The sequence below is a fragment of the Anas platyrhynchos genome, chromosome 5 (assembly GCF_047663525.1).
Source record: "Anas platyrhynchos isolate ZD024472 breed Pekin duck chromosome 5, IASCAAS_PekinDuck_T2T, whole genome shotgun sequence".
Lineage (NCBI taxonomy): Eukaryota > Metazoa > Chordata > Aves > Anseriformes > Anatidae > Anas > Anas platyrhynchos.
The window spans coordinates 5,639,583-5,875,064 of record NC_092591.1 but is presented as its reverse complement, the minus strand read 5'-3'; the positions used below and the strand labels follow the sequence as shown (position 1 = coordinate 5,875,064).

General features: G+C 49.0%; 11 protein-coding genes across 21 annotated transcripts; 7 read left to right on the top strand and 4 right to left on the bottom strand.

Annotated features, from left to right (window-relative positions):
* Window positions 1-9,241: 9,241 nt before the first annotated feature.
* CCDC175 (coiled-coil domain containing 175) lies at window positions 9,242-38,021 on the top strand. Of its 3 annotated transcripts, XM_072038152.1 has the most exons (21): window positions 9,242-9,382; window positions 13,178-13,263; window positions 15,208-15,319; window positions 16,975-17,110; window positions 17,951-18,179; window positions 19,050-19,172; window positions 20,583-20,692; window positions 21,784-21,865; window positions 22,830-22,966; window positions 23,099-23,209; window positions 25,583-25,654; window positions 26,684-26,819; window positions 27,260-27,391; window positions 31,595-31,733; window positions 32,028-32,107; window positions 32,986-33,138; window positions 34,291-34,393; window positions 34,495-34,538; window positions 35,137-35,299; window positions 36,343-36,381; window positions 37,723-38,021. In XM_072038152.1, the coding sequence occupies exons 1-20, from the start codon at window positions 9,277-9,279 to the stop codon at window positions 36,357-36,359; spliced, it is 2,271 nt and encodes a 756-aa protein (XP_071894253.1). In that variant the 5' UTR covers window positions 9,242-9,276; the 3' UTR covers window positions 36,360-36,381; window positions 37,723-38,021. The 3 variants fall into 3 exon arrangements, with proteins under 3 accessions (XP_071894253.1, XP_071894252.1, XP_071894254.1); XM_072038151.1 differs by lacking the exons at window positions 36,343-36,381; window positions 37,723-38,021 and having other exon boundaries at window positions 35,137-35,779; XM_072038153.1 differs by lacking the exons at window positions 32,986-33,138; window positions 36,343-36,381; window positions 37,723-38,021 and having other exon boundaries at window positions 35,137-35,785.
* Window positions 38,022-38,043: 22 nt separating this feature from the next.
* JKAMP (JNK1/MAPK8 associated membrane protein) lies at window positions 38,044-42,285 on the bottom strand. Of its 3 annotated transcripts, none has more exons than XM_038180427.2 (7): window positions 42,139-42,285; window positions 41,900-41,991; window positions 41,607-41,788; window positions 40,175-40,381; window positions 39,413-39,594; window positions 38,802-38,878; window positions 38,044-38,504 (listed from the first exon to the last, which is right to left on the bottom strand). In XM_038180427.2, exons 1-7 carry the CDS (start codon window positions 42,149-42,151, stop codon window positions 38,286-38,288), a joined length of 972 nt encoding a protein of 323 aa, XP_038036355.1. In that variant the 5' UTR covers window positions 42,152-42,285; the 3' UTR covers window positions 38,044-38,285. The 3 variants fall into 3 exon arrangements, with proteins under 3 accessions (XP_038036355.1, XP_038036356.1, XP_038036357.1); XM_038180428.2 differs by having other exon boundaries at window positions 41,634-41,788; window positions 42,139-42,282; XM_038180429.2 differs by lacking the exon at window positions 42,139-42,285 and adding an exon at window positions 42,071-42,134.
* A 105-nt stretch (window positions 42,286-42,390) lies between these two features.
* Window positions 42,391-44,607, top strand: L3HYPDH (trans-L-3-hydroxyproline dehydratase). 3 transcript variants are annotated; one of them, XM_072038156.1, is made up of 5 exons: window positions 42,391-42,997; window positions 43,167-43,336; window positions 43,416-43,538; window positions 43,726-43,863; window positions 44,146-44,607. In XM_072038156.1, exons 1-5 carry the CDS (start codon window positions 42,439-42,441, stop codon window positions 44,269-44,271), a joined length of 1,116 nt encoding a protein of 371 aa, XP_071894257.1. In that variant the 5' UTR covers window positions 42,391-42,438; the 3' UTR covers window positions 44,272-44,607. The 3 variants fall into 3 exon arrangements, with proteins under 3 accessions (XP_071894257.1, XP_071894256.1, XP_038036433.2); XM_072038155.1 differs by having other exon boundaries at window positions 42,391-43,000; XM_038180505.2 differs by having other exon boundaries at window positions 42,392-42,982.
* Window positions 44,608-45,706: 1,099 nt separating this feature from the next.
* On the top strand, window positions 45,707-48,935 carry GPR135 (G protein-coupled receptor 135). Its single transcript, XM_038179763.2, has one exon. It carries the CDS (start codon window positions 46,170-46,172, stop codon window positions 47,556-47,558), a length of 1,389 nt encoding a protein of 462 aa, XP_038035691.2. The 5' UTR covers window positions 45,707-46,169; the 3' UTR covers window positions 47,559-48,935.
* Window positions 48,936-54,022: 5,087 nt separating this feature from the next.
* On the bottom strand, window positions 54,023-138,408 carry DAAM1 (dishevelled associated activator of morphogenesis 1). 5 transcript variants are annotated; one of them, XM_038179759.2, is made up of 27 exons: window positions 138,282-138,408; window positions 124,936-125,033; window positions 104,957-105,180; window positions 91,305-91,394; window positions 82,659-82,730; window positions 81,855-81,949; window positions 79,866-80,199; window positions 79,254-79,364; window positions 79,039-79,142; window positions 78,452-78,518; window positions 77,940-78,057; window positions 77,691-77,829; window positions 77,182-77,240; window positions 76,651-76,838; window positions 76,053-76,364; window positions 75,815-75,922; window positions 71,744-71,773; window positions 70,516-70,619; window positions 66,036-66,120; window positions 65,172-65,278; window positions 63,455-63,543; window positions 63,152-63,320; window positions 62,308-62,415; window positions 59,991-60,051; window positions 59,262-59,393; window positions 57,059-57,229; window positions 54,023-56,825 (listed from the first exon to the last, which is right to left on the bottom strand). In XM_038179759.2, exons 3-27 carry the CDS (start codon window positions 105,137-105,139, stop codon window positions 56,616-56,618), a joined length of 3,246 nt encoding a protein of 1,081 aa, XP_038035687.1. In that variant the 5' UTR covers window positions 105,140-105,180; window positions 124,936-125,033; window positions 138,282-138,408; the 3' UTR covers window positions 54,023-56,615. The 5 variants fall into 5 exon arrangements, with proteins under 5 accessions (XP_038035687.1, XP_038035688.1, XP_038035685.1 ...); XM_038179760.2 differs by lacking the exon at window positions 138,282-138,408 and adding an exon at window positions 137,180-137,201; XM_038179757.2 differs by lacking the exon at window positions 124,936-125,033 and having other exon boundaries at window positions 138,282-138,368.
* A 31,135-nt stretch (window positions 138,409-169,543) lies between these two features.
* On the top strand, window positions 169,544-174,742 carry LOC119717245 (inositol 1,4,5-trisphosphate receptor-interacting protein-like 1). Its single transcript, XM_038180704.2, has one exon. It carries the CDS (start codon window positions 169,770-169,772, stop codon window positions 171,309-171,311), a length of 1,542 nt encoding a protein of 513 aa, XP_038036632.1. The 5' UTR covers window positions 169,544-169,769; the 3' UTR covers window positions 171,312-174,742.
* Window positions 174,743-179,410: 4,668 nt separating this feature from the next.
* On the top strand, window positions 179,411-192,235 carry LOC119717182 (inositol 1,4,5-trisphosphate receptor-interacting protein-like 1). Its single transcript, XM_072038149.1, has 2 exons — window positions 179,411-186,521; window positions 189,442-192,235. Exon 1 carries the CDS (start codon window positions 181,751-181,753, stop codon window positions 183,248-183,250), a length of 1,500 nt encoding a protein of 499 aa, XP_071894250.1. The 5' UTR covers window positions 179,411-181,750; the 3' UTR covers window positions 183,251-186,521; window positions 189,442-192,235.
* A 2,174-nt stretch (window positions 192,236-194,409) lies between these two features.
* Window positions 194,410-199,583, bottom strand: LOC119717034 (inositol 1,4,5-trisphosphate receptor-interacting protein-like 1). Its single transcript, XM_072038148.1, has one exon. The coding sequence runs from the start codon at window positions 196,397-196,399 to the stop codon at window positions 194,867-194,869; it is 1,533 nt and encodes a 510-aa protein (XP_071894249.1). The 5' UTR covers window positions 196,400-199,583; the 3' UTR covers window positions 194,410-194,866.
* An 11,338-nt stretch (window positions 199,584-210,921) lies between these two features.
* LOC119717253 (inositol 1,4,5-trisphosphate receptor-interacting protein-like 1) lies at window positions 210,922-216,634 on the top strand. The gene is made up of 2 exons (XM_072038147.1): window positions 210,922-210,994; window positions 211,765-216,634. Exon 2 carries the CDS (start codon window positions 211,768-211,770, stop codon window positions 213,307-213,309), a length of 1,542 nt encoding a protein of 513 aa, XP_071894248.1. The 5' UTR covers window positions 210,922-210,994; window positions 211,765-211,767; the 3' UTR covers window positions 213,310-216,634.
* Window positions 216,635-220,064: 3,430 nt separating this feature from the next.
* On the top strand, window positions 220,065-228,102 carry LOC113843860 (inositol 1,4,5-trisphosphate receptor-interacting protein-like 1). The gene has a single exon (XM_038180430.2). It carries the CDS (start codon window positions 223,854-223,856, stop codon window positions 225,351-225,353), a length of 1,500 nt encoding a protein of 499 aa, XP_038036358.1. The 5' UTR covers window positions 220,065-223,853; the 3' UTR covers window positions 225,354-228,102.
* Window positions 228,103-228,778: 676 nt separating this feature from the next.
* Window positions 228,779-232,524, bottom strand: LOC113843718 (inositol 1,4,5-trisphosphate receptor-interacting protein-like 1). The gene has a single exon (XM_027457924.2). It carries the CDS (start codon window positions 231,795-231,797, stop codon window positions 230,265-230,267), a length of 1,533 nt encoding a protein of 510 aa, XP_027313725.2. The 5' UTR covers window positions 231,798-232,524; the 3' UTR covers window positions 228,779-230,264.
* Window positions 232,525-235,482: the final 2,958 nt, after the last annotated feature.

The window sequence follows — 235,482 nt, the reverse complement described above, 5'->3', positions numbered from 1 at the left end:
AACACCAAAGTGAAGCTCTTATGCAGAACATTTTTTTTTTCCACCAAGAACTAGATCCTTAAACATTTATCTGAACTTTCTGAATTGAAATCTCTTGCATTTCTTCATTTAATTCGCCTTCATCTGTTCCACATGGGCATAGTGACATTTGTCCTAGGTCGGGCTGCCTTGTTATTTGGCCATGTACAAGTGTATAACAAAAATGCTTAACAGAAGGTGGCAGAAACATGGGTTTAGCTGCAGGCTAGTTGATTCTTGTGATGTGTCTCAGATACCTTACTTTCATTTAAGTTTTATATTTAAACATTCTTCTTTGCTCTTATTTGAACAGTGTGACACCTGTTGCTTTTGAACAAATGGGATTCGTTTGTTTTAGTCTGTGTAGTTTGCAGGCAGGACTTAAAATTCAACACCTGTCCCCAGCTTTAATGGCCTCTTAGCCTTTCCTACTAATGCATTCAAGTGGACAATGTATATTCTGTATCTCTCAGGAGATAATTTTGACAATGACAACATTTAATAGCCCATCTCACTGGTCCTATAAACGTGTTTTTCCCTAACACCCTCAATGCAGTTGTACCCAAGACAAGCTTTTTACAATACCAAACCCTAAGCAGGATTTAAAGGCTAAATCTCCTGTATATTTGGAAATAAAATAAAACAAAAGAAAATTCTTGCAGAGTTCAGATCAAGAGAGCCCAAGACCCCCGTTCTTGTCTCCTCCAGCATCACCCTCTGTCAAAACCCCCAGCCCTCTGCTCCAGGCCCCATCACCCTGGCTACAGTCCTGCACAGCCACCCCTACAACCCATACCCTTTACTTTTCTCTCTTCCCATGCCATGCCTCTCTAAACCAGCACCCAAACTTCCTTGCAGCCACCCTGACTTTCCATATATTTGGCACTAACAGCCTGCAAATCAGCAAGTGGTGCTGAGCAGCTGGGAGGTGTTTGTGCTGTGGGTGGAAGCAGTTTGCAGGACCGTGCTGGGATGTACTGGAGCAGGGGACCTTGGACTGCTTGTGCTGCCTGCTAGCACTGCCCACAGCCACTGGCACTGTACTGGGACCACAGCAGGACTTTCCAGGATATCTTTGATGATGGGAGCATGCAAAAAGCCATTGTGCCCAGAGCTTCCATAAGACTTGTTGCAAACCTCTGCTAGCTCTTGGTCTTGCTATGCTACTCACAATAACAGAGGCCCAGCACATATAGGGAGGGATAATGGGAGGGGCTGTACCAACATCTCTTTATCTTCAAACAAGTAGAAAACAACAACGCTGAGCTCTTGTTCTGTTCAGTTGGTTTTTAAAATATTTCAGTATGATTACCACGGGTGGCTGAAGATACCCCAGTGACCCAAAGCCATGCGTGGCTCAATTCATTTGCATTCGAAGTGAAGAGCAACTTGACAAGTCAAAGCAGAAAATTTGCCAGAGTTTTAGGCAGGTGAAGCTGGGGAAGCAGCTCACACTACCTGGACAAGATGTGCCTTGGAGGGTGTGTGTGTGGATATTAAAACCAATCTTGTCTCTTCAAAATGTTCCTCGCCAGAAGTGTATGGATGCTTTGAAGACCCACCAAGGTAAGTGAGGTTGCTCAGGTGGTTGGAGTTAGATGTGTGCTGGCTGCCTCACCCAAGCAGTGTCTCTCACCTGCTGCTTCTGGGTAGTTTGAGATGCTGGTACTCCCTTTGGAGAGAGGAAGCTGAGAGGTTTTTACAGTCCGTATTTCAGCTGTAAGGCTTGCTTCTATGTAAGGACAGGTCTGAATGAAGTCCTTCCCTGGCTGGGAGTGGCTGGCCAATACAGGGAAGTGTGTTTTGATCTGCTAAACTTGCTGAGCTTGCCTTTGAAAGCCAGCCCAGGTGACTGCACTGCATTTGAATTGAAGTAAATTTAATTTGGACTTAGGGATATGAAATCATAAATGGCATGCTGTTGGGAGAAAAACATTGTTAGAACTTCTACATCTCCAAATGCATCTTTTTTAGGCTCTATGACTTTAAAATACATTCTGTGCAGTTTCACCTGTATCTTCCAGGAAATGTATAAGCCTTCTAAGATGCTACGTATTAAGGAGAGGTTTGAGAGTTACAGAAGAACTGTCAGTGCTTTATGTCACTTGACTATGTGTCTGTAGCTTGAAATGAATACTCCATCAGTGATATAATGCAAAGTGGGAATACTCTAATGTCTTTAGTTTTGATTCCCTGCTTCTCAGTGCCTTAGGACTATTTTACTCTTCTAGCCCATGTGTTTACCTCTGAGCTGATGCTGATCTCTTTTATGCTTCCTCTGCTCTTTAATATTAATCTAGTTGGAGTAGGATCACAAAACACATTACCGTCAGGAAAGCCCCGGAATTTGAAGGAGATAAGAATGGTACAATATTCTGTGAGCAGATAATCCAGTTAAAGAGAGACTGACTCCTTCCCTGCAGCTTTTGCTATCTCCCTGCACACTTTCAGATGGCAGCTGGCTCCCATCCCTGTCCTGGTGGGTTACAAGCCGGTCAACTGTAAGCCCATCAGCTTTTCCTTTTCCATATGGGCCCAGTGAAATATGTGGCAAGCTCCTGTGTTTACCCAGTGCGACTTTGTGAACAACAAGTCCTCGGTATTTCCTCCCAGATCTTCTTAATGTTGTCTTCTCAGGCACAGAATTAAAAGGTGCTCCATCAGTGACCTTGCGTCCAAGCTTCCTGGGTTGCAGGCAATCGGTGGAGTGAGCCTGCTGGCGTGAGGGAGGCTGGTGGCACTGGCTGGCACACGGAGGCACTGAGGGATGTACGGTATTTGGATAAGGGTGAGACAAGCACTGAGAGTAGCTGCAATGTCTGGGGGGAAAAAATGGAAGAAAAATGAAAAAAAAAAAAAGGATGAAAGGCCTCTTTTTCTTATGGGCTTTCTTGCTGCTCAGCACCTTTACAGGAGAGTGGAGAAACCCTGCTTTACAGCAGGACAGGGGAAAGATACTCAAATAGGACAATCCTGCTCCACAGATCTGCATGGAAATGAGAATTGACCATAAGCAGGTACTTGGGCTTGATCTCTCTCTTACTTGAACTGAGCATTTCCTTGTCTTTGGCACTTGCTTGTGAGTGAACAGTCAGCTCCCCTGCTACTGGTGCTCTCCTCCGGTCAGCCTCCAGTCCAAGTAGCTGCATGTTAGCAAGTCTGATGCCTGGGAAGTGCCACTTCAACTGCTCTACCTTCTTTTCCATATTGGTAGCTGCTAGCAGGGCAGGATGAGCTCTGAAGACTCAGGACGTCTCCTGAACCTGCTGCAGTTGCAGCTGTATCACCACTTCTGCAGCTGCCCTGAAAAAAGAGCTGCAGCTACAAAGAAGTCAGGTTTATAAGCTGGGGAAAATCACCATCTGTGTGCAAAGCAAGCTGAGGTTACGTGGGCAGGCAGGTATGTGGGTAGGCTGGCCAGCATTCTGCCAAGCCCCAGTTGACTGGAATCTGCCCATCTCTGCATTGCCCAGCTTCTTCTCATCCCTTTCATTCCTGCTCTGCCTCCACCAAAATGCTGGGGGATGCAGAAAAGAGCAGGATGAAAATAAAGTGATAGGAAAGTGTCGTGGTTTAACCCGGCCGGCAGCTAAACACCACGCAGCCGTTCGCTCACCCTCCCCCCTCCCTCTCTGGGACGGGGGAGAGAAATGGAGAGTGAAGCCCGTGAGTTGAGATAAAGACAGTTTAATAAGACAGGAAAATAATAATAACAAAAATAATAATAACAATAATAATAATAATGATACAACGGTGATAATACGAAAGTAATAGTATGTACAAACAAGTGATGCACAATGCAATTGCTCACCACCCGCTGACCGATGCCCAGCCTAACCCCGAGCAGTCCGGCCCCCTCCCCCCAGCTAGCCACCCCTATATATTGTTTAGCATGACGTCAGATGATATGGAATACCCCTTTGGCTAGTTTGGGTCACCTGTCCTGGGTCTGTCCCCTCCCAGCTCTTACTGCACCCCCAGCCTGCCCGTTGGCAGGACAGAGCAAAAGGCTGAGATGTCCTTGGCTTAGTATAAGCACTGCTCTGCAACAATTAAAGCATCGGGGTGTTATCAGCACTCTTCTCATCCTAAGCCAAAACACAGCATTCCACCAGCTACTAGGAAGAAAATTAATTCTGTGCTAACTGAAACCAGGACAGAAAGAACTTCAGAAAGAGTCCATCTACAAAAGTCGAAAGATAAAGTGTGCTTGCCGTGCTTTTATTGCTGCTCCCTCCTGTCTGCAGCTGAACAAGCACCTCATACTCATTGCTCGTGTTCAATGAATATCAAAGTGATTCACCCTCAAGGCTGCAATTTATGCAGCCTCATGGCTCTTTTTGTTTAAGTTGCAAAATAATTCAGACCAGTGAAGCTAATCGTCATTCACCGTAAGGCCCTTTTGCCTGTATTCCCATTTATGGGGAGCTGTAAAGAGGATATTAGTTACGTTTTGGCTTCTTTTTTACAGCCCTGCAATATAGCCAAAGCGATGTAAAGTAGCCCACACTAGCCAAAAAATGTCTGTATTTTATAGGTGTAACTTTAACAACAACAACAAAAGTAATATCCAGCCAGTGGAGTGACTCGAATAGCAGATGTCTTCATATAAAATATTCTTCACTTGCCAAGTTAGACATGAGGCCTAATTTCATTCCTCCTAATTCCACAGACGCTTGCTTGGAGAAAGCAGCATCCTCAGGATTATTAGCCTGTTATGCTGAGTGGAAAAGCATCACCTCTGGCACAGAATAAATGTAATTACTGAATGGTTACCAGCCGAACATCAGCTTAATTTGTCATTTATCAACAAATTTGCAGCAATTAATTAGGAAAAGGTGAGAGACCTTCTCAGAAGAACACATTTGGGGAAGCACCTCTCCTACCCCTTCTAGTAAGAAATTTTATCCTGGAAACCTGCCTCACCTTTCCTTCCCCTCAAAACCTAGAGCGTTTACAGCTTTTTCAGCTGAAATCTAGAGCTGTGATGAACTCAGGATATCAAAACTACCAAAAAGTATACTTCAAGTTTTCATGTCACCTTAAAAAACTTAAGGAGTATAAAACCCTGATACTACTAGTGTCACTCTTGAACACTTTCAGGAATACACTTACATTTAAATTCTGACATTAGGATATAAACAAGAATCTCTCTTAGTCCCAAGTGTTTTATCTCGCCCACTTTTGCAATGGCAATCACAAGTCTATGACTCAGATACTACGCCAATAGTGAAAATTAAAAGAAAACATTGTGTCTACTGCCATTTAGCCGAAGGTACTCCTACAGCTCTCCAGTCACAAGAGACTTGAGTCAGTCTTCCTTTCTCGATAGTGAAATGCTGTGGACTCTGTGCAGGTTGAACTCTGTTATTGTAAACTACTTTTTGTGAAAGAAATGAGACAGAGAAAGTGCTACAGAGTCATGTACCTGGAGCCTCCCATATGGTGCCATGACAGAAATTACAAGTAAATCAGATAAAATGGTGACTAATAGAAGATTTTAAGGAGATCTTCTAGAGCAGATGGCAACTGATAGCATTAAAAGGAGAGTTAGTAAAGTATCATTAGTAAAGTATCCCAAATACAAGACATATTTTAAATTTTTATACAAAAAATGAAAAAGAAATAACGTACCCCAGTTGCAGAGGATGCTAATTACCTTTGTTAAAGATACAAAGTAGTGAAGTATCAGGAGACAAATGGGAAACCATGTGGAAGGAACTGGACGATCTTGAAGCCCATTAAAAATAAGATGATATTTTGCATTTCAAATACAAAGACATGTCCTTGGTTGATAATAGAAAATTCTCTTGTTGGCTACAAGGTCGCTGGTTAGAAAGAAGTATTGACGAGAAAACCCTCAGTGGCCTAACAGAGGGCTGAACAGAGGATGATTGTGCTCAGTGGGACAGAGAAGTGCTATTAGGGCATTCAAGGGAATGTAGAGACCATCACAGGAAAGGAGCTCAGAAAGGTTTGCCTTCATTAAACTAGCAAAATGAAGGCTGGGAAGGAGGATATATTTGCTCTTTGAATGTATATCAGGCTAAACACCAGTAAGGCTGAACTCTATTTAAGCTAGTGCTTAATTAAGATGCTTAATGCTGATACAGGAAAAAAAAATTGCATTTTGCTTGGAAACTAAAATGAATCATTGGTGAGGAATAGTGGCTCCCAAAGAGGAGTTAGAAACAAGCACTGTGAATCTAAGAGTCATTCAAGGTAGGATATAGTTTACACACGATGCTGATTGCCGTGTTGATAAAATCAGCAGATGGCAGTTCCCCATGTGGCTCTTTTTGTGCTGAATGCGAGTTTACAAGAGATGATTGCAGGGACTCACACACATATTTTTTTTTTCCCCAGCAATTATTGCACTAATGCATTAACCATTAGCACGTCCTGTGTTTATTTAGCAGTAAGAGAATATAACAGATGCTCATTGGATTTAGATTAGTAGATCTGCTGAAGCCAGAGCAGTCTACACATGGTCTAGTCTCTTTAGGAAGAAAAGATTGTCTTTCCATTTAATATTAATTACAAATCTTTCTGATCCCAAGAAAGGTATTCCACGTTCAGCAGAGGCATCACACACCTGTGAAGCCATCACTAGACATTTGACAAAATTTTAAAGGCTTGTCAGACATGGGGCTTCATGTCTCCCCTTATTTTCTGGGAGCTACGAAGATGCTGTAAAGAAAGGTTGTTCTGTGTTTCCCTGTATGAATCTGGTTTGCTATGATACTTCTGTGTGAAGGGAAACGGGCACCAAGATTTGAGTATATTCAGGTTATTATGGATAGGATAAGAAATGAATGAAAAACTTTTTTTTTTTTTCTGGTATACGCAAATACAGGGGAAAATTTACTAGAATTCTCTTCTTAGTTTTTACCCTCTAATAAACTTGTCAGGAAGCAAATGATTTCTGAGATATGAACCTTTCATTTATGTTGAAATAGTAAAAGGAATAAGGGTGCACATCCTCATAGACCACACTACCTCTGCTTACTCAGACCTAATGTCCTGAGCTAATATCCTAGCTCTTGCAAGCTAGTGCAGCATTGTCTTGTTCTTCTCACTGTAAAGCTGGGCAGGGACTTGATGTTCCCTACTTGGTAATCAATACAATAGCTGAATTTATTCCTGATACAAGGCATTGATACATTCCTAGAAGTCTAGAGCTAGTAATCAAAGAATCTCATAGCTTAAAAGACCTGCTGTGGTGGTAAAACCATCCTCGTTTATGACCTATCCTTTGCTCAAGCATGTGCTTTTTATGTCTGTACCACATTTATTACACTCATCTTTGACAGGAGTTCAAAAGCAACATTTGCAGATAAGGTCTTGCTGGACTAGTGTGGGAAGCATGACAACAATCAAAAAGGTGTGCCTATAGGAAAGGAGACAGCCCTGTGGACTTTTCATGCTTGAGCCACTAGAAATTTTCAATTAAGTTTGAAAGAACTTGGAGTCCTTTGCAACTCAGCAGAAGTGCTTTAAATTCTGCTAAAGCCCTGCTTTGAAATAGCTGCTGGAACTGAAGTTACTATATCACATCAGAAGTCCTGATTCTGAGGCTGTTTCTGCAGGAAAAAAAAAAAAAAAAAAAAAAAAAAGAGAGAGAGAGAGAGAGAGAAAATAGTAGGATTTTTAGATTAAAACCTGTAATTCCACTGATACATTTTACCAAACCATACATATCACCAGAACTGCAGGACATAATATTGGGAGGGAGGGGAGGGGGGAGGGGAAGCAAGAAGAATGGGTAAAATAATACCTAGAAGTGCTTAATTGCCTGAAATGAAAACAACCTCTAGTTTTTCCTCAAGTATAATTTCCAGTTCAGGGGCTAAATACACTGAGAGAACTGAGAACTTGCCCCCAGTGCTTTGGCATTATAGAAATCAATGTGTTTATTTGGCCCAGAGGTGCCTGAATTTCAGCTGCTGGCCAGGTACCAAATTGCTTACTCTCTGGAACCAGTAAGTTCCTTGAAACCTGCCTAAGACTTCAAAGGTTTTTCAGAAAGAGAGGGCCCTTCCTTTCTAACAAGGCTTTATGTTGTACTTAACAAATTAGCTGTCATGCAACATACAGCTGGCTTTTTATTAGCTGGATGGGACAGGTCTCCTAGAAGCCCAGGTCTATAGATAGGTCTTCTACTAGTCCAAGGATGACCAAACAATGCCATACTGTTGTTCTGCCTACAGAGAAATGAAGACTGCAGAAATTATCACCTATTCTAGGAGATAACTGGAGGTATTTTGCACATTCAAGCTGCAGAAGAGCACTACCAAAAGTGTGCCACAGCTTGCAAGGCAGCATACACTGACTGCCCACCTCTCCTGTGAAAGTCAAGAGGAGGAGAAGATGCTCATCTCACTTGGGATCAGGTCCTGCATGTGTACATATAGGGTTAACAGAAGATCTTTTAATACATAGTAGTTCTTGGCAGGGTTCAATTTCCAGAGCAATTTCTCAGGAAACCAGAGGTGAAGAATGGCAGCACCTTTGCTGACCGTCCCTTGCTGAGCCATAAATTGATACTGATTGTAAGTGAAGAAGGTCTCCAGTAATAGCTTGGCAAGGTGGCAGCAGCCATAAATATGTGGGAAAGAAAGAGGCCATCTCCTAACACACTGGTTATCTCCAGAGGAAAATTGCAGCACTTCCTATTAGACTTTTAGATAATTAAAAAGAAGAGATGTTACCCTGCTGATTATTTGTATTGTTGAGCTTAGTTCACATAGAAGTAATCAGCCATGCCAGCTGATATTCACTCATGCAATCGTTATTCTATCTTAAGTTCTGAATTGGCGATATTTGTTGGTTTTACCCTGTTTTTACAGCGATAAGGCAAGCACAGATAACTGCATTTAAAAGGATAGTTTTTAAATATCACAGATCCATAGGAAAGCTTCAAAACATAACTCAACTGTAGCTCTGAGAAGAAAAAAAAAAAAAGAGTCTAAACTTCATTAATAATATTTTTAAATCTTCCATGGTTTGAAAGGTTGGGATGCCAGCAAAGCCTCCAAGGCCAGAAATTATCAAGTTTAACTGCTAGAACCTATAAGTACAGTATGTGCTGGGTTTGCAAGAAAGTCATTTAATATGTGTAATTAATTTGTCCAAGACTCTTCTTGGTTTATTACAATATTTTGATCTCTCTCAGAGCCAGTCTGAGCTCCATGGAGTTCTGCCCTTGGCTCTACAGAACCTGTTCACCTGGCAACAGTGAGGCCCAGCCTGGCCACCATGTTGAGGCCCGGCATGGCTGCCATGTTGAGGCCTGGGCCAGGCACTGTGGCGCTGGTGCCCTCTGAGGTGGCACCAGCTGCTCTCCACCGCCTGCAGAGCCTGGGTGAGCAAGTGCAGGGCCTGGGGGACTGCTGAGGCTCCTCCAGTCCACCATGCCAGGATGTGGGTTCTGCCATATGGAAAGGAGGACTGGTCTCCCTGGGGACTGCGACCCCCCCAGCCCAGGGTGGGCAGAAGCAGGGAAAGCCCAAAACCTGGCACTATGCCTACATTTTGTACTGTCCTGATAAGGGAGGTCAGGGCTTAATAGCATTTTTTTTTTTTTTTTATCAATGTTTTCTGCCATTTTAAATATCCACCTAAGAAAATATGGCTAACATTATCCCCATGGCTGCATTGGCCATGGACTGTCTTCCTGGTTACCTGTAACCTAGTTTACTAGGGTTGGTATAGGAGATGGAAAATCTGAAGGAAAGAGACACCGCAAGTGTTTGGTGGAGACAAGCTTTGTGTAGGCCGTGTGTTTCTAAATGAGATGGCTGCCATGGATATTAATGCATTTCCTCCTTGTCTTTTGGTTTTATTATCACATATGTGGCCATCTGGTTCCTCTGTGGGACTCCCAAGACTTTTTGGCAAGCACATATGAGAAGATGTCTAGGGTTTTTCTTCAAGCCTTTCTACTACATCTTATTTCTGGAAACACTGCTTAAAAAAGAGTTTTCACTGACAGTTACAGTTTCTACCTGTAACACAAACCTCCTCACAGTGCTGATGTTGTGGAGCAGTGTTGAGAAAAGTCTTTGTTCAACCAGAAGTCTGGTGGCACATTAAGAAAATAAATGTGCTTTGCACAGTGGTCGGGCATGTCAATGCACTGTGGCAGGTGGTGCGAGACAGATGCTTGTAGTCCCCTCAGCCTCCAAAGTGAGAATGTGGCATAGTATTTGAAGGGAGAAAGAAAATTTAAATACGCTTAGATAACAAATTCATTCTTTTCAGTTCTTGAGAGATTATAAAACCCTTGAATTGTCTTGAATGTTATTTTTTCTTGGGCTGTATCAGACAAGAACCTGCTTATGGAGCTGTTGGGCCTTCTTAGATGATAAATTTCACCTATAGAATCACATTTATCATGGTCCCTCTTGTAGGAAATGCAGCCTGCTTTCAGGGTAGCTGGATGGATTGCGGAGCTGCAGAATTGGAACAATTCAGCAATCAGCAACTTGGTGCAAAGGTCTTCACAAAGGAGATGAAGCGCTGACTAAAAACAGAATCAATTTGCTTTAGAAGGAAAGATTAATCATATTGCAAGAGAAGGATTGCTTCAAGTGTAAGCAAGGAAATTGTGCTAAGAGTAATAATGTTTTCCAGATAAAAAGCACCAAATAAACTAACTAACAGGAGATAGATTTCAGACAAGTTTTATCTGGGTCCAGAGCACTTCTCTTTGAGAAGCAGGGGCAGACATATTAAGGCTGAGCAATCCCAAAGGATGGATACCATGCTGGGGGACATTGCCTCTGGTTATCACTTCAAATTTTCCGATTTCAGAACATTCAAAACTTTCCATTGCTGTCAAGTCTGTTTAACTGTGATGGAAAGTTATTTTTGTCTATCAAAACTGGTTTCTTATAAATAGCCAGGATTGGGCACAGCCTGTGGTTACGGATGTATATCGCAAAAACTCACTTTTGGAAGCTTGAGCTGTCAGATGAGGGAACAAGGGCCTGAGCTCCCCCATTACTTCTGAGATTTGTTTTAGGGCATTATCTCAACAGCTTAGTTTCAAAGGCTGTACAAATATAATGTTCCTAATAGAGCTTAAAACCTAGAGGTCAGAAAAAGCCATGCACAGATGAGACGAATGGCTTGGAGTGACATAAGCCATAGGAAGAGATCTAATTTGATGTGGAAATACTCCACCAGTGAATGCCTGTGGTCACAGTACTCTGCCCTCCTGGCCACTGCCAGGCTTCAGTCCATCACGTGCCCTAAGAAACCAGGGGATTTGAGGAGGGATTTCAGGTGTGACAAAGCAGTGACACTGCTGTGTGGAGGGGATAAACTGTGACTGATGCTGTTTTGGAGTGAGAAGCTTGTGCTTGTGGCACTGAATGAGAGAGGTCGGGAGAGGGGCTGAAAATAGATAGCTGACATTTTTTACATGTCACCTTGCTTGACACTTTTAAAAGGCTGAAAGGTTTGATGAAAAGAGTTTTGGAAGTGAAGTAGGTGTCATAAAAGGGTGAATTTGGGAGCAGCATGTAAGAAAAAAAAAAAGGCAAGACTTTTCAGAAGGATCATTTTTTTGATAGAAAAGCTGTATATGAGAAACTATACATCACTAATGTCGGCTTACATTTGGTGTTTAGTTTTGGTTTACTAACTGACATGGGAGGAAATTGAAAACATCTGAATGCTTTATCACATCATTTTTTTCTGAAGGAGGTCTTTCATCTAGGAAACAGATTTTGACGGAGAAAATAAAATAACAAAAGAGAAAATCAAATAGATAAAAAGAAATCAAGAGGCTGTCTAGAAGAGAGATGACCTAAAGGATGAGGAAAAACAAAACAAAACAAACAAACGAACAAAAAAAAAAACACCTTCACAAGTAAAACATAGATTTTAACATGGATTTTTTATTTTTGCACAATGTGCCCTAAATTATATTTCTGAAGAAAATAGCTAATAGTTCTGTTGATTTTAAGATGGTAAAAAGACTGTGGTTTCAGACTGCTGTCATTAGAAAGAATTGTCTAGAATTACTACTAAATGACAAAACTGGGGCAATTCTGCCCTTAAACAACCCACTCTACTGCTTGCTAAATACATAGGTTTGTTTTCTGACATCTCTCCTACTGAGAGCCATAAGTTACAGAAGGTGCCACACTGATAGGTGATCATCGTCAGGTGTTGAAGATAGGCAGGTAAAGCAGGGGTAGTGGCTGCACATGGGCTTTGTTTACACTAATTCAGGATAAAGAGCCTAGTGAAATAAGACAGTTGCCAGTATACAACAAGTCAGTAAGTCAAACTAAAAACAGAGCTCTCTTCTCAGCAGGGTGACTGTCTTGTCTTCACTCCAAATTCACTTATGCTTAGATTAAGTATTTATTTTCTCCACACTCCCCCATCCCCATGTGGATTTAGTCTCTTTTACAAAATGAGGGTATAAAAAAATGTTATGCCACTGTAACAGGTACAACTATCTTTAGGATGAATTCAAATCACAGAATGGTTGAGGTTGGAAGGAACCTATGGAGATACCTGGTCCAACCTCCCTGCTCAAGCAGCGTCCCCTAGTGCACATTACCTGGGATTGTGTCCTGATGGCTTTTGAATATCTCCAGGGAAGAACAGCTTCTCTGGGCAATTGTTATTCTAGCTCAAACTAAATTAAATTTAATGATAAAAAGAGTACCTCTGTAGTAACATAAATCTCACTTCAGACTTTGATGAATCCAGATTAGTATTTTTGATTGGAAAGAGACATAATGAAGCCATGGCTACTTGGAAAAATTCTAAAGATAAGCTACACCCTACTTAACAGGAAATTATTTTGATCCACAACTTTTACTGTAGTTTAATAGCCCCTGAACTTCCCTCAATTACTGTTTTAAAAGATTATTTCTGAAGAATTTAATTTGGAACCATTTTATGACTAAAAATTTTATCAAGTCCCATGGACCTCATATGCCATTTGTGCATTTGCCTATTCTGTGCACAAGGAGAAGTGTGAAAAACACTGACAACTTAAGAACAGGGCAAAAGTGATTCAGCAAATACTTTTAAATCAAAAATCCTTCACATCAGAGTTATTTTCACAGCACAATAAAGCAATGCTTGAACCTTAAAACCCATACATTTTTATTTTACTGTATTTTCAATTTAGAAAAACACGTGAAAAATGAAGACTATACATTCAGTGGGGAAATTGTGCAGCATCTTGAAGATACTATTACTGCTATTAAGAAATTGGTAAGAAAACATCATGCTTAGTTTTAGATATATGGCAAATAAATCACTTGTAACCATCAGATCAGTCTTTTAGGGCTGTAATTTTATGAGTATTTTTTTATGTAAGTTATATTCTACCTCACAAGAGACAGGGGTGGTTTGGGGTGAAGTTTGGGGGAGGGTGCCCACACACACTTTGCTGCCTGCAGAAGCGTGGCTGTAATTGAACAAACCAACCTGAGTGGAGCAGATCACACAACTGGTCCAAGCCTCAGCTCACCTACTGGCATTTCAGTGTGGGAACAGTAGATGCCTTTCTCACTAGGGGCTAGTGAAATTTGAGGCCTACCCAGACTTGTGCTGAAGTCAAAAGAGGAAGGGTCTTATACTCAGCAGAGTAAGTTAGGACTCGGGGTAGAAGTTTGTTCCAAGCTCTGTCCTGTCTTCATAGGTTGCTTTTGCTCAAGAGATGGAAGCTCTAGGCCAACACTGGCTTCATAGCAGCATCACAAAAATCACCTGAAGGAAGCTTGTATGGAGCCTTTTTCATCATAAGGGCCTTAATGCTGTCTGTGCAAGGGAGAAATTGAATGATTCTTTCTTGGGGATACTGGGAGGATACACCCAGTGATCTCAGTGAGTTCAGCAGATGGTACAGGGTCCAGCAAGACGGTGGTTTGCCTGCCAACCAGGTCCAAAGGGATTGTTGTGGAACAGCTAGCCTTTCTTTGAGACAACTGCATTGTGTATGGTAGTAAGAGATCTTACAGCAATTATCAGCTAAGGGTGGCTGTTCATGGGTAACTAACTTTTGCTGTAAGACCTCAGAGGTCATTAAAGCCAGAATAGCTTCAAGCAGGTTTTTTAACAAGTATCTCCATAACGTGTTTGTCTAGGTAGGTGTAAATCTTGTAAAAACTCTCCTTTCTCCTTCAGTAGACCTCTAAATCATCTATTTCAGACCAGCTCTGCATGAGTCTTATGAGTGTTTTACATAACATGCTGAAATCATAAAGCTGTTTTCTTTCTCACTGCTTCAGCTAATTGAGGATGTAATTCATATGAAATTAAAAACCTTCTACACATTTATTATATATCTCTAAATATTTCATCTTCTCAAGGAAGGGCTAGTAATTTATATGCATGCATATAGAATTTGCTCTGCAGACAGCAAAATTCAACAGCATCATTTCTTCCTACAGTGTCTTAGCTGGTGATTTTAACTGCTAGTAAAAATGAAGGAGAAAGATAGGTTTAGTTTTATGCATAAGCTCTGGTGCCCTTGGCAGCATCTATTTAAGAACTGATATATTTTCCCAGACATTAGGGGGTTTTATCAATCCACTGACAATTCTCAGTCACAAAACTTTGTGTTGTTTTTTTTTGTTGGTTTTTTTTTTTTTTTCAGTTGTTTGAGGGCTCCTCCCACCATTAATGCAGTCTTCAGGTTTTCTCTTGCTCCACCTTCACCCTAAGTGACCCTTCTTGTACCAGCAATTATGAACCAGCAGATGACTTTCTGGTGTTTCTGAAGGCCAGCTATGGTCTCCGTTCTTCAGTATAGCTTCAGGCCACATGGAAATAAGGCTCTTCTGTTGCTTTAATAACACTCTTCATTCACAGTGGCAGAAGCTGACAGCTAAAATCTTCCCTGCTACCTCAGCTTTTGCAGCAGAGACGTGGGCAACAGCTTCCTCAAGAGTGTTAACAGCCAGAAGCCAAAAGTTTCTAGAGATATGTAGATTTGGTCAGCTACCTGTAAAAGAAGTTACTTGTTATTTTGAAGTGTGGAAGAAAGGAGGAAAGAGCAAGTATGAGGAAGGGAAATAAAGTATTTAGATGTGAAAAATATTCAATATGAAATAGCTTAAAAACAAATATGAAAAAAAAATGGTTTTTTAAGGAAGAAGTGCTTTTTCATCAGCTGTTGTATTAGTTCTCATTTATGGGTTTGTTAATTGTTAGGAAGAAATTCGAAGGCACACCATTGAATGCCTAGAAGAAGAGACTATAAAAAACAGCAATCTTCGCTTCAGATTGCAGAATTTTCCAAGAGAGATCACTGCAGAGATGACAGGTAGTACTGCCCTAACCAGCTGTGAAAAAGGAGAGAATTGAATTTTCTATACATTTAAACATGTTTGAAGTATTCTATAAAATGAATCTTACCGCTAAAGGTAAATTGCTTTCGGTAACTTCTTAATGAAAAAATGTGGGTGACACCGTAAGGGGTTATTCTCTTACAAAACAGTGTAAATGAGAAACATCTCCACTGAAGACTGTGCATGAGCACTGGAGGAGTGACTGGGGAACGGCAGCATTCAGTTCTGATCCCAGCTGTGCTACAGCCTGTCTCTGGTACTTGCAATAGAGCACTTGAGTGCTCTGTGCTGTGAATTCCCTCCTGTAGGGTTCACAATGATATGACATTACTTTTGGGTGGGTTTCATCTGGCCAAATGCTAATCAACTGGCTCATATGGTTGGTGAAGAGAAAGAGGCACTTGGAGGCATGAGTCATCTCATCCTAGAATAGATGTTTAAAAGAAGTCAGAAGAATCATGAACTAGAAGTGCCTCATTCTCTCCACTGGCTATGAAGGGATGCTAAAACAATAGCAGGTGTCTAGAAGAAAATAAATATTGAGCTTTATTTCTCTGTTTTGTTTGTTTTTGTTTGTTTGTTTGTTTTGTTGTTTTGTTTTTTTTTTCCTCAGATGTGGTTTCATTTTTGAGATGAATATGCCAAGGCATGCTTTGCTACCTCCCTTCTAACTGCACTGTAGTCCCAAAGGACAGTGGTCAAGTATCTGATCTAGATGAATACTGAGATTTCTTCTTTTGGGGAGGAGCAAGGGAGTTGAGTTTGTGTATCTGGATAGCCATGAGGCTGCATGGTTATAGGTGTGGGGGCTCAGGAGGAGGGATGGCAATGAGACAGGGGGAGCAGGACTTCTTTTGGTGTATTATGGAGTTATATCAGCTTCAGATTCATTGTGAAACAGCAGCCAGAGCTTTGGTATTTTTTTTCCATCTGTATTCTGTGTTTGTTGGTTAGTTTCTTACAGCAAGTTTCCTCCCTCACCTCTCTCTGCCTATAGCACTGGTTGCTATGCAGTCGGCTGTTTGGACTAGCTGCTGCCATTCTGCACCGAGTGTTTTTTTGTGTGGGTGGATGTACACTAACGTGGCTGTTATCTCTGAAGCTGAAAGGATGCTGTAGTACAACGCCCATGCACAGAAGAGCTTTATCCACAGCACCTCTTCATGCAGGCTCTTCAGTTTCACAAAACTGTGGCTCTTTGAGGAGAAATGCTGCTGAATATTGAGCAAGGTGTTCCTGTTCCTTCTCCCTGGCTGCTAAGGCTGGTTGTGCAGGAGATAGTTGTTTTTTTCAGTGAAGTAATTTTTATCAGCTCACTGTACGTCTAGGGAATTTTGTAGACATATAATATGAAAAAGAGCAATTGTTCTCTGAGAACACAGCAGACTTTTTCTTGTTGATAGATGCAGATGACTTAGGGAAAATGTGATAAGACTAAAAGGCTGAAATAAAGTGTGTGATTTAGGGGATGTTATTGAGTGAGTGTCCTAGAATCACAGCTATCCCTTGCCAGGTGACAGTATCTATAGTAGTGAGCTAAAGATTATGAATCAATCCCTTTATGCATTACCTCTGATATGCCTTTTTTTATATCTAAGAGGCTTCTGTGTGTTTGCTATTTATTTTGTAGCTCTTGTTAATGCAGCACGCGAATCTAGTGCTGCTCAGATAAATCAGCTGCAGTCTGCATTGAAGAGCATTGCTTATGAAATTGAATTGCTGGATGAGAAGCAAACCCTTTGTGAAAGACAGAATGCTGCACTGTGGTATGTATTTATTTGAACAAGGAAAACCATACTGGCAAGATGATTAAGGCGAATTGAAATGTTATCAAAACATGGTGAGTAGTGCTTGTCCCTCACCCCTGCAGCTAGCCGCAAATGTTTCTAGGCAATTCTTCGCTGCAGCAGCAAAGCAAGCCTGATTTTTAAGATCTTGTTTCTTGAACAGCAGAGCCTGCTTGCTGCTGCCTGCCCCCTGTGGCCCTGATAAGCTTGCTCAGAGAAAACTGGCTGCAGCTTTGCTTCTCACGCTGGCAGGGAGAGTTTTCTCTTTCAGCAATTTATGTTAAGGAACAAGTATGAAGATTGTAATTGGCAGGTTTGAAAAAAAAAATAATGTGGAAGGGACTCTGAATCAGTAACTGTGATAGAGATCCCTCTTCAAGACTTATCTGAAGAGGATACAGAGACTTGGGAGATAGTTGTTTTCTCCCTGCCAGATTTCATGTTACTGTCACCTTCTGGCATGCTGCTATAGAGCTGTTCAAAAATAAGCCACAATGCATTTTCTTAAGGGAAGTCTTCTTCATTCGTTTAGTGCCTGAAAACAGCCCTTCCATTTTTAATAAAACTCATGGAAAATAATCACATTGGAAAAAGTAAAACTGCATAACTATCACAATAAATAAATGAAAGCTGCTCCATTATAATTAAAAGTCTTAGATGGTGCCAGTGGGTGCCAGCCCTTTATATATTTAGGGCTATAGCATGAACAGAGTTACTAACACATGGATAGGAAAGTATTGAATTCAACAAACATTTGAACCAAATATCGGAATGAATAGTAGGAAGTATTATATGCATTTTTATTTTATTTTTTTCCAGTGAGGAACAAGAATACTTGCAGACACAGCATAAAAGAAGAGTAGACTTGCTGAATGAAAGGATGGCAACAAAAATTAACACAAATGTTCTGTTAATTGAGACTTACAATAAAACAAGGGAGACAGAAAGAGAAATAATCAGGGCAAAGGCAGCGTTACAGGAATTAAAAGAAAAAATAGGTGAAAAAATCAGTAAACTTGAGAAAGAGAATGAAGAATGTGATGAAAAGGTAAAGGTTTTGAAATGTATTTCAGTTTTACAGATGGTTATATAGTGCCAAAAATGAAATGCTCTTTGAATTTGTGCTGAGTGTTGGGTTTAGCTTTCTCATACGGAGCTCACTTAGATCTCCATAGCAGCCAAACACAAAAATGACTCTTGTCATTGGGAGTGCACATGCACAAACTGACTCTTTTGACTTCTGCATACATGTGCTTGTGTATTCGTGTGTGTGTGGTGTATATGTAGACACACAAACGTGCACATCAAAATCAAATGGTATATGGAATTTGTTTCCTAGTAGTGCATCTCAGGATGTCATGTCTGTACTGGTTGTTTTTACTGGGTGTAGGATAAATAATCATATGCTGGAATTTCACCCCTCCAGACACACTTCTTAAAATAAAGGTACCTATATTTACTAGCAAACTCTGTGATAAGTTTTCACTGTTTATTTATTTATTTTATCCTGCCCTACTTTCAGTTGCATATATTTGGTATCGTTTCTGAATGCTAACATAAAAATAGATGAATAGATTAAAAGAAAACTTCCAAGTAGAAAACATTTTTCTGCAGAACAGAACTGTAGCTGTGTTCCTAGGATGGTATAATCTGTTTCCTACACTGAAATAAAATCACAAAAACTTTTGAGAGAACAGATCCTAATTTGCATCTTTTATTAATTATTGTTTCTTTTTCTTAAAGAATTTACTCATTAGGTACATAGCTGTGTTTTCTTTTTTTTTTTACATATTTTTTTCTTCCACTGTAAATTTAGTGCTTGGTTAATTTTGGAAGGCTCCAGATGCTTTAGTATTAAATTTTAAACAATGCATAGCTAATTGCTCAGGGTGAATTAATCGTATTATTTTTAATGTAGAACAGGGAAATGAAAAACATGCTTGATATTCAGGAGGCAAAAACTTCAGCAAAAAAGGATGAATTTGAAAAATTGAATATAAAATTAATGGACCTACAACACTTGATAAGTCTGACTTCAACAGTAAGTTAAATGCAAAATAGTTTTGGTTCATTGTTAGTGCAAAGATCAAAATTTAATTTTCATAACTAGTCAAAGTGAGGGGAATTTACAGTGAAATACCAACTACCTTTTAAGAAGAAAAACAAGCTTATACGGTATCTAATTGACTGGCATTATTGACTAATTTCTCATTTGTAAATCTCTGTTAAAATAGAAGATCCATATAGAATGATTTTTTACCAATTTAATGAAATAGTTTGCTACTCTCTGTGCTGGTCAATTTATTCATCAGGACAGACTTATGGGGAACTTAAAAAAAAAAAAAAAGGAGAAAAAAGGAGGGAGGGGGGCAGGGTTCAGTGAGAGGATTACTTGGCCCTCAAGTCAGCTATTTGGAGCTAGCTGAAAAAGAAAAATGACAGTCGAGATATTTGGTGGGCACAAATGTGAAAAAAAAGGTAATTATAGTAGTTCAAGGCTGACATAAGGGGAAGAAATTTAGAAAAGACTTTTCTCAACTGTTGTGAAAGGGTTTGCATTGGAAGGTGTTGAAGAAATTGGAATGAGCAAGGAGCTCGTGGTGATGGTTGCACAGAACTTTATATGAATGCACTGACTAGAGCAAGGCAGTCCACAGTGGTGGACATGATAACTTTAAGAAGGCTCAAGATGTGGAGAGTGAAAGCTTATAGTGCTAAAAACAACTAAGCTTTCTTTGTCTTCCGTTTAATATTGGCTTCCAGATCAACCCTGCCTACTTTGGACCTGCTTTTCCCTTTCCAGTGGGATAATTTATGAGAGAAACGTAAGGAAAGATCAGTGTCCTTATCTTTCCTTTTATGATTTCTTACAGTGCTAGCTCAAACTGTGTGCGTTCAGTTTAACATCTGCTGAGTTACATAAGCACTACTGATAGCAGCCGTATGACAAAACTTAAGACGTGTGTGATAAGGTGATCCAAACTGAGACTAAAGCATAATTTTCTGCCCTAGCTTTGCCAACGTCTGTTAGAAGCATTGCTGCCTTTCCAGTAACAGTCGTTTCTGCCTATCACATTAGTGAAAATAACAGAACTGTGCATTGAGGTGCCCTTAAAAGACAGATTTCACAGGCTTATTTTTGGAAGTTTCTTATCTTACCAACCTGCATTGATTTATTTATTTTTAACCCCTCTAAGTGACTAAATGCAATAAATGCAGCCTTAACCACTGTTTCTTCAGCATTCTTGCTTTGCAGGCAGTAGAAATTTTGGCTATGAAATCTCAGACTAGCTAGAAAATAGTAGAGGAGAATCTCATTCAGATGTTATGAAATACCATTATTAAAAAAGACCAGTGGTAGTAAAGGGATTCATTATCTGCTGTTTTGAAAAATTATTTTATTTTGGTGTAGTCTGCTTTTTCTTGCTTTTTCTTTTTTTTTTCTTCATAGGCTATATGTAACGAGAGAAATCTCATAGCAAATCTGAAAAAAGAGAGTGAGCATTTGGAAGAAAAAATTGAATTTAAAAAGAGAGACATGCTGGGAGTCTTGGAAAAGAAGTAAGAATTATTAGATGATTTGATTTGATCTTTCTTCTCTACCTGCATCAGTGTTTTCACTGGAAAGCTTTGCACTAGCCATGCTCTATAAAGCATCTGAATTATTTATACTGTAAAATAGCTAACAAATCCAAGGTGTCTCTTGATAAATACATTTCTATTAGCTTCAGTGGGAATGCCATAAAGACTCAGAAGATAGCTGGGGTTAATCTGAATTAGCTATCAGGGAACAAATATTCACTAACAGTGCCCTTTGCACTAGAGCTATGCTCAGTTATGCAGTGTATGTGGTGGCTGTGTCAGCTGTTGCTCTCTGCACATGCTATCATCTTCCTGTCAGCCAGAATACTTATTTGCTATGGCATAGAGACTATTTTTTTCTGTATGTTCTCTGAGGTGCAAAGTGTAGCAAATGATGTGAATAAGCAAAATAACCTGAATGTCATTCTATGGGCTTGTTTACTACACACGTGGAGCTCAGTGTGGAGATCCTCAATTGAGCATTATCCAGGCTAGCTCCATAGCTGCTTCTCCTCTCTTCCTCTGTATCAGATTCCTTTCTTGAAGCACTTCAGGTAGACTAGTGCTTCTTGCATGGCTCCCAGTTTGTATAGTAGGCAAAGGAAATCAGTATCACTTGTACTGACTGCATCCACTAAAACATTCTTGCACAATGTACATCAGAATTGTAAATCCATGCTCAAATTTCACATTTTTAACCTGTAGATTGTTGCTGGTAGGATTTATTGGTAAATAAAGAAGGCCTGCCTGCTTGCTCTTTGAGTACTTTTTCTATCAGTTTGTGTATAGAAAATATTGCCCACAAGCCTTCTTTGGCTTGTCTTTTAAGATCTAGCAATAGAGAGCCTAGTAGTTCTGTATGTCCTTACCTTCTTTCCAGGTTTTGTTCTCATCAGATATATTAGAGGGAAGTAATGAATAAGGATATCTGAATGGAATAGAGCTCAAAAGCATGCAGACGTTGATGTAACTTACATTCACATGAGGGGCCTGAGAATAAGAATGCATAATTTTTAATAATCTTGTGTTAATACCCCCCTAAATATGCCCATGTTGACTTTGTTTAATAGAAATCAGCTTGATTCTGAATTACTGCTTTTACAATCAAAAATTGCACAAGAAAAAGAAGATTTTGATAAGGAACTTGAAAAGGTAAGAGATCTTTATTCTGGCTCAGAGTTCTTACTAGGCTAGGTCCCGAGAAAACTTTCAATAACAGGCCTATGCAAAGTGCGTCTTGAAATGCTTTAGGTGCTTTGATTTGGCCATACCTCTGTGTTTGATGGGTGCAAGCAGGTAGAAGAGGCACAAACATTTGCAGGACATGCAGTAGCCTTCTGCTCCGGACTCTGGGGCTAGTGCTGGAGGTAGTGGTGAGATCTGCTCTTCAGCTGAGACCATGGGCAGGTGTTGAGATACTTAAGTGGCACTAAGAGGTGGGTGTGAACCTGAAGGTGTGGTCTTGTGAGCTGCAATGCAGTGAAATAAAGAGGGTTGTGAGATTAGGATGTTGATTTGGGAGGGAGTATACATGCAATAAGAATGGGCAGGTAGATGGATGTAGGAGAGTGGTGGTGAGATTTGCTTACAAGGATGAGAATGGTATCCTGGTCTGGAAAGTTGCATGTGGAGTTCTCGTAGCGATTCTTGCTGATTTACTCTATGATTCCTTGGATTGTTATTAATTTATATTGCCTGTGTGGAAAAAGCCACTAGTGGTGGCACCCCATCTGCCAGAGCTGTGAAGGAAGGAAGGGCAGCTGCCTAGGACTATTGTTATGCAGACTACACACACCTTTCTGGGGCTGGTTTGCAAGTTACGTTCATGAACTCTTCTCCAGATATGCACATGTCTGAAAAGGTATCAGTCCATTAAAATCTCTGCCCTGCTGGCACTAGGCAGTGCTAGGTGGGAGCCACATTCTCCCCATCCCATACACACCTCCCTTGCACTTTACTGCACTCCCGCTGCCACAATCCAGGACCCCAGTCACCTGTTTCCTACCTCCTTTCTCTCTTGTCTTCCTGCCCATTCTCCTTCAGCCCTGACCCATGACTTCCATTCACTTTGATATTGCATGCCCTTATTCTACAATACGCATGTCCTTATTTCTAGGCTAAGGAGTATCTACAGAATGCTGAATGCCTGAATAAAAAACTTAAATCGGAAAATAAAGCTGCGCGCCAAAAGTTTGAACAAGCAGTGAAAGAAGAAAAACACTGGGCTAGAAAAAGGGACGAGATGGAGGCAAAGTAGGTTTCAGCTGTCAGCTTTTGGATACAGATATTTTAAGTTTGTCATTTTATGACTAATGCTTTTCTTGCTACATTGTGAGATCATGTTTCTGATGAAGAATCTAACATTTTTTTGTTTTCTTCTGGTAGATCGAAGCAATTATCCACTTTGTTGAATGAAAAGCTTGAATTTCTGGCAAATCTTGTGGTGGAAAAGAAGAACCTAGAGATGGAAATCAAAAGTCTTGAAGACAGCCTGCTGTATGTAATCTCTCAATATTGACAATAGTAAATGATTTCAGTGCCATTTACTCAGGAGCAAAGCTGGTGTGAGAGATTCTGAAATGTAACATTCAGTAAGGAAGCTAAATGGCTTTATGAACTATACAAGCAGGCTGGTGTGAAACTTCATACAGCTGCCAGTTATTCCAAGTCAGTCTGTGGTTTCTTATCGCCAGGTGAGGCATACACAAATAACAACGAATACAGTGCAGTGTGTGAAACTTCACAAACAGTGGTTGCGACTGCAAACTCCATATGGCGGTACCAAGTCCTGGTCCAAGCCACTACCATTTGATGGTTGTATCTGAGAAAATATGCTTTTACTCAGAGAAATCTAAATAAGCACAGATTTGCACCATGAACAAGTGCCCCAAAAAATAAATCTTTGGGTGTGTGGTCAGAGCACAACAGATTTCCTGTGCCCTATGCAGTAGCATATGGCTGGAAGGAGCATGGCCAAAGCACTCTCTCTTAGCTTGTAGCTGGTAGAAGAGATTTTGGACTTTGCTGCGATACATGAGGGCATGCCCATGTGTACTGACCCCAGACATCCTGCACTGGATCCAATTTGCCTATTTGCTAGAGAATCAGGACAGGAAGGCTGAACGTTCTACCCTAATAATCAAATTCTCTCATGTCAGAAGGGTAATCCTGGCAAAGGGGAGAGCTTTTCTTTTTCTCTTTGCTGGAGAGTCATCCTTTGCAAGGTAAAGGGAAAAGGTTCGGCCAATTAATGTCCCCCAAACATAGCAGTGCCAAATGTTTGCATATACTCTGTATTTTGAGTGCCACCAGTTGTCCTGGTTCTGTGCAGCATTTCATAGTGTGGCACTAGAGGGGCTGTGCTCCTAGGGTCTTTCTGTTCTCTCTCTAAATCCTCCTGAGGAATGTTTTTGTTAATATGGAGTTGTCCTACTTATGAATATAATTATAGATGAAATGTGAGAAAAGAATCGCTCACCTCCCTTTTCATACTGAACACGAAAACATACAATACATTCATTCTGCTTTGCAGGAAAAGAAGTACGTTTCTATTTTGATAGGAGCAGTGTCTTCTTCATTTTTCCTGGCAAAGGAGATATTGTTGCCATGTAAATGGGGAATGCAAATAAGACCATGAGGTAGCCATACACTGCTGAAGAGTACGAGAACTTGTAGTGAAGTGCAATGTAGTCTACAGCATATAAAACTAAATTTAAAGTATACTGAGGTGAATAATCATCACGTAATATCTTGACACTAATTGGATATCTACACTAATGATGGAAAGGAAAGGGTTTTAAGGGATTGACTCTCCCAGAGTCAATCAACTCTTAATTTCAGGCTTTTAAACTGGAGTGCATCAAACTATGCAAAATGTACCACAGCTCTGACGTCTTAAAAAAACTAATTGAAAAATCCCCTTTTCCCAGTCCCTGTCATACTTCTTTAGATTTTTATTTTATGTTTGTACATAGTAGCCTTGTTGTTTGACTCTTCACTGGCCTCCTGAGAAAGAGTATCTCGATATATCAAGTCCCAAATAATTTTATTTCAACATACAACACACAGACCTCCCAGTCAATTTTACAGGACCACCAAAGAATTATTTGGGGCACATCTCACTACTGTTGAAATGTCTTGGAATGCTGGTTTGATAATTGTAAGTTTTGCATTTGGAACAATAAGACCTTTAGAAGAAACTCCTATACCACCTCTTTGTAAATGCTTCTAGGGTTTGGAGCAGGTGCTTCCCATCACATTTGTGTCTTGAAGGAGTGAAAATCACTGTTTTCACACTGCTGACCTTTTTTGTTGTATTAAACTATCTTGGAATGTGTTGAATACATATTAAATTCATGCATTTTAATTTTTACCATACATAATACACTAAAAAATGCATACTAAGAATTTAAAATATGTTTGTGCATCTGTCTGGAAGTTCTACTTCTGAACATACTCTTCTTTACTATTTACTACTAATACATTAGAATAATTGTTCATTTCTGAAACATCTACTCTTGTGCTTTTGGATTTGTTTATTGTTTCTGAAATCCATATTGTTGGAAATCCAGGAGACTTGGAAAAGGTCTCCTGGATTTTCCTTGGTTCCTATCAGGACACTCTTAATTTTAAATTGATGTTTCTAACCAAAGAAACAATATGTAACACACAGCTATGGTTGAACATTAGTATGTATGTATTTTTGAGATATCACCTACAGGTACTATCTCCAACTTGCAAGTGTTGAAGGCTGATTGGTGGGAAGGAAATTTTGAAAAACTCCAGTAAAAATTTGAGATAAAGTGCTCTGCAAATGTTCAGCATTATTTCTGAACGTTTCTTTTTTTTTTTTTTTTCTTTTTTCCCCAGAATATCAAAGGAGATATATGCAAAAGAACTGGCATCTCTAGAGCAAAAATTGAAGACAGAAAAAAAGATGAGGTACAACTAACTAGTAATTGGGCATTGTGTTCTTTGTGTTCTTAAAAACAAAGCAGCACATTAATGAATTACTACACCTTGTTACTGCTCTTATATCAGTGATATAAACCCGAGGCCTCACTCTGTAAATATCCAGTGATATAATGGCAATAAAAGCACGTATCCTCAAATATACCCATGGTTTCATTTGAATAGTATCACTCTACTGTCAAGTGGTGAGAACCACTGAACTTTCATGTATGTGGCTCTTAATCATTATATCATTAAATGTTCTACTTAATTTCATAAGCTGAGAGTTGCCAGCATATGGACATTTCTAAAAACTGTAAAACTGTCTGTTGTTTATTTTAATTAATTTTAAGTGTAATTAATATTCATCGGTAACTAAATTGAATATTACACCATACTTTTGTCTCCAAAAAACAATCACACTCAATCCAAAAAGCTGTTTTTGCTTTTCCTCTTACTCTCATTAAAATGTTACTCTAAAATCTTTCTCTTTTGATAGCCAAGAATCTTTTCTTGACACCTAGTTTACATTTTGATGTAGATAGTTGTTTCTACATCAGTGTTGTCATTTTATCCTTTTCATAGTTTACAAACCCTAGGGATTTATGAACATGAAATCATGTCCCTTCCAGCCTTGCAACTTTCTAAGCAAAATTAGCCAAATTATATGGTCCAGACTTACATAAGTTAATTTTCAGTACCTTACAGAAACACTTAAATGAGAGTAGTCACCTTAGGATTCCGCCTGTGTGTTCAGTACAGGCAATTTTAAATAGAAATTCAGAGGTGGTTTTTTTTGGTTGTTGCTGTGTTCAGTCTTTTTATGCATCTCTCCTAGATTCTGTCAGGATACCAGATTTCCTGCTGAACCACTTTGATCATAGTCCTGAAGTTACAGTAGATATGTTTGAGTTTTCCAATATCTTAAATGAGGCTTGCTATACCTCTGATAATGCTATGTCTGCCTTCAGTGTTTTTCACCCAGTTTCAACTTATTTTTGCTTATGTATCTGTCACTAGAGTAATGCTTCAGTGGAAGCTACTGTACTTAAAAAAGCAGAGAAAACTCTTTTTCTCAGAGGAGGAGAACATAAGCAGAGAAGCGAGTGAAAGGATAGAGGCTCTTAGAAAAAGGCATGCTGAACTACTTCTGAAGGTATGTTAAACAGCAGATGATATAACCCATGACGTTCAGTGATATAGTAAGTTCATGCTGTACATTCGGAGTAAACTGGTACTGAAGTAAGTAGCCTCTAAAGGTCATTGTAAGCTATTAAACATGATATCAGGACTAATGATCTTTGATATCTAAAGACAGGTCTGGACATAGTGCTAGGCAACTGGCTTCAGGTGGCCCTGCATGAGCAGGGAGGCTGGACAAAATGACCACCAGAGGTCCCTTCCAACCCCAACCATTCTGTGATTTGATCTTAACTCCAATTAATAACAATTCAAAAGCAATTATTTATCTCAGCAGATATTGTGCTTTAAATGCAGACTGCTCTTTTCTTGTTCTGATTGCTTATTTCCTAGCGGTCCAGGTAGACACTATGTATTTTAGAAATTACTCACCTTTGTTTTGTTTTCCATTAAAAGACTGAAGACCTTGAGAAAGAAATTCTTCAGTCTGAAAACCGAATCAAAGCACTGAGTGAAGAAGCAAATAAGAGGGAAAATGATTACAGGAATTATAATGAAGATTTCATTAACAAAATGAAATGTCTGGAGGTAAGCTTTGCTAGTTTTGCCTTATTTTTATTTTTTTTTTAATTAACCTTGGAAAGATTTCTGGTGGATGAATTATCAGTGTTTGGTGTACCACGTTGGAGTGTAGCTCCAATAGCTATGCTCCAATGTGACCCATCTGTCAGTAACTGTTTCAAGAAATTTCTTTATTTTTCTTTGTTTGTTGTTGTTAGGAATTTTTTGATTGTTTATTTAATGCTCAAAAGCACTTACGATGAGACCCTCAGATTATTGAGACCCTGGAAGCAGCACACATCCATATGTATGTATTCGTGCACAATATGAGCGCCAGTCTCAATAGAATGCCATGCACTGAATATTCTTCTCAGAAAGGTTGCTTCCCATTTTGAAATAAATATATGTGCAGGACCAATTCAGTCATAAAATGCATCCAGTTTAGCTTTATTGTGAGCTACCCGATGTGTAAGTTGTTAATGTAGAATTTGTTCTGTCATTTTTTGGTAAACAGGCTAACATTCATGGAAATACGACAGCTTGGTTTGAGACATTTGTTCAAATTCTACTCTGAATTATTGTTATTGTAAATCTCTTGGAGTGATTGGTGGTGTGCGATACATAACCCAAGGCTACTTACTGTTGGTCTTCTTTAAAACACTGATGAGCTTTCTTTCCCAAGAAAGTAGGGCATGGAAATGCTGAACATGAACTATGCAGAGCTTTCAGAAATTTCAAGTGCTTCTCCGATCTTTGCTATGCAGCATATGCTCTGTCCCCAGGGAAACTGTCTGACTCCTGGTCAACAGTGTGATTTGAAATAGGATAAACCTGATGCCAGGAATGTAGGAAGTATTTATATATCTTACGTGACAAAGGTATATTTAGAGAAGGCCTTGGGGATTTTCGTTGTTTATCTGGTGGAGAGGTTATGATTCCACATCACCCAAGACAGTTCGGGCCATGTTGTTACTGAAGCTTTCCTAAAAAACAGGCCTGAGATTGTCACTGATAAGTAAATAGTTGTGCCAGATTCATTCTCCCACTCTTTCTGGCAGTTGAACTATTCAGGATATACAAAGTCATTGCTAAATACATTGACTCCCATTCTGTCTTTTCTTTAATATAATCCACACTAAAAGAGTTTTTCCTACATCTAATACAGTGTTGAGGAAAACATTATCAGAGGGTTGCCCTTTCCTTCCTGGCCTGGATAAAGCAGGTTTGGAATAATTGTAACTATTATTTTCATTCAATGATACGCTCTACCATTTTCTCCTTTTTTAAACTTTTTTTTTTTCTGCTATGTTTTCATTTCCTACCATTTTGATGAAACAATTGTAGCTGCTTTGTTTTCTTCTATATTTTCCTTTTGGGGAATAAATTCCTTTATAAATGCTTTCAGCATTTTCTTGCACTTGTAAAATGATTGTTTGACTGTTGTTTCATGGAGGCAGCCTGTGTAAGGGGAATAATTTCCACTATAAGAGTAATGACAGATCCTATGCTGATTTATTCTGCTCTGTCAGGAGCATCATGGTGATGCATGGTGTCAAAGTACTCTGTAGAAATGAGGCTTAGATCACCTTTCTTTCTCTGCCTTCTTAATACTCTAAGGGTGCCATTTCCGTTTTGTCTGTTCTCCTCCGTACTTTCTTTTTTTTTTTTATTCTTTTTATCCATCCTTCTGCTACAGTCCATTAAAAAACAACAACAACAAAACAACAACAAAACTTATAAGTATATCTAAACATCTATACTTTGAGATTTTTCTGATATTTCTACTCTTTGATCACACAACTGGATATGATTTTCCTGACTTCAGAGTCTCACAGGGACCAAAAACATGTAGTGCAGCATTTGACATGAATGTCGTGTTAATAAAAAAGTTCAGTGTCCTGATGTTATTTCACATCCTGGGCCCAATTTAATTTCTAGTATGGCTTTATTTCTCGTGTATCATCTAGTCTTTCTCTTAACATCGTTCTTCAAGTCCTTCTGTCAGTATAGGATGTTCCTGTTCTCCCTTTCCTTGTTTATACCTATTGCAGCAAAAGAGAATAGATGTATTTTTCTACTGAAAAGTAACTCAACTCCTGACTTGCATTCCTTTTGCCCTAACCAAGATGAGATTCCACTATGCCAAGAGATGCCCATATACAGATGCTTCAGATTCAGGAGCGTCATCATTACATTTATCTTTAGCAAATATTAATATGATTAAAAAAATAGGCTTATGGTTGTGCATGAAGCAACATGAGATATGTTAAGCTGCAGAATTAAATGCTGCCAGGAAAGCACATGTGAAATAACATGAAAGCACTCCATATTGGCGGTAAAAGGAAAAAAAAAAGTTGCATTTGTTTTGCTTCATTTATGGGTTAGCTGAATCAATTGCCTAGTATAACCAATGTCATTTAATGTAAATAATGCTAGTATCAGAAAGGTAATACCACAGGCTAGGATAGGGAAGGAACCAGTTAGGAAGTGTACCGAGAGAACTCAGATGTGTTCAGATCATCCAAGTCTGACAAAATTAACTTTCAGGTAGTTAAGTTGCTGAAGCCATTTCAGTGCTGTTCATGATTTAACTGCAAATCAAGAACAGGTGAAGCTCAAATTATCTTCAGTTCCCAGAATAGCCATGCTGGGTAACACACAAAGTTGATCTTATAAGAAGTCTGTCTTCTGCAGCGAACAGTAGTGCTGCTTGGAAAAGTAATGGAAAAGTAAGAACAGTCAAATATAGAACAGCCCTTTTTCTGTAGTATCTCTATGACAAATGAAGTGTCAGGAACTTCTTTGGATGGAGATGGTATCTGCATTTAATAGCTTTTGATGGGATTTTATGCTATGCTCGATCTTCAGGGTAATATTCTTCTGTCACTGATTGCTAATTTTAGCTCACGTATACATTTATCCTCCACAACAACATATAATTTGTTTAATAATAAAAAAAAAACTTTTCAGTTTTAAACCTGCCGTCTTAAACGTTTATCATCATCTTGCAGTTTTATGTTGTGAGAAGCAGTGAATAGCTGCTGTCTTCTCATCTTCTCCAGCAAAGACGTGATTTTACACACCTTTCATTGTACGTCCCCTCAGTTGTCACTTCTCAGGGCTGAAGAATGCTGGGTACAAAAGCGGTTGGAAAAATCATCCTAGATAATAGTTACCCACCAGTTACTGACCAAACAGAATAATGGTCTCAGTTAGTTTGAGGGAGTTTTCTCTCAGATTTGAATTAATCTCTATTTTCCTTAATGACTCAGGTGATAGGGCCGAGAGAATGCTTATCGCATCTGCAGAGGACAGACTCGATAAGAGTGGGAGCACCCTCTGCAGGACAGAACTAGAATTCAGAATTATTTTAGCAAATCAAGGAAGTAATGTAGGGCAATAAAAAGAAGGCAAAGAGGAAAAAGTTATGATAAAAAAAATGTGCGTTTGTATGTTTAGGTGGAAACAGTTCTGTACAAATTCATCACTGGGGAGGTCTTCAAGCCTAGCAGTGATAAATAGGACTAAGGCTGACAAGTTGAACGTAAATCAGCACAGATGTGTAGTAATGAAAAAGAGAAATATCAAACTGGTCTCTACGAAGTGGCATATAGACTGGCATGGCATATAATGAAAGTTTGCAGCTCCAGCCAGTTTTGGTAGGACACGCGTGGAACACATCATCTGGTATTGATCACCTAATTTAAAGGAGGACATAGATTACTTGGAGATCCAAGGGGAGTTAATAAAGATGATCAGGGGAAAAAAGAAAAAAAAAAAAAAAGTTGAAAAAGTGTGCAGTTTTTCCATTCAAAATAAATTAATCTAAGATAAGACGGTAGCTGCCAAATAAATAAAAACTGATAGCAAGATGACAAACTTCTCCTTGTCCACTTGTTGAGACAAATAGCAGGCAACAGAGCAGATTTAACTAAAGAAAAAATTAGGGCCTAAGAAAACACTGACAGCACAAATTGCAAAATCCTGGAATCAATTGTCTGAGGCTCGATATCTCTTCCACCAGGGTTTTTAAGGACAAGTCAAACATCTGTCATAGGTACTTAGGTCTAATTGATTCTGCTGTAGAGCAGAGAGATGGACTAAGATGACCTCTTGGGATCACTTCCAGTATTCCTTTCTCTGTGTTTTTTTCCCCTTGGTTACATTGAATTATTTATGCATTAAATGCTGCTTAGAAAGATTATTGATTAATATTTAGTTTCATTAAAGAATGACATCAAAACTGCAACTGGAAATCTGCTTAAAAATGAACAAGAATTAAACGTAAGCAGGCTAACCTTGGAAGAAACCCAGAAAGAAAAAGAAGAGAAGTATACAAAATATGAAGAACTGAATCAATTGTTTTCAGGTAAGTGTTAAGTAGCTCCTCTACATGGCTGGGTTTTCTCTTGATATTTCTGAAAACAGCATGTCATACCCCTTTGTCTGCCTGTAGCTCAAGTGAACTATGAAACAAGTACAAACCAAGCTCCTGGCAACAATTAGAATCCATAGACATGGCTATAACGTAAATATGAAGTATTTTGAAATGCCAGACCTGTCAAACAACTCACTCACTGATAGAACCTAGTTTTCTTTATAACAGTTTAACTTTAATGTTCAGTCATTATTCTGTCTTAAAAACCCTTTCCCTGCTTTGTAGAAAAGAAAGATGAAGAGGTAAGAATCAAAAGAGCCATTCAGCAGTCAATCAAGACTACTAGGAAGCTCAAGGAGGACATGGTAACAGCTTAAAACTTAACTACTAATTCTGTAAAATTTCCACCAGCAGTTTTTTAATCCCAAGAGGTGCTCATGGAGATGGGAAGACAGGCTGGGGCTGTGCCTACCTTTGTCTTGCCCTGTTCCTATCTGGTGGATGCCTTAGACCTCGGCATTCAGATGCTGTGGCCCAGCATTTGTATCATGCTGGCCTTAAGCTTGAGTTTGCATTCCCTAGGCACATGAACAGGCCAAAAAGAAGCTGTTGAGCTGAGACCATTTGTGACCTTGCTTCTATTCAGATGCTTGCTCACTGCTGGGGCAGGACTTTCCACCACTTCAGTAACTCATATTTGAGAAATCTTCCTGTATCGTTGCCTCTTTACCTATCCTTGTTTCTGGCTTCAGGCATTCAAGCAGCACCAATGTAAGGAAAGAGAAACTTCTGTTGTTGTGGGGGTAGTTGCATACAGCTCAAAATGTCTGAGGCATGGTGGCTCTGTCCCCAGACAGTGTCCCCACAAAGCTTGCACAGTGAATCTGCCTGTCAGCCACCTTCAGAGCTGTACAGCTGATGAGTCTGGGCACAGTACCACAGTGCATTTCAGACCTGCAGAGCCCTCACTGCCCATTTTTACAGCGCATGCACAGTCTCAGTGTGTAGCAGGGCCACTTGTCTAGGGCTGTGTCCGAGCCAGTTCCTTTCTTGTGGACCATGAGCTGTCACTTGCCCTCTCTGTGTCTCTTCCTCCTTGTTGGTTAGAGAGTACAGATTCCTATCTCAGATGCTACTTTGAAAATTTTAAATGAAAAGTACCATGTAGTAAAAACTCTTTTCACTTTAAGTACAAAAATCCTGTATAAAGGTCAGGTAGCAGTGAAGATTTTGTTATTTGCAGCTGGAGCTAAGAAATAAGCTGCGGATCACGCGTGATGCTGCAGTTAGTCAGCTGAAGAATCACACAGAGAGTATGAAGTTGCTGGAAAGAGACATCTATGAGATCAATAGAAAACTTGACATTGTGAACACGGAGAACTGCAGATTCAAATTAGTGAGTATATTGAAGCTTAACAGTGTTCATTCCCAATATGAAGTTCTTAATTTCACAGAGAACTATCCACGGAAGACGATGAAACACAAAAACCACAGGGCAAACTTTGTCTTGTAAAGGAATGCGTAGATCTGTGTTTACTTGGGAGGGAAACAAAGAGGAATATCTAAGTGCAAGGCATCTGCCTAAGGCGTAATCAATATCACATATCTGCTGCCTTCAGCCAGGGATTGTAGGAAAAAGCCTTCCTGCCACATGAGGTGAAAGTGAGATGTAGAATAGGCCTGTTTTGTTTGGAATACATGCTTTTGAAAGTATTTTGTATACCTTTCAGACCCTGGGCTCTCAGAGTATTACAATCTCCTTCCCCATAAAATACAGGAAGGATTGTAAAAGTGGTCTTATTGCCAGCTGTTTTCAGGCTGCCGTCGAAACTTGAACCCACATTTGCACAGCCATGTGGACTGAATTTCTGAGATGAGGTAAACCCTGTGCACTGTTTGGTGCCTGCAAGCAGAGAGCTCTACTGCTGCCAGTAGTGAATCTGTGCATGCTAGCACTGCAGATGTTGGGTACCAGCAACTCTGTGGCTCTGATTATATCCTCCTGGACTAAAAGGCTTCACTCAGACCCCCTGGCTATGCTACAAATCTCCCTCTCCTTATGTTCTGTTCGCTAACAGAAGCTGAGGTTTTTCTGATGCCTGTACCGCACCAGGAAGTGCTGTTTGTTGTGTCTGACCTGGGCTAACACATTTCAGCCAAACTTGGGACAGCGCAAGCTGAGTGCCAGTATTGATCCAATGTGAATGAGTCCACCTGATTTTGGGGAAGAAAGGAAGAAAGAGTCCCAGTTTGGAAGTGACCTGTGCTGTTCTGTCTGTTTTCAGCATCATAGCCTATTTCACTTGGTAGCATAGACATAGCTGGCTTGTAGTGATTTTGACAACTGTTAAAATTTAATCAACAAGATGAAATGGATGCTATTGTTGAAAGAAAGCATGTCCAGAGGAATACATTAGCCTTTGTATTTCTGTAAGTTAAACATCAGCTTATTCTTGCTGGCCTCTTTAGAAACAGTGAAACTGATTGGAAGTTATTTAGAAAAGTTGGAAACTGTGGCAAGTACTCAGTTGTAATTATTTTTTTACAGTACAATCTGCAGATGAAAGAAGATATTTTTGCAATGAATTCTGAAGCAGAAAACCACAAGTCAGCAACAGTCAAAATTCTGAATGACCTAGCAGTGCTTCATGGTAATGTGTTAATAACTATGTCAAAACAAAAAGTAATATTTTTAAATAATATCTTTAAGTCTTTGTGTCTTACCGTAGTTTAACTGTTGACTCTGTTGTAGATCTTCTTCTGAAGGCATGGTCAGAAGACAGCTCTATTCAAAAGGTGAATTTCAATTTTCTATCACGCTATTTTGCATAAATATGTTTCACTTGTGATGTAAAAATGATTTCATGTTGCAAATAGGGCACTGCAATTTTTGAACTCATAGGGGGAAAAGTATTAAACCCATGGTTTCTAACACAATATGTATATATTTTCCTGATACTGTTCCTTTTTGCTTGTCTTTTTGATCCTTTCTTAAACTGTGCAGTCTCCCTGTATCTGCTAGCATTCTTGCTTCTACCTGCTGATCAACAACCTTGTAATGTTTTTCCAGTTGGAAATGGCCTTGAAATTTGGCAATTGAAAATTTCCAACAGGAACTAAACCAAACTATCATGTAAGGAAGTTTTTCACAAGTTCTTCCATTAGAAAGGCAAACTTTCCTCCTTTCCTCCCTTCTGTCCTTCCTCCTTTCCTTCAGGATTGGATCATTATTGTAAACTTTCCTTTGAAAATGGTGGTCTGGTGGCTAGTCAAGCTGTGAGAAAACAAGATAACATAACTTTCTCAGCATGCTGTAGTTTGTGCTTTTGTTTGTTGTTTCTGTTGTTGTTTTTTCACTTTGAGAAAAAAGGAGTTTTATCCCATGTCATTACAGGAATTTCTGGAGAACGAGCAGGAAATTCTGAATGCAGTGACAGCCCTAGCAACGAAAATTCAACATCGAGAGGAGAAGATTGGTGATATTAATAGCAGGCTACAAAATAACCTGGAAGGACTGGATTCTCTGTTTGAAAAAAAATCTAGAATGGATGAGCACTGTAAGATACACCAAACTTTTTCCCCTAATTTGTTTTCAGTCCCAGAGGAGTTCTGTTAAATATTTTAATTCTTAGTAGCCTGTGACAAAATACAAGTAATACAGCTGTGTTAAATCAGCTCACTCTGCTGTAGATTCAGATTTAGTGGAACAGTTAGTGCATTTTTTTTTTGTTAGAAGAACTTGCCATGCTTTATCACACAGCCTGGATATTAACTTTAATTTCCTCTTTCTAAAGGCTTGTTATAACCACAGTGAGGGGGCTGTAAAATTGTCTGAGCATCACTGGTCTTTCCGGAATTACATGTTTGCTTTTCCACAAAGGATAAATAAAACTAACAAACTCGAACTCCTGCAGCTTGTTGTTGTGTGGTTACCACTGTAGGAATACATGGTTAATTAATGTTTGTGTTGTCTAGAATTTTACCTGTGGGCAATTTGTACTGCTGTTTCCATTTAAATGCATGCCATTCTATACTGCAGTATAGTAGAGGTGTGCGGTGGTGTTATTACACTGGGGCCCTAGATGCATACACACCAAATTGCTTGCTTCAGGTCCTCATTTTAACTTGAATCCTGTAGATTTCTGCTCTCCTTGTTGGTTCATAGAGGCCTCGTTTGTAATGAGTCGCAGGTTTGTCACTGTATGACATTGCCTTGGTACTGAATGTTGTAAATCGGAAGGGCTGCAGCACTCAGGATGCTTTGAAGTAATTGGGTCTGGGTTATATGACAGGAAGCCAGGAAGGGGGGAATTTATAGAGGAAGGGAATCTCCCTGGAAGGAAGCCAGGCAGAGCAGGGAGGATGGTAAACATATAGTAGGAGTCCCCCGGTTCATCTGAAGGCCAATGTCAGTATTTTGTGGGTGAAACGTGCAGGGCAGGCTTCTTCATAAGGAGCCTACAGAAACATTGCTTGATCATTAAAAACTGCAAGTATTTATTTAGCGGCATCTGTTGAACTCCTTGACTGTCATTAATTTTCTTATAGTGAGAGAAGAGGATTAAAAAAAAAAGCTTTTAATTTGCATTTTACATTCCAGGTTTTGCTGAAGGCTAAAACCCCTGAGGCCAGAAGGAAGGTCAGTGCTTGGTAATGCCGTGCATGGTTCACAGGCTTCCTATAAACTCTGCTTTTAATAAGTCCCTGATTCGCCAGGCTTTAAAATTAGTACACGATTCTCTAGCCCGACCAAAAGATGTACTCATTAGTACAGCTAATATTACCTTGGAGTCGTCATTACTTTTCTTTTTAAAAATATATGGCCCAACTTTTAAACCTAACATATGTAGTCTGTATGTGGAAATGCACATAGAAGCATACAGTCCTCAGGCCTGCACCTCTGCAGAAAGCTTTTCCTGCCTGCTGCTGCACTGGCTGCTCACATGCCTTCTGCGTGTGTACTGATATGGGAACCACGCAAAACTAGACAAAAAACTGTCTTTAGGACATTTTAAAGAAAAACACATCTATGAATCTGTCAGTTATGTACCCAGTATCTTAACACATGGACTTTAAGAACATAGTTTTAGTTCTTTCCTCTATGTTTATATGGCTGCAAACTGTATTTTCTATGTAGCAGCGTAGATAGAATTTGATTTCCTTAAGGAGATCAGTTATTTCCTTAATCCCTAAATAATCCCTTACTTCTGCATACAAGATGTGGTTTGTTTGCACGCTATTTTTAGAAGCAGCAAACCTGTCAATTGGCAATGCACAGAGCAAAGTTATCAGGAAATGTGTATCAGATGTAAGAAATTAAACCTATGGAGAAAGGTTCTTGAATAGAGCAGCGCGCCACCTTGAGGAAGCCTTGATTACACCCACAGAACCCCTGAGCTCAGCAGGCTGTCCCTTTCCACTGAGCCAGCAGGTAATCAACTAGAAAAGGCATTCCTGCCACAATAAAGTATGGAAAGATGCACTATTTCTGCTACTGCTGCCAACAAATTGTTGTTGAGAAAATCTGCCTAGAACTCTTCCTTCAACATTCAGTCCTTCGGTGGTGCTCTGTCCCTAACACTAAGTGTTCTGTGATTAAATTACTGTGAGTGTGCTTTGGGTGTATTCCCATACAACATACATAGACAATAAACGGATTAACAGGCATGAAGCATTCTCATAAGGGGAAGTTAAGGTGTCTTGTAAAAGATGTGGAGAAGGCTCCATCCATTTGTAGTTACCCTGGCTCACAGCCTTACCTGCAGCAAGCGCTTTGCTGACAACAGGTGTAAACTGCTAGGAAAAGAAAATCTTTAACCTGATCCTAGATGGGAATTAATAGCCAGGATATAAGAAAATGGCTTTAGTGGGAGAAATTCTACTATTTAATCATTTACAGAGGAGGTCTCCATACCTGAACCAGTACACAGAACATAAACTATAGAGAACTTCACGGTGCTTTTTGTCTTCTTTCTCCTAGAAGTCAGAATAAAGTGCAGTGAAGAAATCAGGAGATGCTTCCATCATAAAAAACACATCTTGAGCATAATTCCAGTGCTTATCTTCAGCTATCTGAAAGTCTCTTTCCCCTCGTGGAAGATAGAAGCTAGAATGCATGATGAGAAAACCAAGTGCTCTGTTTCATTCAAGCTCTGTTGTTCAATGTACAAGCGTTCCATGTTTTATCTGAGCTGTTTGTTTCATTGAAACTCTATTGAAAAATAAACTATTGTTCTTCTAAACACAACCTAAAATATTGTAATAGGAAATAAACATATACAAACAAAACTCTGTACTAGAATGTCAGAAGCTTTTTATGCAAATACACAGCAATAAATACAGACATTCCCTTTGATCTATACTAGATGTTTGTGAAGAATACAAAGTGCAGCTTTTCAATATTATACAGTCTCAGAAATGTTTCACCCAGAAGTCTCGTACACAAATGGCTGCTTCTAAACCAGAAGTTTTCAAATGCGTACCAAGCACTACACTTGCTTACTCCAGGTTGTTGTAGGACAGCGCTGTTGGCACAGGATCTTCCTAATGTCCATTCCCTCCCTCTGAGAGTATGCGTGAGGGCTCCGTGTACTTGGCTGTCAGCACGTAGAAGAGGGCAGGTGCAGGGACGAGGGCAAGCAGCGGCAGGTCCTGCTCAAGCTTGTCCAGTTTGGAAATGGAGATGATGCCGTAGGCATGGAGCAGCCAGTGGCTGACGAGGACAACCAGCCTTTTCTTCCTGACAAGGAGATCCTTGAAAGACTGGCAAAATGAACACAACCTTCTGTTAGCGCGCTGTACCTGATGTTTAAGGCACGTTATAGGTAGTGCACAGAGACACTGCACAAAGCCTCGGGGCCTGAAACCTTTCCAGCACATAGCACAGTTTCTCAGTAGGCCACAAGGGGGAAGTCTCACAGTAGCTTCCTCCAGCTAAGAGGAAGTCATAAGGGAAGATGCTTCAATGCATAAAACACGGCTGAGACAATGCAAGAGAGCAGTCTCTGCTCATTCAAGTATTTTGTTATGAGTTTCGATACAGAAAACACGTTCACCTACCTCCACTTCAGAAGCAGACATGTACACAGCCAATGTAACCAAGGACAACACCAGTATGATGTACGGGAAGGCGTAATCTAAAGGCAAATGTTAAACACATCATCAGGAAAAATGCATCATTATACATTCAGGGGAGACTGGAGGCCACTAAGCTACCACAGCACAGCTACTGTCAAACGTGTAAGCAGGAAGGCTCAGCCAAACAGAACTAGTCAATGCTTCCATCTTAGGATCCCAAATTCAAGCTAAATCAAAGATCAGCTGAGCTCTCCAAACTTGAATTAATTTCTGAAATCAGATGTACTCTACCTATGCAGAAAGCTGAATTAACTCCTGAATTAACTTCCTCTCATACCCGACTCTGTGCCTTTTTGGGAAAGGGGCAGCCTCTAGCAGCACAAGCAAAGAGGAGGCAGTGCTGCTTGGAGCCTGGTTAGGACAGGGCTACTAACCAGCCCCCTCTTCAGCTCAGGCTCCTCACAACCTGCAGAAACCTGAACAAAATCCTCATCCACAAAGCAAGAAGCGTCACGTCCCTTCTCTCCCTCCCCTAAGCCATTTGTTACTGTGTTTATAGGTACATTTATTAGCATTATTAGGACAGAACTCACAGAGCAGGCCTCCTCCAACCGCCTGGAGCACCGTGAGGACAGGGAAAAAGTAAAGTGCTGCGTAAATGCTTTTAAATCGATCGGACTTTCCTAAGCCACAGGCAATCTTCTTCACCAGCAGAGGGCGGAGTAGCATCATGAGCACAAGGCAGAAGGCGTAATATATGAACACGATGGTGTACCTGCAAAAAACAGAATGAGAATTGAAATAAGAAATTCTGTAAAACGTGCAGTTTGCTCATGCTACAGACACAACTCAGAATCAGGAAATTTGAAATTAGGTAGGGAAAAACCTACAGAATTTACAGCCAAAGGATGTGACAGAAGGGGACACAGAGACACACAACGATGGACTGACTTAGGTAGGGGAAATCATCAAGATGCAGCAAATGGGGAAAAAAAAAAGAAGATTTTATGCTTCGTAGCTCCATGTCCTAGACTGTGTCACCTTCTTTGGTGGCAAGAAGGAACAGATCACAAAATGCTCTCTGAAATATTTATTTGTTGAGCTTCTCTGCTGCATGTTGAGGATGCAGCAAGAGGAAGACACGGGAAAAGACACTGGATTCACAAAGTCATTAAATATTGGTGTTTCACACAAAAAACATCTCAATGCACAAAAAGACTTCAGGGGTTCTGATACTCATTGGTCCAAGCTGGGTACATGGGAACAATTTCTGCCACTTTGAGAAGAGGCGTGGGCAAAAACAAACATGTACAGAAGGAAGAAACAGCTCTGAGGACAGAAACCTTTCCACTCACAGGGGATAGACGGCTTCATGGGTGCAGTGCACTGTGGTGATGTAATCGGGGCTCGGGTTGTAGAGCATTGTGTACCAGTCCGAAAGCTTCTTCACCTTGCAGGATCGGATGTGCAGGGAGCCAACGGGGTCGCTGACAAGCAGCGTAACAATCGCCGCAACGCTGCACTCGAACAGGGCGGTGATGTGCTGCAGCAGAGCGCTGGAGCTGCAAAGGTGAGAAATTTACTTCTGTTTTATACCATTAAGGTAAATCTAAAGGCTGACCAAAAGGTGTAGGTGTGTACTGGACAGAAACTTCTGCGGGGTTGTGACTCACTGAGACCAAGGACAGGACAAATAATAACAACATTCTGCTTGAATAAGAAAAACCAAGTATTTTAAGCTGAGTGAGAGAATTCATTCACAGTATCCCATACGATTTAATGTATAAAATAACTGGAAACTAGTGTCTTATACCAAAGCCTTATGTAGTACAGATGACAGAAAACAAGATCAAACCATCACAAGTATTCTCCTAGGTGTATTGATGCAGGAATGCTGCAAGCAGGAGCTGCCCTCCAGGAAAGCACAAGGTGGCATCAGACTAGAAGCACAAAAAGCAAACAGCCAAGGCGAGCATATAACACAGCCGTCCTCATCACGTCTGATACTCCACAGAGCTGAGCTATTCCCTCCTGCAGCAGCACAGCTTCCCTGTGCCCAGCCCAGGGACGCTTACAAGCAAACGCAGCACAGGCATGAGCCTCCTGTCAGGTAAGGGATATCAACGCTCACAGTGCTGCAGTCTCAAAGAAAGCAGGTGGAGAATAAGGCACCACACATCTCAGTAACATGTGACATCTCAATAACACTGTAACATACGATACAAGTTTTCACAGCTGAAAAATTATTGGTAAAAATGGCACATAACCAGGCATTAAGCTCTCTCAGGCCCTCGTTTTCAGTGTTCAGTACACTTGAGAAACATGACTTCTTTAAAAATCTACAGCCAAGCTCCTGATGGCCACATGGAGCTGTGATTTTAAATCCCTGTTTTTACAGAATTTTCTTGATGCACCCCACTGAAGTTAAGGTACATCAGCAGTGCTGTCAGGACCAAAACCTGCCATACACATTCCTAAAGAGAAAAGTCAAAAACATTCTTTCTTAGAGCCTCCACAGGTGGCAGGTCAGTCTCATGGGGAGGGGCTGACACAAGGCACTGCTCTGGCCTGCCACAGGGAAACCTGATGTGGGTTTCTCCATGGGGAAACCCATTGTGGGTTTCTCTGCAGGCAGAGAAGGGCCAAGATGACTGCTGTAAATAAAAACATCAACCAACTGCCCAGATCTTCTGTGCTGCTGCATCGGCTCAGCCAACAGATGTGGTGCTAGACAGATCAGTTCAGCATCTCAGACTATGCTTGTGGTTAGTACATTTTTGTAAATACCTTTTTTTGAAGGAGGGGGATGCTAACCTCTTTTTTCCTGAATACCACTCAATGAAGAACCAGTGCAGGACCAAGGGCAGCATGGCCATGAAGCCGAGGTACAGCCAGTCATAGCGGTCGGGAGACCCCACGCATTCCCGGCAGATTTTGTTCTCATCGGTCCGCTGGCCCCTGGGGCACACCTGCGGGAAGCACAGCACGGGGGTCACAGCGGAGCCCAACCGCGAGGCACCGCACCCACCGGAGGCGGCCGAGAGGACCAAGGGCAGCGAGCTGGGAGCCCCCGCACCTACCCCGCAGTCCCCGTAGGTCTCCACGGAGCCGTTGACGGCCAGGACGGTGCGGCCGCAGTACAGCCCCAGGCAGGCGGGGTGGATGGCGACGGCTGCGGGGAGAGCAGGAGCGTTACGGCACGATAAATTACATTACATTATATTATATTACATTTCGTTACGCTAAATTACACGACGTTAGGTGAGGTTCGGGCCCATCCCGGCCCGGCCCACCCCACCCCGCGCAGCCCCGTCCGTACCGGAGCCGATCATCCCGCTCCCCTAGCAACGAGCCCTTCCGCCTGACGTCACTTCCCCTTCCGCCGCGAGGCCGAGCCCCGCCCACTCCAGAGAGCGCAGCGGTGGGGGCGGTGACGTAACAGTGGGCGTGGCTACAGGCGGTGGGCGTGGCCACAACAATGTGGGCGTGGCTACAGCGCAGCAGGCGGGGTTCTCTAACCACGTGGGCGTGGCTTGGAGCCCAGGTGGGCGTGGCTTACCGCGAAGTGGGCGTGGTTTGTGGCTCAGGTGGGCGTGGCCTCCGCTGTTTTCCCGCGCTGATGGCGGCCGAGCCTGCGGGTGCTGCCGATGCGGGCAGAGCCCCGCGGCTGCCGCCCCGCTGGCTGCAGGCGCCTCTGCTGCACACCGTGGAGATGCACACGGGCGGCGAGCCCCTGCGCGTCATCCCCCGCCTGGACGCGGCCGAGGCGGCGGTGGCTTCGTCCGGGCTGTCGCTGCTGGCGCTAAGGCGGCACGTGGCGGCCACCCAGGACCACGTGCGGCGGGCGCTGGTGCACGAGCCCCGTGGCCACCGCGGCATGTACGGGGCGCTGGTGGTGCGCGGCGAGGCGGCTGTGGGTGACGCCGACCTGGCGGCGCTGTTCCTGCACGGTGCTGGGTACAGCGCCATGTGCGGTCACGCTGTGCTGGCCCTCGGGCGCTTCGCCCTCGACTACGGGCTGGTGGCTGCTCCGTGCTGTCCTGAGACCACCGTGCGCCTGCGCTGCCCCTGCGGGGTCGTCACCGCCTTCGTGCCGTGGGATGGGCGGCGCAGCGGCAACCCCGTCCGCTTCCACAGCGTGCCCGCCTTCGCTGCTGCCACCAGTGGGGCTCGAGATGGTGGTATCGGTGTTTGGGGGGCTGGGGTGCTGGGTGAATCCTTCCCCAGTTCTGATGTCCTCCAGAGGTGGGATGAGGCCACCAGGGCAAGCTCGCAGAGCACGGCAGGGTGGCCTCAGACTGCTCAGCACCGTGCCCACTTCTCATCGCTCTCCCTTTCCCTGCGCAGACGTGCCCATCGATGTCCCTGGTCACGGGAAGGTGGTGGTTGACATAGGCTACGGCGGCACTTTCTACGCCTTCCTCAGTGCTGAGCAGCTGGGCCTCGACGTCTGCTCCTCGAAGACCAGAGACCTGGTCAGCGCCGCGAGTGCGGTGACGGAAGCGGTGAAGAAGCAGGTAGGGCACCGCGCTGCTCTGACTGCTGCTGATTATAAAGTGCTGCCTGTGTTCACAAACCTCCTTGTGCTGTTCCCAGTTCCCGCTCCATCACCCTGAGAGCGAAGACCTGGCCTTCCTCTACGGCACCATCCTGACGGACGGGAAGGATGCCTTCAGCGAGGAGCCCACCACCAACATCTGCGTGTTTGCGGATGAACAGGTACAGGAACGGGCTGTTCTCGGGTGCTCCAGGCACTGCCTTTTTCCCCTTCGTACCCCAAACCTGCATATTTTGTCTTTCTGTTTGTGATATATCCTGATTTTTAACCTCCCCTGGGCAAGGAGGACTTCCCCCTAAGCACAGTATAAAGGTGAGAGAAGCAGAGCTGCTTCATCTTCTCTTGTAGGTGGACCGATGTCCGACCGGTTCAGGCGTGACAGCTCGCATCGCCCTGCAGTACCACAAAGGGCTCATCCAGCTGAACCAGAGCAGAACCTTTCGGAGCAGTACCACGGGGTCCTTGTTCACGGGGAAGGCAGTGAAGGCAAGTGCTTGGTGCTGGAGCTTCCCCCTGGCTCGAGGACTGCGGGGAAGGTGCTGTTGCTGTGGTTCTGGGGAGGGGCAGAAAAGCCTTTCTGTGCCTGGATGGGGAGCCAGGCATCCTCAGCCATCAGAAAAGGCCCGGGTGAGATGCATTTCTGATGCTGATGTAGATAAATCCACGTGGTTTATCCTCTGTGTCAGCGGGGGTGGGTTCCTCTTCCCATCCCCTCTTCCCCAAGTGAGCGTGTTGCTCTGGGACATCCTGACCCTAACCCCTCCACAGGAAGCCAAGTTTGGGGACTACAACGCCGTTGTAGTGGAAGTCTCAGGAGAAGCCTTTTACACCGGTACGGCCACCTTCACAATGGAAGAGGAGGACCCGCTGAAATACGGCTTCTTCTTCAAGTGACCGGAGCCTCTTGGTGACAGTGCTGTGCTTCTGCCTGCACATTTCTGCTCTGCTTCTGCCCACGGCTCACTGCAATGTCCCAGAGCAACAGGACCAGCCTTCAGTGGCATGATAGTGCCTGCTGTGTTCTGAGATAACAGGTTGTGCTTCTCTGCTCTGGCTATTGACGGAGGTCCAGGGCTGCTCTGGGAAGCCACAATCTTTTTTTAAAATAATTATTCACAGAAAATGGAGCTGATCTTTGGAGAGCTGTCTTTGAATTTACGTGCCTTCCCTGCTTCTGTAAATTACTAATTTCTAAGCCAGATTCCTATTAAATGCCAGCTGGAAACACTGCCTTCCCCTCTTGTTCTTGCTCCTGGAGCTCATTTCCAGGGCTCTGCCAAGCGTGTCACTGCTGGTAGGACTGCCTGTCCCTCCCTGATGCCTCTCGTTCAGGCGGCAGCGCTGCTCTGCCTCATGCCCTCGTGTCCCCAGTCCTGGATCCCTTTATCCCTGCCCTGGTTTCATCCCTGTCAGAGCCCTGCCATGTCCCAGGTCTGGGCACAAACATGCTCAGGATTCCCAGCCCGCTGCGTGCTGTGTCCTCCTCACATTGCTTCCTAAACCCTGCCCTCTTGCTCGTTTCAGACCACAGTCTGCAAGCACCATGTGGTTAACTTTCAACGGGAGTAGCTGGCTTCAAAGGTTGGAGCCATTTTGACCTTTGATTGCAAACTTATTTAGTTGTGATTCTGTCTGAGCCCAGGGGCAGCTTGCCCAGCGGAGCGTGGCCAGGGCTGGCGCCGAGCCCCGCGAGGGATGGCCGCTGGGGATAAACCAGGCAGAGCCCAGGCAGGCTGTCACGGTGGCAGAAATGGAGCTTCAGGCCACTCGGGGCCTGTAATTTCCTTTGTGTCTCTGGACAAAACGGTGTTGGTTTATTGGAGACGCTCATGGGAATTTGCCTCATTAAATTCTTCTGAAAAGGAGAACGATTATCTCCAGGTGGCTCGTGCAGCAAGTTGGGCTGGAGAGCTTGGGAAAGGGTAGCATGGGGAGGACTGAGGGGAATTTCTTCTGTCAAATTGAAAATTACAACTTTGGAAAGGGAAGAAGCAGAAATTTGCAGGTCCGGAGAGCAGCTGCGCTGCCAGCAGGCTTTTTCAAGGCTGGCATTTGGGACTTTTGCTCCCAGCTTTGCCTCTGATTTCCTGCAGATGTTCCCCTGCCCCGATGAATCCCCTGAATCCTGGGGTGCGGGTGGGCAGCAGAGACGAATACGAGCACATCGTCTGTGCTTGCAGAAACAACTGGGGGGGATTGAGCTGGGGAAGAGGAGGCTCAGGGCAGAGCTTGGTGCTCTCTGCAGGTACCTGGAAGGGGTGGGGAGCTGGGGGTCGGCCTCTGCTCACAGGTAACCGGTGATGGGACCAGGGAATGGCCTTGAGTTGTGCCAGGGGAGGTTGTGGTGGGAAATGAGGAGACATTTCTGCTCAGAGAGCAGGCAGGTGTTGGGACGGGTTGCCCAGGGAGGTGGGGGAGTCCCCGTCCCTGGAGGTGTTCAAGGGAAGGTTGGGCCTGGTGCTTGGGGACATGGGTTAGGGGTGATGTTGGTGGTAGGGGGGTGGACCAGATGATCCTGGGGGGCTTTTCCAAACTAATGATTGTAGGATTGTAAAAGACACTAGTGTGCTTATAGCTTGTGCAAACCTCCTTTGGGATCTCTCCCCATACAAACACTCCAGCTGGGTCTCGCAGCCCAGCCCTTCAGCCATTAACCTGCAGCCTCCAAAAACCCTTCCCCGGAGCGGGGACGGGGTCGAGATGCCCATGAAGGGCAGCAGGCTGGGAGCCTGTAACCGTGACGGGGAGCGGGGCCGTGAGGGGGATCGGGTCCGTGAGGGGGCTCCGCGGCCATGGGGCCGCCGCTGCCCCCGCCCCCGGTACTGCGGGGCGGGCCGGGCCGGGCGGGTTCCCCGGGCAACCATGGGCGGCCGGGAGGACGTCAGCGGCTGGGGGGGGACGGGCGGCCGGGCATGGAGCCGCTGGCGGCGGTGGCCGAGCCGGGCAACCTCTCCCGGGGCGGCGGCAACGAGAGCGGGGAGGCTGCGGCCGCCTCCGGGGCGGGGTGGTCGGCGGCGGCGCTGGCCTCGCAGGCGCTGGCTCTGCTGCTCATCTTCGCCCTGTCGGCTCTGGGCAACGGGGCGGTGGTGCTGGTGATCGCCCGGCACCGGCAGCTCCGCACGGTGACCAACGCCTTCGTGCTGTCCTTGTCGCTGTCCGAGCTGCTGGGAGCCCTCCTCTGCCTGCCCTTGGCTTTTCTCAGCTTGCTCAGCCGCCCGCCCGGCGCTTGGCTCTTCGGGCAGCGCCTCTGCTTGGCCTCCGCCGCCTTGCACGCCGGCTTGGGCATCGCCGCCACGCTCACCATGGCGCTGCTCTCCTTCGACCGCTACTGCGCCATCGTCCGCCAGCCCCGGCACAAGATGGGGCGCCGCCGCGCCGCCCAGCTCCTGGCCGCCGTCTGGCTGGCGGCCCTAGCCCTGGCCGGCCCCTGGTACGGGCTGGCGGGCGAGGGGCGTCGGGAGGCACGTCCCGGGGCGTACCGCTGCGTCTACGTGCTGCCCTGGGGCTCCTCACGGCTGGGGCCGCCCTACGGAGCAGCCCTCATCGTGCTGTGCTACCTGCTGCCCTTCGCCCTCATGTGCTTCTGCCACTACAACATCTGCCGGGCCGTGCGGCTGGCCGAGAGCCGCGTGCGGCCCCTCACCACCTACGGGCACCTGCTGCGCGCCTACGGGGAGATGCGCACGGCCACCACCGTCCTCATCATGATCGTCTCCATCATCTGCTGCTGGGGGCCCTACTGCATCCTGGGGCTGGCCGCCGCTGCTGGCCGCCTGCCCTTCTCGCCCACCATGGACGCCGTGGCCAGCGGGATGGCTTGGGCCAACGGGGCCATCAACCCCCTCATCTACGCCGCCCGCAACCCCAACATCTCCGTGCTGCTGCGGCGTAGCCGTGAGGGCGGCTACAGGACTAGGAACAACGTGGCCGCCTACCTCTCAGCCCCGGGACGCCGGCCAGAGCCTCGCAGCCGGGCTGAACGCGTGCGGGAGCGCTACGTCAACCGGCACAGCGCGCCCCCGGGCAGCGCCCCGTCCTCCTCCAGCCCGGCGAGCGGGGGAGAGGTGGCCATGTGGGCCTGCAAGAACCCAGCCGTCCTCTTCTGTCGGGACGGGCAGCCGGACACCGTCTCCGAGGCTGCCATGCAGGCCAAAGCGGACACTGTGGACACCAGCCTCTGACAGGGTTGGGGTCCGGGATGGAGGCGTTGGGCCCCGTGGCCATCTCCCTGAGGATGCAGCGGGAGCCCCAGCTCTTGCAGCGCTTTGCAGCCAGGCTGCTTGGAAAGTGGAGAGACGGGACTGCAGGAGCCATAGTGGGATTTCTTCTCCATCTTGCGAGCTCTGGTTTGGCGACCGAGTCTCCAAGCAGCGAGAGATCCCAGGGAAAGGGTGTGCCCCTTCCATTTCGGCAGGCCTGATGCACTGGTGATAACTGCTGGGCCCAGCCAGCCCAGGAGTTTGGCTGCAAGAACAAAGCAGCCATTGCTCCAGTCCTGCAGCAAGCGCCAAGCTGAAGCTGGGGAGCAGACACACAAACACAGCCCACACCGGCGACCGACTGTGTGAGCTGTTTGTTAAGTGCCAAAAGAGCAATTGAAAGCTGCACACTGGCAGCTGGAAGACACTCTGAAAACACCACACTGTGAAAACCGCATCATGGCAGGAAAATGTTGCTTTAACCCATTATACGTGGAAGTGCCGAAAGTCACAAAATGTTGGACAGGCTAAAAAGTGATCTGTGATGATGATATTTTCTTAAACTCCCATGCATAACAAAACAGTAATTGTTGTGACAGACGTCTACGGAGAGGGAAGATGTGTGATACTGGGAGGGAGGGAAAGGAAGATTAAACTTGTCAGCATTTCAGCAGCCTTTTCTTTTTCTTTACAGGTACAGTCAGCTTAAAATACTATGAATGTGAGAAATGAGAGCTCTTCAGAACTGAGGAAAAGGGTGTGGGTGTAGACTTTGGTATCACTGAGCTTGTGCACAAGGTGTACGCTTTCTTTTTGAGCTCATCAGAAGTGTCTCACATCTCTAACAATTTAACCATGTTTAGAGGAGCCATGCAAGAGAGGTGAGTATCCAAAGGAGAGGTAAAGCAATGCCACGTGTTCTTTGTCTGCTTAAGCATGTGAAAATGTGTATATGCAGAGAACAGATATCATTGCAGCAATGGCAGCAATCTGATACTGGAATGTAATATTTAAAAACCAGCTCTGACACTGAAACAAAATGAAAATTACACCAGAAAGGAAGTGGAAGTGCAATTGCACAGCATAAATTCGTATGAATTTATCTGTATCGTTTATTTTTGCCCACAGGCTCAGAGGCCTAAAGCCTTAAATTAGTATTTTGAATCAGAACCTAAGATTGTCCTTCTTTATCTTTGCTGGAGTTAAATGTGAAAGATGGGCAGTGTTTTTCTTGTACCGTCTTTAAAAATATGTTACTGTTTTAACAGCTTTTTCAACTGTTTGTGACTCAAGTTAACATACAACCCTTATTTTGCAACTGAGACAAGAAATAAATTGTCTTTTATGCAGGACATTAAAGTTTCTCAGTCTGGCATCATTCTCAACCCAGCCTTGAAAAGGGAACTTCTCTTAAAAAATTGCTAGATGAATGAGAGTAGACAGAAACCTAATTGTGAAATGTGACCTGATTGTTTGTGAACTTTTAATGCAGCCATTTTTTATGCTGTAAGCATGATTCTAAACCTCTTTCTGTGATGCTCCTGAAGTCCACAAAGAAAAGATACGACCCGTGGATACCTCTCAGTACTCACATTTTGCCCTGTAGATCTTGGATTTTGCAAGTTGAGCAGTGCTTTTGTATGGTTTCAGAGAGAAGCCAGACTGCTTTCCATGGAAGCTGTCTGACAGCGAGCAAACACTGGTGACTTGTTAGAAGGGCAGCACAGGAACTGCTTACATTTTTGTTTCTCTGGCCCGCCCGTCTGCAGCCAGGTATGGCTCAACAGCTCCAAGAGCTTTTGCCTGAGTCCCGCTAGTCACTGACACGGTAAGAGCAGACAAAGTAAGGGATAGTTCTTGGCTTAAGAAAATAAGGAAGGTGAAGGTCCAGCACTGCTGTTCTTGACTGTTGGTGTGCCGTCCAACATCAGGCTGCATTGATCTTGCTGCTCAGTGTCCCTGAAAAGGGTGGTCCTGCTCCAGCCACCCTCCCAGCCCAGACATCCCTTGCTAGCCAGCTCAGGCACTGAACGACAGAAAGCCATCGATTCCCTTTTTTGCATGCTGGCTGAGGTTTCTGCTGATTTCGTGCCCTGACTGGCTTACCACAGGTCGGAGAAGCAGCCCTGTGGCAGTTGCTTCTGGCAAGGGACAAGACTGGGACAGCCAGGACTGAGGTCAGCCACGAGGCATCACGGGAGCTGCACCAGGAAGGAATTATCAGGGCTTTCTAGGAAGGTGGAAGTGCTGCTGGAACAGCACAGATTTCCACTTATTTTTAACAAGCTCCAGCCAGTGCCTGTACATTAGTCTTGCATGTGCAGAGCTGAACGTGCAGAGCTAATGCAAGCGTTAGGCTTGCATGTGCAGCTGGCCTTTGAGCTGTCCCAAATAGCCCTTTTCTGTTAAACACTAACAGTAACTTAAACACCGGGGCATAGCAAGGGAAGATTATTGACCAGATCCATTTGCAGGGGCTGATACAGAGCTGGTAATCACAGTACTGTTGGGCAATTCGGATACCTGAGTCTCTACAGCCACATTTTTCAAAGTGTCCTTTAAGAAACATAACCAAGGGGTGAAGCATCTTAAGCCACAATTGAGAAAAACACCAACACACAGAGAGCACATGCCAGAGGTTGCAGGTTGCCCACCAGAAGGGCACTTGTGCTGCTGCCTCTCGCCAACAGTGTGGTGACGGGGAGATCTCAGCCATGCTAACCCAGCCCATGGGCTAACGCTGCGCATTGTCACAGCTCGTTCCCAGGGAAGAAAATGTTGCAGGAGGTGGCTCCTGGCCAAGCCACTATGGGGACATCAGCTCCATACCTCTTACATGCCCATGCTGGTGTGACCCCACTTACAGCCCCCCCTTCTTTGGGCTGGAGGGGCACGCAGTTGGCAGCGAGACGCTGGGGGTTTGGACAATGCAAAAGCAGCTTTGAGGGGCCAAGCCTCCAGCCATGGCTCAGCAGTCCTTCTGTCCTTCCTCCTCCGTTGAGGTGAGGCTGGGTGGGAGGTAAGCCATAATTTTGTTTGTACAAGGGCTCTGAAGGGAGTTTGGGACACCTTTTAGCACCCCAACTCAAAAATCGTGTGGGCGATTCGGTGCAGTACAGTCAGCATTAAAGAGAGAGCAGTTCACATGGCTTGAAGAGCAGCTCAGCCCTGGATACCAGTGAAAACATTTGTCTAAGTCAAATCTAAAAATGCGTCCTTAGGCTCCTCTGTCACTCAGCCAGCACTTCCCAGCACCCTCACCCTTTTTAAGAGTGCCATATTATTTGTGCATGCCACTGATACGGCCTATGCGTTACTTCTAAGAAGGGAAATGTTAAGTCTTTAGGCATGGGAAGCATTTACAGGGTACCGTTCCAACTGCAGTCTGGAAGTTTTGCCATTGATGCAATCATCGGATTCATTCATGTCATTACTTCCCACTCCCTTCCTGAGCCCTGGATGGAGGCTGCATTCAGAGGGAACGCTCCGTGTACAGCTGACGAGCTGCAAGCAATTAGCTTGGCAGTGACAGCCTGATGGGCTCTAATAACTGATAGTGATCAGCAGAACGGGGATGAGATCCAGCAGCCCTGCTTCCTTCAGCACTGGCGTTGGGTTGTGTAGCCAGCAGATGCCAGCAGAGCTCTGAGCAGCCAGCGCAGCCTTTCCCCTAATAAGAAAAACCTACTAATGAGATCGATCGCTCTGCCTTCAGGACTGCTGTGCCCGAATTAAGAGCAAGGGCTGCAGCAAATGCAGCGAAAGGTCTACGTTTACCCCTCTGGAGCTTTGGAAGGTTTGTCACGGAGGCTGAAATGAATAATTCAGAAAGCACACCAGAAAAGCAGCATTTTTAACAGCCTGTGGAGCTGCACACACTGCAGCCCTGATGCTGGCAGTGCCTGGTTGATCAGCGCTGCCTCTTCCCTCTCATCTTGGTGCTTTTAGTTGGTGGCTGATTATTAATAAATGGCTGCTCCTCTAGAGCTGCTTGCAGAGCAATACACAGGCACACGGTGGAATAAAATGGTCCCCAAAACCTGCAGGAGGAATCACAGGCAATGGGACAGGCCTGGGTAACCATGCAAGCACCACTATGGGAAGCAGGAGAAGCGACATGGAGAAACGAGCTGTAAGTCCCTCCCTGTGGCACAAAATGGATGAATTTAAAAAAAAATAAAGCGAAAATAGCACAAGCCCCAGGGCATGACACCCAGGGCCTGCATTGGTCTGGCTGGGGAGCGAGGGATGCTCTGCTCTGCTCAGCCAGAAAGACCCCAGGAGGGGTTGGCTGAAGCTGGAGATTTAGGAAGGGGGGGCTCAAAGGGGAAGGGAACACCTGCATGATGTGTTCTGGGGAGCTGTGTATGACCCTACACTGCTTTTACTCCTGGTGAGAGTGGCTGTACTGTGGGCATCGTGGCCCTGTGCTCGGCTCCCTGCTCCAGTTCTCGCTCAGGGATGGGTTTTTGGCTAAGCCCTAGCCCCAGACTCTTCCTGTGTGATCTAGAATATCGACAACCGAAGACCAGTCTGTGTTTTTTTTTCTTTTTCTGCAGGGATCCTGGCGCCCATCCTGCCACCCTGCCTGCAGGGGCTGTGCTGGTACTCGCTGCGCAGGCAGACACCAAGCCCCGGGGCCTTCTTCGGGATGTTTGGGCTGGGTGAAGCAGCACAAAAACATGCCCGCAGGCTTGTGGGGTGGTTGTGAAAGATGAGCTGGATGCAGCTACAGCTCAGCACGGGAAGGAAATGTGCTCTGAGAAGAGCCATTTGTTTTCTGCTGTTTCATTCCTTGCTAGCGTGGAGCTCCTCCAGGTTTGGCTGCTTTTGAAATGACAGGCGTTGGCAGAAGCCCCCAAAACAGAGTGATAGCAAGGAGCTGCAGTCATCGCTATAGCACAGCATGATTTTGGGGATGACATTTTGGGATGTGATGCTCCTCTGGGAGAGTCTGGGAGGGGAAGCATTCAGCATTTCGAGGAACATTCCTGCTCCTTGCAGGGGCCACAGCACGTCTTGCTTAAGGCAGCAGGGTGAGAATTTCAACAACACCCCTGCAAGCTGGGGAGCTGCCTGTGCTCCGCGGAGCAAAACCCTTGGAGGAATCCTGCAGATTAAAAACCCTCAGGGTCACGGATGTGCACAAAAGCAGTAGGCGGCTTCTTCCAAACACCCTCACCCAGCCATTCCCTCACAACCTCGTAAGTGTAATTTGCTTACTCGACCTGGCAACTGCTCTCAGCATCAGGGGGAAAATGCCCGAGTAACCAGGTCACTAATTTCTCCGGCACAGTCTGATGGGCTGTGCTGGTTTGTGCTTCCCTGACCCGCTGCCGGGCTCAGCCTGGTGCATTTCACACAACATTGGGCAATTCGCTGCCCAGAGGTCACGTCGTGCTCTCAAATCGCCCATCTGAATTGTGAATGCTTTCCAGAAAATGTAACTCAAACAGCATTCATCTCCCCTGCTATTAAACGGGGAAGATTTGCCGTAGAAAGCCCATCTCGGCTGATTGCTTCGCTCTGAGCCCTCCAGCCCTGCTGTCCCGCGGCCCCGTGCTGTGGTGCACAGGCAGGAATGAGAATACTGGGCCATGGGTCAGTAAATGAAGTTGGAGAAAAAGGTAATTTAGTGACTGATCATCACAGAGCTGCCCCGGAACCAGGAAAATGAGCTTTAACGCCAAGCTCATGGTACCTGACAACAAAATGCAAGGAGAGCCGGGTTTTAGCAAGGGGAGGCTGCTCAAAACTGGCTCCCAGCACAGCCCCAGCACTGGGACAAGTCCTGGGGGTAACCATGGTGGAGTTACTCTCACCACTTACCATGGCATCGCTTACCAGTGCCATCCAGATCATCCATAAAGGCGTTTTGAACTGGCTAATCTTGCACACGCAGGCACTTTCACTGCACACACTGCACAAACCAGTGCTCAGGCGGAGGACAAAGCGGCAGCAAAGCCCCACGTTGTGACCTGTGCCTGTTTGACTCAGGGAGTGACGAGGGGTAGAATTAAAATTATCCCTCCTCAGCTGTGTTGGGAGGTATTAAGGTGTAGCATTTTTGACTGTTGCATGGCAGAAAGGCACCAGAGACAGCTTGGGCTGGCTGTAAAACCATGTGGCGTGGCCAGTGCCAGAAGCTGCTGGTCCCCAGGCTCTGCTGGGCTTCCCTGCTCACCTGCACCAGACTTATTCAAGGCTAAAATTATAAAAAAACCTCAGAGGTTTGGGGCCAGAGCACTTCTGGTTGAAATGGGGCCATCTCCTTCTCACAGGTGTTTGCAACCCCAAGCACCAGCCTACTCACACCTTTCCTCCAACACCTGTCCCAAACCTCAAATAGCCCTTTTTTCCCCCAAATATTCCATTTTTCTCCCATCCCCAGCGACGCTGAGGAGAGGCTGCTGTGCTGCTCTGCACAATAACTCGTGGCTCCGTGCTGAACACTCACCGGAATTGCTTTTCTTTATTGCATATTGCCATCTTAGAAAATGTACAGTCTCATGACATTACACAGCATTTCCCGCTAGCTAGCACTAATAACATTCTTGCACCTAACAGACTACCTTGGTCACTACGAAGCTACTAAGCTCCAAGACATATATTTCAGTTTACAAATTATTATGGATTTTTTTTTTTCATTTTTGGCATTATTAAAAAAAAAAAAATCATCTTTAAAATACACACCCAAGAGAAAAGAGTGGCTACTTACACCAGCACCAATCTAAAAGTAGTTTTTGACAATGGCACATGGAATTACCTGCACACAGCCTTTGTATTTATATATATAGCATCTTTTTCTTCTCTTTTTTTTTTTTTTTCTTTTTTTTTTTTTTTGAAGAAAACAAAGAAATGGCAAACTCAGCCCAACAACGAGGCTGCTGTAAAACAAAACAACAACAAAAACCAGGTCTGGGAGGGCAAGAGGAAATTTGTCAGAAAGGCCCCAGTGGGGCCGCGAGGCAGGAGCAGGGGCCGGGACCCCAGCAGGCGATCGCCCTTCCCCATCCGACCGCCTTGCGAGTTCGACGTGAGAAACCATTCCTTAAACCATCAGAGGCCAGACTTTTTTTTTTTTTTTAACCTTTTTCATCTTTTTGCTTTGTTTTGTTTTTAAATCCCCCTCCCCCCCAAGTCCATTCCCTCAATTGTATCAGCCCCGTTTTTTTCAGCCATAAATAAAAAATATAAATAGAGGCACTTTAGTTAAGGAATAGTATTATCATTACCTTTTGTCTTTATTTCCCCCTCCTTCTGAAAGCAAAGTGCTTAACTCCACCTGTGAACATAACCCGCAGGTTGCGCAGCTGCTTGGAAACGAGGTGCTGGACTTTTGCGCTTACCTGCTTGATTTATTACTGCTTTAATGCTACTCAGAAAGTCTTTTTTTTTTTTCTTTTCTTTTTTTTTTTTTTTTAAATCTACAGTGCGTCAAAAGTTGCAATGAAGAAAAGAACAAAATGGTAAAACCACAGCTCTTGACAACTCTGTTTAGAGTGATATTTCACAGCTTTCACACAGCACGCAGACCCCGCGGCCTTCAGGTGCTTAGAACCATATTTTTTATACAAATTAGTTTAAACAGCACTTTCGCTATACAGTACATATAGTTCACTGACACCCCATACCCCATCAGCAATACCGATTATCTGACAAAAAAAAAAAAAACAAAAAAAAAATTATTTCAAATAGTGTTAATATCTAGTGCAACAGGGACAAACTCATCTCTCCACAGGAAAAAGAACAAACAAATAAAAAAGGATCACAAAAGTATTGGTGGTATAAAAAGGTTTTGTCTTGTTTCCTCAAAAAACACACCACAAATAAATAAAAGCAAAAAGTAACAGTCCTTTATATACTCAGCATAATTTAAGAATAGAAATGTTAATATGTTAATGGCGTTTACTTTTTATTCTCCAATTTTTAATTTTCTAAACCTTTAAATTATTACTCCCTGAGAGCTTTGAATTCTTTTTATTATTTTCTTTTTTTTTTTTTTGGACTGACATTTTACAGGTAGTTCTGCTTACAAATTTGCAAGGACATTGAACAGCAAACCAGTCAAAAAAAATAGGACACCGTGAAGAGACACGTTTCTTGGCATCGTTGCTTCTGGTGTCCATCAAAAAAAGAAAAACAAGAACAGAAAAGAAGGCGGGCACAGGTGCGAGCCTGCGAGTTTTGCTCCGGCCCCGTTGTACACCGGCTAACCTTCCATCCTGACCGACATCTACAGAGGATACAGTTTGTCCCATTGAACAGAAAGCAAGAATAAAAATTACAACACGAAAGTTTAATGCTCCTCGTCGCATCCGAGAACCAACCCTTCCCGCCGTCTCGGGCCAGGAAACGTTATAAAAGTATAAATACACCTGGGTGCTGTGTGAGCAATAAGCACACTCGGGGAACCTTTTCCTTTAGCAAGGCAAAAGGAAAAGAAGAGCGTTTCCCAAAAGTGACGGGAAGAACAGCATCACCGGGAGCGCTCGCGGCACCGAGCGTGGGGACCAGCACGTAAGCACAGAAGTGCAAGTTTTGGGAATAACCACGACAACGAAAAAAACTCATCAAGTCCAGTCAACTTAGCTTTCTCCTCTTTTCTGCTGGGGTTGTGTGCAAGGCGTCCCAGCAAATGGCCCCGCTCAGTGCCCGGGCATTGGGGCGGGAGGGCGACGCGGAGCAGCTCTCCATCCCCTTTATGGACCACCACGAGGAAGGCGGTTGTCTCTGTGCTCAAGTCCTCTCTTTCTCCACGGACGTGACATTGTGCTTGTGCCTTGGGAGAGGCACTCGTCGAAGGGGACAGAGGGGAGGGGACGAGCACCCTCAGGGATGCGCATCTCCACCTGACCCAACCGTACTCGTGGTACTTACACACACACTCGCCCGCAGGGAGAAAGAGCGTGCCACTGTTTCGCTTGGAATCGCAAGGCAGTATAACAAAAAAAAACAATAATCCTAGCCACTTCAAAAAAGACTGCTAACCAGGTTTCTAAACTCGTGGTTTTCGTTGTTTTCCGTCCCTTCTGCCGCTCAGAAGTTGAGCTTGGTGACGGGCCGCTCGCGGCCGCTGTCGGCCAGCTGGTTGGCGATGCGCTTGCGGTTGCGCTTCAGCTTGGAGAGGTCCTTGTCAAAGACCTCGCCCGAGCGCAGGGCTGAGACGAGGTCGTCGAACTCACCGCCCTCCTCGCCGCTCTCCTTCGCCTTCCTCGCCTTGCGCTCCCGCTCCCGCTGCTCCTTCAGCTGGCGGGGAGGAAGGACAGCTCACTGTCACGCACGCACCCGGAACCCCAAACCATGAAATGACAGTGGTTTCCCACCCTTTATTTAACAAGCAAGAGCTGGGTGCTCTAAGCATGCAGGAGCACCTTGCTTGGCCACCCATGCTCCCCGTGCCACCAGGGGATGGCACAGCAGGGCTGCTGTCCCCAGGTGTCCCCCACCAGGCAGTGCTGGACCCATGAATGTCTGCTCACCTGGGCCTCCATGCGCGCCCGGCGCTCCTCCTCCTCCTTTCTCCTCCTCATGTTCTCGTTCTCCTGCTTGGCCTCCGTCACGGCTTGAAGGAACTGATCGAAGATGCCGAAGAACTCATCGGGCTGTATTTTGTCTGTGTCTTCTCCAAAGTACTTCACGGCCTTGGAAAACTGGAGAGAGAGCAGACAGGAGGCCGTCAGGCTGGGGGGACACCCACCACGCCGTTGAGACCCCCATGGAAAGCCTTCAACCTGATGGAGCATCGAGGAATGTGTCCAGTGGTTGGACATAACGAAGAATGGAATTAACAGCAGGACTTTGATTAGTCAAACCTCAGCTTAAGCATGACACGACCCATCTGACATCTTGTTTTCTGTGCATTAGCTGACCTTTAAGTCCCCCAGAGAGGTCCCGCAGCCCCCTCTCCCAAAACACTGACCCTTCGCACCTCTGGCTCTGCTCAGCCCCCTCGAGCCCCCAGCTCGACTTCATTAACCATGCAGTAGTAAAAGCAAGGAAGCAAAATATTGTGGGACTGAAGACTGAAGACATAAAACTAATAGTAAACACGGCAGGGGAAGGGAAACTCGCACTTTTAAGTTTTCTTTGAAGTATTTTTGGGGTATTATTTATCATTGCCACATGCTCTGCTATTGAAACCAAATGTGTTGGTGAAACTTCTAAGACATTTCTGCCCAGGCTCAGACACAGCACTGGGCAGGGAAATGGGAAGTTTTCCAGCCTTTCGTGCTGTTTGCACACCATTAGTGTAAGCGAGTCAAATAAGGTTGTAGCAAAGGTCAGGACAGGAGATCCACTCTCTGCTGATGTGTCCCAGTCCCCAAGGAGCCCACAACTCATCCTTGTGGGCTGAAATCCTTTGTTCTCACTTCCAGTTTGAAGGAGACTCTGTGCACAGAAAGTTCATTAATATGGGCATGGTGCGGTCTGGAGATAAGCAAGCTTTAAAGAAAAGGAAAACAAAATCAAAGCACAAACAGATTTCTAAGTTGCTTTAATTTTGCTCTGCGGACTAAGCCTGCCTGGATAATTAAGTTTTATTTTCAGGGGTGTCTCAGGCTCTTCAAAAGATATTTAGGGCATTTTTATTTCTTTGTTTATTTATGAGACTTAGCACTTCAGGATGCAAGGGGGGATTTGAAAGGTGCCCTGTATCAATCAAAACCATCAAGTTTATTCCTGTTGATTATCATTAATATACTGATGTTATCTGCCATTTCTCAGGAGATTCTGGTGGGGGAAAAGGCTGAAAATGTTATCCTCACGGGATATAAAATTTATCAGATTATTAAATTTCTTCTTTCCTAAGAAAAAAATGATAAAACGATTTGAACATGTGTTTCAAAAACGAAGAGCTGGTACATTTTCCACAGCCTGTCCCATCTGACGACCATGGGAACAGCCATGCACTTGCTTCAAAGTAGGCTTTGATGGGTTATGGGGGCCACGATCAGAGCTTCTCCTCCAGATCCAGCCAATGTAGGATGACACAGCTTGCAGACACTTGTCACCATCTCCTAACTCACTGCAGGCAGGATCTGCCTGGCTGCCACCACCAATTCTGAAGGGTGGCCTCACCTCAGGGTGTAGGCACGGCCTCAGGAGGGCAGTGGTCACTCATGGTGCCAAGCACAGGTGGTCCGGAGGACAGCATCAGGTCAGCACTGGTACAACCAGGGAGAAGGAGGTGGTGGCACTTGATAACTTGATAAATTCTGTCTTTGGAGAGGTAGCTCATGCAGTGGGATAAGGATGGGACCTCTCTTTGTTGGGTTCTCCCTGCCAGTTCAGTTAAGATGAAAGCCAAAGCAGGGAGGAGGCACTGGAAGCCAGTTCTGGGAGGGTACAGAAACCAGCTGCATGCCCCTTTGCTGAAAGAGGGGAAGCAAAGGGTGCCTGGGAACCACAGATGTCAGCTGATGGCTACCAATTTGCTTGGATTTTAGCCAGCCTGCTGGGAAGAGAGGATGATGTGGTGAGAAGTCACCGCATGTGGCCCTTGGTGGCTGCAAAGTGCTCACCAAGGCACTGCTCTGGGGAAGCTGAACCTATGAAGCAGCATCTCTACTAAGCAGGCCTGGAGCTGGCCTCAATTCGTGTCACTGAGCTCCTCAGACACAGTGGAAGGGCAGGGCTGTCCCTCCCCTGCTATCCAGATCTCAGGGAGTTTGGTGCCCTTACCAGCTCTTTTGCTTCTGCCAGAAGATCTTCAACATCCGAGAAGCTGAAGCTGGCTAACGTGATGAACTGGCTGACGACAGACACAAATTTGTCTCCCGTTTGCTGAACTTGAGACTTCTGAAAGTCCAGCTCCTTTGGGGAAAAAAATAAACAAATCTGGTCAGGCCCTGGCTGATAGGGGACACAAACACCACCGGCCTCCCTCAGTGCCATTGTGTGTGTGCCCACAACAGTGCCACAGGTGCCCCCGCACCGCTGCTGCCTCCTGCCATGCGTGAAAACCTCAAATTACCCCATTTTACAGTATCATGGCTGCTCTATGCTTTTGAGGCCAAATCCTGCAGGAGAGATGCTGGGAGCAGCATTATCAGCCAGACAGCGAGTCCTTCAGGAAACCTCCACTGCTTCTTCACCTCTCCAGGTCAGCTGCCCAGCCCCAGCCCCTGTTCTCCGAGGTTTTCCAGCCAAGGAGACCCCACAGCACATCACAGGTCCTGCTCCATGCACGCTGTCATTAGATTTACTTAGCCTCCCCTGGTGCATCAGACACAAACCATGCACATGCCCAGCCGGCCCTGGGAGGACACGCACACGTGCAGGGCAGGAAGGGAGGGCCAGCAGATCTCTAGGAAATGTGATAAAAGCAGCTTTGCTGGGAGCCCCCCCCGCGGAGGGATGCCGTGGTGCTCAGAGCCAGGCTGGACTGCATTTGATTTAAATAATACTTACAGCCTCCACCGCTCTCAGGCCGCTCCTCAGCGTGTTTATTTCTTTCTCCAGCTCAGTCATGCTGTTGGAAACGGCAGGACGTCAATTTTCAGCCTTCCCCAGCACATTCTACAGCTCTCCCACCACCACGACCGTGCTTTTCCACTGCAAAGACCCCGGTGCTGCAGACGTTGCCTCCTGTTTGCAGGCTGGCGTGTCTCAAGCAGCAAATCATCCTGACAGCCTCGCAGCGAGGGCAGCTGCCTATCTGAAAGTGGCTGCAGCTGCTTGCTTTAAAGCGAAGCACTTTTCTGGGCTTTTAATCAAAGGGGCTGTGCTGAAACACCCCGAGCAGACGCTGATGGTGTAGCTGAGCAGGCGGCAGTGGGATGGAGGAAGGGGCGCTCCTCATTCCTGCCCCTGCAAGGTGCTGCCTTGAAAAGGCAGCTCTGAGGGGCTCAGCCCCAGGAGCTGGGAACAGGAAGGCTCAGCAAGCTCACCAGGCACAAGGAGGGCTGAGGAAAGCTCTCAGTGCCAGCAGAAGGTAATTATCCCATTGCACAGTGAGCGATTTTTGAGGGAACCACGATTAGGTGAGTACCCCACAAAGCATCCTTCCTACCCAACGGCCTGGAGCAGCAGTCCTTAACAGCAAGGCAATAAAGGGAGACAACCCAAATAGAGAGAAATAAAAATAAATCGTGTCTGGCGCTCAGGCTGTTTACACAAGGCTCAAGCCCCCAGCGAGCTCTGAGCTCGAGTGCTTACGGGTTTCCACCACCACGTCTGAGCGGGAGCTTTCTCACAAAGACTCGATGACCACAGGCTTGACGTCTTTCCAGGGGTGTCTATCCTAGGGCTGGGGTCCCTGGAAATGCTGACGTAAGGTCACGGGGCAAGTGTTCCTGGCAGGTCTAGTCTGGGAAAATGAAGTTTTGGGAGCCCTGCGCTCCAGCAGTTCATTAGCAGCGCTGGGATCCACAGAGGCGGCAATTCTGCTTAACAGCTGCAGGGCTGGGGGGAGTTTAGGGTTTTCCAGAGGGCTCGAAACTTTTTGGTTTTGCTCTAGATTGGACCAAACCCAAATCTTACATATGGTGTCCGGTTTAGAGCAGAACCGATAAAGTTCAGGGAAAAAAAAAAAAAAAAAACCAAACAAAAAAACCTTTCTGCAGACGTTTTCTTTCCCATGCCTGTATCTGTACAGCAGCTGCAGGGGCACGAGCACGAGGAGGAAGGCGCCTGCAGCGGCCGGGGAGCGCACCCTGGGGCCACCTTCCCACCCAGCCTCAGCTGATGCCTGCAACCAGCAGCCACCCATTCCTTGGGCAAATATTTCATCTAACCCTTACAGCCGAAAATTACTGTGTTTTTAGACACAAAATTATTGTGTTTTAGACACGGGGATGCTCGCCTCCCCAAATGTTTTTCACATCACAGATGTGCAGCGAGCGAACCGCCCTTTGCTACAGAAGCGCTTTGAAACTTAAAAAAGACCTGCAAGCCACCTAAAACTCCTGGCATGTTTGCTGTCACCCCAAAAAAGGTGCCGTTTAAGGCCTTTTTCATGTCCGTGGATTATAAAGGCGAATGCTCCCAGCCGCACGCATGCTGCCTGCAGAAATGTAAGATCTCTGACTCCCCGTCACAGGCTCAGATCCCCGGGGGCAGCACAGCACGTCCCCTCCTGCTGAATTTTAAAGCTGAAATAGAGCCCCCATTGATTTCGGAGGGACTTAAGCACATACTTGAGGGCTTTGCAAAGCACCAGCAGATTCCTCATGCACTTAACCCCAAGCACGTGTTTAAGGGCCGTGCCGGATGGGGGCCTCTCCAGACGGCAGCAGCCTGCTCTAAACAGGTCACAGAGAGGCACGCGGGGTCTGTAAGCATGTTGTGGACATCAGGAGCTCCACGTTGGTGGCAAAAGAAGAGCCAGGCAGGACCCCTCCCAGCAGTGCCCCACACAGCAAAGCCCCCCCAGCGCACTCAGATACGCAGCAGCCCTTTATCTGCAGCCACACCACAACCGCTTCCTACCAGATTACTTGACGTGCCATTAGAAATTAATTAAATGCTTCTGCGGTGAGATAACAGCAGGAAACGGCTGCTGCGAGCAGCTCTCCTCCCTCTGCAGGCTGCCTGCCCTTTAGCTGCGAGGGCTGGGATTTAAAGCCATGAGGTGATGCTTGCTGCAGCAACAACTTTGTGCCACTGCCTCCACGGGTGCTGCAGGTGAGTGCAGGGGCACGGGGTTGCAATGCAGAGAGGCAGGAGGTTGAAGCAGGAGGAGATGCACCCACCGCGGACCAGCGCTGCCCCCCAAATCCCTGCTTACTTGACTTTGGCTGCCTGCGGGATGTCTCGCAGCTCCTCGTGCAGGCGGAGGACTTTGGGATACTTCTTCTCGACGATAGTGATGAGATAGTGCAGAAGAGTGATGTTCCTAGGACAGAGGAGCAGCGAGGTTAGCGTGGTGCTGGTTAAATCCCAACCCTGGTGACTGTTTGGGGGATTTCTGCAAGGATTCTGCTTGCTGTGTGGATCCCAGAGCAGGGTATGTGGGTTGGCTCTGTCCCACCACAGCCATGGTGCAGAGCAGCCCAGTCCCTGTGAGCTAGCGGGCTTCAGACCACAGCAAAGACCCAGGGGAGGTGCCCTGAACATCAGCATCCCCTTCCTCCATCCTTTCTGTTGATTTGTAAGGCCAGGCAAGTTTAAGACCTGACCCAGCTCCCCTCACTCCATGCACAGAGCTCAGCGGGGTGGAGTGGACACTGCAGTGGCTGTGGCAGCTTGGGGTGGCTGCAGAGAGATGAGCTCCGGGACCCTTCCTCTGGCCACTGAGCCATGGCACAGCAGCTCCTGGCTTCTCCAAGGGGAAAAAAGCACTGGGAGGAAGATCCTCCCCTCCACCCTCGACTGCCCTTGAGCAGCCCAGAAAGCAAAGCCCCCACCCAACCCCATGTGGACCTCAGCTCAGTTCCTTCTAAACCTTTCATGCTCCAAACCCAATGGTTGTGCTATCGGACATGCTGGCCGGGCAGCAGGAGGGAAGGGATTCCTCTCACCCCCCTGAGTCCCCAGGGCAGTGCTGACAACCCTCTGCATTCCCCCAGCAAGGCTGGAGCCTGCAGAAGCTACCGAGGAGGAGGAGGAAGAGGAGGGCAGGGGCTGCTCACTTGTCAATGCTGGACTTGGTGTCCGCGATCTTGTTGAGGCTGGAGATTTTAAACCCGAAAGCGTTTCCCCTCTGCCCTTTGTTCATGTAGTTCCCGAAGGCCAGGACCACCTCCAGCAGCTGCTGGAGGCTGCTGCTCTGCAGCACCGCCTTGGAGCCGGCACGGATGGCTGCAGGGAGAAAGGTGAGGGACGTCACCTGCCACGTGCCGGGAGCCCTCGTGGCCAAAGAGCAGCCACTAGCTCCCTCCCTCCCTCCCGCTGCATCTCTGCCATCTCCACGAGGAGCAGGCTGGGTGACTTGCCTTCCACCTTGGGCTTGACTTCTGCAACTCTCTCCGCAAACTTCTTCTTGAAGTAGAGGGACTGCAGCCTTTGCTGGTAATGGTTTATCCTGCCAGGGGAAAGCAGAGGTGCGGGCTGAGCTCTGCATGCTCCAGGTGGAGCTCTGCTGCTCAGATCTTCACAGGTGGACTTGGAAAGCATTCCTGAGCCACAGTGATTAAAAAATAATGACCATGTTTCTCCCTGAAACTATGCTCGGATGGGAAAAAAAGCGACAATTGAAGCTGCACCCGTCACGAGGCGGATCCTGGTGGCTTCTTAAGCATCATGACTAAGTTACCCTGAACTCTGCAGGTTCAACAAGGGCATTTTTACACCCTGTTGGTATGAACAAACAGTTCATTCATGACTACTCCTGAGCAGAGGCTGATGACATCCAGGCTCCCCATGGCTCTGCAGTGAGGTGGGGCTGGAGGAACCAACGCATCCCAACCCAGCCCATTCCTGAGCAAGTTTGGGATGGCTCTGCTCACGTCAGTTGTATTTAGGCTAAACAAGATCTCACTTGCAAGCAAATGGCAGCCTGATTTGAGTTATTTGGACCAGGATCCATGGGAGAAGTGCTCACAGACAAGGTCACAGACCAGGCTGACGTTGTACTAATTAGTGGTGACAAAGCCATCACACTCAGTTACAGACCACAGGGCAAATTAAACAGCTATGCCTGAAATATATTTGCATCAGCACGCTGAGCTTTCCAGAAGATGACGGCACAGGAGCAATATTTGGGCAAGAAACTGTGAAGATGGAAGGTGACCTGCAATGGGAAAGCTCTTTCTGAGCATCTTCCAGCCCCAAGGGGCCTGAACTTCACAGCTCTGCCCTGCCTGCCTTTGACACTCAGCAACAACACGGTGCATCGCCGTGGGATTCACTGGCACGTTTCTCAGGGAGAACAGGAGAGCTGCTATTTTTGATCTCCTGGAGTGATTTTGGATTGGACAACTCTCTGACTTTTCAAACGAGTGACTTGCTCCAAGTTCAGCTAAGAAATTCCTTGGAGAAAATCTCAAACAGCTTCATGCTCAGTTGGATTTCGATAAGGAGCTTCAAGATTTTAAACCAGCACCCCTGGAGGATGTGCATGCAAAAGATAAGGTTATTCATTTCTCAAGACCTCTAAGTCTTCAGTGACTGCTGCCAGGATCAGGAAGAACTGACATTTGCTCTCTGTCTCATATATTCTTGTGAGCCCCAGGGACGAGTCATTTCTGGAAATGAGGAGAGACTTACCTACACAGCAGGGCAAAATTTACATACATCAGTCTTGGGTATTTGTTAGGATATTGGTGTGGAGGGGAAAGGAGCATCACAGTGGCACTGTTATCATTCAAGCAGCACTTCCCACCTGGACCACGACACGGATGATGCACTGTTTGGCAGAGCTGGGCCATACTGAGCTTTTCTTCCCCAGGTGAGAGGGGAAGTGTGTCGGGAGATGCCCTGGGAGCCCACCACCTCCTGAGAGCACCCATCTCCCATCCCTCACCCTGCTCCACCCAGCTGCTGCTCATCTGGGATGCACAACCCTGATTTGGGGAGCACAGCATCACAAGAGATCCTAATGCACCTCACTGGTCCTTCCATCCGTCTGGCTCACACATTTTGTGATGTGAAAAGCAGCAAGCAGAGCGTATTTCCCAGCCAGGCCCCATGAAACCCCAGGGGCCACCCCACCTGCTCATTTCGAAGAGGAACCGGTCAGCCTTGGCCATGCGGTCCAGCTCGTGCTTGTGCTCCTCCAGCAGGTCAATGTCACCCTTCTCTGGAACAAACTTCAGGAGCTAAACAAGGGAAAGCACATTTGTAGATATGAGCTCCATGCACAGTTCTCCAGTTTTTCATGCACGATGGTGATTTACTTGAATTTACTATTTCTCAATATGAACAAAGTGGCCCCAATGCACATAATGAAATGTGTTTCTGCTGTCCCTTTGCTCTTCCTCCCTCTGCCCCATCACATTGGTGTCTCTTGCTTCTGCCCTGGCACTACTCTGGCTTTACAACAGCTGTACTAGGTCTATACCAAGGTTTCCATGACACTTGAGATAACAAAGGATTGCTGCAACTCCACGTGTTGTAGATGGAAATTTTGTGCAAGGAACCCTTTCATGCTTCTGCTGAAGGTGCTATTGCCAGCCCAGTTTTAAGGACAGGTGAATAAAATGCTTCTAAAGGGACTCGGAGGGGGTGAAAAATCAGATTCCCTTTTTGAGGACTGAACAAGTTTTCAAACGTAACTCCCACCGGGCACAAACTTCAAGCTTCAGCCACCAAATGGCTTTGCTTTCAGTCCCAGGACAGATCCAGCTACCAGCATGGGATGCAGAGGCCATCCTGCTCCCAGACTCGATGCTACAACCTAGCTGCTTTCCTGCTTCTCCAGCCAGCCTCGAGTGGTTTTCAACATGTTGTTGGCAAATAACTCAGGGCACGATGCATGTCTCAAAGCCACGGCTTGATCCCAGGCACCACGTACAGTCTGCTTGCATTGGCAAGGCACACTGCCTACAAGGGAGAAGCACGGGATGCGCTGCCCACCTGCTCCAACATGTCTTTCGGGAGGTCCTCCTGCTCATCCATCGTCAGAATGGCTCGTTTGATCTCCTCATTTGAGAGTTTCAGCCTGGGAGGAGGAGAGGGAAAGAGAGTTAACTGCAGCCGTATGCTCGGAAGGCTTGAGGAGCGTGTCCTCAGCCACCCACCAACACGGCCAGGAGACAGGGACAGCTGAGCTGATGGTCAGTCACATATAATGAGCGGGGTCACATAGAGCAGCACATGGTTTGAAGCACATGGTTTGAAGCAGCATGTGGTTTGAAGCACATGGCTTGAAGCAGCACATGTGAGACATGGAGTGGAACAGCACCACCCCCGATATTTCACAATATTTTATATAAATAATAAATTATATGTGTATTTTAAAAAGCATGCATGTGTAACTCTGGCCCGTGGCAGTGCTGCTCTTGCAGTGCCAGCATCCCCGCTGGCTGTGGGGACAGCAGGGGTGGCACTGCCCGTCACCAGCACGGCACAGCTGGGCACCGGGGTGCAGCTCAGTGCTGCTTCTGCACCCACTTCCACAACCCTCAAGGAAAATTTGGCCAAATTCTGCTGCCCTTCTTGGCTTTCTGTGCTGTCTCCCCTACACCTCCTAACTGCTTTCGGATGGAGTCTTCCTCTAGGAAGAAGAACCAGAAAAAAAAACAAAAGTTGGGCGAGTGGATGCTCAGCAGCCTGCAGCGAGCGGAGCCAAGAGATAGATAGAAAGATGCCCTTATCTCCTCCTGGGCCATTAATTACAGTTTAATTGGTCCACAGCACTCCCCGTGACCACTCCCTGCAGGGACTAGGATTGCAAAACCACAAATATTTTCCTTCATGTTTTTGTACTGCGGTCAATCAAATAACCTCGGTGTGACAGAGGAGAGCCTCTCCTTACCCCTGCCCTTCCCGGCGGCTCTCGGCCAAGCATCCCCATCACAGACCTGGCTGTTTTCTTTGTCCAAGCCCTTGGCTGTTTTTTCTTCATTTTAGAGCACTGCTGCAGCTTCTAACAACTCTGTTTGTGCTCACACAGGTCAGACAAAGTGCTGCTTTCTGCAGCTGGGTGGGTATCCCTGAGCAAGAGGAACTGGGCTGAGCGCTACGAGCACCGGGCGGTAAGCTCGGATGGTTTTGGGTGCTGGTCTTACACCCAGCCCCAGAGCCAAGCAGAGATGTCAGAAAAGGGTCTTGCACAGAAATTCAGAGAGCCAACATTTGAAAACTGAGCTGCAGAAGCCACCAGACCTGGGTATTGCTGAGTGCAGTGTGGCAGGGAGGGCTTTAACGAAACCCATCGCCCTGGTTGTGGTGACCAGCACTGCCAAGGGATGCTGAAATACTGATGTGGCTCAAAGGAGTGAGCTGAAACTAGAAACACAGCCTGTGGTGGGATGTGAGACCTCATGGACTGGCCTATTCAGTGGACCAGAAAGAAGATCTCAAAGAGCAAGAAAGATCTCGACCAGTCCAGGTAATCAGAAAAGGAGGGAAATCTTCATCCTGGCATCTGCTCCGGTAGCACAGCAAGACCTCAGAGCCAGCTTTTGGAAGATGAAGCTAAAGCAGGAAGGGTGCTGGACCCTCTTGTGTCCTGGAGATGCCCTCCTCATCCCATATGATGGCGATGGCCAGGATGGACCCCTGACATTGGGTATGAAGTCTGCACCCAAGCAGAGGTGCTAAGGCACCAAGTGTCAGTCCTCACCCAGTGAAAACCTGATGCTTGCTGGTTTTATTAACATTAACATTAATATTTTGGAGGTCCTGGGGAGACAGAAATGCTCCCAGGAGAAGGTGGCTGGTGGGTAGTTATCTCTTCCCAATGCACAAATGCACCTGAAGCTCCCCTGTGACTGTCTCCGGGTGGGTGGTGAGGGGCGAGGGTGACTTCTGTAAGCCCTGCTCATTAAAAGCAAAGTCAATAATAAAATATACAAAAAAAAAAAAGGCTAAAAAAAGTTTTCTCAGAAATCACCCAAACACCACGCCAAGAACAAGAGGCTGCTTCGGGATCAGCAGAGAGCAATCGCGGGGCGCCAGAAGCAAACAGCTTCTCAGACAATGTGATGGGAAAGGGGCCAGTGAAAGCTAGAAGCTTATCTATAACCACAATAATTATCATTGTTGGCAGCAGCTGTCGAACGCGAGCCGTCTGAGAGGAACGGGGTCACAGTGCTTGCTGTCACGGGGATTTAAGCCCAGCGGCTCGGTGATGCGAAGTGACAGCCCGGCAAGCGCGGGGCTCGCTTGCGTGGCTTTTGTAGAGCCCGGCGAAGGATGTGAGAAGTGTGAAAGGGGAAAAACAAATTCCGCCGGGAAGGGGACGCGCCCTCTTGAAAAGCCACATTCAGCTGAGAAAAATGCTCGACACTGCCTCGCCGGAGAGGGGAATGAAACGAGCCATTCAGCGCCAGCATGCTCAGAAGGGGATGGAGCACGGTCCCGATTTGCATCGCGCAGAAGGCAGCGAGCTAAAAATACACAGACGTACACCCGCAGCGACGGCGAGCACGGGGTGGTTTCATTCAGCAAGACCCAACTCTGCACTGACACTGGCATAGCTGAAGTGCTCTTAAACAAAAAGAAAAAAAAAAAAGAAATCAAACGTTAAAAATATTCTTCTGCCGCATTACAAGCTGAAGGAAAATCCAGTGATCTCACTGTGCAGTAATTTCTCCCAAAGCGAGGCAAGCAGGCAAAAAAATAAATCTACAGAGAGAGATAAAGTATCTTGCTGGCCGTAATCTTTCCACGCTGCAAGCCAGACAATGGCTGTGCTGCTTACAAATGTCTGGGCTAAGCACGGGGCCAAGCGGGCAGGTCTTTCAGATGTCAAAGTCTGCTCAGCCCTGCTTCGCCCAGCCCCCTGCAGCATGGGGAGCAGGATGCTGCTGCTCTGCCCAACTCAGAGACGGGCAAAGGGTTGGCTGGAGAAGTCTGCTGGAGAAGAGTTTGCTGGAGAAGAGTTTGCTGGAGAAGCAGGGGCTGAGCGGAGCCTGCACAGGTCCCCGGGTGTGGGAAGGATGCTGGGCAGGGAGCTTCATCCTTCCCTTTTTTGTCGAGAGAAAATCGCCCATTTGGGGGAGAGAAATCTGCTTGTGGTCGCTTGCAGAGATGGGGAAGCTCTGCAAATGCTGGATAAATACCCTACGAGCAAGTCCCCAGCAGTGCCAGGTTCAGCAAGGGATGAACCCCGAGGCACCTCCAATGCCGGGGTCGGTGTCTCCTCTGGGGCAGGGCAGCTGAGGGCCTGGGTGGGTGCAAACTGCTGGCGATGGCCATGGAAACCACAAAGAGAGCAGCTCGGGGTCTGCTGAGAGTCAGGGCTCACTCCCTGTTGGCTTTTTATATATTTATTTGGCTGATTATACCGGTGCTTAGGAAATGGTGATGCTGGGCAAAACCACACAGCCTCACTCGCTGCTCCTAGGGAAGGACCCAAAGGGCAGGGGGGGCAGGCACTGGCCTCCCTATTTTCCCATCCCTGTTGGATTAATTACTGGCGACTCGTTACCAGCCCACTGCTGGGAGAGAAGGACTGGCTGGTGAGATGAAATGAAGACCTTTATTCAGCGAGGCACCTCAGATACCTTTGAAGTTAAGCACTCGAGTGGCTCTCCACACCGAAGGGGCTGTTTGTGCCCTTAACCTTCAGCTGCACGCCCAAACGTCCTGCTGAGTTACACCCAGTCCTGCTCTAATTGTGCCCCAGCCCAGCTGCTGTGCTCTCCAGCAGCTTGCCGACATAAATTCACTCATTCACAGGCTGCTTTAAACTCCTCTGTCACTGTAATCCTTCTCATTTTGACTACTGCATTTGAGGAAGTGATAAAATCCCTAGGAGCAACCCAGAGCAGAAAGCAGGCACCATTCCCCACCCAGGGGTGCCGTTTGCAGGCACCTGCCTGCAGCCTGCCCAGATAAAAGCCCCGTGGGCTGACCCCCTGTCCAGACACCACAGAATTTGGGAAACCCACCCTGCCCACCACACTGCTAGGGGCAGGCTGGTCCTGGGTGCCACAGAGCGACCACTTGGAATGGAGCTGGGTTTTACTGCTGGTGGATCATTTTTTTTCTGGGTGAGCCAGAAAAAAAGCTGCATTTTCTGCTGGTTTTGTCCCTTTTTTTTTTTTTTTCATGTACCTATGCTGCTGGTTCATCCTTCCACACCACCGCAGTCTGGTTTATTTTACCTGGTGAAAAAATGCCCTTCCTCTGAGATTTGGGGCTTGGATTAAATTGTTGCCCAGCCTGGAGAGAGCCATACTGCAGGCTGTCATCCTGGCAGCTGCTAAGAGGGGACACCTCTGTCCCAAAGCCATGTGGCACCCACACAGGACATCCAAATTACGCTGCCAGCTGTGGCAGGGAAGCTGCTTGCAGTCCCCAAACACTGCACACAGGCAGCGTTTTCCCCAGCATCCAGAGACCGTATTTAGCAGCCACCGAAGCTCAACCAAAGCCTCAGCCCTACCTGGAGAGGAGGATGTTGCAGTTCTGAGCTCTCCGGCCGTCTATGACCGAGAGCTCCTTGACTTTGTGTCGGGAGCTCAACGTGTCGTCGATAGCATCTTCCTTCTACAAAAAAATAGGGGAGAAAAAAAAAAAAAAAGCATGGAGAAAAACCCCGGAGAAGACATTTAGTACTCTCAGCACATACCAATGCGATACACAGCGGGCCCCCATTAATCAGGAGTGTCACCACGGGTTACGGGTAAAACCCACGGCCTGTAACTGAAATACAGTGAGCTGCTTCAGAAACCAGAACTGGCTTTGAAGCCACTGGTTAGAAATGTAAATATTTTCTCAGACAGGGAAGATTTAAGAATCTGCAAACACACAGGCGCTGGTGAATAAATAAAGCGGGGCTTTCTTCGCGTACATATTTGTGATACTTCATTAAACCCTCGCATGAAATGTTTCATTCCGGGCGGCTGCACACACTCGGTCCCGCTCCTGCTCCTGCACCCCAAACATCTGCAGTTGCCCTTCACGCTCCAGTCCGCAGTAACGAGTTTTCCAATAAAAACAACCAGCCTCACAAATGCAGCTCGCTGCATTCGCTTCTCTTTCAGGGAAATGCTTCCAAAACAAGGGATCTGAAAGCACAAATCCTTGCGGCACCTAAATCTCCCAAGCAGCTCGAAAACGTTATCGTGTTCAAATGAATAACAACGTGCAAAGGTGCGGCTGCACACAGATGGGCAGATCCAGGTAACAGTGATCTTGCAGGGCTGCCCACGGAGTTCAGGTTGACTCTGGTTTTAATTTACCATACTGCATGTTGTAGTGAGGTTAATAAATTAAAACCCGGCTATTCAATCCTTCTGTCAGGAACATAACCCAGAGCTGCGAGGTCCCACGTGCTGCAGATGAGCACTAAATGTTTCCGAGCTCGGGAGATGTGGTGCACAACCACCCTACAGGTTTAGGGTGGGCGAAGAAGTTTCCATTCCTCACTTCTTTTCTTGCATTGACCAAAAAAAAACACCTATGAGAAGTGGCAAACTGATGGGACGGGTGGCACAGGGCTCCGCTGAGCTCCTCCCACAGGTATGAGTTTATTTTTCTCAATCTTTTGTCCCTCCAGGCAGGGATTCCCAGCGATGCTCAGCAGCTGGAGCTCCCCTGAGTCAAAATCCACCCCACGGCACGCGTCCCCGCGTCCCCAGCCGCTCCAAGACCTGCGGATGCTCACTTACCTGCCGGGAGTTACTGCTCACAAAGAAGTCCTACAGCCATAGCAGAAGCATGGAAAAAGGCAGTAAAAACACATGCGGTTGAGTGACCTCCGCAGAACCAAAAGGAATCAAAGCACAGTTAAAGGGAGAGGGGGACACGCAGCGGGGTCAGCAGCAAGGGGGAACGCGCTGGGGTCTGCCAGAGCCCAAAAACGGGGGATGCAGGTGGGGATGAAGGGAGAAGGAGGAGGAGGAGGAGGTGCAGGAGGGGAGGAAGGGGGATGTTTCACGGCTGGGTCACGCCAAGGTGCTTCTGCGCTTTGGGGATGCAGGGGAGCTCTGCCAAGCCCTGCCAGGGCTGGCCCCAAGCAGCGCCGCTCGGCCCGCCGTGCTGGGGGAGGAAATTGCAGGGTTTTTGCGAGTCTGAGAGGACGAAACATCACCGCCAGTGCCAGGAAAAACAGGGCTTTCAAGTGGAAATAACGAGATTCTCATCCCGGAGCAAATCTCGCCGCAGCAAAACTTTACCCTTTGCCATGGCAACGCGTTTTCCCCTTCGCCTTTCTCCTCCTTATGGGGAAAATAACCCTTCTGCGGGGCTCGGCAGCCTGGCCAAACGCTACCCCGGTGCCCAGCCTGAACTTAGCTCATCCCGAGACCCCATTTGCCTGCCGGGCTCCCCCCACCCCGCAGCCCTGGCCGGCAGACTGGAAGCACGTGCAGCAAAGCCGGTACCGTGAGACCACACACACACAAGAGAGTTTTCCCTCCCCGTTTGCTGGGCTGCGCCTTTTGTTGGTGTTTTTTTGGCTTGGCTCAAGGTCTGGCCGATTGGTGATGGGAAGGGAGATAGCAAAGGTGCGTAAATTGTTTGTTGCTGTTGTGTTTTTTTTTTTTTAATTAAATAATAAAAAATGAAGGCACGCAGAGGTCTTCTGGAGGTAGGTGGACTCCAAACCCAGGTCATTTACAGCAGCGTTCCCTTCCAGCCCCTCCGCTTGGAGGGGACAGCCCGCCCACACGCCTGCTTCGGGTTAAGTCTTCTTCAAACATCACCACTGCCTTCTGCAAGGGAACCTTGTTTACGCAGGTTTTCCCCTGAGCGGCTGCCAGAGCTTTATCAGCCCAGGAACCGTGCGTGGGTTTGGGAGGGAGGATGGGAAACGGCTCTGTTGGACATCACGAAACGTCCCGGGCTCGACTTGCAGGGGGCTGAGCCCGAGCCCCCCAGCGCCCTCCGTCCCCGTGGGTTTTTGTGTGCGAATGGCTCCCAGCAGAGGTGCAGGACGAACAAGGTGTGAAGCTTCCCTGGAGAGCAAAAACGCTGCGGCCGAGAACAAAAGCAGAACAAAACGTGCCGGGAGACAACGAAACATCAGCCAAGGAAACAAGGAACCAACCCGTTCCCGAGCGTCCCGGGACAGCGGAGGTGCCAGGGCTTCCTTCAGCAGCGGCTTTGCAAGGAAAGGGGGGCCGACAGACCCTAAATAAAGACACCCAAGCTGCTATTGCCGTATTTCAGAGAGACCAGAGAAATGCAGCCCTACAATTCAGCTGGACACGAGGGCAGAACTGGACTCCATGGGCCGGTCGAGGTGGTAAAGGAGTGATGCTTGATAAAGCAACCTCTTTCAAGCCATCCCCATGCTTGTACCTGCCCTGTGGTGCTGGAGAGCAGGAGGGTGGGGTGGTCCTTCTGCTCTCTGCCTTCTCCAGGACAGCTCCCAAGGCACAGGAAAGGCTCATTATGACAAAAAAAAACCACCTCCCTCTGCCTCAACAAGCCTCGTCCCTGCCTCTTTCTCTTGCACAAGCCACAATCCAGCCTCTGCTGAGGGATGGCAGTGAAAGGAGGAGTCATTTTGTGTTTTTCCACTTGCCCTGGCTCTTTTACCACACTCGCTGTACCTGCCATGCCCCAGCCACACCGCTACCACTCACCAGCATCAGCCCCAGCCTCAGCTCTCAAAACAGCTCTGACAGAGGTGCAGACCCCTGCTCAGGGATCTGCTCTCCTGGCAGGTTTGGGAAGCAACCAGCACAGGGTGGGGATGCTCCTAGGGCTGAATCCAGGGCGCTCCTGTCCTCTCTCCGTGGCGCAGGGCCCTTTCCCGAGAGCTGCAGAGTTCCCCCCAAAGCCTGTGTTAACCTCCCAGCCTGGGACGTGGGAGAAGCATTTGAGGAGATGCTTGGAACTGAGCATGTAATTAAGTCTGTGCTCAAATGGGGATTTCCAAGCACTATGGCAGTACACGCAGCCAAATCCCATCCACACCAGAGCCACCACAGCTACTCCAAGGGGGTCTGAGATGTCCCTGCCCCACACACACCTCCACAAGCTGCCCCCAGTGCACTGGAGTGTCAGCAATGCCACTCCTCAACAGCAAAAAAAGGGCAAACAGTGATGCCCCAAGCCCTACGGACATCTCAAGGGAAGTGAGAAGTGGTCAATGAGTTTATCATCCTTCCCCCAAAGGACAGGCAATTCTCATTGACTGAACTTGGTGGCCCAGCTGATGAAGAGCAGAGCTCCCATCCAGCAGACACCTTCCAGACACCAAATCTTCTTAGTGGTGGCAAAAAGCAAGGAGTATTTTACAACTTTTAGGCACATCCCAGCTGTAATCATGCCAGGGTGCATACCCCAATAAAAGAAGAAAAGTGATTGTCTTGGAGAGCTGCACTTCTCATCTTAACAGCCCAGCCTCACACACTTCGGAGGCACTCTGCAGTCTCTGGAGACAACAAGACCCTGGTGGAAAGCCAGGGATTTCCCCAGGCACCACCTGTGTGGCACTCTGGGGACTTGCAGGTGGGTGAGGACACGTGCTGGGGACCAGAGGCATGGTCACAGCACTCCACTCGCAGCACTCCTTGCAGCGTGCAGCATCTCCCCCTCCTTGCTGGCCCCACTTCACCCAGCAGGACCTCAGCCAAGCCAAAGTCTGTTTGGATTCCTGCCTGGCAGTAATCTGCAGAGCCCCAGGTGATTCACTGACTCTGGCCAGAGGGCAAGCTGTCCCACGGACACGCTAGGTTTCTATTCTTGCCTCCTTTCCATTTCCATCTCCTCCTCAGATGGGCCCTTCAGGACGCCCTAGTCAAGCTCCAAAAGCACTGGGGGAAAGAGCCAGCATCGTATCACCCGTTCCCAAAACACCCCAGGGCAGCACTTAGCCCTGGGGGGTCACTCTTGATATTTGCACTGCTCTAATCCGCCCTGATCTTGCCCTCCATTAGCCTCTGGAAGAGATTAAGCTCTCACGTTGTCTAAGGAGCTTAAGTGATGGGTCTGCTCCTTCCCAGCCCGTCCCTGCTGAGCCTGGCGAGAGCAAACAGCCCGGCCTCTCCTCCCCGGGACACAGCCAGACGTTCAGCAGGTGAGCAGAGTGTTTGCAGCCTCTCTCTTACGTCCTCTCCTGCTTTTCCTGAAAAAACTCACGGCTTTTGACCACTAACGTTCCTGCCTGGGGTAAAACAAGTGTCTAATTTTCTTCATGGGTTTTGATGCCTTCCAAACTGGGGCCATATTGCTTGAGAAGGAGATTAAAAAGCAGAGACTCTTGTCTGCAGTGTCATTATTTTGGTTTGGGACTTGCTTTTTGTTCAAAGCTCACATTTTGCTCTGAGCTCACTACAAAAATAAAAGAAGAGATCCACCCATGGTAGATGTGGGCAAAACTGAGTCCTTCTTGGCCAGAGAGGGATATAAATTTTCCACCCCATACAGACATGAAGCAGTCGCTGTTAAGAGTGATCCCAAAATTACTCAACCGTGGCCACATCTGGGGGCTATTTTCATGCATTCCCTGTCATTTTTGTTAGTTTTGTGATCCATCTGGGTGCTGGCGCGGCGACACACGCGGTCAGGTACGTGGGCAGGGGCGAAATCGGTCGCGTCTGGCTGCGAGCTACCATTTCCAGGCAAAGGCACCGGCATGCAAATGAGAGGACAAACCAGATCAAGTCGATCTGGCAAATGGAGTGAAATAATGGCAGGAGGCACGATCCGAGACCACACGTGGAACCGAATGACCTCACGGCCACGGCGTCTGCCCCAGAGGCCTGCGCAGGGCCCCGGCCAGCCGTTACCTGCTGTCTTTGGTAGGCGGAGAACGTCCTTTCCAGGTCTTCAAGGTCCAGGACTTTAAACACTCTTGCATCATCGATGTCGGTCCACACGGTGCCTGCCAGCTTGTTCTGAAAGACAGCGGGAGCACAGCAGGTTGGGGTGCCTCCTTTGGCACCTCTGGATTCGCTGCCTGAATTATTCTCCTCCTGCAGAGCACCGTGGCCCTCTGAAAGCACAAATGGGGAACCCCTGGCTTACCTCTGGCAGCTTGGACCAGTTGAAGGACTTGAGGGCGTTCGTCGGCTGCGGGATGCTCTTCTTCTTCAGGGCAAAGCCCAGAGGTGCTCCTGGGGGGGGCATCACCCCATCCAGGGGTGGGGGGCCGGGGGGTGGAGGGGGACCACCCGGAGGGGGCGGCGGTGGGGGTGGTGGTGGGGGACATCCCCCCGGTGGTGGTAGTGGTGGTGGTGGAGGGGGAAGGAGGGATCCTGGAGCTGCAGAAGGTGAAGGGCCACCGGGAGCTCCTGGTGGCAAGGGAGGTCCTCCAGGGCCAGCAGCACAGACCGCTCTCTGAGAGAGAAAGAGAGGAGGAACTGGTCATACAGAGGGAGGGCACCATCCCAAAATACCTCATATTTAACCAGCACAGGAAAAAAAAACAAAGGCTTTAGCACACTTGACTGAGGTACAACGCAGCCAGAGAGGTGAAATCATCCCATTCCCAGGGATGGACATGTTGGTGGCCCTCCCAGCAAGCACTGTCTGCAGCCCTCTGTGCAGCCTCCAGAAACCACCCCTCAGCACTTTCAGGAGATGTGGGACATGGGCACCACGAGGAGGAGGTTTGGGGCCTTACCCTGTTCATCTCATGGAGCTGTGCTGTGAGATCTGCCACCTGCTGCTTGACCTGCTTGTGCTCGCTGGACTCCTTCTCCAGCTTCTCCTTCATCTTGTTCAGTGTCTGCATCATTTCTTCCTTCTCCTGGGCCTTGGCATCACACTCCCGCTCCTTCTTCTCCAGCTTCTGCTGAAGCTCGCTGTGCTCTGAAATAGTCCCCAAAAGCAACCCTTGAAACCACTTTTGGGTGATGAACACTTCAGTATGGCAAAAAAAACCAAGCAGTGTTATAAACCCTGAGCTACTTAGGAGAGAAGTTGTGCAATAGGAGAAAAGAAGCGTGTGTTGGGCACATTAGGCTCTGGCTAGGGCTGCCCCCATGCTGCAGACCCCATGAAGAAATTAATATCTATTTCTCTTGTAAGCCCTATAGCATGATATAATCTCGGCCACTCACGGTCTACACAGTTAAATGTATAAATTGGAGCTGTTTAGTTTACCATGCATGCTCAGGTTAAAGTTAGTGCCTTTCATCTTTCCATCGCTCACCTTTTCGCATTTTTTCCGCTTGCTCTTTCCACTGTTTGACTTCATTTTCATTGACTAACCTAAAAGGAGGAGACAAGCAGCTCTATGAGACAACCCCGGTGCAGTCAGCGAGCAAACACCACCAGGAACAAACACAACTGAGGAGCACTGTGCAGGGGACTAGGGGCTGCGTGGGGTGCAGCTCCCGTGTGGGTATTTCAGACACCTCTGCTCTGCCCCCAATGTCTCCTGGCCATGGGGTTTGCGTGCTGGGATGCTCTGCTGCCTCCACAGCTCCAGGGACCCCGACTTGTCCAGCCGAGGAGCAGAAATGTCACTGTGAGAGCAGTGAGTGATGAATAAGGAACAGTGACAGTCAAGGGGAATAGCTCACTGAGCATGTCTTGTTGAGTAGGTCAAAACAATCCAAGCCTGCCAGGGATGATTCCCAAACCTTGCCTTGCCTGCCCTCCGTCTTGAGCAGACAAAGTCACGGCAGCGAGCCCCGAGAGAGGATGACGAGCACTTACATTCGGACAACGTTTTTGATATTGAAGTTTTCCAGGGGAGTGGCGTCGGGGTCCTGCCCTTTGTCACTCTGAATGACGATCTGCTGGACGATCCTGTCCAGTAGCAGCCAGTACTGGACGGTGTTACCGCTTCTTTTATCTGGACAGGAGGAAGGGAAGAGGCTGGGAGAAGCTGCAGGGACGTGGTTGCCTCCCAGGCAGGGGACTTGGGCTGTGAGGTGTGAGTTTCTTGCCTCCCCCTGTACTCACAAGGCATTTGGAGACAGTGGTGCAGGATGGACATAAAGTGCGGGTAGGCCTCTGTGTGAGTCAGCCTCTTCCTCGTCAGCTCAAACATCTGAGTTGCGCTTTTGGTGTCTATGTGAACCTGTGGAACAGAGCAGAACATGGTCAGGCCCCAGCTGGGTCAGTCCCGTGGCAAGGGACAGCAGCACCAAGTCACAGCATCTGCTACTGCACCCACAGGCAGTCAGAATACGGCCCCAGTCTCCTAGGAAGCATCTGATCTGAGCTTCCTGAGTCTCACCACCAAACCCTATGAGCCTCTTGGCATGCAGACAGTCCCAAGTGCCCCATGAAGGGCACAAGGCCAGCAGGCATGGGAGAAGAGGGATGAAACAAAGGAGCAGTGCAACAGGAGACAGATTTCCAACCTCCAAATCTGACCCAAAAGCCTGTAATTGGCCTGGTCTACGTAGGCACTTTTAAAATGAACTATGACATCAAGAGCCAGGCTCTGAAGCAGTAATGTTCACACTCACCAGCTCAAATCTTTTGGCAAATTCCAGTTCATCTTCATTTCTAAGCATCTCGAAAAAATCTAAATGCCTGAGGAAAGAAAGGAAAAAAAAAAAAACAGCTGTTAAAAGTAGATATGGATGTGACCATGCAAAGCAGGCAGCCAGCTTGGAACAGCTTCCAGAGCAGCCCACTAGCAGGCAGTGGTCCAAAGACAAGCAAAACTTGAAACACCAACAGGATCTTCAGTCTAGAGCTCCTGGAGCTCCACGTGTTCATCCTCATCCTCGCCAGCTCGAGAAACCAATTCAAAAACACAGAGGGCAAAGTAATTACAGCCCTTCCAAGGAGTCTTTTGGAAGAGGAGAGGAGAAGGGCTGACAGCACCCACCAGGATGGCACATCCTTCCCAGCTCAACCCTATGCTGGAGTGCCACAGAGCCAGGGTTCTTCCCCTCCCTCCTTGGTGACACCAAAGCATTTCCTCAAGAGGAGCCAGATCTATAGTCTAGACCCATGTGGCTTTCCCCAGAGCCCATGTCCCAAAACCAGAATGCACTTGTGTAAGGAAAGGGGAAAAACAACCTGCAGGCTGCGGGTCACCACTCACCGGTCTAGGGTTGAGTTTTCATGCTCTCTTAGTTTGTCAATGACTGGCTGGATCCCAAGCATGAGAAATTCGTATCTCAGGTGCAGTCTGAAATCCAGGCTTTCCTGCCAGGGACAGTTGTTGGGTCAACACAGCAAGGTGCATTTCCTCAAAACCCTACTGACAAGCCCCGAACCCACCCAAAGACCTCCCTGACCAAAAGACCCGGAGCTCACCACGCCTGCTCCTTGGCTCAGGACCGCGTTGATGAAGGACATGATCGCTGTCTTGAGGCTCACTTCATCCCGATACCGCCCCGTGCTCTTGTCCAGGTCATTGATCAGCGTCTGTCAAACCCACAAGGTAAGTTAAGAGCCCAGATGCTGCACGAGCTTTCAGAGGACACAGGCGTGAACAACTTCTCCTGGTGCTCTCAAAGCCCCTGCAGCAACTCACTGGTGATGCTTTCTAGACCAACAGCTGCTGCCTGATGTAGCCCAGCCCATCTGCAGCCATGTCTGCAAAACTCAGCCCACCCAGAGGTGCTGCAGCCTTGCAGAGCTGCAGTCCCAACAACTCTACAACAGCAAGCATTCTTGAGGGAGAGCTGCCTGAAATAACAGTTTTCCCACTCTTTGCTCAGCTGTGGCTCTCCTCAGACAGGGCATTGTTCTGGGGTAATTCCTAGAGTATCAAAATTACAAATGGCCAGAACAAATCATGCACACGTGGCGTTTGGATACCCAGGAGGAGGAAGCAGCAGATCTACTCCTGGCAGCAGCTGATGAGATCTGCCCAGACCCAGAGCCGAATTTTGGGAGCCGAGGGCTGAGACGAGAAGCACCCACCTGAAAACGAGTCCGTTCGCTGGCGTATTTCTGGTAGTGCAGCATAGCCTCCAGTACCTTTTTGTGGCCGCCGGGAACCAGGCACACAGCGCCCATGATTTCCAGCACTGCCACCTTCGTCTTAATATTCTCCGTGCTCAGACTCTGAGCGATTACGTTAATGCTCTCCGAGTGGGCCAGGACGTGAGCCCGGCCCAGGGAGTTGTTCATTAGTGCTTTTATACAGCCGATGAGCGAGGTATGTATTCGAGACTCTGCTGTCTCATAGTCCATACTTTTGAGGAAGTTCAGAATACACGACAAGCCATCCAGGTCGATGAACCGGGTTACAAACCTGCCAGAAGGAGGGGCGTTTTAAAATCAAATGCTGAAGGAGCACTTAACCCACAAACAGGGCTGACTTGTCTGCTCTTGCTAACCCTGAGTGCTTTTATATATTTTTTCCTGCAATAGATTTTGCATAGCAGAAAGCCTGCAGGATTTCTACTGGTGTTTTGGGACCAGTTTTGCACAGGAAGGGAAGAAGCTCCCTAGTCCTGGAGTTGTCTTCTCACCCAGCTGCAGCCAACCCACAGAAACCCCAATGTCAGCTGAGCCTGCCAGCTGCCAGACCTGCTGCCTCCTGCTGCTCCTGCCTCACCACCTGCATCCTCCTCCTCCGCTGTACATCTCACACTTTTTTTAAGCAGGGATTTCAGATTTTGATGATGACTGATGTAATGCTGCTAAACTGAACACAGGCTGCAAATGCATGTAGTGTCCGCTGCAGATTCAGCAGAGCATGCAGACATAACCCACCCTCCTTCACTGCACACCCCTCGTGCATTTCAGGACCTCCCTGCCCGATGCCACCCTGGCTGGGTGTATTCTGTTTTGGAAAAAGGAGTGGGCTCGGACAGCAAATGATCCGAGAACCTCCCAGCACTAGGACGAGTTTAATTTAGATCCACCAGTGCTTATGTGCAACAAAAGGGATAATTGCACACAGTGAAAACCGATTTCTCTGCTTCAAAGCCCGCTCATACTCCAGCCAAAGTCAATAGAAAATTTGACGTTCATTTCCCTGGAAACAAAAGCAGGTCCAGAAGGTAAGGTTTTCTATAGAAACCTGCTGCATCCCCCTGATTTCCAGTGAGATGAACTCACAAGCCACTTTTAAGCACTTTGGAAAGTTTAATTGCAAACCACGACAAAGCTGGGTACTGCCCCTGCTCCCTGAGGACAGCAGGAGCCAGCGCCCAAGAGGGCAAGGCTTCATGGAAATCGGGTGCTCACCCCGGCCTTGGGAATTTCTGACCAAATCCCATTGCCAGAACCATTGCAAAAAAGAAATGGAAGAGTGCAATGCATCTGCAAACAAGAGCTGTGTCTTCCATAACCAGACTGGGCAATGCACTTCTTAATGAAATGTTTTTCCATCCGAAAAAGTCAACCAAAGGCATCAAAAAAGATTTTTTGGATGCATGCATGCAGACTCCAAAGAAACTTAGGAAAAACTAAAGACATTTAGAAAGAGTCCCACCCTTTATCCTCCCCATCAAAACCTCCTAGCAACTTTTTCTTTCCTGCATTCCACTAAAGCCTGAAGATTCGTATGATTTTATTCCTTCAGAAAGCACAAGGAGAGTTGAACTTGAAACAAAGGGCTTGGTTGGCCAACAAAATTTGGATTTTTTGGAAAAACTCTGGAAGGCATTTTTATATTCTGTTCCAATTAGAATGACAGCAAATTTGAAGGGGGAAAAAAAAGTGGTCTGCTTGCTCTGAACAGATGTGAAGGTGCTGATGGTTCCAGCCACTAAAAAAGCTGAAGAATAGGAACAAAATGACAAGATGGGATCCAAAAAACAAGTGTCATTTCAGGGCCTCCCAAGTCTCCTCATCCTCAGCGGGCCCCATTTCTATTTCTTTTCTAAACCTCCTCTGCCAGAGAACAGAAATCAAAAGCCATGACCAGAGCAATAAAGCAAAGAAGTGGAAGAGAATTGCCTCATTGGTTTCGTCCTCAGTGCAGTCTTCAAACTTTCTATTGTTTTGTTCCTCTCCTCCTCGTCTTCTTTTTCCAAAGCAATCAGCGATTTCCTCTGCAAAGGGAAAAAGAGTGGCAAAAATCTCAAAATCTCCCTGCATCCAGGATGGATGGGGCTGGATGGGACAGGGAGAATACAGAGGGTTAAAGCAACACTAACTGGGGGTGGAGGGCAGAACTGGGGGGTCTTTTAGCCTTCCCCAGTACCCACACATCCCATGTGTCCTTTGTAGGGGGGTGTGGGGATGCCCTGCAGCCCGGAGGGATGCAGCCTTGCCCTACAGGAACTGTATTTCCTACAGAAAACAGCTCTATTTTGGTCTCACCCGGCACAACAGCAACCACCCAGCACAGAGGGTGTTTTGGGAACGGGGTGGTAGCAGGGATCCCGCTCTCATTGCAGGTTCCTTCAAAACCAGCCCCAAAATTGCTGTGTGCCTTTAGGCTCGCAGCTTCCTGGTGTGCAGGGAGATGAAAGGTCCCCGTGCCTTGGAGAACGTCTCCTTTCTCCGGTTGTACCCAGTGGTCCAGTGGACAAAATAACCTCTCCCTGCATTCCACCTGGCTTAAATAACTTCCATCAGTGTGCTGGGGGGGGGCTGCAAACTGGAAAGGCTGAGAAGTGCCACATTACACCGCTGTGGCTACAACACTCGGCTCTCTCAAGCACAACACTGACCATATCACAAACTATCACGATATCACGACTGCTCTCCTGCCAGTTACGGTTTTCACAAGTGCCAAAGCACTGCAGAAATACTCACAGCAGCCATGGAGTTCAGCTGGTCGATATAAAACTCTGGCCAGCTGGTGGCTCCTTTATTTTCTTCCTGGTCCTGCAGAGAGGGGAAAAAAAAGTGAAACAAAGAGAGTGGATTAGAAGAAATGGCATTAATATCTCCTGCCCTTCAAAACCAACCACCTGTGAAGATGCCTCGTGCTCTTACCTTAATTTATATCAATATAAGCTACATTTTCTACACTCTGAACTCACCACTGACAGCTCCAGGTACAGGAACATTACCTGATCTGCTGAGCTAGCACATTTTATATGCAAGGTGTCACACCATCTGCCTGGGACTAAGCTCTGCCCCAGTGACAGTGCATCAGTTTGGGAATTTTACACCCAAATTTCTCTTGTATTGAGTCTACAGTGCCCTTGAAGTTTCGGCTGTACGGCCTCGATGACTGTGCTTTGAGGGAAAAAAGAGTTTTTCCAAGCTATGAGGGGTAAACAAATGTGATGTGAACAAGGTTCCACTCCTGGGGGAGGGCAGTGACTTACCACCAAGGGAGTCTCTTGGCACAACAGCCAAGAGCCCCTGGGGGTTCGTTAGTTGTTAGGAGGGAACATGCCCATGGCAATGTCCCCCACTGAAGGACATCCCCCCTGGCCCAAAATCTATGACAAAGATCGATGCACAGCCTCCTTTGGTCATCCCAATTTACAACATCCTGCATCTGCTGAGACACACGAGTTGTTTTCAAGTTCTCCCATATTCTTGTAGGGCATGACCAGTGGTCCACTGGGCACAACTCCAAAAAATAACAGTGCATGTCCACAGGTAGTACCCGTATTTTGAAGGAGTAGTTCAAGACCAACCCTATTCCACACTGTATTTTCCCAAGATTTATACTAAAAGAAGAAAAAGGATAAAATAATAAATCCACTTCAAGCTGGACCAGGAGAAGCAGCCCCTCCCAAGCTATTAGAAGGAACCTGAGATGTTTGTAGGGGCTGTCCCACACTGCAGCTCCCTGTGAAGGCCAGGGACAAGCCACCCTTCTGCTCCCACGCCTGTGCGTGCAGACTAGCGGTAGTCTGGCCGAGTTCTGCAAGTCAAAGGAGCAGAGTCCAAAATATTTACTGTGCTTCAAGAGGCATAAATGGGAAATGTTTGTGCATCCAAACTTCCCAAGCTTCAGCTTGCCAAGATGAGAAAAGAGAGGGTTAGCAAGCCCTCAGCGTGGGCGGCTCTGGGATGGGGACAAGAGGAGTTCAGGAGCACCCAGGTGGCAGCCTGGCATCCCCCCCAGTGTGCCAAGGGCTGAGAGAAGCTGCTTATCCATGCCTCTGGTCAAGTTTAAGGCAAGTGAAAGGACTTTCCTGAGTGAGAAGCCTGTAGTTAGACCTCCCTGCCCTCTGCTTTATTAGTCTGGGCTGCTCGCCCCTCCTTCTGCTGCCAAGAACCCAAGTTTTGAATGAAACACTTGATTCACCTTCCCTCGACATTTCTTTTTTTTTTTTTTTTTTTAAACCCAAATGGGAATCAGCAGGAATTTTTTTTTCCAAGATGTTAGAAAAACAACCCAAAAATGTGTCCTACCCACGCCAGTGCCAAACCTAATAAACCCGCAGGAGGTCCCAGCGCCTGCCCCTGTGCCGCTGGGAGGACCGCTAATATCCGTGCCCTGCCACTCGGTTTTTGCTGGCTACGAGAGGTCTCCCGGGACCATTCCCAACTCTGAGCCCACCCCCGGGGGCAGAGGATGGCGGGGAGGGTGCCCTCTGCATCGGTTCTCAGCTGCCTGTGGTTACAGCTTCCCCTGTGGGATTTGGAGAGCCGCTCTCCCTCGCCAAAAGCTGCCCGGGTTTTTGTTGTCCCGTGCAGATGGGAGTGCAGGCACCAGGCTGGGGCCACAAAACGCCCCCAGAGCTGCTGCCAGATGCTTTGGGTCAGCCTCCAGCACCCTCTTGGTGCTGGACCCAGCACCGTCTGCGTGCACAGGACACGACAGAGAGCATGGCTGTGTGCCCGAGGCACTTAAAAAAAGGGAAAGGGGCCGGGGATGCTGCAAACCCAGGCACATCTGCCAGCCCCCGCCTCCAAGGCATTCTGCAGTGGGAAGGCTCTGCACCAATCCTGCACAGCCTGTGGGTAAAGCTTTCCATTTTGCCAGCGTTCCCAGTGACTTTTGGAGGCTGGCAAGCAGGCTTTGACCGAGCCTGGCGGAGCTGGAGCACCCACGTGCACCTTGACCACTGCCCCAAATGGGATCAGCTCCTGTCACCTCCTGGAGACATCCCCCAGGTCCTCCCCAGCACCCCCATAAGGAGCACCCTGCTCCCACCAGTGCTCCCAGCAGCAGCACTGAGCTTGGGGAAGGGCACGGGGTCCCCACCATGGCACAGCACCACGAGGTGACCAGCAGGGCCCCGGACCTGCTGCACGGTTGGGGCTGAAAGGAAGCGGCGGAGCGAAAAACACCAAGGTCCCCGGGGGGCGGGGAGGGAGGCTGAACAACAAAATTGGCTAAACTGCTCATTTATAATTAACCTGCTGCATTATAAATATTTCCCTTTGCTCGGCTCCCTCGGGCTCTTGCATTTCCTCCCTGAAACCCCCAATTTAAGGAGCGCTCTCAATTAAGCGCGGCAGAACCTCATTAATTCACAGGAGCAGCCGGGCCGGCTCGTCGGAAGGCAGCTTTCCATGCAGAAGGGGAAAGCACAATAAAGCAGCCAAAGATCAGGGCAGGGGCTTCCTTCAGCTCGCTGCAGGACACTGCTCAGCGGTAATTATTGCGGCTAATGGTCTACAGCACACCGATAAGTGTCTCCGAGCGCAGGCGGTGGCAATAAAGGAGCCTCCCGACAAAGCGAGGAGCCCGGAGGGAAGTGACTCATGCAGCTTTGCTCGGAGCCAGGATGAAGGAGGAAGCTCTGCGGGCACCGAGCTTTGACGGGGTGAATTCACAGAAGTCTTCCCAGCGCCCGGGCTGGGCTTTTTGGGGTGTGCATTTTGCAGCCTGACCTCAGTGAGGGATGCGCCAGATTCAGCTCGCCAGGAGGGACCATCATATCCTGCCCTGCGGGAAGTGGGGACACAAAGGTTTCCTAAATTCTTCTCGGCACCAAAGCCCTCTGCTCCCTCTCTCATTGGGAAGCTCAGGAAGGGAAAAGTGATGTGAGCAGGTAGGAAGCCACTGGGGAAGGAAGGCAGCAGCTGGCGGGGACAAGTGTGGCCGGTGTGTTTCCCTTCCCAATGTACAGGTCTGAATGACCTTCAGGGCAGCTCTGTGCATGGCACGGCTAAAAACAGCCACCTGTGAGCCCAACGGCCTTGGGAAGGGGAAGAAAAAAAGAATAAAGGCCAGTTCTGCAGGCTGCCAAACACCGCTCTGCATTATAAACCATCACTGCCAGCCTACTGGGTGAGGAAACATCGGGCAAGTCCAAGGCTTGGGAAACCTCCACGCACGTTCCCTTTGCTTGCTGTCTTCTTAAGAAGCACCAACACAAGGGGCTGATGCGAACCCAACATGCTGGGTTAAGTTCTTTGAGGTGAACCCAAGCCAGAAAACAAGAGCTGGTTCGTGCCAGCCAGCTCCGTGCCAGCCCCAGGGAGACAGCTCTGGTGGTCACCTCCTTCCTGGGAGCTGAGCTTGCTGAGCTGGCGTGCCCCAGGAGGACTTCCCACCGGGACAGCCGTAACAAAGGGTTAAGAAACTCTCCCAAAAGGGTCAGGGCCAGACCATCACGATTCTGGGATAAGCGGGCAGACTCCATCCCCTGTGGAGACCTGCTCGGGAATACAACTGCTGGGGCTCAGTCCTTCTAGAAACCTTGCTCCTGCTGCAAAAATAGGAACAAGTGCATCCATTTTCAAGCACCCCACTGACAATGTTTTTATTTTGCACCCGTCTTTCTGTTCTGTACAAGCAGAGCAAGGTAAAGCTCAGGGCCACTGCAGCCCACCCAGCTTCAGCATCCCCAAGGCGAACTGAGGGCACTGTGCGAGGAGCAGCCCTGCCAAGGTGAGAAACATGGGTGCTGTTTGCAAGGTCAAAAAAGAAGCAGGCAGCAGCACGGGTGGGTTTGGGATGGGTTTAAGCTGCCAGGTTTGCAGTTTCAACCCAGCGCAGCCCCACCGACATGGATGAGCCCTCGCCAGGTGTGCGCCGGCAGCAGCATCCACGCACCAAAAAATAAATAATGCAGCCAACGCCGCTTCCCCGTGCTCTGCCAAACGCTCGTGGAGCGATCCTGCAAGCCCTGCAGCTGTTGGGAAGGGCTGTCATTTAATACGGTTCTATCAAAGCTGCTATCTCGGGTCCGAACCACCCCGCTGCAACACAGGCCGTGCTGTTTTTCCGTAACGCTTCCTATTCCTTCTCCTCTGCGAACGCACACATGCCCTTGTACGTTTTTCCCAGGGTTTAAAAATTATGCTAACAATAAGCAAATATAGCATGACCAGATGCCTTTCATAGTCAGATGGTTCATTGTTTAAAAAGCTTCACTTTAAAATCCAAAAAGATTGCTAACAGATGCAGTTTTTGGCTGGAGACGGCGAAAAACCTCGCCTGAACAAAAGTGTGTTGTGATTGGAACTAAAAAGGGAATTACCTTTAAAGATAAAAACTATAAACATTTCCTATGGAGAACTACCCCCAGCCATGTAGACAGCCTGGTTTCTCCGCTGTTTGGTGGGAAGGGGAGAAGTGTCAGCCAGCCTTACACCCGAAATGATGTTTCAACCTGCCGCGGCCACGCTGCGGGCTGCAGTGGGGCTGGGAAACGCTGCTCGTGCAACCCAGGTGGCTGAGCGGGGCGAAACGCCAGGCTATTTATACCCCTTCCCCTGGTGGGCCACCTCTGTCAGATTCTGCTTAGCTCTGTTGCTGCAGAAAAACATGAATAAAGGGAGAAAAAAAACGGGTTTAAATGAAGGAAATGGATATCAACGCAAGCCCCGCCGCGGGACAAAGATGCACGTGGAGGGGCGAGCTGGAAAGCGGAGCTCTCCGGAGGGGCGGGTGGAAGGCACAGTCAGACAGGAAAGAGGCCATCTGGCTGGGAAAAAACAGTATCATTGGAGAGTCATCACTCACTTCCCTATTTATCATGCGTTTTCCCCTTTCTTCCTGCAAGCACACCGCTGCTGCCTCGTCCCAACGCAGAGGGACCCCGATGTTGCCTCTGACACCTGAGAAAATTGTCGATGTGATGCTGACTTTGGCTTGCCACGGGGACAGCCTCCTGCAGGAGAGAGCTACGCGCCCAGCTAACGGGTTTTCAGCACGGGCTTAAAGAATATGGCATCGTTTGTCATCTCCGCGGGTCATTCGTCATCCCTGCACAACCTCTGCTGGGTTTTACAGATGTTCAACGTGAGCAGAGAGCTTTTCATCGAAAGGAAGGGGGGCAGAGCCAGACCCTGTATGTATTTTACCTGATGTTAGCTATCAGTCCCTTCCACGCAGTTATTTATGATGACTTTCTGCCTGAATACCCCCGGATCTATTTTTATTTTCAAAATCACCCCGTGAGCTGCCCCAACAGCACGGTTACATGCTGGGGCTGGCAGGAGCCAACCCTCCTGCAATGAAGGGGTGCTGCAGCATAAGCGCTAGGTGTTATTTATTATCTCCTTTTAGAGCTTCATCTCTGTTTAAGAAATGCCATCCTGAGTCCCCCTTCATTTCCAAACTGCTTCAAACCCGCAGCCAAAGCCACGCCAAACCTGGAAACCCTCCGGCTTCCTCCCTGCGCTTCCGAGCAATATCCTCTCCCGGAGAGCAGGAGCAGCAGGGAATAAAACGCTTCGGGATGAGGTACGGAGCGAGTCATCCTCCAGAAATACCACTTCTAAAAGCAGATCTTACCCCGCTGCTAATGCCCCTCCACTTTTGCATCTCCTTGCTTGATTTCAGCTGAAGAGGAGGCTGACAACCTCAAAGAAGGTTTTTCCAACAGGCTTTAAATCCCCCTGCAGGTGTGAGCACAGCAGGGCTGCTGGATTTAAAGGAGGCGACCTGCCTGGGTCACTGCCTCCTGACTGCCCAGCCTCCACCTCAAGGTGCTTTTTCTCTTTCTGCCCCCAAGGACAGGACCTCGGGCAGTTTATCTAGGGCAGCCCTCAGCTCCAAGCAGGGCCAGGGCTGTGCTCCTTGCCAGGACAACCCAGCACAGCAATGTCTCGTTCTGGCCAGCTCTTAGCAAATTTTGCCTCCCAGGAGAATGCAGAAAAATGGGTAAGAATTGGGATGTGCCCTGTGGAGCAGACCTCAGTAAGGCTGCTGATGCTGGTGGTGCTGGGCACAGGGCGTCTGTCTCCCCGGGCCAGGGCACACCAGAACTTCTTGCAGCATCACCTCTGCTCCGAGATGTGCCATGGAAACTCCTTCCACAACAGATGATTAAAAAGGGGACAAGCAGGCTGCCCTAAGGATAACTCTCCCCTTCCCTTTAGGAGGATGGGGACAAAGGTTTTGTAGGATGAGCATGGAGAAAAAGTGCTGGCATCATGGACTGTAGCTACAACATCAGATATTTTGGAGCAGCTGCAGCTGGGAGCGCTGCAATCAGCAGGGAAACTGGAAAAAAAAAAGCTAAAAATTAAGATTGCCCCAACCTGGGACTTTCTGACTCAAAGTCCGACTGAAGTCTTTCGACTCTTAACAGCTTCCTTCGAACGGGAGCCAAGATTGGCAGCAGAGGAAAGAGCAAAATCTGCTCAGAGGAAAATTCTGGACCCTTTGCAACTCACACAACTGCCTATGACTGATGTCAGCCTTCGCTGGCTCCCCCAGGACCCACGGGCCGAAACGGGGGCTTACAAGTTCTCATACAGTTCAAAAATCGACTTGCTATTAACCACGGACAGGCCAAAATAGTTTGGCGCATCCCAAATTTCCTACATCGCAGATGCTGAGGCAGCAGCCGAGGCAGCGAGGCAGGAGCCCAGCCTTATCTCCAGCTCCGCAATCAGTCCAGCCCCTCGGTGCCAGATGTTGCAGGCTGCCCCGCAGGTGGTTTGTCCTTGGAAAAACAAAGAGGTACACAGGTAGGATTTCCCTAAGCTGCTACGACAGTCACAAATGTTCCTGTCGTCCTCTCTCCACGTCCATCACATGGGAGCACGACTGCCTGGAGCTTGCCCCGCGCAGGGAATCGTTCTGCCAAGCACCTGGCTCCCCACGCTCCCCACCTGCTGAGCCGCTGCTGGTACGGTTTTGCTCATTTTTAATTAAAAAGCAGGACAAAAGCATTCGTCTCTCCTGCCAACCAGCCACCCGGCACATCTGCACGAGCCCTGCGGCTTGCCCAGATGGTTTCATGGCCGAGGACCACGAACAGCAGAGCAGCAGCCAGGAGCTGGCCTTGCAGGAGCGCGAGATGCAAGGACTTTGGAGGACGACACGGGGCACTTCTGCAGCTCCTTCCTTCAAATGCACCAGGGAGCAATGACTTCCCCATTTTAAAAAGCCTTGCAGTGCCTGTGTGAGCACAAATAGGTGCTGGAATGGGAAAGGGGGAATATCAGTCCCATCTAAACCCTACCCTGGGAGATTAGATAGCACGGAATCTCCCCACACAGTAACAATTACACGGCTCTGCTTGATTTAATTTCCTATTGTCTCCGTTTATTTAGACACACTGGAGTACGGCTACGCTTATCCTAGAGGCAGCGACAAGCGAGCAGCTTCTGCCCATGTTCTCCTGGATGAAGAGCAGTGCCTGTAATTTGTTAACATCTCTTTGCCCCTCCAGTCTAAATCTCGGACACGCCAGGCCTCTGTATAACAATAATACATGGATTTCGGGGGCATTTATGAGAGGCTTAAAACTTAATCCTACATGAGCAAGGTAAGCCTGCTCTTGGCCTGAAATGAGGCTGGAAAATCTGGTGCCATTGCTAGAGCAGGGGAAAACAGGCGTTAATAGCAGCAAGTGCCATCTGAGTGGGGCCAGGCCACCGGGAGCAATTCAGAGCCAACTTCTGCAGCAAGGTGGGAAGCTTACGGGATGCAGCAGCAGCTCTGGGGATGGCTGGCATTTCCCCCCATTGACAGAGATCCTGCTGTGAAGCTGAGCTCCTGGCACTGCTTTGCCCTGGGTGTGCTTTGATTGGTTTCCAAAATCTAGTATTTTTGTGCTATTTCTCCCCATTGCCATAAGACCTGCAGGACCTCTCTGCTTTGGGCAACACGAGGAAGGAAATGAATCCCAACACAGTCAGATGGGTTGGAAGTGGTTCTTCCAACCCCCAGGGCATGCACTTCTTTGCAAAGATACAGAGCAAAAATCTTTGGTTTACTGGGAAAAAAGCTGCTGGGGTACAGAAAGCCCAGGCCTTGAGTGAACACAGAGCTTGCAGGGGTCAGCCCATTCCCAGTTGGGGAAATTGGGGAAATTGCAGGGAAACTGAGTGCCTCACAGAAATCCAGAGCACACCCAGGAGGGCTTGTGAGGAAGGGCTCTGCATTTTGGAGACATGAGTCTACGGACCTTGCTGGCCACCCCCACAACCCCAGGACCAGCCAAGGGAACAGATGCATTTCTGCGATGCCCCAAATACCACTTTGCAACCCCAGAGAGAGCTGCTTTTCCTTTCACATCTCCTCCTTCCTGGTACAGGTAAGAAAAGCGCTCAGCCCCGCTGGCAAGCAGACATGTCTCTTACTTTTTTCTTGCTGCAGTAGATCTGCCACTTCTTCTCCGCCGGCAGCGCAAACATAGCTTCTCTGTGCTTGTCCGTGAGGTCAAGTTCATCCTGGAAAGGGTAAAAAAAAAAAGAGCACAAAAGAAGCGATGTGAGTGCACAGCCCAGAGATCACCCAGACACAACCCCCCGGGGAACTGATGTCCCAGCTCATCGCCCTGCACCTATCGATTTGCCGGGTCAATGATGCTAATTATCATCTTGCAATTGCTGACCTCTCCATGACTCTCGGGCAACAGCCGGCTGCCGGGAGGATGGGGCTGCAAACCTCTGCCTCACCCCTCCCAGACGCCACCTAAATTACTTGTTAAGGCAGCAAGCCTTTCAGAAAGGACCCTCGCGACGCCGAGCGCCCCATACACTACATCTGAAGCTCCAGGAGGCTTGCCCAAGCTTGCTGGGCTTGAGGGCTTTTTTTTTGGCTTTTGGTTTGTTTGCTAATAATTTTTAAAAGCTCCTAATATCTACAGTTCGTAAAGATACTGCTCGGCAGAGGTAAAGCCGTCTACTGATTGAGGCCTTCATGGGTTTATTTGATTTCATTTTAAAGGACACATCCGTCGAGGTCTCTGTCAGCAGCATGTCCTCCGCTGGGATGCCCGAGTATTATCAAAGCCTTGCTGCTTCCTGGTGCTAGATGTAGGTCAAAGCTTTTAACAGGGAAGGAACTAAATAAAGCATTCAGGCAGGGCTGTGAGGCTCGTTTCTAAAGCCAACATTGATCCTACAGCCACGGATGTCTCTATAAACCACCCCTGTCGATGACAAGCCTTTTGCTGGAGGGGTGTTGGTGCAGCGCGGGGAGCGCTGGAGATGCTGCAGACGGTCACAGGAGAGCCCTGCTGTGGCCTCCAGCCAAATCCCAGTCAGTGGACTTAATTGAGAGGCTCCCCATTAAAAATTACACACTTAATTCTAGCAACTAAAAAAAAAAAGAAAAAAGAAACCACATGGAGACTCATTAATTTTTTCCTGCCTGAATAATAGTGCTTATGAATTAGAGCAATTATGTTCACACAAAGGTCTGCGTGCTGGTAGCCCCTGGTACCCCAACCTAAGGTAAAAGCCCCTTTTGGCGAAGGCTGAACAAGATGCTCACGGGGAGACACGGTCCCTGTGCGAGCAAGCCCACAGGCCACGAAGAAATTCAGCTGATCTAATTAAAACTCATGTTGCATCCAGCATCCACGGAATGGAGCCTTCAGCTACCTCGTAGCCCAAACCAACACAGCGCACCGTGACAGAGCCCTCCGCATCTCGGAGAGGACCTCACCTGTATATCCACTGCAGGTAGTGACTTCACTTCCCGATTAAATTACTCCTTACAAAAAAAGGAGCTTTTTTGGTTATGTACACATGGAGGAGCTTTGCCTCTTCCTTGGCTTTCTTCCCCCATGTTGACTGACCTTTCAAACTGATGTATGAGCAGGCATCCTGCCGAGCACGGCCGATGCTTGTGGAGCTCTGGAAGCAGGCTTGCGAGGTGACCTTACATGGGAAATACCCAGCTGCGATTCGACCTCTTCAAACTTTGGAAAAGGGCACTTGGGCACGTGAGAGGGGATGAGGGATCCATGCCGGACACCCACCTCCGCGGTGAGGGTCACCCCAGGCAGCTTCCCTGCCACCCGAACCCCGGAGGCACATCTGTGCTGAGGTTCTTAGAAAGATATTTATTGAAACTTGTAAAATACCCAAACCCTAAAAATAAGACTTGTACAAACACGAAGATTTATTAACCAAGAAAAAATATACACCGAGCTGAAGCCTCAGCAGGACTAAGAAAGAATACAGTGGAAGAACGCGTTGGGTGCTGGTGTATGACAGCGTGCAAACAAATCCAAAAAAGGTGCAAAAATCCTGCTAAGCCTCACACAGCATGTTTCACTGTGCCCCAGCTCTGACATGTTCAGTCATCACAGCCCTTCATCACTCAGAAACACCTACCTAATGATATCTTGCAGGATGCTTGGGAGAGGTGTTTAAATAAATAAGACGTGGCAACCGGTGAATACAAGGATCCTCCTAATCAAACAGTGACTAACCACTGTCATTCTGAGCTGTAACAGCGACTGAACCGTGAAAAATCAGCTCTTTGCTGTTACGACATGCATGGGAATTCCTGCACCCACCTCCAGCCTTGTTGGGTTTCAAGCACCACGTGCGCTCGTGGGTGAGTATCTCAGTACGCCTCGGCCCTGAGCAGGCTGCTCAGAAACTGTCCTTCAGACTCCAAAAGATCAGCAGAGGATAGCAAAACCAACCATTTTCCAGTCGTTCACAGACAACCGGACTAATGCTGGCCTGTCTAAGTCTTTTTGCAATCGCACCGCAGTTGTAACACGGCAGAGAAGCCATGCACAACCTCAAACCCATATGCACCTTCAATTAAAAATCATGAACTCAATAATTAGGTGATTCCAGCAGGCAATTAATTTTATAGGCCATTTGCAAGCCAGGCACTCCCGCTACAGCACACGACGCTGGTGGCTGTCGAAGAAGACAACCCCGAGGTCGGTGTCCATCCCTACCCACTGTGTACCCACTGCCCTCACCCCTCAATCCGGCTTCGCCTTCACAGCTCTGCCCCTTTGCACCTGGCCGTCTCCCACGTCCAGAGCTGCCAACTTTGCTGTTTTAAATATTCTTTTGGAATCAGGTCAAAGGCACGTAAAATAACAGCCTCGTTTCGCCACTAAAAGGAAGTCTCTGCCCAGGGTGTTTTTACTGGAAAGAGATACGCTGCTCTTAAATATTTATCCCGTACAGTTAAACTCTTAACCTTTAGATCAGGAAACATGTTTCCACATTAAATCTTCATTTGAATATGATTTAAAAAAAAAAAAAAAACTCATAGGGGAGATTTGACTGAGTTTATGTACTGTTTCTAGGAGGTAAAATACATCCGTGCTGCTTGCTTTGCTGACAGCTCACGGCTCCCTGCTCAAGCCAAGGGCAACAACAAATGAACATGAACAACAAGCAACTAGTGAAGGCAATTCCATGCTGCTCTCCTAAAGCCACCTGAGATATTGGTGGTTTAGCCCAGCACTCTGTGAGTAGGATCCCACAGGCTGAACTGAAGTTTTCATCCCACCTTTACCCTGGAGGATGTAAAGTGGTGCTTGGGAGAGAGGTGCCCATGGTCCCGGCATCCCCGAGCCAGCACGAGGAGCCTAAGGAACAGGGATGCACGTCAGGATGAAAGGACCAGGTCTGGTGAGTAAAAACCAACAGAGTCCTGCTGAGTGGTGCAGGAAGAAGACCACCAGGCAGCTCCTCCAAGCAGGTGCTCGCTTGGATGTCTCCCTAGCAGGAGCTTGGCAAGAAAAGAAGTCAAATCCCAGCCTGTTCCAGCAGTGACAGCATCGAGCAGGCACGGTGTCTTGTGTGCAAGTCAGAGAAGGCTCAGAGAAACCCAGAAAGCTGGAGGAAAGCCTCGAGCCTGACCTCAGTGTAAAGAGAGCTGCGAGGTTGCAGGCTGGCTGAGGTGGAGGTCATCTGCTCCAACGCCTTGCTCAGGCAGGGCCACATAGAGCTGCTGCCCAGGACCACGTCCAGGTGGTTTTTGAGTATCTCTAAGGGGGGAGACCCTGCAGCCTCTCTGGTTTGCAGTCAGTGCCGTCTCTGACCACCTCGTAAACGCAAACCCAGATCAAAGAGAAAAGGGAGGCGCTGCGGCTGAACCAAGTGATTGATCCTCCGAGCAGAGAGGGCATCAAAGTCCAGCCCCAGGCTGCGGCAGACACTCGTGCCACGGTGGAAATTGTAATGAGCATCCTCTGTGGCTGAGAGCCACCGGACTTTCACTGGGGAAGTGGCAGGAAGCGAGGAGCTGGCTGGGGCTGCTGGCTCCATAACACGGGGTCAGAGGGGAGAGCAGCAGGGTGAAACAGCTTTAGGAAAGGGTCAGGCTGGAGCACAGGGGTTTGTAAAGGGCAGTTTGAACTCTAAAGTTAGGCAGGACAGCCCAGGCGTGAAATTGCAGAGCTGGAGCCTGAAGTCTGAGTCTCTCCCCTTTGGTATTTCCCTACTCCATGGGGTGGGAGAGATGGGACACAACGTTGGGTGCTGCATCAGAGAGAACAAGCAGGTGGGGTGCTGCAAATCTCTGACTTCAGAAACAAGCCCCAGGATGGGCTCCCAGAGCTGAGCCAGCCCAAACACTGCCCACCCCAGTGCGATTGCCACAGGGTTTTCCCCACAGATTCCCTGGTCCAAAAACCTCCACCAATAGTGAAGTGCAGAGATCAAACAAGGGACAGTTCACTAGGCAAGGTTTGGCACTCCCATAATATTTCAGAAGTGGTAGGAAAAAGGATGAAAAATTTATTAGCCTGATGTACTTTCTGGCTTGTACAGCTGCAATACTTAGAGGAGGCAGGGGAGAAAGGGTGTTTTTCATTGTCATAATTGAAATAAAAAATCATGCAAAGGCTGCTGGCTTGTTTTGGGTTCATATATACATATCTGCATGTGCACATACATATGTATATATGCACATACACAAAGACATCACAATAAATTAACAGCATAACAAAAAGGAAGTGAATTAACTCCTGAGGGATAGATGTACAGAGTTTGGAAGCTCCTGTGTGAGGCTGCAAGGACACCAGTGGGACTACAGCACACAGCCAAGGTCTCCTGCATCCTCAAGCAAATACAGGGAGATCCATGACTGCTCAAAAACCAACCAAAACTAAAACAATAAATAAATAAATAAATAAAGATGGAGAAAGAAAGAAACAAGTGGGAACTTTCTGGCAACATTTGGCACTAACTGGTACAGCATGAGAATTAAAAATAAATAAAGCGCCTGTTGAAGTCTGCATCAGCTTCCTTTCTCAGGGGTCATAATCTCTTTTTCACTCTCTTCCAGGCATTCTTCTCCAAGTTCATCAATGTGATTTATCCAAGAATGTTGCAGTGTCAAGGGAAACAGCAATCAGCATTTTTCCTCCCGTCCCTCATCTAATCTTCTTCCGCTGAGCGAACGCGCCGCCTCGCAGGGAGGCTGCTGCACTCACGCTGGCGGTCCTGGCTGTGATTTATACTGGCGTGCAGAAAGCCTCGGCCAGATAATCCATCCTATTTATCTCAGTATTTTCTTTTTAAGCTGTTTTCTTCAAGGAACAGACCTACTCATCGATGGCCGCTACGGCGTGACTGCATGCAAACACGTAACCACCTTCAAAGGCAGCCTGAAGGTAATGCACCCAGCAGCACCACTAATGATATTTAGACAGCTACAATTCTCAACACAGGCAGATTTAGCTCAGCTGTTTATTTAAAACGGGGAGGTATTTCCTTTTTAGTATTCCGAATAAGAAGACCTCCTCTCTAGCATACGTCTTTCCATCCGCAGTGCCCTGAGAACATAAAAGCAACCCCCGCGACAAGCTGACCCCAGCCAGTGTCATCGCTGTACATTTTCAATTTATTCGTGCCAGCCTGCAGCGGGAACTACAGCCCGTGACCAAAACCCAGCTATTTGTATTTAGTAATGAATAAGCATAACGGAGAGAAGATTCGTATTAATTTTGCCTTTATCATTTAATGAATTTTTTGAAGAAAGGAAATTGCCTACAGCAAGGCAATGAGCAGCAGCAACAAGGAATAACATCTTCAAAGCCCTTGCAGCCAGTCGGCCTCCTCCCTCATTTAATTTTTATTTCTAGATTAGAAAGGACAGGCTGCAATCCATCCTGCTTTGCAGCTTTCAGTTATTGACCTAAACACATTGGGCAGACGTAAATAAAATATGTATTCCTTTCTTCTCCAGCAGGGAAGATTATGGCCGTCGATATCTGATTTAGCTCCTCAATAAGCTCCAGCTGCGGCTGGCTCACACTCCCATCAGTTCAAACACCTACCTGAGGCAGACAGCACGTATGGCTTTAATGCTACTTCATTTAATTTGTTATTTTAATTATCTAAACTAAGTTTAGATTTTAAGGGTGTTCATATTCCAATGCTGATGTGTTTTAAAAGAGAAATACCTACTTAGGTCTCTCAACCTTTTTATTTTTCTTGTTGTTGTTGTGATGTATAACTGCACACATACATAATTTGTTATTTATCGAGCTCAGCCTCCTACGACCTTTTCACCGACATCATCTGGAAAACCTTTCTCCCGTTTTAATTAAACACTTCTACATCTTGAATTATTGCACAAAGCACTCTAAAAGCGGGAACTGTGTTGATCTAAGCAGTTTTACCCAGACAGGCGAGCACTCTCAGATCTAAAGCCCTGCAGGTGGATTGCCAGAGCGCTTTTTCCACACAATTGGACAGAAGCCGTGAAAACAACAAAATAAGATGTATTGGCCCATTATTTGTTACTGTGATCACTACGATGGATTAAATTGAAGTCAGCCTCAGCTGAGCATGACTGCCCTTCGGTGAGTGCACCTGATACTGTAATAAAGCCTGGTGTTAGCATATAAATAACAGGAGGTTTTCAGATGTGCATTTCCCACCTATTTATGGACGCAAAGCAGCAGCTCCCTTTTCAATCAATTTTTAGATATCTCCTCCATTGCTGAAATCTGTGAGAGCTACTGAAGTCAGAAGTCAAGCCAATGGGCCAAATGTCACTTCAGATGTCCCCTGCCCAAAAGGGATGCTTACCTACGAGTGCTGTGCATGGTTGGTCTGTGGCTAAACCACTCCAGGGTTTCCTCAGCACTAGGAAGGGCACTGAAAAGGGCCTTGAGTACCTATTGCTTGGATATATATATATATATGTGCACACACACATGTATATACATATGTATGAGGTAGATCTGCCCCCAGCAGCCAGGTTCAGACACTCAGCAGCTGCCCTAGATCCCAGTCTCCCCAGTTGCTGGCACTGGGATATACGAGTTCCTGCCTGCCACTGAGCCCCTGTGCTGCTCTAAGCCTGTGCAAATAAACCTGTGATGGGCTGGTGGCCCCTGTCACAGGCCTGGGAGTTATTTGTGCTCCCACCACTGTCCCTCCAAGCTCCTCTGGGGGTGTGCAGATGAGCTTTAGCACACAACCTAACAACAAGTGTACTCATTTGTCTCGTGCTTAACCAGTACCTCTTGTAAGTTAAGCTCCAAGCCAAGCCTGGGATGCTTTTCATAGGAAAGTAACGTCCCTCTGCTTCATATTGCTGATCTGCCATTTATCCTCCCTACAAAGCTTTGCTTGCAAGGAACCAAACAGAAAAGCAGCTGATAAAACCACTTGGTTTTAGGAGTTTTTAGGGAAGCTAATCCCCTTGAATAGAGGTACTGGTTCATGTGCTAGAGTCGATGGGATTCAGGGCTGCCAGGCACACAGGCAGGACCCTGCAGGCAACACGGGGCTGCTCAAAGCCTCGGAGGCACAACCTGACCTTGGCCATGGCTCTGCACCAAGGAAGGCACAGACCCTGCTTTTGGCAGATACTGCATCAGCACGGACAGCTTTTCTACCCATCTGCAAGCAGATATGGGGCAGGAACAGGCTCTTTCCAGTGGGAATGCTTCCCACGGAGGTTAGCAATGAAGCAAAATCCACGTGGAGTTCAAACCTGCCTGTAATTTCTGCAACACCATTCAGCAACAACACAATCGGGACAAGCAGAATGTGGCAGGTGCCACCAGGCTGGCACCTCTGGGGTGACTCCTACCAGGAATGCTTGGAGCTGGCTCAAACCAAAACCCAAAATGCCCCAATTAATGCCACTGAAGCGTTACCAAATGAGCTATCCAGGCCTCTCCCAGTGATGTGGCCTCCTCTTTTATGAAGTGCAAAGTGGAAAGCACTTAGCAGGTAGACCATATATTTTTCCACTTTAGCTGTGCTTCTCATCGAGACAAACGGTTTTCTTATTTGCTCTGTGCCTTTAGCTGGGGCTCACAATGTGCTGTAACACAGCTCCTTCATAAAGTTACTGCTCGGGAACAGTGCGGCCTTTAGGGCCGGGCGAGCCCCCACGCTGGTTGTAGCTGTAACAGATCTTGCAATTACACGAACGCTTCGGCTGAAACACAGCGCTCCTCGGTGAATTATTTTATTCAAGTCTGTAGGACATGCGTGGGCAGAAAATCCCTATTTGCATGCCGTGCAATGTCTGTAGCAGACGCTCACCTGCCAAAACACAGGTTCGAGGGATTACACATGAAGGCATAACGCCATGAGGCACCGAGAGCAAACAGGGCGGCTGAGGGGACAGCGGGCGGCCTGGGGAGGCCCCAATGGCCCCGCCTGCTCCTTCCTGACCGAAGGGATGACCGAATTGCTTGGTTTTCTTTGAAGGGATGACCAAATTGCTTGGTTTTCTTCCTTACAGGGGATTCATGTGCTGGAGAAAGCTTCTGGGGGAAGGAATTGGGGTAGGGTGAGGAGGTTAGGGTTAGGAGGCCGGCGCTGCGCCCAGCTCTGGGTGGGCTCTGCAGGAAGGGAAGTGTTGTCCAGGACACAAGGGCTGTTGCAGTCCTATCTCTTCTGGGTACCCACAACACGTTTCTGTGGGGATACAGTGGAAGATGGCTTCAGCACTGCTCAGTGGTTCTCAAGTCCCTAACAGTGCAAAAAGACCAGGCAGCAAAACAGGACAGCTGACCTGCGAGCGTGAAATGCGGAGCCCTGCTTTGCTGCTGATCCCTCAGCTGTTCCTTAAAAGCCGTGTTGTTTTGCAAGGCCAAAAACCTCATGCATTCTCCTTACTCGATTAGAAACCGGGGGAAAAGCACATTACTAAAGTTCCTAAGTAAAACCTAGCGATGAATTCCCTCCTGGGGACTGCTACCACCACATCACAAGTGCTCAGGCTGACCACAGCACCCCTTAACCCCGTGGCAGCTCAGCACCCATGGGGGTGGCCGGGCTGTTCCTGGCACCCACTGCTCACCCCAAACACTTGTGGCACCACACCAAGCTCAGGTGGCCGGGCAGTGCCTGAGGAGATGGGCCAGACATGGCCTGTTCTCCTCCTGCTGCTCCTGAGGGGCCTTCTTTATGGGGCAAGGGGTGAGAGCACACATCTGGTTCCTCATGCTTTCAAAAGAACTTCAGGAAGGAGTAGATGTTAGCAAAAATGAAAATAAAAATAAGGAAAAGGCAGTTTTGAAAAAGCACAGTCTGCAAAGGCTAGAAGGGAAGGCAGCTCACTCGGGAAAGCGTTTTACCTCCACGCTATTTCTGCTTGATTTGTACTTACAGGCTCGCACAGGCACTGTTTGTCAAGCCGTACAAGAGCCCAGGTTCAGACAAAAAGAAAATACACCTGTTCCAGTCAAAGAAGCAATAAAACTGCACCTGGAGCATCTCAGCCAAATGCCCTACATCATCAGCCACAGACAAATTCCCCGCTTTGAGCATTTCAAAGGCAACGTGGAGTTAATCTCTGAGACGGAGATGCTGCCTCCTAACAAACAGCCCGCACCCAAAGACCAGCTCTGTGGCCTCTGATGAAACGCATCAGTTGCCAAAAGTACATCAAAATACAAACGCTGTAACAAATATTCTAAACTAGCAGCATCTTTTCTTTTGTTCCCCAGCCGCCCAAGTTTCCAAAACTTTCACGTTGTGGGAGGAGAAGGCATAAATCACAGCATGTAGAGAGCACATGTGGGTATCTCCCCTCCAACAGATCCCTTTGAAGGCAGTCACAAACACCCTGCAACATCAGCCAGCTGACGTGTCACAGGGGGCTGGGGACACTGCACAGCCACCTGCCTCCTGGTGTCACCTCCACAAGTCTCCAAAACCTTCTAATTGCTAGAAATTGGAAGGAGGGACCTGGGGAAGGATACCTGCTCTGGTTTTGTAGGTTTTGACTGAAAATAGGCTGCTGCACATCATGGCTGGGATGCGGGGCTAGGTGGAGACTGCACAAATTTCTTCTGTATTGCTAAAGGTAACAATGGAGGTGAAAAGTCTGAAAGCCCAATGGGGACCAGTCACTGGAATTTCCTAAAAGCCCAGTTATTTGGGAGGAAAAGCCTTGAGGGACAGCCAAAGCAGCATCACCACTGAGCCCTTCCCTCCACTGGCAGAGATGTAGGGAAGGAGAGAGGTGCAAGACCTGGGAGAGGTGGCACCTTGTGCTCCTGGGGTGAGGAAAGCCCTGGTCTGAGGAGCCACCAGAGCACTGCCAGGACAATGACACCACTACAACCTGCCCTACTGGGAAGAGAGCCAGGTTATGGGGCTCGAATGTGGACACAGCAACAGGTAACTCAACAGGGATACTGGTTACAAGCAGGCTGCCTCGTCCAACGAGAGTGATGGAAAGCACGTGTCCAAAGGTGTCCCATTCTTCCAACCCCTTGTGCCCTCCAAACACACCTGAGGGGTCTTGGGCCCTCCTGGGGACTGCCCAGGCTCTTGCTGACCTTCCCTGCCCGAGCCGTTCAGCCCCTCCGCTCCTCCACCCAGCCGTGAAGCGCGCGCCCCGCGGGGCCGGGGCACAGCACCACACACAGCGCTTCATTAAAAGCCTCAGAGTGACAAGGAGTGTTAAGCAGATATAAAGGACATCAGTCATTTACCCATCTGGTGGAAAGTCTAGTTGCTGGCAGAAAATAGGGAGGATTGTTATGGCGAGATCCACCATATGGCACCATTATGTGGAGCTTTGCAAGCGCTTTCTCTGAGCATGCAAGCAAGATTTCAGCCTTTGAAGAAACGCTGTATTGTTAGCCTGGATACACAGGAGCCTCTTGAAAGAAGCTGTGGCAGATGGCACAGCTTTGTTCCCTGTGTTCGAAGGCAGCTCGTCGGGCCGCAGACGTTTCCCCTTGCTGGAGCAGGGGACGGGCAGCCCCAGCGCCACGTCCCTGGGCTGGTGTTGGTGTCACTTCGAGGATGTGCCTATGCCACCGTGTGCCATGGCACGCCATCCTGATGGAGGACTGCTGGCTGCTGGAGGTGTAGAAATGGCCTAAATCCAGCGGATGCTGCCAGGGATGTGCCAGTACCACGGTGCTGCACAAGCCCTGCAAGAGCTGCTGAACCTGGGGTGCGGCGGTGGCAATGTGGGAAAAGCCGTGCAAAGCTGTGAAGCCCCATTTCTGCAAAATCGGCTGCAAATCAGTAAATCCAGCTGAATTTCTCTGCTTTTGTCAGCGCCTCCCTGCCAGCACCTGCTCCTCCCTGGGTGGCTGAGCCTGGCCGGAGCCCCAGCAGGACAGGGGACAAAGGGAAACCTTTCAAACGGGGCCGGCGCCTGCTTGAGCGACATCCCGACAATACCCCCACGATAGCCCATTCAACCCTGGTGGGGGGAAGGAAGGGAAAGGGAAAAGGATCGCTCTGGGAGGAAAGAGTGATCATTCACTGACCACAGCAACAGCATTTGCATGCACTCAGGGGCCAGGGGAAAGCCACCGCCTGCTCCCGTTGCTGGCTGGGATGGGGCACACCATCCCCACTGCCCGGGCTGCAAACGGGGCACGTTTCCCAGTTGCTCCTCTCAGAGAAGCACTTGCAGGGCCACAGAATAAAAACAAAACTATTCTGCGGAAGCTAAAAGTCAAGCAGCTAAAATCCAAAGTGTCCACAGAATACAGGGCAGGTAACAAACACAAAGTAGGAAAGCAAATCGAGCTTCTAGCTAACTCTGGGGACACGAGTGCTGTTCCAAGCAAATTGGGCAGCACAAGCCCTCATCCTGTGTCACCAGCCCAGGGCAATCAGGATTTCTCTCCGTGAGGATAATTGAAGATGCAGATGAGCAGGCAAACTTAGAAATGCCCAGAGCTCCAAGGAGTTTTTGCAGGATGGCTCCAAAACCAGAGAGTTTGCCCTTTGATGCTCACAGAAGCCTGGGGTACGCAGAGCAGGGACCTTGCTGAGGTACTGGTCTTTGTGGGAGGACTGTCCCCACGGGTGACCAAACCCAGGACTGAAATCCTCCCTGCACAGCTCTCCGAGCCCGGGCTGAAGGGAACAAGTGGCACAGAAAAGTTGCAATGAAGCCACAAGGGAAGAGTTGGCCAAGGCCCAACCCGAGCTGGCAAAGCCTCCAGGTCCCCTCCAGCCCTTTTTGACTTCCCTCACCCCAGTGACCGAGCCCACCAAGCCCTTTTGAGGCAGCCCCAGTCCCGCAGAGCGGGCACAAGCCACCCTGCCCCAGTTGCTCGAGCATGAACGGGGCCAGCAGCGCTGGGGCCACCGGCACGGGCTCCATCCGCAGGCAGAAAGCTCGGCCCAGCGCCTCTGAGTGCTTTCTCTGTCTCTCTTCCAAACGTTACACAGTGGGTTTATACAGAAACAGTGGGACACTTTCCAAACCATTTAGCTAATGCTGAAATTTAATACCCGGCACCAACAGGTTACGGAGAGCAAGAAGGAGCCGGTTGTAATGGGGAGGGGGTTTGCATCTTCTCTCCCCAGAATGCCATTTGGGGAAATCTGCCCTCTTACCCCCACAGGGATCATCTCAGCCTCTCTCTCCTTCCCATTCGGCACTGACGCAGGCAAAAATTCGATTTTTTGGGGGGGAAACCCAGGATTTGCAGCTGCTTGCACAGGAATGTGGCAAGGACGTGCTGCATGCCCTCCCGAAATGGCTCCAGGTCCCTGGGGGGCCAGCACAGCTCCTGCTGACCCCAATCCTGGAGCAGCAGCTGCCTCCCAGCCTTCTTCTCACCCACAGCTGGGAAAAAAAGCAAAACCTTGGCAGCACGGAGCGAGGGAAACACCACAGCACGCCCGGGTCCAGCTGGTCCCCACCAGTGCTGCTCTGCTCCCACCTCGCTGCACGTGCAGCGATGCCCCGCAGTGCATCCCGTGCGAGAAGCATCTGCTGAATTTGGGGGAGATGCTTTGAAAATCATCCCCCCCCCCCCAGCATTTTGCTGCAAGAACACGTGCTGTGGCTGCAGGGATGCCTCATCCCCACTGGGATATGCCATGCAATGGGTGTCCCAGCCTGTCCTCTCCTATTGCCTGTGGAGCAGACAATCTGCTCATCTGGGCAAAACCTGCTCCTGAGCAGCGTGGATCACCAAAACCACACTGCTGGGTGTCCGATGGGACATGCTATAGCATGAAGTGTGACCTCCCAGCTCCTGCTACACGACAAAACACCCTGGAGAAGCCCCATTTTCACTGCTGAACCCACTCGAAGTGGAGCATTTTTGGTCCATCCAACAAGCCACGTGGAAATGACAGAGGAAATTACAGCTTTTTTTTTTTTTTCTGACTTTTTTGATTTTTCTGATCCATCTTTTTCAGAGTTTTGGTACTGAGGGACAAAGAAACAATATCCTGACTCTCCGAACATCAACTTAGACCATACCCAAGGACTCTGGCAAAGCAGACTGCCCAGCAAGGAAAGCCACTTTGCACCTACAGGGGACAAGCTGCTTTTGCAGCTCTGACACTGCATCACCCTGGACCCCAGAGGCAGGCAAATCCAGAACAGCCCCCAGACACTGGTCTAAGAAATCAATGCTTTCCACCAAAAAAGGGAAAGCACCATCTGGCAGTACTTCAGAGAGGAGCAGAGCTCAAGGTTCAGCACAATGTCGCTCCCAGCAGCAGCCCCTGATGCATCTCAGCTCGCAAATATGAAAACCTCAAGCCCATCCTCACTGGGAAAGATAGAAAGAAAGGAGAAAAAAGAAAAAGGAAAAAAGTGTTCTACTTACGACCAGCTCGGTGAACATGACATCCAGCTCCTCCACTGGAGGCATGGGCAGCGCGGGCTCCATGGTCTGCAGGGCGAAGCTGCTGTCATTGCGCAGGCGGTATGTGATCTCGGGGTGGTCGCTGCTGCGAAAGCAGCAGAAGATGAAGGAGATCCCCCGGCCGCTCCTCTTCCTCGGGGCCATGGCCGAAATCCTCCGCGTCCCTCCCTGCTGGGCACTAGATCCTGGGGAGAGAGGAGAGAGGAGGCTCCGGCAGCTGCCCCGCAGCACCGCGCTCCCGTCCCGCGGAGAGGAGGAGGAATCGGAGCCACCCACGCGCTCAGCACGGAGGGGAAGAACGGAGACGGTTTACATGCCAAATATTTCTGCTCAGATTTGACATTTACAGTCCTGGCAACCTTGAAGACCGCACGAGTTCAAAAGACGCCTTTGCTTGCCTTGTGCCGACATCGTCGGAGCGGGCAGCGGGGCAGGGGGACGCGCCGGTGTCCCCGCACTCGCAGCCCCGCAGCAGGACAGGTCCTGATCCCCCGATACCGCTGCAAAGCCCTGCAAATCCCAGCACAAATCCCCACTGATTTCCCCGTGCTGTGCCGCTCCTGCCCGTCCAGCCCCATCACAGGGGGGGGCAGATTTGGGGTGCTGCAGCCAAGAGCAGCTGGATGTGCTTGGTGGCACCAGGGACATGGTCCCCAGAGCGAATGGCTCAGTGCTCGAAGACCTTATACAGCTCAAGAAGCCCTGAGCTGCAAGGCACAAAAATACCCTATATACCCCTGGTTTGCTCTTAAACGTGTCCCTAAACATCCACTGGCAGCTGCTGGTTGGGCGGCTCTTTTTCACGGAAAGTTTTGCTTGGCTTTAATTAGATAAACCCTGCTTGGAATTCCGGTAAATATTTACAAGACGCGGATTCAGCTGATAAAAATCACACTGCGCCGGTAGCTCAGACTTTTCCTACGCAGTGCTTGCGTGGGACATTACTCACGCCGTTGGTTGGGTCGGTTTGGCTCAGTTCTCAAGGCCGTGTCGGGCACGATGCTCGTGGCAGGAGGACGAATATTCAGCAGTGAGTGAGCCCGAAAGAAATGCCAACCTGTGCCCTGCCCGACGGCTTACAACAAGGACCAGACAAAAACTGCACCAAAACCATGGCCGTCGAGCATAAAAGTCAAAAATACAAGGGGAGGAGCGGCTATGAGGAATGAGGACAGCGAAGAAACATCCCAAGGAGAAAAATCAACCAGCAAAGCACAGTGTGTTTTTTGTGTTTTTTTTTTTTTTTTTACAAAAATTAAATATTTGACTTCTAAATCCACATATTAAACACCCACATATTTTATCTCTGCGAAGCAAGACACTGAGATGTTCGGAGAGAGGACAAAAAGCCGCACGCTGCCAAAGTTAACGCAGGAGGTTGAAATATGGATGACTCGGATTTGCTAAGAACATTAAGAGGAGGCTTGGACAAAAGGTCAGCATTTCGACAGAAGTCTCCATTTCCATGGAGAATTCCCATTTCCATCTAACTACGTAAGTGTCAAAATACCCAAATGGCCAAAAAAACAGCTGCTGGGCACCACGGAGAGCCACCGCCGGAGGCAGGTTGGCATCAGACCTGTGCTGGGACCCTGCACCACCTCTTGCACAGCCGTGAGCAGCAAACGCTGCCTTCCCAAAAATAAGAGACCTCGCAGAAAATTCAGGCTTTGCTCCCATAGACTTAACTGAGGACCTGACCCTTGAAATTATTTTCGACTGCATATTTTTAGCACATGGTGTAATCATCTGCTGAAGCGGGAGCGACGGGAAATAGTCGCTCGGTCTGCATGTGGGATAATCTCTGTGCCCAATCTGCAGGGCCTCCCTTCTCGGCGAGCCCGAAATCTCATTTCACATCCAGCGCCTCGGATTTGGGAAAATGCAGCCACTGGAGGAATTTCAGCTGCCACGAAATCTCGCATGGCAGCTCCCAGGCAGGCAGCAGCAGAGCGAATCCATTAGCAGTCCGCTGGCACCCACGGGGCTTCGGGAGGGGTTTGACACCTGGTGGGCTGTTTCTTTCCTAGGGGGAAGGAGGGAAACAAAGAACTACGGAGACGTTTTCTCCAACAGGGAGAAAATAAAAAATGCCCTGCAGGTTTGGGTCCTGCAGGAGCACAGCACAGAGGGAAATGAAGGCAGGGAGGTGGCTGCACCGCTGTTTGTGCCTTGCATGGGAGCTTGGTCCCAACTCACACACGATTATTTGTGAAAAGCTTCATTACTTGGTCTTCCTACCAAATCAGGGTACAATCCTGCTCCTGCAGCCAGGGTGCTTCGTGGGCTGGACCAAACCGACCCGTCCTCCTCTTCCACAGGGCATTTTCCAGCTCCTTTTCAGCACCACATCAACCTCCTTGCAACCTGCTGCTGCCTCCAAGCTCCGATTTGGGCTTGCAAAAATGCACAGAAAGCTTTTATCAGGAGGACACCTGCTCCTCAGGGACACCCCCTCCTGTTGGTGTTTTATGAGGAGCTTGAATGACCAAAAGGCAAGGTTTTATTTCGGGATCTAAAGCAGACAGTGGTGTAGTAACCAAGGCGAGGTATTTCTGAGCCGCTTCCAGCTCTGGAGCTATTGAGGTTCCTCATTTTCATCCTGAAACAATTAAAAGAAAAAAAAACGCCCTGTAACGCAGGCTGAGTGGGCTGTGGGTTATTAGCAACAAAGGCTAAAAATGGTTGGGGAAAGAATATGTTAGCTACCAGGCAAATAGCACGAAACCTCGAGAACGCTGATGAATATTCATTACCGCGATGGATAAAAATCAAAACTGCTTCCTGGCAGGTCGGCGGGAGCGCTGCAGACAGCGCAGATTGCCTCAGAACACAGTCCAGATACACAGCCTCCTCTTTTCCCTGTGAATTCTGCAGAAATGGGTTATTCGAGGAGAGAAGAAATGACAGTTTCTCGCAGCCCAGTGGCTTGCAGTAGGGAAAGGGAAAGGAACCAGTTCCATGCGGCCCCGCTTGTTAAACAGCCTGCTCCCACCTCCCATCTATACGTTTGAGCACTAATTACATCAATAAATTCAAGTCAGATTGTGATCTAATGCTGCCTTCTGGCCTTTACTACTGAGCAGGCCAGAATAAATTAAATTTAATTGCCCCTGTATGTACAGAGCCGGGGAAGATAGGCTGGGAAGGGTCATCGAGGGAACTTCTCGCCAAACCCCAAATCCCCAGACAGGACCGATGGGGCTGAGTGGTTTCTAAAACTGCTCTGATTTTCCAGAAACAGGTAAAAATGTGCACGGGACGAGCTCGGCCAGGAAGGGCTGGGAGAGGAGGATGCCGATGGAGACCAGTCGTGCTGCCTGGCTCTTGTGCACCGCCTCGGGCCAAGGTCATCCCTGCTGACCTGCCTCAGGTGGGCACTTGTGCGGGTTTGTAAAGGATGAGCCTGATTTCTACTGCAGTTGTGCAAGTGATGGGGATCGCCCCAGCTCCCCGAGGGCTCCCAGAGACCGGTTTTGCCCAGGATCTTGCACGACTGACGGCTGTCAGCTCGGGCTGAAGCTGCTTTTCTGCAAGCTCGTGCCCCCCGCGGGACCCGCTCGCTGCATTCCTGCTGCCTGCTCGCTCCATCACATCCCCACGGCTGGTTTTGCTCCCCAGGGGAGGCCAGATGATGTTTGGGAACGATACGGACAGATCCTAATTAATTACAAGAGATTTGCTTTTGGCAAGCTGGAGGAGATAAAGGGAATTTGTCTTCTCTGAGCTAACGAATCACTCCAGCAACCAGATGAGGGAACCGTGTCACTCTCCCCCAGCCACAGGCACTGGTGGCAGGTAACGGGGTACCTGTGGCAACCCCTTTGGCTGGCACCACAAGACACTGCCCCTTTCCACGAGATTTATTCAAGTTCTGTCCCATTTCCTGGGTGGGGGAAAATAGAAGCTGTCTGTGGGGTCAGTTCATAAAAATCATGGGGCTGGGGAGCAGGAGGCAACGTGTGCCCCAGGACAGGAGTGGAGCTTGGGAGGTGTTTGAGCCTTCGGCAGGTGTAGGAGGAGAAAATCCTTCATGTATGACTTGGGTGAAACCCCGACACTCTGCAAGGGAGCGGCTGCCAAGAGCATTTGCTAAATTTGGAGCTGACACTGGACAAAAGGAGAACGTTTGCTCTGACACAGCGATGTGTTCCAAGCAGCGACTTTTTTTCTTGAAATGAAGACAGCTTTTGGCTGTGGGGTCATAAAGCAGTGATTGCAATAGGGATCTGGTCTTTGGGGTCTCTACGCCACCCAGTAAAAAATGACTTCAGGAGCATCTCTCCTTGGCTTGTGGTACCCCTGTTACTTGGTCACCTCTCCTCCCACACCTCTGGTAAGGAGATGGGGGTCTCTGAGCTCCAGAAGCTGCCCTGGGGTCTTTAGCTGGCTCCTTCCAGATGGGCAGGGGGATGCCTTGGCTGCACCCCAAGGCGACAGGGCAGGTAAGGGGACGGCTTCCACCTGTCCCGTGCTGTTTTCTGCTCGTGCAGGCTGCTCGGGAGCCACATCTGCGAAGGACCGGGTGACTCCAGGGCAGGGCGCTTCCTGGAGGCTGGCACCTCGTCCTTGCGAAGCGTGCCAAAACCCTGCACAAACGTCACGATGGAGTTTGGACCGTGATAACAGCTCAGGGCAGGCGAGGCAGCAGGACACAGCCCTGGCTGTGACCGAAGCAGGCGGGATCCCAGCCCTCCTCCTCCGAAACTCCAGCGGTGACCTTGCCGGTGGCTCTGCAACGCCTGCTGCGCGGTGTGATTGCGGTGCCAAGCAGCAGGGAGGTGTTTTAATCCCAGCACCTTCCCCTCCTGCCCTTGCTGTTGGGCTGGCTGTTGCACAGCTTCTTTTAAAAGAGGTGTAAAGGGCTGATCCAAGCACTCCTCGCGACCACTCCCTGCTTTGCCAAACAGCCATAAACCTGAGATGAAGGTGGGTGCGGGCAGGCGATGCTCCTCTGGAAATAGGGCACCCACCCAAAACAACAGCAGCAGCCACGGCTGCCAGAGAGGCAGCAACAAAGCCGGGGTGGGACGCGTTCACGTTCCCACAGCTCCCTGAAGCCCACGTTTGGGACCCTGACACGAGTGCCACCGTGACCGACCGGAGCGTGCTGCTGTTTCAGGTCCCCCCCCGTGCCTCACAACACCCCAGCATCGCCTTCAGCAGTGCTCACATGAAACCAGTCATTAGGAGAAAATTGGGCCCCGGTGTTGCTTCCGCCTTCGCTTTAAGGAGAGGAGCACAGCAATTACAGTTTGCATATTCAGCAGCCTCCTTGGCAAGCTCGATCAGCCCGCATGGAGCAAGGTGCTGCCGGAGCCTGCCCGCCACCGATGCCCCAGCGAGCTGGTTTGAAGCCAGCACCGGCACTGCAGCTCTGCGGTCGGCAGCACCAAAATACCCAGCGAGGGCACAAACGCATGCAAAGGAGGGTGCGCGCTCCTCTTCGCACCCGCCCCCAAACCCACGCGGCAGCTAGGAGCTAAATCATCAAATATGAATAGCAGCTCGCTGCTTTTCTGGCTCCTCTCCCATCCCCTCCCCAAACGAGGAGACAAGATCCCGAGCGAGCTCTTTCCCAACCGGGAGCTGTATTTCAGCGCGTTTCACAAGGTGAAACTCTTTCTGGTGACGCTCGCTGGCTGGCTCTGCCGAGCCCTGGCCCATTTCAGCATCTCTCACCTCGCCAAATGTCTGCCCCCACCCTGGAGTTTCGGGTGGCGCAGGGTGCTCCTGCCTGATGGGCATTTTCTGACAATCCCCCATCACTGCCCAGCGGCCTCGCTTGCTGGCAGTGGCTGGGAAAGGCTCTGCTTCCGTGGGTGATGTTGCAAGAACCCCCCTGAGCACCAACAGCACCGAGAAACGCCAAAAACGAGTTCTGATTTTCCACCTTACACACCCCAGAAAGCCGGCACCCTGCGTGGCTCTGCTCAATAATTCGACCCGCTGGGTGTTGATATCAAACCCTGTGAAACGTGCGTGTGAGGCTGTGCCCATCTGATCAGGCGGCACAAGCGTTATTATTTATTTATCAGCATTGTTTTTAAACTCGGGAAGCAATCCCCTCCCTGGGTGAGCAGCTAAGAAAGAGGATCGCATCGGTGGGAGCCTCCTCCCCTCCCACCGGGCAGCCCGGAGGACTGGAGCCCGTCCCCAGCACCTCCAGCACGCAGCCCAGCGCCGCCCGGGTGGTTTCTATTAAAAGCAGCCAGGCTGACTTTTTGGCCACAAACTCCCACGCGCGTTTTCCTCAGACCCCTTTCTCAGACACGGCGCCGTTTTCACCCGCAGACTGCATAGGAGAGGAATGTTTGTGTTTGGGTAAAATACGTGCGCATCGGCAGGAGCTGGTTTGATGGTGTAGGGGAAAAAAAAAAAATTAAACCCACAAAGCATTTGGCCCCAAAGCCTTGAAGCATTTGATGACTGGCTTTCCCCCCTGGATCCTCCCATGAGACAGAGCTCGGGAGCCCTCCCGTGCTGCCAGTGCTACGCCTCTGGGAGCAGAAAGGGGCTTCCGAGTGCCCTGCAGGCACACCTGGACGTGGCCTTGCTGCTGTCGGGGAAAATCGGCTGCCAGAAGGAGCCTGACTCATCGTGAAATCACAAGAGCTGCAATTCCCAGCATAAGCAAATCTCAAATTCTTCAGTTTCGCGGATTTACATTTATATGCCAATTCCTAAATTATCCCAGATCCTCCTCCCTCTTTCCAGAGATCCTGTTGGACTCCACGACCCAAAAAAAAAGAGGGGGTTGCAGCTCTGAATTTTGCTCCTGCTGCACAATACCAGCGTGATAGCTGCACGCCGCCTCTGACTTTGGCAGGAGCCAGCTGCAGTTGCAGGCTCCCAGCCTGGTCCCTGTGTGTCCCATCTGCCAGCACTACAAAAAAAAAAAAAAAAAAAAAACAGCACTCGCATAAAACGTGTTTACTGCCTTCTGTATTCTTTCCTTTTATTGTGGCATTCATCAAAAAACGGAGCGTACATCTGGGCCTGCTGCCTCGCAAGAAGACATTTTACTCTGCTCCCATCCAAATGAGCTCGCAGAGGCATTTCGGGGACTTGATGGTGAAATTCAGATTGCAGCATGAAAAATTAAACCAGTTTATTCACCGAGCCAGCACGCAGCTATATGTTCAGGGGCAGGGAAGGGATGGGTGACCTGTTTCACAGATTTGTAATACGCCAAGAAAAGCCTGCTTTTTTTTTTTTTTTTTTTCTGCCTGCACACTACTTGACGATGCTGTTCAGAGAAAAGAGCAGCAGCTTCCACTTGAGCTTCCATGCGAGCGTTTGCCTGGCAGCATCACGGCACAGCTCCAGTCGCTTCTGCTGCAAGCGAGCGAGGCGGAGCGCCCAGCCCAGAAGCACACTCACCGGGGGCTCCACAATCAGCTTTTCTGGGGGAAAACCACACAGCAGGGCGAGACACGATCTGCCTTAAAGCTCTCCAACTGAAGGAGCAGCACCTCCTGCTTTGGCAGCCCAGCAGAAATACAGATAAGGGTCTGGATGCTGTGGGAACATCCCTGTCTTGGGCATGGGAGTTTTGGAGAGGTTGGGTGCAAGGAGAGGATGCTTGCAGGGGTGCCCACACAGCCCCATCGTGGCTGCAGGGACTGATGCTGCTCAACGCACAGATGTGTCCAGCTAGGGAAAATGCTGCTGGAGCAAAACTTTGTTTAGTTTTCGAGGATTAAAAACAAACCTTGATGGAAGTATCCCAGACAGCCAGACAGCGGGCGGCGCGGCAACACCAAAAGAGGTCACAAGTTTGCCATTAAAAGGGTAAATGTAACCGGGGGTGAGCTCAGCACCAGATCCTCTGAATGGCCACAGACCACTTCCAACTGGAGCTCCATCAGATACATGAACATGGGCAAATGCCATTTATTTCAGAAACAAGGAAAACAGGCGTGTAACCCCCAACAAGACCAAGTTTGGGAGCCTATATAAATATATATGTATTTCCCAATACTCACTAGGATGCTAGGCGACCCAATTCCACAAACTGCACGTGTGCCTTTTTCCAGCAGACGGGCAGACCTCTGGTCCTTCTTTCGCTGAAGCAAACATAAAAGCAGGTGGCAGGAGGAAGAAATATATTTCAACTCCCTTATTACACCACAAGATGCCTCAGCCAGCTCAGAGGGACGTGACAGCTCCATTGAGCATCCCAGGACAACAGGAGGTCCTGCTGCTGCCTCATCCCACCTCCATCCTCAGCACCCAGCGCTGTCACAAGCTGACATCCAGCCCCGCTCCATCTCCATCCCTGGTTTTGCGCAAACTTGAGGTAAAACACTTGCACTAAGCTAAAAAAACACCTCTGTGGGGCTGATAACATGAGATGTGAAGCCCACACCAGCATATCACGGTGACCAGAAAGCTCCCGACACAGCAGGACCACTTTCCAGCCAGCCCCCAGAAGAGGAGCTCCCATCTCAATATTTCTCTGTTTACCCCCAAAGGATGTGGATCTAAGTCTGTGCGTTTTTGAGATCACTGCGGGCTCCAAGCACTTACTTTGATGATGCAAAGCTTTTGTCAATAAAAGCTGAACAGCCTGGCAAGTGGGGAGAGAGGAGCCGCATTTCCCACTGTTGGAGGATATTTGTTTGCCAATTAGCCTTTTCCTGGAGAACAATAGTTCAATAAAAGCCTTGCTTTATTTTAATTCCTTTTTTTCCTTCCCTTCTCCCCCCTCAAGCCCTGTTCCTCCAATGAATATTTGGGCTCTGACTTTGATATATTGTATGCAAAGCCTCTCTGCTGAACTTTCCATTTCACTGCTCCCCATTTCAGCGGTAATCCCTGGGGTGAGACGGGCTCTCCTGCTGTAAAACGGGGGAAGGAAGGCAGGTTTTTCCTCTCTTAAGCCTCTTAATTAATTTGGCACCACACACGGGATTTTTGAAGCCGTTCAGCAGCAAACGCCTGCCTGCAGTACAGCAGCTCAGCAATGTCTGGGGCCAGCACCACGGCAAAGGAATCGAGGAGCCACCGGCCAAGTCCCCGCTGGCCAATTTTGGGTCATGTTTGGGGATTTGGGGATTATCCATGCTTAAGGTGAGGCTTCTAGAGCTGCTGGTTTTTATGCAACTTGCTGTGTGCAGCGGGCTGGCTTTTGTGCTTTTAAAATGAAAGTGGGTTGAAACTGGTACAAACAAGAGACCTTACTGAAAGGGACCCTGATGGGCAGGTAGATCTCCGAGCAGTTCATTAAACTTCTGGTCCAGAGAGTGCCCAAAGCCAGCCAAACAGATTCATTAGATCCATCAATTGCCCTACATGCCATGAGCCATGTGAAATGCGTATTTCCCTTTAAAGATTTTAAAACACTGACATTAATCCAGAGTGATTTTTCCCCCTGAAGTATGAATTTGGGGTCGAGAATTCTTTGATAAAAATGGCTGAGAGCAGAAATTCCCCACTGGCAACTCTCCTTGCAGCACGGCACTAATACCTCCCACTGCTCCAGCAGATGAGCACTGAAAAATAATATACGTGAGCTCGCATCAGACACGACGTGATGCTGCACAACTGCACAGACATGGCTCGGGGAGATGAGAAGGGCTCCAGCGCTACGTCTGCTCCTAACCAGGTTGCTAAAAGCAGCAATTTTGATCACATTACACTAAAAGGCTGCTTGCATTTAGACATTTAAAAAAGGAAAATAAAAAAAGCAGACAAAACCAGCAGGCAAGTCTAATTGGAAGGCCTGATTGGATTTTTTATGCAATACAATCTAGATTACAGCAAAACCTCCGCTTTGAATAGGAGGGATGCAGGCTTCCCATCAGAGCTCAAGCCCATCTCCTTATAATTCAGAGGAGCCAGCTTAATCAAGGCACAGTGTTTTAATTGCCTAACTACCCTCCTCTCACCGACTGCAGAGAGCAAGGGCTCGCTCCGAACCCCGCCAACCCATCCACGTCTGGGGATGGACAGGGTGATTGCCCTGCCCCTGCAGAGCATCCCGAGGGGAATGTCTGTCCGGTGGAAATCCCAAGGGGACGCATTTAAAAATCAATACTGGCCATTTTAATGCTTAATCCAGGAAAGTATCAGCATCAGCAGCATCGATATAAACCAAATTTAAACACACTGAGTATGTGCACAGGCTTCGGGTTTTTGTGCACTGATTTAGCCAAATCTGTTTTTACCCCATTCAAGTCCAAATGGGGCATCTGCAGCGCTGCTAATGCTTCAGGCATCATGTTGGCCTCATCTCTGTAGCTTCTTTGATGCAATGATGCTGTTTAAAACCCATGCCTCCTCTCTTCATGAGCAAACACTTCAAGTAAGGAACCCCCCCGTGAAGGTGCAAGATTGCAGTGCCAGCAGCCACCTCCCTGCCAAGGCTACACACAGAATTTTGTACTATTCTTATTATTACTGTTTTTGCAGGTTTTCACGTTGCACTTGCCACAAATTGCAATACAAAAGTTCTCACTCCTGTAGATATTTACACAGCGATCTCCCTGTTCATTAAATCTGGAAAACAAACAGCCTCATAACTGCAAAGAGATGCTTGAAAAAGTGACCCAAGGGTACCCCTATGAAGCTCAGACACCCTGAGAGAATATAACTGTGCTTGAAGCTTTTAATTTAAACTCATCTTTTGGAGACAGAAGACTCAGTGTTCCCTTCTTGAGACCAGCACCATTTCAGACACCCCACGAGAGCAGAGAAACCTTTCCAGCCGCCACCACAGGCACAAGCTCAAGCTCACAAAGCCACAATATCACCAAGTTCTCAAAGGACACAGCATCACATTCTGCCCTCATCCATCACCCTGCCTGGGCAAATGCCTCTTCAGCTCTGCAGAGATGCCCCGTGGTGCAACACCCCCACTCTGCTCATCCTCACACATCTTCAAACCACTTTGCAGATGCCTTCTCGCTTAGGGTTGATGTCCACCACTCCGGCCAGCAAAGCAAAAACCCTTCTCCCCATTGACACCAGGACAGTTAACTCGCAATCCAAAGCCAAAGAAACTTCTTTGAGGGCTTCCACGTCCTGGTGGTGGAGAGGTATTGTAGAAGTCCTTGCACCTGTCCCCTGGGTGAGGCTTCATGGTACCAGTGGTGATCAGGAGCCTGGGGACGTTGCTTCAAAATTCAGAAAGGATTCCTGGCTTCGGGGCGATCTGTTGACTGACATCAGGTCTACCCAGCTCTCCAGTGAAAAAGGGTCTCCCCAGCTGCTTTTTTCCATTCACTGGCTCACCAGATCTTTTATTACAGCCCAGACAACACCACTCATGACGAAGCAGAGCCCAGCAGGACTAACCAAGCTTGAAACCCATCAAACAAACCTTTATTCCTTGGTCTGAGCTTCACCATGCCCATGCCACAAGGGTCAGGAGCCAGCCATTTGCTGCATTCACCCAGTTCACACTACAATTTACAGCCCTAATAACAAAAAGGCCCAGCAAAGCGAGCGGAGTCACTGCTTGCTGGCTCAGGGGCTGTGACAGAGCGGCACCATCTCTGCTCAGATACCCTCAGGTAATGTTTTTGATACTTGGCCAGGAGATGGAGGTCGCCACAGGGCCTGGCTGGGTGCTGCTGCTCTCTGCTCGGCCTAGCACCAGCTGGGAAGGCCCAGAGAGCCTCCGTCCACCCCTCTGCTGCAAAACAGGCTTATATTTACCTCCACCTCAACATTTTCCTCTGTGTTCAGCCTCAGTGGCCCACTTCACTGATTTTACACTGCAGTCTGGATGCCCCAAACCCTAATGACACACCTCAGAGAGAGAATTACCCCAAGATCTGCCACTACCTCGTGTCAGTCCACAGGGGAAGTAAATTAAATGGCTTTTGGATAATAAATCTTCACAGTGTTTTCTAGCACAAGAACTGTAACATCACGACGAGAGCTTGAAGAAGCTGCCCATTGGATTTAGGCACCTGAACTCCAGATTCACTCTGCTACAGCCAGAGATTGCCACAGCAAGCCAGCACACCCTGAAATAACTGCCTCTAAAGACAAAATCTTTCAAAATCCCATTAGTGCAGGTTTTTAGAGTTGGCAAGAGCTGCCTGTCCCCATCAACTGCAACACGAGCTGTAAGAGCAGCAGCAGGAGGGAGAAAAAGCATCTTCCAGGCAATCACAGGCAATTTTTGCAGAGTGCCTCGTGGGGGTAGCAACCCCTGCCCCAACCCAAAGCACACCACCAACTCCTTATTAGATTTCAATAGTCTTAAGGACACGTCACATGGATGAGGAATGAATGCTATGCAAATCCAGCCTGAGACTGCTCCCTGCTTAATCTACCTTTAGATTCAAATGCTTATTACCACGGCATCTAATCGGGTAATGCATAATAGGTGGGTTTAGCTTGGGCTCCAGACCACGGGCTGTGTTCTTATTTAGGAAAATGAAGTACGAAACGAAACAAACCAAAACAACACTGCAAAGAATTCAAGCTGTGGTGGAAAGCAGAGAGCAAAACCCAGGTGTGGAACAAAGTATTGACACCTACCAGTAAAAACCAGGCAGATAAGCAAACATTTGGCGGCTCACCAACACCACAGTGAGCACTGATTCCTCCTCACACCCTGTGGCATCCCTGCAGGGATGCAGGTGGCTGGGCTTTGAGGGTCTCTCCCTTTTCCCTGTGGGATGTAAGGTGATGCAAGGCTCTCTCACACGCCCACACAGGACCCAGCTGCTGGCAGATGGCTCCCAGAAGCAGTGAGCCAGTCACACTGTGGCTTCCAGGCTACCAAAGCACCTTACGGGTGCTCTGGGCACCCATGTTAGGGCTGCCACAGCCTGGGTAAGACGTGCCAACATGGAGCTATTTGCTGGTTTGGGGAAGAAGGGGTTCCCCTGCTGCATCAGGGCCTACAGAAGGATGCAGGGACCATGGGGATGGCATTCCCAAAAGCCACCATCTCCTTGTTTGCTGGCAGCAGTCGTGCAAAAGGGCTGACCAACATCCTCTCTGCCCTTACCTGAACCAAGAAGGAAATTCATTTAACTTCCAAATCTTCATCCAGCTGGGCTGTCCAAGCTGTATGCCATCCCTGCTACCTCCAGGACACAGCCAACACCCCAACCTCTCACCTACACCGTGTGGCCATGACACGCACCAGAAGCAACCCTGGGACACAGGATTCAAGCTTGACAGGTCTTCCTCTCCATCTGCTGCTCATCAGCCATGCTAAGCCTTCCAGCAACGGAAGAGGGCAAGGTTTTCAACACTTGTTTTCAACATTGTCATACAACTTCCACCTGCAAGACACCAAGTATAAGCAGCTTGTCCTCCCCTGCCTCCACAGCATCACAGGTAATGGGGATGCAGGACACGCAGCATCCTTTGTGAATCTGTCCAACACTGCATGTATTAAAAAGCTCTCCTGCCAACAGCTGCTCTGCCTGCTATGACAAATGGCACACAAACCTGTGACCAGCTCCAGCAAATGGGTTGAGAAATGCAAATATTGTTACCGGCCTCTAAAGTCACTACAAGCCTGCATTGACTCTGCAACGCTAAGGAAACCACACCTGGTGGGGGAAGCAGCACCATGAATACCAGAACTAACACAGAGGAGGCTTGTGTCTGCGAGCCCAAGCAACATAAAGTACATTTATATTAAGGCTGCAAGATGAACTTACGTTTATTAGGCATCAGAGAACCCACACGGGCAAACATCCCCCCTGCAACACCTACGTGTCTGTGCAGTCCTGCAGCGTGGGCCCTCCAGTGTCCTGTAATGTGGTAAATCCAACTAAAAGCACTCTTTATGGCTTGGATGTTCATAACATTTGTGTGTGTTCCCTGGCGGCCAGTACAGACTGAGTTTTCATTGCATCCCTTCCCTTAATAAAAACCTCCGCAACACCCTTCTGGCCCGATCCCTGTTTTGACAAACCTTGTAGCAGCTCCACATATTGGAGATGAAAATCAATCTGGAGGAAAAAAACCCAATGATGGACTTCATGAATTGTCAGTGGGGGAGGAGGAGCAGATGTACTGATCGACTTTAAGGCTTCCTTTCATTAGGAAACTACACTAAAACCATAGGTTAATTTTAAATGATGCACTTCATTACCGTGCAAAGTGAGGCAGCTGATATTCTGCCTCTCAGGCACATGTACTCTGTGCTTCATAACTTACCAACTGAATATTCAAATGCTTTGAAAGAAGAAAAACAAACACAAAGGAACCGAAGGTTGCAGCTTAGAGCATTTTCACAAGCCTTTGCAGTGACCAAGCTGGATGGTGGTGAGGGCTGGCCCTTCGACTCTGCTCCTCACCACCTCCTCCAGCTCACGGCAGCACCCAGAGCAAATCTGGGGGGCTTTTTCCCATGCTCCTGAAACCGAGGTGACAGTGGGGAAGGCTGGATGTGCTGTGTTCCCATGCAGCCCAGCCCACGGCACCGATGGAAGAAAGATTTTGCCGGACTCCCCAGCCAAGGACAAGGTGGAGATGCGAGTGGGGACTCCTTCCTAGCACCAATGAACCACACAAACAGTATTTATTTTGTCATAGGGCTTAAACACCCCTACAATGTCATACCCACTTGTGAGCCAAAAGAGAAAAAGCTGACATTACCATATTTACAGCCATTTCCACTTCTGGACCTCTGACTACAACAGTCTCTGGGACCAGCTCATTCCCACAGATGTCTCAAAGAAGCTCCTTCATCCCCCTGCAGCACGGGACCCATGGACAGTCCTCACACATGTATTTCCAAGGGGAAAAAAATCATTCAAAGCCTCCAAAGCTGCATTTTTGATCATTTATTGGGGAGCTGTGGATAACACACATGCAAAGAGCATGGTTTGCTCATGAAAAAAAACAGGATGGCAACCTACTTGAGATGTAAAAATAATTTGATGAATAAGTATATTTAGATTTATAACCTCACAGCAGCTTTATTTATAGGGATGCCAATCACTTTTACACGGATATAAAACGGGCTGGCAGCATGCCTTCCACTATATCCAGAAACCCATCTGTAACAAATCTAAGCCGTGATATCTCTGCATACATTTGGCCAAACAATAACGCTGCCTGCCATCTTGACTTTAAATGTACAGATGGACCGGGGGATAGGCTCTCCAAGCCTGCCACACGGCCAAAGATGGGCACATTTTGCTTTCACCTACTAGAAACCAGTTGGGGAAAGTAGGAGACGAAGGAAAACCGGTCACCATCTGGGCCACGTGGATATTAACACTGACATAATGCTGGGTGGAAAGCGAGCCGGTGTGCAGCTGGGTACAGGTGAACCTCTTTCAGAGCCTCTCCTCACTGAAATTGGAAGCAATAAGCTGGGAAAAAAAAGAGCCACTGGAGCTTTATAGCATCTTTGAAAGGCGAGAGATTAAGCTTGGGCTCTTGGGTATTGTCTTTTCAATCCACCACTCGAGACACGAAGCTAGGACAGAGGAAGATGCATGAGAAACTAATTGAAAGCCATTGCTTGATTTTCAATCTCAAAGCAGACAAGGATTTCTCCTGATGCCCCTCCTCTGTCACCACTGAAAACTTCATCTAAAGCCTGCAGATGTCGAGGGGAGAGGCTGCCATTGATTTCCACGGGTTTGGCATCACAGCCAGCTGGGGATGCGAGCCCAGGGCAGCCCAAACTACCCGGTGTTGTCGTGGTGGGGTTGGTATTTTTTCTTGTTGCTTTTACCATCTGGAGAATGGCTTTCATTCTGAACACTCACGTCTGCTTCACAAGAAACTAAGCAAAAACTGCTCTGCATCCAGTGGTACTTCTGGGATCTGGTTGTGCCTGGCATCGGGAGAAGCAAGGGATGGCACCACGCAGGAGACCTTTCCCGTGGAAGTCATGGTATTATGGCAAACGCCAAGGCAGAAAATGTTACTCTGCACTATCACTTTGAGTGGCTCTGGGAACAAACCCAGCATTCATTAACAACACTCATTCAGCAAATGATTTGAATAAGCTGAGAAGGGCTCTCTCACAGCCTGACAGCATAAGTTGATAGATTTCTGCCTCTGCTCCTTAAAAAAGTTATGAGAAAACAACTCCCAACAAACACGATCGCCTTCCAGTTCAATGAGCAGATTTATTTGACCCTGCTGTGGGGACGAGGCAACCTCTCGAGGTCCCTTCCATCCCGATTTCAATGCCATTTTATACCACAAACTGTTTACAGGCTGGCATTTGCTCTGATTCATACTCGGAAATAAATATGTCTAAAGAGTAATTGATGGAAAGGAAAAACAGAAACACAACAGCAGTTTTCTCCCCTCTCACAAAGAAAAAGCAAAGGAAAACAACCAGACGTGGAGCCATGACATCCTCAATTCAAATGTTTTCCAAAACATTTCCAAATGTTTTCCAAAACTTCCAGCTGAAGCTCTCACAGCTAAGCTGTGACTCCGTCAGGGCCCGGGGCTACGTTTGCAGCTCACGACGTGTTTCAGCACAGCAGGATGGTGCGCCGGGGCACGCACCAGGATGGTTGGAGAGGCTTTTTTGGCAACACAAACCTTGCCAAAACACAACCAAGACCCTTGTGCAGAAAATGCAGTGTTTCAAAGGAAAACTTCCCCTTTCTTCCAACGTAATGGAGCCCAAATTCCACGTGGACATCTGGGAAGAGTCGGTGGATGCACGTAGCCAGATGTCCTCACCTTTATGGCAGGCTTTTGGGTTTATTCCGAGCACCTTAGGAAATCATTTCTCTGTCTCTGATCAGAATGCTTAGAAAATGAAAACAGAAAAGCTTACATTTTCTACACTTTGGCAAGAAACGCTGAGGTTCCTTCTGAACACCGACGTGTGTGTTTGTGGTTATCACACAACCAGAGCTAAGGCGTTTGAGGGAGGCGCTGGTCTGAGTGCCATGGGAGGAGGTGATCCCACTCCTGCAGCCAAACCTCCCCCCTGCTGCCACGCCGGCTTCCACCTGTGCCAAGAACCCTGTCAGAAATGGCAGGGTCCATAAGCCAGAGCCTCAGAAGTCCTTCAAAGTCCAAAGCTGATTTCCATCTCTTTCAACTTGCTTCTGGACACAATCAAGCCCCAAAGGAGGCTGCTTTCCAAGGGAGCCCTATCAAGCGTACGTGGGCTTTAGATTAGACTTTCTGTAGCAAAGAAAAAAGCCTTGCTCGAGGATGATAAAGTCTAGACACCACAATATATTTTCCATCTGATGCAGCAAGCCTAAAAAGCCCTCCCTTGATCTCAGACTGCCATGATCAAAGCCATTATCCCATTCGGAGCCCTTCTGAAACTTTAGCTTCCAAATGTGCAAGTTATTTTTAAAATCTAAACCAGGCCAAGCCTCTTGTTTGGAGTTTTACGAGGAAAACGGGGTGTGCTCGTCCCAAACCTTCCCCCCGCATCCGCGAGCGGCTGGCGGTCGGCCCACACGCATTTGGGGTGCACAGCCCACCTCCCCACGGTGGACACAGGGGGGAATATTCCCCTTCCTTGACCGAGATGAAAGGTTTTGGAGAGCACCCGCGTCAGACCGTGCCGCGTGGCGAGCGCCAAGCCTGGTGTGCAGCAGTCAGAGGGGACCCGTGGTCGGTCCCCACAGCCGAGGCTTGCAGCGGCCAGGCTGGGAGACATCAAGGGATGGGAGTGACGAGGAGCCTGGGGACATCTGGAAGGGCATTTTGAAAGCACGCAGGTGCCAAGCTGCATATCCTGTGTCCTGAGGCAAAGACGGGTCTTGAAACAGATGGGGACAGGAGGTGACTCCCTCCATGGAGGGCAAAAAGGAGCAGTACAGAGAAGTCATTTGCTCCAAAGCTATTTAATAGCCAAATTTATGTCCCTAGTGAGTGCCTCACTCATCTAAGCAGCTTGTAGAGCATTAGCACTATAAACAAGCCGAGTTGCCTCCATTTGCTCCCAGCACCCGCTTTGAAGGCACCGCTCACCTCTCTTCCCTCTTCACTCCCCGTTTCCACTCTTCCTCCACTCCCAGCACCCCTGTGCCTCCTCCCACCTCTCCCTCAGCCCAACCTCTGCCCAAACACCACCACAGCAGACCAGGGAAGGCAACAGTGAAGCAAGCAGGCAAGCAGGGAGAGGGGCTAGAGACCCTCCCTCCCCACTGGCCTTGGGAAGCCAACAAGCAGTGCTACACATCTCATGACATGGGTGCTTCAGGAGGTGGTGTCAGGAAGAGGAGCCCTCCACTGGCTTTCCAGTTGGGTCAACATCATGGAAAATTTCTGTTTGACAGCCTTCCTTCAGGATTTTTCCATCACACTGGACATTTCTCACCTGAGCAGAAAGGGTGAGGGCAACAGCAACCCAGCACTGGCTGCGAGAGCAGAGCAGAAACCTCTAATGTCACTGTCACCTCTGATGGGGAAACCACAGCCATTGGGGCTGGGACTGTGCCAATGTTACACAAAGAATGAGTTAAAAGCTGTCAGAGGGGACAACTTCTCTTTGAAAAGTGGCCATGCTGACAAGGAAATGCTTACCCCCAACACTGGCTCTGCTGTGGCATTGGGCCCCAACACATGCCTCAGTGCCACAGCAGAGCCAATGGTTTGGGATTATCTCAGACTCACAGGCTGCTTTGGGTTGGCAGAGACCTCACAGCCCATCGAATTCCAGCCCCTGCCATGGGCACGACCCCTGCCCCCAGCCCAGGCTGCCCCCAGCCCCATCCAGCCTGGCCTTGGGCACTGCCAGGGATGGGGCAGCCACAGCTCCGTGGGGCAGCCTGCGCCAGGGCCTTGCTGCCCTCAGCATGAAAAACACCTTCCTTATAACCACAGGAGTTACAGCTTACCCGAGTTAGTGCAGAGAGGAGATGGACTTTGAGCTCAGCCTGCTCATGAGCAAGTTTTCCTGGCTCTGAAGGCACCGAGGCCAGGCAGATGCTGACGGCCCCACCTCGCAGCGGCCTCCTCCCTTGCACGGGAAGGCAGCGAGCGAAGCCACGCCACGCATCCGTAATCCTCGACAGGGGCTAATTAAACTGCAGTTACTGACCTCAGGACAGAAGCCGGCCAGAGAAAATTTATGGTCTGCATCACACGGGCGAGCGGAGGAGCTGATGGGCCGGCGGCTTCGGGGTTTAAAAGGCTGCGGGACTGCATCCATCACCGGGAACAGCGCACGCCCCGCACCCTCGGCCCTGAGGGTTGTGCACGGGATATCTGACGCGATAAATTAGGCAGCTGACGAGCCAGCATCGTGACTGCTGACTGCTAGCATGGTTTCCCAAGAAAGCAAAACCAAGGAAAAGGGAAATTATCAAGCCCCACGCATTGCCCTCTGTGCCACCGCCAGCATCGCCCTGGCCCCTCTGCACAGGCTGCTCTCGGGATCACAGTGATAAATATTGCAGGGAAACAGGCACATCATTCATTTAGGCTCTGTGCATGAATCGGGGGTGGCCCCAGCACCACACCTGTCTCGTGGTGAGCTTTTCCAGCCCTCTTTTCCTGTTTTTCAGTGTTTTTCTGTGTCGTTCTTGCATTAGGGAGGGGGGAAATACATACCCCACTGTCTTCCCTTCCAAAACCCTACGTGCAAATAAAAGCTGGAAACCAATTGGATCGCCAGGCCTGGGAAACTTGTAGCACTAATTCATTTCCAGGCAGAGCTGTGACTTTTATAAGGGACACCACCGAGTGAAGGAGTCAAAGGCGTAACTGTACAAGGGAAAGCAAACGCCCTTTATTCCTGCAAAGACATTTTTCTCGCTCAAAACGACCCCGAGTAACGCAGAGCCTGCCAGTTTACAGGGGTATACACTGAAGGCTTGGCTGAAAGCAAGCTCATTAAGCTGGATGGGTCGTTAAGCGCCAATCAAAACAGGCAGTCCTCTGATCATCACATGAGGGGTTGCGAACCAAACACTTAAATCAGGGAAATCACCAGCAGGGAAAATCTTTCCAACCCACCCCCCCAGGCAAAATCCACCACCACCACCACCCTCTTTTTTTTATTTACTTACATAAGCAGCATGACAGATAACTTGGAGGAAATCAGATGCTTAATGATTAAGCGACACTCAGGCAGCACTCTGAAAGATAAATACGCCCTTTGGAAACCCTGCAACAAAAACAGAAGGTATAAACAGACAGTAACTAATTATTCTGATTAAATCTTGGAAGACCTGAAATACCCGACCCGGCCAGACTGCAGCAGAACAAAGCCCGTGTGTGCCTGCGCGGCTCGCAAAAAAAAAATCAGTCACACCCTTTCCAAAAGAATTCGCAAAAATAAATGCGAGTGCTTTCTGTTTGCATGCGTGTTCCTTGAGGTCTGCGCCGGTAGGAAACCTCTGCAGTACCCCGGGGGGATCCGTTGCCATCAGCTAAAATTAGACATCAATGAAAGCAAAGTTCCCCGAGCGGGTAAACACGGGGCTGTTCCTCCAGCATGTGAGCGAAGCTCCCACCACGCGCTTTGGGAGTGGCACGCTGGGCTTTTCCTCCCCTAAAGGCCATCGAAACCAAAAACGGAGCTTTTTTTTTTTTTTTTTTTTTTTTCTGGATTAAAAGAAATTAAGGGAAGTAAATAAGGCGCGCTCCCGGGGAGAAGCAGAGGGGGCAGGAGCACACGGATGGGATGTGGTGTGCTGGGATGTGATGGGATGCTTGCTGCGGTGCCAGGGCACCCGCAGAGCCCCCCAGCAGTTTGCCCAGCACCACGGGAACAGAGCAAGGCTCCTGATTTATCGTGGGCCATGAGCACAGCACCAGGAGCCTCTGTTATACAGCAGACACGGCATCCAGAGCAGGGCAAGGGGATCTGCTCAGCAGACATCGCCCTGCTCTCCTCGCCTTGGAGGAAAAAACTTCATTTTCCTTCCCCTTTTCTCTCTGCCCTCCCCCACCACGCTAAATACCAGCGAGGCTCGGGGGAATATTTAATCTCAAACCTCAGTAATCAATCAGTTCGCCCTTGCACGCGAGCAAGAGTTGCAGCATTAAGCACCAAATACCCTTTCTATTCAGCAATGCCACGTTTTAATTACGGACATAAAATTTGCCTTTTAACATAAATCTCGAACGGATCCTGCCAGCCCTGGGCAGTGGGTGGGGAGGGACACGGGGATGGGGGAAGCACACGGGGACGGGGGGAGGAAGGGGAGGAGAACCCATGGTGGCAATTATTGGAAATGACAACGTTAAACGGCTGCTCCGGTTTGCTGCGGGCATGACGACGCTTTGACCTTGGGTTTGCTCCTCACCCTGGTGCAGAGGATGGGCAGAAAGCTGCTGAGATCCCGCATCCAGCCCCAGCACCACGAGCTGCATCGCCTTCACTGCCCCGCGCCAGCTTGCACAATGGAAAACGGGGACAGCAAACACACGGTGGGCACGCATTAAAAGGTTTGGGCCAGGCTTTGGTAGAAACAACAGCAGCGGTGTCTCTCCTCCAGTGCTAGGAGCTTACTCAGAGCCTCTCCAGCTCAGTTTGAGGAGGTTTAGGATCACTCCCTGCTAACATTTGTACCTTCCCAAGTGTCATTGCCCTACCGACAGGACCATCGCACAGCTGCCAGCACAACAGGCAGGCATCCCTCCCTGGCACCACGCCCCAAGTGACAAAATCGATGTTAAAACCCCATATATTTTAAACACAAACACACACACACAGACTTTTCCAATATCGGGGAACAAAAGACGGGACATCCTGCTGAACCATCGTGTGCAGCTCGGCTGCTCTCCGCAGCGACGAAGGAAATCAGAACCAGAGCCCACGCGCACACCCGCTCACCGCGGCGTGTTTTGGCTCTGGGAACATTTCTGGGTCCCCCCCAGCGCAAGCTCTGATCTGCAGGAGCTGCAAAATGATCTTGCAACCCCCCTGACCGAGGAGCAGAGGGCTCCAGGGTCCATGGGCAGCCTGGAGCGCCAGGCTCACCAGCTCCGAGGTGCCCAAAGCAGCACCGCAGCACGAGGAGAGGACAGAAATCAGCTCCTGCACATGGCAGGGAGCTTCTGCCCCTCTGTGCAAAACGAAACACCCCAAAAAGCCACAGCGTGCAGAACAAAGCAAGCTCAGGTCCTGGGGCTTGGCTGCTGGGTGAACCCACCCGTGACCGCCGCTCCTGCCCAGCTGGATCGCGATGCTCCGATAAGGCAACAGAAACAAGCTCGGGTTTGGGGATGGCGGTGTTATCTTTGACTTCTTTACACGGAGCAAACCTGTGGTTTTGAACCCTGTTCTTCCAGGCACATCCCACAGCAGGCTCCTTAAGCACACATGCGTGTATCGCTTTCAAAGGACGCACGCACCCTGGCTCTCAGAAGCAGTTTTCGGAAGGGGATGTGGTGCGGTGCAACGGGAATTTTCCAATTCCTCCCGGCAGGAAATGCCACACTGAGATCTGAAAGGCAAATTTACCTGCAACCAAGATTCCTGCGCCCCGGTTTCCTTCAAAAGGCGGCCGCTCCCTCCCCCCTTTATTTTTGGCTTCGCTTTCCCCAAGACTTGTAACATCAGGAATTGCTTGGCACAGGGACAAATTCCTCAAGCTCCACACGCATACCTAGAGAAACTGTTTCACTTACAGCAGCCCTGATCCCTTCAGCCCATGCTGGTAGATGCTCATTTTGGAGGGACCAGGCAGGGCTGGACACCCTCAGTGTGCTCCCCAAAGAGGATGGTGCAGTTCAGGATGGAGATGCTCGGTATCCGGAGCCAGCTAAACCTCCCAGGCACAGAAGCAAGGATGAATTCATCGATTCGTGGAAAACGTCCTCCTAGATGACTTCTTTCGGAGCAGCAGGACTGGACAAAATGAGGGCTATCGGGCTGGGCTGGCAGCAGCGCTGCGGGAGCGTCAGCTCTGGAGAGCACTCGTCTGGCTGCAGCTTCCAGGTGCGTGCTCCTCGCCAGGCTGAGAGCTGCTGGATGCTCACCGCCGCCTCCTGACAAAGCGACGTGCTCTTGAATTTTTCAGTTTCTCGAATAAAAGGCAAGAGGAGCTCTCGTATTATGCACAGCACAAAGCGTTTTCTCCGGCTCCTGTGCATTTGTGGCGCTTCTGTGCGCTCTTACATCAGTCAAACCAGCCCCTTCCAACGCCGATGCCCAGACCCATGGGACCAGCACAGCCCCTGCTGCCAGCCCATCGCACGCCCATGGCCAAAGCTGCCGCTTCCCGGGCAGATACAACATTAAAGAGCCTTTTGTAGCAGCGACTGCAGCTTACCGAAACTCAAACCACCATCCACAACTCCAAATCACCTTCTGGAACCATTTACCGAGCCCCCATTTTCAGCTCATCTGCCAGTTTGTAAGTCAGCATCTACCCGAGATCTATTTTTTCCAGCATCAGCAAGGATGCTGAGTACCGATGGATGCGCTCCTGCAGGATTATACCTGCAAGAAGTGCTGCGGGAACACCTCTGCCTCTTACAAATTCCCCCCCCGCTGGTGATATTAAAACCACAACGAACCCCAGCGCCCTGTTTTGGATGCTGGGGAGGAAATGTCAGCCGTACATAGCAAAAATGGAAAATTAAATGCATTTGTAGCAGTGCAGCATGCAAACTCTTTGTGCTCCTGGCTCTCCAGTCTGAGAGCTTCTTATTATTGCTCTATCATCACGAACACCTGAGAGACAAGGGACAGCAGCGTGCCAGGCCGTGTCTGGTAGCTGTGCGCTCACGTGATGGGAAGAGGAGGGTGGAAAGAGCAGAAAAAGGGATTAAAGATGGGGAGGGAAGCGGCGTCAGGGAGGAAAACCACAGCGCTGGGCTCCTGCTGTGCTCACAGAGGAGGGCACCAGGGACAATCGGCTCTGCTGCATTTCGGAACCAAGCAGGTGCCCGCAGCAGCAGAAACCACGCTGCTCTCGGAAAGCCACCCCCTTGTTTCCTTCACCAATTAACTCACACGAGGTGACCTTGCAAGGGCAACGCCGATTCCCCCCGCATTTGTCTCTAATTTGCCTCCCCCACCCATTTTTAAGCCAAACCCAGGATAACGCCCTGCTCTCCCTTCAGGTCACCGGCTTCTCGTAGGCACCATGACGTGCGTTATTACTCATTTATAGGACACCCGCAGCTCTCATTGCCCTGGGTGGCTGCTGGCAGGGCCGGGACTGGCACCGTGCTGCCAGCACACACACAGATAAGGGGTGACCCTGGCTGCCGAGGATGAGCGTGGTGACACACTCCAGATAAGCAAAGGGGAAACGGGGTTTCAAAGCAGGGCGCCGACACGCAGAGCAGGCAGTCACGGATGGCTCCCACCTCTCTCACCACTTATTTCACCACTTATTTAGCTCAGAAGTTGCCTCAATTGGAGACCCCGAAGATGCCACAGCACTCTTCACCCGCTGTGAATTTTTGGTCTCTCGAGGCTTCCTGGAAGCCCAAACGCAGAGGAATCTTGGATGCTATCCCACAAGACAAGCCTCAGGAGGTGAACTATGTACACGATATTCCCCCACTAGTGTTTAATTTCCCTTTTTGCCTTCCCAGACAAAAAGGTCCTACCTCTGCTCAAGCCAACCAACAGCTTCTTAATCCTTTGCATCCTCAAATACTCCACTGCTAGCTCTGGGAGGCCAGCAGAGACCTCTCCATCCTGCCCTCCTCTCCATCCTGAAGCCTCCAGCCATGTCCAGGTAGCCACAGCGTGGCCACCAAACCCTAAAACATGTAATATCAACAAAAGGTGATGGCCCCACAGCAAGCTCAACTGCTTCTACAACCCACATCCCCCCGAGCTAGAGATGTCCACGCAGTATCAGATGTCCCACATTTTGGCCACCAGCATGGCCCAGCCACGGGCTAGCAGGAGGCAGCAGCACCTTGCCTATGGGGTGTCCTCTCCCCACCGAGTCCCGGCATGGGATTCTCCTCCTGGGCCTGTTTGGAGCCGCTTTGCATAACCAAAATCAGAGCCGGCCGCAGTAACCGCATCTTCAAGGGTGTATTTAACTCCGATGGAAGACAAAAAGGGTTCGGGTCCACCGCAGATTAAAGGAGCTCAGCCTGGTTCCTTCAGGAGCTCGCGGCCGCCCCGAGCACGTCTCAGACAAACGCGCTCCTTGCAGCTTGGTGGCCTCAGGAGGAGGCACAGACGGGCTCCTGCGAGGCTTTGACAGGGGAAACGCAGAGCGAAGAGGTGGTGGAGTAGGTCCAACAGGTTCCCCGAGCCTCGGGCACGGCGCAGTCTCACCAGGGTTGCTGTCATCCGTCTGGACCCCGCGATGAGGCACGGTGACCTCCGTGGCTCCTTCAGCCCCAAGGGAGGAAGAGGAGGAGCTGGGACAGCGGGGGGAGGATGAGGACATTTCCCTCCTGGTCTTCAGCCGCTCAGCTCCAGGGCAAGGCCTGTTTTCCCTGCCTAATTTCCACCCGTAACGTTTCATCCCCCGGCTCCTCCAGCGCGGTCACAGCACACAGATGGGACCAAAGACAGGGTTATTTTTACATTTTCCCCCTCGGGGAAGCCACATCAAGTGCCACGTCGCGTCAGATCACCAGCACGCTGCCGCCTCAGCCCCGGCTCCATCGCAGCCCAGCCGAGCACCAAAACCATCTCACGCTTTTGGGTCTTCTTCTTGAGGTTTTTGGGCTTGGCCACGCCGAGATGCACCAAAGCCCACGTACCGCGTGGAGGAGGAGCACTGTGCCAGCATCAGGGATTTCTTTAAACCCTGATCTCTGGGCACTTTTATACAGGAAGGAAAATCTCAATGCTTACACGAGTAATTGAAGAGTTTCTGTGCTTCACAGAGTCGTGGTGCTGTGATGCTCCCGCTCCGTGCCAGGGCAGGGACGTGGTGACAGTCGGGTGGCCACCAGGAGGGTCAGGATGGGGAAAAATGGATTTTTTTGAACAAAGGGAGCAGTTTGCCCAATGTTTTATTCCCCTCCTTCCCTTCAGGTAATGCTTGCCACCACCCGGGCACACCAGAGCAGCCTGGCGTTCACCAGAGCAGGTTCTGTGCTGCTTCTCTACAGTTACTTTACAAACAGCAAAAACAAACAAAGAAATAATGAACGTCTGCACCCTAAAAGCATCCCACGGCCCTTCCCCCGCCAACACCTCCCCGAGCAGAGCGCAAATCCAGCTGCTCCACAATCTTATCTCGACGCAGAAACAGTCTGGGAGGAGATACAAGGGTTCCCTGAAGGCACGGTTTATTAAAGGCATCTTTATTTAGCTGCTTTTCTTCAAAAACACTGCACTAAAGTGCCGCTCCCGGATGGGTTTTCATTGCAGCAGCAGGGCAAGCCAGAGGCAAACCCCATTGAGGCAGGGATGTGGGGATGGGTCCCCACTGCTGGACTCCTTCCCAGGCTAAAAAGCAGCCCAGAAACAGAGCCCACGGCCAGCCCACGGCACTTCCAGGCACCCAAAGGCTGCAGCAACCCCACTCAGAGCCACCCGGAGCTCTGGGGACGTGCACTGATGAGTGTTTTGGTGCACCACGGTAATGCAGCCCATGGAAAGCTCCCAGTTTGCTCGGCAGCTCTGCGTCTGTCCCCTCGCTGCGTACATTGGCTTTGCACACCCGTAGCCAAACGCACTTAATGCCAGGCTTCAAGAAACACCGAGCTACAACACCACGAAACAAAGAGGCACCGGTTTGCACACATCCCCGGGACCTTCCCTGCAGCCACGGCTTCTTATTTATCCAACACGCGATCTGTACACGTCGAGCTATTTTAATCCCTCCCGCTATTAATGGGCGGAAAAGGCGCTTGGGTGAAGGCGTTCGGCAAAAATCTCATTTAGAGATCAAGACAAGCTTAATTGGTTTCTAGCCAGACCCGCACAAAGATGGGTTACTCCACAAATACAGTTGCTAATCTGCCCATTATACTCCGTAAGCCCCCAACTGACAAAGGGGGAAAAAAAGAAGGAAAAAAAAAAAAAAAAGACAAGATGCACAAAGGAACGCGGGGTTTTGAGCACACTACTTGGAACAAGGAGCAAATTTGGGGAAAAAAGCTGCGGATCCTGCAGGAACAAGGGGGTTGCTCTTTTTTGGGGGAAAAGGAAGAGCCAAGTAGTAAACAAGACAACAAAACCCCATCTAATGGGGATCAAATGTGTGTTTTCCCCCTTGCGCCACGCTCAGCCACCATGCATGTCGGGTTGGTGGGGAGCGTCCCCAGCATCTATTGTCTCCGCAGGTCTGCAGCAGCGAGGGGAAAAGCCAACACGGCCGAGGAAAACGTCACTTCACGAGTGGCGGAGCTGAAAGGACGGAGAGCCTCGTGATTAAAAAGTGCACGGGACCCGAAACCCCGGAGAGCTGAATTCACTTCCTCACTCAGCTGCAAAAAAAATAAAATAAAAAAAAAATAGCGAGTTTCCTGTGTGATCACATCCTAGATGATTTATTCACGTATCTGGTGTTGAAAACCGAGGGGAGGGGGGCGGAAAGGAAGCAGGAGGAGGAAGGGGAAGAGTCGATCCTGCGGGCTTTTAATAGGCTTGGGGTTAGCCGAGCACCGCGGCGGCTCAGCTCCCAGCGCAGATCCTGCCCTGGGAATCACCAGGCAGGTGATGAGAGGGCTCGCTGCTGCCAGCCTTGTGCAACAGCCTGAGACTCCCTGCTCCAGCGTAGGAGGCCTGTTTATTTCTTCAGATGCCAGCCAGTTTTGCTGGGTGGGAAGAGCGGCACCCCAGGGACACCCCACGGCATGGCGCCACCAGGTCCCACAGCCGCAGCGTTTCCTCCAGGTGCAGCCCAAAATGTGACACACAGGGAACAAGACGGGGACACGAGGCAACTGAGCCAGGACTCACGGCAGCACCCTCTGCATTCGAAGTGCTTCGGTCGAAGTACAGCAGGAGGCTTTCCCCACGCGCACCGCAGCAACGGGCTCACACACTCCAGCTGGTCCAGCCCCGGCCCGAAGTCAGCAGAGTTTCATCTGGTGTCATTGCTGGGCACCTCCTGGAAATCCACCCGCTGAGCATTTCGAGGTTAAAGTCCTCCTCACTCGGTTTTTGCTCACGCGGAAATGCGTCAGGCTGTCGGATGGCTTGAAGTAGGGAAAGGCTGCATTTTATGGACCTTTTTAAGGAAGTTGTATCATGACGACTACGGGAAACGCTCGGGCTCGTGCCTACACACTCCACAGCAGACCCCATCACACGTCACGTCTGAAGACACCACGATCACTGCTGCATCCCTCACAATGTAGAGCTGGCAAACGCTGAACTCAGCGAGTGGAAGAGCAGCCTTTAGTACAGAAGTAAACGCACAAAAACCATGAGCACCAAGACTTGCCTCCAACTCCAGATCCAAAAGTAAGAAGCTGTCTGTAGGGATTACAGCGTTTAGCACACTCCAGAAATTTTTCCTGACATCTTCTTGCTCTGTGTAATGGGGAGGAGGGACTTCTTGCAGCTCCAGAGCCACCAGCGATTTCACGTGTGATATCCCAGACAGTAGCCTGCGCCGAAGATAAAAGGAGCTGGAGTTTAAAAAGAGAACTGAGTTGTCCCCGGGGAGCCTCCAGCCGCTTTGTGGGACGCATCCGTAACGAGGGGACGGTGACGAAGGGAGCACCGTGTGTCAGGTCTCCAAGCCAACCCCTTCCTGCCAGAGAGCTTCAGCAAGCAAACGCCTGACGTGAAGTAGCTGTCAGGACAGACATTTGAAGCGTCGCCTCTTGTAAACAGGGTTGCTCCAGAGGCACAGGGGATTAGGGCAGTTCAAACAGTCCTCGGCGTGACTTACCGGAGCGGATCTGCAGCTTCAGCTCTTCTGCTGCCCAGCTCTCGCCCGGCGCCACTGACAAACACCCGGGATCCCACCCCGAAACCTTCGACCCCACCAACATCCCTGCACACAAGCACGGGCAGGGACAGTGATGGGAGAAGCCCCAAATTCCAGAAGAAAACCCCCAGAAGAAAACCCTCACCCCTGTAAAGCACTGAAGGAACCCCCACCCCATGGTGATTTCCCCAAAACCGCCAAACACAGCCAAGTTTTGCTCTGGGTAGGGAGCCCAGCTGCTGCTGTTCGATTCAAAAACCCCAAAGCCAGGCTCTGAGCAGCACGGTCCTGGGCTGCCTTTCCCCTGCCTCCTGGGGCTGATTAATTAACTGGGTCTTCCCCCTCTTTCTATCACCAGGGTTTGGCTGCTGATGGGTTGCTGGGAGCTGTGCACAACCTGTTTCCAGCCAGGGCTTTGCTCTCGCAAGAAGGGACGAGGAATCCCATTGCAAAACTCCCGGTGACAGCCTGGGAGTTCACCCTCTCGTAAAAATGCTTGAGCCTTGCCGGCACAGCCCGGCGAGGGGCAGCCCAGGTTTTGGGGCAGGTAAGCCGTGCACACATGATTCAGGTGAGCAGCACGTAGCTGGGAGTGCATAGCTAAGTGCTGCTCACCCGAAGGAATGCGGGAGGCGCAACAAGAAGCCACTTGTCTGGCATGGCGAGGAGCCCTGCAATAATCCGCGCCGCCCCAACAGCGCCGAGGAGCCCTGCTCTCTGAAGGATGAGGCCACCAGCACCACGATCCCACCAGGATGGGCAGCGGGCAGGCTCAGGAGGACGAGGACACCTCCAAACCATCAACACGCCGCCCCTCCCTGAGCACTTTACGCAGGCACCGCCGTGTGTCCTTGGTGCCAAGTCTGTAGGTTCAGAACCAGGGCTCCAAAACAACTTGGAAGCAGCCAAAAAATAGCAAAGCAACCACCCTGTCCTTCAGGAAGGCACAAAAAGTGAACAAACGAGCACCAGCAACCCAGCTCTGATGCTCAAACGCCGTGCCACCAGCCAGCAATGCCACGGTGATGGGACCCACGGTGGCACGGACCCTGCCACCACAACGGCCCCTCCGGTGGGTGTTGGCAACGTTTTGCACCACCTGTCAAAGCCTGTCCGTGCAACCCGGTCAACGAGCAGCTTATTTATTACCTTAATGACTCCCGATAATAATGACTCATCAATGAGCGCCAGCAGGTTGGGCCGCCCCGTCCATCTGGCCGATTTAGGAAGTGACTTCCCCGCGCAGGTGCTCCCGGCAGCACAAAGCCCTTTCATTCAGCAAAGCCAGAACAAAAGCCGGAGGCCGAGCACTGACCGCCAGAGGAAGCACTAACGAAGCCGGGGGAGCGCTGATTCATGTGGAGCACGCAGAGGTTGCTCCCGAGCTCGGCGCGGGGCAGGACACCCGGAGAGTGACCCCACCTAACTTCACCACAAGGAGAGCCGGGGCAGATGCTGCTCGGGTGATTTCACGCATTATTTTGTGCTGCTGTAACGCAGGTGGCTGGCGTTCAGACCACACCGCTCACGGAACAAAGCCCTGTCGGCTCACCTCATGAAAGTCTCCAGGTAACCAACCCCGTATTTACGGTGTGCCAGGCTGCTTCTCTCATCTCCACCTCCTTTGTTTTCTTCTCGGAGGCCACAAAGATTTGAAAGTTTTATGACTCACTCGGCTGAGATTTTCCACGCTACCCCAGAACTCCTGGTTCTTCAGCACACTCCAGAGCACTGTGACAGCCCACGAGGACGGCAGGCACCGGGCACAATCCACCTCCCGAGAGGGCAGGTGGGAAAGGTGGCACCGGCACAGCTTTATCCCAGCTGGGCTCAGACCAAGACAGCAGCAGGAAAAAGAAGAACCAAAGACAAATTGCAAATGCACTATGCAAAAAAGCTACAGCTGGCGCATTTAACTGCTTCCCAAACTTCTGCTAGCTGTTCCTCCCATCCCCTAGTACAGTCAGCACACAGAGTAACCTATATGCTAAGCCATATAGATTCAAGTCAGGGTAGACACTCAGCATTTTTTCCCCAACTTGCACCCTTTTGTTCAGATCACCTTTTTCAGCACAGAGCTGATGTTTGTCATGGTGCAGAAGCGAAAAGTACACATATCGTTACCTTCAAGAGGAAGGAAAAAAAAAATCAATGTGGACACAATTTGAATGTTACAGCGTTCGACTACCACGACTTGCAAAAAACCAGCTGTCCCAGCAGGTCATGCAAGCTTCATAGGACAGCTGTAAAATGCAAGATCTTCCTTCCCCTTTTAAAGGAGATTTACTTATATAAAAATGTGTATTAAAAAGAAAAACACATGCAGGCTGAAGCCCTGTAGTTAAGGCCCACTCAATTACAGCAGAACGAGCGCACCCTGCTTCACAGGGCCTCACCAGTCAATCCACGCAGCCGGGCTGAGATATTTAATTACCAGCATCAAGTCAGAAACCAAAGCACCCAACAAAATCCTCATTTGTGCGAGAAGCCTACAGAAATCCTGTCGAGCAGGCTTTGGCAATCTCCAAAGCTGACAGCTGGACGCCCTTGCTTATCTCCTGCTGGAGTGCGTGCGCGGAAAAGCCCCGAATGCTTGCAGTGCCGAGCGAGCCGTGCAGGCAGCCCCGCCGGCCTCTTGTAAAGGCTCACAGAAATAGGCGAGCTTCATTTATTAATACTTCAGGGATAAAAGCAGCCGTGCAGCAGCAGCTCGGTGTGTACGAGTGAAGAAGGAGGATGGGCAGGGGACGAGCACACGGTGCCCACCGCCAGCCACCCTCACAGGTACGCTCGCTGCCCGCGCAGGAGGGATCGATGCAAGGGTTCATCCCTTCAGTGGCATCCCTCAAAGAAAACCTTTCAAGCAGAAGCTGGGAGGCTGCTGGTGACCAACAGCATCATCACACCCACTCGGGCACCCCGCTGTCTGCCTCTCGTGCTGGATTTCAGCGGTTTTGAAGCTGGGAGCAAGCCAGCAACACAATGGTGGGCACAGGTGGGACCAAGGGGGCTCCAGGCCAGCAGGTAAACCCCACCCGAAGGCTTTCTGCAAGGGAGGAGTCACTCGGCGGTGGTGACAGCTCGGGAGAAGAGGGGGAAGAAGCCAAAACAAAGAACAGAAGCAGGGGGAGATAACCACGACCCAGGGCCGAGCGGCCGTCGCCCCCTGCTCTTCCCATCCGCGGAGCCCTTCCTGCTGCCTCCCGAAAACAAAGGGTCAGATAAGGAGCCGGCTCAGGTCGAGACCGGTCTGACTCCGCTTCCAGCCCAGGGCAGCGGATTCGGGGCTGCTCCTACACCTCACCCATCCTGTTTGCCTCCCCGGGGCGGAGGCCGGGACGCGGAGCCGGCTGCGTGCCCGGCCAGCCCCAAAACACCGCAGGGCCGCACGCAGAGACCCAGCCGGACAAGGAGGAGGACGAGAAGGAGGAGAAGAAGAAGAAGGAGGAGGAGGAGGAGGAAGCCTCCACGCTTCCTGCTGTCCCACCTTGCCTGGTTGGGGATCCCAGAACCTGGCTCTCGCTCCCTTGAGCACGCAGGAGGTGGGTGGCCACCGGTGGCGTCTGGCTGGTCCCCGAGCAGAGCGAGTCACTCATTAACTGAGGAGCGGCCAGGTGGAGGTCCAGCCCGCGGCCAGGAGGAGGTCGGGCCCGCGAGGCCACGCAGGAGGCCGGCAGGGGGAAAGGAAGCCGGTGGGAAGAGGCTCGCAGCCCGTGGGGCCCATGGAGCCCTCGCTGCGGGCGGGCAGGGAGCGCCGAGCGCTCCGAGGTATCGCTGTGCAGCCGGGCCCGGGGAAGGAAAGCGGGGCTGTGCTGCGAGGCGGCCTTCGTGCGAAACACCGCCGGGTTTTGTGTGCAGTATCAGGATCGACCTCTAGAGAGGGGGAAAAAAAATGGGGGAAAAAAAGGAAAAAAAAAGGGAAAAAAAAGGAAAAAAGCCGTGTCTGCTGTCCTTCTCGGTGCAGCGGGGTGAAGCTGGCTCGGTGCATGGTGGTGAACGTTTGCGACACTCGGGGGCCACCCGGGGGTCCTGGCACCCTGCTGCCCACCTGGGATTTGCACGCCCAGCTCCTCATGCCCTGCTTTGCAGCGTGCAGCCCCTTGTCTGAGCTGCTGCCCAAGCAAACCACTCGGCTCTGGACAGCGGGAGGGCTCTGGTCTGGCTTTGCCTTAAATCAACCTTGATACAAGAAGGATGCCCAAAGCACCGAAAGGATGCGAGCAGCCCCCGAGGATGAAACCCCACCGCTGCCGCTGATGGCTTCGCATCCACCCAAGCACAATCCGACCACAACCACCGCAGCGGAGGCATCGCCCTTTCTGCACCCCCGACCCAAATTCTCCATAAATCCCCCCAAAACCCTCATCCTGGAGGGTGACAGAACCAACCTGCCCACCCCCCCCGACCCCAACCCCGCTCCCCCCCCCAGCCCCATGCCGACCTCCCGCTGCCCCTGCACAGCCCCGGGGGGCTCCAGCACCCAGCACCCTTGGGTGGGCAGCCTCAACCCCTCCTTCGCCACCCGGCCCCGCTCCCCTCTCCACATAGGGACCCCGAGGGGGGTCCCCAGGGCTCTGTAGGGCACTCACCGAGCGGCTGCGGACCCCCGGTACCTGCCGGTGCGGCGCGGAGCCCGCCCGGCCCCTGCCCACAATGGGCCGCGGCCGCCCCGCCCCGGGCCGCCCCTCGGCTCGGCCCCGCCGCCGCCATGGCGTCACTCGGCCCGCCCCAAGATGGGGGCGGCGGGGGTGGGGTGGTGCTGGGGGCTGGCACAGGGGGGTAGGGGGTGAGGGAAGGGATATAGGTACAGGGAGGGAATGGGGGGAACTGGTATGGGGCTTAAGTACTGTGAGGAGAGGGTGGGGGAGCTGGGGGGGTGGGCTGGGGAAGAGGAGGCTCAGGGCAGAGCTCGGTGCTCTCTGCAGGTACCTGGAAGGGGTGGGGAGCTGGGGGTCGGCCTCTGCTCACAGGTAACCGGTGATGGGACCAGGGAATGGCCTCGAGTTGTGCCAGGGGAGGCTGAGGTGGGAAATGAGGAGACATTTCTGCTCAGAGAGCAGGCAGGCGTTGGGACGGGTTGCCCAGGGAGGTGGGGGAGTCCCCGTCCCTGGGGGTGTTCAAGGGAAGGTTGGGCCTGGTGCTTGGGGACATGGGTTAGGGGGTGACATTGGTGGTAGGGGGATGGACCAGATGATCCTGGAGGGCTTTTCCAAACTAATGATTCACGGACAGCCCCAGCAGTGCAGAACAGGTGTGGCAGCACCCAGAGGAGGGCACTGGTGCTGGTGGAGGGGCTGGGAGGTTTGTCCTGCAGGTCTCTGCTCCATGGTCACTGGTGGTGGGCACATGGGGACAGCACAAAGCGCACTGGGGAGTGAGGACAAAGCCCTGAGCCATGCGGGTGGGCAGGCACTGAATGGGCTCCTGGTGAGGCACCCAGTGCCCTGTGGCTGTCAGCACCCAAGGGACCTTTGTGCAATTCCTTCAGTAATGGTTTTCATCTTTTAGCTAGCCCTGCAGAGGTCAGGCATTAAATGGGATGATGGTTACGGGCCCTTCCAGCTGAGCTATTCCATCCTGTACTAACCCATTTTGTTCTGCTCAGCTACCTGGGTGGTGCCGATCCGAGAACCGGAGGGTGGCATTCCCTCCCGCAGAGCCCCAGCAGATGAGCCACGGAGATAAAATTTCATCAGGCTGGTGACACGGGTGGTGACGGGCACGCAAGATCGGTATCCCAGCTGCTTTTACAATGCATGACAATGTTCTTCCAAGCAACATCATTCCCCGCTTGTCAGCTCCAACTTAATAAATCACTTTTCCAGGGGTTCCTGTTTCACATAAAGCAGCACAGCAGCCTGACCGGCTGTACGTGGCTGGACTTCCACGTGCACTCGCATAACCTCTGTATGGAGATAAGGCTGTGGGCTTCCACCCGCTTCATGCATAGGAAATAGTTATTGCTCTCGTTGCAAATCAAAACTCGAGATCAAATTAATAGCGTGTAACATTATAGCCTAAGTAAACTTTCTTTTTTTTTTTTTCTTTTTTCCTGGATAAGAGGTCAAGCTATTTATATCTTGGGTGAATTTTTTTCTCAGCAACAACCATGTGGGAAGCTCTGACGAGCTAGGAGGGACTTAGAGGGATTGCTCATATGGGCCAAGCACAAATAATTACTAAGACAGCAGAAGGGCCAACGATGGGAACGTAAAGGAAGAGCATCCTTAGGGGAGCTGACACTGAAGTGCGGGACGAAGAGTAACATGAGAGCGACTGCATGGGGTGGGCTCTCTGCAGCTGCAGCCAGACGGACTCCTAGGTGGCCATCTGCACGAGGGAGAGACAGGAACCAGTGTGTGCACGGGGTCTGCCAAGTGCTACACAGGTCAGCCTCTTACAGCCCTGACAGCAGCTTTCCCGGCCCGTCCAGGCACCATCACAGGACTTTATCTGCAAAATAAACCAGGGTCAGACCCAGAGTTTCAACCCATCCCATACAGTTTCAGTCCAAGACGCCACACTGGTTCATGTTTATGATCCCTTATTCCCAAACAAGTTGTCTGTACCCTCCCTGGAGGAAAAAGCATGTTGGGAATGATAAACCCATTACAGACATTTTTTAGGATGTCAGCTAGGCCTTTTTGGTTTTAAAGCAAGAAGGTACATTTATCTCAACAAAACACACTTCCATAAAGCAGATTTTCTACTCACTGTGCCCAGCCCTTTTCCTAACCTCTTGTCTCTTGTAGGAGTGAGCTCCACAGGTAAATGTGAAATGCCAGGAAAAAGCACTGTTTCACTTTACTGGTGGAGAATTTCAAAGTCAGCCATATTCCCTGTCACTGCTACCAGGCTGGCCTGACCTCTGAGTGATTTAAATCTCTCTCCACAGCCTAGCCTGGGGCAAACAAGTCCTAGCCCTTGAGCTGCTGTCCCCAAGGATGAATCTTTCTGCAGGGAAAGTGTGACTGGTCAGACCCTGAAACCAGAAATAATTCCTTCTGAAGCCATCAACACCTTTGCATCACCATGCGTGTCTTTCCAAAGAGCTAGCGCTCCCCACAAGAAGCAGACAGCCTGAGGTGCCCAGGACATGTGTCTGTGCCAGCCCACAGCAGAAGCAGCAGCGTGGCCATCCCATCCTAATGCTTTGTAATGCAGTGGTTGGCACGCGTGGATCTTGGTGAGGTCTGGGTGGGTTCCTGGTAACGGGGCACTTCTTTGCAGAGGGATGCATTGGAGGCTACACGGCAGGCTGAAGGGTCAGCAGAAGGGCTCACAGCACACGCTGGCAAAAGGAATCGTTGCAAATTGCCACCACCAGCTTGGTTTTGGACAGAGACCCCCATGCAAACAGCAACGTGCAGTGTGCAGGTGCTCTCCCAATGGTACCTTGGTGTAGGAGCAGAGGGAATTGGCAATTATGGGGGCTTTTTTGGTGTCGGGGGCAGGCTCTGAGGAGCAGCATGCCCAATGGCAGTGCTGTGAAGCTGGTGGGGTGCGTGGACAAACGCATCTCTAAATATGCTGGGGAAAAGCCAGCACAGCTTTTGGAGACAGAAATGATGACTCACGAAATCTATCACGGTCCTTGGAAGCAGGCAAAGGTTTGGAGGACAACAGAGATCTAATGGATATAATAGATATGGATTTTCTAAGGGCTCTTGAGGACGGTATGGAGCCATGAAAAATTAAGTTGTTTACAGACAGAAACCACAAGGGACAGCCAGGGATGGTCGGTCCCTGTGGTGGAGGGATGCCCAGGGGAGCTGTGCAGGGGCCTGTGCTGCATCTCCAACCGTGATGTGGGCAGGTTGGGAACTCATGACGCAGGTAAATCCTAGAAGGATCTGGGGATGCTCAGTGAGATGACGACAGATGTGGGGATAAATCTAAGTGATGAGCTGCAGAAGAAGCACCCCTACCCTCATGCACACAGTGATGGGCTCTGAGTGACCCTCACCCTGTGACAATGGGATCCTGGGGTTAGTTTTAACAGGAAATTTGATGAAAGCATCAAACTCATTGCTCAGCAGCAATCATGAAAGCAAACAGGTAGGAGTTAATGCAAAAAGAGGAAAAACAACTGTACAGATTCTTAGTTTGCTCTCATATTGAATATGATGAGCGGTTCCTTTCTCTTTTCTTACCAGAAGACCAAAGATGGGGAGCATCTAAGTAACAGGATTATTCAATACAACATTTTATACAAGCCTTGGACCCAGGAAGTGCTGGAGCTTCAGGCTACTGCAGCCTTGGAGATTTTACTGGAAAATGTCCCTGTACACTTCTCATGCCCTTTGGAGAGGATGCTCGGTGGGATGGTCCCTATGTCTGACCCAGCACAGCTGTCTTATGGTCCTACCTTCACTTTTTTTCCTCCACGAAATGCCCTCCCAGGCCTCCCCTTCCCACCTCTCTCACGGAGACACGTCCTCCAGGCAGCGATGGTTTGATCTGGAGGCTGCCAGCCTCGGGCAAGCAGCTGCAGAGCGGCTGGCACCTGGAGGGGCGTCTTCCTCGTGGCAGCGGTGCAGCCATTTTCTTGTAATTGCCTCCTCGGAGCTTGTTTGGAGGCTGCTTATCAAGCCCCATTGTGTCGCTTTCCTGCTTGTTTTTCCAACAGCTGCCTATTAAATTAAGCTCGTATATTCAGGCAGGAAAGCCCAGTAACCAGCTGCCCAGAGCCTCGCTGGCTGTGTAGGACACATGCAGCAGTCAGCCCGGGATAGGGACAAGCACCCAGCCCTCGGAAGGGGACAGCGTGGGCACCCAGCCTGCCTGGAGGATAATCCTGTAACAGGAGGTTTGTCTGTTGGATGGAAAGCTGAACCAGGCCTTTCTCTGAGCTGAGGGAAAGAAAAAGAGTTTCTTGTCCTAAATATCACAGAATCACAGAATTGTAGGGGTTGGAAGGGACCTCAAGAGATCATCAGGTCCAACCCCCCAGATACGTAAGAATATACTTGGCATTGTTCAGATTAGCTGCTCGCTGGACCTATAAATGTTCTCTGAGCTCCATCCATGTGAGATCGATCCCGTGTTGTCCCCTGGGGGAGAGCTTTTGTGTGTCTGCTCCAGTGGAACTTGAAGGGACCCCTCTTGGTCCAGTGGGCAGTAATGGAATAGGGAACCCATCCCATCACAGAAATTAAATAATATTGATTTTGGAGGGGGAAAAAAAAAAAAAAAATCTCTCCTCAAGGTTATAGGTTTTTTTTTTGTGTGTTGTATGGATGAGCTGCTCAGCAGAAAAATGGGCTGTAGCTTTTATTTCATCGCTGTTTTGGTCTCGGCAGCAGAAGACCAGCGCCAAATGAGCAAAACCACTCTGTGCTGCTGCCGTCATCCTGCTCCGCCGGAGCTTACGGGAAGGTTTCCATCGGCAGCAATCAGGGCTGGTTTTAGCTGAGAGGTAGGAGACAGCGCTGTGCTTTGGCTCTCTTTAATACGGGGCTTTTAGAGCACATAGAGGCCCTTTTGTGGCTTGGTATCTGAGCAGGGAGGTTCTGCTTGAAAACAAACCGCACCCAGAGCCAGCCTTATCTCCAGCAGCGCCGAGCCCGATCTCGCCCCAGGGTTCACAGCAGCTCCCAGCAGCTGGCAGGGGAGGCAAAGCTTCGGTGTGATGTTTTGCAGCCTCGAAAAGGAAAATAAACGCATTCCCAAGGCAGGGCTCCGCCGAGCCTGTTGGCTGGAAGTGCCAGCAGAGACTGGCTGGATTTAGGTCCTGATTCTGCAAAGTCCTTAAGCTTGTGAAGAATTTGTAATTTGCTTGTAAGCAAATTCCCCTGCACGTCGACGACATTTAATCACTTACATATACGTGCTTCATGGTGGGTGAGGGGGTCCCACCTGCCGGCCACAAGTCCCACCTTTGGAAGTTACTTTTCTTGCACTGAAATGCCAGGAAAGGTGCCAGATTAAAAAAAAAAAATTCCCTGTTTCAAGGCAGATGGGGCAAATCCTCCCCAGAGGAAAGTTCAGTGCCCCGTTACCTTCCTTATACCCAGGGGCATTTATAGCAGCCAGGGAAGAGGGCAAGCCTACATGGCTTCTTGGCTTCATGGCTTCTTGATTTGCTCACATCTAGCAAGGGCTGAATGTGTTGCCTTTGCAGAGGGGCTAGTGGGAAGGCAGAGCATTTAAAGCCTCAGATTAGGGCAAGAAGTGCAAATGGGGAGGTGAGAGTGGTCTGGCCAGACGCCTGGGGCAGTGGATGACAGATCCAGCTTGTGGCTGCCAGCGAGGTAAATGAGGACATCGCTTACCCGATGGGAACTGGGAGCCCTCACAAAGGGCCTAGCCGCTCTGGAAATACCTCAATCCTCCTGATTTTGGTAGGAGTCAGCCTTCTAAGTACCTACATTCCTTTTGCAAAACGAGGACTTGCCTGACTAAACCAATTTTCGGTAATTTGTCCTCAGTGACTCAGGCGGCGTGACCCCCGCAGCCTGTGGTCACCTGGGGACGGCAGCCAGACACCCCGAGACCTGGCTGGGTGCGCTACATCACAAGGCAGTCTCTGTCCTGACGGCTATTTTGGTTACCCCGATTTGTCCCGCATCATTAAATTTTTACAACGCCTGACTCCAGACGACTTCGAGCTTGTCTCCAGTAAGTGCAGAGCTAAGAGGTTTTGTTCCTCCGAGCACGGGGCTGGAATGTGAAGACTCAGCGACCGGCACCGGCAGGAACATTTCCCTGCTCCATGAGGGCCGTGCAGCTGGCCCCGAGTGCCCCTGGTATCTTTCACGGCATTGCTGGGGCTTTCGCAGCTCCTGGGGGTGGATTTCTTTCTAATGAGCAGGATTCGGGACAGACCTGCAGGATACTTGCAGAGCGATGCTGCAGGCAGCAGAGCAATGGGTCCTGGTGAGGTCCTGTCAAGAGAGCCCTGTGCTGGTGCCCTGCATGGTGGGATTGCTGCAGCCCCTCCAGCCCATCCCCTGGGATCTTGTGGGGTCACAGCAGCACCGAGATCATCTTCCCAGGCCAGACACAGCTGCTGGTGGGCCGTTATCCCCAGCATCGCAGAGCTGGCGGAGGGAAATCCCGGCCACACCGACAGCAGTGGGGACGTTCCCCTCCTTAGTCACAGCCAGATTACCAACCCCGTTCTTATATTTTCCACGGAGGCGGCGTGAGTAAGAGCTGACTCCTAGGGCTGGTTTTTGCCTCCAGAAGCCTGTAGGGAGAGAAGTGCTGACGGGACTATCAGGCTGTTTTGGGACAAAGGGGAGCCAAAGGGTTGTGCGAGGAGTGGGACGGGGACTCTGGGATGGGATGGAGACACCCCACGGGGCCAGGACAGAGGGGGCTGCCCCAAGGGGACACAGCATCCTCCGAGCTGCTGTCCCTAGAGGAGGTTAGCCACACGTAGCTATGCCTTTTCCACCACCCCTGACACACCTCAGCCCCTCCAGAGAACACATCAGGTCTTGGGAGCTTTATTACCCCTCCTGGACTCCTGGCTCATGTATGATGGACAACAGAAATGATGAGCAAAGGCCACGGGTTTCAGGAGCCTGTATCCCGTGGCTGAAGAATCGTGGCTTCCCCACACTCCTGTCTCAAGCCTCCCCGCAGCCAGCTGGGTGTTTAAGATGCTGGAGGAAGGTGGCAGTGGCCCCCCAGCTCCCTCCGGGGCTATTTCCCTCCCCGTGCCGGCGCGGGGAGGCGAGGCAGGGGGAACAGGAACTTTCCCACTTGGGCTGAGACGATGGGAACGAAACCTCGCTCCCCCCGGCACCGACCCGCCGAGGCGGTGGGAACATGAGCTCAGCCCCGAGGCGACTTAATGGGCTTTAAAAAAAAAAAAAACACAACAAAAAAAAAAACCTTTGTATCAGCCCCATTCTTCTTCCCAAAGCCGGCTGGCACCGCTCCAAGGGGAAACCTTTGATTCTGTGAATACGCCACAATGAGCACCCTGAGGAGGCTCGGCTATCGGGCTCCCCCCCTTTCCCTGACCTCCTTCCCCCGGGAAGATCAGCAGGATGCGGGAGAGGTGCTTAAATCATTCCACCCCTCCAAAAAAAAGAAAAAAAAAAACTTGGGCTGCAGCGGATTCCCTGCTGCTAGGAAAAAGCCTCCCCGTGCTGGCAGCTCGGCCCCGTTCTCCTCCCGGCGATGCTGTGGCTGGTGGAGCAGCCCCCGGCTCTTCCAGCAGTCCAAGGCTGGGGCTTGCCGGGATTTACGAGCTTGCAAGAATCCCACCATGGGTTTATCTCCCCCCCGCTCCCTGCTTTTTATTGCTGTGTAGATAGGGATTCGGCGATAGAGCCCTTCTGGGTACCGCAGCGAGCTCGGGCTGTCTGACAGCTGCAAATATTTTTCCCCACCACTGCCCAGGTCCGTGTGTGCACACACCCTGCCCGCACGGAGCAGCTCACCCCAAACCGGGTGGCCCTGCAAGCACAACACCAAAAGCTTGCCAAGCAGAGCACCTGCTCCCTACTCCCATCCCTCACACGCGTGTCCCCTAATCCATCCCCTTCTCCACGAGGTCAGTTTTTATCACTTTTAAATTGCTGCTGATTTTTTTTCCCTGATTTTTTAAAAGTTTTCTTCAGATTATACAAACCCTGCCCTTCTGCAGTGCTCTCCAGTCCAAGGCTGGGATTTCTGAAAGGGATGTAGGGGAGTTAGGTGCTGCACCTCTGGCAGGAGCCAAGCGCTTTTCTCCTTACCGAAATCCCAATTTAAGTAGGTCACCGGGATTTTTGTGCAGCTGCTTTCCTTAGGAGTCCGAGTAAAGCTTCCAAGTTACAATTTGCCGATGAGAGGCCAGATTCAGAGGCTGTCAGCTCCTTTGTGTGTCCTCAACATGTCCAGGGCTGTTTGGTTTGATTTTGGGATCGCTGGCTGCTCGCAGGGGTTGCTGCAGCTCATGCCAGCAATGGCACAAGCTGGCAGTGCTGCCCAATTTGGCCCCTTTGGTGACACACAGCCATTGCCACCTCATAGCTTGTCACTTAGGACCAGGGCTGGAATGGTTCAGCATCCCCATCCACATCCCCATCATGAGCTGAGCTGGATGGATCCCGGCCAGCCCGAGGGGAAGGTGATGGGAGCACGAGGCTGAGCCACTTCTGCCACCAGAAGTGGTGACCCACAGCTTAGGGACGGCACAGTGCACCCCAGAAACCTATAGGCAAGCAACGGGCTGCCACCAAAAATCCGCTCCTATCCTTTATCAAAATCAGTGCCGCTTAGTCGGGATGCTCCGGGCATGATTCAACACTCATTATCTTCATTGTGCTGGAGATTAGGCTGCAATCTTCCCAGATAATAGCGTTATTAGCTCACTATTATTCTTTCTACATTATTTATTTACGCTCAGTCCAGAACACTCAAAGCTTCCGCTGGGACAGTGATATTGGTTCAATGGACAACACACACCACTTTTACTCTGGCAAAGCCAAAATATCTCCTATGTAAGAACAACCCCAGGCCAAACATGCTCTCACCAAGGAGCCTTCTCCGTCCGTAGGAAGCTGCACGTGTTACGGACACCCCACCAGGTATTAATAGGGACAGTAGGGGGTCGGGTCCTAGAGCTTTAGGACAGGGAAGGGGCTGTTGTGCTTCTGTACCCCTACTGCCTCCACCATCCACCCCAGCTGGCAGCAACCCTTTTGTGTTGGTCCAGCTCCTGAAAGAAGGCCTGGAAAAGAAATCAGAGTCCACCAATTACTCACTTAATGGTAATGGCATGGGTTCCTGACTGTGGTCTTGCTCGTCTGCAGAGGCACGGAGCCCTGGCTCACAACAGCACAAGGGGCACAGCGAACCCATGGCAGCCCAGCGAGCCAGGCTAGGCACAAGGGCTGGTTTGAGTCAGCTTTGGTGAAGGCTGTCGAGGGTTATTTCTGGCGAAATCACCCAGCCATGGTTTTCTTCTGAGAACATCACACAGAGGAGTTCCCACTCCAGGAGAGAGCACCTGCGACGTGCCTGCGACACCCCAACAGCACTGGTAGGCTTGTGGGCTACCTTTGATGTGTGTTTCTTCACTGTTCAAACCAGTCCCTCATGGAAAGGCTTGGACTGGAGGCTGTAAAAGCTGCTGTTGTTATTGGGCTACCGTCCATCTGTCTGAAACTTGGGTGCCCTGAGCGACTCTGCTGACGGGAAGCAGAGGCTGGAGGCTCCTTTGGACGTGCTCAGAAATCGTCCCTGCATCCAGGACTGCTTTCAGAGACATTTAACACCATCCATCTCCCAAGCCTCTCATCGCACAGCCTCGTCCCTGGGGTCTGGTGCAAACACTCGGCTCCGGGGGCGGTGAGAGCGATCCGGCGGCGCCGTGAGGAGCTGTCCTGCGTCAGGAGTGGGGCAATCAGTGACTGCGTGGAAACGCCCCAGAGGAGAACCTGTGGATCTGGCAATGCATCGCTGCGTTCCCAGCCCAGCCCAGGGGCATCCTGCCAGCCCCATGCTGCTGCAGCCCTCCTCCCCGCTGGCCTAGGAGAGTGGTGATGGGGTAAATCAGAGAACGTGCCTGTTTGCCTTTGCTTGCTGCCTGTACTCTTCATCCAGAGATGTCTGGAAGCAGGCTCTGGATAATATTTCCTGGACTGCTCCCCTTCCCCTTTGACAGCCCAGCTCCAGCTTTCTGGAGCTGCCAGCAGCGTAGCACCCAGCACTGCCCCTAAGTGAAGCTCTAGTGAGCCAAGAAGGGACGAGCTGGCTGGTATTAAACACATGCCTGCACCTCCTGGTGACCACAGGAGGGGCATCTCAATCCTTTCCTTCCCTGGGAGCCATCTACTCATATCTCACCTGGACTCTGCCACCCAAGAGCTGGCCACCACCGCCAGCTTTGCTCCAGCTTTGCCATCGGGACTCGCCTTCCTTGGGCGCTGACGTCCTGGCAGCAAAAATCCTCCTGATGCCTCCTGGGACTGAGGCAGCAGCTGGCTGACTTGCCCAGGACCAAAAGGTGGATCCACACCAGAGCAGGGACATTGCCATCATCTCTCGCCGTGCTGCGCTGCTGGCCCGGCCTCCTCCCAAAGGACAAGCAGCCCAACTAGATGCTCGGCTCACCATTGCGCCGCACAAAACTGCCCACGGCTGGGGCTGCCAGGGTGTTATCAGCTGCTCTTGTGGCTCTGCAGAGAAGCCAGGAGTCTAAGTGAAGGGTTACTAACTGCATCTTGGCCCTGGGGAACCGTGCTGGACGAACTGCCATATAATCACGGCCCAGCCCAGCCTGCAGAACAGCATTATAATATTTTTTTCTTATCACTGCGCAGCTTTGCAGGCTCTGACTTGGTCTCCTTTATCCATGTGAACGTGGCCAAGAGCAGAGCAGCCTCTGCCTGCAGAATGGCTCCTGGTGTTCCCTTTGTCTGTGGGCTCTGGGCTGTTTCTGTCTCCTCTCTCTCTTTCTGCCAAAAGACAAGCTCTGCACGGTAGGATGTACCTTTACAGCTTGATCTCGGGATGAGCCCAGCCAAGGAGAAGGGCATAATTTCCTGAATATTACAGATACTCTTTCTGTGGGCTGGAGCAGAGCAAGGTGAGCAGCACCCCGAGCTCACAGGGTGGGTTTGCTGTGTTTAACTTCAGCCAGGATCTACTTACCGGCGCCCACTGAAAGCTGCTCTGAAATAAAGCTGAAAATAGATGGATCATTTTGGCTGATGTATCTGTTCTTCCTGAAGAGCTGGCCCTTTTTGTTTGAATAAATCCACAGTAAATCAGCTTGGAAGAGAAACAAAGAATCTGAGGGACATGAGAAATGCAGCTCTGCATTCCGCTTTTCCTTTCTGCTGCTTCTGATATGAACGCTCCCACATGAGACTTCTGGCTGAAAACAGGCTGCAGTTGACTTAGATTTTAAAAATATTTAATTCAGAGGTGTTGCTTTGTGTGCGTGGAACCGAATTCAGTGATTTTCTAAACCAGGCCTCCAGCTTTGCAAAAAATTGTCTCTCTACAACAAATGAACCCGTTTCTAGCCCAGCCCTTTCCACTTCTGGTTTCGGACAGGTGTGCAGCAGTGACGCCTAACACGATTTGCACACCCTTTACACCCTGTTGACTAAGTAGTTTCAAAACAAACCCCAGACGAACCTCATCTCCCTTCGAAAAACCACCTTCTCTTCATCTTCCTCAAGGAGAACCCGTAGGAAGATGTAAAATTATCCAAACGAGAACTTTGGCACGGCTGGGGTACGGCAGGCTGCGTTAGTCATCAAAGTCGCAGCTGGAGGTTGGCAACCCGCTGGCGACTTGCAAGCGAATTATTTTTATTTTCTGTTTACAAAATAGGAGAAGGAGATTACCGGGGAGGCCTCGAGGCGGGCTGCATCACCGGTGGTGGTAAAACCGAGATGACACAGAGCTGGCTTGCACCAGACAAAGGTGTGCTCCTTCATTAAGCCTGACTCATCCCTCCCAGCAGCAGCAGGGCTGCAGGAGGATGCGCGGAGGCTGCGCACGCCCCGGAGCCGCTGGCTGCCGGCAGCTGCCAGGGGCTGGGCAAAGCCCTGATCCTGCACTCGCAGGGCTGCTGCCCGCACAACTGGTGAGACTGGTTGGAAATCGCTGGCTCAGGACTGGGTGCGTGCCCTGGCTTTCCCGTCTTCCTCTCTGGGAATTGCTCTTTAGGCTGTACTTGTGTGGGCCGGAGAATGGAGATTTTTATTTTATTTTATTTTATTTTATTGGTACTAAATTAAGCTGGAGATATCCTTTACTGCTGTTTGAAACTCCTGGACACACAGCGCTGTTAATCTCAGACTTCACAAATTATAAATTAAGATTCCACAAATTACAAGATTTATATATATATATATATATATATATATAACACACATGGGCTCCCTTCACTGGGGTTTTGCGCTTTCAGAACACATCTGGGCTCTTTTCCCTGCACACACAGCAGCAGAAACAGCCCCTTCTGCAAAAGTGGAAGCCTGCAATGCAACCCTCTGGCTACAGATGAAGTAACACACGACAAATCTCCTTCCTGCAGCACAGCAAGCAGCAAAACCCTCCCAGTTCTGCACTTCTGGATTCAGCTGATGTCAAAACTGTCCCCTGAGAAGACCCGACATGTGTGTTGGTCCCTTGGTTTCTCAGTGCTCAGCTGTCAGTGAGGACGAGCAGCACCACATTCCCCAAACTGGCCACTTGAATGGGACAAAGGAGCAAATAGCCATCACCCTGCCAAGCCCTGAGTCTTTCTGCTTGACTCACAAAGCAGGCTTGAGGAACAAACCTCCTTCCCAGTCCCTTTGCCTCCTCAAATCCCTCCTCATTAGGGAAAGAAAAGGTCAATATCGAACGTGGTGAAATGAAGCACAAGGAACGAAACACCTCCCTCGCCTGCCGGAGGGTGCTGAAAGAGCCAAGCGTGAACCTACGTTTTCCAGAGCCTCTATCAGCTCAGGGTGACTATTTTGGCTGGCCAATATGCAGCAAAGGAGCCTGATTTCAGGAAGCAATTTGCAATTGGAAGGAAAAGAAAGCACCTGCGAGTGGGTCATAGCTCGGCCTCCCCAGACAGAGGTTTGGAAATTGTCTGGCAATTTGAGAAATTCGAGAGGAGGTGCACAACCCTACCATGAGGACATTGAGGAGATCAGAGGCTCACCACACCAGCTAGCCCTTGGAGAGACTTCCCCAGCTCTGCCCAAGGAGCCTGCTTCCCTTCTCGCAGCATGTCTTTGCTGATCCAGCCATGTAGCAAAGCCCCACCTGGGCCTGTGCATTCCTCAGCACCACCCCATCTTTTCAGACCCTGCACAAAGAGACCGTCTTTCCCACCCCACTGCTTCACCCAACTCTTCATCTCCCTGCTCGCCCACCTCTCTCCAGCACATCAGAGCTTCTTGCTTCATCTCCACCACCCAGCAGATGCTCTCCAAGCCTAGTATGGATGCAATCTATGGTCACCATCTTGCTCCACTTTCATCCCCCCACCTTCATGCTTTCTCCAGTGCTGCCCCTCATACCTCCCACTGGCATCTCATCATCCTCTCTGAGACCTGCCCACGGTGATGCTCTCTGCAGTGGTGGCTGCAAAGATCATGGTGAGGCCGTCTCCTCATGGAGAGCAGCCTCTTCTGCATCTTTGTGTCTGTCCACGTCTACGTATCATTCACCTCTTCTCTTAAATCCTGCAGTGCCCTGGGGGAAATCGTTTGAATGATCGCACAGGGCATTGGCTGGAGCTCACTTTCTCCTACAGCTGGTCAAGGACTTTCTGCTGAAAGGCAGCTGTGAGGGAAATGCCTGCTGCTGCAAACAGATACATCCCATGGGATGGTGCCAGTTCTGCTGACATGTCCTCATTCCTTATCTTAACACAACAATAAAACATTTTTCTTTTTTCACCAGAACTTCTGTGACAAATACAGTTCCTTGATAAATATGAACACTTTCTCTTTTGATCAGATTTGGTTTCAGACCAAGTTTTTAAACAACCTGATTTTATTTTTTTTCCCCTAGGAATGGAAAATCTGATTTTTGACTGACCTGCTGCTTGCAACCTTCAATCTGTTTTAGAAAGAACCTTTATTATTATTATTATTATTATTATTATTATTATTATTATTATTATTATTATTATTATTATTATTTAATTCAATGAAAACAGACATAATGGATATGCACCCAAACGCTCTTTTAATGTGTGCCAACAATCAGGACAGTTACCTTGATCTACCAGGAACAATGGTGCCCCCAAGGGAGGACATACAGTGCATAATGCTTCCCCAAATACAACCACAGTTATTTATGACCACTGAGATTACAAAGATTTTGATGGGTAGCAAGGAGTGATGGTTGATGTCCCTTTAAATGCTTATCATCTCTGGCAGCTTAATTGAATCCCGTTAACAGATGCAGTGAAACTGAGCAACCTTTCTCTTGCTAGCAGTCTCCACTGGACCAGCGAAGCCTGGCATTGCTGTTATTTCCCTGTTTTCAGCTCTTTTCCTCTGAAGTCAGAGGGTGTGGAAATGATCTTCCTAAAAGAAACATGCTGCAAAAGAAGCATATGATCCACGTAGTCAAGGGTAGGACAGCCTGTGTGCAGGAAGAGGCTTTTTAACAGGGTTCATCTGTTGCAGTAAACTGGATGCCCAAGGTCTGGAGTGACTTTTAGGAAAGATTAAGGTATGCATACGACAGGTCATCTTGCAGCAGCAGAGCTGGGCTAGTCTATCATCCAGCCCCATGCACCAGGGTGTTATCTTTTTGTCGGGAAAGCCATAGCACTGGGTAGAGCTTAAATTATACCCCATGGAAGCTGGCTCACTCCTCTGACAGAGGTCGTAATGAGGGAGTCAGGATTCCAGTTATAGCTCAGCACAGCAGATGCAGCTGGTTTTGCAGATGATAAAAATACAGCCTTGTCTCAGGAATGCTGCAGAAGTGAGGCGCGCGTGCGGTTTTTGTCAGAGCAGTTCTTTAACTCTGGCTGTACTGTACAACAGTTGTTCCCATCGGGAAATCAATATTTACAGAGTAAACAGTGATGGGACGTGGGCTGGGTGCCATCCAAGCACGTAACAGGACCTGCTCTGTCCAATGCCTGCACCTCAGCCCTTGGAAAATGTTACTCTTCTCTCCTCTGGGGTTGCAGTAGTTTTGCATTACCAGAGATGAATACTATTTTATTTTCACTCAGCACTGTATGCTTCTCAAGGCCTGTTTGTGAGGAAGAAGGCAGCTATTGGAATATAGGAAGTTTCAGTGTATACACTCCTGTACCACGCACAGCTCACCTCTTCTGGTCAGAATTCAAGGCCTGGTGCACAGAATTGGCCATCTCTCAAATAAAGGCAATTTATCACGTAATCAGAGCCATCACTTCATATGTGGCATCATAGAATCACAGAATATCCTTAGTTGGAAGGGTCCCACAGAGATCGTCAAGTCCAACTCCTGGCTCCACACAGGACCACCCAAAAATAAAACCATGTGTCTGAGAGTGATGTTCAAACACTTCTTGAACTCTGGCAGGCCTGATGCCATGATCACTGCCCTGGGCAGCCTGTCCCAGCGCCCGACCACCCTCTGGGTGCAGACCCTTTTCCTATCCCCCAGCCTGACCCTCCCCTGTCCCAGCTCCATGCCATCCCCTCAGGTCCTGTCGCTGTCCCCAGAGAACAGAGCTCAGCTCTGCTCCCCTCGAGAGGGAGCTGCAGGCCACCATGAGGCCTCCCCTCAGCCTGCTCTGCTCTGGGCTGAACACACCAAGGGACCTCAGCTGCTCCTCATACGTCTTGTCCTCCAGACCCTTCCCCATCTTTGTAGCCCTCCTTTGGACACTCTCTAACAGTTTTATGTCCTTCTTATACTGTGGTGTCACAAACTGCACACTGTGCTGGAAGTGAGGCCACACCAGCACAAAGAGTGGGACAATCCCTTCCCTTGTCTTGTGGGTGCATTCTGCAATGGAGATGGGGATCACATACAGAGGGGTTTTCTGAGCTGCAGAAGACTCAGAGAATTTAGGAAGACCAAGGACATGAGGCCTTCTATAGATAGATCAAAGCATCCTCATATTCATAAGCCCTGGTCCTCACTGGGGGCTTCAACCACCCCTGATATCTGTTGGAGGGACAGGGCACAGGCAATCCAGGACGTTCCTGGAATACATTGATGGTAACTTTGTTTTTCAAATGATAAAAGAGCCAACAAGTAGAGGTGCTATGCTGAACCTCCTCACCAACAAGGAGGGGCTGGTGGGGAACATGAAACTCAAGGGCAGCCTTGGCTGTAGTGACCATGAAATGGTGCAATTTAGGATCCTGAGGGCAGTGACGAGGGAGCACAACAAGCTTGCTCACGTGGACTTTGGGAGAGCAGACTTTGGCCTCTTCAGGGATCTGCTTGGTAAAATACCAGGGGACTCTAAATAAAAAGAAAGGGGTAGATTTAGATTAGATATTAGGAAGAAATTCTTTGCTCTGAGGGTGGTGAATCACCGGAACAGGTTACCCAGAGAAGCTGTGGATGCCCCATCCCTGCAAGTGTTTAAGGACAGGTTGGATGGGACTTTGAGCAACCTGATTGAGTGGAAAGTGTCCCTGTCCAGGACAGGGGGGTTGGAATTAGATGATCTTTAAGGTCCCTTCCAATCCAAAAGGTTCCATGGTTCTATATACCAGAGACATCCCCCAGCTGCCCAACTTGCAGAGACCTTCATCTAGGGGACAAATCCTGCCCTGCGAGGAGATTATCATAGCTGGGTTGAAGCCCAGCTGGGACCAACACAAACCCAGACACATGGGTGCCGTACCTAGCTGGCCCACGAGGCATTGCTGATGGAGGAGATAGCTGCAAGCATAGCAGGACACGCTGTTCTCATTTGCCTGGGTGCTACTAGGAGTCCACCTCCTGCTTGGCAGAAACACGCAGAGCTGACTGTGTAATATCGCCCAGCACTGTGTTCCCTCACGTTTGCAGAAGCAACTTGCAGCTGTGAGAAAAATATTTTTTTCTAATCTGTATTTACACAGAACGGAGATAAAGAAATTCCTCAACAATCACTTAATCTCTCTTTGGGCTGACACCACCATCTTTGCTCAGCCCAGCTCCAAAGCAGCAACACATGCAAACACAGCACGCCGCTCTGCAGCCCGGGAAAGGACTATCACGTGAAAAATGAGGGCTGTACCCAAGTCCTCTGCACTGCAAACATCCACTGATGCAGGCAGCGGGATGCTGAGAGGAAGGGCAGCCCCATCTTCTGGAAGCTGGCACATGTTTGAAGCTCTTGTGTGTTTCTGGCATGTGATTTGAAGCAAGAAGCCTGCTCTCAGCTTGCAGACATGTCATCCCTGCCACAAGCCGCCCTGCTCGTGCAAGCAAGCTCTCAGCAAGCTCTGCATGAACTAACCGCCTGGCCCTTAAGGATTGGGAAAACAGGAAGCCCTTTCAAAGGTGTCTATGGATTTGATGTTGACGTTTGAATTTCCCTTTCATATCACGGAAACTTTTTTGCCCACATGCTGTATCCCTGCACTGTGAAGTTGTCGTTTAATTCTAGTCAGAGATTTTGTGCTTTTGAAAATAAAACCAAGGAGAACAGAAACGTGAAATGTTCAAAAACACTTTAGTGCATTAGACAAGGATTTAGTATAAGAAGCCCTTTCCAGCCCTTAGGGGAAAACACATCTTGTATACAAATAACCTAGCAAAGATAAAGCTGTTCTGCATAGTGAAAATTTTGGTGCTATATAGTTTGAGGACATAACGTACTTATCAGTAAAAACAGAGTTATGACACCATGACGATAACCCAGAAGAGTTGAAAGGGACTGAGGACAACACAGACTTCATGGCACAGCACTGGGAAATCAGCGTCCCTGCTTAGCCAGGCCCAGCAGCAAGCAGACGGGTTGATAAAACTCAGGAGGCTTCCTGTGGGGGCCTCTCCAGCCACAGCCCTACCTGTGAAACAGGCTCTGTTTGCCACCAGCATGTGGCCATGGAGGCTGCGGGTGCAGGCAGAGTCTGTCCTGTAGACAGGGGCAGCTCCTGGAGCACCAAGTGGCAGCAACAGTTTTTTAAAAATGCACCATTGATGCTGCATCTGGAGCTGGCCACATTCTCCTACAGGCAAACTGTGCACTGGGAGGAAGTGTGAAAAAAATTTCCGCATGGAGTCTATGAATGCAATCCCCTAGGTGAAAGTCCATCCCACTTGTAACCCAACTCAGCAAATGTTAATGCCCCGTTCCTGCATTCACATTCCCATATTCCTGAGACAATGGCCTTCTTTCCCCTGGTAAATACAGAAAGTAAGCATTTCCTCAAAGGAAGTTCATTGGATTTTTAGACAACCTCCCCCCCAAAAGAAGGAAGAGTGGGAAACAAAAACCATTTTGGTAATCTGGGAAAGTATTATCAGACGCGACTTCTTCTGCTGAAGTGAAACACTTTCCCTAGGCCACTAAGAAGCTAAGGACCAAAGTGTTTCTTTAACATTATTTTAACCGTAAAGGAAGAAAATCAGATGGCCTTCCAATTCATTTTACCAGCACACATACTGAAGACTCCACACATTGAAGACTTGACTTTATTTTAAAAGAATGATTCATGCATTTAGCCTTTGGTTCATTTCTGTATTAGTTTTGGAGCCATAAATCTCACTTTGGAGGTGTAGAATGATTAATTTCTCAGCAACATTTTTGCTTTGAAGTGTCCATCAGCTGTTAATAAAACAAGCCCTGTTACATTCTCTTCAAAGTCACAAAACAAACACATGCAGATGTTTTGGGCCAAGGAGGGAGCTGAAGATCTGTCTGTCAGTGAGTATTTAGCCAAAATGAAGAGGGTGTTCCTATCTTGACACCTTGGAGAAGAGGGGTGTGTTTGTTCAGCCAAAACCTCTGTGCACGGAGGCAACAGGAGAATTGGGACTGGGTCTCCAGAGCTCCTGATTTAGAGGGTGGAGTCTAGGGAATGAATATTACATTTTGTTAGAAAACTACTAGTGTTTCTACAGCACAGATTTAATAAAGATAATTTATGTCTGACTGAAAGTTAAATACCTCACAACCCTGCACTTGGTGTTTAGTGGAATATACTGCATAGTCTGTATCCAACCTACAGCTGAATTAACAATGAGTCTACAAAGACTCATGCCTCTGAGACATGGAGAAACATGAGGCAATCAGAGCAGCAAATTCCGGGCTGGTGTAGCTTGGCAGCCACCCTGTGAAGCCAGCAGAGGTGTACCACCTTAGGCTAGCCAGGAATTAGATTGAGGTGTTCGGGGGTTAGCTTTTTTATAGAGGGATTTGCAGACATGTCCCTACACCTGAGCGATCCCCACTTGCTCTGTCACCTCCATGGGTCTGCCAACTGCCAGCACAAGGGAGAGCCCTTCCCTAGCCTTTGCGTTCAGCAAACCCTGAATTCCCTGTTTAATTGTACCAGATTTACACTGGCAGGAACAATGACGACAGAGGGCAGGCAAGCTCAACGAGCTGCTAAGCAGCGCAGCTTAGGTTTCAGCTTTCTGCCTTTGCATCTCTGGAGCCTTCCAGTCAAAGCTTGGCTCATATGCGGGGCAGGCTGATTTTCACCAGCTAAATGCTAACAGCACAGGGTGCCCAGAAGGCCTTTTGTCTCACCTGGTGTCTCAGCATGGACGTGAGACCAACTAAACTACCACAAATCTCATTTGTGGTAGTGGGAATATGGAACTGAGCAGTGCCAGCAGAAGCAACTGTGAATGGCAGCAGATACTGAGCCCCACTGCCAAAAGTAACCTAAGTGCCTGTGAGAAGTGACTGTACAACGTCCACGCACCCACCCTGCTGTTTAGATTTGCCCTCTAGATCCTCTCCTTGTCCTCAACACGTCCTTACAATCAGGCACCACTGAACAGCTCTGGTATCACTCAGCAGAGAGCAGCCCTCTGTATCAGCTGCTGCAATTATTGAGACACATTAGAGCAATAGCAACTTGCACCGTGTGCTGCAGGACCAGCTCAAACCTGTAGCTGGGGAGGCAGTAGAGATGGCAGGGACATTATTTATTAGGGACAGAGCCAAAAAAAACATCCTCCAGGCCCTAGTGTTTAGTTTGTTCCACTGCTAAAGAGAAAACACCACTAATGACAGGATGAGCAACTCCACAAAATACATACTATGGAGCTAAAGGCCCTCATTACAGAGAAAGCCAAATCCCCTGTTGCAGAGCAGGGCCTGAATACACATTACCTGTGCTGCTGCAGGTCCAGCATTCTTTCCCCAGGGAGTCTCCAGGATGCTTCAGCCTCCTGCCTGTCTGCCAGGGAGGACACAGTTTAATTCCTCCCCTGCCTTTACAGAGCTCTGAGACAGGCGAGGAAGCACAGCGTGCAAGGAAGAGGCCATCAGAAGTGTGCAACAGCTTCTCATGGCCATAAATCTCAGAAATTGCAAACATCTATTATTGGTTTATTTTGACAATAACTTGGATGTGACTTTTCCTCTTATAGTCTCTGCCTAGATTCGTCTCAAAAAGGTGCCTCCTCCCATCTGTTTCCTCTGTTTTGGAGTGTGATTTTAAGGGGATTTATGGGTAACACCCATTCTCTCTCCTCAGATTTGTGCTCAGGGGCTGGGAGAGCAGCTGAACCCTACAGCTTTAACCTGAAAGCAGGCAGGGTGGTGCAATAGGGTAACCGAGCTGTAGCATACTGCCCACGGGTTCGCTGCCAGCACCACTACCAAGGACGTGTCCTGTCATATCTGTAAGACTCATCTGTATGGCTGCAGTCAACTCACAGCTGCCAGCATCTGGGCTATATCCTGCCCCAAGTTCATTCTGCCAACAATTCGGAAGGCTGCGGTGGGGCAGCAGGGTGGAAATCAAAAGGGACTTCAGACATTCAAGTCCCCTTCGTGCCAGGGTTGTCTCTGTCTTCCTCTGCTCCCATGGCCAGCTTGTTGAAGCCTCAACCTGCATAAACAATATTGAAATAATATTGTAGTAATTTCAATAATGCATATTAATATATAAAAATGCTATTGTAACAATGCTATTGCATAATAATATCTAAACAATGCAGAGTCATAACACTTGCACAGCAGCTTCCATTAATTATTACATGAAACACGCATGATTCCAGGAAGCATGGTGTTTGGAAATAGCAAATTTTCCACCATTCCCTACCAGTGTTTTGTGTACATGTCGTTTTAATCTGCTTGGCAAACACAGGCTGTGATTGATGTGGCTAGGAGAGCTCTATGTGACTTTATCCATTCAATCGCTCACCCTGTTTTTAGATCTGTGTTTTCTGTGATCTGCCTTGAACTGGCCAAACACCTCTTGCAGCTTTTAACTCTTACCTCGGAGCAGGCGATGCATGTGAATAGGTACTACAGGGATCACAGCATTTTCTGGAGAAAGGCCTAGCTGTGGCAAAAATAAACCCACTCACCATTCCCTAGCATGAGACTTTCCCACTATCTCTGACACACACCAAAACCTATTCTCCCATCCAGAGAGCAAGGGTAGAAATCAAGATGAGGAGAGTGCATGGAAAAGGAGCTTCCTAAGTTCTAGCATCAGTGAAGTTCCTACTAAGGGCTTTCTGAAATGACTCTACAAAACCTGCTCCCTATCACGTGTCTAGCTCTCACCCAGAGTTTACCAAACTCACTGGGAAAGCTTCAGTGTCATCAGCCATTGGTTTCAATAGCATCCTGCAGAAATATGAGGACACATTCTCCTTTGGGGCGATGGTTTGGCCAGATCTTAATCCTGTGGGGATGGCTAGTGCCCACAGGCTGCAGATGCTGTGGACAGCTCAGTCTATCACAGTGAGGAGCATTTCCATATCCTGCTTTGCACAGAGAGAGCTTTGAGCCGCAGTGGGTACACTCAGGCCAGGATTCATCTCTGCCACTTAGCCAAATTTTGGAGGCATTGATCTGGTTCAAGCTTGTCCTTGGGACCTGCCATTCACGCCTCCAGGGGCACTGACTAAGGAATGCCCCAAAGTCCCTGGTATTGCATGTGTATGCTCTACTCCTTCCCTGTGCTGGGACAGTCAGGTCTTTCTCGCCACAAGCGTGTTTCACTCTGCCCTGCCCTTTCCATGGATTAATGGATTAACCCCTAATCTTTGCAGTGACCTAACTTGTAGCCTGATTGATGGCTCTACTTGTTTTCTTGCATTTTGCATCAGCAACACAAGAGAAGCGATAACCACACAAAAGAAACAGCTGCTGGAGAGAAGGAAAGAAACTCAAGACAGTTGTTTATAGGCAATTAATGTCTTTTGTCCCACAGTAGGTGTGATTTAGGGTAGCACATATTCAAGCATTTGGAAATGGCTGTTTCTCCCTCCTCTCCACTATCAGTGGGCTCATGTTTTTTAACAAGGCCAGGGACCAAGAACAGGCCATGGAAGACTGATGCTTTGAGAGGGGCATGAGCATCTTTAGCCACTCACTTGTTAGACTGCTTCAGGACCACAGAGGAATACACAAATCTCTGGCTCCAGCTAGAGGCTAGTTCACTGCAAGGCTTCTAACCTGAAAGCAGCATATGGCACGGTATTGAAGTGCATGAAAACACATATAATGAAGAAAAAAGGAACGACAAGGGCAGAGACCACAGAGACTTTCACATGCTGTCTGTCCCAGACAGCAGGATTTTCCTCCTGGTCTATCAAGCAACGAGATGGGCTGCTGTTCCCTTCCCTCCATCAATGTTATCAAGTCAATGAACCTCGTAATGTATTAACCCTACTTGACATTGTGAAACAAGATCTGTGTTTGACCGAACTATTGTCCAGTCAGTTAAGCGTAGGTTCTGGCTGCTCAGTTAAAGGTAAAGCCCTACAAATGCAGGGCCAGTCTTCCCAGCTGGGCAGGAAAAGAATCAGGTGGGACGTGGTTCCTGGGCTACACTTCTGGTATTGCTCAAGCCTCTCTGTGTGGGATGAGCTGGGTGCCCTAGCAGAGACCAGCATCGTTAGGGAGGGCTGATGGTCAGCCACTTCAGCCCTGTTTCTGCCCTCTGGTGGGCAAGGCAGCGTTACGAGACAAGGGAGATCCAAATGGCAGACCCAAAGGAAGAACAAGTTGTCCACGCCAACGCTGAGACATGAGTCAGCTCCTTGAGCGCTATGAAAATTATTTGAAATTTTTGGAGGGCTGGGATCTCGGGAGTGCACCTCGCCCCAGTCAGTGTGATGCAAGCACCCTGTCACAAGCACAGGTGGCTAAGGCCAGCAAAGTAGGAAAGACATGAGAACGTCCCCTACCTACCAGGGGAAAGTGTTGTTTTCCTTTATATCCATCATCATTCCTCTCCCAAAATACACAGATAAGTTTATACCAACTGTGAAAGCCAGCAGGAGCTGACTGGGATCGTCCCTCTTACAACTGGATCACAGGCAGGGTTTGTGGCAGAGTTTTTGGGATCTGACACCATGTGGCTAGATTTCCTTGACACCCTCTACGCGTTATGTCTGGCCTCTTGGCAGAAGAGTGGTGTCTTCCTTCCACACCTGAACCCACATGAAGTGTACCTGCAAAGCCCTTATGTTCAAACAAGATTTCTTAGCTGGAGGAGTTACCAGTGCAGTTCTCCTTTTCAGAGAGAGAAGGTAATTTCAGAGTTAAAGTAGAGGTGAATTCAGTGTGCCTTGGCATATGCTGTGGAGGGGAGGGATGTCCCGGGCTATGATGATTACGGGTTTCTGCCATAAAGAGAGGGGAAATGAAACACCACATAAATAGGATGCTTCTAAATATTGCCAAATTGGTTATCAGATAAATATCTGGACAGAGATAGGCAGACTGCCTCCATATGCTTGTTCTAGATAATCTAGGTGATACATCTCATTCTAAACACAACCCAAACAAAAGATACAGCTGAAAATCCTAAGAATTTTTGAAGGATGAATATGATATCATGAGATGACCAAATACTCCTTGAAAAGGAGTATTTGGTCACACAGCCCTATCAGAGGAAAAAAAAAAAAAAAAAAGTAAAAGCCAGTAAAGTCAGCCTTGACCTACCAAACGCACAGGAAGACATCTGAGTCACCTTGCTGCACCCAAACTTCTCCTCTGGCAAGTTCTCATTTCCTAAAAGGAAGTGGTTGAGGCATTTCTCCTCCGTACAGCAGCACAGGTACTGCATGGTATCATCCAGTCTCCTGTACTAGCTAGGCTGTGCTAGGACGTACATGACAGGAGTCTCGAAGGCATATGTAGAAATACCTGTGACCACCAGGATACAGGTGCAGAGTTGCAGACATCTGATGGAGAAGCTGTCATGTCAGGGATGCCTGACCACGTGCCCAAAGAACTTCATCTCTGCCACACTGCAGCTCTGTGGCCAGCTTGTGCTGGGGGTAAAGCTGGCCTCTGCCTTCTGGCTGCTGAGGAAGATGTTTGAGTCACCTTGCTGCAGCCCAAACCACCTGAATGAGGATGGTTCTACTGAAGGCATCCATCAGCTGGAGCTCATCCTCAGAGTGGTGCGAGAAGCACAGCACCTCTCCCACAAGCTGCTCTGCAGTTCCACAAGGAGGTCTTGTGGGCATCTTCCCTGCAGTGTCCAGCTCCAGGTGGAAGGAGTGGCCAGCAGGAGGCTTCAAGGACACAAGCAGGTGGTGAGCAGCATCATCCTCGAGGGGTCTCCAGCCTTGAAAACCACTGCCCACCCTGACAGCTGGCTGCAGCAGCAGAAGGAAAGTAATCAAGAGCAATCAGAAGACACACAGGACTTCTCCCACCAGGTCCTCCATGATGCATGTCCAAGTGTCGTGGTTCTGCTCGAGTGGGCAGGCGAGCTCCACCACAGCTGCTCTCTCACTCTGCCTCCTCAAAGAGGAACAGGGAGAAAATACGATGAAAAGGGCTCAAAATTTGAGATAAGGACAAGCAGATCACGCAGTAATTATTATAATGGGCAAAACAGGCTCTGCATAGGGAGATAGTAAGATTTATTACTTATTACTAAGCTAGAGAAGTGAGAAACAAAGGAAAGAAACCAAAAGCACCTTCCCCCCCCCATCCACCCTCTTCCCCCTCCTCCCCCCAAGCGGCGCAGGGGAACGAGGGAGTGGGGGTTATGGTCAGTCTACAGCACTTCTTCTCTGCCGCTCCTTCTCGGTCACTCCCGTCCCCTGTGCTGTGGGGTCCCTCCCACAGGATGCAGTCCTTGATGAACTGATCCGGCGTGGGCTTCCCACAGGCAGCAGCTCTTCCAGAACTGCTCCAGATATGGGTCCGTACCACGGGGTCCATCCCTCAGGAGCAAACTGCTCCAACCTGGCTCCCCCACGGGCAGCAGCTCCTGCCCCATCACCTGCTCCTGCCTGGGCTCCTCTCCACGAGCTACAGGTCGGGCACAGAATCTGCTCCGGCAGGGGTCTTCCACAGGCTCCGTCGGTGCAGGGCCACCTGCTCCACCGTGGTACTTCATGGGCTGCAGGGGGACAGCCTGCTTCACCATGGGCCTCACCACAGGCCGCAGGGGACTTCTGCTCCGGCGCCTGGAGCACCTCTCCCCCTCCTTCTGCACTGACCCTGGCACCTGCAAGGCTGTTCCTCACTCCTCTCACTCTCCCAGCTGCTGTATATATTGCAGCATTTTTTTCCCTGTCTTAAATATGCTCTCACAGAGGTGCAAAACAACATTGTTGTTGGCTCCCCTATGGTCAGCACTGGGGCCTGTTATAAGTTGCCCCCTTAATTATTTTTCAGAGAGCATTGTATTAATCATATAAAGGAATTTATTGAGTAAGCCAACAGCAGGCAAAGCAACGCTGGGCGGCTGAAGAGTCTCTGCTCCACCAATGGCGTGCACCTCACCCCCGCCAGGGTCCCTTTTTATATCTTGTTAATTCTGGGATTACGCAGCACATCCCGGTAAATTCTACGACTGGGCACACTGTTGCTAGGGGGTCGTCTCTGTCCCTCTGGTGGTCGTGAAGATGAAGGCCGTAGTCTTCCTCAGTGCTGTGGTTCAACTTCTTTTCTTCATCTGGTCATGTTGGCCCAGCATGAGACAGGAAGGCAGGCTGTTGATACACTAGCAACTTATCAGGAGGTGGTTACATGAGCTTTGCAACAGTGTCTTTGAAGGAAAGAGGCAAGGGAGGTGCAGAAAGAGGGAAGGGGAGGGGGTTCTCCTTTTTGTTACAGTAAGCAAAAGAATTTCATTGTGTCTAGCCAACTATTACACAGCTCCTTGTTTCAGCAGGGAGCTTTCGAAACTCCCGCTCCTCAAACACAAATCCTTGTTCTTATAATACAAAAGACAATGGACAAACATTTATGGTATATTACAGGGCCCTTCCCAAACATGGGGCAGCTTCTAGATCCTTCTCCCAGAAACCACCCCTAAGGCCCCCTGCTACTAAAACCTTGCCACGTAAACCCACTACACCAAGTCACAGCCCTCGTGGACACTGGCAAGAAATGGCCAGGTTGGCTGAAACCCCTTGGAGCGGAAGCCAACTGCTGTACTAAACGTGCTTTGATGCGGATTACTGGTAAAGTCTAAATTCATGGTGCTAATTGTTGGGGTGCAGAGGGCTGTGCAGACTGCATTATTGTCTTCATAAATGTGTCCAGTACCAGTTCTTGTCTCTCATCCAGACCTCCAGCTCTTTCTGTTGCTTGGTTAACACAGACTGATCCTGAAAACTCCCTGGCAAGAGCTGAGGCACTGCCATCCAGGGCCAGGCAGTGACACTGGGGGATGCCAGTGCTGGAGAGGAGCTGGGGGAGCAGCCCTGATGGGGGGAGTAGCGGTCCCAACAGAGGGACGGGGGAGCAATGGCCCCAACAGTCCTAAGCGGTTCCAGAAAGTTCCTGACAGGTCCCAACGGCCCTAACAGGAGAGGGAACGTTCCTGACAGGCCCCAACGGCTCTGAAGGGACGAGGAACGTTCCTGACAGGCCCCAGCGGCTCGAGGAGGACACTCACAGACAAAGAGTTTGTTCAAGCAAGACATTTATTGGAATCTTTGCAGAGGCCAAGCTCCCAGTGAAATGGACAGGCCAAGAACCAAGCCCACTTGCTATGAGGAGTCTCTGTGTCAAGCGTCCATGAAGCAGCCTCTGGAGCTGCATGGGGTCCAGCTACCCACAGGGTGCTAGCAGGTCATCATCTGCCATCAGCGGAGCGCTCTCGTTGTGCATGAAGGTCTCTGTCATGTCCGTAGATCAGCAGTCTTTTCAGCTGATCTCGCACCACCTCGAACTTCTGCAGCGCATCAGCTTTGGCATATGGGTCGCGCTTCAGATGCTGGAAGAGGTTGACCGGGCCAGACAACTGGAAGGCTGGTGGCAGGACAATCACATCGGGCACCATCTCATTGCCAAAGAAGTGGTTGAGACATTTCTCTTCCACACAGCAGCGAAGGTACCAACTGATATCATCCAGCCAAAGCAGAAAATCCGTCCCGTGCCACATTTCCAAGGGGATGGTGGCAGCAAGGGTCCCTGGCAGCAGGGACTGTGGCCAGGACTGGTGGTGACAGCCACCTGCCCTGCCCTGAGCGGCTGGGCCCTGGCTGCAGGCTTAGCAAGGCCTCGGGGGGCAGCTTTTGTGCCCCAGCCCTGTGCTGCCCAGCCTTCCCCCTGCTGCTGCACTCGCCTCACAGATGGCTCAGGCCAGACTGCAGCATGGCCCTGAGGGGAGCAGGGACATTCCTGACAGGCACCAAGGGCCCTGAGGTGGACAGGGATGTTCCTGACAGGCCCCAGCGGCCTTTGGGGGGGGGCCGGGACATTCCTGACAGACCCCAGAGGCCGCAGTGTACTGTAATGCCGTCAAACTATATAGGGGCAGAACCCATCTGTATTTATGGGGTGACAGGGGGATCCCAGAAGTTTACTGTACTGGAGGATGAAGCGAGTCTAACTGGAAATAAGTGGCAAAAGCAGCGTATTGTGACAGGCCCGGATGCTCCATGCATCCTTCACGTAGACTATGTCAGGAGAGGATATTTCAAGGACCCAAAATGGTACCGGTGGGCTTTTGGCATAGCTGCCTTAGAGACAGAGGACATTAAACAGTTGTCTACGTTGCCCAGTCTCTGGGAGGACCCTTCTGTTGGGTTGCTGAGCGTCAAAGAACAGCAGGTGCCAATTGCCACCACAGCTGTGCACCGGCAGCAATATGGCACCAATTGAGACCCCCCATTCTCATCCATAAGCTAATTCATCAACTGAAGAGCCACGGGATGATCAGCAAGATTCACTCACCCTTTCATAGTCCCATATGGCCAGTGTGAAGGTCTAATGGTGAGTGGACTATCGTGGCCTGAATAAAGTCATGCCACTGCTGAGTGCTGCGGTGCCTGACATGCTAGAACTCCAGTACGAACTGGAATCAAAGGCAGCCAAGTGGTACGCTGCAATTGAGATAGCTAATTGATATAGCTAATTGAGATAGCTAATGCATTTTCCTCCATCCCTTTGGCAGCAGAGTGCAGGCCACAGTTTGCTCTTACTTTGAGGGGTGTCTAATACACCAGGAATCGACTGCCCCAGGGGTGGAAACAAAGCCCTACCATACCTAGACTACATGATGTGGACACCGTTTGATTTGCACACCATGGAAGAACTGCCTGTGTTCTGCAGTGTATGAGTGCAAAGAGGAAGGATGCTGGGCTTTTAGAGCACTGGCACATTTATATCTCTCTTGGTATGACAGTTACAGAACACCTCTCAAGCGTTTTCCCATATTGTGTAGGGTGTGGAAAAGGCTCAGAACCAGCAGAGAGAGGAAGACTGCCACAGACATAGCATGGGGGAGTTGAGAGAGAAGAAGCTTCTTGGATCAGCTCCTCAGCAAAATGCTCCCCGATGCTGTGGCAGCCAAGCTGTCAGCATCTCATGCCTGCCTGTCCTGACCAAGAGTGATACAGACACTCACGGACAAAGCATTTGTTTAAGCAAGCAATATATTAGGGTTTTGGGGAGGCCGAGCTCCCGGAGTGAATGGACAATGTGCAAGAGCTAGATGGTCACTGTCCAGCTGGTAACAAAGCCTCTGCTTCAAGCAGCTGCATGGGGTGTGCCTCCCGCAAGGGTGGTTTTGCTGTGGAGAGAACACGGAGGAGCAATTCCCACTGCCAACTGAGTCCTTGGATGGTCGTCCGGCATACTCTGGTGGTCTCTTCATGAAGGCCAGAAGTCTTCCTCACTGCTAAACTTCTGACCTTTCCTGTCTTTAACAGACTTCAGCAGCCAAGCCAGTTTATGCTGGTTCCGTTATCTATGCATACAGTCTTTTATGCCCTTGTCTTTGGGTTCTTAATTGTGGTAGCTAAGACCTACAGAATCACCATTCTTTATCTTGTTCCCTGTCTCAAGTCCCCCCTTTTCTTTATCCTAAGGCAAATTCTTTTGCTTACAGCACTCACTGATTCAAAGTTTTCATAAAATTCTTACCACTTTCTACATGGTGCTTGACTTGGTTACACTTTCAGGTTTCATAATCATCTACTCCTTTTATACAGCACCAAATGCACACTGTACTAATAAACAGGTTAAGAATACTAGTAAAAGTGAGATCAATATTCCTATAAACAATTGCTTAAGCCATGAAAAGTTGGGTAACCAAAAGATCAGTTTGTTTCATAGTTCTTGAAAACCCCATGAGGTGTCATCTTGAACTACCTTATATAAGATCTCGGTCTTTTCCAAACTTTTTTTTTAACTTTTTTTTTTTTTTTTTTTTTTGAGATCAGTCTCAATTTGTCCCGCCTCATGTACATACGTACAGCAATACAGCAACTAATATTTCTTAAAGTGCATCCTCCCTCTTGGGAGACTAATAAAAGGTCTAGTGCCTACAACGTTCTAATTGGTGTTATAAATGAAGTCTCAACTCAATCTGAATTTAGTAATATTTATAAAAGACAAGTAAACGGCACTGGGTATATGGGGAGTCTATGTACTACCAACACGCACATATGAACATCGAACATTCTAAATATACAGAACATTGCTTTTACATACTAAACCTGATGTCCAATCAGAAAAGGCAACAAACAATGCTTTAAGTCTATTACTATCAATGTCCGTGACTGGGGGAGCACAGTTGGTCTGGTTGAAGTGCTCCCATATCTTCCATGACTTATAACAGTCTCTATTTTCTATTCTTTTTCTTGATTACAAACACCGGAGAATTCCAGGGCTACTTGTGGGAACAATATGTTGTGCTTTAAGTTGTTAAGTAACTCGGCCTTCAGGTCTCATGCATCCCAGTCTTTCCAGATTGAAGGGAAACAGTTCCAGCTCCCTTTCAAGGCCAATAGGGCCTTGATGAAAAGGCACGTCCAGGTCACCAGAGGGTGTAACAGCAAAGTCATGGCAGTAGCGGTGGGGGAGCCGATGGTGTAGCAGAAGGATCTGTGGACGAGCTCGCAGCTCCCTCGCTGTCTGGCAAACCACACATTTCTGACTGTGGCCCCATGTCCTGGTTTCAGTTAGAACAGAATTAATTTTCTTCCTAGGAGCTGGTGGAATGCTATGTTTTGGCTTAGGATGAGAAGAGTGCTGATAACACCCCGATGCTTTAATTGTTGCAGAGCAGTGCTTATACTAAGCCAAGAACATCTCAGTTTCTTGCTCTGTCCTGCCAACGGGCAGGCTGGGGGTGCAGTAAGAGCTGGGAGGGGACAGACCCAGGACAGGTGACCCAAACTAGCCAAAGGGGTATTCCATATCATCTGACGTCATGCTAAACAATATATAGGGGTGGCTAGCCGGGGGAGGGGGCCGGACTGCTCAGGGTTAGGCTGAGCATCGGTCAGCGGGTGGTGAGCAATTGCATTGTGCATCACTTGTTTGTACCTATTATTAGTGTTAGTACTATCGTCGTCATTGTATTATTATTATTATTATTATTATTATTATTATTATTATTATTATTATTATTATTATTATTATTATTTTCCTGTCTTATTAAACTGTCTTTATCTCAACTCACGGGCTTCACTTTCCATTTCTCTCCCCCGTCCCAGAGAGGGAGGGGGAGGGTGAGCGAACGGCTGCGTGGTGTTTAGCTGCCGGCCGGGTTAAACCACGACATTCTTTTTGGTGCCCAACGTGGGGCCCGAAAAGTTGAGATAACGGCAGATCTGACCAGAGTGTGTTAAACTAAAATTGGTATAAGTATTAGACATGCTTAATAGTCACTTGTCATAATGCTGATTGCTTTAATCTCAACTCTGCTGCGCCTGTTTTCCAAATTGGGTATTATACTACGTGGGACGTGCGGTGGGCACCGAGGGTGGGGCGGGGGTCCTGTGATGCAGTGTGGGCGCAGGTGACATCACAGAGGACGTGTCACAATGGGGGGGAGGCTTTAAAGGCAGCCGCGGGCAGCGCTGCTTCACTTTGGCCTAAGCCATCGGTTAGTGCAGCAGAAGGGGGAAGACTGGGTTGGGCCAGGGCAGGGCTCGTGGCTGTCCCCGCTGGCACTGCCCACAGTCCCTGCTGCCTCCCAGCTCCCTCGCCCCCTCTCCTTCCTGACCGCAGGGGCCTGAGGCTCGTGCCGCAGCTCCCTCAGCCGCCATCCAGCTCCCACCCAGCCCCACTGACGTGCTTCTCTCTCTTTCAGACCATGGTTTCGGCAGCTTTCTATTTCCTGGCGTTTTTGGGCATAGTCATCAGCCCACAGAAAGTCGGGGATGAATTGGATGAAGCTACAAATGCGCGCATGCGGCGGTATGCGGAGGAGATGCAAGAACGCATGGCGCAGCTCCTGTTGGAAATTGAGGCGCTAGAGAAGCAGCAGAGCTCGATGCATATGGGAGCCCTGCTCTTATCTGCCACACAGTACTGGCAGTTCTGGGCCGGTGTTGTTGTTGCTCTCCTGTTTATTTGGAACGTGTGGCTGCTCCTTAGAGATATCCCAGAACATGGCAGTGAGGAGGAGAGCTCCAGCAGTGAAGAGGAGGAAGTGAGAGTACCACCACCCCCCAATGATGCAAGAGATCTGCCCAGATTTATAGCTGAGCGTGTCTACTGGCCATTCCCGGATCCGACCGTCAGATGCGCACTGGTGGAGGAGATTGTGGGAGACCTCCTGCATATCTTTGACTCAGTCGTCCTAAGTAGTTTCTTCCCGAATCTGCAGCGAGCCATCGGAGTGGGCGGTGCCTTTGAAGGTTGGAATCCCCACATGAAGGATCCTGTCTACCGCCTACTTGTGCCCATGACAGCACCCCGTGGGCACTCCTTCCACCTGGAGCTGGGCAATGAAGAGGATCTGCTGGCGAGGAAGTCCTCTATCCGTGTGGAGCTGGAGTGCACGTGCGAGAGGGAGCAGGACTTTGGGGACATGCTGTGCTTCCTCCACCATTCTGAGGAGGAGCTGAAAAAGCAGGAGCCGAGCCTCCTAAGCACCCTCTGCACCGACTCCTACCTCGATGCGGAGAAGACTGCAAGGTGGTTCCAGAACTTTGTGAAATCAGCCTGGGTGCTTATGCCTCAGTCACAGGTTTACAATGTAGAAGTGCTGCCTTCCACCCGCACGTGCAAGTTCCAGCTGACAGGTGCTGCCAGGAGAAGACTCACAATTGAAATAGTATTTGGGGTGCAGCAAGAGGATTCCGATATCTTCCTGAGCAGCCAGATGAGAAAGGACACCTCCATCCCCAGCACAACATGGCCACAGAGCTGTTCAGTTGCAGAAAGGAAGTTCTTCCAGCATGTGGCCAGAGAAGGCATGTTCAACAGCATACACCTCAAGTGCATGCAGGTCTGTGCCCATTTGGTGGAGGGCACAGTCTTTCCCACCTATGTCGTCAAGACTATTGTCATGCACCTCCTGACCAACATCCCCATGGCAATGTGGCACAAGACGGATTTTCTGCTTCGGATGGATAATATAATGCGGTGCCTGCGTGGCTGTGTGAGGGAGAAGCGCCTCGACCACTTCTTCTTTGGCAATGAGATGGTGCCCGATGTGATTGTCCTGCCACCATCCTTCCAAAATTCTGAGCCAATCAACCTCTTCGAGCATCTGAAGCGGAACCAATATGCCAGAGCTGATGCACTGCAGAAGTTCGAGGTGGTGCGAGAGCGGCTCAGAAGACTGATAACCTACGGACATGAAAGAAAACATCGTGCACGGCGAAGGCGCCGTGCTGATCGCCAGTGATGAACTGCTAGCATGCTGTGGAGAGACGGACCTCATGCAGCTCCAGAGGCTTGACACCAACCACTCCTGATACCACCTGGGCTTGGATCCTCCTTATTTTGGGACAGTGGGAGCTTCCCCTTGTCTGCTTAACATACTGAAGACAGCAAAGTGGTTCCAGGAACTGGTGACAGAAGCCTGGGTGGCTGCGCCTCAGTCATCCTAACTCCAGCTAACGGTGCTGCCCTCCACCCGCTTCTGCAAGCTCACGCTCCATCGAGATGATGCTTGGGGTACAGCAAGACAACTCAGACCCCTTCATGAGCTTCGAGTAGGCAGAGCGCGTTGTTAGCAGCAGCATGAAGTGGCCACAGAGCTGCGCTGTGCCAGACATGCAGTTCTTCAGGACACACGTAGGCATGGTCGGCACAACACCTTCCACGTCGGACATCTGCAGCTCCGTGACTGTATCCTCTTAGGCGCCAACTTTGCCACCCATGCCTTGAAGACAGCTGTCACGCACCTCCTGACCACCATCCCCTTGGGAAGCATGCACAGGAGGGATTTCCAGCCCCAAAGCCAGCAATGATTGTGGCAGCTATGAAGATGCCTGACGGACATCCTGCTTGCCACATGCCTCGGAGCTGAGCATGCTGGACATGGAGAAGATGCTGCTCAGTTGGCAGTGGGAATTGCTCCTCCGTGTTCTCTCCACAGCAAAACCACCCTTGCGGGAGGCTGAAAGCAGAGGCTTTGTTACCAGCTGGACAGCGACTACCCAGCCTCTCGGGAAGCGTTCATTCACCACCGAAGCTTTGACCTCTGCAAAAATACCAATACTTTGCTTATTTGAACAATGCTGTGTGTGTGAGTGTCTGTATCACTCTTGGTGAGGACAGGCGGGCATGAGATGCTGACAGCTTGGCTGCCACAGCATCGGGGAGCATTTAGCTGTGGAGCTGATCCAATAAGCTTCTTCTCTCCCAGCATCAAAGGCATTAACTAACACATTTTCTGAGGCATTAACAAAAGCCTTAGAAAATGAAGTAGAATACTCTAAGATTTATAAGCAATTAATTGAAGATGTAAATGGAAAATGTTATCTAGAGGTTTAACACAAATAAATAATGGGAGAGTTGTGATACCACGTTGTATTAGATGGTTATTGGAGAACATAGTAAAGCATGCTGGGGAGCTGAAATATTATAACAGTTTTTAAGTAGAAAATGGATTGGCCCTCATTTGTCAGACAAGTATCGCAACAAGGTGTCATATGTCTTAAAAAGAATCCACAGATGGGAATCAACCCCCAAATATGAACAATAGGGAAGGGAAACATTCCTGGGAAACAGTGGCAAATTGGTTTCTTAGAAGTCCCAAGAAAAGGGGGGTTCAGATGCCTATTGATACTAACAGACACCTTTTCCAGATGGCCAGGAGCATTCCCATGTAGAACTAACAAAGCCAGAGAAGTGTCCAAAGTATTGTTGAATTACATTATTCCGAGATTTGGTGTACTCTCAGTAATGTCATCTGACAGGGGACCACACTTCAGTTCAGAACTGACCCAACAAGTCAGCGAAGTGCTGGGGATTGACTGGCAACAACACACTCCGTATGGGCCACAGGCAATAGGCCAAGTGGAAACAAATGAATCATTTGATAAAAGAGCAGATTGCTAAAATCTGTCTAGAAACCAATATGTATTGGTAAAACTAAGACCCTTAGAGATATTCTATGGCAGTCCTTACCAAATGCCATACAAATGAGAAGATCTAACCCAAGTAGGAAACCAATATTTGCAACAACAACAACATACAGTTTTGGGCAAGCAACTAGAACAGATCAATGTGATATATGGAGTAATAATTCATGTCAAGAAGATGGTTGATATTAATAAAGAAGGGGGAGATGTGGGAGTGTGGCCATGGGGGTCGGCAAGCCCCATGGTTGATGATTACATCAGACTCTCAACGATGAGGCCATCAGGAATGTAAAGAGTTTAGAGGGAACAAAGAAGGGTGATTCAGGAGACGCCTTGCCCTCTCGGGTTGCTTGTTCTCCAGCCATTAAGGCATGGAAGTTGCTGGGTGTTTGCTGTTGCCGGGCAAAGTTGTTTGACCAGTGAAAAGTTGTTTTGAAAAGGACTGCTGTGGGGTGAAGGGTGTAAGAGGGGAGCCTGTCCTCAAGATGAAGAAGGCAACACAATGAAGTTATTTCATCAATAAAGAAGTAGAAAGAAGGATTGAATAGGGACAGGCTAGCAGAACAGGGACCAAGGCAGGAACAGGCACATTGATCGCCTCATGAAGATAGGTTCGGCCAAACTCAGCAAACCGCTCAAAGAAGCTCGTACAGAAAGTCTCTGGAAATGGGCGCACCTCAGCTGGGAAGAAGCTCGAGCTGAGAGAAGCGGAGCCGAGCACACAACTGCCCCTCGCTGGTAAGCAGCTGCGCATTATGGGGAATCATACGTCCTTAGAAACAAAGACTGTCCTGGTAACCTTACAGCTTATTCCCTTTATTAACAATCAGACAGTTTATGATCCTGAAACATGGGACCAAATTGAGGTCAAGGTGTTGGACTCTGCTAATAAAATCGACCAGGTTGCAGTGGGATTGCTCGGCACCTGGCGAGCAATCTCTGAGGCCTTAAAGAGCCACGTGGGACCACAGTCAGAAACGTGTGGTTTGCCAGACAGCGAGGGAGCTGCGGGCTCGTCCACAGATCCTTCTGCTACACCATCGGCTCCCCCACCGCTACTGCCATGACTTTGCTGTTACACCCTCTGGTGACCTGGACGTGCCTTTTGATCCAGGCCCTGTTGGCCTTGAAAGGGAGCTGGAACTGTTTCCCTTCAATCCGGGAAGACTGGGATGCATGAGACCTGAAGGCCGAGTTACTTAACAACTTAAAGCACAACATATTGTTCCCACAAGTAGCCCTGGAATTCTCCGGTGTTTGTAATCAAGAAAAGGAATAGAAAATAGAGACTGTTATAAGTCATGGAAGATATGGGAGCACTTCAACCAGACCAACTGTGCTGCCCCAGTCATGGACATTGGTAGTAATCGACTTAAAGCATTGTTTGTCGCCTTTTCTGATTGGACATCAGGTTTAGTATGTAAAAGCAATGTTCTGTATATTAAGAATGTTCGATGTTCATATGTGCGTGTTGGTAGTGCATAGACTCCCCGTACACCCAGTGCCGTTTACTTGTCTTTTATAAATATTACTAAATTCAGATTGAGTTGAGACTTCATTTATAACACCAATTAGAACGTTGTAGGCACTAGACCTTTTATTAGTCTCCCAAGAGGGAGGATGCACTTTAAGAAATATTAGTTGCTGTATTGCTGTACGTATGTAAATGAGGCAGGACAAATTGAGACTGATCACAAAAAAAAAAAAAAAAAAGTTAAAAAAAAAAGTTTGGAAAAGACAGAGATCTTATATAAGGTAGTTCAAGATGACACCTCATGGGGTTTTCAAGAACTATGAAACAAAATGATCTCTTGGTTACCCAACTTTTCTTGGCTTAAGCAATTGTTTATAGGAATATTGATCTCACTTTTACTAGTATTCTTAACCTGTTTATTAGTACAGTGTGCATTTGGTGCTGTATAAAAGGACTAGATGATTATGAAATCTGAAAGTGTAACCGAATCAGTCACCATGTAGAAAGCGGTAAGAATTTTATGAAAATTTTGAATCAGTGAGTGCTGTAAGCAAAAGAATTTGCCTTAGGATAAAGAAAAGGGGGGTCTTGAGACAGGGAACAAGATAAAGAATGGTGATCCTGTAGGTCTTAGTGACCACAATTAACAACCCAAAGACAAGGGCATAAAAGACTGTATGCATAGATCATGGAACCAGCATAAACTGGCTTGGCTGCTGAAGTCTGTTAAAGACAGGAAAGGTCAGAAGTTTAGCAGTGAGGAAGACTTCTGGCCTTCATCAAGAGACCACCAGAGTATGCCGGACGACCATCCAAGGACTCAGTTGGCAGTGGGAATTGCTCCTCCGTGTTCTCTCCACAGCAAAACCACCCTTGCGGGAGGCACACCCCATGCTGCTGCTTGAAGCAGAGGCTTTGTTACCAGCTGGACAGTGACCATCTAGCTCTTGCACATTGTCCATTCACTCCGGGAGCTCGGCCTCCCCAAAACCCTAATATATTGCTTGCTTAAACAAATGCTTTGTCTGTGAGTGTCTGTATCACTCTTGGTCAGGACAGGCAGGCATGAGATGCTGACAGCTTGGCTGCCACAGCATCGGGGAGCATTTTGCTGAGGAGCTGATCCAAGAAGCTTCTTCTCTCTCAACTCCCCCATGCTATGTCTGTGGCAGTCTTCCTCTCTCTGCTGGTTCTGAGCCTTTTCCACACCCTACACAATATGGGAAAACGCTTGAGAGGTGTTCTGTAACTGTCATACCAAGAGAGATATAAATGTGCCAGTGCTCTAAAAGCCCAGGGTCCTTCCTCTTTGCACTCATACACTGCAGAACACAGGCAGTTCTTCCATGGTGTGCAAATCAAACGGTGTCCACATCATGTAGTCTAGGTATGGTAGGGCTTTGTTTCCACCCCTGGGGCAGTCGATTCCTGGTGTATTAGACACCCCTCAAAGTAAGAGCAAACTGTGGCCTGCACTCTGCTGCCAAAGGGATGGAGGAAAATGCATTAGCTATCTCAATTAGCTATATCAATTAGCTATCTCAATTGCAGCATACCACTTGGCTGCCTTTGATTCCAGTTCGTACTGGAGTTCTAGCATGTCAGGCACCGCAGCACTCAGCAGTGGCATGACTTTATTCAGGCCACGATAGTCCACTCACCATTAGACCTTCGCACTGGCCATATGGGACTATGAAAGGGTGAGTGAATCTTGCTGATCATCCCGTGGCTCTTCAGTTGATGAATTAGCTTATGGATGAGAATGGGGGGTCTCAATTGGTGCCATATTGCTGCCGGTGCACAGCTGTGGTGGCAATTGGCACCTGCTGTTCTTTGACGCTCAGCAACCCAACAGAAGGGTCCTCCCAGAGACTGGGCAACGTAGACAACTGTTTAATGTCCTCTGTCTCTAAGGCAGCTATGCCAAAAGCCCACCGGTACCATTTTGGGTCCTTGAAATATCCTCTCCTGAGATAGTATACGTCAAGGATGCATGGAGCATCCGGGCCTGTCACAATACGCTGCTTTTGCCACTTATTTCCAGTTAGACTCGCTTCATCCTCCAGTACAGTAAACTTCTGGGATCCCCCTGTCACCCCATAAATACAGATGGGTTCTGCCCCTATATAGTTTGACGGCATTACAGTACACTACGGCCTCTGGGGTCTGTCAAGAATGTCCCAGCCCCCCCCAAAGGCCGCTGGGGCCTGTCAGGAACATCCCTGTCCACCTCAGGGCCCTTGGTGCCTGTCAGGAATGTCCCTGCTCCCCTCAGGGCCATGCTGCAGTCTGGCCTGAGCCATCTGTGAGGCGAGTGCAGCAGCAGGGGGAAGGCTGGGCAGCACAGGGCTGGGGCACAAAAGCTGCCCCCCGAGGCCTTGCTAAGCCTGCAGCCAGGGCCCAGCCGCTCAGGGCAGGGCAGGTGGCTGTCACCACCAGTCCTGGCCACAGTCCCTGCTGCCAGGGACCCTTGCTGCCACCATCCCCTTGGAAATGTGGCACGGGACGGATTTTCTGCTTTGGCTGGATGATATCAGTTGGTACCTTCGCTGCTGTGTGGAAGAGAAATGTCTCAACCACTTCTTTGGCAACGAGATGGTGCCCGATGTGATTGTCCTGCCACCAGCCTTCCAGTTGTCTGGCCCGGTCAACCTCTTCCAGCATCTGAAGCGCGACCCATATGCCAAAGCTGCAGAAGTTCGAGGTGGTGCGAGATCAGCTGAAAAGACTGCTGATCTACGGACATGACAGAGATCTTCATGCACAGCGAGAGCGCTCTGCTGATGGCAGATGATGACCTGCTAGCACCCTGTGGGGAGCTGGACCCCATGCAGCTCCAGAGGCTGCTTCATGGACGCTTGACGCTGTTATAAATGGCTCAGGATTCAATTTAGGATTAAATGAAAAATAGGATTTATTAAAGTAATATAAAGGAATAGAGGTAAGCAAACAGCGCTGGGTGCACCGGGAGTCTCCGCTCCACCAGAACACTCACCAGTTACATCAAGCAGCTGATTTTTATGCACCTAGACTAATACATATTCATTACTACTTCTAAAAAAAATAGATTATTATAATTAGCTTCCGGGGTCCAGTTCCTCCTACTGGAGCATGCGCATCAGTCTCCTCTGGGGGTCTCTAGGGGTCTTTCATGCTGAAGGCTCGTAGTCTTACTCTCACCCTTTGTACTTACTCGGTTCTGTATATTTCTGTATACAGAAATACTATGTTCTGTATATTTAGAATGTTCGATGTTCATGTGTGCGTGTTGGTAGTGCATAGACTCCCCGTACACCCAGTGCCGTTTACTTGTCTTTTATAAATATTACTAAATTCAGATTGAGTTGAGACTTCATTTATAACACCAATTAGAACGTTGTAGGCACTAGACCTTTTATTAGTCTCCCAAGAGGGAGGATGCACTTTAAGAAATATTAGTTGCTCTATTGCTGTATGTATGTAAATGAGGCAGGACAAATTGAGACTGATCTCAAAAAAAAAAAAAAAAAAAAAAGTTAAAAAAAAGTTTGGAAAAGACAGAGATCTTATATAAGGTAGTTCAAGATGACACCTCATGGGGTTTTCAAGAACTATGAAACAAAATGATCTTTTGGTTACCCAACTTTTCTTGGCTTAAGCAATTGTTTATAGGAATATTGATCTCACTTTTACTAGTATTCTTAACCTGTTTATTAGTACAGTGTGCATTTGGTGCTGTATAAAAGGACTAGATGATTATGAAATCTGAAAGTGTAACCGAATCAGTCACCATGTAGAAAGCGGTAAGAATTTTATGAAAATTTTGAATCAGTGAGTGCTGTAAGCAAAAGAATTTGCCTTAGGATAAAGAAAAGGGGGGACTTGAGACAGGGAACAAGATAAAGAATGGTGATCCTGTAGGTCTTAGCGACCACAATTAACAACCCAAAGACAAGGGCATAAAAGACTGTATGCATAGATCATGGAACCAGCATAAACTGGCTTGGCTGCTGAAGTCTGTTAAAGACAGGAAAGGTCAGAAGTTTAGCAGTGAGGAAGACTTCTGGCCTTCATGAAGAGACCACCAGAGTATGCCGGACGACCATCCAAGGACTCCAGTATGCATGCGTATAGGGGCCGGAACCTGCGTTAATGAGTTAATGACTCTTTGGAGACCTGACAAATATGCAAGAGAACCATGGGAAATGAAATGAATATGTATTTATCCCACTAATACAAGCACACTGCCAGGATCATAATTTCAGGATCATAAACTGTCTGATTGTTAATAAAGGGAATAAGCTGTAAGGTTACCAGGACACTCTTTGTTTCTAAGGACATATGATTCCCCATAATGCTGTTAGAAATGGCTCAGACTTCAAAATAGGATTAAATAAAAAAATAGGATTTATTTAAAGAATAGATGTAAGCAAACAGCGCTGGGTGCACCGGGAGTCTCCGCTCCACCAGAACACTCACCAGTTACATCAAGTAGCTGATTTTTATGCTCCTAGACTAATACATATTCATTTCTACTTCTAAAAAAAACAGGTTATTATAATTAGTTTCCGGGGTCCAGTCCCTCCTACTGGAGCATGCGCATCAGTCCCCGGTGGTCCGTCTGGGGGTCTCTAGGGGTCTTTCATGCTGAAGGCTCGTAGTCTTCCTCTCCAAGATTTTTCTCGTCCTTCCCCTTCGTACTTCCTTGGCACCGTGTCAAGTTTACACAGCATCCCCTGCAGGTCTTGTCTCCTAGCCATCCTTCAGCTTCTTTTTTTTACTTCTTCCTAATCTCTTGGCCACCTGGCCAGATATCAGAGGCTTGCATAGTATCCCATAACAGTCACTAGTTGTTATCAGTTGTTCTGAAACCCCCAGACATCAAAGACTTCATACAAACACAAATAGCTTTCTTATTGACACTTCACCAGTAATTAAAACATTCTTCACCAGCCATTCACAGGGACGGTCACACCAATAGCAGTGTTAAGTCAATCTCGAAGAAGACAAAAAAAAAAGGCTGTAACTGTTAGAAATAGGAGTTCGGAATAACAAAAGCAAACAGGTTCATAGACTTGAGGAGTATTTTCTGAAGACTTGATAAATTGACTGGAATGAGGGGGAACCTGGGACACACTGCATCTGTGGTTCAAAGATTAAATTGCCCGTGCAGGGCCCAGAGGCAGACAGGACTGTTCTTTATTGACACAAATCAGATGAACATATATAACAGAACATCATGGATACATTCCAATTAAAAATTTCAAATGGAAGATCTCATTCAAGTAACATATTTCACCTTTTGCCTTCATGTACCAAAATCCTGATGAGCATTAGCTCTCTGAACAAGCAAAGAGCACAGCACAATGTTATTGTGATCATTTTGCAGCAAAATAAAATTGTGTTGGGAAGCTTTGTACACAGAAGGAAAATCTGCTGTGTGCAAGACACAAAGAGAACATCTAACCCCATGCACAACCTGGCCACAGAGCTGCGCAGTGGCAGAGATGAAGTTCTTCTGGCACATAGCTGCGAATGCCCAGCAGGACAGTTTCCACCTCAGATGCATGCAGCTCTGTGCCTGTATCGTGGTGGGCAATGATTTTACCACCTATGTCTTGAAGACAGTCGTCATGCACCTGCTGAACATCATCCCTTTGGAAAGATGGCACAGGAGGGAGTTTTTGCAGCGGATGGATGACATCATGGAGTACCTGCACTTGTGCCTGAGGAAGAAATGCCTCGAGCACTTCTGGTTAGGAAACGTACGAATGCCTGAGGAGATCATCTTGCCTCCGGATTTACAAATGTCCAAACCACCCATCCTCTACTGGCACATAGCAAAGGACGGGACTAACTATTCCCAGGCGCTGCATGAGTTCCGTGAGCTGCAAGAACGGCTCACAAGAATGCTGACCTTTGGGAACTGAAAGAGTCCTTCAAGCACAGAGCTCTCCGGGGCACTCTGCTGACAGCAGGCAATGACCTCCCACCACAGAAAGAAGAGGGGAGAACTCAGGACGAAGAAAAAGACAGGAAAACTCTGTGCAGCAAACTGCTGTCAAGTGCAGCAAGGTCCTCATATGGACGGTCTGCCCACTGCAGAGCCAGTGATGACTACGGTGGCTACAAATATGAATGTTTGCCACGTGCGGCAGAGCTGAGTACACTGGACACAGAGAAGCTGCTGCTCAGTTGGCAGCGGGAGTTGCTCCTGTTTGTTTTCTCTCTCCCACTTGAGGGAGGCAGATCCCATGCTGCTGAAGAGGCTGCTGCAGGGAGGCTTGAAGCAGAGACTTGTCTTAGCAGCAGGACAGTGACCACACGGCCTCCTGGGGCATGTCCATTCACTCTGGGAGCTTTGACCTCTGCAAAAAAGCCAATACATTGCCTGCTTGAAGCAATGCTTTGAGAGATGAATTTCTTCTGGAGAATAACCCTGGGGGCTTCCACAGGCAGTGCAAACGGAGCCTGAGGAGCTCCATCTGGCCACGTGCCTCTGCGTTATATAATATATACCACAAGAACACATAATTTAGAATGATAACCAGCCCAACAAGTATTGTCTCTCACTGTGTTCTTCATGGAGTGATTCGTTCCACTTTGTTTCAAACACACACAAATACTTTCAACACAAAATACTTGGACATATTAGGAATAAGACATATAATTATTAACACTCCTGTTAGTATCCCTCCAGCAGCTGAAAATATTACCCAGGTAACCCAGTCACAACTATGAGAGGCCTGCTTACCTATCAAACCTATCTTCACGAGGTGATCAATGTCCCTGTTCTGCTACCCTGTCCCTATTCATTCCTTTTTTCGTTTTGTCCCTGTTTGGGTGCCATTTGTGGGACGTGCAAAGGGATTCTAGGGAGCACCTTCCAGCCATGTGCCATTGCATTTGGGTGACACCAGGGCCTGGGCTGCCCAGGGCAGCTGGCAGTCGCTGAGCCACGGTGGGCACCGAGGGCGGGGCAGGGGTCCTGTGACGCGGTGTGGGCGCAGGTGGCATCACAGAGGACGTGTCACAATGGGGGGGAGGCTTTAAAGGCAGCCGCGGGCAGCGCTGCTTCACTTTGGCCTGAGCCATCGGTGAGTGCAGCAGCAGGGGGAAGACTGGGTTGGGCCAGGGCTCGTGGCTGTCCCCGCTGGCACTGCCCACAGTCCCTGCTGCCTCCCAGCTCCCTCGCCCCCTCTCCTTCCTGACCGCAGGGGCCTGAGGCTCGTGCCGCAGCTCCCTCAGCCGCCATCCAGCTCCCACCCAGCCCCACTGACGTGCTTCTCTCTCTTTCAGACCATGGTTTCGGCAGCTTTCTATTTCCTGGCGTTTTTGGGCATAGTCATCAGCCCACAGAAAGTCGGGGATGAATTGGATGAAGCTACAAATGCGCGCATGCGGCGGTATGCGGAGGAGATGCAAGAACGCATGGCGCAGCTCCTGTTGGAAATTGAGGCGCTAGAGAAGCAGCAGAGCTCGATGCATATGGGAGCCCTGCTCTTATCTGCGATGCAGACTTGGCAGTTCTGGGCCAGTCTTGGTTTTATTCTCCTCTTAATTTGGCTGTTGTTTTGGCTTCGTAAAAAGTTCGAGGTGTTTGATGACAGCAGCGACGAGGAGAGCTCCAGCAGCGATGAGGACTTGGAAGAACCAGCGCTCAACGATGAATCGAATACATCCATTTCTATTGCAGAGAGCATCCAGCGGCAGCAGGTAAACCTGACCAACTACTGCCGGCTTGTGGAGGAAATGGTGCGCGGCTTTTGCCGTGCCTGTGACTGGGTCTTTAAGGACACTTTCTCTCCAGTGCTGCAGACACCCATTGGAGTGGGCAGTGCTTTTGAAGGCTGGAGTCCCCGGGAGGGTGATACGGTCTACCGCTGCCTTATTCCCATGACAGCTCCTCGTGGGCACTCCTTCCACGTGGAGCAGAACACCAAATGGAATCTGCCATCAAAGGTCTCTCGTATTCGCGTGAAGCTGGAGTGCACGTGCTGGAGGGAGCAGGAGTTTGGGAATATGCTGTGCTTCCTCCACAACCCTGTGGAGGAGCTGAGAAGAAATCAGGAACCCAGCCTCCTACGAACTATGTGCACTCGCTCCTACTTGGATGTGCGTAAAGTCTCCTCCTGGTTCCAGCAGCTGGCGAAATTATCCTGGAAATCTGTGCCTCATTCATCTTCATGGCTGGTTAAAGTACTGAAAACCAGACGCTCTTGCATGCTTCGTTTGATTGATGACACCGGATCAACCGTGTTCGTTGAGATGATGTTTGGGGTACAACAAGGTGATACGGACATTTTTCTGAGCAGCGATTACTCTGAGGCTCCCGTTACCCCGGACACAGTATGGCCACAGAGCTGCGCAGTGGCAGAGATGAAGTTCTTCCGGAACATAGCCGCGAATGCCCAGCAGGACAGTTTCCACCTCGGATGCATGCAGCTCTGTGCCCGTATCGCGCTGGGCAGTTATTTTACCAGCTATATGATGAAGACAGTCGTCATGCACCTGCTGAACACCATCCCTTTGGAAAGATGGCACAGGAGGGAGTTTTTGCAGCGCATGGATGACATCATGGAGTACCTGTGCTCGTGCCTGAGGAAGAAATGCCTGGACCACTTCTGGTTAGGAAACGAGCAAATGCCTGAGGAGTTCATCTTGCCTCCGGATTTCCAAACATCCAGACCACCCAACCTCTTCCAGCACATGGCAAAGGACCCGGATCAATACACCCAGGCGCACACTGATTTCCATGAGCTGCAAGAGCAGCTCATGCAAATGCTGAACTTTGGGAACTGAGAGAGGCCTTCATGCAGAGCTCTCCGGGGCACTCTGCTGACAGCAGGCAATGACCTCCCACCACAGAAAGAAGAGGGGAGAACGCAGGACACAGAAGAGGATGGGAAAACTCCGTGCAGCAACCCACTGCCAAGTGTGGCAAGATTCCCGTGTGGACAATCTACCAAGCGTAGTAACCACTGATGACTACGGTGGCTACAACCACAACTGCTTGCCACGTGCTGCAGAGCTGAGCATGCTGGACATGGAGAAGATGCTGCTCAGTTGGCAGTGGGAATTGCTCCTCCGTGTTCTCTCCACAGAAAAACCACCCTTGCGGGAGGCACACCCCATGCTGCTGCTTGAAGCAGAGGCTTTGTTACCAGCTGGACAGTGACCATCTAGCTCTTGCACATTGTCCATTCACTCCGGGAGCTCGGCCTCCCCAAAACCCTAATATATTGCTTGCTTAAACAAATGCTTTGTCCGTGAGTGTCTGTACCACACTTGGTCAGGACAGGCAGGCATGAGATGCTGACAGCTTGGCTGCCACAGCATCGGGGAGCATTTTGCTGAGGAGCTGATCCAAGAAGCTTCTTCTCTCTCAACTCCCCCGTGCTATGTCTGTGGCAGTCTTCCTCTCTCTGCTGGTTCTGAGCCTTTTCCACACCCTACACAATATGGGAAAACGCTTGAGAGGTGTTCTGCAACTGTCATACCAAGAGAGATATAAATGTGCCAGTGCTCTAAAAGCCCAGCATCCTTCCTCTTTGCACTCATACACTGCAGAACACAGGCAGTTCTTCCATGGTGTGCAAATCAAACGGTGTCCACATCATGTAGTCTAGGTATGGTAGGGCTTTGTTTCCACCCCTGGGGCAGTCGATTCCCGGTGTATTAGACACCCCTCAAAGTAAGAGCAAACTGTGGCCTGCACTCTGCTGCCAAAGGGATGGTCTCAATTAGCTATATCAATTAGCTATCTCAATTGCAGCGTACCACTTGGCTGCCTTTGATTCCAGTTCGTACTGGAGTTCTAGCATGTCAGGCACCGCAGCACTCAGCAGTGGCATGACTTTATTCAGGCCACGATAGTCCACTCACCATTAGACCTTCGCACTGGCCATATGGGACTATGAAAGGGTGAGTGAATCTTGCTGATCATCCCATGGCTCTCCAGTTGATGAATTAGCTTATGGATGAGAATGGGGGGTCTCGGTTGGTGCCATATTGCTGCCGGTGCACAGCTGTGGTGGCAATTGGCACCTGCTGTTCTTTGACGCTCAGCAACCCAACAGAAGGGTCCTCCCAGAGACTGGGCAACGTAGACAACTGTTTAGTGTCCTCTGTCTCTAAGGCAGCTATGCCAAAAGCCCACCGGTACCATTTTGGGTCCTTGAAATATCCTCTCCTGAGATAGTGTACGTCAAGGATGCATGGAGCATCCAGGCCTGTCACAATACGCTGCTTTTGCCACTTATTTCCAGTTAGACTCGCTTCATCCTCCAGTATAGTTAACTGCTGGGATCCCCCTGTCACCCCATAAATACGGGTGGGTTCTGCCCCTATATAGTTTGACGGCATTACAGTACACTGCGGCCTCTGGGGTCTGTCAGGAATGTCCTGGCCCCCCTCCAAAGGCCGCTGGGGCCTGTCAGGAACATCCCTGTCCACCTCAGGGCCCTTGGTGCCTGTCAGGAATGTCCCTGCTCCCCTCAGGGCCCTGCTGCAGTCTGGCCTGAGCCATCCGTGAGGCGAGTGCAGCAGCAGGGAGAAGGCTGGGCAGCACAGGGCTGGGGCACAAAAGCTGCCCCCCGAGGCCTTGCTAAGCCTGCAGCCAGGGCCCAGCCGCTCAGGGCAGGGCAGGTGGCTGTCACCACCAGTCCTGGCCATAGTCCCTGCTGCCAGGGACCCTTGCTGCCACCATCCCCTTGGAAATGTGGCACGGGACGGATTTTCTGCTTTGGCTGGATGATATCAGTTGGTACCTTCGCTGCTGTGTGGAAGAGAGATGTCTCAGCCACTTCTTTGGCAACGAGATGGTGCCCGATGTGACTGTCCTGCCACCAGCCTTCCAGTTGTCTGGCCCGGGCAACCTCTTCCAGCATCTGAAGCGCGACCCATATGCCAAAGCTGCAGAAGTTCGAGGTGGTGCGAGATCAGCTGAAAAGACTGCTGATCTACGGACATGACAGAGATCTTCATGCACAGCGAGAGCGCTCTGCTGGTGGCAGATGATGACCTGCTAGCACCCTGTGGGGAGCTGGACCCCATGCAGCTCCAGAGGCTGCTTCATGGATGCTTGACGCAGAGACTCCTCATAGCAAGTGGGCTTGATTCTTGGCCTGTCCATTTCACTGGGAGCTTGGCCTCTGCAAAGATTCCAATAAATGTCTTGCTTGAACAAACTCTTTGTCTGTGAGTGTCCTCCTCAAGCCACTGGGGCCTGTCAGGAACGTTCCTCGTCCCTTCAGAGCCGTTGGGGCCTGTCAGGAACGTTCCTCGTCCCTTCAGAGCCGTTGGGACCTGTCAGGAACTTTCTGGCACCGCTCAGGACTGTTGGGGCCATTGCTCCCCCCCGTCCCTCTGTTGGGACCGTGTGGTGTAAATGCCTGAAGTAACTAGGAAAATAAAACTAACATTCACGTTTTTAAGGAAAAGGTACAGCTTTGAAGAGGCTTTCAGGGTAGGGCATAACTGCATTATCTGAGCGTTCCCTCGGCTCCCAACCTTAGATGCTATCGCGCTGGGGAAACTTGGTGTGCTAGCTCTAAGGAACACCACGGAGCGTGGAGTGGAGTGGAGACACCACGGCTAGGCTCTGTGATCAGGTGGGACCTCGATTGTTCTTGTGCACAAAGCTGCACTTTTTGCCACCCTAAGCCAAAGACCTGTCATGTTTTGACAAATGCTGTACCCTAGTGTTCTTTTTGCTCATTATAATATCATTATAATACCAAAACACACCTCCATCCCAAAAGCTACCTGCCTCCAAGGTGCGACCACCCCTCACTGAGCATGCGCTCTGAATTTCTCGGAGCCTATTACTTTAAACGGAGACGGGAAAACTTTACACCAATCATAACTAAGATATGCTTGACTAGAGCCACTCAAGCTCCACCTAAACAATAGAAAATAATATAAATTGGCCCAAGAGAGAGGGGATGTTAGGGAAGATACCATCGTCAGGGGAGATACCATCCCGAGGACATACAACATCCTTAGGACCTCCTGACTCCTGGGATCAGTCGACGGGCTGAGCCTCTCTTCCCCCCCATTGGGACGCCTTTGGGTGAGATCTGAATATTTGCTTATAAATCTCTATATAGAGTCTTTGATCCTTTCAACGCGTTTATTTCTAGGCTGTGCACCCATAACACCTATAACACCTATAACACCTGTAACATCTATACCATCTATAACATCTATAACATCTGTAACACCTATAACACCTATAACATCTGCAACACCTATAACACCTGTCACATCTATAACACCTATAACGCCTGTGTATTTCATGCATATTAGCTTGCTTTTGCAGACAGTCACTATCGCCGGCAATCCAAAAGAACCTGATTATCTGTTGCTGTAATAAACCATACTTGATTGCATTGTGATAGCTTTCATTAATGCGACTTGGGTGAGGGTGATTATCCGTGATAATTCAGTGTTCTGAATCTAACCAGACCCCCAGACGGTTAATGCATTGTTGGTGAATGTCTGAACGGACCCCCAGGTGGTTAATACGTTTTTGGTGAATGTCTGAGTGGACCCCCAGGCGGTTATTACGTTTTTGGTGATTGTCCGAACGGACCCCCAGTTTTGGTGAATGTCCGACTGGTTCAGTACTCTGAATCCAAACGGGCCCGTGACGGTTAATCAGCTACACCCCTTTAACGCGACAGTAAAATTGGCGTAGTCGGCAGGATTGCTATGGATAAACTACTGCAAAAATATAAATGTGCTCCTTCCCAGGCAGGGAAGGAGTTTTCCCAAAAGTTTTGGAAAGATGAGGAGAAAGTGGTAGAGCACATTGAGCAGTGTCAGGCTTCACGAAAGATTGGTCAAAGAAAGGGTAAAGGTGCAATTTGTGCTGTGTTAGGAGCTTGTTTGTCTTGTGCTCGGCAAAAAGCTAAGGAAACTCCTGCTCCCAAACTGATCTCTGATGCGGAACATACCGCTTTGAAATCAGAGAATGAAATATTGAAGTCATCATTGGACTTTGAAAGGGAGACGAGAAAAACATTAGGAATCAGAGTGGATAAACTTTTGGATGAAAATAATAAACTTTCCATTGAGAATGACAAACTTGTGACTGAAAATGATAAACTTGTGAGTGAAAATGATAAACTTGTGAGTGAAAATGATAAACTTGTGCATGAGAATAATCATCTTAAACAATTGCTGGAGAGGGTTAGTCATCTGTTAAATAAAGTACAGCCTTGTGCTCCGGTCAAGCAGATTCGTGGAGTGCTGCATAATGCAGAACCTGAAAGCTGGGACAGTGATTTCTGGTCTGACAGTGATGATGGTGTTGAAGAGATTTCTGATTCTGAACCCCAATCCATTTCCTTGAGACCTTTGGTTAAAATACAGGAGAAGTTCTCAAGGCGGTCAGGGGAATCAGAAGTTGAGTATGTGTGTCGAGTTTCTCTTAAAGGAGGAGATCGAATGATGTTGAGTGAGGAAGAGGTAGGAGGCTTTTGGAGACCTGGAGTATTTTTAACCACCACACCAGGAGCTGACGTGGCTGTAGCAGTACAGAAAGCAGCCTGTATTCAGGCGATATATAAAAGAGATGAATTAAGGAAATCCCCGATGTTAGCTCCTATTGATCCGGTTCGGTTAACCCCTCTTATCCGTGGGCTCCCCGATTGTCTTAAAATGTTTGTAGCAAACACCCAGGATCGTATACAAGCTGCTCATAGGGATGGTGATCGTGGTCATAGACGGAATCCAAACTTTCCTATTCCCACATGGAGTGAATTTATCCAAGACCTAGATAAATACGGACGCCGAATGGGCTGGATTAATTCATCCAGTATTAAGCCCCAAGATCACTCTCGGCGAGTCCGCCAAATCCACACTAAAAATCCCAGATACCCTAATTTTAAAAACAGGTTCAAATTTAATAAAGAACGGGATGAGCTCTGGCGTAAGGCCCTAGCTTTGGGTGCATCCCGACCACTCTTGCGTGATGCTTCTCTAGATGACCTCCGTACATTAGTCCAATCTCTGGGTAAGAAAAATGTTCCAGATGGAGGGGATTGCTTAACAGGAAAAAATCCCGTCCGTAAAGAATGTACACCTTCGGCACCAAGCTTAAGTGACAAAACAGAATCTCAGCAAAAAAACTCCTATCCCCGGGGAGGGCAGTGAGCCACCCTGCTCGGCGGGTATTAGCAATTCAATGGCTCTCTAATGAACATATTGACCCTATCATTGCCATTCCTGTTGAACCCCCAAAAATATTGGTAAATTTTCTTATTGAAACCAGGACCCAAATGTCAGTAATTACACACGCAACAGCACAAACCCTGAGCATAACACCTGGTCAACGCAGGGTTAAATTCACGGGAATCAATGGTGTGGAAAAACAATGCCCCACTGCAAAAATTTCACTCTGTTTGCCAGAGGAACAAAAATTAACCAGGGTAGAAGTATTAGTTGGTGCTGCATATACTAATATTTTAGGATTTGACATACTGCATGGTTGTATGTGAAAACTCCCTGATGGAACTGTGTGGAGTTTCGCGACACATCAAAGGGTTTCAGGCACCATGAGACTGAGTCTGTTACAAACATCCATACCCTCATCCCCTGCTAAAATCATTAATGATCGGCAATATCTGTTGTCAGCAGCAGCACTTATGGGGATTGACGGGGTGGTAACAGAATTGGAAAAAAGAGACATTATTAAAAGGACCAATTCACCTTACAATTCACCAGTGTGGCCGGTAAAGAAACCAACCAGGCAATGGCATTTTACAGTGGATTACAGACAGCTGAACGCTAACACTACACCTTTGACTGCCGCAGTTCCAAACATGGCAGAGATAGTGAAAGCCCTCTGTGTTTCTAACAGTAGCAATAGTGCTAACTACTCCCAAATATTTCTATGCATGGGAAATCAAAGATTGCTATTTCACCCTCTTTCTAACCCTGCCGGTTGAATACAACCGAGCATATTTTATTTTCTTTTGTGTTCACAGGAACCCTGAGCGAACTGTATATGGACAGCTGGAAGATGACGAATCAACAGTTTGGATTAATGATGCTATGCTTTACCCTGACCTTGATGCAATTACAGACCTTAAAGGAAACTTAGCTACTGTGGCTGTGCATGGAGCTGAGGTGTTTCACCGTGGCATTTAACCATGTATTGTCACAGTATAGCACAGTCACTGGAACATCTCAAAACAGAAAGGACCTAAATCTCTCTACTTTAGTTCTACATGGAAACAAAATATTTTCAAAAGATGAATGGAGTTGGAATGATTCTCTAAGAATGGCTTAACTTCAAGCCATGTCTGGACAGACAATACAAATTGGTTGCCAAATAACTAAAATAACTGAACCAAATTTTGATTGCTGGTACAATTTTACTTTCACCAAACCTGTAATTTTGTACTGTCTTTGAGGCTACAGAGGCACAGAATTATATGAAGCCTCTGCCCCTGCAGATATTTGAAAACGAACCGACCCAGCCTCCCATTGGTCTAACTCCTTCCATCTTCAACACAGGTCCTTACATAATTAAAATGGTGGGACAACAACAAATTCTCTTTAACCCTAGTTGGTCCCTAAAAAAGGGCCACAGGATGCAACTAGGTTATTAGGAACAGGATTAGGTATATTAAAAAACATTGATGCTGAGGTCTTAATGAGTAGAATAACTGCTACTACAGATGACCTAAGGAAATTGGAAATGGATACAATCTGTAGCAGCAGCTATTATTAGAGAGGGAGAAGGAAAAACTTTGCCCACTGAAATTTGAAAACTGATTTGGGATAATGCTTCAGAATTTGAAAAAGAATTTCAAGCTTGGTGGCAATTAGTCAACTTTACCCATTATGCAGAAAATGATAAAATTGTTGCCTTTATACTTACTATAAGTAATGCCACCGTATACAATGTATATCCAATCATTGCATTAGGACTCAATCATAATGGAACTATACTTTATCCTAAAGAGCATAAAGTATGGGCCCATCAAGAGGGAGGAAAGTGGCAAACAATTGATGTAAATGCATGCATTGTGCGTGAACAAAAAGGTTTCATCTGTGAAAGTAACACGCTAGAATCTCAAGACATTTGTCTTGACACTGAGCAAAATATTTGCCACTTTGAGATACATCCTAATGAAACCCTTGAAACTGTACTTATATGTATTGGGAAAGGTTGCGTTTGTATGAGAACTCATTGTGATTCTATAGTCGTAGATGATACAGTGGTAGATACCAGTAATCTCTCTAATGTCTGTGTTTGCAATTTTACCAAAATTCTAGGATGTGATTTTAAATACTCAGTTCCTGTCACTTCTTATCAACTTATTGCATCTAATTATATTCTGCTTCATGAACTGCTGCCTACTCCTATTGGAATGAACCTCACCTTGGTGAAGAAATTGCTGGTACATGAGGACCTGAAGCAGCTGATGACTCAAGTCCGAGAAAATGGACAAAAGACTATGGAAAGAGTAAAGAGAGATGAGAGACACCGTTGGTGGGACAATTTGTTTGGATGGTTGCCAGCTGCCAAGGGAATCTTCAACAAGATGCTTCACCCTGTTATTGTTCTGCTAATACTCACTGTGTTATGTTTTATACTGACAATTAGTTTGTATGCTAAACTCTGGTTTATGATAAAACGTTTAGCATCCCTACACAATGTACATACACTCGATAAACCTCAATCCGAGAATGTATGTGATATCCCTGACATATTTCAACTGTCGTGAAGCTTGAGTGACTATAGTCACGGGGTGGATTATGTGGTGTAAATGCCTGAAGTAACTAGGAAAATAAAACTAACATTCACGTTTTTAAGGAAAAGGTACAGCTTTGAAGAGGCTTTCAGGGTAGGGCATAACTGCATTATCTGAGCGTTCCCTCGGCTCCCAACCTTAGATGCTATCGCGCTGGGGAAACTTGGTGTGCTAGCTCTAAGGAACACCACGGAGCGTGGAGTGGAGTGGAGACACCACGGCTAGGCTCTGTGATCAGGTGGGACCTCGATTGTTCTTGTGCACAAAGCTGCACTTTTTGCCACCCTAAGCCAAAGACCTGTCATGTTTTGACAAATGCTGTACCCTAGTGTTCTTTTTGCTCATTATAATATCATTATAATACCAAAACACACCTCCATCCCAAAAGCTACCCGCCTCCAAGGTGCGACCACCCCTCACTGAGCATGCGCTCTGAATTTCTCGGAGCCTATTACTTTAAACGGAGACGGGAAAACTTTACACCAATCATAACTAAGATATGCTTGACTAGAGCCACTCAAGCTCCACCTAAACAATAGAAAATAATATAAATTGGCCCAAGAGAGAGGGGATGTTAGGGAAGATACCATCGTCAGGGGAGATACCATCCCGAGGACATACAACATCCTTAGGACCTCCTGACTCCTGGGATCAGTCGACGGGCTGAGCCTCTCTTCCCCCCCATTGGGACGCCTTTGGGTGAGATCTGAATATTTGCTTATAAATCTCTATATAGAGTCTTTGATCCTTTCAACGCGTTTATTTCTAGGCTGTGCACCCATAACACCTATAACACCTATAACACCTGTAACATCTATACCATCTATAACATCTATAACATCTGTAACACCTATAACACCTATAACATCTGCAACATCTATAACACCTGTCACATCTATAACACCTATAACGCCTGTGTATTTCATGCATATTAGCTTGCTTTTGCAGACAGTCACTATCGCCGGCAATCCAAAAGAACCTGATTATCTGTTGCTGTAATAAACCATACTTGATTGGATTGTGATAGCTTTCATTAATGCGACTTGGGTGAGGGTGATTATCCGTGATAATTCAGTGTTCTGAATCTAACCAGACCCCCAGACGGTTAATGCATTGTTGGTGAATGTCTGAACGGACCCCCAGGTGGTTAATACGTTTTTGGTGAATGTCTGAGTGGACCCCCAGGCGGTTATTACGTTTTTGGTGATTGTCCGAACGGACCCCCAGTTTTGGTGAATGTCCGACTGGTTCAGTACTCTGAATCCAAACGGGCCCGTGACGGTTAATCAGCTACACCCCTTTAACGCGACAGACCGCTACTCCCCCCATCAGGGCTGCTCCCCCAGCTCCTCTCCAGCACTGGCATCCCCCAGTGTCACTGCCTGGCCCTGGATGGCAGTGCCTCAGCTCTTGCCAGGGATTTTTCAGGATCAATCTGTGTTAACCAAGCAACAGAAAGAGCTGGAGGTCTGGATGAGAGACAAGAACTGGTACTGGACACATTTATGAAGACAATAATGCAGTCTGCACAGCCCTCTGCACCCCAACAATTAGCACCATGAATTTAGACTTTACCAGTAATCCGCATCAAAGCACGTTTAGTACAGCAGTTGGCTTCCGCTCCAAGGGGTTTCAGCCAACCTGGCCATTTCTTGCCAGTGTCCACGAGGGCTGTGACTTGGTGTAGTGGGTTTACGTGGCAAGGTTTTAGTAGCAGGGGGCCTTAGGGGTGGCTTCTGGGAGAAGGATCTAGAAGCTGCCCCATGTTTGGGAAGGGCCCATGTTTGGGAAGGGCCCCTCTGCTGACCTGAGCCGAGCCAGTAAGCTGAGCCAACAACAGTATTATTTTGTGCCTCTGTGAGAGCATATTTAAGACAGGGAAAAAAACGCTGCAATATATACAGCAGCTGGGAGAGTGAGAGGAGTGAGGAACAGCCTTGCAGGCGCCAGGGTCAGTGCAGAAGGAGGGGGAGAGGTGCTGCAGGCGCCGGAGCAGAAGTCCCCTGCGGCCTGTGGTGAGGCCCATGGTGAAGCAGGCTGTCCCCCTGCAGCCCATGGAGTACCACGGTGGAGCAGGTGGCCCTGCACCGACGGAGCCTGTGGAAGACCCCTGCCGGAGCAGATTCCGGGCCGGACCTGTAGCCCGTGGAGAGGAGCCCACGCAGGAGCAGGTGATGGGGCAGGAGCTGCTGCCCGTGGGGGAGCCAGGTTGGAGCAGTTTGCTCCTGAGGGATGGACCCCGTGGTAAGGACCCATATCTGGAGCAGCTCTGGAAGAGCGGCTGCCTGTGGGAAGCCCACGCCTGATCAGTTCATCAAGGACTGCATCCCGTGGGAGGGACCCCACAGCACAGGGGACGGGAGTGACCGAGAAGGAGTGGCAGAGAAGAAGCCCTGTAGACTGACCATAACCCCCATTCCCTTGTTCCCCTGCGCTGCTTGGGCATGAGAGGGGGGAAGAGGGAAGAGGGTGGATGGAAATTCTGCGGTGTTTGTAATCAAGAAAAGGAATGGAAAATGGAGACTGTTGTATGGAAGATATGGGAGCATCAACCAGGATTACCAACTCCAACTATGCTCCCCCAGTCATAGACATTAATAGTAATAGACTTAAAGGATTGTTTGTTAAACACTTGCCAGAATTCGGAAAACTTAGATAAGTTTATGCTTCGATTGATACCTTTTCTGGTTCTACATATCTGTAGGTATACTTGGGTTTCTTATGAATATGTAAAAACAATGTTCTATATATTTAGAAAGTTTGATGTTAGTGTGTGCATGTTGGTAGAGCGTAGACTGCCTGCACACTCAGCGCTGTTTACTTGCCTTTTATATATAGTACTAGATTCAGATTGATTTGTATCTTCATTTATAACAAGAGTGTGACCTCTGCATCCCCGTGGTCATCGTGGGCAATGCCATTGGACTCCCAGGGCATGGTTTGCCTCAGGTCCCATAAGTCCCCCCTTTAGACTCCACACAGCGCACCAGCAACAGACGGCTTTGTGGAGGGTCCTGAGCTATTCTCATTGCCCTGCTGGAGGACCAAAGACAGGCAGCAGTGCTTTAGCTCCAGAAGGAGCGCAGTTGGAGCCCACGGAATCAGCTCCACAGCAAAATGCTTCCCAATGCTGTGGCACCTCATGCCTGCCTTTCCTGACCAAGTGTGGTACAGACACTCACGGACAAAACGTTTGTTTAAGCAAGCAATGTATTAGGGTTTTGGGGAGGCCGAGCTCCCGGAGTGAATGGACAATGTGCAAGAGCTAGATGGTGACTGTCCAGCTGGTAACAAAGCCTCTGCTTCAAGCAGCTGCATGGGGTGTGCCTCCCGCAAGGGTGGTTTTGCTGTGGAGAGAACACGGAGGAGCAATTCCCACTGCCAACTGAGCAGCATCTTCTCCATGTCCAGCATGCTCAGCTCTGCAGCACGTGGCAAGCAGTTGTGGTTGTAGCCACCGTAGTCATCAGTGGTTACTACGCTTGGTAGATTGTCCACACGAGGATCTTGCCACACTTGGCAGTGGGTTGCTGCACAGAGTTTTCCCGTCTTTTTCTGTGTCCTGCGTTCTCCCCTCTTCTTTCTGTGGTGGGAGGTCATTGCCAGCTGTCAGCAGAGTGCCCCAGAGAGCTCTGCATGAAGGCCTCTCTCAGTTCCCAAACGTCAACAGTCTTTTGAGCCGATCTCGCAGCTCCTGGAATTCACGCAGTGCCCGGGCATGGACATTTGGATCCTCTGCCATGTGCTGGAAGAGGTTGGGTGGTCTGGATGTTTGGAAATCCGGAGGCAAGATGAACTCCTCAGGCATTTGCTCGTTTCCTAACCAGAAGTGGTCCAGGCGTTTCTCCACTATGCAGCTGTGCAGGTACTGCATGATGTCATCCATGCGCTGCAAAAACTCCCTCCTGCACCATCTTTCCAAAGGGATGGTGTTCAGCAGGTGCATGACGACTGTCTTCAAGACATAGGTGGTAAAATCATTGCCCACCACGATACGGGCACAGAGCTGCATGCATCTGAGGTGGTAGCTGTCCTGCGGGGCATGCGCTTTTATGTACTGGAAGAACTTCATCTCTGCCACTGTGCAGCTCTGCGGCCATACTGTGTCCGGGGTAAAGATAGCATCAGTTTTCTCGCTGCTGAGAAAAATGTCTGAATCGCCTTGTTGCACTCCAAAAATGAACTCAACAAAGCGGATTTTATCGAAGACATCAAACACACGGAGCTTGCAGGAGCGTCTGGATGGCAGCACAGCAACGTGATGTCTGGCCGACTCAGGCAAAAATTTCCATGCTGCTTTCATCATCTGCTGGAACCAGAAGGAGGTTTTATGCACATCCAGGTAGGAGCCAGTGCACAGTGTTTGTAGGAGGTTGAGCTCCCGATTTCTTCTCAGCTCCTCCTCAGGTTGGTGGAGGAAGCACAGCACGTTCCCAAAGCTCTGCTCCCTCGCGCATGTGCACTCCAGCTCCACGCGAATACGAGAATTCTTTGATGGTAGCTCCTCTTCGTTGCCCAGCTCCAGGTGGAAGGAGTGCCCACGAGGAGCCGTTATGGGTATGAAAATGCGATAGACAATATTATACTCCTCCGAAGGAGTCCAGCCTTCAAAGGCACTGCCCACTCCAATGGGTGGATGCAGCACTGGAAAGTAAGTGTTCGACAGGGAACGTTGGGTGATATAGAGGAGGTCTCCCACTATGGACATCATCACTTGACAGTTGATTTGGAGGTGCTGCACTGGCCACTGGATTCTCTCTGCAAAAATCCTCCCTTCGTCCCTTTCTTCAAAACGATTTCTGTTATTATTCTGCTGGTCATCATCGCTGCTAGAGCTTTCTTCCTCCCTCCTGTTTACACGTCTTAGGAGATCTCTAAAGAGCAGCCACACGATCAAAATGTTCAGGAGAATAACACCAAGCCAGGCCCAGAACTGCCAAGTCTGCATCGCAGATAAGAGCAGGGCTCCCATATGCATCGAGCTCTGCTGCTTCTCTAGCGCCTCAATTTCCAACAGGAGCTGCGCCATGCGTTCTTGCATCTCCTCCGCATACTGACGCATGCGCTCATTTGTAGCTTCATCCAATTGATACCCGACTTCCTTTGGGAAGTTGACTAAGCCCAAAAACGCCAGGAAATAGAAAGCTGCCCCAACCATGGTCTGAAAGAGAGAGAATGACATCAGTGGGGCTGGGTGGGAGCTGGATGGTGGCTGAGGGAGCTGCGGCAGGAGCCTCAGACCCCTGGGGTCAGGTAGGAGAGGGGGCGAGGGAGCTGGGAGGCAGCAGGGACTGTGGGCAGTGCCAGCGGGGACAGCCACGAGCCCTGGCCCAACCCAGTCTTCCCCCTGCTGCTGCACTCACCGATGGCTCAGGCCAAAGTGAAGCAGCGCTGCCCGCGGCTGCCTTTAAAGCCTCCCCCCCATTGTGACACGTCCTCTGTGATGCCACCTGCGCCCACACCGCGTCACAGGACCCCTGCCCTGCCCTCGGTGCCCACCGTGGCTCAGCGACTGCCAGCTGCCCTGGGCAGCCCAGGCCCTGGTGTCACCCAAATGCAATGGCACATGGCTGGAAGGTGCTCCCTAGAATCCCTTTGCACGTCCCACAAATGGCACCCAAACAGGGACAAAACGAAAAAAGGAATGAATAGGGACAGGGTAGCAGAACAGGGACATTGATCACCTCGTGAAGATAGGTTTGATAGGTAAGCAGGCCTCTCACAGTTGTGACAGGGTTACCTGGGTAATATTTTCAGCTGCTGGAGGGATACTAACAGGAGTGTTAATAATTATATGTCTTATTCCTAATATGTCCAAGTATTTTGTGTTGAAAGTATTTGTGTGTGTTTGAAACAAAGTGGAACGAATCACTCCATGAAGAACACAGTGAGAGACAATACTTGTTGGGCTGGTTATCATTCTAAATTATGTGTTCTTGTGGTATATATTATATAACACAGAGGCACGTGGCCAGATGGAGCTCCTCAGGCTCCGTTTGCACTGCCTGTGGAAGCCCCCAGGGTTATTCTCCAGAAGAAATTCATCTCTCAAAGCATTGGTTCAAGCAGGCAATGTATTGGCTTTTTTGCAGAGGTCAAAGCTCCCAGAGTGAATGGACATGCCCCAGGAGGCCGGGTGGTCACTGTCCTGCTGCTAAGACAAGTCTCTGCTTCAAGCCTCCCTGCAGCAGCCTCTTCAGCAGCATGGGATCTGCCTCCCTCAAGTGGGAGAGAGAAAACAAACAGGAGCAACTCCCGCTGCCAACTGAGCAGCAGCTTCTCTGTGTCCAGTGTACTCAGCTCTGCCGCACGTGGCAAACATTCATATTTGTAGCCACCGTAGTCATCACTGGCTCTGCAGTGGGCAGACCGTCCATATGAGGACCTTGCTGCACTTGACAGCAGTTTGCTGCACAGAGTTTTCCTATCTTTTTCTGTGTCCTGAGTTCTCCCCTCTTCTTTCTGTGGTGGGAGGTCATTGCCTGCTGTCAGCAGAGTGCCCCGGAGAGCTCTGTGCTTGAAGGACTCTTTCAGTTCCCAAAGGTCAGCATTCTTTTGAGCCGTTCTTGCAGCTCACGGAACTCATGCAGCGCCTGGGAATAGTTAGTCCCGTCCTTTGCTATGTGCCAGAAGAGGATGGGTGGTTTGGACATTTGTAAATCCGGAGGCAAGATGATCTCCTCAGGTATTCGTTCATTTCCTAACCAGAAGTGCTCGAGGCATTTCTTCCTCAGGCACAAGTGCAGGTACTCCATGATGTCATCCATCCGCTGCAAAAACTCCCTCCTGTGCCATCTTCCCAAAGGGATGATGTTCAGCAGGTGCATGACGACTGTCTTCAAGACATAGGGGGTAAAATCAGTGCCCACCACGATACAGGCACAGAGCTGCATGCATCTGAGGTGGAAACTGTCCTGCTGAGCATTCGCAGCTATGTGCCAGAAGAACTTCATCTCTGCCACTGCGCAGCTCTGTGGCCAGGTTGTGCATGGGGTTAGATGTTCTCTTTGTGTCTTGCACACAGCAGATTTTCCTTCTGTGTACAAAGGTTCCCAACACAATTTTATTTTGCTGCAAAATGATCACAATAACATTGTGCTGTGCTCTTTGCTTGTTCAGAGAGCTAAAGCTCATCAGGATTTTGGTACATGAAGGCAAAAGGTGAAATATGTTACTTGAATGAGATCTTCCATTTGAAATTTTTAATTGGAATGTATCCATGATGTTCTGTTATATATGTTCATCTGATTTGTGTCAATAAGGAACAGTCCTGTCTGCCTCTGGGCCCTGCACGGGCAATTTAATCTTTGAACCACAGATGCAGTGTGTCCCAGTTTCCCCCTCATTCCAGTCAATTTATCAAGTCTTCAGAAAATACTCCTCAAGTCTATGAACCTGTTTGCTTTTGTTATTCCGAACTCCTATTTCTAACAGTTACAGCCTTTTTTTTTGTCTTCTTCGAGATTGACTTAACACTGCTATTGGTGTGACCGTCCCTTTGAATGGCTGGTGAAGAGTGTTTTAATTACTGGTGAAGTGTCAATAAGAAAGCTATTTGTGTTTGTATGAAGTCTTTGATGTCTGGGGGTTTCAGAACAACTGATAACAACTAGTGACTGTTATGGGATACTATGCAAGCCTCTGATATCTGGCCAGGTGGCCAAGAGATTAGGAAGAAGTAAAAAAAAGAAGCTGAAGGATGGCTAGGAGACAAGACCTGCAGGGGATGCTGTGTAAACTTGACACGGTGCCAAGGAAGTACGAAGGGGAAGGACAAGAAAAATCTTGGAGAGGAAGACTACGAGCCTTCAGCATGAAAGACCCCTAGAGACCCCCAGAGGGACCACCGGGGACTGATGCGCATGCTCCAGTAGGAGGGACTGGACCCCGGAAACTAATTATAATAACCTGTTTTTTTTAGAAGTAGTAATGAATATGTATTAGTCTAGGAGCATAAAAATCAGCTACTTGATGTAACTGGTGAGTGTTCTGGTGGAGCGGAGACTCCCGGTGCACCCAGCGCTGTTTGCTTACATCTATTCTTTAAATAAATCCTATTTTTTTATTTAATCCTATTTTGAAGTCTGAGCCATTTCTAACAGCATTATGGGGAATCATATGTCCTTAGAAACAAAGAGTGTCCTGGTAACCTTACAGCAAAAGAAATTTGAAATTTAGCAGGCCGGCAACTGAAGGCCATGCATTGTTTGTGAAGCATCAGATAGATTGTGAACCTGGATTACCCACTCAGTGGGGAAACAGGGGAGGGTCCTGCCATCAAAAGGTATATAAACTGTGTTTTGGAACTAGAAGATGCGCTCTCTCCTGCTTGTGGGGCGCCCGCCATTGCAATCGCGAATAAATTACTACTTCACTGAGATCCTCGCCTGAGCCTAAGTTATTGGCTACGGAGTGTTTCTCACAGGAACAATAGGGAAGGAAAACGTTCCTGGGAAACAGTGGCAAATTGGTTTCTTAGTAGTCCCAAGAAAAGGGGGGTTCAGATGCCTATTGGTACTAACAGACACCTTTTCCAGATGGCCAGGAGCATTCCCATGTAGAACTAACAAAGCCAGAGAAGTGTCCAAAGTATTGTTGAATTACATTATTCCGAGATTTGGTGTACCCTCAGTAATGTCATCTGACAGGGGACCACACTTCAGTTCAGAACTGACCCAACAAGTCAGCGAAGTGCTGCGGATTGACTGGCAACAACACACTCCGTATGGGCCACAGGCAAATGGAAGCAAATGAATCATTTGATAAAACAACAGATTGCTAAAATCTGTCAAGAAACCAATATGTATTGGTAAAACTAAGACCCTTTGAGATATTATGTGGCAGTCTTTACCAAATGCCATACAAAGGAGAAGATCTAACCCAAGTAGGAAACCAATATTTGCAACAACAACAACATACAGTTTTGGGCAAGCAACTAGAACAAATCAATGTGATATATGGAGTAATGATTTGTGTCAAGAAGATGGTTGATATTAATAAAGAAGGGGGAGATGTGGGAGTGTGGCCATGGGGGTCGGCAAGCCCCATGGTTGATGATTACATCAGACTCTTAACGATGAGGCCATCAGGAATGTAAAGAGTTTAGAGGGAACAAAGAAGGGTGATTCAGGAGACGCCTTGCCCTCTCGGGTTGCTTGTTCTCCAGCCATTAAGGCATGGAAGTTGCTGGGTGATTGCTGTTGCCGGGCAAAGTTGTTTGACCAGTGAAAAGTTGTTTTGAAAATGACTGCTGTGGGGCGAAGGGTGTAAGAGGGGAGCCTGTCCTCAAGGTGAAGAAGGCAACACAATGAAGTTGTTTCATCAATAAAGAAGTAGAAAAAAGGAATGAAAAGGGACAGGCTAGCAGAACAGGGACCAAGACAGGAACAGGCACATTGATCGCCTCATGAAGATAGGTTCGGCCAAACTCAGCAAACCGCTCAAAGAAGCTCGTACAGAAAGTCGCTGGAAATGGGCGCACCGCAGCTGGGAAGAAGCTCGAGCTGAGAGAAGCGGAGCCGAGCACACAACTGCCCCTCGCTGGTAAGCAGCTGCGCATTATGGGGAATCATACATCCTTAGAAACAAAGACTGTCCTGGTAACCTTACAGCTTATTCCCTTTATTAACAATCAGACACTTTATGATCCTGAAACATGGGACCAAATTGAGGTCAAGGTGTGGGACTCTGCTACCAAAAACCACCAGGTTGCGGTGGGATCGCTCGGCACCTGGCGAGCAGTCTGTGAGGCCATAAAGAGCCATGTGGGGCCACAGTCAGAAACGTGTGGTTTGCCAGACAGCGAGGGAGCTGCGAGCTCCTCCACAGATCCTTCTGCTACACCATCGGCTCCCCCACCTCTACTGCCATGACTTTGCTGTTACACCCTCTGGTGACCTGGACGTGCCTTTTGATCCAGGCCCTATTGGCCTTGAAAGGGAGCCGGATCTGTTTCCCTTCAATCCGGGAAGACTGGGATGCATGAGACCTGAAGGCCGAGTTGCTTAACAACTTAAAGCACAACATATTGATTCGCGGAAACTGACTCCACAATCAGTAAGATCATAAAGTAGGTATGTTTATTCAGCATTGGGCAGCACGGGGGTTAGTCCCACAAAGTTGTGCGCCCTTAACATGGCAACTCGCTTTGGTTATATGCAGTAAATATTTACATATGCAAGAGGTTTCCCAGTATGCCTATACATATTCATAACCCACCCCACCCCCCACTTAGTATTAAAATTAGCTCCAAGTCATTTCCATAAACTCCTCCCCTCTGTGCTTGCGTGGTGTCTTCTGGTGCTGGGCGCTGAGGGCCATGAGGATGAAGTAAGATGTCATCATCAGGGTTGAACTTTTCACCTCATCTCCTTGTACATGCTCTCTGAGCCCTTGGTCACAGTCCGAACCATAAGGTTGCTTTGATCTGGTTCTTGGGGTCCCAGGGGCTCCTGTTATCTGGAGGCCTAAGTGCAGCACAGGCACATCGCAAATGTAGCACATATTAAGCAATGTGTTGCCTACATATTCATTCTTAATCAATCGCTCTCTAATTTCTAACCCCATGTTTCAATATTGTTCCCACGACTAGCCCTGGAATTCTCTGGTGTTTGTAATCAAGAAAAGGAATAGAAAATGGAGACTGTTATAAGTCATGGAAGATACGGGAGCACTTCAGCCAGGCCAACTGTGCTCCCCCAGTCATGGACATTGATAGTAATCGACTTAAAGCATTGTTTGTTGCCTTTTCTGATTGTGCATATGTATGGGTGTACTCGGGTTTAGTATGTAAAAGCAATGCTCTGTATATTTAGAATGTTCGATGTTCATGTGTGCGTGTTGGTAGTGCATAGACTCCCCGTACACCCAGTGCCGTTTACTTGTCTTTTATAAATATTACTAAATTCAGATTGAGTTGAGACTTCATTTATAACACCAATAAGAACATTTTAGGCACTAGACCTTTTATTAGTCTCCCAAGAGGGACGATGCACTTTAGGAAATATTAGTTGCTCTATTGCTGTATGTATGTAAATGAGGCGGGACAAATTGAGACTGATCTCAAAAAAAAAAAAAAAAAAAAAGTTAAAAAAAAGTTTGGAAAAGACCGAGATCTTATATAAGGTAGTTCAAGATGACACCTCATGGGGTTTTCAAGAACTATGAAACAAACTGATCTCTTGGTTACCCAACTTTTCTTGGCTTAAGCAATTGTTTATAGGAATATTGATCTCACTTTTACTAGTATTCTTAACCTGTTTATTAGTACAGTGTGCATTTTGGTGCTGTATAAAAGGACTAGATGATTATGAAACCTGAAAGTGTAACCGAATCAAGCACCATGTAGAAAGTGGTAAGAATTTTATGAAAACTTTGAATCAGTGAGTGCTGTAAGCAAAAGAATTTGCCTTAGGATAAAGAAAAGGGGGGACTTGAGACAGGGAACAAGATAAAGAATGGTGATTCTGTAGGTCTTAGCTACCACAATTAAGAACCCAAAGACAAGGGCATAAAAGACTGTATGCATAGATAACGGAACCAGCATAAACTGGCTTGGCTGCTGAAGTCTGTTAAAGACAGGAAAGGTCAGAAGTTTAGCAGTGAGGAAGACTTCTGGCCTTCATGAAGAGACCACCAGAGTATGCCGGACGACCATCCAAGGACTGCAGAATATGTATTTATCCCACTAATACAAGCACACTGCCAGGATCATAATTTCAGGATCATAAACTGTCTGATTGTTAATAAAGGGAATAAGCTGTAAGGTTACCAGGACACTCTTTGTTTCTAAGGACATATGATTCCCCATAATGCTGTTAGAAATGGCTCAGACTTCAAAATAGGATTAAATAAAAAAATAGGATTTATTTAAAGAATAGATGTAAGCAAACAGCGCTGGGTGCACCGGGAGTCTCCGCTCCACCAGAACACTCACCAGTTACATCAAGTAGCTGATTTTTATGCTCCTAGACTAATACATATTCATTACTACTTCTAAAAAAACCAGGTTATTATAATTAGTTTCCGGGGTCCAGTCCCTCCTACTGGAGCATGCGCATCAGTCCCCGGTGGTCCGTCTGGGGGTCTCTAGGGGTCTTTCATGCTGAAGGCTCGTAGTCTTCCTCTCCAAGATTTTTCTCGTCCTTCCCCTTCGTACTTCCTTGGCACCGTGTCAAGTTTACACAGCATCCCCTGCAGGTCTTGTCTCCTAGCCATCCTTCAGCTTCTTTTTTTTACTTCTTCCTAATCTCTTGGCCACCTGGCCAGATATCAGAGGCTTGCATAGTATCCCATAACAGTCACTAGTTGTTATCAGTTGTTCTGAAACCCCCAGACATCAAAGACTTCATACAAACACAAATAGCTTTCTTATTGACACTCCACCAGTAATTAAAACATTCCTCACCAGCCATTCACAGGGACAGTCACACCAATAGCAGTGTTAAGTCAATCTCGAAGAAGACAAAAAAAAAGGCTGTAACTGTTAGAAATAGGAGTTCGGAATAACAAAAGCAAACAGGTTCATAGACTTGAGGAGTATTTTCTGAAGACTTGATAAATTGACTGGAATGAGGGGGAACCTGGGACACACTGCATCTGTGGTTCAAGGATTAAATTGCCAGTGCAGGGCCCAGAGGCAGACAGGACTGTTCTTTATTGACACAAATCAGATGAACATATATAACAGAACATCATGGATACATTCCAATTAAAAATTTCAAATGGAAGATCTCATTCAAGTAACATATTTCACCTTTTGCCTTCATGTACCAAAATCCTGATGAGCTTTAGCTCTCTGAACAAGCAAAGAGCACAGCACAATGTTATTGTGATCATTTTGCAGCAAAATAAAATTGTGTTGGGAAGCTTTGTACACAGAAGGAAAATCTGCTGTGTGCAAGACACAAAGAGAACATCTAACCCCATGCACAACCTGGCCACAGAGCTGCGCAGTGGCAGAGATGAAGTTCTTCTGGCACATAGCTGCGAATGCCCAGCAGGACAGTTTCCACCTCAGATGCATGCAGCTCTGTGCCTGTATCGTGGTGGGCAATGATTTTACCACCTATGTCTTGAAGACAGTCGTCATGCACCTGCTGAACATCATCCCTTTGGAAAGATGGCACAGGAGGGAGTTTTTGCAGCGGATGGATGACATCGTGGAGTACCTGCACTTGTGCCTGAGGAAGAAATGCCTCGAGCACTTCTGGTTAGGAAACGTACGAATGCCTGAGGAGATCATCTTGCCTCCGGATTTACAAATGTCCAAACCACCCATCCTCTACTGGCACATAGCAAAGGACGGGACTAACTATTCCCAGGCGCTGCATGAGTTCCGTGAGCTGCAAGAACGGCTCACAAGAACGCTGACCTTTGGGAACTGAAAGAGTCCTTCAAGCACAGAGCTCCCCGTGGCACTCTGCTGACAGCAGGCAATGACCTCCCACCACAGAAAGAAGAGGGGAGAACTCAGGACACAGAAAAAGACGGGAAAACTCCGTGCAGCAAACCCCTGTCAAGTGCACCAAAGTCCTCATATGGACGGTCTGCCCACTGCAGAGCCAGTGATGACTACGGTGGCTACAAATATGAATGTTTGCCACGTGCGGCAGAGCTGAGCATGCTGGACATGGAGAAGATGCTGCTCAGTTGGCAGTGGGAATTGCTCCTCCGTGTTCTCTCCACAGCAAAACCACCCTTGCGGGAGGCACACCCCATGCAGCTGCTTGAAGCAGAGGCTTTGTTACCAGCTGGACAGTCACCATCTAGCTCTTGCACATTGTCCATTCACTCCGGGAGCTCGGCCTCCCCAAAACCCTAATACATTGCTTGCTTAAACAAATATTTTGTCCGTGAGTGTCTGTACCACACTTGGTCAGGAAAGGCAGGCATGAGGTGCCACAGCATCGGGAAGCATTTTGCTGTGGAGCTGATTTCGTGGGCTCCAAATGCGCTCCTTCTGGAGCTAAAGCACTGCTGCCTGTCTTTGGTCCTCCAGCAGGGCAATGAGAATAGCTCAGGACTCTCCACAAAGCCGTCTGTTGCTGGTGTGCTGTGTGGAGTCTAAAGGGGGGACTTATGGGACCTGAGGCAAACCATGCCCTGGGAGTCCAATGGCATTGCCCAGGATGACCACGGGGATGCAGAGGTCACGCTCTTGTTATAAATGAAGATACAACTCAATCTGAATTTAGTACTATATATAAAAGGCAAGTAAACAGCGCTGGGTGTGCGGGGAGTCTACGCTCTACCAACATGCACACACTAACATCAAACTTTCTAAATATATAGAACATTGTTTTTACATATTCATAACAAACCCAAGTATGCCTATAGATATGTAGAACCAGAAAAGGTATCAATCGAAGCATAAACGTATCTAAGTTTTCCGAATTCTGGCAAGTGTTTAACAAACATTCCTTTAAGTCTATGACTATTAATGTCTATGACTGGGGGAGCATAGTTGGAGTTGGTAATCCTGGTTGATGCTCCCATATCTTCCATACAACAGTCTCCATTTTCCATTCCTTTTCTTGATTACAAACACCGCAGAATTTCCATCCACCCTCTTCCCTCTTCCCCCCTCTCACGCCCAAGCAGCGCAGGGGAACAAGGGAATGGGGGTTATGGTCAGTCTACAGCGCTTCTCTGCCGCTCCTTCTCGGTCACTCCCGTCCCCTGTGCTGTGGGGTCCCTCCCACGGGATGCAGTCCTTGATGAACTGATCCGGCGTGGGCTTCCCACAGGCAGCCGCTCTTCCAGAGCTGCTCCAGATATGGGTCCTTACCACGGGGTCCATCCCTCAGGAGCAAACTGCTCCAACCTGGCTCCCCCACGGGCAGCAGCTCCTGCCCCATCACCTGCTCCTGCGTGGGCTCCTCTCCACGGGCTACAGGTCCGGCCCGGAATCTGCTCCGGCAGGGGTCTTCCACAGGCTCCGTCGGTGCAGGGCCACCTGCTCCACCGTGGTACTCCATGGGCTGCAGGGGGACAGCCTGCTTCACCATGGGCCTCACCACAGGCCGCAGGGGACTTCTGCTCCGGCGCCTGCAGCACCTCTCCCCCTCCTTCTGCACTGACCTTGGCGCCCGCAAGGCTGTTCCTCACTGCTCTCACTCTCCCAGCTGCTGTATATATTGCAGCGTTTTTTCCCCTGTCTTAAATATGCTCTCACAGAGGCGCAAAATAATACTGTTGTTGGCTCAGCTTACTGGCTCGGCTCAGGTCAGCAGAGGGGCCCTTCCCAAACATGGGCCCTTCCCAAACATGGGGCAGCTTCTAGATCCTTCTCCCAGAAGCCACCCCTAAGGCCCCCTGCTACTAAAACCTTGCCACGTAAACCCACTACACCAAGTCACAGCCCTCGTGGACACTGGCAAGAAATGGCCAGGTTGGCTGAAACCCCTTGGAGCGGAAGCCAACTGCTGTACTAAACGTGCTTTGATGCGGATTACTGGTAAAGTCTAAATTCATGGTGCTAATTGTTGGGGTGCAGAGGGCTGTGCAGACTGCATTATTGTCTTCATAAATGTGTCCAGTACCAGTTCTTGTCTCTCATCCAGACCTCCAGCTCTTTCTGTTGCTTGGTTAACACAGACTGATCCTGAAAACTCCCTGGCAAGAGCTGAGGCACTGCCATCCAGGGCCAGGCAGTGACACTGGGGGATGCCAGTGCTGGAGAGGAGCTGGGGGAGCAGCCCTGATGGGGGGAGTAGCAGTCCCAACAGAGGGACGGGGGAGCAATGGCCCCAACAGTCCTGAGCGGTTCCAGAAAGTTCCTGACAGGTCCCAACGGCCCTAACAGGAGAGGGAACGTTCCTGACAGGCCCCAACGGCTCTGAAGGGACGAGGAACGTTCCTGACAGGCCCCAGCGGCTCGAGGAGGACACTCACAGACAAAGAGTTTGTTCAAGCAAGACATTTATTGGAATCTTTGCAGAGGCCAAGCTCCCAGTGAAATGGACAGGCCAAGAACCAAGCCCACTTGCTATGAGGAGTCTCTGTGTCAAGCGTCCATGAAGCAGCCTCTGGAGCTGCATGGGGTCCAGCTCCCCACAGGGTGCTAGCAGGTCATCATCTGCCATCAGCGGAGCGCTCTCGTTGTGCATGAAGGTCTCTGTCATGTCCGTAGATCAGCAGTCTTTTCAGCTGATCTCGCACCACCTCGAACTTCTGCAGCTTTGGCATATGGGTCGCGCTTCAGATGCTGGAAGAGGTTGACCGGGCCAGACAACTGGAAGGCTGGTGGCAGGACAATCACATCGGGCACCATCTCGTTGCCAAAGAAGTGGTTGAGACATTTCTCTTCCACACAGCAGCGAAGGTACCAACTGATATCATCCAGCCAAAGCAGAAAATCCGTCCCGTGCCACATTTCCAAGGGGATGGTGGCAGCAAGGGTCCCTGGCAGCAGGGACTGTGGCCAGGACTGGTGGTGACAGCCACCTGCCCTGCCCTGAGCGGCTGGGCCCTGGCTGCAGGCTTAGCAAGGCCTCGGGGGGCAGCTTTTGTGCCCCAGCCCTGTGCTGCCCAGCCTTCCCCCTGCTGCTGCACTCGCCTCACAGATGGCTCAGGCCAGACTGCAGCATGGCCCTGAGGGGAGCAGGGACATTCCTGACAGGCACCAAGGGCCCTGAGGTGGACAGGGATGTTCCTGACAGGCCCCAGCGGCCTTTGGGGGGGGGCCGGGACATTCCTGACAGACCCCAGAGGCCGCAGTGTACTGTAATGCCGTCAAACTATATAGGGGCAGAACCCATCTGTATTTATGGGGTGACAGGGGGATCCCAGAAGTTTACTGTACTGGAGGATGAAGCGAGTCTAACTGGAAATAAGTGGCAAAAGCAGCGTATTGTGACAGGCCCGGATGCTCCATGCATCCTTCACGTAGACTATGTCAGGAGAGGATATTTCAAGGACCCAAAATGGTACCGGTGGGCTTTTGGCATAGCTGCCTTAGAGACAGAGGACACTAAACAGTTGTCTACGTTGCCCAGTCTCTGGGAGGACCCTTCTGTTGGGTTGCTGAGCGTCAAAGAACAGCAGGTGCCAATTGCCACCACAGCTGTGCACCGGCAGCAATATGGCACCAATTGAGACCCCCCATTCTCATCCATAAGCTAATTCATCAACTGAAGAGCCACGGGATGATCAGCAAGATTCACTCACCCTTTCATAGTCCCATATGGCCAGTGCGAAGGTCTAATGGTGAGTGGACTATCGTGGCCTGAATAAAGTCATGCCACTGCTGAGTGCTGCGGTGCCTGACATGCTAGAACTCCAGTACGAACTGGAATCAAAGGCAGCCAAGTGGTACGCTGCAATTGAGATAGCTAATTGATATAGCTAATTGAGATAGCTAATGCATTTTCCTCCATCCCTTTGGCAGCAGAGTGCAGGCCACAGTTTGCTCTTACTTTGAGGGGTGTCTAATACACCAGGAATCGACTGCCCCAGGGGTGGAAACAAAGCCCTACCATACCTAGACTACATGATGTGGACACCGTTTGATTTGCACACCATGGAAGAACTGCCTGTGTTCTGCAGTGTATGAGTGCAAAGAGGAAGGACCCTGGGCTTTTAGAGCACTGGCACATTTATATCTCTCTTGGTATGACAGTTACAGAACACCTCTCAAGCGTTTTCCCATATTGTGTAGGGTGTGGAAAAGGCTCAGAACCAGCAGAGAGAGGAAGACTGCCACAGACATAGCATGGGGGAGTTGAGAGAGAAGAAGCTTCTTGGATCAGCTCCTCAGCAAAATGCTCCCCGATGCTGTGGCAGCCAAGCTGTCAGCATCTCATGCCTGCCTGTCCTGACCAAGAGTGATACAGACACTCACGGACAAAGCATTTGTTTAAGCAAGCAATATATTAGGGTTTTGGGGAGGCCGAGCTTCCGGAGTGAATGGACAATGTGCAAGAGCTAGATGGTCACTGTCCAGCTGGTAACAAAGCCTCTGCTTCAAGCAGCTGCATGGGGTGTGCCTCCCGCAAGGGTGGTTTTGCTGTGGAGAGAACACGGAGGAGCAATTCCCACTGCCAACTGAGTCCTTGGATGGTCGTCCGGCATACTCTGGTGGTCTCTTGATGAAGGCCAGAAGTCTTCCTCACTGCTAAACTTCTGACCTTTCCTGTCTTTAACAGACTTCAGCAGCCAAGCCAGTTTATGCTGGTTCCGTTATCTATGCATACAGTCTTTTATGCCCTTGTCTTTGGGTTCTTAATTGTGGTAGCTAAGACCTACAGAATCACCATTCTTTATCTTGTTCCCTGTCTCAAGTCCCCCCTTTTCTTTATCCTAAGGCAAATTCTTTTGCTTACAGCACTCACTGATTCAAAGTTTTCATAAAATTCTTACCACTTTCTACATGGTGCTTGACTTGGTTACACTTTCAGGTTTCATAATCATCTACTCCTTTTATACAGCACCAAATGCACACTGTACTAATAAACAGGTTAAGAATACTAGTAAAAGTGAGATCAATATTCCTATAAACAATTGCTTAAGCCATGAAAAGTTGGGTAACCAAAAGATCAGTTTGTTTCATAGTTCTTGAAAACCCCATGAGGTGTCATCTTGAACTACCTTATATAAGATCTCGGTCTTTTCCAAACTTTTTTTTTAACTTTTTTTTTTTTTTTTTTTTTGAGATCAGTCTCAATTTGTCCCGCCTCATGTACATACGTACAGCAATACAGCAACTAATATTTCTTAAAGTGCATCCTCCCTCTTGGGAGACTAATAAAAGGTCTAGTGCCTACAACGTTCTAATTGGTGTTATAAATGAAGTCTCAACTCAATCTGAATTTAGTAATATTTATAAAAGACAAGTAAACGGCACTGGGTATATGGGGAGTCTATGTACTACCAACACGCACATATGAACATCGAACATTCTAAATATACAGAACATTGCTTTTACATACTAAACCTGATGTCCAATCAGAAAATCCAACAAACAATGCTTTAAGTCTATTACTATCAATGTCCGTGACTGGGGGAGCACAGTTGGTCTGGTTGAAGTGCTCCCATATCTTCCATGACTTATAACAGTCTCTATTTTCTATTCTTTTTCTTGATTACAAACACCGGAGAATTCCAGGGCTACTTGTGGGAACAATATGTTGTGCTTTAAGTTGTTAAGTAACTCGGCCTTCAGGTCTCATGCATCCCAGTCTTTCCAGATTGAAGGGAAACAGTTCCAGCTCCCTTTCAAGGCCAATAGGGCCTTGATGAAAAGGCACGTCCAGGTCACCAGAGGGTGTAACAGCAAAGTCATGGCAGTAGCGGTGGGGGAGCCGATGGTGTAGCAGAAGGATCTGTGGACGAGCTCGCAGCTCCCTCGCTGTCTGGCAAACCACACATTTCTGACTGTGGCCCCATGTCCTGGTTTCAGTTAGAACAGAATTAATTTTCTTCCTAGGAGCTGGTGGAATGCTATGTTTTGGCTTAGGATGAGAAGAGTGCTGATAACACCCCGATGCTTTAATTGTTGCAGAGCAGTGCTTATACTAAGCCAAGAACATCTCAGTTTCTTGCTCTGTCCTGCCAACGGGCAGGCTGGGGGTGCAGTAAGAGCTGGGAGGGGACAGACCCAGGACAGGTGACCCAAACTAGCCAAAGGGGTATTCCATACCATCTGACGTCATGCTAAACAATATATAGGGGTGGCTAGCCGGGGGAGGGGGCCGGACTGCTCAGGGTTAGGCTGAGCATCGGTCAGCGGGTGGTGAGCAATTGCATTGTGCATCACTTGTTTGTACCTATTATTAGTGTTAGTACTATCGTCGTCATTGTATTATTATTATTATTATTATTATTATTATTATTATTATTATTATTATTATTATTATTATTATTATTATTATTATTATTTTCCTGTCTTATTAAACTGTCTTTATCTCAACTCACGGGCTTCACTTTCCATTTCTCTCCCCCGTCCCAGAGAGGGAGGGGGAGGGTGAGCGAACGGCTGCGTGGTGTTTAGCTGCCGGCCGGGTTAAACCACGACATTCTTTTTGGTGCCCAACGTGGGGCCCGAAAAGTTGAGATAACGGCAGATCTGACCAGAGTGTGTTAAACTAAAATTGGTATAAGTATTAGACATGCTTAATAGTCACTTGTCATAATGCTGATTGCTTTAATCTCAACTCTGCTGCGCCTGTTTTCCAAATTGGGTATTATACTACGTGGGACGTGCGGTGGGCACCGAGGGTGGGGCGGGGGTCCTGTGATGCAGTGTGGGCGCAGGTGACATCACAGAGGACATGTCACAATGGGGGGGAGGCTTTAAAGGCAGCCGCGGGCAGCGCTGCTTCACTTTGGCCTAAGCCATCGGTTAGTGCAGCAGAAGGGGGAAGACTGGGTTGGGCCAAAGCAGGGCTCGTGGCTGTCCCCGCTGGCACTGCCCACAGTCCCTGCTGCCTCCCAGCTCCCTTGCCCCCTCTCCTTCCTGACCGCAGGGGCCTGAGGCTCGTGCCGCAGCTCCCTCAGCCGCCATCCAGCTCCCACCCAGCCCCACTGACGTGCTTCTCTCTCTTTCAGACCATGGTTTCGGCAGCTTTCTATTTCCTGGCATTTTTGGGCTTAGTCATCAGCCCACAGAAAGTCGGGGATGAATTGGATGAAGCTACAAATGAGCGCATGCGGCGGTATGCGGAGGAGATGCAAGAACGCATGGCGCAGCTCCTGTTGGAAATTGAGGCGCTAGAGAAGCAGCAGAGCTCGATGCATATGGGAGCCCTGCTCTTATCTGCCACACAGTACTGGCAGTTCTGGGCCGGTGTTGTTGTTGCTCTCCTGTTTATTTGGAACGTGTGGCTGCTCCTTAGAGATATCCCAGAACATGGCAGTGAGGAGGAGAGCTCCAGCAGTGAAGAGGAGGAAGTGAGAGTACCACCACCCCCCAATGATGCAAGAGATCTGCCCAGATTTATAGCTGAGCGTGTCTACTGGCCATTCCCGGATCCGACCGTCAGATGCGCACTGGTGGAGGAGATTGTGGGAGACCTCCTGCATATCTTTGACTCAGTCGTCCTAAGTAGTTTCTTCCCGAATCTGCAGCGAGCCATCGGAGTGGGCGGTGCCTTTGAAGGTTGGAATCCCCACATGAAGGATCCTGTCTACCGCCTACTTGTGCCCATGACAGCACCCCGTGGGCACTCCTTCCACCTGGAGCTGGGCAATGAAGAGGATCTGCTGGCGAGGAAGTCCTCTATCCGTGTGGAGCTGGAGTGCACGTGCGAGAGGGAGCAGGACTTTGGGGACATGCTGTGCTTCCTCCACCATTCTGAGGAGGAGCTGAAAAAGCAGGAGCCGAGCCTCCTAAGCACCCTCTGCACCGACTCCTACCTCGATGCAGAGAAGACTGCAAGGTGGTTCCAGAACTTTGTGAAATCAGCCTGGGTGCTTATGCCTCAGTCACAGGTTTACAATGTAGAAGTGCTGCCTTCCACCCGCACGTGCAAGTTCCAGCTGACAGGTGCTGCCAGGAGAAGACTCACAATTGAAATAGTATTTGGGGTGCAGCAAGAGGATTCCGATATCTTCCTGAGCAGCCAGATGAGAAAGGACACCTCCATCCCCAGCACAACATGGCCACAGAGCTGTTCAGTTGCAGAAAGGAAGTTCTTCCAGCATGTGGCCAGAGAAGGCATGTTCAACAGCATACACCTCAAGTGCATGCAGGTCTGTGCCCATTTGGTGGAGGGCACAGTCTTTCCCACCTATGTCGTCAAGACTATTGTCATGCACCTCCTGACCAACATCCCCATGGCAATGTGGCACAAGACGGATTTTCTGCTTCGGATGGATAATATAATGCGGTGCCTGCGTGGCTGTGTGAGGGAGAAGCGCCTCGACCACTTCTTCTTTGGCAATGAGATGGTGCCCGATGTGATTGTCCTGCCACCATCCTTCCAAAATTCTGAGCCAATCAACCTCTTCGAGCATCTGAAGCGGAACCAATATGCCAGAGCTGATGCACTGCAGAAGTTCGAGGTGGTGCGAGAGCGGCTCAGAAGACTGATAACCTACGGACATGAAAGAAAACATCGTGCACGGCGAAGGCGCCGTGCTGATCGCCAGTGATGAACTGCTAGCATGCTGTGGAGAGACGGACCTCATGCAGCTCCAGAGGCTTGACACCAACCACTCCTGATACCACCTGGGCTTGGATCCTCCTTATTTTGGGACAGTGGGAGCTTCCCCTTGTCTGCTTAACATACTGAAGACAGCAAAGTGGTTCCAGGAACTGGTGACAGAAGCCTGGGTGGCTGCGCCTCAGTCATCCTAACTCCAGCTAACGGTGCTGCCCTCCACCCGCTTCTGCAAGCTCACGCTCCATCGAGATGATGCTTGGGGTACAGCAAGACAACTCAGACCCCTTCATGAGCTTCGAGTAGGCAGAGCGCGTTGTTAGCAGCAGCATGAAGTGGCCACAGAGCTGCGCTGTGCCAGACATGCAGTTCTTCAGGACACACGTAGGCATGGTCGGCACAACACCTTCCACGTCGGACATCTGCAGCTCCGTGACTGTATCCTCTTAGGCGCCAACTTTGCCACCCATGCCTTGAAGACAGCTGTCACGCACCTCCTGACCACCATCCCCTTGGGAAGCATGCACAGGAGGGATTTCCAGCCCCAAAGCCAGCAATGATTGTGGCAGCTATGAAGATGCCTGACGGACATCCTGCTTGCCACATGCCTCGGAGCTGAGCATGCTGGACATGGAGAAGATGCTGCTCAGTTGGCAGTGGGAATTGCTCCTCCGTGTTCTCTCCACAGCAAAACCACCCTTGCGGGAGGCTGAAAGCAGAGGCTTTGTTACCAGCTGGACAGCGACTACCCAGCCTCTCGGGAAGCGTTCATTCACCACCGAAGCTTTGACCTCTGCAAAAATACCAATACATTGCTTATTTGAACAATGCTGTGTGTGTGAGTGTCTGTATCACTCTTGGTCAGGACAGGCGGGCATGAGATGCTGACAGCTTGGCTGCCACAGCATCGGGGAGCATTTAGCTGTGGAGCTGATCCAATAAGCTTCTTCTCTCCCAGCATCAAAGGCATTAACTAACACATTTTCTGAGGCATTAACAAAAGCCTTAGAAAATGAAGTAGAATACTCTAAGATTTATAAGCAATTAATTGAAGATGTAAATGGAAAATGTTATCTAGAGGTTTAACACAAATAAATAATGGGAGAGTTGTGATACCACGTTGTATTAGATGGTTATTGGAGAACATAGTAAAGCATGCTGGGGAGCTGAAATATTATAACAGTTTTTAAGTAGAAAATGGATTGGCCCTCATTTGTCAGACAAGTATCGCAACAAGGTGTCATATGTCTTAAAAAGAATCCACAGATGGGAATCAACCCCCAAATATGAACAATAGGGAAGGGAAACATTCCTGGGAAACAGTGGCAAATTGGTTTCTTAGAAGTCCCAAGAAAAGGGGGGTTCAGATGCCTATTGATACTAACAGACACCTTTTCCAGATGGCCAGGAGCATTCCCATGTAGAACTAACAAAGCCAGAGAAGTGTCCAAAGTATTGTTGAATTACATTATTCCGAGATTTGGTGTACTCTCAGTAATGTCATCTGACAGGGGACCACACTTCAGTTCAGAACTGACCCAACAAGTCAGCGAAGTGCTGGGGATTGACTGGCAACAACACACTCCGTATGGGCCACAGGCAATAGGCCAAGTGGAAACAAATGAATCATTTGATAAAAGAGCAGATTGCTAAAATCTGTCTAGAAACCAATATGTATTGGTAAAACTAAGACCCTTAGAGATATTCTATGGCAGTCCTTACCAAATGCCATACAAATGAGAAGATCTAACCCAAGTAGGAAACCAATATTTGCAACAACAACAACATACAGTTTTGGGCAAGCAACTAGAACAGATCAATGTGATATATGGAGTAATAATTCATGTCAAGAAGATGGTTGATATTAATAAAGAAGGGGGAGATGTGGGAGTGTGGCCATGGGGGTCGGCAAGCCCCATGGTTGATGATTACATCAGACTCTCAACGATGAGGCCATCAGGAATGTAAAGAGTTTAGAGGGAACAAAGAAGGGTGATTCAGGAGACGCCTTGCCCTCTCGGGTTGCTTGTTCTCCAGCCATTAAGGCATGGAAGTTGCTGGGTGTTTGCTGTTGCCGGGCAAAGTTGTTTGACCAGTGAAAAGTTGTTTTGAAAAGGACTGCTGTGGGGTGAAGGGTGTAAGAGGGGAGCCTGTCCTCAAGATGAAGAAGGCAACACAATGAAGTTATTTCATCAATAAAGAAGTAGAAAGAAGGATTGAATAGGGACAGGCTAGCAGAACAGGGACCAAGGCAGGAACAGGCACATTGATCGCCTCATGAAGATAGGTTCGGCCAAACTCAGCAAACCGCTCAAAGAAGCTCGTACAGAAAGTCTCTGGAAATGGGCGCACCTCAGCTGGGAAGAAGCTCGAGCTGAGAGAAGCGGAGCCGAGCACACAACTGCCCCTCGCTGGTAAGCAGCTGCGCATTATGGGGAATCATACGTCCTTAGAAACAAAGACTGTCCTGGTAACCTTACAGCTTATTCCCTTTATTAACAATCAGACAGTTTATGATCCTGAAACATGGGACCAAATTGAGGTCAAGGTGTTGGACTCTGCTAATAAAATCGACCAGGTTGCAGTGGGATTGCTCGGCACCTGGCGAGCAATCTCTGAGGCCTTAAAGAGCCACGTGGGACCACAGTCAGAAACGTGTGGTTTGCCAGACAGCGAGGGAGCTGCGGGCTCGTCCACAGATCCTTCTGCTACACCATCGGCTCCCCCACCGCTACTGCCATGACTTTGCTGTTACACCCTCTGGTGACCTGGACGTGCCTTTTGATCCAGGCCCTGTTGGCCTTGAAAGGGAGCTGGAACTGTTTCCCTTCAATCCGGGAAGACTGGGATGCATGAGACCTGAAGGCCGAGTTACTTAACAACTTAAAGCACAACATATTGTTCCCACAAGTAGCCCTGGAATTCTCCGGTGTTTGTAATCAAGAAAAGGAATAGAAAATAGAGACTGTTATAAGTCATGGAAGATATGGGAGCACTTCAACCAGACCAACTGTGCTGCCCCAGTCATGGACATTGGTAGTAATCGACTTAAAGCATTGTTTGTTGCCTTTTCTGATTGGACATCAGGTTTAGTATGTAAAAGCAATGTTCTGTATATTTAGAATGTTCGATGTTCATATGTGCGTGTTGGTAGTGCATAGACTCCCCGTACACCCAGTGCCGTTTACTTGTCTTTTATAAATATTACTAAATTCAGATTGAGTTGAGACTTCATTTATAACACCAATTAGAACGTTGTAGGCACTAGACCTTTTATTAGTCTCCCAAGAGGGAGGATGCACTTTAAGAAATATTAGTTGCTGTATTGCTGTACGTATGTAAATGAGGCAGGACAAATTGAGACTGATCACAAAAAAAAAAAAAAAACAGTTAAAAAAAAAAGTTTGGAAAAGACAGAGATCTTATATAAGGTAGTTCAAGATGACACCTCATGGGGTTTTCAAGAACTATGAAACAAAATGATCTCTTGGTTACCCAACTTTTCTTGGCTTAAGCAATTGTTTATAGGAATATTGATCTCACTTTTACTAGTATTCTTAACCTGTTTATTAGTACAGTGTGCATTTGGTGCTGTATAAAAGGACTAGATGATTATGAAATCTGAAAGTGTAACCGAATCAGTCACCATGTAGAAAGCGGTAAGAATTTTATGAAAATTTTGAATCAGTGAGTGCTGTAAGCAAAAGAATTTGCCTTAGGATAAAGAAAAGGGGGGACTTGAGACAGGGAACAAGATAAAGAATGGTGATCCTGTAGGTCTTAGCGACCACAATTAACAACCCAAAGACAAGGGCATAAAAGACTGTATGCATAGATCATGGAACCAGCATAAACTGGCTTGGCTGCTGAAGTCTGTTAAAGACAGGAAAGGTCAGAAGTTTAGCAGTGAGGAAGACTTCTGGCCTTCATCAAGAGACCACCAGAGTATGCCGGACGACCATCCAAGGACTCAGTTGGCAGTGGGAATTGCTCCTCCGTGTTCTCTCCACAGCAAAACCACCCTTGCGGGAGGCACACCCCATGCTGCTGCTTGAAGCAGAGGCTTTGTTACCAGCTGGACAGTGACCATCTAGCTCTTGCACATTGTCCATTCACTCCGGGAGCTCGGCCTCCCCAAAACCCTAATATATTGCTTGCTTAAACAAATGCTTTGTCCGTGAGTGTCTGTATCACTCTTGGTCAGGACAGGCAGGCATGAGATGCTGACAGCTTGGCTGCCACAGCATCGGGGAGCATTTTGCTGAGGAGCTGATCCAAGAAGCTTCTTCTCTCTCAACTCCCCCATGCTATGTCTGTGGCAGTCTTCCTCTCTCTGCTGGTTCTGAGCCTTTTCCACACCCTACACAATATGGGAAAACGCTTGAGAGGTGTTCTGTAACTGTCATACCAAGAGAGATATAAATGTGCCAGTGCTCTAAAAGCCCAGGGTCCTTCCTCTTTGCACTCATACACTGCAGAACACAGGCAGTTCTTCCATGGTGTGCAAATCAAATGGTGTCCACATCATGTAGTCTAGGTATGGTAGGGCTTTGTTTCCACCCCTGGGGCAGTCGATTCCTGGTGTATTAGACACCCCTCAAAGTAAGAGCAAACTGTGGCCTGCACTCTGCTGCCAAAGGGATGGAGGAAAATGCATTAGCTATCTCAATTAGCTATATCAATTAGCTATCTCAATTGCAGCATACCACTTGGCTGCCTTTGATTCCAGTTCGTACTGGAGTTCTAGCATGTCAGGCACCGCAGCACTCAGCAGTGGCATGACTTTATTCAGGCCACGATAGTCCACTCACCATTAGACCTTCACACTGGCCATATGGGACTATGAAAGGGTGAGTGAATCTTGCTGATCATCCCGTGGCTCTTCAGTTGATGAATTAGCTTATGGATGAGAATGGGGGGTCTCGGTTGGTGCCATATTGCTGCCGGTGCACAGCTGTGGTGGCAATTGGCACCTGCTGTTCTTTGGCGCTCAGCAACCCAACAGAAGGGTCCTCCCAGAGACTGGGCAACGTAGACAACTGTTTAATGTCCTCTGTCTCTAAGGCAGCTATGCCAAAAGCCCACCGGTACCATTTTGGGTCCTTGAAATATCCTCTCCTGAGATAGTATACGTCAAGGATGCATGGAGCATCCGGGCCTGTCACAATACGCTGCTTTTGCCACTTATTTCCAGTTAGACTCGCTTCATCCTCCAGTACAGTAAACTTCTGGGATCCCCCTGTCACCCCATAAATACAGATGGGTTCTGCCCCTATATAGTTTGACGGCATTACAGTACACTACGGCCTCTGGGGTCTGTCAAGAATGTCCCAGCCCCCCCCAAAGGCCGCTGGGGCCTGTCAGGAACATCCCTGTCCACCTCAGGGCCCTTGGTGCCTGTCAGGAATGTCCCTGCTCCCCTCAGGGCCATGCTGCAGTCTGGCCTGAGCCATCTGTGAGGCGAGTGCAGCAGCAGGGGGAAGGCTGGGCAGCACAGGGCTGGGGCACAAAAGCTGCCCCCCGAGGCCTTGCTAAGCCTGCAGCCAGGGCCCAGCCGCTCAGGGCAGGGCAGGTGGCTGTCACCACCAGTCCTGGCCACAGTCCCTGCTGCCAGGGACCCTTGCTGCCACCATCCCCTTGGAAATGTGGCACGGGACGGATTTTCTGCTTTGGCTGGATGATATCAGTTGGTACCTTCGCTGCTGTGTGGAAGAGAAATGTCTCAACCACTTCTTTGGCAACGAGATGGTGCCCGATGTGATTGTCCTGCCACCAGCCTTCCAGTTGTCTGGCCCGGTCAACCTCTTCCAGCATCTGAAGCGCGACCCATATGCCAAAGCTGATGCACTGCAGAAGTTCGAGGTGGTGTGAGATCAGCTGAAAAGACTGCTGATCTACGGACATGACAGAGACCTTCATGCACAGCGAGAGCGCTCTGCTGATGGCAGATGATGACCTGCTAGCACCCTGTGGGGAGCTGGACCCCATGCAGCTCCAGAGGCTGCTTCATGGACGCTTGACGCTGTTATAAATGGCTCAGGATTCAATTTAGGATTAAATGAAAAATAGGATTTATTAAAGTAATATAAAGGAATAGAGGTAAGCAAACAGCGCTGGGTGCACCGGGAGTCTCCGCTCCACCAGAACACTCACCAGTTACATCAAGCAGCTGATTTTTATGCACCTAGACTAATACATATTCATTACTACTTCTAAAAAAAATAGATTATTATAATTAGCTTCCGGGGTCCAGTTCCTCCTACTGGAGCATGCGCATCAGTCTCCTCTAGGGGTCTCTAGGGGTCTTTCATGCTGAAGGCTCGTAGTCTTCCTCTCACCCTTTGTACTTACTCGGTTCTGTATATTTCTGTATACAGAAATACTATGTTCTGTATATTTAGAATGTTCGATGTTCATGTGTGCGTGTTGGTAGTGCATAGACTCCCCGTACACCCAGTGCCGTTTACTTGTCTTTTATAAATATTACTAAATTCAGATTGAGTTGAGACTTCATTTATAACACCAATTAGAACGTTGTAGGCACTAGACCTTTTATTAGTCTCCCAAGAGGGAGGATGCACTTTAAGAAATATTAGTTGCTCTATTGCTGTATGTATGTAAATGAGGCAGGACAAATTGAGACTGATCTCAAAAAAAAAAAAAAAAAAAAAAAGTTAAAAAAAAGTTTGGAAAAGACCGAGATCTTATATAAGGTAGTTCAAGATGACACCTCATGGGGTTTTCAAGAACTATGAAACAAAATGATCTCTTGGTTACCCAACTTTTCTTGGCTTAAGCAATTGTTTATAGGAATATTGATCTCACTTTTACTAGTATTCTTAACCTGTTTATTAGTACAGTGTGCATTTGGTGCTGTATAAAAGGACTAGATGATTATGAAACCTGAAAGTGTAACCGAATCAAGCACCATGTAGAAAGTGGTAAGAATTTTATGAAAACTTTGAATCAGTGAGTGCTGTAAGCAAAAGAATTTGCCTTAGGATAAAGAAAAGGGGGGACTTGAGACAGGGAACAAGATAAAGAATGGTGATTCTGTAGGTCTTAGCTACCACAATTAAGAACCCAAAGACAAGGGCATAAAAGACTGTATGCATAGATAACGGAACCAGCATAAACTGGCTTGGCTGCTGACGTCTGTTAAAGACAGGAAAGGTCAGAAGTTTAGCAGTGAGGAAGACTTCTGGCCTTCATGAAGAGACCACCAGAGTATGCCGGACGACCATCCAAGGACTCCAGTATGCATGCGTATAGGGGCCGGAACCTGCGTTAATGAGTTAATGACTCTTTGGAGACCTGACAAATATGCAAGAGAACCATGGGAAATGAAATGAATATGTATTTATCCCACTAATACAAGCACACTGCCAGGATCATAATTTCAGGATCATAAACTGTCTGATTGTTAATAAAGGGAATAAGCTGTAAGGTTACCAGGACACTCTTTGTTTCTAAGGACATATGATTCCCCATAATGCTGTTAGAAATGGCTCAGACTTCAAAATAGGATTAAATAAAAAAATAGGATTTATTTAAAGAATAGATGTAAGCAAACAGCGCTGGGTGCACCGGGAGTCTCCGCTCCACCAGAACACTCACCAGTTACATCAAGTAGCTGATTTTTATGCTCCTAGACTAATACATATTCATTTCTACTTCTAAAAAAAACAGGTTATTATAATTAGTTTCCGGGGTCCAGTCCCTCCTACTGGAGCATGCGCATCAGTCCCCGGTGGTCCGTCTGGGGGTCTCTAGGGGTCTTTCATGCTGAAGGCTCGTAGTCTTCCTCTCCAAGATTTTTCTCGTCCTTCCCCTTTGTACTTCCTTGGCACCGTGTCAAGTTTACACAGCATCCTGAAGCATGCTGAAGGCTCGTAGTCTTCCTCTCCAAAATTTTTCTCGTCCTTCCCCTTCGTACTTCCTTGGCACCGTGTCAAGTTTACACAGCATCCCCTGCAGGTCTTGTCTCCTAGCCATCCTTCAGCTTCTTTTTTTTACTTCTTCCTAATCTCTTGGCCACCTGGCCAGATATCAGAGGCTTGCATAGTATCCCATAACAGTCACTAGTTGTTATCAGTTGTTCTGAAACCCCCAGACATCAAAGACTTCATACAAACACAAATAGCTTTCTTATTGACACTCCACCAGTAATTAAAACATTCTTCACCAGCCATTCACAGGGACAGTCACACCAATAGCAGTGTTAAGTCAATCTCGAAGAAGACAAAAAAAAAGGCTTTAACTGTTAGAAATAGGAGTTCGGAATAACAAAAGCAAACAGGTTCATAGACTTGAGGAGTATTTTCTGAAGACTTGATAAATTGACTGGAATGAGGGGGAACCTGGGACACACTGCATCTGTGGTTCAAAGATTAAATTGCCGGTGCAGGGCCCAGAGGCAGACAGGACTGTTCTTTATTGACACAAATCAGATGAACATATATAACAGAACATCATGGATACATTCCAATTAAAAATTTCAAATGGAAGATCTCATTCAAGTAACATATTTCACCTTTTGCCTTCATGTACCAAAATCCTGATGAGCTTTAGCTCTCTGAACAAGCAAAGAGCACAGCACAATGTTATTGTGATCATTTTGCAGCAAAATAAAATTGTGTTGGGAAGCTTTGTACACAGAAGGAAAATCTGCTGTGTGCAAGACACAAAGAGAACATCTAACCCCATGCACAACCTGGCCACAGAGCTGCGCAGTGGCAGAGATGAAGTTCTTCTGGCACATAGCTGCGAATGCCCAGCAGGACAGTTTCCACCTCAGATGCATGCAGCTCTGTGCCTGTATCGTGGTGGGCAATGATTTTACCCCCTATGTCTTGAAGACAGTCGTCATGCACCTGCTGAACATCATCCCTTTGGAAAGATGGCACAGGAGGGAGTTTTTGCAGCGGATGGATGACATCGTGGAGTACCTGCACTTGTGCCTGAGGAAGAAATGCCTCGAGCACTTCTGGTTAGGAAACGTACGAATGCCTGAGGAGATCATCTTGCCTCCGGATTTACAAATGTCCAAACCACCCATCCTCTACTGGCACATAGCAAAGGACGGGACTAACTATTCCCAGGCGCTGCATGAGTTCCGTGAGCTGCAAGAACGGCTCACAAGAATGCTGACCTTTGGGAACTGAAAGAGTCCTTCAAGCACAGAGCTCTCCGGGGCACTCTGCTGACAGCAGGCAATGACCTCCCACCACAGAAAGAAGAGGGGAGAACTCAGGACGAAGAAAAAGACAGGAAAACTCTGTGCAGCAAACTGCTGTCAAGTGCAGCAAGGTCCTCATATGGACGGTCTGCCCACTGCAGAGCCAGTGATGACTACGGTGGCTACAAATATGAATGTTTGCCACGTGCGGCAGAGCTGAGTACACTGGACACAGAGAAGCTGCTGCTCAGTTGGCAGCGGGAGTTGCTCCTGTTTGTTTTCTCTCTCCCACTTGAGGGAGGCAGATCCCATGCTGCTGAAGAGGCTGCTGCAGGGAGGCTTGAAGCAGAGACTTGTCTTAGCAGCAGGACAGTGACCACCCGGCCTCCTGGGGCATGTCCATTCACTCTGGGAGCTTTGACCTCTGCAAAAAAGCCAATACATTGCCTGCTTGAACCAATGCTTTGAGAGATGAATTTCTTCTGGAGAATAACCCTGGGGGCTTCCACAGGCAGTGCAAACGGAGCCTGAGGAGCTCCATCTGGCCACGTGCCTCTGCGTTATATAATATATACCACAAGAACACATAATTTAGAATGATAACCAGCCCAACAAGTATTGTCTCTCACTGTGTTCTTCATGGAGTGATTCGTTCCACTTTGTTTCAAACACACACAAATACTTTCAACACAAAATACTTGGACATATTAGGAATAAGACATATAATTATTAACACTCCTGTTAGTATCCCTCCAGCAGCTGAAAATATTACCCAGGTAACCCAGTCACAACTATGAGAGGCCTGCTTACCTATCAAACCTATCTTCACGAGGTGATCAATGTCCCTGTTCTGCTACCCTGTCCCTATTCATTCCTTTTTTCGTTTTGTCCCTGTTTGGGTGCCATTTGTGGGACGTGCAAAGGGATTCTAGGGAGCACCTTCCAGCCATGTGCCACTGCATTTGGGTGACACCAGGGCCTGGGCTGCCCAGGGCAGCTGGCAGTCGCTGAGCCACGGTGGGCACCGAGGGCGGGGCAGGGGTCCTGTGACGCGGTGTGGGCGCAGGTGGCATCACAGAGGACGTGTCACAATGGGGGGGAGGCTTTAAAGGCAGCCGCGGGCAGCGCTGCTTCACTTTGGCCTGAGCCATCGGTGAGTGCAGCAGCAGGGGGAAGACTGGGTTGGGCCAGGGCTCGTGGCTGTCCCCGCTGGCACTGCCCACAGTCCCTGCTGCCTCCCAGCTCCCTCGCCCCCTCTCCTTCCTGACCGCAGGGGCCTGAGGCTCGTGCCGCAGCTCCCTCAGCCGCCATCCAGCTCCCACCCAGCCCCACTGACGTGCTTCTCTCTCTTTCAGACCATGGTTTCGGCAGCTTTCTATTTCCTGGCGTTTTTGGGCATAGTCATCAGCCCACAGAAAGTCGGGGATGAATTGGATGAAGCTACAAATGCGCGCATGCGGCGGTATGCGGAGGAGATGCAAGAACGCATGGCGCAGCTCCTGTTGGAAATTGAGGCGCTAGAGAAGCAGCAGAGCTCGATGCATATGGGAGCCCTGCTCTTATCTGCGATGCAGACTTGGCAGTTCTGGGCCAGTCTTGGTTTTATTCTCCTCTTAATTTGGCTGTTGTTTTGGCTTCGTAAAAAGTTCGAGGTGTTTGATGACAGCAGCGACGAGGAGAGCTCCAGCAGCGATGAGGACTTGGAAGAACCAGCGCTCAACGATGAATCGAATACATCCATTTCTATTGCAGAGAGCATCCAGCGGCAGCAGGTAAACCTGACCAACTACTGCCGGCTTGTGGAGGAAATGGTGCGCGGCTTTTGCCGTGCCTGTGACTGGGTCTTTAAGGACACTTTCTCTCCAGTGCTGCAGACACCCATTGGAGTGGGCAGTGCTTTTGAAGGCTGGAGTCCCCGGGAGGGTGATACGGTCTACCGCTGCCTTATTCCCATGACAGCTCCTCGTGGGCACTCCTTCCACGTGGAGCAGAACACCAAATGGAATCTGCCATCAAAGGTCTCTCGTATTCGCGTGAAGCTGGAGTGCACGTGCTGGAGGGAGCAGGAGTTTGGGAATATGCTGTGCTTCCTCCACAACCCTGTGGAGGAGCTGAGAAGAAATCAGGAACCCAGCCTCCTACGAACTATGTGCACTCGCTCCTACTTGGATGTGCGTAAAGTCTCCTCCTGGTTCCAGCAGCTGGCGAAATTATCCTGGAAATCTGTGCCTCATTCATCTTCATGGCTGGTTAAAGTACTGAAAACCAGACGCTCTTGCATGCTTCGTTTGATTGATGACACCGGATCAACCGTGTTCGTTGAGATGATGTTTGGGGTACAACAAGGTGATACGGACATTTTTCTGAGCAGCGATTACTCTGAGGCTCCCGTTACCCCGGACACAGTATGGCCACAGAGCTGCGCAGTGGCAGAGATGAAGTTCTTCCGGAACATAGCCGCGAATGCCCAGCAGGACAGTTTCCACCTCGGATGCATGCAGCTCTGTGCCCGTATCGCGCTGGGCAGTTATTTTACCAGCTATATGATGAAGACAGTCGTCATGCACCTGCTGAACACCATCCCTTTGGAAAGATGGCACAGGAGGGAGTTTTTGCAGCGCATGGATGACATCATGGAGTACCTGTGCTCGTGCCTGAGGAAGAAATGCCTGGACCACTTCTGGTTAGGAAACGAGCAAATGCCTGAGGAGTTCATCTTGCCTCCGGATTTCCAAACATCCAGACCACCCAACCTCTTCCAGCACATGGCAAAGGACCCGGATCAATACACCCAGGCGCACACTGATTTCCATGAGCTGCAAGAGCAGCTCATGCAAATGCTGAACTTTGGGAACTGAGAGAGGCCTTCATGCAGAGCTCTCCGGGGCACTCTGCTGACAGCAGGCAATGACCTCCCACCACAGAAAGAAGAGGGGAGAACGCAGGACACAGAAGAGGATGGGAAAACTCCGTGCAGCAACCCACTGCCAAGTGTGGCAAGATTCCCGTGTGGACAATCTACCAAGCGTAGTAACCACTGATGACTACGGTGGCTACAACCACAACTGCTTGCCACGTGCTGCAGAGCTGAGCATGCTGGACATGGAGAAGATGCTGCTCAGTTGGCAGTGGGAATTGCTCCTCCGTGTTCTCTCCACAGCAAAACCACCCTTGCGGGAGGCACACCCCATGCTGCTGCTTGAAGCAGAGGCTTTGTTACCAGCTGGACAGTGACCATCTAGCTCTTGCACATTGTCCATTCACTCCGGGAGCTCGGCCTCCCCAAAACCCTAATATATTGCTTGCTTAAACAAATGCTTTGTCCGTGAGTGTCTGTACCACACTTGGTCAGGACAGGCAGGCATGAGATGCTGACAGCTTGGCTGCCACAGCATCGGGGAGCATTTTGCTGAGGAGCTGATCCAAGAAGCTTCTTCTCTCTCAACTCCCCCGTGCTATGTCTGTGGCAGTCTTCCTCTCTCTGCTGGTTCTGAGCCTTTTCCACACCCTACACAATATGGGAAAACGCTTGAGAGGTGTTCTGCAACTGTCATACCAAGAGAGATATAAATGTGCCAGTGCTCTAAAAGCCCAGCATCCTTCCTCTTTGCACTCATACACTGCAGAACACAGGCAGTTCTTCCATGGTGTGCAAATCAAACGGTGTCCACATCATGTAGTCTAGGTATGGTAGGGCTTTGTTTCCACCCCTGGGGCAGTCGATTCCCGGTGTATTAGACACCCCTCAAAGTAAGAGCAAACTGTGGCCTGCACTCTGCTGCCAAAGGGATGGTCTCAATTAGCTATATCAATTAGCTATCTCAATTGCAGCGTACCACTTGGCTGCCTTTGATTCCAGTTCGTACTGGAGTTCTAGCATGTCAGGCACCGCAGCACTCAGCAGTGGCATGACTTTATTCAGGCCACGATAGTCCACTCACCATTAGACCTTCGCACTGGCCATATGGGACTATGAAAGGGTGAGTGAATCTTGCTGATCATCCCATGGCTCTCCAGTTGATGAATTAGCTTATGGATGAGAATGGGGGGTCTCGGTTGGTGCCATATTGCTGCCGGTGCACAGCTGTGGTGGCAATTGGCACCTGCTGTTCTTTGACGCTCAGCAACCCAACAGAAGGGTCCTCCCAGAGACTGGGCAACGTAGACAACTGTTTAGTGTCCTCTGTCTCTAAGGCAGCTATGCCAAAAGCCCACCGGTACCATTTTGGGTCCTTGAAATATCCTCTCCTGAGATAGTGTACGTCAAGGATGCATGGAGCATCCAGGCCTGTCACAATACGCTGCTTTTGCCACTTATTTCCAGTTAGACTCGCTTCATCCTCCAGTATAGTTAACTGCTGGGATCCCCCTGTCACCCCATAAATACGGGTGGGTTCTGCCCCTATATAGTTTGACGGCATTACAGTACACTGCGGCCTCTGGGGTCTGTCAGGAATGTCCTGGCCCCCCTCCAAAGGCCGCTGGGGCCTGTCAGGAACATCCCTGTCCACCTCAGGGCCCTTGGTGCCTGTCAGGAATGTCCCTGCTCCCCTCAGGGCCCTGCTGCAGTCTGGCCTGAGCCATCCGTGAGGCGAGTGCAGCAGCAGGGAGAAGGCTGGGCAGCACAGGGCTGGGGCACAAAAGCTGCCCCCCGAGGCCTTGCTAAGCCTGCAGCCAGGGCCCAGCCGCTCAGGGCAGGGCAGGTGGCTGTCACCACCAGTCCTGGCCATAGTCCCTGCTGCCAGGGACCCTTGCTGCCACCATCCCCTTGGAAATGTGGCACGGGACGGATTTTCTGCTTTGGCTGGATGATATCAGTTGGTACCTTCGCTGCTGTGTGGAAGAGAGATGTCTCAGCCACTTCTTTGGCAACGAGATGGTGCCCGATGTGACTGTCCTGCCACCAGCCTTCCAGTTGTCTGGCCCGGGCAACCTCTTCCAGCATCTGAAGCGCGACCCATATGCCAAAGCTGCAGAAGTTCGAGGTGGTGCGAGATCAGCTGAAAAGACTGCTGATCTACGGACATGACAGAGATCTTCATGCACAGCGAGAGCGCTCCGCTGATGGCAGATGATGACCTGCTAGCACCCTGTGGGGAGCTGGACCCCATGCAGCTCCAGAGGCTGCTTCATGGATGCTTGACGCAGAGACTCCTCATAGCAAGTGGGCTTGATTCTTGGCCTGTCCATTTCACTGGGAGCTTGGCCTCTGCAAAGATTCCAATAAATGTCTTGCTTGAACAAACTCTTTGTCTGTGAGTGTCCTCCTCAAGCCACTGGGGCCTGTCAGGAACGTTCCTCGTCCCTTCAGAGCCGTTGGGGCCTGTCAGGAACGTTCCTCGTCCCTTCAGAGCCGTTGGGACCTGTCAGGAACTTTCTGGCACCGCTCAGGACTGTTGGGGCCATTGCTCCCCCCTGTCCCTCTGTTGGGACTGCTACTCCCCCCATCAGGGCTGCTCCCCCAGCTCCTCTCCAGCACTGGCATCCCCCAGTGTCACTGCCTGGCCCTGGATGGCAGTGCCTCAGCTCTTGCCAGGGATTGTTCAGGATCAATCTGTGTTAACCAAGCAACAGAAAGAGCTGGAGGTCTGGATGAGAGACAAGAACTGGTACTGGACACATTTATGAAGACAATAATGCAGTCTGCACAGCCCTCTGCACCCCAACAATTAGCACCATGAATTTAGACTTTGCCAGTCATCGGCATCAAAGCACGTTTAGTACAGCAGTTGGCTTCCGCTCCAAGGGGTTTCAGCCAACCTGGCCATTTCTTGCCAGTGTCCACGAGGGCTGTGACTTGGTGTAGTGGGTTTACGTGGCAAGGTTTTAGTAGCAGGGGGCCTTAGGGGTGGCTTCTGGGAGAAGGATCTAGAAGCTGCCCCATGTTTGGGAAGGGCCCATGTTTGGGAAGGGCCCCTCTGCTGACCTGAGCCGAGCCAGTAAGCTGAGCCAACAACAGTATTATTTTGTGCCTCTGTGAGAGCATATTTAAGACAGGGAAAAAAACGCTGCAATATATACAGCAGCTGGGAGAGTGAGAGGAGTGAGGAACAGCCTTGCGGGCGCCAGGGTCAGTGCAGAAGGAGGGGGAGAGGTGCTGCAGGCGCCGGAGCAGAAGTCCCCTGCGGCCTGTGGTGAGGCCCGTGGTGAAGCAGGCTGTCCCCCTGCAGCCCATGGAGTACCACGGTGGAGCAGGTGGCCCTGCACCGACGGAGCCTGTGGAAGACCCCTGCCGGAGCAGATTCCGGGCCGGACCTGTAGCCCGTGGAGAGGAGCCCACGCAGGAGCAGGTGATGGGGCAGGAGCTGCTGCCCGTGGGGGAGCCAGGTTGGAGCAGTTTGCTCCTGAGGGATGGACCCCGTGGTAAGGACCCATATCTGGAGCAGCTTTGGAAGAGCAGCTGCCTGTGGGAAGCCCACGCCTGATCAGTTCATCAAGGACTGCATCCCGTGGGAGGGACCCCACAGCACAGGGGACGGGAGTGACCGAGAAGGAGTGGCAGAGAAGAAGCCCTGTAGACTGACCATAACCCCCATTCCCTTGTTCCCCTGCGCTGCTTGGGCATGAGAGGGGGGAAGAGGGAAGAGGGTGGATGGAAATTCTGCGGTGTTTGTAATCAAGAAAAGGAATGGAAAATGGAGACTGTTGTATGGAAGATATGGGAGCATCAACCAGGATTACCAACTCCAACTATGCTCCCCCAGTCATAGACATTAATAGTAATAGACTTAAAGGATTGTTTGTTAAACACTTGCCAGAATTCGGAAAACTTAGATAAGTTTATGCTTCGATTGATACCTTTTCTGGTTCTACATATCTGTAGGTATACTTGGGTTTCTTATGAATATGTAAAAACAATGTTCTATATATTTAGAAAGTTTGATGTTAGTGTGTGCATGTTGGTAGAGCGTAGACTGCCTGCACACTCAGCGCTGTTTACTTGCCTTTTATATATAGTACTAGATTCAGATTGATTTGTATCTTCATTTATAACAAGAGTGTGACCTCTGCATCCCCGTGGTCATCGTGGGCAATGCCATTGGACTCCCAGGGCATGGTTTGCCTCAGGTCCCATAAGTCCCCCCTTTAGACTCCACACAGCGCACCAGCAACAGACGGCTTTGTGGAGGGTCCTGAGCTATTCTCATTGCCCTGCTGGAGGACCAAAGACAGGCAGCAGTGCTTTAGCTCCAGAAGGAGCGCAGTTGGAGCCCACGGAATCAGCTCCACAGCAAAATGCTTCCCAATGCTGTGGCACCTCATGCCTGCCTTTCCTGACCAAGTGTGGTACAGACACTCACGGACAAAACGTTTGTTTAAGCAAGCAATATATTAGGATTTTTGGAGAGGCCGAGCTCCCAGAGGGAATGGACAATGTGCAAGAGCTAGATGGTCACTGTCCAGCTGGTAACAAAGCCTCTGCTTCAAGCAGCTGCATGGGGTGTGCCTCCCGCAAGGGTGGTTTTGCTGTGGAGAGAACACGGAGGAGCAATTCCCACTGCCAACTGAGCAGCATCTTCTCCATGTCCAGCATGCTCAGCTCTGCAGCACGTGGCAAGCAGTTGTGGTTGTAGCCACCGTAGTCATCAGTGGTTACTACGCTTGGTAGATTGTCCACACGAGGATCTTGCCACACTTGGCAGTGGGTTGCTGCACAGAGTTTTCCCGTCTTTTTCTGTGTCCTGCGTTCTCCCCTCTTCTTTCTGTGGTGGGAGGTCATTGCCAGCTGTCAGCAGAGTGCCCCAGAGAGCTCTGCATGAAGGCCTCTCTCAGTTCCCAAACGTCAACAGTCTTTTGAGCCGATCTCGCAGCTCCTGGAATTCACGCAGTGCCCGGGCATGGACATTTGGATCCTCTGCCATGTGCTGGAAGAGGTTGGGTGGTCTGGATGTTTGGAAATCCGGAGGCAAGATGAACTCCTCAGGCATTTGCTCGTTTCCTAACCAGAAGTGGTCCAGGCGTTTCTCCACTATGCAGCTGTGCAGGTACTGCATGATGTCATCCATGCGCTGCAAAAACTCCCTCCTGCACCATCTTTCCAAAGGGATGGTGTTCAGCAGGTGCATGACGACTGTCTTCAAGACATAGGTGGTAAAATCATTGCCCACCACGATACGGGCACAGAGCTGCATGCATCTGAGGTGGTAGCTGTCCTGCGGGGCATGCGCTTTTATGTACTGGAAGAACTTCATCTCTGCCACTGTGCAGCTCTGCGGCCATACTGTGTCCGGGGTAAAGATAGCATCAGTTTTCTCGCTGCTGAGAAAAATGTCTGAATCGCCTTGTTGCACTCCAAAAATGAACTCAACAAAGCGGATTTTATCGAAGACATCAAACACACGGAGCTTGCAGGAGCGTCTGGATGGCAGCACAGCAACGTGATGTCTGGCCGACTCAGGCAAAAATTTCCATGCTGCTTTCATCATCTGCTGGAACCAGAAGGAGGTTTTATGCACATCCAGGTAGGAGCCAGTGCACAGTGTTTGTAGGAGGTTGAGCTCCCGATTTCTTCTCAGCTCCTCCTCAGGTTGGTGGAGGAAGCACAGCACGTTCCCAAAGCTCTGCTCCCTCGCGCATGTGCACTCCAGCTCCACGCGAATACGAGAATTCTTTGATGGTAGCTCCTCTTCGTTGCCCAGCTCCAGGTGGAAGGAGTGCCCACGAGGAGCCGTTATGGGTATGAAAATGCGATAGACAATATTATACTCCTCCGAAGGAGTCCAGCCTTCAAAGGCACTGCCCACTCCAATGGGTGTATGCAGCACTGGAAAGTAAGTGTTCGACAGGGAACGTTGGGTGATATAGAGGAGGTCTCCCACTATGGACATCATCACTTGACAGTTGATTTGGAGGTGCTGCACTGGCCACTGGATTCTCTCTGCAAAAATCCTCCCTTCGTCCCTTTCTTCAAAACGATTTCTGTTATTATTCTGCTGGTCATCATCGCTGCTAGAGCTTTCTTCCTCCCTCCTGTTTACACGTCTTAGGAGATCTCTAAAGAGCAGCCACACGATCAAAATGTTCAGGAGAATAACACCAAGCCAGGCCCAGAACTGCCAAGTCTGCATCGCAGATAAGAGCAGGGCTCCCATATGCATCGAGCTCTGCTGCTTCTCTAGCGCCTCAATTTCCAACAGGAGCTGCGCCATGCGTTCTTGCATCTCCTCCGCATACTGACGCATGCGCTCATTTGTAGCTTCATCCAATTGATACCCGACTTCCTTTGGGAAGTTGACTAAGCCCAAAAACGCCAGGAAATAGAAAGCTGCCCCAACCATGGTCTGAAAGAGAGAGAATGACATCAGTGGGGCTGGGTGGGAGCTGGATGGTGGCTGAGGGAGCTGCGGCAGGAGCCTCAGACCCCTGGGGTCAGGTAGGAGAGGGGGCGAGGGAGCTGGGAGGCAGCAGGGACTGTGGGCAGTGCCAGCGGGGACAGCCACGAGCCCTGGCCCAACCCAGTCTTCCCCCTGCTGCTGCACTCACCGATGGCTCAGGCCAAAGTGAAGCAGCGCTGCCCGCGGCTGCCTTTAAAGCCTCCCCCCCCATTGTGACACGTCCTCTGTGATGCCACCTGCGCCCACACCGCGTCACAGGACCCCTGCCCTGCCCTCGGTGCCCACCGTGGCTCAGCGACTGCCAGCTGCCCTGGGCAGCCCAGGCCCTGGTGTCACCCAAATGCAATGGCACATGGCTGGAAGGTGCTCCCTAGAATCCCTTTGCACGTCCCACAAATGGCACCCAAACAGGGACAAAACGAAAAAAGGAATGAATAGGGACAGGGTAGCAGAACAGGGACATTGATCACCTCGTGAAGATAGGTTTGATAGGTAAGCAGGCCTCTCACAGTTGTGACAGGGTTACCTGGGTAATATTTTCAGCTGCTGGAGGGATACTAACAGGAGTGTTAATAATTATATGTCTTATTCCTAATATGTCCAAGTATTTTGTGTTGAAAGTATTTGTGTGTGTTTGAAACAAAGTGGAACGAATCACTCCATGAAGAACACAGTGAGAGACAATACTTGTTGGGCTGGTTATCATTCTAAATTATGTGTTCTTGTGGAATATATTATATAACACAGAGGCACGTGGCCAGATGGAGCTCCTCAGGCTCCGTTTGCACTGCCTGTGGAAGCCCCCAGGGTTATTCTCCAGAAGAAATTCATCTCTCAAAGCATTGGTTCAAGCAGGCAATGTATTGGCTTTTTTGCAGAGGTCAAAGCTCCCAGAGTGAATGGACATGCCCCAGGAGGCCGGGTGGTCACTGTCCTGCTGCTAAGACAAGTCTCTGCTTCAAGCCTCCCTGCAGCAGCCTCTTCAGCAGCATGGGATCTGCCTCCCTCAAGTGGGAGAGAGAAAACAAACAGGAGCAACTCCCGCTGCCAACTGAGCAGCAGCTTCTCTGTGTCCAGTGTACTCAGCTCTGCCGCACGTGGCAAACATTCATATTTGTAGCCACCGTAGTCATCACTGGCTCTGCAGTGGGCAGACCGTCCATATGAGGACCTTGCTGCACTTGACAGCAGTTTGCTGCACAGAGTTTTCCTATCTTTTTTCTTCGTCCTGAGTTCTCCCCTCTTCTTTCTGTGGTGGGAGGTCATTGCCTGCTGTCAGCAGAGTGCCCCGGAGAGCTCTGTGCTTGAAGGACTCTTTCAGTTCCCAAAGGTCAGCGTTCTTGTGAGCCGTTCTTGCAGCTCACGGAACTCATGCAGCGCCTGGGAATAGTTAGTCCCGTCCTTTGCTATGTGCCAGAAGAGGATGGGTGGTTTGGACATTTGTAAATCCGGAGGCAAGATGATCTCCTCAGGTATTCGTTCATTTCCTAACCAGAAGTGCTCGAGGCATTTCTTCCTCAGGCACAAGTGCAGGTACTCCATGATGTCATCCATCCGCTGCAAAAACTCCCTCCTGTGCCATCTTCCCAAAGGGATGATGTTCAGCAGGTGCATGACGACTGTCTTCAAGACATAGGGGGTAAAATCATTGCCCACCACGATACAGGCACAGAGCTGCATGCATCTGAGGTGGAAACTGTCCTGCTGAGCATTCGCAGCTATGTGCCAGAAGAACTTCATCTCTGCCACTGCGCAGCTCTGTGGCCAGGTTGTGCATGGGGTTAGATGTTCTCTTTGTGTCTTGCACACAGCAGATTTTCCTTCTGTGTACAAAGGTTCCCAACACAATTTTATTTTGCTGCAAAATGATCACAATAACATTGTGCTGTGCTCTTTGCTTGTTCAGAGAGCTAAAGCTCATCAGGATTTTGGTACATGAAGGCAAAAGGTGAAATATGTTACTTGAATGAGATCTTCCATTTGAAATTTTTAATTGGAATGTATCCATGATGTTCTGTTATATATGTTCATCTGATTTGTGTCAATAAGGAACAGTCCTGTCTGCCTCTGGGCCCTGCACGGGCAATTTAATCTTTGAACCACAGATGCAGTGTGTCCCAGGTTCCCCCTCATTCCAGTCAATTTATCAAGTCTTCAGAAAATACTCCTCAAGTCTATGAACCTGTTTGCTTTTGTTATTCCGAACTCCTATTTCTAACAGTTACAGCCTTTTTTTTTTGTCTTCTTCGAGATTGACTTAACACTGCTATTGGTGTGACCGTCCCTGTGAATGGCTGGTGAAGAGTGTTTTAATTACTGGTGAAGTGTCAATAAGAAAGCTATTTGTGTTTGTATGAAGTCTTTGATGTCTGGGGGTTTCAGAACAACTGATAACAACTAGTGACTGTTATGGGATACTATGCAAGCCTCTGATATCTGGCCAGGTGGCCAAGAGATTAGGAAGAAGTAAAAAAAAGAAGCTGAAGGATGGCTAGGAGACAAGACCTGCAGGGGATGCTGTGTAAACTTGACACGGTGCCAAGGAAGTACGAAGGGGAAGGACAAGAAAAATCTTGGAGAGGAAGACTACGAGCCTTCAGCATGAAAGACCCCTAGAGACCCCCAGAGGGACCACCGGGGACTGATGCGCATGCTCCAGTAGGAGGGACTGGACCCCGGAAACTAATTATAATAACCTGGTTTTTTTAGAAGTAGTAATGAATATGTATTAGTCTAGGAGCATAAAAATCAGCTACTTGATGTAACTGGTGAGTGTTCTGGTGGAGCGGAGACTCCCGGTGCACCCAGCGCTGTTTGCTTACATCTATTCTTTAAATAAATCCTATTTTTTTATTTAATCCTATTTTGAAGTCTGAGCCATTTCTAACAGCATTATGGGGAATCATATGTCCTTAGAAACAAAGAGTGTCCTGGTAACCTTACAGCAAAAGAAATTTGAAATTTAGCAGGCCGGCAACTGAAGGCCATGCATTGTTTGTGAAGCATCAGATAGATTGTGAACCTGGATTACGCACTCAGTGGGGAAACAGGGGAGGGTCCTGCCATCAAAAGGTATATAAACTGTGTTTTGGAACTAGAAGATGCGCTCTCTCCTGCTTGTGGGGCGCCCGCCATTGCAATCGCGAATAAATTACTACTTCACTGAGATCCTCGCCTGAGCCTAAGTTATTGGCTACGGAGTGTTTCTCACAGGAACAATAGGGAAGGAAAACGTTCCTGGGAAACAGTGGCAAATTGGTTTCTTAGTAGTCCCAAGAAAAGGGGGGTTCAGATGCCTATTGGTACTAACAGACACCTTTTCCAGATGGCCAGGAGCATTCCCATGTAGAACTAACAAAGCCAGAGAAGTGTCCAAAGTATTGTTGAATTACATTATTCCGAGATTTGGTGTACCCTCAGTAATGTCATCTGACAGGGGACCACACTTCAGTTCAGAACTGACCCAACAAGTCAGCGAAGTGCTGTGGATTGACTGGCAACAACACACTCCGTATGGGCCACAGGCAAATGGAAGCAAATGAATCATTTGATAAAACAACAGATTGCTAAAATCTGTCAAGAAACCAATATGTATTGGTAAAACTAAGACCCTTTGAGATATTATGTGGCAGTCTTTACCAAATGCCATACA

Coding starts and splice junctions, on each gene's coding strand:
- CCDC175 (XM_072038151.1), top strand. CDS start 9,277: ATGTTGAGGCCCGGCATGGCTGCCATGTTGAGGCCTGGGCCAGGCACT. Junction 9,383..13,177: donor CCACCGCCTGCAGAGCCTGG/GTGAGCAAGTGC, acceptor TTTTCAATTTAG/AAAAACACGTGAAAAATGAA. Junction 21,866..22,829: donor TTGATAAGGAACTTGAAAAG/GTAAGAGATCTT, acceptor CCTTATTTCTAG/GCTAAGGAGTATCTACAGAA.
- JKAMP (XM_038180427.2), bottom strand. Junction 40,382..41,606: donor TCCCCCTCCTTCAAAAAAAG/GTATTTACAAAA, acceptor TCACCTTTGCAG/CTCCAGCGCTCTGCTGCAGC. Junction 39,595..40,174: donor CATGAAGCCGTCTATCCCCT/GTGAGTGGAAAG, acceptor TGTTTTTTGCAG/GTACACCATCGTGTTCATAT.
- L3HYPDH (XM_072038155.1), top strand. CDS start 42,439: ATGGCGGCCGAGCCTGCGGGTGCTGCCGATGCGGGCAGAGCCCCGCGG. Junction 43,539..43,725: donor GCGTGTTTGCGGATGAACAG/GTACAGGAACGG, acceptor CTTCTCTTGTAG/GTGGACCGATGTCCGACCGG. Junction 43,864..44,145: donor TCACGGGGAAGGCAGTGAAG/GCAAGTGCTTGG, acceptor ACCCCTCCACAG/GAAGCCAAGTTTGGGGACTA.
- GPR135 (XM_038179763.2), top strand. CDS start 46,170: ATGGGGCCGCCGCTGCCCCCGCCCCCGGTACTGCGGGGCGGGCCGGGC.
- DAAM1 (XM_038179759.2), bottom strand. CDS start 105,139: ATGGCCCCGAGGAAGAGGAGCGGCCGGGGGATCTCCTTCATCTTCTGC. Junction 76,839..77,181: donor AGCGGAAAAAATGCGAAAAG/GTGAGCGATGGA, acceptor GGACTATTTCAG/AGCACAGCGAGCTTCAGCAG. Junction 65,279..66,035: donor CGAAAGACATGTTGGAGCAG/GTGGGCAGCGCA, acceptor TCCCTTGTTTAG/CTCCTGAAGTTTGTTCCAGA.
- LOC119717245 (XM_038180704.2), top strand. CDS start 169,770: ATGGTTTCGGCAGCTTTCTATTTCCTGGCGTTTTTGGGCATAGTCATC.
- LOC119717182 (XM_072038149.1), top strand. CDS start 181,751: ATGGTTTCGGCAGCTTTCTATTTCCTGGCGTTTTTGGGCATAGTCATC.
- LOC119717034 (XM_072038148.1), bottom strand. CDS start 196,399: ATGTCATTCTCTCTCTTTCAGACCATGGTTGGGGCAGCTTTCTATTTC.
- LOC119717253 (XM_072038147.1), top strand. CDS start 211,768: ATGGTTTCGGCAGCTTTCTATTTCCTGGCATTTTTGGGCTTAGTCATC.
- LOC113843860 (XM_038180430.2), top strand. CDS start 223,854: ATGGTTTCGGCAGCTTTCTATTTCCTGGCGTTTTTGGGCATAGTCATC.
- LOC113843718 (XM_027457924.2), bottom strand. CDS start 231,797: ATGTCATTCTCTCTCTTTCAGACCATGGTTGGGGCAGCTTTCTATTTC.